A 252,029-nucleotide genomic window follows, 5' to 3' on the forward strand; every position below is an offset into this window, starting at 1 on the left:
TTGTAGTAGGAAGAATGGATGTCTTAAAAAATTAAAACACAAGTCACTACAAGATTTTAACTAGAATCTGTGACTTGTGAAGCAAAGCTACAGATTCCAGCCAGATTCCATATTCCTGAGGAATGGTTTGAGTCCATTTTGCATTACAGGGCTTCCATGCAGGTAATATACTTGCAAGTGTCTGTTCCCGCATCTACACCTGTGTGTGTCTGCAGCCCTTACTCAGGAAATCACTAATTCCAGCAGGAGGAAAATAAAGCCAAATAACCTAATTAGCTTAAAATGAAGTCTGAAGTTTAAAATGAACCACCATGTCTTTGACAGAAAGGGACTGGACTTAGAAAGACTTTATTTCATGGTTATTACGGCCCCAAGCACAAAGTAGGTACCTACACTAGGGTAACAAAGACTATCTTATCATCACAGGGTATTATTATTAATACCCTTATGATTAGAACACCTCATGCATTACAGTCTGACCTCCAATCTGAACTACCAGGTCTTGTACTGTACAGTCAGCAAGATAAAGCTCAAAAACCAGTTCTCATAAGCTTTAATTATTAAAGCATCATTTTACCAATATAAAAGTGACTATGTTAAATATTTACAAGTGGTTTTGCACATCAAAATGTCTTAACAGTAGACAAGGGAGCTGGTGGCTAGGTATCAAGTATATTTGTCTTCAGAAGTGCTGGCTGGGCATTAGAAGTAAGAGAAAGACACATGTAAGCAGAAGCCAAGATTTTGGAACCTCACCTGTGTTTCCTCTGCTTAGACAATGCTTCAAAATATCACTTCCAGGGGCTATTTTCCTTGGCATTTGGTGTGTATTTTCTAAAGATACGCTGGATGAAAACCAATTCAGTTACTTCTGTAAGCAATTGCACTGATACTTTACTGAGTAAAGAAAGATGGGTTTCTCATGATAAAGTGTGAATGTGTGCATTAATATTCCTTCAAAACCAGTCATTTTGTTTCTGGTTTCTGAAAAGAGCATCAAACAAAGTAGTAACATACTATGAACCAAGTAGAGTAATTGATGCAGGAGGAGGAAAAGCATAGGAAGAAGGCCCCATGTTATTGTGTGTTAAAAACGCCCTTTTCTAATAAAAGTGATTAAAAACAAAGATAGCTGGAAGATGTGAATAATGGAGGTTTTCTAAAATTCTTAACTCTGGTGGGTTCTGAATATAAATCACTGTTTTGGGGGATTTAAAACCATGCTCAGTGAAACTTCCCAGAGTCAACCAGGGTTAATGCACGCATACACCTGCACAGACACACTCTCCTCTCCTCCCACCCATAACCACAATCCATCCAAGGTTCCTACAGCCCAGACCGCATCTATTTCTGAGCCAGACTACAAGGAAGCACTGCCACTGTTCTGCTAGCACAGGTGTCCTGGCACCACATCTACTTCTCCCTATTGTAGTTGTAGGGGTTTGGCAGCACAAGGTGCAGTCTGTATCATCCATCACTTGAACTCAGATGTTACCATACTCATGACATCCAAGTGGTTAGGATGATGTCCAGTAAAACTTCTCAAGTTAAGCTTCAATTTACAGCTTACAACAATTTACAGGAATACATTGAGTATCCAGCTTATTTAAAAAAAAAAAAAAAAAAGTTAAAAAAATTCCAAAACACTAAAGAAACACCAACAGCAAAACTACTCCCCAATTTCCATAAATTGCATTTCTAGGAATAATACCACATCACATTTCCTTAAGTTCCAGAGAAAACAGTCATGCAAGGCAGGCGTTCTTTCAGAACTTGCCACTGCACACACACTGAAGAAATGGCTTGTACATAAAAGTAAAAGTAATTTAATAGATTGTTTCATAGTCTTGGTTAAAAGAAAAGCAAATCATAAACAAGTCGTGAAAAGAAAATGGCAGCCCAGCTGCTGAAAAATCCATAGGTTTCAGTGACATCAAATGTTCTAAGAAATTTTGGTCACAAGACCAAAAGAGAGCTGGTTACAGCTCTTTTTCATCTAAGTTTTTCAGTCATCTCAAATTAGTTGCTAGGCTGTGCAAACTAGTAGAATATCTTTGTTTTAGAAAATGATTAGTATTTCTGCAACAATGTGAAAACCACATTGCTAAGATGCTTTACCTTTTTTTATTTCTGTGGATTTAATTCTTTCCCATGCAGCTGATTTCTCCCCACAGGATTTCGACCTTTATTACTTGCTGACAACACATCTGACAAATAGCTTTTTGCTGTGGTAGCTGAGGTTGAGCCATCTGTTTTTTCTCTAGAGAGCCATGCCTTATTCATAATGGCATTTTTCTGTTTCATTGCCTGGGGAATGGCACCTGCATGCTGATTTCCTATTTGACCCCAAAATACATCGTCACATTTGGACAACTGATCCCTCCCCTTTGTGGCCCAGAAAGCACCATGGTCCAGAGGCACCAGTGCATCCTTCGTCCTTGACAGCACAGGCCAAGGGGCTTCCTCGTGGATCATGGGCAGGTTGCAGTCAGCCTTTGGATTTGAGTTGGAGGAGACAACTGAAGGTATCTGAGGAGGAAAGAAGAAAAGAAAATGTAACCTTGGATGTCCCAGTGCATTGTGGCTTATTTCAGCTGTAGCTTCCCATATAAATGTACGGTAGGCCCAAGTCATGCTCTCGTTGGCACTTAATTAAAGCTCACATTATGTGTATTAAAAGAAAATCCCTGAGTTTACAAAGATCAGGTCAATCAAAAAACTACCACCATTCTGCTCTCCCTAATAGTTTCATTTTATGACAATATTTTAATTGATTCTTTTTATATGTGACTGTGTCAAAGAAAATGATCAGGAAACCGGATATGAACTGTCACATATATCCCCTGGACTAAATAACTTACGGCTTTCACATGCTATTGGAATTCTGAGTCACTATTTCATTGTATAATAAATTTTTTAACTACAAGAAACCTTCAGTATCTTGCATGGTTTTTTTTACAACTATCAATGCCAAAAGCAGAAACTACGTTTTTATTTGTTTTATTACATTTATTTTAATCCAAGATCATAAAGGAAATTCAGTAGAATAATATTTATAACTACTCCAGCTAACTGGCGCCAGTAATTGCATACTTGAATTTTGTTTCTGGAAAGGTTATGTTGTCTCAGAGAGGGTGAAATCTCCTGCGTGTTTAGTTTAGCAGCAGACTGTCACAAATGCAATTGCAATTGATCAGCTCTGTTCTTAACAGGATTCCTGCAGTTAATGGAAATTACTATAAAGAGCTTCAGGGCACAGAAATAATTGGATCACTAAAAAAAAAATAAAATAAAATAAAAAAGGAATTGGAGGATAAAAAAGGTAGGACAAGATCAACATAGCAACTTTTTTTTTAACATCCAACAATTTTTAAAGATGGTCTTATCAGAGAGTACTCCATGATGAAAACAAAACCTCTTAATTATTTTTACAAGCCCCAAGCCATTCCTAAACAATGGAGAAGAAAGTGCATAATGAAAAACGTTAAGCATTTATTACCCTCAGCTTGTTTGAACTGAAAATCAACTCTGCATCTCTGGAAGCAATCATTCAAATAGCTATACGATCTACAAAATGACTGCCAAGAATAATAGATTTCACTAACGTAAAAATGATAAGAAAATTTTTACTGACCTGGCAGTTTTTGTGATGGATTTGTCTTAGTTTTTGATGTAAGGCTATGACCTTCTTTGGACTTGTTAATGTTATAGGAGAAGCATCATACATGTTCAGAGTGATGCGAGATCTGCAGGTGCTATCCACCTCTTGCTGAGAGTTTGCAGGTGCTGACTCAGTCATTCCACTCACTTTGACACATGTCTCACAATCCTGGGGCTGTCCATTGGCCTGTGAAATATCTGTGGAAGAAGGCAGCAACTGCAAGAGAAAACAGCGTTTCAAGAAATCCAAGTTAGATGGAGCTTTCCAATGCTGTTTATTTTGGATTAGTGGAAGTCACATGGGTGAATTCATTACAATAAACGTTCATAGAAATTAAATGTAAATAAACTACACTTACCAAAATACAAAAAAGGATAATGTATCAATTATTTTAAATATGAAGCATTCCTGCATATCTAAAAAGGAATCTTGCATTCATTAACTATTCCTCAAAATCAAAAAAAAAAAAAAAAAATCTCTAAGCTTTAACTACAGCCAAAATTTGCATCTGAACATTAAGAAAACCTAGATAAAAAGTAGAAATAATGCTAATTTAAATAATTGTGTAATGCTAGGTCTCCTTTTGAAGAATATAAAATTTTCTAATGTGATTCTTTCACAGACATATTCTCTTCCCTTCACACAACAAATTCATGTTTGTCTACTTAGAAATGCTCAAGAAAATTAAGCTAAATGGACTTCAAAAGTGTATAAGTTCAACTGCATGAACTCTTAAGCAGATCCTCCTATTCTGAATAAAAATAATAGAAATTCAGTTGACCTTATTTCACTTCCAAATCAGCTTTAACACCACATCCAACATTATCCTTCTTGAATATCTTCACTGAAATGAAACCGAATTTAGAGAGTAATGGCAGTTTAATTATGCACCTTTGCATAACAGTTGCAAGCAGGAAAAGATCTCCTTGAATGTACATCTCTATCACAGGGCAGTAGCATTTTGTCATGGAAATTCTAATTTATAAAAGCTACAGGACTAATGTTACTGTTTTTCTTACAACTGTACAGTTTAAAATTGTTAATGACAATTTCAGCCTTGGGGTTTTTAAAAATAGTTATTTCTTTTCAAAATTCATGTCTCATTATCAGTTATTACTTCATTCTCCTCTTTCTGAAAAAGTTGCAGAAATGCAAATACTATAAATATGCCAGGTCAGGAATGGTTACTTAATACAAAACACATTTTACTTAAAATAATGTATTGCTTTTCCTCTACGTCTTTAGTGAGCATTAGCTATATCACTTGTGTCTAGTGTGAAAAAAAAAAAAAAATCAAATGCCATAGTGGTGTTAGATTGCCCTGGTGACCCCCCAAAAAGATGAGCATTTGTTGACAAGCTCATGCATCAAAATATAATTCTAAGATGGCATGAAGAAGAATGTACAGTGTGTAAACTGTTGCCATTGCCAAGAAAAGAAGTCTTGGAGGAGTGATCATTGTGAATCTTTATGAGAAACATGCTGCTTGCAAGCAGTTCAAGAGCAGCTGCAACACCAGGGTTAGAACATACAGGCATCAGTGATGCTGTACTGTCCCACACTCTCAGAGATGACACTGAATGCCAGCTGTTGATGTGTACAAGCTAGCCAGACCCGAAAAAGCTAAATGCAATCATGTTTGTCCAGCTGAGACACTCCTCAGTAGCAGCCACCACCTAGACCGTTTACTTCAGGCTGAACAACAGGCCAGGAAAGAAGATGTTGACATCCTGGACTTTAAGGATATTGATCATATTGACCAACTTTGGGCACATAATTCAGATTGCTGCTTTTCCATAGAAGACTTACTTTCTCTACATCAATTACAGAGTGAGTCCACAGCATTATCTGGATACGGCTTTTATTTAGGTAAGGTGGTATGAATAGTCATTCACGTACTAGCATCACAGGCACAGATCAGTTGGAAAGTGAAAGTTATACATTTGGACATTCCCCTGTAAACACAGAAGCCAAAGAAGTCCTTGATTCTAAGCAAGGTTATGAGTGCAATATCTCCCTGGCATTCAAAAAAGGCTAGCTGGTTGAAAGCAATGGAGGGATTACAAAGGGCAGCCCTGAAATGTTTTCAGGCATGAAGAGATTGGATCTAAAATTATTTTATGAGAATTTCCTCGCTACAGGAAGCACAGTTAGAGGCATCCCTGCTGACAGATGAGAGTCAGCAGGGGCAGAACAAGTTCTGGAGCTCAATGACCCATACAAAGGCAAATTACTGCCCTCCTCATAGGCAGAAGAGCTGCTAAAGCTACCAGAAAAACAAAAACAACAACAAAAAAACCCAAAACCAAACCAACCAAACAAAAACAACAAAAACCCCCAAACAAACAAACCAAACCAACCACCCGATCAAACAAAAACCAACAACAACAACAAAACCAAAACCACCCCCACACAACACCACACACAAATCAAAACTGTGACACTACCCCATTTAATTTCTAGAAAAATAATTTCCTGACAGGGTCTTTCCTTCTATTTTCTTCAACTCACAAACTCTTTTGCCTCCACTGAATTCTGCTGCAGCCAAAGTAGTGAAACTCATTAGAAAAGCAGGTTGTTTCAAACCCTGAATGAGTGAAGCTGCTACCACACTGTTGTTTTCACAGTATGGTCTGCACTGTATTTGAAAGCACGTATGATCCTTTCAAAAAGGCTCATCCTCAGAGTTTTGTAACACTCTGTGAAACACTAAAGATCACATTTTCTGTAGCCAAGCAAAAATCCTGCACTTTGTCTCAATGCGCAGACATGAATTTCTTCCATTTGTTAATTATTCCCTTTGTAATTTTTGATTTATTTATTTACAATATTTATCCTATTTTTTTTTTAATATTTTTCGCTTTCCTCCAAAGTTTCCACGTATTATCCCACCTAGGAGTTAATGAATTGTGATATTCCACCAAACCTGAAGAAAAGTGAATTTGCATGCTGCCAGGTTCTAGAAAGGAAAATAAAAAAGAAAGAAAATCACCTTCCTGCAACATTACAAAAATTAAAAGCCAGTGGTGTCAGAGATAAAAATAAAATGGTTTAATTCATCTGTTTTTAATTGCACATTTTATTCTAATCTAAACTCTAACATTTAACAGAAAATAAATGGATGTTAGTTTTTAAAGCTTTAATTTTTTAGTCATGGCTGTTACTCTACTTGCATTTAAACTTCTGGACAAATGCATGTTGTTGCCCATGAACTAGAGCAAAAAACACTGCTAAAATGTCTATCTTACGCATGCGGTCAGGAAACAGATCTAAATCTTTGTCAACCAACCCCAATTTTACTTTAAAATGCAATGAACCTTGAGTATGTACCATCTCCTCAGCCACTGCAAATTCTTGAGATACTCTCTGTACTAGCAGCCATTTACATAACTATTGAACAGCTCTCACAGTTATTTCACTGGAAAGGCCAGGGTGCCCTTAACTGTATTTAATTCATATTTTATACCCTTCAGTATTTTTAATAAACTTCCTGAAGGTCAAAAATAACATAACTCTAGGAATGGATTTTACCTTTCTTTTAAAAAAATTACTCAATAACAACTACCAACTCCTTTCTTTCATCCCATTGGAATTCCAATGACTCAAGTCACATTTTCTGTAATATCAGGAAGAGATGCCTATTCCTGCAAAAGTCTTTGTCTTGAAAGGTCCTTTGATCTTGAACAGCACTGTGCCCAAGAGACTGAAACCCCAAAGTTAAAGTCATTCTCCCCTCTGAGGGTGGGACTCATATGACTGAACCATTTCTCCTCCTGTCTCCCTTCACAACCAGTGGAGTCCAGCCCTCCAACACTCTCACCTTACCTAAAGCAGATACCTGAAATAGGCAGGATATCTCCTTGTAAGTACCTCTTTCTCTCCACTAACTAATAAAAGAAAGACCACAGATACAATTGTCTGAAGTACAGACATCAAACATGAGATATATCTCACCCTGTGTCAGAAAAGCTGCTGATCTCACCAGACACACACAAATCATTTTAAGGAGAGCATCTGAGAGCGAATGTTATTTCAGGTCTGTTTCCTTCAAATATGATTCATGGGAAGGCACTAAGTGGTTTCTTGCAAAGAAATGAGTAGAAATAGAAAAAAAAAAAAAATTAAAAAAAGAAAGAAGTAGCAGCAGCATTGTTCTACCAAAAATAATCTTAGAAGAGATTATCTGATACAAAGGAGGATTAAGTTATACTGTTCTGCACATTTAGTTCCTATTCTGTAGAACAAATAATTCACTATACCGGACACATTATTCGCCTGGAGCTTTCCATGCATAAGGTTTAAGATGACTCAATGAAAAGCAATAAAAAGCACTACCATTTATCCATATACTCCTTCACAAATTCCCTTTCAGCCATGAAAAATGGGGGCACAGAGTCACAATGGTTTCAGATCCACTATGGAAAGAATATATAAAATATATCATCAAGTGAGAGCCTTCCAGTGCAAGAGAAATTGAAGTGAATGACTACAGCAGCATTATCCATCACAGACATCAGTCATGTGGACAGAGTCTGTTGATGTAAAACCAGGATATGTTGGCTCAGTCAATTTGGAGAAAGAATTGAACATATTCCTGGTTTCTCTACACACAACCTGAAAGAGGCAGAAAAGGCTCAAAAAAACTGCACAGCCACACTGGGATGAGCTCATGTGAAGGATACATCAAGGTGCCTTGCTCCTCTGTGTGGTTCTCTAATATATCAAAAGCAGCACGGACACAGCCTCATGCTCAAGCAAGGCAAACCGGGCAAAGCCTGTTCCTCGAACTGCAAGTAGACACCTACATTAAGAAAGAAGTGAAGCCTTCTTTTTCACATTTCCTATTAGTTATCTTAAGCAACTTCTCTTGCTTCCCACTGTTACTAACCCAAGTAAACCAGTTGTTGCAAGTCCCAGTCCTTTTTCAGCTGTTTAGTAAACGTGAGTATCTAACATCAGTTGATGAATGGTGTCCTGTGTACTTTCCACTGGGAAAGGCAGAGAAACAATCACTGTTAGTAATGTCCATGATTAATTCCACAACAGCAAGAAAAGAAAGATGATGAAAAGGCCTTTCATATTGAAAAAGATAACAGCATTTAACAGAAGATGATGAAAATGGGACATGACAAAAGGCCAAAAATGCCCTCATATTCTGTGCCTGATATTGTGCATGTGAATCCCAGCTATGGCATTGTGTCGAGTGCCACATGCACTTGCTAAAGGCAGCTCTTGTCCCTGGGATGTGTCCTCTTCAGACACATGCTTTTAATTTTCCAAACACAAAATTAGACAAGGTTTTAGTTATCTTAATTGCCAAAATTTATTTTTGATCCATTACAAGGACCTCCAATGTTTTCTCAATTGAAGTCTTTTAAAAGGAAAATAAATCACAAAGGCTTAGAAATTACCAAATTTGTGCCTCCAAAAATTTCAAGTCCATATTAGACATAAATTGTCATTCCTATGACTCCCCAAAAGGCTATGTTTTTCAAAACTGAGACACACACATGATGAAGCTTTTCTTCGCCATCTTGCACACTTTTGCTTTCACTACAGTGACATAAGTGTTTTCTCTGGATGAAAAAGAATTGGAAAGAAACTCCTCTGTGTGATAGTGTATGTTTATTACTATAAACAAAATAAAATTAAATTAAATTACAGTATACTACCCAATTAATCTAAATTACAAAGAAAGAACTCCATGGTATACAGTTTTATAGTGAAGAAAAGTCATTCAAAACCTAGTCCTCTTTACAGAGACTTGAAAAGTAAATTAATAGAAGGAAAATTGATTTTATTTTCTGAATAGATTACTCCAGCGTGTATCTGCCCTCAGTGAAAAGTACACTGCTGGAACAAAATCATGCCTCAAGCATCTTTTATTTCTCAATCAAAAACATTTGAATGTAATGCTAGGCTTTGAAAATAATCAAGAATGACAAAGCTCAAAGTGCATGCTGTTTTGCTGAACCAAACTTACTGAAGTTTTCATTTAGAGCTAATCGGCAAAACGAAGCCATTTGGACAACAGTGATTTGAAGTATGTGAGAACAGTGTCCCAAACACTGAAAGTGAAGTCTGATGAGAAGTTCCAAAGATGCTTGGTTTTGCATCACACTGCCTTTATATTTTAGTATCTTAATTGGGATGAGCACTAGGAAGAAAATACTTCTGGTAAATGGAAAGGAATGACCAACCATCCCTTGTGTCCTGGATGAGTTCACTTTGGTCTTCAAGCATGATGCCCTTAAGTTCTTGAAAGAATCTTAAAACATATTTTCTTCTGAGAAGCAGGCACAAAGTTTTTTACGGAACTACAAAAGACCAGGCACTGAATTGAATACAGAATCCCTTTTCCCTTCAAAGGCAGCCAGATTAGCCTTTCATGCATCATTGCAAACTTTCGGTTGAAATTCATCAGTAAGCCAACGCTGCCAATGTGCAACAACCTTCCAATTGTCACTGGGTCCAGAAATGAACAAAGCCAATTGAAAATCTTTAATGGAAGAACAAAGGGAAAAAAAAATATCAAGCCACTGTTCTTTCTCTAGAAGCATTCAGATGTTAGAAATGATTTATAAGGGAAAATGTGAGGGGAAGGAAGGGAATGAGCTTTCAAAGGAGTTTTTATGTAAATAAAAGCTGTACATAGCTCTGGAATCTGAGATGCGAATTCCAGCAAGAATAAGAGTTGAAATGCAAAAAACGAATCCTCAGAGATTAAAAGTCAGCTCAGTTTAACATATGTGTACAGAATTCAGTACAGGATATTTAAAATCAAAGGCATGGATCACATTAATATTAAATGGTCTCTCTTCTTTGTGATCGTAACCACTATTTATTATATTAGGAGTATTGACACTTGGACATTTTCTCACTAAAATGTTTTCCATTGGAAAACTGATCCATGGAAACCTAAATTTTTCATGGGAACATACAGATCTGCCTTGGCAGGTTTCCCCTGTTACACATGGAATTACTTATTACAGTACTTATCAAGGATCAGAATGGTCCAAAGCTCAGTGCCCAGCAAGACCCAGCCTGTTCTCTGCATGATCCAAATAAACTCTAGGCTTGAATCCCAGTGTGCCTGAGACTAAATTGAACTTCTGACCACTACAATGCTGGGCCCTATGGGAGAGGGTTTGTGCTCCACTTAGCACGAATAGCTAAATATCTATTGAAGCAGGGAATTGAATGTGTGTTTCTCACATTGCAAATTAACTCACTGGCCATCAGAATACAGATTCAATCCAATTCTCTCCTGCTGGAGCTGGTAAGTTTTGTGATAACTAGACATTCAGGGAGACAGTGTGAATGTGCACAGTATTTTGATATTTATTGTATTGGGAAGCTGTACACTAATGCCCATTTATCACAGCAACGCCTGAGAAGATATGTGAAGGCACTGAAGAATTATCTCCCTCCTCACAGATGAGTTACTGACTACTGTCACATAAAACATTCGTTCTCAGGACGACCTCGGGTGAGACAGTGGTGGACGCAGACACACTCAAAGGAGACACAGCCAGACACAAAATCCTGTCCCATCCTGCAACCACAGTTCCTTTTCATCTTACATTGACAGTGTTGCTCACAATAGGATGATAGTATATGTAGATAAGAAGGCACATAAAGCCCAAAGTATAGAAAAACTCAAAACACATGAAACCTGAACTAGTCAAACATAAGTAATAGAAGAGAAAAAAAAAGAGTTTACGAACCAGTAAACATTCTTGTTTATTTTTTCTAATTACTACAGAGAAATTGAATACTATTCACATTGAAGAATAAAACTACTTTTTTACTTAACATGAAGTTACATTAATTCTTGCCAGAGAAACAAGTATGACTGAGCAATAACTTGCAACACTTAATAACACTAGAAGAATAAACTTCTTCCAAGTGATACAGAATACCTCTCTGTGTAACAATGTAAAATAATCAGACAAATAATCCTGTGGATTTACCGTACCATTCGCTCATTGTGAGTGTCTCTACTTCTACTGATGAAAAATAGATGTCAAGGTCATTGAAAAATTATTTTTATGTACATGTTTTGCAGTACATTGTGTTAGCTAAAGTACAAAAAATGGTATGAACCTATGTTCCATGTCCTGCTGTGGTACGCGGCCACTTTCTCAATATTTTACAAATGTTTAAGGCAAAATACATTTTTTTTCCCTTTTTAACCAGCAAGATTCTGCTTGATTATACTTGACACAAACATTACCAATTATTGTTTGGCTATTTTTACAGGCTTTGTTTAAAATAATGAGAGAAAACAAAAGAAAAAAAAAAAATCTTGCTTGGAGATGACTGAAGTACTATAAAGGGATTCCTGTTTCTGCAGTTTGCCAGATACAGATTCCTGTCCTTAATAATAGATTCAGATAGGTGTTATCCCCCCAAAAAATGAAGTATACTCCCAGCATCTGGGCTATTAATGCTGAACAGCACCAGGTATAAGGCAGAGTGCAACCCATTTGAACCACTTTCCTCTTGCCAGTGAAACACACATAACTAACTCCCTGTTGAATATGAATGTCTACTGAGTTGACTTAAATCTTAAAATAATTTATTCTAGACCTTTTTTTAATTTTCCAGTTTCTTCATAAATCTGCGATAATACATTCTGCAGGAGGAAAATGCAAAATACACTTTTAAAATCAAATTGTATCTACCTTATCCACTAGGCTAGATATTTTGTCGAAATATTGAGTGGGTTTTGCATGGAGCACTAACACACTTTGTGATAAACTCCAGAGATTTAAGCTTCGACCAAAAAGGCACTGAAACAGCCAACTATGCTGACTTATCTGAAGCAATATTTATGTTAAGTGCTGAGATATATTTTATAATTATACATGGAGTCTCACCAAACACTTCAAAAAATATGATCACTGACTTAATACAATAGTAGAAATGGGAAGATCCTACAAGGAAATACAAACACTTACCTCTTGATCACACATTGATGTAAAAGCAACTGTGTACTCTGCCAGGGTCACGTCATTCACGAAATTTTTCACCTCTTCATCAAATTCAGAGGTAATAATTCCTCGCCTGTGCAATTCACTAAGCATCCTGGCAATGAAGCTGTTCCTTTCCTGGCACTTTTGGGTGAGGCAAGCCAGCTTAGCCTGTGTGGCATAAACAAATACACACTGATTTCGTGCCCTATTTCAACTGCAATATTATATTTTGTGTCTGATTTGCAATTTCACATATTTTGACCCAAAGCTATAGATTTCATTCTTATGTTCCTAGGCCATTAATTTCCTCTGCACCCTGCAGTAACAATACATGTGCACAGGTAAACTGGAAAGAGATATTCCCTTTCCATGCACAAGGTGACCCTTTTGACAGGCTGAGGAGCACCCACAGCAATAATATTAGCAAGCCCTTTCCTGAAGCCCAGTAGCCAGCAGGTAAACTGGAGCAGCTGCGGAAGGCAGGCAGAGGCACAGAAGGCAGCAAACAAAGGAATACACCTTTGTGTAAGTCCTGTGCTGGCTTCTAGGAAAATACAATACCTTCAGAGGAGCTAGTGTCAACTTCTCTTCAGACCTTCTCTTCTGAAGCTGTTTTTCCTGAAAGGTTGCAAAACATTCTGCATTAATTTATTCGAGTCATTTTAAAATACTGTAGCAGGTTTTTTGCTATTAGATTTAGACCTGACTTTCAAGGTGCACATTTTGCATATTCGTATGACCCTGTATCACAAAGAAGACGGATAACGAGCTGGTTGTACATGCATAGGCCCCAGCACACAAACACTGCCCCACTAGCATTAATGTATTACCAAATGCTTTTGGTTGAGTGGGGTTATTTCATCAAACTGCATCACATTAAAGACTTGGTGTTCTTTATGCCCTCATATTCCCATTTTCTCTGTGAGTCTCCCAAAACACTCTCTTGGGGAAAAGATTTTCCTTTTATTGTCTATATTATGTTGCAGAATGCAAGAAACAAGGAGGGATTTTCTGAATGTGTACTCCATGGCAGGCTCTGAAAAGTGAACATTGACAACTTTCTACTGACAAGATCGATGCATGTCCTCTATTAGGAGGTGAGCCAGATGACCTAGTCTATACCTTATGACTAAAATATTTATTATTAATAGGAAAATTGCTTTCTGATTATGCAGAAAAAATACAGTATTCTGCCAAGGAAAATCAATTTCTGTTACAAATCAATACAGTATTATTTGGCAATAAAGCACAGATTACTTTGCATTCATTTTGCTTGACAATTTGTATTTCTATAAAGCTTACAGTAAGTATACTATGTGCATCAAAAATAAAAATATCTCCTTTTATGAGAATTCAGTTATGCTGAAAGATGTCACATAGTCCTCAGCTAATAAATTGTGGGCTTGGGCAGGAACATAGTAGATAGGATAGGAAAGACTAACACAGAGGGAACAAAGATAAAGCCGGCAATAGGTCCCTGCACTGGTGACATTAAATTCTTGATGAAGCATGGAGCAAAACACTTCGCCAATGCAACAGAACAAGTACGAATTGCCATTTTATATGGATAACACATCTCACCCCGTATGCACCTGAAATGCATCATCTATCATTATAGACACCAGATACTAAGAAAAAATCTCATTTCACCACCACTATTCTGCACCTCTTAAGGCATCCTAATCCATACCCGAGAGAAGCCACTAACCCTCTGTACAGGACTGGTTTAAAGCAAATCACAGCACATGACAATGGTAGAGAAAAACAAACAAACAAACACAAAAAAGCCCCAGAACCAATGATAACAATTAACAAGCAAAACCCCAAAAAAACTTAAAACTGTAGAAGAGGTGGATTTACTGTGGAGGAAGTAGGATGAAACTTGCACTCAGTAGGGAGAAGAAAGTAACCTCTTGTATTTCAGAGAAATACAATGCAAATGTGTAAAAATTGCTCATGTACATGTACTTGTGTGTACATGGGGGCTCTCACCAGAATAACTATTTTAATTAATAAAAATACAAACCATATGCCAAACTGAAAATGTATTAGTGAAACTCTTAATGTGTAACTGCCACAGTTTATTGCTCTGTAAAGAATTTCAGCATCACTTTGCATTATGCTACAGGGATTATAGCAGAGACTGGCAGCAACTTTTATTGTAGCTTACTGTCTTTCCATAACACTGACCACCCAGGAAGTTTCCATCTTTTCCTTATTTGTCTAAAGTCAGGGGCACTTTTATATGCCTGCAAACCATTTAATTATCCTCAGACTCATTCCCAAGAAAGAGGACTATTTTGTTTCTCTCATTTGAGAAGCAAGATGTGGAATCTGAAGTCTAAGCTCACATTTGTCCACCCACTTAAGCACACAGAAAACGGCTCCATTATACCTTTTCACATAGCTGAGCCTGAAGGAGTTCCACTTCATTCTGCAAGTCATGAAACTGATTTTGTAATGCAGTCTGGTCTCTGAGCTGAGCTTTCAAGGTCAGTACTTGCTGCTGTAATCGCTTATTGGCAATTTCGTTTTCCTCTATTTCCTGGCCATCTTTCACAGTGTGTACAGGCTAAAGAGCAAATTTAAACAGACTTTCAAATTAGATGTATAAAATAATTAAAATATTTTCAAGCCTAATTCACAAAACCTCTCAATCAATACATGTACCGAACTTGTACATTAAAAAAAAAAGTGGATATAAAACATATTACTTCAAACATTCATAAATCTATTAACACTAATATCTTGTACTAATTTTAAAATGGTTTATGAACAAGGAATTCTCAGTCCCTCATGAGAACAAGTGTAGGACTGGGATTTTACAACGCTCCTTCAAAGTAAGTATTATACCCATTACATATATAGGAAAACGGGGGCATGAACAGACTAAGTGACCAACCTATGGTCACACAGTAAGTAAGAACAGAACTCAAAAGTTCCCAGTCTCCTGTCCCAACTGCTACATAATACACCCCTTGTCTTTCCACATATATTTATTTCAGTGAGCAAATTCTACTCTCCCAGTTTTTGGTTTTTGTTTTTTTTTTTTGTTTGTTTGTTTGTTTGAAGATTACTAATAAAAACTAATCAGACATAAAATAAAAATTTCAAACATATTTAAAAAGAAAATATTTATTATATTAAAATGCAGGAACAGTGACATAAAACAAGTGGAAGGAGGAACTTCTGAATTTAGCTCCTCTTCCCCCACTCTCTGTTTTGTTTTTAATTTTGTGCAATATATTGACAGGATTAGTGAGAGCTTTAGACTGATGGTTAGCATCATAAGGTCAGCTCCTAGAAGTGGTATTATTGGATTAAACCAAAGTCTAAGAATAAAAGTGAAGAAAGTCTTGTGAAAAATATTTATGCTGTTATGAACTTACAGTTTAAAAAAAAGAATCGATACACAGGGTCTAAAAAGATTAGACATTTCAGTAATAAAGCTAAAAATTCTAGTCAGATATATGATATACTGCAGAAAGACCATATTACCTTCTATGCACAGCATTCAAGCAAGTCGTGCATGCTTTGTATCAAACTTATTGGCTCCCTCTTGTGTTAAGAGAGAAGAACAATAGCAATTGTTGGACACATCAAGATTGATTAGATCATGTTTGCAATGATAAAATCCTGAAGATGAGTCTGAGACATGGCATTTTCCACATCTTCTTCTTTCTCACACAAAACATATGTGAAATAAAAAATGGAAACACTCCCTGACTGAAGATGCTTAGATGAAAAAGCGGACAGAAATAACTTCAAGGCTAGCTGAAAAGTCTTTATGAAAGCTCCTTCCAGAAGGTTATTCAATCATTCATTATTTTTTCATAAAACACTTCATTTTGGTGGAAAACATAAAAACTTTATCAAGACACAGAACCACCTGAAAATTCAAAAAGCTTTCACTTACAGAAAACCCAGAATTTCTGAGATATAGATACATTCCAGTGAGACCTTCTCTCCCTCATGTGGAAGGAAGGTTTCCTGGATTTGGGGGATAAACACTTGAGGTGTCCACATCAGTTACAGACTTTGGCTCCTCATTAATCCACACCACTTGCTCACTTGCAGTGGAAGTTGCTCCACTAAATATTCAGCATCACAGCTTCATTTTGTGTGTCCAAATCTAGTACTCGGGGCAACAAAAAGCAAAGGCCAAATACTGGAAATACTGGAGACTTCTCCAACCACAGAAAAAGAAAGGCAGAGCAAAATGAAGGGAAACACCTTTCACTAAGGCCACCTGAAGATCCATGCCTTGGAAATGGACTCTGGCTAGAAAGAGGAGGACAAGAGTCCTCCTCAAAACTGGAGATGTCACTAATGCTCATGCAGAGCCCAGACTACCCTGTAGAGAGATGGTCTACCTTGCATACTATCTGCTTACTTTCAAGTTTATAGCTGAAGTGGTTCTAGGTACTCTGTCCTTGTTTTATATCTATTGCCAAGAACAACAATGGGTCTCTCTGCGTCCAAAACCCTCTCTCCAAAAGGGTAATCTCTTTTCCATTCATTTACATACGTACCATTAACTTGCAGTGCTGCTTTACAAGCATTTTGTCCCCAGCTTCTTTTTTAAGATGGTCTAATTCTGAGAGAACTTGTGACAAATGAGTTTTGATTTCTTCATATCTTGTTTCAGCAAAACCAAGTTCTATGTACCATTTCTGAGCCTAACGGGAAGAATACACATACAAAATTACTGAGCATAATTAGCCTAGCAGTAGCATAATTTCTCAATACCACCTTACAACTCTTGACTTGAGTCTGATCTCCACCCACATGACAAGTTCTAAATTGTTGTAAATTGATGAAGATAAGTGGAACTACACAATACACTATAATTGTATTATAAGAAATGAATAAGACTTTTAAAGTAAGTCCTATAGAAACATATCTAACTAGAGCTATGCAGAAAAATAGATGAATTTTTAAACTGATTTCTAAATTTGAAGGTATCTTGAGTGTTCTGAATAAAGCTAAAAAAAGCAGTGGTGAATGCACTCACAATTTCACAATTTTCTTTGAAAGCCCTCAGAGCAAATGGAAAATGAGATGTTGTCAACTAGGGGAAAAGAAGTCTTCCTGAGAAATGTCAAAAATCAAAAATGCAGAGGAGGGACAAAGAGTCCTTCATATGTTCACCTTTATATTTCTTCTAGGACACATTTTCTGTACTTACACACAGCACCACGCTAAACAGACAATAGATCAGCTGGTTGCCTGAACTCAAACTCCTTCCCTCATTTGAGAGACCATTGCTTCTCCCTTCTGAAAGCAAAGGCTTCATGTTCCTATAAGGAAACTGGGGATGTAGCTGTGACATACAACTTCCTTGTAACACCCAAAAGGTAATCAAAGGACCCAAGTTATTAAGATTAAAAAAATAATACTAAAAAAAAATCAAATTATCTCTTTCATGTCAATATATCAGGGCCAGAAGTCCTTACCTAACAACCATCCAAACACTCATCCAAATCCACTCCTTCATTCCAGTTGCCACACCTAAAATCTCGGAAGTCCTACAAAGCAGCTGTCAAAGAACAATCATTTTGGCACCCACCATGTATGATCCTACTGCTCTTTTACACACTCAACACACTTGTCATTGCCAGTGGCAGAGTCTGGGTGGTGTTTGTTATTGCATGAAACAGCCCCACAATTACATGCCTGCCATAAAGGCAATATGTTCTCCTTAGATAAGCATAGAGTGGAGATTGCTCAATAAAATATAAGAATGCAAAAACTAATGCATCTGGAAAGGCAAAATACTGAAAGCTTCCTTGGTGTTAAAACCACAGACTGACTTTACACAGGCACAGAACTGGACATCCAAACAATTCTCCACATAGGTGGTGTTGGACTTCATGTTAACAACACAGATATTGAGAGACATGGCAGTGTGCAAGCTCTGCACTGTCACTGAATATAGCAAGATCCACTTACAGTGTCAAATTGTACATTATTTTTCCTCTCATTCAAAAACCACTACTGTATTCAGATTTGCCTTAATCTTCCTGCTTATACAGACTTCTACTCCTTATTCCTAGCAATCGCAAGGGAAGCAACCTGCTCAGAGATGGCTGCAATAGTTTTTCTGTCTTTACTAAGCACTCGACATCTATCAAAGTGTGCTGGAGCAATGCAGCTTCTCCTGAAGTTTTGGCCAACCACAAATGACTGTACAATTTATCACTTAACTGAAAGATCACAGAGATACATTTTGGTTGTGCAGATCAGCAACTTCCCTGTTTTGTAAAAGTGTTAAATCCTGGTGGAAAGAAGAATAGCCACATAAGAAAAGAAGAAATGAAACAGATTTACTCCTTAGAGCTACATCAGAGTAGGAGATTACCTCTTTTTTTGATTTTTCTAATTCCTTTTCCTGTATTTTTAGTTCTTCTTTTGCCTTCTCAACTTGCTTTTTCATCACACTGTAGCTTTCAAACGTGCTGCCCTAGATAGAAAACAGAAAGACATGACTCCAGTCACTCATATAAAATGGCAGACTGTTTTTTACAGAATAATCTATGGATTCATTCTATCTGAATTACTAACAGCATTTGCATAAAATTGAGATATTAGAGGTAAATCTTTCCTGGTTGATTATTCTCAACAAGAAAACAGTAATTCCAGTAGAAATTCACCATGGTGTAAGATTAATGACTGCAGAGGGAAAACATGGTGAAGAAATCCACTATAAATAAAAGCCTTGTCTTCAGGCATGTGTTTCATAAAAATCAAAACAGTAAAAAAACCCACCTTATTAGAATAGAAGTTACTAAGTGAACATGTGAATGCTTTTCAATAATGTGATTTTTTCACAACCCTGAATACTTCACCATTATAACAGAAGTTCATGGAAATTAATTTGCTCTACCAGAAGCTTTTACTTTTGCAAGAACACAAATAACCTAAAAAAATGACCAAACAATGTATTCCTTTAAGTATTATTTTTAAACTTTGTAGCTCGCTGTATCATTTTAAAATTCTCTAAAGCGACTTTCAGAAAAAAAAAAATTCCCTGATATTTTGCCTTCTATTTCAAAGTCAACTTTAGCACCTTAGATGTCCAGTACATAGGAGGTTACAACATTTTCTATAGTACAAAGTTAATTTAGCTTTATCTTCCAAATGACATTTATATCTCCCCCTTTCTTTAGAAGATCCCAGATGATAACATTCCTCATTGTTATTATTTACCTCTTTTCCAGTAAAACAGTTTGAGGGGTCTATAATTAGCACTCCTTCAGTCTGCGTTATACTACATGCTGTTTCAACTTTCATTGGCTTCAGGCCATGTCGCTGACTTCCTTCTTTTAGTTTTACTATCTTTTCTTTCATCCCCAGACTTTCATGTTTTCTCAGCTCTTCGTAGGTGAAACCCAAAGACGATACTAATTCTTTCAATTTGCTATTTTCTAAAAGGAAGTTTGCATTTGCTTTCTGAAATTCACCAAGCTGTTCTGACATTTCTTTCCTGACTCTGTCTATTTCTCTTTTCATTACACATTTTTCCTCCTGCAAATCAGAAATAGTTTGAAAACTACTGGTTTTGCACTCTTGAAGTTCTGAAACCAAAGTCCTGTATTTGTCTTGTTCACGCTTTACCTCTGCCAAACATTCCAATAAAGTTTCTCTTTCACCTTCTAAAAGATATATCCTTTGTAAATTTCCATCTCTCTCTTGTAATAATTCATTATATTTAGCCACATAGTTCTCTTTGTCTTGTAATAATTGAGCTATTTCTTTGAAGCATTTGCTTCTTTCTTCCTTCAGGTCAGAAAGTAGCTGGAAATATCTCATTTTCCTTCCATCTAGGGATAAAACACTCCTGGAAAGTGTATTTGATGCAATTGTCAGTGACTCTTTTTCAGAATTCCTACTTTTCTCTTCAAGACATAAGAAGTTCTTGAAGAAGGTTTCAACAAAAAATGTTCCTGGGATCATGGTGTTTTCTTCTGATGAGTTACTATAACATTCACCAGTAACTTCTTTCTGATTAAGTAAGTTTTGGAATGAAACAATGTTAGCTTCCTCTACTGCTAAAATGCATTGAAAATATGCGTCCATCTCCTCTTCCAGTGCATGCACCATCTGAGCATATCTCTCATTCTCCTGTTGTAATACACAGACTTTTGTTGAGTAATTTTTGTTCTCTTGCATCAGTAGAAATATCCTCTGAGAACACAGAGCCACCACTTTTTCCAGTGCACATATTTTCACATTAGGGTCATTGCCAGCTTCCAGTGGTGACAGATGACACAAACACTCATAAAAATTGCTCCCTGGCACGAACAGTTTGCTTAAACACACAGCCCTCTCCTGCACAGGAGACAATATATTGAGTGGATACTTCTCTTCCTGTGACCAAAGAAAATTCTGAGAGCGTGCATGTTGCATGTTTTCAGTAGCTATTTTTTGACATGAGGAATTGTTCTCATTTGGCTGACATAGTTTCAGGGTCTGGTCTTTCTTTTCTTTCAAGCCAATATTACTGGAAGCATTTGTTTGGTGAGTTGGTTTCTGAGATTGTTCTCCGTTCTCCAATTTTATTATGTCTTCTCTATCATATACCCTATTCGTATCAGAGATGCAGACTTCTGAGAGGTTTCCTTGTTTATCCATTAGTTCAGTGTTCCCTTCAAAATGCTTCTTAAAGTCTTTAAAATGAACAGATAAACTTTGGACATCCTGTGGACTACTTGGGCTGTCTTTGTCTTCCATTCCTAGCATCCCAGGCTTGATCAATTCAGTTCTATTTAAAACTTTAGAACTCTCTTCAGGAACACGAGTCACCTGTTGCGGCTGGGCTTTCTCATTCTGTATTTCCTCTCCTTCAGCTTTCCATCTAAAGACTTTTTGGTGATACTTTCCACCATTAATAACTTCATCCAAAGATTTATTTCCACTTAAGCTTTTCGACAGAATTTGCTTGTTTTCCCAAAGTTTTTCCATGTGGTATTTTTCTAGAGACGCTGTGAAAATTTCAGTCAGAATGTAAGGCATCTTTCCACAAAAACGTGCAGAGGTTTTGCCAGAAAGTCCTCTTTCTGCAACAAAGCAGAGGCCATCAGAGCACAGACTGGTATTTGCCTCACAGAAATACAAACTTCTCTCTTTCTTCATAGTGGTGACAGCTGATACGTGGTAACTTTCAGGTTCTAACAAAGTAAGTTGGAGCTTCTTCCTCATCAAAGCTTCAACCACAGAAACAGGAAGCATCTTTACTGGCAGAGTTAGACCTTGTTCTTTCAAGAGAGAAAAGTTTTCTTCATCTTTGGTTTCCTTACTTGTCTCACCATTAGTTAACTTCTCAGAACAAGGGGGAAATAGCCTTGCTACACAATAACTTGGGGTACATCTGAACAAAGTGAAACTGTCTTCTAGAGCACCTGCCCTCTTTGTTCCAAGAGTGACCTGGTAACAGCAAAAGAGAAATGTTTCAAACTGAAAAATATAAGCTAAGACATATCATTCTGTGTTGATAATCATAATTACTTTTCACTTCATGCCTAAAATATTTGATTACAGATAGATGAGAAAATATTTCCAGAGAGAGTTTTAAAATTATTTAAAGATTTGTAATGAGCAATGGTACAAATGAGGTTCAAATAAGTAAATAATTTTCTTAGTGCACACCTGTATTAATCTTGAATAACATTTTTAGTAGCTACAATTTAAAGCTACTTTTATATTAATCTTTAAATAAACCAACTCTTCATTTTATCTCAAGATCCACAGACTCACTGTGCACAAAGCAGCAAGAATAGTGGTAACTTTTCTTCTCACCTGCTCAGTCTCAGCTAGATCAACGACTTTTGCAAAGGCACTGGAATTGTGTTCCAAAACTGGTAGAAGTTCTTCTGGTAGCTCCTGCATCTGCTTTAGCTCATCACAGCCAGATCCTGGTGTTTCTGTTATGGTAAAACACTGGACAAGTGTAATGTCACTCTCAGATAGTTACACGAAAAACAAACCCAAAAACCTCTAACCAGACGTTTTGAACAGAAAAACATTTTAGTGAGAGTATGCTCAAAACTACCTTCTCTACCAGAGAAGCATACTTCATCAATGATGCAGAGATAAGCATGGCATTAAACAAGAAAACAAACTTCATAAGAAAACATAAATAGTAAGCTCTAAAATAAGGCATATTTGGGATCCCCCCAAAAGTTCTCAAAACATTTAAAAATGGAAAATACATCTCATTACAGTGCATAGATGAAAACTTACGGGTTAGACTTATGGGTTAAAATTATTCAATGCAAGCTTGCATTGGCATACATTGAAATTTGCTATAAAATTACCATTAATTTAGGTTGGAAGAATTTACCTGATACAATTTGTCAAGATTAGAGATTTCATGGTTTTCGGTCTGAAAAGCAAATCTAGCTGCTGCACAGCATTCCCTAACACCTCAGTGAGGACATGGGAAGTATCTCCTAATTCCCCATCTTTGTAGCTTCTTGGAAGTTCTGGGATTTCTTGAGAAAGTTTATATCTAAATGCTAGTATCATACCAGCATATACTAGCAAGTAGTTATTTTTTCAACTTCCCAAGATACAGACTCTAGATTAGGAGGTTTTTAGAAGGTATTATACTTTTAAAGTCATGCACACCACACAAATGAAATCATCTTTACTTTTATTGCACAGACGAAAAAGTAAAAATTTGTTTTCATACCAAACTCTTTAGCATGTAGCAGCACAACTGGAGTTTGAGTAACTCTGCTTTTGAGTGAATCCAAGACTGCTTCCCATTTCAGATTTTGAACGTCATCTTGAATTAGATCTCCATTCTTAATGGCAGAAGGAAAAAAAATACAAATAGACACGGTGTTTAGGATATGAAAAACAGGCACATAAATTTCCTATTTTACATTCAAAAGACCCATTATCTCATTATAGTTGCTATTATTTCACACATTTTTCTTCTTCCAACATTTTCTAGTAAATATCATGGTTTTAAACTTTCCCTTAATATTTCCTTCATACATTACAAAGACTTAAGGAAGAAAATCTGAGTAAGAAGCATGTTATATGCCAGATCACAGCTGGAACACTATCAAAATAGAGAGTAAATTATATGCTCACAAACAAAGACAAAAAATTCGATCAAGTGGAGAATTAGACTAATATTTCAGTGCACAGCTACAAAGACAACTAGGTCTTTGTTTCCTAGGTTGGAAAACTCAATGTAGAGTAATAATTCCAAATAAAACTTTATTTCCCACTGATAATTTAATGGTAAATTATATATTCTGTTCTTGACGTTTATCTTGACTCCCTGATTGAATTTGGAAATTGTGACAATTTCTGGTGCAAAGCAGATACCCTTATTGCTTGATATACAATAGGTCACATTTTACATGCACTGTGCTCATTTCTAGTGAACAGAAGACTCAGGTTGCATTTTATCAACAAAACATATAGTCGAGGTGGTAGTCAAAGAAGCTACAGTACAGAAAACAAACCAACACAGTCATTTTTGTCTTTTTGCACTGCTCTGCATCAAATGTCAGCAAAAACCAAACTTGGTCCCTATAGGCTGAGCTGTAGCTTTAAAATTACATAAGAATGGGGAAAGCAATGACTTTAGAGTCTTTAGTCTATAATGAATCAGAAAAAGCCACTTGATTTTCTACAAGATCACTGGTGAGAATAATTTTGATTCGACCCAAGTCAGTTGCCACATTATAATGCTCTATTGGAAGATCTTGACTGGGAGGCATGACTTAAGTGGAAACCATAACACTTCCAAGATTTCTTCCTTCATGTTTCTCAGTAATATTGAAGTTAATTACTTAAAACACACTCATTCCTTTCCTGCATGTTTGCCTTTATTTCTTCCCAGATATCTTTTCTTTATTGCTATATGGATTCTGTCAAAAGAAAGTTACACAAAACGATGTTAAAGATACAATGCTTGGGTGCCAGGAACATCGCACCGTGAAACCAAGACCTCCTCTGCCATGTGAAACCTGTAGAAAGATGCATTGCTCAGTGTTTCATACTTTTCCTTCACCAATGCTTTCAGTAGACCCCTAAATATTCACATCTAGAAACTGCCTGATAAATCAAGACACAGACACATGGAAACAGCTGCTCTTTGAGCATTTTTCATTCACACATAGGTTGCAATTGGAATATTGCAAACAGGATTCTGATACCAAACTTGGAAATTCAAATTTCCAACAAGATTTACATGACTACACTGCTCCCTGAAATGCAGTTCACCTCTACAGTACCAGAAGAAAACACCTAATTGGAAACAATATTAGTGCTTCAAGATGCAATAATGGCTAAGGCTAGTTTTCAAGAATAACTGATGTTCTTGCCATTTGAATGACATGCTATTTACTGAAGAATCTCATACCACATGTATTTCACAGGAGTCTGATTAGCCTGTCTTCACAAATTGCCTTTTTCCTGGTTGTGAAATTGCCCTTTCACTGAAAAAATGATATATAAGCAGCTTTCCAGAAAAGTAAGAGCATATAAGTATTTCTTGTATAATGACTACTACAAGATCAAGGTAATGAGATTGGGAAATTCTATTTTAGTAGGTGCTAGTAAAACACAAAATGAGGGGAAAAAGCCCAATCCAGTTTTACAGCACAACACCAGATGTCTCCCTCCTCCTTTTATGATAGATATTGATATTTTTTCCCTGCCATCTCAAGGCATTTTCTACTAAAAAATTCCAAGTGAACAGGTAACAGTACCAAAAGAGGAGGAAAAGACAACCGGAAATGCAGAAGACACAAGATTTGATGCTGTTGGTACTATACACAGTATTTAAAGAACAGAGCTTCTGGACAGCAAACCAAAGTAAACCGACAAAAATTATGGACTACTCATTTATACCAAAGACTGGGTAACCGAGATTGGGTAACCTCCTAGGATAATACAGCTGTAAATTAATACTCAGAAAAGAAATGGTTACAAAACTTTGTGTAGAGGAAAAAAAATAACTTTTTATTAGGGTACAGCATGGAATGAAAGAGAAACGGTCCTGTTTCTTGAAGACTCTTTGGATTAGTCTCAGGCAATTAGTCAGCTGATATATTAATAGCTTGCTTTCACATCTTCAAATAACTCAATATTTACTTTCTCCTTAACTCAATTTTCTCAGACCAGTAGTAATTCTCCACTACTTCTTCCCTGGCTCTGAAAGCCCTCACTCCTCCTGATTTTAGCAGTGCTGTCCCCTCATAGTGCACTTGGTTGTTGTACCTGTTTAAAAATCAGTGCAAGTTCCTCTAGAAATATCTTAAAATATTTTCAAACCTTATTCTTCATTTCCAAGAAAAGTGAACTCACTAGTTAAAGTAACTATAGTAATGGTTCAGGCTAAGTATAAATATAAGCAACAGCACTCAGTCCTCAGTTCTCTCACACACAAAGAGAACCTCCTGGAGCTTGCCTCTTTGGGACTGCAGAGCCACTAATGGTACAAAATCACTGTGTTTGCAATATTGCATTCAACTACCAGGTTAAAAAACTTCATCTTTATTGCTTCTAGATTTTACAGACAAAAGATCCTCTCCACCTTATCCTGATTCTGGAAGTACTCACAGTCTGATTGTCCTCCTACACCAAAGGGCTTTGTTCATGCCCATTACCTCTTGGTTAACTGCAGTTACAATAAAATCAGAAGAGCTCTTGGGATATCAGGTCACTAGCTGAATGGAGTAGCTGAGTGTGAGGCTTAGCTGGTTTAAATTTATTTAACAAATCCTCAGAATAAAAATACACTCCACCTCAGTGCACAAAGAATATAACTTTGTGTGAGTCCTCTCTGTGAGAAGAATTGTTCTTTGTCAGCAAATGAATTGGCAGAAGCTGAATGCCATATTACAGCATATGCAGAGCTTTCCCATGCAATGCTGGAGCGAAGTGCTTGAAGCAAACAAGTCCTATTCAGTGTATTCAGGGCATATCACAATGCTATGGAGCTGCAAAACCATTGAATATCTCAACTCACCCCCAGTCATGAATACTGTATCCATTTTCCCTTGTTTACCATTATCTAGAAAATCTCATATACAAGATTTATTGTCAGCTACGCTTTTTTCTTCAGCACTTGGGCATGAATAACATGTGAAAACTCACCCAACCATATGGGTATTCCTCCACTGAATGGTGTCCACGAGACAGAGGTCTCAGCAGTTCTTCTGGCCTCTACTTCTAGCACCAACTAAGACCTCTTGCCTTGAGTACATCACTTAAAAACTAAGGAAACAAGATTTGTGAAGTACCCTCAATGTGCACCTGATAAAAAGCACTGACACAAAGAAGCTCCAACTACCGATTCTGGTAGTTGTGAGTTAGATACTGTGAAGTACTAATCCATTAATAAAGGAAAATAAATGCAGGAAGGAAAAAGCCTAACACTTGCATCCCAATTGCACATCTAATGACAAGTGTAATCCAAGGTGATATAAAGATATAAAGATATTTTGCCTTATTTTTACTTACCGGATCAACACTCTCTCCTCCATTCTCCAGTCTTGTAAGTTGTGAATCCTTTTCTTTCTTCTTTTTCAATTTTACCATACCTTGATCTTTTAAGGTCTTATTTTCATCCAAAAGCTCTTCCATTTTTTCTTGTAGTTTGATTTTAGATAATTTCAGGCTATAAACAAGATGGCAAGATTCTTCCAATTTTCTTCTGAGAAAGTCTTCAGTGTCCTGAGTGTACTGGAGCTCAGTCAACAGGTCTGCCTGTTCTCTTCTGTCATACTCCTCTTTTTCTCTGAAAAACTTCAAATTTTGCTGAAATGCCTCAAGGTGGCTTATCATGTCATGCTTCACATTTTCAATGCAAGTTTTCAATTTCATTACTTCCAGGTCAGAGTGTTTGCAGCACTGAGTCCCACTGAACACTGATTCCAGCTTTTGCTGGAGATACTGCACCATTCCCTCTTCTAACTTGGATGTCAAAAGAGCAATATGGGCACTAAGATGTAGGACTTGCTTTTCCAACCTAGATACCTCACCCCGAAGGTAACATTCCCTTTCTCTCAGCACTGCTGTCTTTTGTCTCTGCCTTTGTTTGTAGTGCTCAAAATACTCTGACTGGCTCTTTATTTCATCTTCTTTTGTCTTCAGCTGCTCCTGAAGCCAACATAATTTTTCCTTTTGCTTCTTTTCTGACTTTTCTTGATTTTCAACCTACAATGTCAGTGAGTTGTATGGTTAACATCTTAATATTAAATCTCTTCTTCCTTTATTATTTTTCTTAATTTTGAAATAATTCTGCCCTTATTTTTCAAAAACTCAGGGGTGTCATAAGTAGCATTCTTTTAAAGACAGTGAAGTCATGCAAATTAGGAGTAAAACTGCCCTGTGGTGTTGTCATTTCAGCCATCACTGAAACTTCTCAGTAGGAAAACAAACAAACAAACACAATGTCACCCACCATCTACTACTACATAAAATGCAGAAAGTTTTTAACCACTTTCTTCTGTATATTCTGCAGTACATATTAAAAGAAAAGAAACCTTTGAACTGGAATCTACACCATGAGCTCTGAACTACACAGCAACAGATATTTAACACTGACAGTTGTGTAGGTCTGAGATGTCACAGGCAGAGAAGCCGTAGTTCTATTACAGCAAACAGAACACGCGCTTTCCAGAGTCCAAGATTTTGCCCTTTGCCCTTCACCACACCTGTCATCTGTCAGCTCCTTTCATGAAACCCTCGAAAAAGGAGAAAGGAACAGAGGTCTTTTGAATCCGTTTGAGAAAGACTTTGCTGTTTTCCTTTGCACCAAAGTATATTTGAACACAGTGACATATAGAGGTGAAAGATGTTGATGAAAGACAGAGGAGTCTTTCATGATTTCCATACTGCCCTTGTTTTGAGCAGAGTAAGACCATCAGTCACATGGAAACATTGTGGCAAATTTGAAGCAATACTGAAAGCACAGAGACATTTCTGTATTTCTTCAAGGAATTATTTAGGACAGTTTTTTTGATCTTCAGTACTTTCCCATATGAGAGATTCACTGGCAAGGACAGGACAGAAGGAACACCAGACTGAAACGTTACACAGAGTCAGGTAGGACTGGAATAATACTTTCTTTGGTTAACTGTTGATGGGAATACACGTATGTCTAAGCTTACTGAGTCTTGAAAAATACATTTTGTTATTAATTAAAAAGCAAAGACTATTGTTTATTCTTATGAGTCTTGCTGCATGCTACTAGTGTCCTGTCAGAGTATCCAGCTGTGACCTAAAATGCTGAGAAAATGAAAGTGTATCTTACGATAAACAGAATCAAAATATATTCCTTCACTAGAGACTATTCCTGAAAATCTTTCATTTCTTCTCTATTTTCATGGATCCACCTAACGAGCTCTGCAAACTGGGTAGAAATGCCAGCCGTGTGTTTTATCAGCCAACAGCTGACCTTCCTGATACAAAATATTCATGTGAAGAAGTACTGGCACTCAACAGAATGAAAGCTTTCTGCTGCAAGAGCTGAGGGTTTAAGAACACACATGCGGGAGACGGAGTTGTGAGGGCATGAAATTGGCAGTGGGACTTTCTTGGCAATGCAGGAGGTCAGCTTGCTCCAGTAAAGGGTGCTCTGCAGAGGAGGGCTGGCACCAGCAGGGCTCAGCAGAACGGTGGCCCACACACCAATGCATCAGAGGGAAGAAGGCAAGAACCAAATCAATCTGGGAAAGCTGCAAGAGGACACAAAACTAAAAGCAGGAAGCTTAAAGTGGTTGCAGCAACAGGTGTGACCCAGCTTGAAAATGTGTGAGCAATTCAGGAGTCAAATGACAAGCTGAGCAGCTGCATTTTATACAGAAAACAGGCTGTGTTAGCTATGTTATGCTCTTGTGTCGCATATGGCAGGGAATAAAAAAACCAGAACCTTTATTATGGGACCAGAAAATGAAGTCCAATCTAAGGAGAAGGAGTACACTGAGTGGGTTCTGGGGAGAAAGAAGGAAGTGGGAACAGATATCTCAAAGATTAAGGGCCCAAATGACAGGAATAATGGCAGTGTGGTCAAAAATATTGGATAAACAGAAAGTGGGGAAAAAAAAAAGACCAAAAAGGTATTCTGATTCCTCTGGTTGTAGAAAAAGAGATGATTTATTGCTTAAAAAAAAGAGAGGACACTGGAGATGAGATTGACTTACAAATTATTACCACAAAGAGAAGTTAAAGTAGGTCATTTGAAACAATATCCTCCTCACCAAGTTGATCAGGTCTTCCCGAATGTCTCGCAGTTTCCCTTTAACACGCACATTTGCATTTTCAACCTGGTGCAACTTCACATTTAGTTGATCAATTGCCACAAGAAGTGTTTTGTGTGACCTCTCCAGCTCGTTCATCCTGTGACAGCGAGAAAGAAGATCTCTGTTAAGTAAATACAGCACAGTACAGTTCCAGGTGGATAAGCAGCCATCAGCAATGCATCAATTTATTTTTCCGTTCTTCTCCCAACAGTAAAATAGTAACAAATTGTTGATCACTAATAATAAACACTTAATTCTTAACAAGTCTGCTGGGGTTTGCACATTACACTGGAGACAAAACTGCTAAAGACATCTATGTTCACTTTCTCACTTCTGGCTTTATATGAAAACCACAAACAAACACATTTACAAGATTGATGTTCACTGAAGCTTGGCATGCTAAACAAAGTAACAATTTACCATAAAGGCAACCACAACACTTTGGTCTCTACATGTATCTGATCATAGGATTTTGCTAAGTTCACAGTTAGCAAATTCAAATTTGATGATAATGATAAATGCTTCCCATCAAAATGAAGATTACAGGTAACCTACAAGTAACTATGTTTTTTGCTGACTGCAGTATAGGGAAAACATCTCACTTTAACATAACTCACATTGGGTACTGAAACCTACAGTGTATAACTGTATTGACTTTGTCCACAAAGCTGGATTTTGACAAAATTCAGGTTTGCTTTGCCTGTTGCTATTAAAATGGTAGTGTAAGATTATGTGGTGTGATGTGATGGGATTCCTGTACACAGGAGGAATACAAAAGATAATCTTACGAGAACAAGCTTCATGTCTTCCTTAAGGTTTTCCTCCCCTTTTCAGCATAGACATCAAATTTTCTCAATGCTTTAGATAGCTGTGAATTCTGAAATATCCTTTTCTTGTTAAGGAAATTTTCTTTCCAGTCTCTCATATCCTGTGGCAGGTACTAGCACCTCCTCTTTTCTCATCTCAGAGGCGCACACATTACACCCTGTGCCCCTCAGGACTGTGCTGTACCGTATCTTCCTTGAATTTCTTCATTCAACCTTCAACTGTCTTCCACTCAGCTCCTCCGCTCATTTATATTTTCCCCTCCCTGAAATCTTTGTTAAAAAAGGCCTCTTTCTGCAAAAGCTTCCATTCAAAATGGATACATAACTGTTTTGAAAAAAGTCCATTATTTAAACATTTCTGGCCAAATCCCTTGATGAATCAAAACAATTAAGAAATTATACAAATAACTATTTTGAATGCCATTTATGTTTTCTATCTTTTTAACTATTTGGCTTTGTTTGGAACAGTGCAGTTGCTGACTATCAAAACTTTGATGTTATTATTCTAGTCAACTATATAATTAATGCTTAATGGCACCTTTAGCTACTGTAAGGATTAGCATTAACATGCTAAACTAGATGAAACATTCTGAAACAAGCAATTTTTTTTTTTTTTTAAACATGAAATTCCAAATTAAGTCTTAACTTAAAAGGAAAGGGATGTATATCACAGACAGAATTTCAGAATTTACACCTTTGAATATTTAAGAATAACACATCCTGAGAAGACTGTCCAGTTATTTGCAACAATATTTTTGATTATGCTGTAAATTTGAATTAGATAATAAAAACAAAAAATTGAACATTGCATTTCTATTCTGACAGCTACACAAGACACTTATACATGCATCTTATGGCACCCTAAAAACATATAAAGTCTTCCTTTTTTCTAGCTTTGCATGTGTTATTTGACAATAAGTACACGCGACAAAGGGAAGAGTAGGTTTGTCACATCAATTTTGAATGCAAAAAAACTTTTATTTACCTATTTCTTAGGACAGAATCTGACTCCACGTACTTCTCTAGAATACTTTTCAGCTTTTGTTCAGAATTTTCCAGCTCTTTTATTCTGAGGTTCAAATTATCTTCTCCAGCACTGTTTACTTGTTGATCAGGTATGCTTGCATCTTCTAATTCCTGGAAAACCCAGGAAGTGTCAATTTTAACATTGAAATCCAGCATATCAAATCCTTCATTACTGGGCATTTTAACACAGTAACAAAATCCATGTTCTGTCCCAGATGAAGTATCCATGACAAAAAAAACACCCAAATTATTATGTTCTCAATGTACTGCAGTCTAAGCATACAAGAAGAGTCTAAGACTCTGCTGATCAAATGAACAGTCCTTATCAATTCTGAACATGTTCATTATTTATGAGGGAGTCTCATTTCATTAGCCTCAAAGTAATACAGTGTGTATGAAAGGAGTCGCAGTTTAGAACATGAGATCCTCATAAAAGATTCAATTAGACTAATTCATGAAGGAATTAAGCATTGAAGTTTTGAAAAGAGGATATTTTTCTACTAAATAGAGTTCATAAAATTGAGTATATTTATCACAAAAAATGTGCTTATTTTGGATAAATGAATGATATTTTTATTGTTTCAATACTGAAGATTTTTAAAAGGATATAAGCTATTTAAAAAGCAATCTATGAGTATTTCAGAGAAACATTTGGTATATTTAACAGGAATTTTTGAACTCTGCATTCAGTATTTGACTTAAATTTCTACCTCACCTCTGACAATTTATGAAACCATGGCCTTGGGAAGGCAAGCCAATTTTGGTTCTTTGCCTCTTTTAGCATAGCTCTAAAAGTTATTCAGCCTGCAGTTCACCTTCAGTTATAGAAACTCTCGTCAGTAAGTATAGTCCTGTAACTCACATTTGTGAAATGCCTTTACTTTTGCTACATTTGCACTGATTTGGAACTGGATCCATAATTGGAATTTAACCACTGAGTTTGGACCTACTCTCCAGGAAACAGGCAATATTTATTTTTGTCACTGAAGAGTAGAAAATAGCAAAAAAATCAGTGCAAAAAGAATAAACAAACAGTTCTTCTCTTATTGCCCCCTGTTTTGATATGTGCTATTCACACATATAGCAATTTACATAAAATTTTAGTATTTTGGCCCAATGTATCATTCACTGGCCTTATGTCAGCCACTCAAGGACATAGAGCTTAAAAGATTCATCCACTCCCTTGAGAAGCCACAATACTTAAAAGCTACAGGTGTGTAAAGACAAAGAAAGATTAAACCCACATGGACAACCAAGCTTAAAACATTTTGTGATCTCCTCCAGACTTACCAAGCCCAGTCCCTTCTCAGAGACCATGCATTATTGAGACGTGTAAACATAATCATGGCTGTTCCCTGGCCAATATAATTTCCCAAATGAAACAGCATCTTCAATTTTGAGCCCCTTGGGACACTCATATTTTGTCTGTATTTATTATTTGTAAAGTGAATAGACATCCTGCTCCCTGAAATGGGCATCCCTGAATACCGCTGCAAAGGGAATACATAATGATAGTGGACATTGCTACTCTGTTCATTAACAATTTACATTGGAAGCCAAATTAATGTAATTTTCAATTGTGCCCCACTCTAATATCCAACTCTAAAGCTGTGAAAAGAAAATGTCTTAGTGGTATATTGTTCAGAAAGTAGCCAACAGATAAAAACAGTGAGAGTAGACCAGGTAGGAAATAAATTAATTGACACTTAAAATCATTACTCTGATTTCTACTCACATATTTCTGTTACATATTCTTGTTAAAAGTGCACTTTTATTCACTGATATAATGGAAGATAATACAACAATTTATAAAGTTTCTCTATTTCTAAGTTTCCTCAAACATCGCAATTTATTAGGCTCCAAGCTTCTGATGTTTCATCATGAAAACTACTGAATACTTCAGCATAAGACCAGGAAAGCTGTTATGACATTTCAGAAATGAGGAACTTATTGTTTCCTTCTTCACTTATGCAGCTAGGAGAGTTGATTTAAAAGCTGTATCACAGGAAGTGAAAATCAGGCCCAGCATCTTACACGTACGGAATTTAGTCTGGTAAAACACTGTACCTGTTCCCAGCTCTATAATAAATAAGAATATGCAATAGATAGTAAGACTGGAACAGTATACTTGGTTTTCCAAAACTACAAACTCTGCTATTTTCAGTAAAGAAGAACAACACGAATGTCATGGAAAATGTGCCTCAAATCAGCCAGCTTCTTTGAGAAAACTGTCACATGTGAATTACAATGTAATGAAACACATAAAAATTAAGAAAATGAAACTGTTCATACCTTTTCTGCTTCATAACAAGACCATCTCCTGTCTCCACAGTGCATTTACCATTGCAGCCACATGCTCTGACCATCTTGTGTTTGTGCTTGTAGTTTCATTTCCAAAGCAGTGATGAGCAAAATGATGTCTATGAGAAGAGTGTTTCTTTGCCAAGTGAATCACACTTTCCAATTTCTGTTCCTTCATCAGCACCTGGTTTGGTTATTTCAAGCTCTGTTTATCTATGGTTATGGTCCTTCTCTTTAGACTAAAGCCAAATCTCTTCCTTTTGCAGCGAAGACCTCATTTTTTCCACATTCTGTCATCACACCGCTAAAAGCTTTAACCAAATAATGAAAAATCTCTATTTGAAAACACATTCTCTAAATGCTTGATCCTTTTGAACAACATATTGTGAGCAATACATTCCCTTGGGAGTTGAGTTTCCAAACTTCTGTATGATCCTTGTTTCCAATTTAAATTGTGAATTGTACCAGGAAACAGGGTTATTCAGACCCTTGCAGAAGCCACAGTTTGCTGCATCTGACTGAATCAGTCTTGTGGAGTTCCTCAGCTCCTTCAGCAGGTAAATGATCTTGTCTGCTGACTCTTTGTGGAGAGTACATCTCTGGTCTTGTTTCAGAGACTAAATTCATCTGAGAAAACTGGCTTATTTTGAGGCTGATTCCTACACCTTCAACAGAGATATTCAGTTGCTATGACAAACCTCTTTCTCAGCTTTCTTTGTGCTGCCTTGATTGTTCTTTACCTTGTGTTATTTTTTCAATCATAATTTCTACTTCATCTCATATATTATTGTAATCATTTTACTCCACTTCGTGTTCATGTTCAGTGTATCTATGGGAGCAGACTTGCTCATCTGTAGCTTTCTGTGTAGCCCTTTTAACACAAAGATTATTTTCAAGAAAATGTGAAGGAGAGAAAGCTATCTTTTAATGTTGTGCTTTTAATATTTTAAGTTTGTCTCAACATTCCAGAAATAATTAATGTATTTCTTATGTTGCCTTTCCAGCTCTGAAACAATGATTTGCTTTTCCCTTTTTGAAAGAAAAGCCTAATCTTTTTGAATTTTCTAACCATTCTCAATCTTAAATAACTCTTTACAGTTTTCATTTTTTTAAATGTCTACTTCACCCAGAATTTTTCTTGCAGTTCAGGTGGTCAGTGTCCTTGACTTTTTATCTACCTCTGCCTGTTGAGATTGTGCCATTTTTCTTCCTGGTAGCTAGTGTCAATATTTTTTGTTGTTGTTGTTGTTTCACCTGGTAGGATGCCATGATTTCCAGATATTTATTTCCAACTATTTCTCTGCTTATTGCATTTGTCTACACACCCATTTCTTCAAGCCCTTCTTTCTTCTTGAAGAGATAACTGAGTACAGCACATCATCCATTCTTTTTCTGACCTCGCAGGCCACCCTGAGATCTTCCATTCTCCGAGTGCTATCTTTACAAGTTACTGCCTTAATTTTCAAGAAACATTCAAGAACTCGTTTGTCCCATGCAGTTCTTACCACTTCAAAGTTTTTTTAGTTTCTTGGTTTTAATCTACCATCTTGCTTTTCTCTATAACCCATCTCTTCTCTCTGTGGATTTCCAATTTACGAACTGAATATGAATTTTACTACTGCAGGGTTGTAAATCTCTCTTTGTTTCCAACTTTGAACAGTTTGGTTTTTGGTTTTTTTTTTTCCTGTTAGCTGTTTACTATAGAGAACTTATTGTCAAACACTTAGCTATTTTATATAGATATTAAAAAGGAGATTCTGTGTTTCCTGGGTGAAATGCAAACCATGTTTGTTGAAAGCATGCAGTATGGAGACAAAGATCTCAGTACTGTAAGAAAACCATTTGGTAGATAAGAGTTCACACAGCAGCCAGTAATTGCACTTGTATTTTTTCCAGTGTTTGATTGGTGTGAGAGTGTAAATTCTGTTTAGGTTTCTTTCAGTGTTTATGTTGTGCTGGTCATTACTTGATTATCAAATCATTCCAGCTTGAAGCTATACCTTTAAAAAGTCTCTAATTTTAAATTCAAATATTTTGCAGCTTCAAGTATTACGTAAACTGTTTAATGAAAAAATGCACCAATTTAAAGGTGCTTAACAACTATTTTCTATATTTTTGCATGTGGACTCAGCTGTTCACTCCGTAGATTCTTTCAATAGCCTGTATACAAAACAAAAACAGAAAACAAAAATAACAACCAAAAAAAAAGAAAAAGGAAAAAAAAAAGAAAAAGAAAAAAGTCTGCTGAGCTTTAGATGTATGACATTAATTTAGAAATGTCTTGGCATCCAGCCCTAAATTCACAGGCATGTTTTATATTAGCTTCAAAATAACAAGAACGAACATTACTATCAATAAACCACATTTGCGTTGAAATAATGAACAGTGTTCAAGACTCCAACTATAGTTAAGTCTCTTAAAATAGACTTTGCTGTCTTATATTAACCAAAGATAGATTCACCTCTGGCAAGATGAGTTAAAGGGAATTACCCTCCACACTACCATCGCAATATAATGTGCACTCCAGAAAATATGAGAGTTTAGTAGCTGTATGGCTACACAGCCATTATCCCTGTGTTATCCCCTCAAAATGCTTGTCACCAACCTTGAATTTAACAATTAAATAGTTGTTGTTGATGGGAAGAGTAGTAGGCTACATCAGCGCGATGTATTTTCTGGAGACTAATTATACCTGTAACTTTTTTTTTCAAAGGGGACCCATAATACTATCAGGTATATGATCATGGAATTTGATAGATCAGACCTAAGCTTTGAACTCAAAAAAATGTTTGAAATAACAGTATTTCAAAATATTTTAAATGGAATTTTAAAAATGCTGGTGATCTCAGTTTATAGAATGCTTATAAAGTGTCCCTAAACTGGTCAGTATACTTTTTGCGGTATTTAAAAACAAATATGCTCATCCAAATGTTAGCACCTCTAATCAGGATTGGAGTAAAAAAGCTAGGTGAAACTCAAAGACAATAGTTTGATGACTTGCTTTAACATTACTCTTTCCAACTTACAGTAAGCAAAGTAGCATCTGCCCTTTCTGATATCCACAGAACAGAAAAGTCAACTCAAACTTTGTTAAGGTGAATAATGTACTACAACACTCCTTTCTTCTACACATCTCTATAAGCATGTGCTCAATTTTTGACAAAATTAAGGAAATTTCAGAAGGAACGCTCGAAGTGCTGTAAAATTATTGCTCTATTTCAAGTAATTTTCAACATTCATCTAGCATTGAAAAGAGAGCTACTTCACTTGTAACAAATCAATAATACCCTTGGATTGCATTCCACCCACCTGCACATCATTTTTTTGCAAAATATAAAGCAAATGCAACAATGCTAATAATGAGAGACCTGAAAGAGTTCCCAAGAGCATCAACAAAAGGATGATAAACAAATGTATTGGGAGCTGAATAAACCCTGAAAAGAGCCTATGACAGTACAGGTTTGATTTTTCAAAAGTACTTGTGATCTGGGCAGAAGAAAATACTGTTTCAAGCCTAATGTAAGGTAAATATAATAGCTTTTTTGAGTAACTATTTTCACCATGTTTCTTCATCATACAATATTTGATCACAGTTTCAAAGGCGTTGATTAAATGCATCTCCTGCTACAAGGAGATTCCATGAACATAGTTAACAATGGTTTCCATAGAAAAAAACTTGGAAAAATTATAAAGGTAAAAACATTGTGTATTTTCAGTTTAAAAAACAAACAAACAGAAATCCATAAAAAACTCCAAACCAAAACAACAACAGGAACAACAAAATTGCTGTGTAAATATTAAATAGTTTTAAACCATAGCTTAATCTTCTAACAGTTAAGTATTTGAGTTACCATCCTTACTGAAAGTCAGTGTGGAACATACATCGCTCCACAGAAGAGGGCTAGGACTGATTTTCTAAATAGTATTTCCCTCTCATTCAGTGTGAAAAGTGAGCACTGCTGCTATAGCTCCTGCTATAGAAGAAATTCCTTGTGTATTTTGCATTGAACTGAAAGGACCAGGACACTGTGAAAAGGACAGTGGGATAGACAGCAGCGTCTCAGGAAACAGACATCGAGGTTTCTTATCCTTGCCCTTTCCATGTTGCATGGACACATGGACGGTCAGTCACGTTGCAACCTTCACATCACCTCATAAAAGGGAAATTAGGTTTTTATTCCCAAGATATTTCATGTCTTTAAGGATCTTAATGAAGTAAAATGAAACCCCTTTTTTGCATGAGTTGTGATACTTACAGGGCTTATTTAGAAAACAAAACTGAAAACCAAACAGCGTTTGCCACCTCTCCATCCTGCATGACAGAAGGTAGGATCCTACATCAGTACCTGAGCTCTTAGACAAAATGTATCTGCTTTGTAGAATTAAAAAGCATCCATTGCAGTTAGTGCAGGTAGCATCTCAGCATCTTGGAATGCAAAATCATTTCTCATTGAAAACTCAATGACCTTCTGCAGAAGTCTAGGAAGATAACTGAAGGCATCAAAGTTGGATTTTATAGGTGACTCTTCCTTTCTGTGCATGCAAAACCAGTGTACCCTCCCCCATGGTTTCAGGGTCTTACAAAGACGTTTCTCAAAATACGGCAAAATCTGAGAGTTAAAAATTGAGTACAAAGAAATATAAAGAATACCAACCACACGTCTTGGCTCAGTTGTGTCATCAAGGCCACAGAATGAAAGCTAGTGAAAAAAACAAAAAAAGGAACAAAAACTATAACATAAGATCAAAAGAAAATGAGGAAAAAAGAAAAGAAAAAAGATGTAAGATATGTAATATGAAATCCAATGACATTACAGCAGTTAGTCTTACATCAATATTAATTGAGTTGATCTGAAAGAGAGATACAGTATACCAATCTTACTCTAAAAAGGGGTAGCAGAGTACAAAATTCAGTATTTGAGGGAAGGTTTAAAAATAGTAACATGTGTGGATTATGTAACTTCAGAAATATCAGGCTCGGCTCTCTGACTCAGGCAGGCACATACAATTACACACTTTAAAGCTTTCCTGAACAAAGACTTACCAAGCCAAGGCCACAAACTAAATGTAACTTAAATGGTAGAGAATCAGTTATGAGAACAGCATGAAGTGTTTAAACAGCACTTGTTTCTCATGTATCAACTTGTAGAATAAAACTGAGATTTTGCATTATTCTTTTGTATAGCCTTTAGAGGAAGGACATTTTGCTGAAGGATCTATAGAGTGAAAATACTGTCATCCTTATGTTCTTATTTGACAGAATTTCACATAAAACTTAAAAATTGAATCAATTCCTGAAGGAAAATAAAAAGCCATATTCATGACACTAACTATAAGTGGTGCACTGCCCTTAGATATAACCAGCAATGAGGCCCACGTCTAAGTACTGCCCTTTCTTCAGAAGCGTAAGAGTTTACTCCATAAGAAATTATTGTGTTCAGTATCAACAGCATGTAGGTGTCAGTCTGCACCCACTAACATATTAAACCTTCAGAAGAACAATAAATTCAAAGTATATAATACATTGATTCTCTGACAACACAATCTTCCTTCAGGCAGTCAAATTCAGAATGGTATTTAATCCCAAGGAAAAAAATAATCAAAGATAATACAGATAGAAGGAAGCCTGCCACCCGTCCAGGAGTTGAAGTATGATAGAAAATGATAAAGCTTTTATGAGGTCTCCTGTGAATGAAACACTAAGGCAAAGAGAATGTTAATCATTTTACTTCATTACCAGCTTTCTGCTAAGCTTGTGATTAAGCTGGTTCGTTTCCAATATTTTTCCCTACCCATTGCACTGATGAACCAGCACAGACGATGCTAACTTTCATTTTCAAAATTAGCAGTCTGCCTAATCCCATACCTTCTCTGTAAACTGTAATGACAAATGACAATGATTAAAGGCGTACATTTTGGAAATATTACTATCTAGAGATTTTGTTATTTTAGAATAGCTGGATAAACACTAGTATTTGCAATAATTAACATGTAAACATATCACCTATCCCTTCAAGGTTTCTCTCCCTTGAGGAGTTAACTATAGCATCTTAGACATCACTGGTTGCTAGACAAGAACATCTTCAGGTATAAAAGGGGTCCAGGGCAGAAAAGGGCAAAGGCAGCAAAAGAGCTCTTCAAGGGCTGGGTACTGCCTGTGTTTCTCTACTAGGGGAAACAGGGACCACTGCCTCCTTGATGGACACAGACAGACTAGCCCCAGCCTGGGAGGAGTGGGGCTGATGTACAGTGACAGTAATCAACAGCAGCAGACAGCCCAGCTCCCCACAGCTCTTCTCCTGGCTCTTCCACAAACCCAGCTGGATATCACAGTTCAAAAAGTGCAGGACAAGGTATTGCATAGGGGAGACAACTAGAGCAGGAGCAGAAGGGGCCAAGGAAGCTGCTGAAGGAGTTGGAGTAGCTGCTAGAAGTGCAATACTCCCTGAGGGAGACACAGAGGGGCTGCAACATCCTGAGAGCAGATGAAGGGAAGTGAAATTAGTGAAGGGTGAGGAAGAAACCTTCCCACATCAAGCATGCTGCTCCCTAAAACCTCTCTCACATCTGCAGACCTCTCTGGCCACTTCCAGCTCCCTTTCAGAGTTCCCCAAAACTCTTCCTTTTGCTCTTTTGTCTTACTCTGATCAAAAAAAGAAAAAAAAAAAAACAAAAACAAACAAACCAACAATGAAATCTCCTCTAACATCTCCAGCAGCAGATTTGTACCCATATATATCAGAGAATATGAATATGAGATGATGTGACTCATCTTGTGATCTAGGCACTGCTTTAGTAAAAGCAAAATAACTAAAACATTTTGCTAGAGCTTAGAGAAAACCGTGTTGTCAGCCTATGTCCTGCAGAATGGACTGAACTCCACAGACCTGGGAAACATTTCAGTTCACAGTCCATGAACCTTGTTGCATCTGTTGGGACCACAGTGACTCAAATACATTTGTTGTCTTAATGCTCCATCAGAGCTTCTTCAAAAGAGGAGAAAATTTGGATTCCGGATTTTCATTTGTAACTTGTTTCTATCTTAAAGCAAGAAATATTTTTGGTTGCAGTGTTTGCCACATGCATATCACTAACTTTTTACAAATTTTCAGTATTTGCAAGTTTTGCAAAGCAATGTTATCCAAAGAACAGGGCTGAGCTAACTGCTTCTGTCAAACAGAGACAAATCTTCATATTGTTTCTTGATCTAAATCACAGCAAATCCCCCCTTTTTAGCCCAGTGTCTTTCAGACCTCTTGATTCCTTTCTGTACTTGAAAGAAAATCCAGATAGCAAATTATTTTGAGCAGATTTGGGACAGAGCTTCATTTTATGCAGCACTGACTTGAACACAAATTTTATCTTTTTTTTGTTTTAAAATAGATTTCATGATATTAAGTACTATCAACATCAATGCAACAGAGAAAAATAAATTATTATGGAAAACAATCCATTGGCATTCCCCAGGTATTTATTTACCTTTTCCTCAATTTCTTTGAGTTGCCTCTTTTGAAGTTCGATTTTATCTTCTAGTTCTCGAATTCGCTGGAAAAGAAAAAAGCAAAATACGAATAATTAGACTTAGTTTGAAAAGTATATGAATAAGAAGATAAGAAATAGATTAAAAACTAACACAGCAAATGCCCATTATTATTGTAACACTTCCTTTACAGTTACAGTAGGTATGTTCATGGCGGAATCATTCCATGTTTCCATGAAAATGTGGCATTTTAAACCAGCTTCATGTTTACTACCAGGAGGTCTAATCATCGCCATTCATTAATCATAATTTTAACATATACACACAGAAAATTCCAGTTAGCACCAAAATTTTGAGAAGTACAACACTTCTTTCTCTGCAACTGCCAGAAGTTTTTTCTACTTAGCCAGACAGTCAGCAGATTATTCCATCACCTTTCATTTTAACTCTCTACTTTCATTTCCTATAAAACATAACTATGCTTCTGGCATAGTCACGCTATACCAGAAAAACAGAGCACCCAGATTTTCATATAATCACTAAGACAATATCCAGAGATTCAGCTCTGTCCTGCTGCCAGAGCCACCTCCCACCAGAATCAGAGAGAATGTGTCCTTCAGTGCAGCTCTCCACATTTTTAAGGATTTTCCTTGTTCAGTTTCACAAAGGTTCTCAAAAAATATGACTGTGGTTGAGTCTTCATGTCCTATGTTCTTGTCGTCCCCTTGTTTCCTTTCTACAAGTTATACTTCCTTTCTTTTTTCTTTTCCTTATTTATCTATTTTTATTTTTCTGCATCAAGAAGATGCATTTTATTACACTTTTAGTATATTGTATAGTATATTAGTATGTTTTTTCCTCTTTTTTTTTTTTTTTAATAGGCAGAAACCTGGAATCTCCTACTAACTCCTGCTGGGAATCAAGGAACAATTTTACACTACCAGCTTTTTTCAGGATTACCTCGCCTTTGTGTGACTTACGATAGTTGAGGTTAATAACAATTTCTGAACTTTGAAAGATAAATCATCTAGTCTAATTTCTATGCATAGGCCACTAAAATTAACATAGCAGCTGCTGCACCACTCCCAAATTATTTTATTACATCCAAACTGATTTGAACAATAGTGTCTGTTTCAAAATAACATCCAATCATTATTTATGTGTGATCACCTGCCATCAAAAATTAATTACCTGCATTCAATTCAAAGACATCAAATAGTGGGAAAAGGCCCTCACTCGTGGTAGCCCAGAACGGTCACATCAAGGCAGCAGCTGATTTTCTATTGGTTTCTATTGGTTTTCTATTGGTTTTGAGAACTACAGATTTCAGCTTGAATGTTTCAAAGCTAACCTGGAGCTACCCTAAAGATGAGGTACATCCACTCTGCAGTTCACCTTGCCTAGGACGTACTCATCTCTACACAAATATTGCAGTCAGGTCACAAGCAATACCTTTGTTATTGTCGCTGCTGTTTTAAAACAAGATTTTTTCTTAAATGACTGCTTTGAATATTATGCAGTCAGAATAAGTCAATCAAAGCCTCCACTGTATCTTTCTACATTGCCCAGAGATTTTCTCCAACAATATAAAAGTGATTCTGTGATTCTGTGAAAAGCACAAACCAGATTATCCTGGTATGGCATGAGTGCATGCAGCTTTGCTGACAGTAACAAATGCCCCAAGCACAGCTGGATTAATTTCGCTTTTCCCCTATTACATTTGAATTGATTTATACTTCATGCTCAAGGCAAGTCTATCTTTCAAACAATCATCTTTATATACTGTATGTACCAGGAATACTGCAATCACTGCAAGAAGACACGGGATGAGAAGCAGGCAGATGTAATCACCTCTGAGATCTCTGGTCCCTCAGGTTACACTCTTATTTCTCTCCTAGTCATTTCTGTGATGCTGATTCCTACTCACAGCCACATCCCAGATCTGAGTGACAGACTTCAATTCTGTGGGTGTTCTGCTATGCTCTGTGCTAAAGTTTGACCATTGTGAGATGAGTGAAGAAAAGCAATATTTTAAAATATCCATTTCACCTTCAAGATTTTTAATGCGAGATATTTTTTCAATATCTGCTGAGAACTACCCTCTGGAAAAAAAAAGGAAAACGAAAATAACCCCAAACATCTGGTGAGTTTCTCACCTCAGGGTTTACAGCAAGTATTCTTTAATAAAATAATATGATAATTAGGATAAGATGGCATTTTTCAGATTTAGGAATTTTGTTAATTAAGTAAAAATTGAGATGTTATTATTCCCTTATGAATTCTTAATCTTTTCAAAAAATTACAGCTATTCACTCCAGCTATTCAGAATAGTTCTATAAAAAAAAAAAAAAGGCCAAAGCTTCTGTTTTCCAGTTCCCACCCATAACTCATCATAATTGTTATACTTTGTGAGGTGAAAGATAAAGAATAGCTTCAAGGTAAAGAAATATACACTTTCCCAAAAATCAGACATCATAGCAATTGAAAGGGAATATACACAGGGTTGAACTCCTTAGCAGTGAAAAATCTACCAAAAAAATCTCAAAACAACCAAATTTATGTCAGTAAGGTAGATATATACAGGGTGGATATAGTCCATGGGGCAGATATTTACATGTATACATGTGTATATATAGACCTTGAACTTGCTGCCTAAGCGTAATATGTTGAAGACAGGTGACTACTATTTAAATAGTTACTATTCCCCTTATGTTAGCAGAAATCACAATGACAGAAGACTTAAGCTGCAGATTAGTAAGATTTTGTAACCAACTTCTTTACTACAAAAATTAGTAGTTCAAAGCTAGACAGGTCAGAAATTTGTTCTAAAATACAACCATGGGCTGGAATTTTCCATCAGGTGTCAAAGCTTGGGGTTGTTTACTTCTGGCTGTTTACTTGCTTTCCTCTGAAGTGTTGTAGGGAGGATTATCCAGGAGGATGAAGTGGGCGTAGCTATTCCCATCAATATCCTCTGCACAGGGTCAGCACTGGAAGATAACCAGCCTAGCTCAGCTATTTATATATCCTGAATAATCTGATTTAACTCATTTATTTCCATTTAACTGCAGAAATGGCCTTAAGAATATATACACATATATACAAATATATATGTATAAAAATATATACAAATATAATGGCAGGAAAAAAGATATTTACATTTGCATACATTGTTTGACACATAAAAATAACTCTTTTCCCCCATTGTACCTAAATGCTTTTACAGCATTATGTTGATCATACAAAGATAATAATTTCCAAAATATTAATTTTAAAAAATATATCTAAGCTAGATTCAACAATCTTAGCTTTAACAAAAAATGTATCTTCTAGAAGTAGCCAGACATGTTCCTCAGTCAAAGATTGTATTAAACTACTGAGAAGGAAATTACACATGAATTACACATACTAATTAAGACCAAAGGCAGGACTGCTTGAGATTCAGTATAAGCATTTTCATCTTTATCTACTCTTCCTGTTATTTGCAAGAATTAGCAATCAAGAAGCTGTGGACTCACTCCCAGGTTTTCTACACTTGACTAGGTTGCTTTCATTGAATTCTGATTTGTTTATGTTTGCAAAAGCATAACAGTGACAACAAATCATGCAGAACTATTATATTGTTATCAAGAAATTCTACCTGCTTCCACACTTTGTGGCATGAATGGGTGATCAATAAGTCAAGCTTTCCCTACTGTGTCAGAGAGTTATAACAGTTGTGCTATAAATGATTCATTCAGCTCTGCCCTTGACAAAGCTCTCAGGAACCTTGCAGGGTAAATCCAGCACATTTTCAACTGCACAAAAACTATGTGAGAAAGCAACAAAATCTACTATCTCTTGCTCTCAAATATTGAGAAATCTTGGTTGAGATGAAAGCCACAGGCCGTTCTTTTGTTTTGTTTCTTTTTTTTTTTTTTTTTTTTTTAAAGGAGGTGTAGAAGATATGGACAGACAAACCAAAACCAGAGTGAGGATCAGGGACAAAATGGAGAGGTGTTCTGTTGGGTTCCAGCAATTCCTGTGTTAATAGCTGCCCCTCAGTCACATGAGCACACCTTTTTCGGGACTGACAGGATTCATGAGAATAACACTGTGATGTCAAATCACGAGGCCATACAAAGGAATTACTGTAAGCAAACAAAGAGACACAGTTAGACAAAAATAGTGCAATGAGAATGCAACCATGAAAGACAAGAATGCAAACATTGGAGACATGGATTCTTAACGCTGTCTGCCTTGCTTGCATTCAAAACCATGCTGCCAAAATAATGAATACTAACTTATTGATTTCATTGTAATAACAAATAAAACATCACAAAACTTCTGGATGATGGATGAATAGATTTGCAAATACTCCCTGTTATTACCTTCACCCACATGTAGCTCTCCTGAGTATGGGAGGAGGTTTGGATGTGCATCCATTTTAGTATGGCATGCACCTACTTGATAAATCATCCTTCCGCTAGCAATGAAGTGTGCTGCCACTTCTGAGGAAGTGCTTGCAAGCAGACAGAAAGCAGCAGGGACTGAAAAGGTCCTACTGCTGTCCTGAGTTAACAGCAGATGGCTCTGCTGGCCAAGCTACAGCTGGAACAGAGGCTTCAGCTTTGCTCATCTGTGAAACCATTTGCATCTCCAGACAGCTACAGAACAAAGATGCTAAAGATGTACAACATATGCCTTACTTATTATTTAACTGCAATTTGAAAAGACTTTTAAGTTCCATTATAATTTTTTTCTTGATAGTAGTTATTTATCCATTATATATACAAAGGTAGGGAGCACAGCTATAACACAAATAGACAGTCTAAAAACACTAACAGTTTGGTAAAAGAGAGAACATCCAGAAAGTTAAGGCAGCTAATGCATACATTTCCTTTGGAAATCTGTAGTGTGAAGACAGGCATTTGACTGAAAGTCTGCTCTGAAAGTCTGCTAAAGAACCCCTACCATGGCACTAGTTACCACATCACTGAACAGAGCCGTAAAAGGGAGGTTTAACATCAGTCAGTTGCAATTGTATAAATTATATGTTCACTGACTGCATGACCATATACTGCCCCTTCGATCCAATGCTTGAAGATCTCCCAAACACAAAGGGCTGTCAGATTGCCCAAAAGTGGGAAATTAAACATATTTCTCAGCAAAAGATTCCTAACTTGTGGAAGATTCCTCCTAAATGCTCATAGCCCTCATTTCCTTTCACCTCATTAAGGGAAGTTCGTCTTTCTGGGAAACAGGATACACTTCTTGAAGTTCAATTATTCACTTAAGCGATTGAAGTATTTACTTGGATCCATCAGAGTGTATCTTGCAGTATTGGTAGGGAAATTAAGGCAGTCAGCTCTTCCTTTCTGAGGTGACAGAGGTCTGAGACACAAGATGGAACTACATAACATTAATACTCACAGCAGTTCTGACCTTCCTCCAGAAGCTGAGGCTCCAAGTTTGCATGGAGCATTGCTCTATAGGTATTATGTTAACCTATGTGGCACCAATTCAGGTGTCTCTGCACCTTGCACCTACAGCTCAGTTTTCCTGACAGCTGGATAGATTTCTGGAGATGTTTGTTTTCCAAATACATCCAAACTCAGCCAAAGCCTAGATAGCCCGAGATGCAAATTTATTATTTTCACTAATCCCGTGTACAAAGGTGCAAAAAGAGTGATAATACAGTTTTAAAAACTGAGTTAAAAGCAACAGGTTCCTTGCAGACCATTCATCAAATCAGAGGTCAGCTCAAATGGAATGATATTAATGCATTGGCAGTGGAGAACCAGATAGATACCGGCTTCAAAAGGGAAATTTCTGTAGTTTTAGCATGATGTGGTTCCTGTGGCTATAGTGCAACCTCAATGTTGCAAGCCATATCTCTGGGACATCTGAGGAATCAAGGTTTAAGTGAAATGCAAAAAGCATAATGGTGGATGTGTGCCTATTTTCACTAACACAGAAATTCCAATAACACAGGCTTAGAAAACTCATCTTTTGTTACGGAGCAAAGAAGTACAAATAATGAACTTGATAGTGGAAATTATAATATTATACTTCCATTACTTAACATCATTGAATGGTTTAATTAAAATGAAAAAAATTACTCTATTGAAAAAGAAAAAAAAAAAAAGTTAGTTACATTCCTTCACAGTACATATGAAGCATGTGTGCCTCACTTGTATTATAATAGCAATTCATCTACATTAAGTACCACCTCCATTTATACAGTGGCTAATTTAAAGCAGCACTGAAATAAACGGAAATCCTTTCACTAAGCTCAGTGAGCCCCAGATTGCAGTCTCAGAGCTATCATTTTTCTGCTGGAGGAAATAAGTCAGCCAAGTAATGATTTGTCATCCTTTTGAGAGTTTGGCATGGGAGGAACTTCAGGATTACAAAGAAAGAAAATTGATTTGAAATGTAATGAAGTGCCCTACTAGTTTAAAATGCTAGGTCCAAACCTACTCAAATGTGTGTATTCCCTCATTTGTTTTTGTTTTTCTTTCATGATACCACTAATTCTGATGAGAAATGGACTGTATCTCTGTGCAATTATACGGTCCCTTACACGCATTCTGGTTTTTTTGACCTCATCTCCCAGATACCTTTTTAGCAGAAAACACAGATTCTGAGAGTTTCAGTGATTTCCATTAATTGTATAGTGATGCTGGTAGATGAAGTGGACTTCTTCATCCACGCCTTTTGTCCTCCACAATCCTTTCATACCATTAGCCAGCCATTCACAGTCCTCAAACAAAATTTTGGATGATGTCATTCCTTAAATTTTGCCAAATAGGGAAAACACCACCAGGAAAGGAACTTCAGTGACAAATTTCATCTACCAGACAATGATGACCATATTCCTTCATATAGCTGTCAAGCTGCAGAACTGATGTTCTTGTTTCCTAGGTAAGTGTGTAGGTAAAGAGCCCATTCCAACAAACATACTGTTTTACTGACAGCAACAACAGGAACATCAATTTATCCAGCTGCAAAATATGCTCCTTGCCATGCTACAATAGTTGTGAAAACACAAGTAATCAAGACAGTTAGAAATCACCTTAATAGTTCCTGTGACACACTCTTATTGGATTTACATTCATCAGCACATCCAAGGAAACAATTTGATAATTTTAGCACAAAGCAGACAAAGAAGGATTTGCTAAGCTTCTTAGAGCCTCGGCTCTGAAATGTTGGAAAGGTTCAGGCTGATGTACATTTACAGAATAGACACTATGGGTGGACTATACCAGACATGAACCATGTTTTGAACCTTTGAAGCCATCTCATGATCAAGAGTGTATCTCATTCTGCAGCAAAATTTAGCAAGGGAAATGTTTTACCTGACAAAGGGAAGAATCAATAGTATTTCATTACATCATTATCTTAAGCAGCTTCTCAACACTGTTAAGACACAGGTATGTAATATCTTTGATAATGTGAACAGGGTAATTATGTTACATGTATAAAATTAACAAAGATGAATATAAATTGGATTTACTTTAGCTATTATTCAAATCACTAAACTAACGGATAAAATTCCTTAATGAAAATAAATATATTATTATCTTGATTTTTTTTCATAAATGTAATGCATTTTAATAGCCATCTGCTGTGTTTACAGTACACTTTGCATAGGTAGTTGCCACATGCATTTACTCAAGCTGTTGCATCTGCTACTGTAAGGGGTTCAGACTCAGGAATCCAGATGTTTCCTTTAGTTTCATTTTCCTAGAATGTGATTTTGCATAATGATCATAAGAAAATAGAAAGCACACTGTAACAGCATTAGCTTAAGCTGTCTTTGTTGCCATCTTGTTTTACTTTATGAATGAAAACTTAATATAAATTTCATCCAGTTTAATATTATAAATAATACATCATTTTCATTATACTATACCTCTGATTCTCACTAAGTTCTTTCTTTACATAGTAGGTAAAAATTTCATTCCTTTCTGTGTTCTGCAGTCTCAACCATGAAAATCTAGTTAATTGTTATTGAAGCAGGAGAATTGTTCTTGGTAATTTTTATTAGGCATTTGTCATTTCTTTATTTGCCTTCCTGAGGAGAATGACTCTTTCAGAGCTGCACTGATGCATTTCTCAGCACGAAAGTTAATATGTTCAATCATATTGCTCTTAGTAGTAAATCAGTGACTTTAATGAATGCATTTAGCTTAAAATAATAATTTTTATAAGTTGATACTGAATGACAACACTTTCTTTTTTAGACTTGCCTTTCCTCAGCTCCCACTGGCCTTTCCTAAGAAACACAGGGTATTCATGATTTCACATCAGAGGATTTCAGCATTCAAACATCAGACTAGAATTTTCTTGATTTTAATAGTACTTTAAGACACACAGTTGCTCTTGAGAACAATTTCAATCACATCTCATTTAAGACAAAAGGAGCAGACTTTTCAGATATGTTTTGCAGGTATTACACCACTTATTACATCACTTATTCAGACAAGTAGCATTACTGAGGCAGTTAGCAAAACAGGTGTGGTTAGACCTGAAGTCTAAATATACGCAAAACATACATAAGAAAATATTGAAAAATAAACATATAGAAATAACTAAAATTAACTCTCATCTGCCATGCATGTCATCTGTGGGAAATTACAGAAGTTTATTATTATATTGTCATTATAATAGCAATGATGTCTTGAAAGACTCAACATTCACTCCAGCATAACAATTCAATACCCAAGGTCAACTATGATTAACCCAGTCATGATGTGCTTGATAGATTGCAGTTTGACAGATAGAATAGCAGATGCCTTTAAGAGTAATTCATGAACATAAAAAAATGCATTATCAACAGCAATCTATTATGTATTGAACAGCAAAGCACAGAACATTTCTCAATGTCAGGCATTAGTATTTACAAAAATAAAAAAAATATAACTGATTGCCCTATGAATTCCTATTCGTGTACAGCTATATGGAAAAAGCGGGGAGGGGCCGATGAACTTTACTGGCATCTTAGCACTTCAGATTTAAAATACAAACATTAAAACATATAGTACCTATATAGATTTGGATGTAAAATGATCTAAGACTTGACCCAATTATTAATATTATTGTGTAAGTAACCTTAGTAGTAATACTTCTCCCTTTCTGAATTGTGTGTCAAAGATGTGAGTTTTTGGCCAAGCCAGCCTCTCTGGCACAAGGCAACATGCCAGAGGAGGTGATGTCTTTGATTTGTCCTCTCTGACACAAGGCAATGTGCCAAAGAGGACAAATTTCAGACAACATCTCTTCATGCCTATCAATGAGGTACTCTGAGTATAGCAACCTCCCTCCTCCAAGACTCTTTCCAGTAGGAAACATTAAATCTTATGTGAAAAATGGACGGTATATCAACCATGACAGATTACACAGCAAAGGGGAGTGGATCAACTGCTGGATTCATCCAAACTTCGTCTCAGCATCTACAGTACACCAAGTGCTAAATCTCAGGCTCCTACTTCACATTGGCAATTAACATATTAACAAATTAATTGTTTAAAAAAAAGGTTTTCAGACAAAACCAGTGAAACCTCAAGTTGTATTCCAATAGGTTGATCCAATAGGATCTTATAGATACAGTGACATACAGTCTTATGGATTTGCAAACAAACTATTCTGCTAGGATGAAAAAGGTGCCCTACCTACAAGAGAGCAGGGAGATCTCATGGAGGAGTAACATCTACTACTGCTTTGTTTGATCTATAGGCAGTAAGAACTTGGTTTTCAGGTCAGGGAAGAAAAAAAAAAAGGAACAAAGAAACTTAGAGAGGGAAATTAGTTTGTTGTTTCTTGATTTCAAGCTATATTTTGAAATTTCAGGATGAAAAAAAGACATCATTGCTCCTGACTTCTCCTTGGTGTCCTTGAAAAAAGTGCTTGAAGCAGCACATATGTGACATATAGAGGTCAGTTTTTGAGTTATACCTGTTTTGTCCTAAACTATTGTCCTATGCATTCTTCTAGTAAAATGTGCCAAGAAAGTGGTGATTTCTGCTTTTATTAGCGATGAATAATCCAACCTTGTCATAGGACTAAATGCTGCAGTTTAAAGAAAACTTGCCTAAAACATTCCAGCTACGTTCCAACTATTTAAAGCTGCAATTTGGATGCCTTCCACAGACGTATTATGTTCAGGTCTAGAACTGAAGTGATGGTTTGTTTTATTTTGCAAAACTGAGCTCCACCCAAGAATATACTAACTCAGAATAAAACATCCCCATTTTAGTACAGTACTACTGTGCAACTCAGAAAAAATTTTTAGTGACACAAAAAACTAACATCTTTTCAATTTCTTTTTTCTTACAATTTTATATGAAGATAAGACTGCCCTTGGAAGTTATTGGATTGCATTAATAAAATCTGTCTCATATCCTTTCTGATTGGCAGCAACCATTTTTGCAACTGAGTGTGTGTCAATCTGCTGTCCTTCAAGGACTTTCTGTCTTCTCTTTGTATTTAAAATCACTTAAAATGAGATCAGAATAAATTCTGTTTCTGTTATAAATTTTCTTTGTGTTTGAATACTGCCGTCAGTGCAATTTGATTTAATCTATCCTAATTTAAAGCCTGGTTCTGATCACTTTCTACAGTTTTTTAGTCCAGAAGCAGATACAGTCAAACCAACAGGAATATATTTCAAGTTGGATCCCATTTGGTTTATATAAGACATAACTTGACCTTTAAATATTCTTTGATTTCATCAGATAACACAATCACAATATATTTTTAGGAGGATTTAACTATGATGCTCTGTGGATTTCTTGTGTTGTTTTTTGGGGGCAGCTGGAGTTTTGGGGGGTTGTGGGGTTTTTTTTTGAGTTTGCTTAGTTAAGAAGCTGATAACATTACTTGAGAAACATATTGCCCCAATTGAAATATTTCTTCTCAGAGATGGTTTTTATAGCTACATCAACACATTTTTCTCTCTCTCTAGAAATGGCTTAGCATGTTATATATGTGCATATATATATATATATACACACAAATAATTACTCTTCTTAACAGAACCTGCTAGTAATGATCTTCATGCTTTCCAAAATGCACAAAAGTCATGTCGCTGCACTGACTAGAGCACAAAAGTTACTTTTAAGCGAAGTTCTGCTAAAAATAAACCAGACACTGATTTACAACAGCTTATAACAGCGTAGCACAATGAGACATTTTTGATGGGAATGTATTCAGGAATAGCAGTTGAACTGCACATACCCTATGGCTAGAAGCAAATATCACAAGCTGCTCATGACAGATTTTTAATTAACATATTTTGCCTCCTTCCTAATTGGGAGGATGGTGTAAATTAAAGCACCTTCTCTGACTTTAAGGAAGTACTGTCAATATGCTTCAGCTGAAGATCTTTCCCCTAGACCTGCATGCTACACTCTGGGTTTAATAAAAGAGTTCTATGCCTTAGCAAGCAGATCTCATCACACAGCCTGTCTAATTTGGCTCCACAGAGGCCTGCTTCCTTAATACACAAGTGGTGTACATGAATGGTTCCATTCAAATACTAATGAACAATAATAATACCAGGCTACACATGCCCAAGATGAACAGACCTGCCAACATAAAACAGGCCCTAACATCCTAAAATGCATTTATTCCACTGGAACAAAATCAATACCCAGTGGCTATAAACCAAGGCTTTCTGTCTGGACAAAGAAGCACACAAAGCAGCACAGGCTCACATTTGGACAACAGTTTACCCACCTCTTATGCAAGTCCCTGTCCTTTTCAGAGTGTATTTTCTCAAGTAGGAGCATTTACCTGCTCTATAAAACCAGCACCTCACAAGCTAAATCCTCAAAGTCCCTGTGTGAAGCAGTTCTCCAATAATGAAATCTTGCAGATCTACCTGCAGCATTCATCTCATGCCTTGACACTTCTGCATCCTGTAGTATGGTCAAGGTTCATGTAAAAACAAGGAGAGAACTTGACTTCTCCTTCTCCATCATCAGATCTTCTTGGACACCCACTCCACATATCTGACACAGAAACTCTGACTCAGAGAAGGTCATACCCAGTCTGCCAGCATAGGTAGAATTGTTCTTTCTAAGCCCTTGTATCAGGCAGACCAGAAGGTAATGGAAGCAAATAAACAGGCCTTCTGTAGATGATCAAACTTCCAGAGTTTCAGAGAATTTGGAGTCTTTAATACATGGTTAATGTTTCAGGCAAAGTTCGAGAGTGCTTGCAACAAGGACATTCTGTATTAAGTCCTGAGGTTCTCCATGATGTCATATAATTCTCCATATCCAGCAAAGTAAGAAGGGTGGTGCATACTGTAAAGGCTCTGCAGACCCTACAAACATGTCCAGGAGCAGACTACTGTTTTCCCAGAATAAAAGTGTAATAGGTGTTTGCTAGTGCCAGAATGTCAGCAAAATCTCTGGAGGCCATAAATGTATCAAGAAAAGAGGGGGTTCATTTAATGTAGCATCTAGGGATGTACTATACTTATGGCAGCTTCATCCATACCTTAAGGATCCTGTCAACACAGGTATGCTCTTATTTTTGCAGCATTTCAGCTTCCATCTCTTAGTGCAGATGAATGTAATTCTATGAGAATAAGCACTGTGACACTACTGATCTAGGTTTTTTTGTTTATTTAAGATGTGGACATTTGCATACAACTATTAGGTTATCAGTGTTGACAATTGGTCCCATAAGGACCAACAAATACAAGCTTCAAGAAGAAAACAACTGTGAAAAGGTTTTCAAATGCAATCTGCTAATCTCCCATACACCAGGCAAACTAACTACCAACTTTGCCTTTGTTTTTCCTGTCTACCAAGGAGGTGCAAGCGAATTGGTGACTAAAACACTCAACTCATTATTAACTAGTAAAATTCAGTTTAACATGTCCTGCAGGGCTGTAACATTAGCATGTCTAATGAGGTGGGCACAACACAAAACTCTAATAACAGACTGTAAAATGGAACTGGAGACAAGTACATGAACATACAGGGCTAATGAGGCTATGCTTACACTAGCATTTTTGTTCAGAGTAGGGGTGAAGTTCTCATCCACATTCACCATGTTTAGCTTTAAATTGTGGAGCAATATAATGAATACATGAACTGGAGTTAAACTGAAGATACGCTCCAGATGTGCACCTAAAGTGCTCTGACTGATAGTGAGTAGTTCATGGGACCAAACAGAACATAGTCCGAATTAAACCCCTGATACGCAGCTAGTATGAATATTGAGTCCTCAAGAAAAGTGTTTCACTTTACAAATCTCCTATTTTTGCTTCCTATTTGCCAATATTATATGAGCCTAACTTAGAAGCTCTGCTGAGGTGTCCCCCCAAAATACACTCCAATAAGGGTCACAAAAAGGTCCTAGCCAATAGTGATCCTTCAAACAGCATCTAACTACATGCCTGGTGGAAACAAAAGAGCAAACTATGTCTAGCCTGATGTAAAAACCTGAAATTGTACATTATTTAGGTGTAGAGGCATCAGTCAACACACAACATCATTCATGTCCATTAAATATCACTGATAAATAATATTTACTCAACTGAAAAGCATTGCTTTATTGTCCTAAATAAACACCAACAGTCTGGCTGGGAAATCAGACTAAGATACTGGAAAAAAACAATCAAACAAACAAAAAAACCCAAACCACATCTCACTACATTAATAACATAAGTTAACAACTTTTGTCTACACCTTTTTTTAACCAAATTTCATATATTTACTCTAGTCTCTCTTTCTGATATGTTTAGCACCAGCTGGTGCCTACCTTCTCCAGCTTTCTGTACATCATCGTTGATCTGACACTCATTGAAAAAAATCAAGAGCTGTGTCTAGCAGAGTTTATTATTTCAAGTATGTGATTCTGGATTTGTACAGATAGTAGCTAGACCAACTGGAGGGTAGTCCTCAAGATCTAAGACATCTCACTGCGTCTTCCAGAGCTTACCTATAGAGAGAAACTAAAATGCTCAGGAACAATTATTCCTGCTGGAATAATTAACACCCTGAGACACTCAGCTCTCTTCTTTCCTTGAATATTTGCATAGAAGAACTAATAAGCCTACCAAATGATTCTTCAGTAAATAATTACCACACTTACCAGGACCTTGTCTGAACTCAAGTTGTCAGTATTTCTCCTTAAGGAAGCATTTTAGACAGACAACGCTTTTCTGAACTAATTTAAAGGCATGAAGCTTCGTAAATGGCTTCCTATGATTTCCTCATTTGTTTGTTTGTTTGTTTTGTTTTGTTTTGTTTTTAATTTTAGAAGATTTCAGAGCTTAAATAAATAAAGGGGGGCTGGGTGGGGAGGAAATGAGAATAAAACACTGGGATTCCTGTAACTACTGCTTCTGTTACAATCTTAAAACCTTCCATTCTGGCTTTTTCTAATATAGGCCTTAAGCTTGCAACAAGCTCCCCGTGGAGTCAGTCCTGTGGAAGACTGTGTCTTTGTATGCACATGAAACAGATTGTGCAACAGGACCTTACAGTGAGATAGTGACTCGTTTTGTGTGTGTACCATGCCCTGACACTGCTCGTCTCCTTGACACGGCAGCAATACAAAGAATAGACTAAGCGTAACTTGACAAGGTGAGGGTGAAGCGATGCTGTTGTATGGGAAGTGGTGGCAACCACAGAGGTAACACCAACACAGGGGAGGAGAGAGAACCAGGATTACCTGCTGCGCCTGCTGCAGCATCTCCATTCGCTCGTGCAAGATCTGGCTGTCAAACTCACGGCTCTGCCGCAGGATCTGCCGCCGCACCTTCTCCACTGCAGCTCGCAAATCCTCCCGCTGGGCTTCGGTCAGCGACTCGCTCGCCCACCTTCCTGGATCCTGCTGCAGGGCATTATACAGCGTGGCTTCCAGCTCCTGGATTTTCTAATGCAACCCAAATCACATACAGACAGGCTGCCATTTGAATCCAGCAAGCAAAGGACCCACCGACAGCTAGAGGAGAAGGCTAGCAAGCAAAGCCTTAGGCAGGAGGGAAGGACAGACACACACAGGTAGACAGAAAGCAACAGTCGTGAGCAGTGAGGAGCATTCCACATAGAGTGCACGTGGCCTCCTGGCACTGATTTACACCCAGGCAATGCTTCCCATTCTAGTAAACGATTGATTTCTTCTATATAAGAAAAATTCAAATCGCAGGTCTGCATTCAATGTCTGATAAAACCCCAACTCCTGATGCTGAACATTACAAAATTAATGCAAGCTAACAGATTCCTTTCAACTGCAACTAAATTGTTAAGCCATCCTATTAAAAAAAAGCCCACAGGGAGAACTGTGAACAACAGAAATCTTACTGTCTCACTCTCTCTAGCCCTATTGTCCTGTCATTGTCTACTTCACTGGCTTAGTTCCAAGTTGCCACGAGCAATGAAGAGAGGAACGCTTGTGTATTTGCGTACACTAATCCCTCATCAGTCTCTTGCCGTTTGTCAGATTCCTAACCCGATTCTCATTCACTGACCAAAACTGCTGTACTTTGCAAAGCAGAGACCACAAGAGAACTTCATATTCACGTGGAGAACTGTATTCCCAAGAGTAAAGAAAGAACAGAATCATGTTTCTCTGATCACTAGGATTAGTGGGATCCTGTTAAAAACCAGCATCCAGACTGTCAATATTTGGATCAAGAGCATCTCTTAGCATTCCTTTAGCCCTCATAACACCTTTGTGAGGTAGGTAATTCTATCCATATTAGAGTTGCATAAACAGCTGCACAGAGAGGTTAAATGGCTTGCCCAAGGTCACAGTGCTGTAAATAGAGCCGGTTTGTGTTTATCTCTGCTATCTGCTCTGAGCACTAGACCTTGCTTTTTTTTTTCTGAAAACAGTTTCCTCATAAGAAATATTTACAATGTATTCATTATTCTTCAGAGCATAATATTTTTATTTCCTGAAGATTCACTATTAGCAAAGTTGGGTGTGCAGTTTCACCAGTTTCTAGATAATTCTAGTTGTTGCTTAACCTGAGAGAAGGCAAGGTTGCAGCTTCTCTTTTGAAAACTAGGAAAGTTAAGGTTAAGACAGCACAGGAAGGAATCACATAGGAAGAACAGGCATTCTGAAAAAAGGAAAGGTTAGCAGCAGTAATAATCAAATGCTTAGGGAAAAGCAGTGTTGGAAAATTTCTAAAGTAATTTCTGGTGTATTTTACCAGCCATGGTTTTGTGTACACATAAATAAACCCTTCCCATTCCAGATGTACTAACAAGATGTTCACATATTTTAGAAAAAAAAAAAAAAAAGCAATGCAAAAACATTACACTTCTAAGTACTGTAATCAATTTCCTAAGTTTCTGTTTAAGCAATATTTGATTTCCTACTCGGGGAAAAAAAAAAAAAAACAAGAAAGCAGCTCTGTATTTATAATTAAAAGATAAAGGAACCCCTGTATTTTATAAAATCTGTTCAAACATGAAAAATTAATTACTGTTCTTTTCCTACCATGTATGCCTGGTCCAAAGCTTGTTTCCTGTAGTCGAGTTCTTCCTCTAAATAACCCTTCTGTTTACTGAACAGGTCCTAAGCAATAATAAAAAGAAGGGAGTATTTGTTCTTTATCCTAGTTAATGAAGAATCATAAATGCCATCATTTTAATGTGAGCTTTCCATTTGAAAGCAAAAGAACATCTATTGCAAATGACCACATTCATCCTAAGGACATTCAGAATATCAAATTTATAATATTAGCACTTAAAATAAGTCTATCTTATTAACGAGTTGTACCTAGAAATTGTAGACCTCTACACCAGTGTACAAACCTGCCTTGACCTGTCAGACATGTACACAATGGCCAAAAAGGTGACTAGGAATGTGCATGCATGTGGTCTAGCAATCGTCACTTGCACTGGGCAGGCCAAGGGAGGGGAGAAAGAAAAACAAATGAGGGCGCTCTGCTGATTCTCTGTAAATATCCAATGTGCACTCTAAAGGAAATAATGAGGAAACTGTCATTTGTGTTGTCTATCTTATTCTTCTAGGCAGGAAATCAGAACATGCAGGGTCCTAGCTGGATTCTGCAGCAACATTGCCTGATGCTTTAGTGCAGTGGGAGTAAAAGTTCAGTGCTCGATTTGTAAAGGTAAGAAGCCATTTCAAAATGGGTAAAGTGATGCACAGAGAGGTTAAGTGACTTTAGTTGAAGAAGTCTTTAACATTTTACAGGATTTACAGGGATTTTTTGCTTATATTTTTTAAAATCAAACTCACCAGTTTTCATAGTTATATATATTTACACATATCTAACACAGGCTGAGGTTTCAGTGGGGCACAGTATCCAAAAGCATAATGTTGCAAGAAAGTTGTGGACACTTGCATGGTTGTCTGCATAGTCAAGCAAGATCTGACTGGTGACGGTGCTCTTGCAAAACATGCCTTTAAAAAGTTTTGAATGATAGAAAGTAAAATATAAAATAGTTAATTGATTTTATTAGCTTTTCTTTCTAGGCAGGTTTTCAAGCTCAAAAAAAAAAAAAAAAATAGTAGTAATCCAGAAAGCAGAGAAGCCTTTTGATTGTATTTAATATTTTCCATCATTCTTTTTACTATCAACAAACTCTTGATTTCCTCAAATAGAGAATAAATGCCAAATTAAGTACACAGTGTTCTTAAGATGATTAACTGTAGCTTGTATTAAAAAAATCAAATGTTGCTGGTCTGGTTAGTTTTATTGAATATGGCTTTGCCCCAAATTTGGCCAAATTTTACCTTCAGACATGTATGTGGAATTCCAACACTTTTTTCTGTCAGCAGTCAGTATACACCAGCATGGAATTTGCCTGAGCATGAAACATGATAATGAATTCTCATTCCAATCATCTGGTTTACACCAAATCCATTCTGATCAGCAAATTATTGCCTGGGAGGGGTTCAGAACATAAAATGACTATGGATGACCTCCCACATTTTAAGAACAACTCATAATTAGTGACAGCAGCAACATATAAGACCAATACTAGATGTCTTGGAGGACATCTTGCTTTCTATATAAGATATAACATTTACTATTCAGTATTTGTGTAAACTTGGAGTTCTTTTAATTGCCTATGAATAAAATGTTGAATGTAGAACCAAAGTTTAAGTCAGGCTTCAATCCTGGTGCTGGAATTGAGTTACCCACAGAGGGGCATTTGTTTCTCTTATAGTCATTTTAGGGTATGCTACTTCAACTGCTGGATCAGAAGGGTAGGGATCTCCAATAGGTCCTGTAGGACATATTTCTCAACCCCTCATGGACATCTCCAGAACTCTGAAGAATGTAATATGGCATTAGACACTGTGTTTATGCAACTGAATCCCACCTTGACTAGTCAGGTGGCATTTTCTTATGTAGATTACAGCAACAGCTACATGGTTATTGTGAAAGACTAATGCATAGCAAAGGACAGGCCTGGTCCTAATGTGCTTACAAGTGTCTCACACAAGAGAAATAGGCTGACTTGCCCAAGACTATAGAGAGGGTCAGAGCTACCAACTGATCCCAGAATAGCAATGCAGCTGCTTCTCCAAAAGCTATTGTAAAAGTTGGCCACAAAAAGCAGGAGAGGGGAGAAAACAAGAATGGGATCACAAACATCTAACATGGATTCCAGGACAACTAAACCAATGCTCAGCTATTTTGAAAGTAGCATGCTAGAATATTATTGCTAAACTCATTTCGCCATTGAGTCTTAGGAGACACAACAATCAGCAATGAAGACTCTCAGATTGCTATACTAAACAAATAGACACAGGGCTGTCCAGAGTAAGAGTTGAAAACATCACAAGTAGTAAGTGGGAAGATAATAAACCAAGTTAGAAAGAAATGAGCATTTTCCAATCCATTTTACAAAAGAATCTAGGGTTTGTGGGCACTTTCCCTCGTGAAAGCCTTTGAAACTGTCCTTAACAAGAGTTAAAAATACATACTAAATTGGAAAAAATCATGCATGTGCTAATGCACAACCAGCATGATGGGCTACACTCAACAGAGAACAAAGTCTGGGTGCTTCTTTTTTTGACTGTGGCCCAAATGCATACTTCTTCAGTGGCCCTGGGCAAATCACTTAACCTCCCTGTCTTAGTTTCCCATTCGTCAAGATGAATGTAATGTTGGTTACTTATCTACCTGTTAAAGGTGTGGTGAGGATTAATCAGTGTTTGTAAAGTCATTTGAAGATGCAAAGCACAGCATGCATGGTAAACCAATAAAATCAAACACTCATGCCAAAACTCTTTGTTCAACATATGGAAAAATAAGGTTGGGATAGCACTGAGATTGTTAAGCAAGACAGAACTGCTTCTGAGAAAATATTTTGTCTTCAAGCATGAAGACCCTGGGGCAAGAAAGTTTGTCTGGAGTAAGAGGTCTTTGCAGCTTGTCCAGAAGCTGAATATCAGAGAGCAAAGGAATATCCTTGACAATTCAAATAACATGACCCCAAGATTAAAAAGATGATGCTGTTGCCAGACACATTAATATACAGAGAAAGCACAAAGACAATTTCACACTGTTTGGTTAATATGCTCTGTAAAGTTATGCCTTCATGTCCTAATTTGTATATATTTTTGTTATATATAGCTTTGACAGCTCCCTCCCACCCTAAAGAATAAAAGCAATACATTGTTCTAGGAACCTCTAGGAACCTTCATATTACCATGAAGCAATTTCTGTTAAGTAGAGAAAGGCAGCGAATCAACCCTTGATGAAGTTTATACATGTCCCCTTGACATAAGTTTTAGCTAAAAGATTTATATTTTTAGTTATTGTCCCTTACCTTTTCATTCTCCAGGTCTAACATCTTCTGTGTCAGTGCAGCTTCTGTCCCCTCTATCTGTTTTAACCACTACATGAACATGTGAAGAGGAAAAAATAAAGTATTTTTAAAAAAAGAGTTTTTCAAAATTTGCAATGAACATTTTGCAAGTTTGTTGCAAACACTCCCAGACATAGGATTGCAACATACTATCTATTCACTTTGAGGATGCACATGAATAAACAGTTTGTGAAAACATAGGCAGAATGGAGGACTGAAGAAACATAATAAAGGCTAACAAGTGGGGGCTGTTTTCCTACAATAAATTAAAGGCTCCCTCCTGCCCCCTGGTCAAAATTCAAGATACAAAATAGACATGGGTGAAGAATGCAAAAATAACCTGATTGTTTCTGACTTGATATACACAATACTTGATGTCCTGATTTGCAAAACCATCATATGATTTCAGGGCACCAGTCCTACATTTTTCCACATGGCAATTTAAACAAAAGACAAGGTGGTAAATTTGATCCTTTATTTTGCACAGTTTACTGCACCCTCTGTGGGAAGAGGCTCACTTCTAAAACATTGGTAATGTAGAGGGAACAATAAAATGGACAGACAGATGGAAGTTCATGTGTTTGCTACAGTGAATCCCTTACTATTCGGGTGAGAAACAAAACAATCAGATTTAAGAAGAAGGGGAATTGCATTCCAAGGGTAAAATTACATATTGTAATAATTAAATGCATGGATAGAAGGTTCTTGCCTAATTTCTAACCATCAGGAGGATTATACTAATATTCAGTATTTAAGTTTATTGGAATAGATAGGAATGCTCAGTTCTGAATTGTTTTCTTTCATTTCCTTATCAGTTTACAATAAGGCTCAATGACTAGCTTACAGAATATAGTTTAGACTAATGTTTCTTTTTGTAGCACTAGCTCCCACTGAGGCCAACTGCAGCTTTGCCACTGATACTTATCACTTTCCTCAAATGTTTTGCTCATTAACACAAGATTACACCCATTTCATTCTTTTGGTAGGCATTACACACTGAGTTTTTAAATTTAGGGTTTTGGTGGATTCATTTGGGCTCAAATTCAAATGAATTAATGACTTTTTTTTTTTTTTTCCTAACTAAATATTTTAGATAGGAAATGTGCAAACATAAGTTTATAAATAAGAAAAATGTGAATTCATCCTTTTGGACCTTCCACTATTTAAGAGGCTGGTGGATAAAAATGGAAACTTGTTTTATCTACTTAGTAGGTTTAGTTTTGTATAGAGCTGAAAAAAAGTGAACAGGAACTCCATATTCCCCAGTGATCCTACTCTCATAATCTTTCTTTTCTTCATTTTGAAGGTGACAGACTGAAGATATTTCTAAGGAAAGCCACTCAGCTGCTAAAGGGTTTGGCAAGAGAGTGAGAATTCTGAACCCTTCAACAACAATAGGAAGTCCTCAGCATCTCTCACAGCTGCCCTCAATATTTGCGAATGAAAGGTTATTTGCAAAATTAGAGGTCCAATGTTTTTGAAGGTATGAATGATACACTTAATCTAAGTGTTGATTCTGATTTATTTAGGACTTGTTATCAGTTGTAGCATTCAAAATAAGCTTCTGGAATTTTGCCAGCAGTATCCAGAAACTTTCCTTGCCTGGCAGCTTGATTTCCAAAAGACGACTTCTAGTGGCTGAGTATAACAGTTTTGATCTAAATAAACACCAAGTGTGATTAATTAGCACATGTGAATATAACTAGCATCATATCTATGTTTGCAATACCATTTCTCTACCAAAAGATCCCATTATGAGATGATTATACATGATAGTTTCTTTTAATTAAGGAGTTATCGGAATGTACATGGGAAGCTAGCTGTCTGGCCCTTATTTGGAGGGATATCTGAGAGGAGGCAGTGGAGTTGTTTGAAATTTTCTTTAGTCTAAACAACTGCCAAAACAATCATCCAGTCTGACTTATTAAATTTTGTCTGATTTTGTCTGTGCTGTAAAATACAATGTTATGAAATGTGGTATCATGTTTATTTTGTTAAGGACAGTGTAGGGCTACTTTCCATTATTCTTTGGCCTAGTAAACTTTGGGTATGGATAATGCCTTCTGTTATGGAGAAAATTAGAGTCACTTGATCAGCCTGTACCTCAAATGTGCACCATGAAATAGATGAAAAGGATTGATGATTCTCAGGATACCCTCTTGATTCAATTTGCTGTCAGCTTGTACTTACTAGGTTACTGTGAGGCACTTCATTGAAATAGCATCAAATTGATAGAGTCCATAGATAACATGAACTATTTCAATCTCATTATTTAAATGAAGTCTATTTCTCTATAGAAGATAAAACTAAAATCTCCATCTTTCTGATGGAGGGTTCTGTTTCTGTAATAACCAGATTATATGACATGACCATGAAGGAAACAACCAAACAAAAAACAAAACAGAGACAAACCAGGAACTGGCAGAAATTTTATCAAAAAAAAAGAAAGAAAGTAAATGAAATTACAGACTAAATTTAGCATAAATAAATAAAATCGCCATTGTAATTGTATGTTTCTACTCATTTACGGAATTATTTTAGTTGACAAAGCTTCTAAACACTTATTGCTGTCATCAGTTGCTAATGCAAATAATGTATAGATAACAAAGTGTATGTTTTATTCTGCGGAACTGACACAAATTAAACAAACTCAGCAGTTCCAGTGGCACTTGTTCATGAGCACTAAATTACTCGAGGAATAATAACCTAAACCAATCTCTACAGTTTGGCCAGTTTTGCTCTCTATCTTGTATACTGGAGTTGTTCCACTTTCCCTGTTGGATTTAGACTATGATCACCTCCTCGTCTTTTTAATGCTCTAACGCAATGAAAGCCACGTGGGTTATAACACTTTCCCTAATTTTTATTTTGCTTGTAGCAATTACACACTTAAACCAATTATTATTAAATTACCTAGTTTAGATTTTCTACATTAAGATATTTAGATAAGTAATTACCAAAATTACACCAATTAAAACAATTAGCACAAAATGCTCAAATTTTAATTTCAGAGTTCAGATTCTGAATTTCAGAAATGCACCTAGGAAAGATTTAATAGAAACCTATGAAAAAGATGAACAAAACTTCTTCAGAGAAAAAGGCAAGTCTGCCTAAGGTCTACATGTCATCATTATTCATATACAGATTATTTTCTCTCTGTAATTGGAAGAGCAAGGAAGTAGTCTAGCACAACTAAGTGACCTGACTGGTTACCTACCTTGTACAAATCATTTTTTGTTATCTGTGCCTAGTAATTTATGGAGAACAGGACCACATACCACTCAGAGGCTTTTCAGTCATACACAGAAATGGACCCAAAATGGACCATGGTGTTACAACTTGCAGAGGACTTCCCAGCAACCTGTTCCCAGAGAGCTGAGTACATTGGCATTTCTGAGAATGAAGTCTCTTCTGTTAAGTGGCTTTTTAGTACTTTATTCTAAAGGAATATATCCCAAACTTGGCTTTATTTTTAAATTGTGTTTATTTTATAAGTTTGATTTTATGTCAAGACACCACAATCTCAAGTCACGTAAAGATGAATACATGCTCCAGTCCAGATGACTTTAACACAGAAGCCTTGCTTCCCAGGCAACATTATGTGGTATCTTAGAAGACATGTCCAGTCTTTAGGCAGAGAAAAATCTTTACTGAATGCTACCTTTTCACAGAGGGAAAGCACAGTCACAGCTTGGATTATTGCAACCTGTTCTTCATTTCTCAAATTCTAAAATACAAAAAGATGCATTTTAATTGGATTGGAAATCCATATTTCAAAAAGTGATAATTTTAACTGTATTTTAAATAATAAGTCAGTTATAACATTCAGCATTTTATAAATATGCCCATAAAGGATACCATGATTGAAAGTATTGAAAATTAAACAAAGAGTACTTAGTCTCCACTTCATTTCCATACATCAATCCCACAACACTTTTCTAATATTTCATTATTCAGTGAAAATTAAGTGGTTTCTGTCTGAGATTTTTAATCTTTTTTCCTAGTCACAAAAATCTCAGTTCATTGAATGGTAGCCCTGCAGCAAGTGCATCTCCCCCACATGCACTTCAGAGCTAGACTTCCCATTAACAAAACCAATGCAAAGATATATCAAGTACCACAGAAACCTCCACACAAATTTGAACATAAAAAGTAAATCTAGAGCTTAAAACTAGCGTTATAAAGACCTCAAACTGGACCCAGCTCCATGAATGTTTGTGCCCCAGCCACATGACAAAGATTTTATACTTTATTTGGCAATACAGGGGGCAAAAGGAAACCAGTTATCCTTGTCTTTTCTCCCAGTAAATCCATTCCTGGCAGAGGCATCTTTTCCCATAACAGGTGCTACTACCACTATTAATACTCAAGAGAAAAATCAGGAACAACTCGGTCTGGCTTTTACTTCCTTATTTTTATCCCCTAGCCTGTTTGATATATCTTCGCTCTGCCTACTAGAGTTCCTATTTTTTCTATGTCATTCAGCCAAGATCAAATCCTATCTTCAGAAATACACTTTTTACTAGTATCACTTTACCTAAAAGATTTTAAGTTTGTAAACATAGTACCTAACTATTTATTTTGTTCATGCAAATATAAACATATAAAAATCACTCTGTGCACTCTCTTGAATGTTATTTTCTGCTGTGGGAAAAAATGCTTTAAAGTAACCATAAAACTACAGGTATATTTGAAATTAAAAAATTGTTACCCCATTATCTCCAAGAATATCTAGCTTCTTCATAAGTTCAGATATATTCACGTCCTGAAAAAGATGGTTAACACTTATTTTTTTATATAGTAGGTGAGAAAGTTTTTATATGTTACATTTTATGTAGCCTTTATTCACTTCTGCATGCAAAAAGACTTGAAATACAATTAAGTGAAACACTGGTTTTGCATCACAATTACAGAGTGTTATTGATACTTTCAGAGACAAAACCAAATGTCACTCTTCATTATAGCAGGCAACCTGGATGTCTGTGTATGAAGGCAGAATATTCCTCTACAATTCACATTTACCATCCTGCTGATGTATGCAGAGGAGAGATCAAAACTGATAAACAGGCTGAAAGGACTTTGTTTTGTTTGAAACAGAGCATCAAGCACACTGAGCTACAGAAGTCAAAATGAGAGCATGAACAAAATAATTGCAAAGAAGGTTTGTTGGGTGGTTTGGTTTTTATTTTCTTTGTTAAATAAAAAAGTGGACTTTCACATCAGCGTTACAGTAGAAGAAGGGAATTTGCACAGTGAGCTGCATATGCTCCACTAAGCACTGTCAGCTCACAACCTTTGTGAGCAGAAAACCATGTTTCTCTGCCAGTCATCCCCCAGATCCACAACCCATCCTTATTAAGGCCCGGTCACTGAAATCAAGAAAAACACTTTTCTGATACAAAAAAAGAGAGAGAGGAATAAATTCACACAATTTCTGTGTTTTGCACAGTGCCAGGAACCATTCCTAGGCCTCAGGCCCCTATTTTCTACTGCAAAAAATTGTTGGAAAGGTTCATGGAACTGTTTAACCTGCGCTAATCACTCAACATCTACTCATACTCAGCACTCCTTAGAAGAGGCCAACATTTCACAGGGCTGTGTCTTGGCTCACTGGTTTCATTACTTACAGCACATAACATGCTGCTTTGTGTCTATGTGTTGTGCATCTGCATTGTGTGGGTACTCAGTAAATTAGCTATACTTGCAAATTAAATAACTACAGCAGAATATATTTGCTCATGATTCTGTCGCTAACAGACTCCAGTGAGGAAGACTTAATAAGAAATGAAAGATTTCCTGAAGACCAGACACAGATGTGGGAGAGACTACAAATTAGTCCATCTGGGCTCCAAAAGAGGAATTACATGTGCCCTATCCTGGGATGTCCCTTCCTCTCTTCTGTCTCTCCCCAAACACTTCAGCAGTGTCTCCAAATGTTACATTAGTTATTAAAAAGAGCACATCAATAATTTTAGAACGGTGCAGAGCTTAATACACACTTGTGTTTGGATTGAAGTTTAAAACAAAATTATTGATTTTGATCAGCAATGACAATGTTGAATGTAAACTTCTTCAGCTGATCAGTTACACTAGTGAAGAATGAAATTCAGTAAGACATGCAAGTTCTTGCAACTATTGAGCCAGAAATATTCATTCTACTTCATTTATTTCCATGATGAAGCATATAGGAATATTTAGAAACCAGATGGGATTTTGCATCTGTCTAGAATCTAATTTGTTACTGATGGCTGATGATTTCAAAAGACATTGAAAACATGCAAAAAGTCAACAATTTCAGTATGTCCATTGATAAGTGACTGTCCCTGATTCCAGGTAAGTGAACTGAAAAGGCACATTGAAAAAAACATCTCTGTTTTGGAATGCAACTGAAGACAGTGGAAAAACTATGAATTCTAGATCCTGGTAAGCTGTACCTGTTACAGCCAACATGCAAATTAGAATAAGGGATAAGCTAAAAAAGCAGGGCTGACATCCCATGGAGGTTCTATTTGAAAGGTAATATACTAACTGATGACTCCTTTTGTGGTTTGGGAAACAATTACCCAACCAAACCTGTAGGTAATAATCAGGTTTTAACATTTTTTTTTTTTTTCTTTCAGACTACTCAGGTCCCCAACAATATGCAGCCTAAAATTTGAGTTTATTTCCAATAAAGACAATATTGTGCTTATGAAGGCACTGAATAGAAACAAGCCTTCTTTAAGAGGACTTGTAAATATAATTACAGATACAAGCATAAATTACTAGAGAGTGCCATGGAATATAACATAGAGATTTCCACTTTAGTTGCTTGTAGAAAAGGTACCCTGGCCTGTTGTGTAACATTACTCACAAAGGAAGTCTGAATTCAGTTTTAAGTGAACCAGTATGCAAATCAACCTGTACAGCCAGACTATTCAAAGGAGAACAGCTGTAAAAAGAGTAATTCTTGCTTACTCTTAGTGAAGCTAACCAACTGAGATCTTGATGTTTGCCTTCTGCTCGATTTAAAATGGTAGATAGAATCTCACTTATTTGAATGAGTTTTTGATCAGGCACCTCATGCTTCAAGGCCCTGACCTAGGCAAATAACTTAAGCATATTAATACAACAACAACAACAAAAAGCATAGGTGCCACACTAAATTGAGTGTAAAATAATAGATTAATGTTGTATTTCTGACTTTAGATGAAAACATTTAATATAAAGAACAAACTACTGTAGCAACTCTGCCAATGATCCATGTCAACATTTACATTCTTCTAACGTTTTCATAGGAGTACCCTAAACTAAATGTAAATTATCTTGATTGACCAGCCTTCACTTTCATTGATGAACTCCTGACAGACCACCAGATTATATTTTTATGAAACTCTTTCCCCAGTTAAAAATATTTTTTTTTTTTACTATATTTATTTTTTCAGATTTTCTTCCCTACAGTAAGAAGGCAAACCATTTGTTTGGGTATTGGGTTGGTCATTCCAAAAAAGTTCCTAGCCATCCAGCCCTTATGAATGCTCTACATATACCTTTATTCCTTCCTGTTGACAGAACAGTTGAAGTGCGCTTCCATTGTTTTCAGGGAAGGTGGTTATATGAAGATTAAATGCCGGCGACCTTCGTTCTCTCTCCTGAGGAAAGATTTTGTTTAAAAACAACACTTGTGACTATATGTAAATATTTGTTTCCTATGTTTTCAAAACATACTTGTACATTAAAAAGGCAGATGCCTATTCTCATTCAAAATATATGGTATTTCCTCCTGCTTTCAATGTATGTGAAAGATTTTGGCTTTAGCTAAGCACAAAAATGGTATTAGCTTCCAACTGGTTCCATGCATGCATAGTTTCTGCAAAATTAACCAACACTCCTCAGATGGTGAAACCCTCTCATACTTGCCAAATACCTGCATTGAGCCCTAAAAACCTGCAGTTTTATATGTTGGTTATAACTGTATTTAACTATTGCTTTCTTTCGTGGAACAAACAGTGATTTAGAAAGAATAAATTACATTAAAAATTAAACTCCGTCATGGAATAGTATTATCACTGAAGATTTTCTCAATAAAATTAAAGCCGTGTATCTGTTCCCTGTTTGTTCTACAGTTAAACTTTCTATTAGAGCATATAAAATCCCCAGTCCTGTTCACTGAACTACCCAGGATGTTGGAATATGTTAAAAGGCAGCACTACTCTACATTTATGATATTCTTTGTGCCAAAACTAAAAACTATAAATTCCTGTTTATCTAAAACTATAGTATTTCTAAAACTTATCCAGTTTATCAACTTGATCTTCACGTGCTTCTTCAAAACACCCGCCTTTTACTTTTTCAGTAGGTAGAAATACAGTAAAAAAATAAATAAGCCACTTTACTTAAATTAGATTTTATCATGCAAGTGAAAATGAATGGATTAAGGCTCTGAGCAACCAAGGCATTTCATCCTACTCTGAATTCTCTATGGCCATGGGAACACAAGTAAGGAAAAGTTTCCTCTCCATATTACAGGAGGCTGCATTGGCAAGCAGAGCTTCAGTTTCTGACAGTATAATGAAAGGGAGTTACTGCAAATATTTTAGTTCCTATGACCATCCATGCATTGCTCAATATGCTAAAACACAAAATGTGGTGCTTTAATTGATATGGAAAGTAGGCTGCATCCACTCAAGCTAGTTGCAAAGCATGGCAACTCTTGTTCATTGACTAGCTTAAACATAATTTGAAACAACAATATAGAGGGAAATATCTCTGTACTCTATACATTCCCCCCCCCACCTCGTATACTCTATTTTAAATAATTTTTGCATTAGCAGTCTAATTTTGAAATTTGCTTAAATGACTTAGTTCCTGTAATCCAAAACTGAAATGTAAATACTTGTCCAATTCAGTCACCATTTAATATTTTTTTACATTATTTTAGTGCATTAAACTCACCTGAATTTGCTTGCATTAAATGACAGACAAATGGTTGTGTTTTCTATTCTAGCTTAATTTTCATCTGAAATAATTTAATTGCTTTCTAAAAAAATACTGTCGTGATTACCAGAAGAATTCATGATTTTACTAAAGCATTCACGTTGTCAGTCACATTTGTGTCTACATGCTTACCTACTAAGGAAAAAAACCCCTTTTCTTGCAATCACACAAAAATATTTCCATTGCTATTCTGTGAAATAAGCCCTTAAAGATTTGGCACACGGAAAATCTCAACACATTACTCTGAGCTATTTTTGATGTGATTCTTCTCTGTGAAAAAGGCATTCCTAAAGGATGTATGGAAGCACTTTTTTCTTTTAGTAAGAAGAAAAAATTTAATTGTTCTACTTCTAAGAGTACTTACACTTTAGGAAGCAGTTTTTAGTGTTTCTGCCAATTAAAATACTAAATTCTTCAGTATTTTACAGTTGCTTAATAGAATAGATATTTATTTGAATTATATATTTATTTATCTATCCTGAACATCTACTGAAATTCTAAAAACCTAAATTCACAATTTTGAATATAATGGGCTATGACATCAAAATATATAGTTGATAGGTAAAGGATTAAAAAAAGATTCAGAAAGGTCAAAGACAAAAGACAGAACATCCACATGAGAGGAAGACACGACATTTTTGTCGCTGTCAGAGAAGTTACACATGCCAAGATTTATGGTGAAACGTGCTCGGTGATGAAAATTATGGAGGAGTGACAATGACAGATTTCTCAGAGAGTTCACTCTAAATGGTGTTAAGAGTACCGATAATCTTTGAAGTTGAACAGCGTGTTATCAGGCAATACAACTGTGTGACAACTGGGCATCACACACGAGTAGTTAAGTGTTATTAAGCTCCAGGTGGGCCCCACTTACAATGTGATGAGAACCATTGTTTTCTACTGTAACCACAGGCTACATATTAAAACTGTTATTCACAAATAATTTGACTGATATTTTGTTCATGCAAAGTATCGAATTTTTTTGCTATTGGCAACATACTACTTTCACGTACAGAAGTTGTAGCTGTGTTTCACTAGTTTAACTTTGACAGACTCAGAGGGTTTTTTTCCTTTTGCCATTGGCTGATGCCAACTATTTTCAGTTCATGACCATTTTATACAAACAGAAAAGGTAAGACAAATTATTTTAAAGCTGATATAAAAATGCATTCTTTTAAGACGATTTTACTTCATATAGATGTTGTCAATCTTACTGTGACTTAAAGCAATTATACATTGATGTGATGGATGTGTCAGATCTTTAGTCAGATCATTGCATGCAAGATGTGAGAAGGTGTGTTAATAGAAACAATGCCAACCAAGGCTGTAGTACACATACCAAGTGATTTTACATGCAGGAAAGGAGCAGTTATGGAAATGAAACAAATAAAAAAGGCAAAACATTGCAAAACAAAATATTTTATTAGATGAAAAACAAACTATATGCAATATATATTAGCTATATTACATCTTTATAAACATTAGTGAGCACTCTCTTCAAAACTTATTAAGGCATTGGCATCATGTTCATTATCTCACAATACAACAATTAAAAAATAGATACCTAAGTGATTTCCCTTAAACATGCACCAGACATCAGTAATCTTTACAAGAATTTCAGCTTGGGTTCAAACATAATTTCTGCTCCATTTGAGAGTTTGCAACAGAGAGAATCTCTTACTTCAAGCTCTAGCACTCTGAATTCTAACAGCTCATTCTGGTCTTTTGCATCTTGCATCTCATTCTTCAGCTGATGCTCTTCTTGCTCCATTCTGTAAATCTATGAGAAAAATACATCATCGTAACACCCCATAAGCAGTGAAAAAGACACTGTACAGAGTAATGACGAGGAGGTTAAGACAAAACTTAATTATTGTAGTTCCTCTTTAGATGTTGGGCCATGTCTTGGAGATAAAGGAACATCACATCAGAAAGTTTTTGTGAGAACTGCGAGCAGCAAATGGTCAATGATCTCTTAGAATAGTAATCTAGTAGTATGAAAAGTGACATTAATATTATATCTAAATAAGTTAAGCAATACAAGCTTATTTTTTTTTAAAACAAGTGAATGAAACTAGGTTACATTCACATTTGTGTAGGCTGTTCTCATTGTCTTTGCATAACTAGACATCTACTCTTTACAGTGTATGAAAGACAATAATGGAGAGGTTTTGATGTCTACTATTTAATTTTACAGATTTGTGCTTTGGGGAGCTAATAATGACAAAACAGAAATTGAAAATTCACTACTCATTATGCCAACTAATAGCTTTAGTCTCCTGTCTAGCTTAACTGGGTCATCTTTTTATTTGCATGAAACTAAATAAAAGTGGAACATCTGGAATAATATACTTATAATACCCATGTAAGTGTCTGAATCAAGTAAGTCCAGCTGTAGCTACTTTTAGTCATGAATTTTTCATTGGTTATCTTATTCCTATTATTTTAATATTGAGCTAGTACTATAATTAACAAAAAATAATTATTTGACTTCCTGAGTACTAAATTTCCCACCAATACCAGTGAAGCACAATGAGGTGCTCAGGTCTGCATATCTCAGACAGTAAATGATGTAATAGTCTTAAATCAATCAGTATTACTTAATGTGTAGAAAAACTGTAAAAAATGGGAGGCTGAAGGGAGTAGGCAATTTTATTAGTGATCAGGACAATAATAATCTTTGTGTAACTTTTTTACAAAATACAAGATTCCACATTATGCATAATATTTTCAATTCTGTTTTGTTGGACACTAGAAACATCAGCCAGGTTGGGTTCAACTGTTGACAACACAACATGTAATCCCACAGTAAAGAGCAGCTTCCATTCCCAAAGAGTACAAAAACATATTGGTACTTTAATCAGACTCTTATCTGAAGTTCTGTTCTTGGAGAGAAATAAAGTAACCAATTTTCACATTGATGTTCCAGTACTTCATACATTCATTTCCTTTTATAAGAAAGGGCAGCAATTATGAAAATATTCCCAGATTCTGAACACATACCTTCTCTAGTAACTCCTGATTTGTTCTGATTAACAACTGCTTTTCTTCTACCCATTTTGAATCCTGTGAGGAAGAAGAAGATTAAAATATTAAAAGTATATATATTTCTTTAACCAAGAAAAATGAACAACCACAAGAGTTGGAAGATTTCAGACATAATTGTACATTCATGTATAAAAATGGTCATGCATCAAAAAATAAAGGCTTTCATAAATATTTCAAGGATGAATAGCATTTGAAGTTACAGAGAAAATAAAAATTACTTTCTTTTCCTGAAGCTGAGTCTCTTCTTTCCTAATATATTCCAGCTAAGCATATACTTTAAAATCTTTCCATATAACAATTTGGGTCAACTCAGTCATATGATATTTTATGTCATTTTAAAGGCATTTATTTACACAGCTTAATTCAAAACTGTTTCTTTCCGTTGTAACTTTCCATGGGAACTTTATTGCAAAATCATCCCAATTTTCAGTGGTGTAATGCAAATCCAACGGAGAAAGGGAAGAAAAAACATTAAGTACCCAAATGATTGAAAATAAGCTTTAGCAGTATACATTTAATTGCCCTCTGCTAAAAGTGTGAGAATCAGGCTAACACACAGTATTTGTGATAAGGAATTCAAGGCTATGGAGGAAGGGCAGTGATCTAGGACATTCTGTACTCCACTTGAAAACCTTATTTCCATTTGATTATTTGTTGAAAAGCTGATCTTTGCTTTTGGGTTTTTCCATGGCTTCAAAAGGCCTCATCAAATATCCCTATAAATGACTTCAGTTAAAAAAAACTCACTGCCAGTCATAGCTGGATATTCAAATTTAATGGTTTATAACAGCCAGTTTCACATGTTGAAATGTCTTTACTAAAGTATTAAGGCTGATACTTACTCTGTCAGCAAGATGTTTGCACACTGATGTTGCACAAGAAATTAATGAAATCTGGATATCCCAGCCCATCAACTAGCCTTGACACATCAACCAACAATATCTAAAATGTTATGATATATTTACATTTTTTTCAAAAGTTTAGCTTTTCTGCTTACTGTCCATCACATTTACATATTCTACTGGTCATTCTCCTTTTCCCACATATATACAAAAATGTGCAAGTGTGTTTTAACTTTCATGTAGTAAATAAGCTCTTCAGGTTTATGATGTTAAAAATATCATACTAAGAAAAATATAGTAAAATATGTACCAAAAAGGCAGGACGTTTGTCAAGAAATTTTCAAACAAATTTAAGAGATGTTTAAAATAAAATCCAATGTCTAGTTTAACATTTAACTAGCATTTTACTAAGGTCAAGGAATGAACAAAGAGTTGCACTCACTGACTTAAGGTGCATAACCCAATGCATGCATATGGTAAGAGGCAGGTTCAACAGTTACACCAGACCTGCAAGTTCCACTACTCCAGTTCACACAAGTAGAAAAAAAATTATTAATTTGCCTTATTGATAGTTAACCTTGTGTCTTTCTTGATGAAGTTAGTTCCACTCAGCTTTCTGAAAAAAATCTTAACTTCAGTGTGTTTGTATTTATATGCACACCAGGTCACCAAGAGAGCTGAACATTCAAAAAAAAAAATCCATCTGGAACATTACATACTCCAATATTTTGAGATTATATACCACTATTAATATGTTATAAAATTTCTTCCCTTAATATAATATTTTGTATGCATGCACCTCAATGTACCTTGCAGAAATGAATTATTAGGTTTTTTTATGTCTAGGGGAATTCTAACATATTGAGCTCAGAAGTGATTAACAACAGCCTTTGACACTTTGAAATTACACATAAATTGTTATAAACCAAGCTTCAAATCATTTTTAACAATAAGATTCTAAATTTCTGTTCTGAATTTTACTTCAGTGAAATTGTGAAGGTCTTCACTCCTTCTATTTCTTAAAGCTGCAAAGACAGACTAAAAATTCCTGGGATATACACTAGGATCTTTGATTAATTGTTTCCTTTTCAAACGCACTTTACAGACTGGTTACCAAAATAAACATTTCACAAGTATTATTAAATCATCATCACTACCATGACCTCTTAAATGACAAACAAATAATTAAAAAAAATCACATGGTGGACAAAGAAGTCAGTTTATCATCACAACCATTTATTTTGTTGAATGTAAATACTAACAGGTCAGAAGAGCTGAGCAGGTGCTAGAGCTCCTGGGAAGACACTGTCACCACTTCTGTGGAAAGCTAACACTCAGTGTACACACTAGCCCACTAGAGACAGTATCATATTACTCCTTGTCACATCCCTGTTGGCCTTCTCATGGTTACTAAGAGATACAAGGTTGAAAATGTGGTTATGAATCTCAAAGTAATAACTAATTTAATTCTAATTTCCAGGCATACCTTTTTGACATACCATTTTGGAAGCAAGCTCACAGTAATCGTTTCTTACATGGCCATCCTTGCTCACTTATTTACATACACGGTACTTCTTACAGTGTAATAGTCAACTATTTTGTTAATGTTTTCAATTACACGACAATTTGCCCACACACCTATATCATCAACACACTAAAATATCAGCAGCAGATCCACAAGAGGTCTTCAGTTTCATTTGTTCTTCCAATAGCTCAGTGAGCCATCATTTTAAGATTCATAACATACTATCTATTTTTAGTAATGTTTTATTTACATGGAATTTACTAAGCAAATTGTAGTTTGTGTGGAAGACAGGATAAACAATTTTTATCCTGAATTTGTATATGTTCCCCAAACCTTTGTATTTATACAAAATCTTACATAAAAGTTTTCTTACAAATAATAAACCATTAAAATAGTAATATTATTAACTTGGCATTGTCCAGAGGTTGTTTTCATTCAGTGCTACAGGATCATTAGTCTTTGAAATGTCTATCTATAGATAGCCGTATCTCATCTTATTACCATATGCTATTTGCAATCTTAAAACTGTTATTTCAAACAATAAAGTGTAAAATAACATCTCCCCAATTTTCTCAGTGTGTTCTAACATTTATGCAACTGAACTTCTTTTAAATGCACTCTCATATCTATTAATCAGCCTTCCTGAAATTTCTAGAAAGTATAAAATATGCATCAACAATCACATAGTCATCAAGTATTTACAAGATATTCTGAAACATAAAGCCTAGTTTTACTCTGTGTGATGATATGGGAATTTGAAAGCAGTTGGGTCCTCCATGAACTTAAACCTAGGACAGTAACATCTCAATCATCTTCCAGTAACAAATACAGTCAGTGGTTCCTTTCTCTAGCTGAGGGTGTGTGGTAGCTATTTGGTTTTTTGAATTTTTCTATGCTACACACCAAAAATATTCTCCAGTACAAATATAGAATGTTTTATTGGAATTTATAGAAAATACAAACAAAATGGAAATGGGAGAATGGCCTTCCCCAAATGACAATGGGAACAGAATTTACAAAGCATGTACACGTGGTTACTTCCATATTATGCTTTAGTGTATTACATGATAGAAAATGAATCTTTAATGGCATTTTCTTAGCCTATGTAATACTTTATTTAATCAGTCTATTGCTGGAGTAGCAATTAAGCTGCAGTCACACCAACACACCAGCAAGCAATGAAGATGGCACCACTGCATGCAAGGGAGAAAATGATGTGGTAGAGGATATTAAGAGGGCCTTTTACCTGTCCTTTCTCGATTAGAGCTTTCTCCAGGTCCTCAATTTTTGCCTGACACCTCAGAAGATCAGCTTGCAGTTGTTCCCGAGTCTGGGGGTAAATATATATACATATATATTAGAAAGTGCTTGTATGTGCATGCACATCCAAGTAGACAGGTAGATATAGTTACACACAGAATTAAAGATAATTTCTATACATTTATGGGTTGTCCAGTCAGATTTTAGTACTTTTCATTAAAATAACTGGATTTATATTTGTGTTACAAAATATTTAAAGCCATCAGTTTAACAGCATTTTTCCTTCCTAGTCAATAAAGATGTTATCATCACATCCATATTCAGTGTCAAAGCTCTTCCCAGGGCAGGATGGGGAAAAGTTAAGAACCGAAAGAGCTCTGAGAAGCTATACATAAGCTTTAGTAATTCAAGGCAATTGCAGGGTGGGGAAGGTGGCAAGAGAGAAGGAAAATTGCAGTAAACACTGAAGAAGTCTCATATTTTGATCCAAAATAATTTATATATCCCATAAATAGCATATACCAGCCATTTTTCCTCATGCTGCATGATTATGACACTTACTACACTACAGTAGGTAATACCTCCTGAGTACAGGGATACCCTAAAAAGGGACTGGATCCTTCAAGGTATTAAACAGAAAGGATATAAAACAATGGATATCAGTGGAGACCTGCAGTCACTGAGGTCCCTTGAGCTACTGCAAGTACTTTTCCCAGCCCACTTCAGGTACTTTTTTTCCCAAGTAGTCCAAAAATTTCTACAGTGATTTCTTTCTGCATCTTTGGGCCCTCATTGTTTAGCTTAAGACTCATCTAAGAGTAATAGGAAATGTTCATCCCACCAGAACTTCAGCCCTACAAAACTAACCATGCATAAAGCCACCATCTGACTCACTCAAGAGATGGATTTGCATGGATGTGACAAAAGAGACCAAAGTGCTGTTAAAAAGAAAGAGCAACAATTTCAAAGTGTACTAAAGGGACAGTTCGCAAATGCCTGAAAAATACAATTTTTAAAAGTTAGAAAATGATATAATGGTCTCTTATAACTGCCAAATACATGAGTGTCTCTGAAATCTTGCTTTATTGTAATAGTAGATGTAATTATGCCCTCTGCCCCAATACTAGCTTGAGAAGTGGTCTCAAAGGTCCTTATTACTTTCCTTGACAAAGTGTCCCACAGTAAAAAAAAGAGTGTCAACAGTGACTAGGCTTTTGTAAGATGCTGAGAACTCTAAAAAACAAAGCCATAAAGCAATAATTTTACTATTATAAGAATTGTATTTCACAGGAAAAAAACAAACAAACAAACAAACAAGTTAAAGTTGATTGAGAGCCACTTCAAAGAATCTTGGAAAAAACCCAAAATGAAACACACATTTTAAAATAAACCCTGAATCTTCTAAATAGTTGAACATTTTTAGCTATAAATAACTTCAGATAATATTGTGCAGTTTGCATTCTTCTGTAGCTTTTATCCGGAAAGCTTTGCCTATTAACACACAGAAATTCTGCTCCCACAAGCATACTTCCTTCATCGGACCTGGGTCAGATTTTTAATCTACTCATATGATAGAAGTACTTATAACAACCTATTCTCTGATCCATTTTAAATCCATCATGTTGCTATCCAAATTGCAGGTTAAATTGGGATATCATTCTCAATAACACTGTCTTACTACTGAAATCTTTAATATATTATGCATGCTAGAATAAAGTATAATGATATCTTTGTTCTGATCACGAGATGAAATCTAAATTGTCACTTTACTAATAATATCTTCTAATCCTCTAAAAGACTGTGCTTTGCATTTCACTGTCCTGCAAAGATATCTCCTGTTACTCCAAATTTGTCCAGCTTTTTCAATTATTTCAGAGTTAAAAGAAATTTCAGTTAAAAAATTACCCTTGCTTCTCTCTCTGCATCCAGTGTTCCACCAACTTGTTCTTGAAGCAATGCATATGCTCTTTGCAAAGCTTGATATTCCCTTGTTAGCTGGCAGAACCTTAGTTCAGCCTCTTCTTTAGGCATGCTCTTAATGAAGAGGAAAAAAGAACAAAAAAAGTGGGTTCATATAAGTATATATGCTAATGGGTTTGGTTGTATAGACAAACTCGCAAACACAACAAGCAATGCAATTCATACTGAGTCTCAAAGTTTAATAAAGGTTTTTAAAACTAAAATAAACGTAAATGGAAGGAAGGATGATGCAGAAATGCAGAGATCAATAACTGTGTCTACCTTACAGTTTCAGGAGAGTGTAAGTTACTGCATAAGGCAGTAAAGTACAGAAATGGGAATTAACTGGTTGGGGAAAGATGGAAGGGAAGAGTTCTGTGCACCACTGTCTTCAGCAACTCCAGAGTCACAGGGACTTCAGAGGGGTTCATTCTATTTGTCATGCAGTCCACCACTCCTTCTTTACTCTTTTTTTCTACAATGCCAGGGTAAAGCTTTTTACCAGCACATTAACACAGAAGTTATATTTCAAAAGCAATATCGTATTTTTTAAAACACATTGGGGTTTTTCTTGACACATAAAGTGTTTTTACAATCTTAATTTTCTTTGAATGTTAAGTAACTCACATCAACAGTTTTGAGATCTTTCTTGTAATGCTGAGGGCAAGAAATGTACCTCCCTTTAATTAATTTTTGGTCTAGGAACTCAATCTCCAAGGAAAATAGATTGCAATATTATTAGATATTAAACCTAGAAAACTAGGAAGCTTCTTATGACTGAGAACTACTAGGGACAAGTTAGGGAACAGGAAAGAAAGACAAAAAAGAGCATCTAACTTGTGCTTTGTCCTCATCCCTGCAATATTTTAAAGTAGGCCAGCTGCATCATATACCACAGAGCTGAGACAAAACATGTCAGTGGATTTTACTACCTATAATCATTTAAGCCACAATGAATTGCAAATGCTTCTCTTAGTATTGTAAGTACAGGAAGAAAATCCTAGTTGTATCAAAATAGTCAAATAAATTATAAGGTTGAAAGGCAAACTATTATCTAGTAACTATTGACTTTTGGCAAAGCAACGTCCCTATTCATTTTCTTCTGAGTAAGAAGAAAGGGTTTCAGAAAAACACTTTTATTTCTCAGCCCAATACCTGCCAAATCTGTCAGGCAGAATATTATCTTATTAATTCTATTGCAATGACTGTATACATGTTACTGGACTTGAAACAAAACAAAGCAATTCTCTGCCAAATCTTTCATAGTTCTTGTGGCAGAATAGTTGAAAAAATATGTCAATTTTTGTAGAACTTAAGAACAAACCAGTTACTACTTACATCTTCCAAATCTTCTTCTGGTGTGGCTGGTGTCCTATCTGTTTTATCTGTGTTATATGAAGTTATAGATGATGTTTCTGAATCAAGAGATTCTTCATCAAATCCAAAAAATGTCTCCACAACATGCCTCTGAAAAGTGAGTTTTTCTTAGTTACTAGCAAAACAGTTGGAAAAACCCAATGACTCAGTAAGGAGTAGCCAAGGTCTCTCTGACCACTATTTTAGTATTTAGGAAGAAAAACGTTTCCACTGTAAACCATTGTTTGCTGATTAAAGGAGCTACTTTCTCAACATCATTTGAATAAGTACTGTGCATAGCACTGGGTAATTGCCAATAGAATAATGCTTTAGCAAAAGCATAAAAGTTAGTTTCCAAAATCATAAAGATCTTACAAGATTCACAGTTGAGGAATAGAATATTTATTCAGAAGTAGCCCAGTAAAATGCAACCTTTAAGATATGGGGAAAAAAATTAAAAAAGGAAAACAAATTCCAAGGAACAATGTGGAACAAATTTCATCAAAGTAAAGAAGAAGAGATTAATTCATCGTATCTATTTTGCAAAATCCTACTTACTATAAGATGCTGATTTCCATTTATTTTTCCAATATCATAATTCTAAATTTTTTCAAAAGTTTGCTCCAATATTTTGACTAAACAAACAACAACAACAACAACAAAAAACAAAACCAAAAAACTATGCTTGGGGTAACCTAGCACTTCAATACAGATTTAAAAAATTTTACGCAATATAATCAATTAAATGCGTATTTACAAAAGACTAGGGAAAATTAGTAGCTAACAGAAGTGAACAGTACCATACTAATTGTGAAAAATATTATATTTTCTATAAAACATGGCAACTCCAATAATTCTTTCACCATTTTAAGAACCCCCTTTCCATAATTTTCCTAATGTATGCTCAGAAAGTTGTACATTTCTATGGAAAATTACACTGTTAAAAAAACCCAAACATTTAAGCTTTTAACGAGCAAAACAATTTTTCAAGTATTTTTCCTTCCAAAATAAAAATAACAAAAGTTAACTGTTATCAATCAATAGAAAGCCCTACTTTTACACCATAAAAGTGTTCTAATAATCCAACAATTCAGAGAAGCAGGAAAAACAAGAAAACAACAAAAATAAACCCAAACAAACAGTATTGCTACAATAATAGAATCAGGTTATGAAGCACACTAGACAGGGGCAATAGTAGGGAGACATGGCTTTAAGAAGATGAAGAAAAATCTGTCTATCCATCTAGATAGATAATATATTCTTTTGGTTCAGCACAGTTCTCATCAACAGCCAAAACACTGTGTTTTGGCTTAGGTGGTACCATGAAATCAAGCTTGTTGGTGTACACTTGGTTTCTGCACGCATGACACCATGCACTCCAACTACAGTCTGCAGCCCTGGTTACCATGGTCCACCAGGTCACAGTCTCATCGCTCGTACATTAACAACTCCATCATAGTTTCACAGTACAGCTAATCCCACTCAAACAACCAAAGACAGCTTCAAGGCCCTGTTCTGAACCAGTTAATTACTTCATTTAAGATGACCCCTTCAAATAACAATAATTTTAAAATTTCATTCAAAATACATTTTTAAACTGTTTCTACTAAAATCTCCTTCTGAAAGGATGTTAAGCAAACAAACAAACAAAAAAATCAAATGCCACATATTTTCCAAATAAACTGTGCTTATCTATATGGATACAGATAAATATGATGCAGCACAGAAGGCAAAGAGCTTCCAAATGATAGAAACAACCTTCCTTTTGCAAGCTACTAGACCACTATTAAATGTATTCACAAGAAAGCAAGAGAATCACAGTTATAGTACTAAAATCTTGTAAAGACACATTTCTCTCAGTTGTTTAGGAAGCGCTGTGATCCTTTCACCAGGCAGAGCTATGACTAAGGCACCTAAGACAAACACTTCCCCAGGATAATTTAATCCTTTCCTCCAGCATTCACATGCTACACTAGTTTGTTCACCATTCTGACCGACTTAACAAAACAAAAGACATGGGGAACAGGTTTAAGATCTATTCTAGGTATATAAAGACTTATCCAGAAAGGTAATGCATTCTCACACTCTAATTACAAATATTTCAGACTCCTCTCTCTTAAGTACAAAGGTTTACCACAAAAACTGAGGAGTAATTAGTCCCTGGGAGATGGCCCATCCAGCATTTCTACCACACTGAATACTGGTTGAAGCCTACAATCACCTAACAGTAACACTACAATATTGGAATTTGAAAATAGGGCTAAAGACAAATTTACAATTTGGGTTGCCAGGGCAACTCATCAAGAAGTACTCCTTTCTGACTGCAAACCGATGAGCAGATAGAGTTTCGTAAAGATGAAGGTAGATAATGTGGAGGTAAAGATGTTGATGGCAGGTAACCAATAACCAAATGAATTTCATGAAAACCACATCCTCATTTTGCAGTGCAAATACTTTTTAATGGAAGATGCTGAGAGTAAACCCAAAACAAAGCTGCACACAGACTCCTAAGTCAATACTTTTATATCCTGCTCTTCTGCCTGTACCAGCTTGTCTGTGGATGCAACTCAGAAAAAGAAGCCCATGGTTTGGAGGAACCTAGCCAAGGACAAACAACTCAGAGGACTGAAGAACATATGACCTGACCCTGCTCATGCCTGCTGCTTCAAGTGTGGTTGGCCTCAAATATGACAAAAGCACTTGAGCAAAGCTCCATTAAAACCTGTGATGAAGTATTTTGTCAAATATGACAAAAGCACTTGAAGAAAGCTCAACCAACACCTGTCATGAAGTATAGGCTTGAGGTTCTGACAAAGTAAATAAGAGTCAAGTCTTGACCTTGAAAAGGCTGGCAGATAGCACTTCTAAAACAAGGAGAACAAAATTACAATTTTTTCATATATATGGCACAGAGTACACAGTACCATGAAGGTCAGCAGCAGCTTAGTTAAAACTGACATTGAGACTTATCATACACGAGGTTTTTTTGCTATACCTGCTCTGTACAGTCACTTTTGTAAATAACTTAGGTTAAGTATGTATCTTCCTTTGACCGTGCATGCACCCACCCACACACACTGTTTCATGCAGCGAAAAAACAATAGTAGAACAATAGTGGGTTTGATTTTACATAAATGTATACAGGTTTGAGAAGAGACTTAAAGCAATGCCATTATTTTGAAAGAAGATACTTGCATTTAAACATTTCACTAGTAGCAAAAGTAGGGGAAAATAATTTGCATATAAGTCACTAGATGGGAGGGAATTATGATGAAAATTAATATTTCACATCACGCTAAAAAACCCTGACACTTAGGAGAGTTAAAAGTAAAAAACAGTTAAATGCTATACAGACTGCATTTAATATTTGGATTTAGGAGTGAACCACTTATTTGTTTTTAATAACTCCTTCTTCAGAGAAGCTGTACATTTATCCTTTTGTGGAGCAGATACTTTCCATACAAATAGAGATAAGGTATATAACCATTGTATATTAATTGCATATGCATAAATTGCTTCATGATGTAATTACAGAATAGCTGGTTTTATTGTTGATCACCTAGTATCTGAAGCAACTAGGTACAAGAAGGAAACCAGAACAGCAAAACCAGCAAAACCAGAACAAATTAACTGGTCAGGGAATAGCTGTAGAGAGAAAAAATAATTTGATTCATACAAAGCTTGTCGATAACCATTGTAATAAATAATAAGGCATAGATACATATACCAAGTCCAAGGGAGATTCCATATATAGCTCAAAAGCTGAATCATAATGGGTTTTGAAAGCTATATACAAACACATAAAATACTAACTGGATCTTCATAACTATACACTATTTTCATTCAAGTTTCATTCAAACTTTTCTTAAAAGTGGGGACATTCTCAACGAACTAAGATTCTTTTCTATTGATTTGTACCGTTGTTACTTCTAAATCATAACTTCATAACTGAGAAGAGTCATTTAAATTGCTGAAAAATTCTGATTTAAATTCTAATTTCAACTGACTACTGCCATGCATTTAATGGCAAGTATTTTTCATGTGGATTTATATCAATGTTTTAACATAATTTAAAAGTAAAATTATGCATTAGGGCTTTATAACTCAAGTATTAATGCTTCTACTGAAGTGTGGTGCTCAATAAACGTTGATGTTTAGAATATTATAAATCAATAATGACACATAGACTATATTATATGCAAATTTCAATATACGCTCATATTTTTAATGGTTTGGTCTAGATACAATTGCATGTAAATAATCTGATTTTTCTGCTGCAGGAGTAGTTTCACTTTACATTTAAATATCTCATTTTCAAGTACTTAATCTAACATTGTAAAAATGATTGAAGATTAATTTCCTTGTAATGCAATCAGATGAGCTAATCAGTAACTTCTTACCTTCATGCTTATATGTCATTTCTTGGCAGCCAGAAAAATACAGGCACACCAAAGCACAGAGGCAGATAAAAAAAGAAAAGTATAAAACAAGAAATATGAACTCCATCACACCAGTGTGCAGGCTTTCCACTATCACGAACACTGTTTATTTATTGAGACTAAAATAAGGAAACAAAACCATAGAGTCCAGCATTTTCCAAACCAGGCAATTATGTCGTATTTTCAAATACAAGACTCCATCAATCATGGAATCACTGTAACTATATTTGATGTGTGAAAAACGAAATGAAACACAAAAAAATACCGTTTCTGGATTTTCTTGGTTATTTCACTACCAAAACTGGAAAAAAAAAGGAAACAAACACACCACCACATCTTCAAAAAGCATGCTTTAAGCAGCAAAAGAGTATTCATCTTGGGTACATCTTTTTCTTAACAAATCCAGTGGCATGTTAACATAGAAGAAAAAAACAAAACCCTCTATCAGTTCAGGCTGCTTCACTTCAGAGAAAGCTATCCTATACTGCCTCGTCATACAGAATCTCTATACTACTGTAAACATCTTGCAACCACAGAGGTTATAAAGCCTGTCCCACTGTGCTGCTCCTTTCCTTGGGGAACCTGAGCTGGTTGCCAGTGCTGTTCTATCGACTTCCTGTGCCCCTTGGTAATTAAAAGAGTGCTCAGTCAAAGCAACACTAGCAACAGTAACCTAGTGCACCTACAGAGCTCCAGAAATAACAGACACATCTAATTGGGGGGGGGGAAAGGTCAAATATTCAAATATTTATTTCAGTAATTTCTCCTTCAGCACAGCTGATTAGGAGAGAGACACCCATAATTTTCTCTACTATTATAGATATGTTATCATCTGTATGACATAAAAAACTTGCACAGATTATAGAAAGAGATACACTTATACTATACATGTCTATATATAAAGCAACTCATCTTAGACTTCTTTTATAGTCATGGAGAGAAACAGGCACTAACACAATTTTTTTAAGGGTATCATAAACATTTTAAAACTCACTCTCAACACACAAACTTCCATGTATACTACACCTAGAAATAATGGTTCAGGTTTACTGCAAATATATTTTGTCTCTATCAGCCTTCCGTTACAAACAATAAAAATGTATGCAAGATTTATTGTTACTTTTGATTTTTTTCTTTCTTCATATAGAAAAGACACATCATTATTAGAAGCATAATTTGAAGAAATTATCACTGAAACAGAGAATCACAAAGGACAAGTTTTCCAGACCACAGGTATTACAGAAAGCAGAGCAATAAAAAAAGCACCACCTGGAGGTCACCAGAAATACACAATGCAGAACAGTGACAACAAAAAGCCATTTAAGACAGAATGTATCTCAAGCTACCATATAGATGATCATGATCTCTCCATTCTTCACCTCCATTTTTTCCCTCTTAGCCCACTCCCCTCCCCTCACACACTCCAGGCTGCTAATGTTCAACAAAAAACATTAGTCAACAAAATTAATTACTTTAAATACTGGAGGTACACTCTGAAGCAAAACTTTTCTGTTTCTACGACATATTTTTTTTTTCTCCTTTACTATGCATTCTAGAGAAAAATATTTACTAGAGAAGAATTGAGTTGTCTTATTTCAATAACATCACTAGCATGAGTTAAAGTTTTCAATTGTGATTAAGTAGTAACTTGATACAAGCAAAGTGTGTATTTTCTTTAAAAAGGACTGAGTATTTGTCCTTTGAAGTGTTTGTTGTTTCAAGTCATTACATCATTTAGGCCTCAAGCCACTTGAATATGTAGGGCACAATGACTAAAAGTGTATATTGTTTATTTCGAGCAAAACCCAAACCAAAAACACTTGCGTGCAGTACAAAACCTGAAGCCTCTGAATTTGAATTATCCTAAGAGCAAAATACTAAGTGCTCACCAGAGAAGACAGGAGAATTATATGAAATTTTACTATTAATTTAAGTAGACCTTCAATTTCAGGCAGTATTTAAATCAAGTATTCACAACATAAGAAATGCATGGAAAACCAAAGGTTTGCTCACCTTTGGAGGCTTCAGACTTTTCCTCTTCTGTTTTTTAGATCGCAATAACCGTTCCCTTTCCTAGAAGGAAAGAGAATATTTTGGTATGGGTATCTTTTAAAACATATTTTGATATGCCTAACTCAAAGAAATATCATTAAAATTTTCCTAAAGCCTATAGTAAAGCTAACACAATGTCTTTATCCTATTGGATAATGCCATGTTGATATAACATCATGCTGTACTGCAGCTTTAACCTGTTAGCAAACAAACCTTCAGCCATGTACTTCACTCTCTTAATGGTAATTTGGCTAGAAAAGGCTTTATTAAATACTGGGCACTGATTTCTTAGAGTTCTTTTGACTCTTTTACCAAGAAGCTCACTCCAATGTTCAACCACTCTGAAGAAGCAGGTCAGTAGCCAAAAATGTGTCCAGTCTTAGTAATTACAAGTCATTATATCAGGCACACTCTAATACACAAGCATGCATTTACAAATATAGTGTTGTATGTGACTTATCCTTGTAGGGCAAAAGTTTCAAATCCAAAGGCACACTCAGTCTGTGTCGACTTAGTTGGTGCCTTTTTTCTACTATGGCTTTGGAATAAGATCATGATTAACTATACCATAACAGGTAAAGGTTATAACTGGGAGAATAAAAAAATAAATAAAAATCGGGGGTTATGAACATCTAAGCCCGAGAATACTGCCTTGATTTCCTAAGGAGAAGACAAGGAATACAAGGTAAAAAATGTAAAGGAACAAGGAAAACAAACAAACAAACAAAAAAAAGGAAACCAATGAACAACACAGCAGGCAGGTGATCTGTCTCCTTGTCTTTTTCCTGATTATTTTCTTAGCTCTGCATCTTTGTTGGCAGCACCTCTATTTTTAAAAGAATGGTAGGAGTCCCAAGTGCTTCTCTAGCAGTTATTGCTCACTGTATGGTATTATTCCATTTGGAGTTATTTGCTTTATATTCAGTTCAGAAACTGGACAGATAGGAAGCTCCCAATAGAAATCACAATAAAAATATTTCTCTTCATTAGCACATAGTTCCAGGAACAAAATTTTGGAAAATATAAAATAATTCAGAAAAGCAAAACTACTTATATAGCACCTCTCAGACATGTGGTTTTCAAAATACAGAAAGGTAATGCATGCCAAGGTAGAATGGAGAAGGTATTTGAAGCTGCAGAATAATATATTAATCTAAAGTTGAAACCACAAAGTTGAATTTTAGACAGTGTTGGTGATAAATACTCCCTCCTCAGATACCTGGTTAAGGCATAGTGCCTGCATTAACTTGGGTCTCCTGCATCCCAAACAGGTGTCCAAACAGCTGGACTTGCCTCTTATTTCAGTGAAAAATGAACAAACATGTCCAAAATTCTCCACTCCTTCCTGTTTCTAATCTTGTTTGTAAGAAGATTGGTTAATTTACTGTCTCAATAGCACATCAAGCTACCAGAACAATAATAATGCCAATTAAAACCCACCATTTGCTGAATCACTAGCATCTTTTGCAGTCATCTGAGTTTATCTTGACAGTTTCCTTTTTAAGAACTGACCAGAAAACCACTGTTGTGGGAGAACTCGGCTTTACACAGCTTCAAATGACAATATTAATCAGTTCAGACAACCCTATTGCCTAAGACCATCATTCATATTTCTTTATATCATATTGGTCTCAGGTGGAAGTAAGCTGATGACTTTATATTAATCAGGTATGTGACATGTGGGTCATTCTTGATAATTATGACACATTTGTATTCTGCAGAGGTCTGGCTTAAGCCAGAAAAGGTAGCTGAAAAGAACAATGGAAGTGCAGAGCTCCACTGCATTCATATCCATCAATTAGTTTGTACTGTTAACAAAAGCAGCACCCTAGCTAACAGTTTAACTTATTTATGTGAGTGAAAAGGTATCCATAAATAGGAAACAAAGCCGAAATTTAACCATATTATAAATATTTATTTATTTTACTTTCACACTAAACACAAGTTAATACTAGTTGACCAAAGTCAGGATACAATATTTTTCCTCAGATTATTGGCTGAGACAGTAAAGAGAGTCCTTTCATACTCACTGTACATTGAAATATAAGTGAGGTTGTATCTGCCATATACTGAGAATACCATGTCATAGTCCCTTCCTGTGCAGTTGTATTTGGAAGGTAAAGTAGCACTGCTCTATGAATCAGACTCTACATCACAGTGCCTGAGTAACATCCTACTGCTTGTAACGCTGGAGAATGTATGCAGACGTCAATCTTTGGCACTGATTACAGTCAGAAATCCTGGGTCAAGATCTCAGAAGAATTGCCAAGAACGGAGACAATGTTCCAGACAGGGCAATAACACATCTTGTCGTTTTATCTTTCTGGATCTTCTATTTTTATTTTCAGTGTTGTATCCGATTGTTTAATTTTTTTTTTTCTTTTTTAGACAGAATGATCTTAAATTGATTTTATAATTTTGCATCTGTCAGCAGTGACATTTGAGATACTCTAGAATAGTCTGCCTGAGTTCCAGATGCTGCTCCAGAAGAGCAGGGGCCTCTCAGAGATGGTATATCATTTCTGCCAGCACCAGAAGGGTATATCATACATTGCACTAAAATGCACTAGACAACTCTAACACAACTCAAAGTCCCGATCAAACAGTGCAAACATCTATGAGCATCATCATAAGTGGTCTTCACAGTCAGAGGGTGGTAGCTGTGCAAGTCTAATCTTACACTATGCTGCTACCTTTGTTTGGATGAATCTCATGCATATTTCTCCCCATCTGTAATCAAAACAGTTAGTGTGGCCAGCTCAGAGATGCTCAGTTAGGTGAAATGAACAACATCCTGCATTTTCCTTTCTCTTAGGAGAACTTCTAGGTCAGGGGAGTGGTTGGGTTTGCACCAGGGTCTACATCCAACATGTTTCAGTCACTAAGTTTTGAAATTTCTGCCTTTCTGCCAAGTTCCTAAGTTGACAGACAATTTTCTAAGTAAGGTGGATGGACAGATGCACTCCTTCTCACAAGCAGTTCATAATAGGTAAATATTTTCTAATACAGAGATTCATACACATTCCAAAGAATTTGCTCACTACTTGAGAAACAACAAGAACCTTTCAATGCCAAAGAACTATTTCTGCATCACTACAACAACTGGAGTCAAAATATTGCTCTCAAATCTTTAGCTTGCCTATAGATGTGTGTGCATGCACGTGTGTATACCAGTGATAAGCATTACCACTGTGAGATCATCTATAACATGCTGCTGTTCCTTGACTTGAAGTCTAAGGAATTCAATTTCTTGTTCCTCCCGTGTGGTGCTGAGATCATTCAAAGATGTGTGCCTCTTCAGTGCTGGTTGTGCAGATAACTTTTCTTTCTACAAAAAGAAAAATAAAATTAATTAATTAAATAAATAAATAAATAAACATAGAGAACATTTTAAAGTGTCTTACTGGAAGAGTAGGAAAATTCTCATGTGTGATGTAGTAATTAAGAATTCTTTGGATCCATCAGTGCATACTCCACTGCAACATACAGCCTCTTCCAATGAAAAAAGTATTACACACTCCGTATGCCTAAGTGTCAGCCCTTCATATAAGATATTTTAAAACGTGGTCAAATAACTCAGTCTGGGACAAAATTAGCAGACACATGCACTCTATGATCTAATATAGCAGAGCCTTTGGCACAAGCACTCAAATTCATTTCTGACTTCTAATCATAAAAGCAGCATTTATTAAAGTTGAATTTAGTCATAAATTTTTATAACCTCCAAACACATTTTATCAATCTGTGATCCCTTCCTGTAATCAGTGTGAACTTTCCTGAATCACAGAATCACAGAATCGACTGGGTTGGAAAAGACCTCAGAGATCATCGAGTCCAACCCTTGGTCCAACTCTAGTCTGTTTACTAGATCATGGCACTAAGTGCCATGTCCAACCTCACTTTAAAAACCTCCAGGGACGGCGATACAACACAAAGCACATGCCACTCTAAATTAAGACTGTGGAGGTTCATTTGCATTGGCTGAATTTCGGACTCTAAAATATTAGAGAAAAAGCCTCACAAGGACTTACTTCCACCTCAAAAGTAACTATGTACAATGTGTCCTTATAACATCATCTCAGTGATGATTACTTACCAATTCTACATTTTCCCTTGATAGATTTTTTATTTTCTCTTCCATTCTCTGGATACATTGCAACATATCATCATTTTTTTTGCTCATCCTCTTATTTTTTTCTACCAAAGGTTTCAGCTGACTTTCTGTCTCCCGAGAACGTTTCAGCTGCAAATGGCAAAGGAACAAAGTTAGTTGTGTTTTAGCTCGTAGGTGTAGAAAAGAAGAAATATGTGTTTTTTTCACTTGCTTTCTTCCTTCATTCAGAAAATGTAGTTCTTTCGTTAAGTGGCATCTGACAGAGACTACTGCTGAACTAAGAACTATAGGAGTCCAAACAAATAACCCAGAGCGTTTTTATATAGTCTACAAAAGCACTAGATCTGCTCACTGGATTTTGCTCTTGGAAAACTCAATGATCCATAAAAGTGATTTATTGATAAATTAATTTCATTGTATATAAGCTTCTTCAGCAGTCATTTTCACTATCTCTTAGTAGGAGTAAACTCTTCCTACTGTACCTTAAAAAGCCTATGCCTAATATGTAATTAGAGCAATGAGAAAGTCAGCCAGGGGGCACAGATTCAATCTCAGCATTCTGCTGACATTTTCAAGCTGCTCAATTTTCTTCCTGTGGTTTTATGATGTTAGACAATTATGTGAAGCAAATTACTGCCCTTTCTTGCATCTATGCGTATTCAATAGTTCACTCTTTTTATTTCATTAATCCTTGAGCTGTTTTGTTTGTAAAAAATCTATTTTTTCCAATCAAAAGATTTTTCAATTTACTGAGTTTTAACTGGAAATGAGAAAAATATAATCTTTCTCCTGAGATAATTTCACTGACTATTGGGTTTTCTGTTTCATTTTCAGAAGAAAATTGTTTTTCACAGTGCTTAATCACGTGAGCTTGCAGATATTGCTGATTTTATGTAACATTGTCTCACAATATAACAAAACCTTCTCCATATCTTTTCCAAAATATATTTCTTATGCCTCTAGGTTAAACATCAAGAAGAGCACTTGACTGAGTCATACATGCCCTCCATCTAGAAGGACACTGAAGGATAACTGTTCAACATTCTTCAGGGATGTTTTGAATGACTTATGTCCACAGGATTAGGAGGCTGAATTATCTTGTCTTTACATAATGTAATCTTCAAAAAAGGCAAGATGTTCTTGAGAGTATAGAGCAGATAAAAGCAACTGTAGCAGTTACAGTGGGGCAGGGGGGGAAATGAACAGAACAAACAGTAGCTAGGCACATTAGGAAAAATGGAGAACCATACCCAGGCTAAAACACATGTTCTTCTTACCCCAAGAAACTTAAATTTTTAATGAGTAATCCATTTTGTCATGTGAAAGGGCAGGTTAAACTGTACAGCTATGTAAAAAGTTCTAAGAAAAAAAACGTTATTGTGTTTTCAGTTCATCTAATTTTAGTCCAGCATTGTTCAATTGCCTTCACTAATCTAGATTCAGCCAAGATATTGGACAAGAAAATTTTAAAAATTAGCTCTTCTGATAATCAATGAGATGTCATAACTGAATTAAGTCCTTTTATCATAAAGAAAATCCTTCATATCCCAACATAAAGAGCTAATTTTGACAAAGCAAGGAGGAAGATGTCAGTGCTTCCCTCATCTATAGGACTGACACATGGACAGAATGCACTCCCCATACATAATAGAATTATTTTAGAATCAGATACATGGGTTCTATCAGGGACAATTTCCATCTGATTAGAATTTAAAAAAAATCTTTTCTTCTGCTACTAGAAATAGGGCACTATAAGAGGATATGCAAAAAAAAATTCCTATTGTTAAAACTCACCTCGCATTGCAGTCAATGCGAGTTTTACCATTAACCTCAGTACAAGCAATCAAATAGTGATGCAGGGTAATAAAATTCATTCTTAAAATTCTTGTAATAGCATTTCTTTTGTAAGTTACTATCACTCTCCTAGGATAATTTCACCTACTTAAGAGATTTCCCTGGAGAAATGGCAGGTTTTTCATCTCCAGCACAAGAAAGTTTTTTAACTCCTAGCTAGCATAAACACATCATGGAAAAAAAAAAAAATTCAAATTTCAAAAAGATTAATACAGTAATTTAAGTGCATAGTTTATGCATATTTCACACAACATCATTACACAGTGCCATAGGCAAGCTACCAGTCAACTTGATCACAATGACCCCAAAATAAATCTATAAAGTTTTAATTTTCTGGAACAAGAGACTCCACCCATGTCTTCTATGGTCACAAATGGATTTCTACAGAAATCTCTGTTATATTTAGATATAATTGGTTGAGGTCAACCAGGACTAATTTGTAAATTATTTATAACACTGACTTTCTAGCATTAAATCTTTTACCATAAAGAAGCCCTTCCAGCCACCATCTGTGTTATTACTAATTAATTTACCAGTTCATTTCTTTCATCTGCTAGGAGGGTATTTCTGTCTTCCAGCTTCCTTATTACAGCATTCAGTTCGGCGATTTTTAACTGAAATCTCCGCACATCTCGTTCATCCAAATGCTGCTCCTTTACATCAAAACACATAGATACATAAAATTACCTTTAAAATATTTTATTATCCATAAATCTAATATAATGGTTTAGCAAGTGGATTGTGTAAATTTAAAATGGAGGCTTTAGATCAATGTCTCAAACTTATTTTAATTAACTGAAACACTAAACAATAACGTCCTGTGAAAATGGTACATGATACATTACCTGAAAAGTGTCTACCTGTGAAATGAATGTAAAGGTTTAACAATTAAAAAAACCCATATACATAAATAATGTTTCACTTATTATTGGTTGGTTACTTCTGACCAGATTTCTGACTACCAGCTAAAATTAAATAAATCTAGGGCATAAGACATTAAAATCATATGGCAGTTTTTGAAAAGTACAGTATGTATTTGCCATTGCTTAAAATAATTCCTAAAGTTATGGAAGAAATAACTAAGAAAATAATGGGGTTCACAGCTGAAGCTCACAATGTAAATTCTAAAAGTTCTATATCCAGATATGTTTCAACATTCTTTGAAATTCAAGAGATCCAAGGAGTTTCTAAGTCACCAGTGAAATGGCACAGTGCAATGCATGGCCATTTAGCACAAATTAGTCCTTCTAGTATTTTAAAAGTAACTACAAAAACAATGTGAACACCCAAGTAGCAATTACCACGTTGAACATTGAAGAAAACACGACTTTCTTACCGGGCTTCCCATCAGTTCGGTGATATCCCCCACTCCTGCAGGAAGCTCCCTCTTAGGACTGCTGTGGTATCGCTCTGCCTCCTTCACTTGGACAAGCTGTTCATCCAAAGCCTCTTTCTGAAGGAGCAGTTTCTGTGTATGGCCTGCCTGGACACCAAGGTCTTTCTCCAGAGCCAAAATCACTCTGTCTTTGCCTTTTATCTCATCCATCTGGAAAAAAATAAAGCGGGTACTTTCTGTAATTCTCCAAGTGTTCACTGCATGCATATCTAAAACTTGCAAAAACAAAGTTCTGTTTCTCTCAGAATTATACCAGTACCCAAACTGTGATGGCTAAAAAGAAGATCTATCCTCCTCTGAAGCCTTTTCCCCTCCCCTTAAAAAAGATTCAGCCTTCACTTGATCATGAGATTGCTCAGTGCAGTCTCAACTCAAGAGACAAACAAAAATAGATGGAAACATACACTGAAACAGAATACATAGCCACTGAAATCATCCACTTCATCTGAGTATACACACTTCTATAAGCAGAAGAAAAATCTCTCTTCACTATGTTTCAGGGAAGAAACACACGGCCAGTAGAAGATAAGCAAAACACACCTTTTAAAACTCGTCTTTTTTAGTTTTGTTTTAAAGCTTTGGTTTAAAGCTTGAGCCGTACACATTTGTCCCATGTTGACTGCCACTTTATTAGTGAAAATCACATGTGGTAAATCTCTTCACAGGCCTTTAAAAATCAGTAACATATACACCCACACGCATTTAAATTTAAAATCTTAAGCATAGCTATGCATTTTATGTGCTTCTATTATAAGATTCAAATGAGGACTAGTCATTGTTTAGAAGGAAAAAAGCATATGCACACAGAGCATTAGAATAAGGGATACAAAGCAACAGTTCTTAAACAGCATCTATGATTATTGAACTGCATTGTTTGTATACCTTGATACAAACCAAACCATAGTGCTAGTGATCTATTGCAGCTCTCATAGGATTTGTCCCTCGCAGCATTGATGTTAAGAAGTAACTTAAAGTTAAGTCTGAGTGATGTACAGGATTAACACAATCAGATTACGTGATTGGATACAGTTTGCTTCTTCAGGATTATTGCCTTACTGTTTTCACAGTCTGCAAAGCACAGGAAATCAGTTTGTGTACAGAATTTGAGTGGTAGGAGGTGGCCTGGCTGAACCAAGTCAAGTCATAATTGGCAACAAAAAGGTCAGATTTGAAGTAAATAAACTGGTTTAGGCTACTTTTAAGTCCAAACTGGTACTGAAGAAGATTTGTTCTGACAGCAGTTTCTTTCCTGATTTGGGAAGGTTGCTGGGTCCCAATTCCTAGTCCAGTAAATAGATATAATTCTTCACAGTCCATAAACTGAGATTTGTGAGGCTTTCAAGTATGCCAAAAAAGACTTGCAGGAAAATAACATAGTTTTTATCAGTGGAAGAATTTGCAACATGCAGGGTTTCAGAGGGACTGTGCAGTGAACAGCAATGACAAAAATTAAGCAGCTGCCTCATTCACTGAATGCGATCTGTCATGAACACTGATCTATCAGGGACCTCTTGGGAGGAAAACATGTCATGTAACTAAATACTGTGGAGAGTTTTGCTTTCAATTACACAGGTGTTCACACTGAACATCTAAGTAATTGAGATAGAGATTTGGCCATGCAAGACACATATTTAACAAGGAAGAACCAAGGTTACACAGGCAGCTTTGATTTTAGCCACCCAGTAAGTAGCATATTTCATACTCTTGATACTCTAACAACTTAAAGGGTAAATGGAATGATATAGAGGTTTAAGTTGGAAGAAAAAAGAAAGCAACACTCTTGTTACGGAGTGCTGCTTGCTTAACTACAGCAGAACAGATTGTTTAAAACAGGTGTGACCAGTAAAATCACACCCATGTCACCCTTCACACAAACTTCCATTGATCAAAGCACATAAGCTCAGATTTGTGACAAAGAAATTCCATGAAAGAGGACAGCTTTGGGGTGGGGGTTAGGGGAAGGCAGGAAAGAAGGCAGAATTCCCCTCTACTCTTCCTGCTACTGTGTTTTGTTTTGTTTTTCTACCATAAAATCTACATGTGGTGAAACTTTCAGAAATAAGAAACACCTCATGTTTCAGTCAAATAGAAAAATCTTTGAAATGTTGATAATAATTGAGAACAAGAATAGCAATGCCTACACACTTTTTTTATTTTGTGCTTATTACTGGCATGCACCAGAAAATCTCTTCCTCATGTAAGCACATGAACACACACGTACACAAATGCACATAGTATTGCAATGGCATTTATTTTGTTAAAAGCACAAACTAGCCTGGGGCATGAGACAATTCACCTTAATTTCCTCAAGGTGACAGCTACGCCTTTGATTCCTTTAATGTAACTGCATCAACTCAGTCAATGCCTCAATTTTCATAAATTTCCCCCAATGCCTGACTCTGCATGCTACAGAGCAAACTTGTTCATCTTCCATGTCTGTTTTCTTAACAGAGAGAGCACAAATTATGTCAGGGGGGTTTGGGGAAGGGGAACAGGGGGAGAGGTGGGAAAGAGGAAGAGAAATATTTTACAGGGATGCAACATCACTCAGTTTCACATGGGAGAGATGGCAGGTAAAGGAGCAAATAAAGAAGAGGTGCAAGACTAGGAAAAGGAGAGATATGGTCTAGGTTTAAACTGAACATAAGCTAACAGTTACGGAAGAATGGTCAATCACTCCCAAAAGACTTTAGCTTAGCTTTGTCTTATATTTTCTAGTTGTAAAAGCCCACGCTAAGTCTCCATGCCAGTTCTGTACCACTGGAGAACTACTTTTTTCTTGTATTCTTGCCTCACAAGAATACTTTTTTCTTGTATTCTTGCTTGACACAAACAAAAAAAAAATGTTGGCAGCATAAGGGAAAACAGCTTTAGGTAATTAGACCACGTATTACAGTCTTCATTTTAGTGAGGAGTATCTTCCATTAGGTAAATGAAAATCAAAATGTATTAGTCTGGGTTCTGTGCTGCTTGCTACTTTGATCAAATACATGTTGTGGAAGCAGCACTGTCATAGCCAAGATTGCTTAGGAATCCACATGGTCTAAAAGAGAAGGAATATTTTTTATTAGACCAAGTGACAGAGATGGAAAGAAACAAGGTTTCAGGTACAGAAGCCCTTCATCAGATTAGAGAAGTTATATTATTCAAAACTTGTCAACTTTTCCACCTGTGTAAGTTTGATTTTCTCATAAAGGTTTTGCTCCCTCTTTCTATGATATGTATATGTCTACATATGTACATACACAAACAAACACAGTGTACATATATACGTTCATAACACATATTATATATATACCCATATTTTTGGATATTATCCAATTGGCATTTATGACTACTGTAGGCAAGCTGAGCATCCTTGGCTTTCATGGAATTAATCGAAATAACAATTAGTGTTCCCCTCATGACCTCTCAAGTTTAAAGGGTTAACCCTGTATTCTATTACTACAATATTCATTCACCAGACAGGATCCAGAATTTGTTACTTTACCATGCATAGCATTCCTTTCTTTTTCATGATTTTTAATGTCTGTTTTACATCACTAGGGAGCCATTCCTAAACTACTCATCACTTAAATACATAAAATAGTTATCTTTAATCCTGTTCTCTCCCAGGTGCAATTTGATTACATCTAAAGGCTCTTTTTGCATATCAGCTCTGAAATCCATACACATAGGTACACTTTTACCTGAGTCCCTATATCATGCTTTAGTCATTGCAACACCCTCCTCACTGACCCGAAATGCAGTCCTGCCTGCTCACCATCCAGTGTGAATGCTGCTGTTAATCTCTGGATTCTCTAAACTGTTTTTCTTTTCACTACATTAAACAACAACAAAAATCAGTTTCACTAACAAAGGTGTCCACAGACTAATTGGAGTCCATTCATTTTTTATCTAATATTAGGATGCTATGTCCACTCCCCAGTATCAGTTTGTCACATAGGCAGTCATGCATATTCTAGTTTTCTCCCATGCCATTGTTCCTACTTGAAGGGACGTTCCACAAAGATCTATTTAGTTATCTGACTGACCTTTCTCAAATTCCTCTTATATTTCTCCCTTTCTGTGACACCTCTAAAATAGAAAAGGAAATGATGAAATTGCACTGCTTAGATCACCATCTACTGTCTGGTCATCAAATAGGATACTTAAGCTCACAGATCCCTGAGAACTTAAGACATAAGAAGCACATTATAGAAATTCTGGGATTTATCTACTGGGAGCAGTGCAGGTAGGTCAAGGCCAGCACTGAGCTAATAAACCTGGACAGACAAGTCCTCACCTGATGATTCCTGACCTGATTCCAAGGAAGCAGATGCCTTTCCATTGTGCTCCTCAATCCCTCGTGGTCCAGGGAAAGCGGTGCAGGACTTGCCACAGGTTTCTGCACCTGTGGCACAATGTAGCTGGGACAAGCAGCATATGGCAACTGAAATCTGACTGCATTAATCTCCTACCACTGCTTTCATGTATTTCTCCCTGGTACTACTATTCACTTGAGACCTCTCACTAAGATACAAGTGGTAGAGACATCCTTTTCTTCCAACACACTTAGCACAGTGAGATCCCAAGCCATACATTGGGCTCGTGGGTATTATGTTAAATCAAATACATTATTCCATAAATTCCTTCCTACTGGTTGCTTTGGTTTCAAGTTTGTTCTCAGTTTAAAACTAATTTGCCCAATTTTTGCAGCTACACAATAATCAGGGTCACATGAACTCTTACATTCTGTTTTGCATATATTTAAAAGCATTTACAATACCCACATTTTTCTTTTTGCAATTAAGTGTGGTACAATTCAGTGCAAAAAGTCTGTGATAAGAAGGCTGTGGAGCAACATGAGGTTAGAACACATTTTCAATTACACGCTTTGAGAAGAAAAGTAGCAGAAATACCCTCAAAGATTTTAAAGAAAATAAGAACATCCACAAGCAGCTGCAGAGGGAAATTACTGAGAAATCACCTTGCAGAAGCAACTCCGGAGCTCTTGGTTAAAATTACAGCTTTCTGAAGTATCATTTCTTAATTAATGGGTTTTGTGCCGTCAAACTTTAGGTGCTGAACACAGCTATTAGTTGCATTACATCAATGAAGAGTTAGTATTTATAGCCTGTGTCAAAGTTACACAGATTCCTAAAAAGCTAGTGCCTAACTGCCTCCTAACACCTAATAGAAATTAGCAAAAAGAGGTGTTTTAATAGTATTTATCAAATACAAAAGAGAAACAAGTCAGCCATTGGAAAAAGTACCCCCTGCTAATTACCCCACACTTCAATAGCTACAGTGAAACAAAGTCAGAGACCTTTGGGGGAACTTTAGCCTCTCACAAAGTTGAAAGAGAAATTCCCAGGGAATTCAAAGCTTGATCTATCAAGGCAGTGACATACTCAGTTTTCAAAGTGGAAAAAGCCAGCTGCTGCATTGCCAAGTGTAAGACCTTCCTCTTTACCCATCCTTATCAAAGTCACCTCCTAGCCAAATGCCAAAAAAAAAATTCTACAGTGCTCTTCTCCAGAAGAAATTGAATTAATCTTTATACTAAACACTTGTCACTGAAAATAGGGCTATCTTGACAGAAGGATTGTTAGTTACTAGGACAAAAATAAATAAATAAGTAAATAAATAAAAGGAGATACTACTCAAATAAACAGATAAAATATAGAACTTAAAATATAGAACTTAGTGTTCCTTTATAAAGGTAAAAGGTGTTAATTCCATTAAGACCTAACAACAATACCCCAAGCTGAAAGCCCAGCTGGAGGGAGGAATTAAAATATTCCTGCATTGTGCATAGCATTGTCTACACCAGACATGGCCATCTATTTAAATAAATGTTTGCTGCTTATTTAGGAACCTTAGAGGAAGGAGAAAAGCTGCTAGCCATCCAGTGGAGAAGGGTCACAGACACAGACAGACAAGACTTATTAATTTCATGTGTAGTTTTTCTAAACCAATAGTCAATATTTTCTTTCAGGAGCTTTTCCCACTTTTTTTTTTTTTTTTTTTTTTTCAAGTCTGTAAATCTCATAAATTTCACAAGAAACACCATATGGATAGACAATTCCAGAACTTACTGATGGGAGATTTCTTACATCTTTCCCAAAAGTACTTTGCATTATTGTAGCTGACTACAACCTCTGCTACTGCATCTCTCCTGATGCGTGTTACAAGTGTTCATTTACAGAGTTCTAATGAACTCATGGTCAAAAAGATGGAAAACATAGGAGGACTAATTAATACAAATTTAAGGAGATTTTTGGCCAGGTGTCACACCCTACATAACTTCTGTGGATTTTTAATACTGTTCCATAATTTGTAAGGATATATAGAAGTCAGATTTGTGACCTACCATAATAGAGTCTTTAGAAAACACTAAGAATAAACACAAAATGCTGAGCCTGCACTATAAAAGGGTTTCATTAAATCTGCCTGATTCAGGAAAAAAAAAATAAAAAATAATTTTAAAAGGCCTGAGTGGAATGCTGCCCTCTTAGCTCTTGAGGGGACAAGCACAAATCTTCAGGGGACCAAAAGTGAAGTATTATTTGCAGTCCTAAAATGTTGGAGGTGGTGGAAGGGGTTTTTACAGAAGATCAGCTCAGCCTTGGAATGTAACTGAAACACACGTCTCAAACAGATGGAAAATCCAGAGCAGCAGCCTACAATTTGATATCAGCAGCTGCGTGTGTGAAATACAGGCGGGTTTAAGCGGCTGATCAGAAGCATGCAACAACAGGCTCTACCCAGCCATGCTTGACTGCACACACTGGGATGATTAAAACTCAGCTTTCCAGTCTCAGCATTTAAGATTTTGGTCAGGGATCAAAACTCATGCCACTGCACAAAGTGAGAAAAGCCAGGCTCCGTCCTTCTCAGGGCAGCAAAGGCTCATGGAGTGCCCCTGCCAACAGCCATCTCTCTACTCTAGAACTTTTTCAGAGAGACAAAGGTCTCTGCATTGTCCCCACTACTGAATGTACCCTAAGGATATTAACTTCACTGCATTAAAAGGGCAAAATCCTAGCAATGGGAATGCAGGAGAATATGAAGTATTGGAAAATAGTAGCCAACATTGCAAAGGATGTAATTATGGGGTTTGGTAGAGTGTTAAACTTCTGTTGCTACTATTTTTCATTTTTTATTGAAAAATAATTGCTGAATCTCTAGCAAGATAAAAGGTCGTCTAAATTATAGGGTCCTCTAAATTTTATCCCCTAAAAATGGAAGGGAATAACATACTTTAAAATGTCATCAACTGCCTGGAATAAAAAAAAAAGAATGCACCATCCTCGAACTTGTGGATGACGCCAAATTCTGGGAAGCTGTTACTGCACTAGAGAACAGGAACACCATACAGAGGGACCCTGACATGTTGGAGAAATGAGCCAAAAAACCCTCATAAAGTTTGCCTAAAACAGATACCACATCCTGCCCCTGAGAGACTTTAAAGTCCTGCAACTGAAAAGACTGGATGCAAATTGAAGACTTTGGTGTCCTGGAGGGCAAGCTGGATATGAGTCAGTGATGGGAGCTTGCAATGACTGAAGTTAACTTGATAGAGGGAAAAATCAGGAGGAGTGTAGCCAGAAGGATAGAGAAGAGATTTCACCTTTTACTAAGCACTTGTGAAACCACATCAGGAGCAGTAAAGCCACTTTCGGGCTCCCTCGCATGAAACCAGGTATTGACAAACTGGTACAAATACCATAAAACTGGACGAAGTCCAGGAAGACCACAATGGGGCTGCAGCAGATGGAACTGAAGGAACTGATGAGGGAGCTGGGCTTTCTCAGCCAGACAGAGTAGACCATGGGATGCATTACAATTGCAGGTACCTCCTCAGCTATCTAAAGGGGGATACAGGGATGAACAAGGCAGACGTTTCTCAGAGATGCAGTAAGCACTGAGGCAGATTGTCAGAGATTGTGGATCTCCATCTTCAGAGATTTTCAAATTTGACTGGAGGAAGCCCAGAGCAAGCTGATCCAACTTTCAAGGCAGCCCTACTTCAAGCAGGACATTGGACCAGACAATCTCAAGAGGACCCTCACCTTACCCTTCCATGATTGTATGATACTCCATGTATAGAATGCCAATGCTAAGTATTACATTAAGGACTCACAGACAGAAAAACACAGTGAGAGCTGTAGAAGCCTAGAAAACACTAGCTTATGAAGGACTTGAGTTCCCATCCCTGAAAGTGTTCAAGGCCAAGTTGGATGGAGCTCTGAGCAACCTGGTCTAGTGGAAGGTGTTCCTGCCCATGGCAGGGTAGGTTGGAACTAGATGATCTTTCAGGTCCCTTCCAACCCAAACTATTCTATGATTCCATGAGGCTATGATATTTGGGTCAGTCCTCAACTGGAATAATGTAGTTCTTAATTCTGAAAAGGTGTTATCCTTAGTCTTTCAGAAGCCTTTGCTTAAATTATAAGGTAGTGTTACACACAGACACAAAATTGAAACAACAATAATAATATTTTTAAAAATACTATATAAATGATACATAAACTTATTCCATAAGAATTTCCGTTGAATAGAAGTTTCTGTGAAACTGCCTTGATTTTTGCCTTTAAAAACTGCTTTATCTATTACTTTGAATTATATTCTTCCAGATACTGCATTATATATGGGAAATACCAAAGAGAAGGGCTCTACTCTGGAAGGGTTTTTTAATTTATGCATCTAGATAATTTGGTCTAAGGAGACAAAGGACACTTAAACAGTGCATCTCTCTTAAGAAATCATGGCTGATCAGGAACTTCTGAAAATCAATTCTGAAACAATTTATTTTACTTTGATTTTATTAATGGCAAAAAGATTTTTTCCTCGCAATGGAGCTGCAGTAATGTCACATTACTCTTTAGACATTTTTATGAGGTTATTTGAAAATACAATTGAAACAATCAAATTTAATTTATCTAGTATACTGTGTGCCCTCTCAAACACGAATCTGATTGTGCACCTAATAAGATCAGTGGAATCTTTTACATTGATTTTGTGCTTAAGACAACCAGGACTATTTTACATTCACGTGAAATATCTTTCTATTCATTTCAATTCAGGCTCTTTAGGTCTATTTAGGAAGGCCACATGTGAAAAGAGTTTAACACATTCAAATGGCATTTATCTGTAAAACAGGTGAAAAGTCTGATGTTAAAGACATTTCCAATAGAGGAAATAATATTTACTAAAAAACTACACCCCAAAATACAAGATGCAAGTGTCACCTGTTTATTCCAAAGTTTAAATATTATGTTTATATTAACAGTGTCTGACAAAATAAACATTGAGTTTCCTTCTCATTCAATACCATAAATCAGTGAATCAGTGATGAGATAATTCAATATCCTTTTAATGACTGTATTGTGCATATATTTTCCATGGCAAGCACCATAAAGTGTCCATTGTTCTTATCTGTGCAAAGAGAGTACTTAGAGAAATGTGCCTTGCAAAGTAAGTGCCTTCTTAAAGAGTGTCCATGTAGTCCCTGAACGAATGTAACCTCTAAATAATACAATATACTCAATATTTATGTTCTCTTTCACAACTGTGCTGATAATAGAATAAGGTTGGTCTGTTGCCAAAACTCACCAACAATTTGAACGTGCTACTTCAGCAATTTGAAACAAATGAGAGAAATTTTACTTACCACTGAAAACTAACTTTAAACCTGATTTTAAAACCAAATAAGTGAGTTAAATGTCAAGCTTGACTTCAGAGAAAAACTGGCTGAAATAAACTTTTATTTTGTGTACTATTTTATATTTAGATTTAAACATGAAATGTCCTTGTAGTACAATTCTGCTTTTTAAGCTACTTAGTAAACATAACTCAATAAACTCAAATTCTCTTCAGCATTAATCAGATGTGTATAAAATTTAACTTGTACCAGCTCGGACCTCAGAAGGAAGTGAGCCATACTGCTTCCAAGAATGTCATTAAAAGTCTGTTGATACAGAGTTATTTAGGTATAGACATGTTCACCTATGCAGTCCTCAGCTGACTCTATTCTTCAGGGCTGTTTATATTGAAGCTCCATAAACAAAAAAGTATGATTTTCTATATTCCTTTTTTTGGAAAAAAAAAAAAAAAAAAAAAAAAAATCCATAAAGACAGGCCTTAACATTTCTTCTTCAGACAGATTATTCATGCAAATCATTTTTCAAACTGCTATTTCCATTTTTTTATCTTCTTTTTTTTTTTTTCTATTTTCAGGGGGGAGGTGTTATGTGATTTCTGTTTGTAAGTATCTGCATCCGTATCAGCATAGTTTTCATACTACATTGGTAGAACAATACAACTGTTAAGACTCAACTAGTCAGAAAACACTGTCTGAATAAAACTGCATAGTAGCTGTTCTTGCTTTCTTATCATATTCTCAAAGTTGTCTCTTTACTTTCAAAGCATCTGCTTAATTTGTCTCCCCAGTTTGTTACTGGCTATTCTTACTTTCCACTTCCCTGTTGCCAACACATACATTGTGCTGATGCATATGTACTGCAAGTTTGTTTTTTTCTTTTTTTGGGGGGTAGAATCCATGTCCACAGGCATCCCTTAAATTAATGAAAACATTTATAGCACTGTAATATTAAAGTTCATTACAGGAACTGACAAATTTCAATATCATTTCATACCGCACAGAGAAAAAGTCTGTTATATTCTTTTGCCAAATAGCTGTTTTACTTTCCCTTACTGGGCACTAGGAACTTCGCTATACAATTTTGTTTGTGTTGAGGCTTACTGGGTATTTTTTATGGCTCATCTCAAAACTGTGAAGGCAATCTTAAAACTGATTAATCATATTTTTAAAATACTGACATTTGTACAATATAACCATGGCTGTTAATGCACACAATGTAAATGTAACCATATATTCATGGATAATGGCTTTTGCTTTTTTCCTTTCTTACTACTTTTTTCTTGACAGCAAGCCAAAAAATGCAAGATTTTACTCAAATTAGTGATGGGTATTATAATCAATGGTAGAAATGTTGATTTTTTTTTAATCTGCCATCAACCTGTGGTCTAAGATGCAAAATAAATCAGCCAAGCCAGACAAGACAATCAGACACTGCAGCCTGAATTACTCTGTCTGAATTTGAATTACAGTATGGCCAGCCCATTTATAACATTAATACCAAATATGTGATTTCTTAATAATGACATAAAACACAGACATACAAAAAAAAGGTGCAGTATTTGAAGCTTGGCTAGAGAACTGTGCTAATATTAATAACACTACCTGCCACATCCTTGCTATTTCATACCACAAGGGTAGGAAACAAACCAACCAAGAACCCCAAATCCACAGCTGATACAGTTAATCTGAAATTGAAGACAAGCATCCTTCCCACTAATTAAAATGGGGAGTGGAGGAGGGAGGGAAATATCCTGATAATTTGATTCCATAATCCCACTTAGACTGCCAAAGCAGCATCTAGGAACTCTGCTATATTTTTTATGTTGCCCCAGATTTAAAGAGTGCCCTATGCAATAACAGCTGCCTAAATTGCTATGAATTCCTAAAAGAAACACCTCTCTTTCATAAAAACAACCCATACAATTTAATGAAAAAAATGAAATTCTTTATCTGAAAGGAGTCACAACACTGCAAGGTGACACAAGACTCCTGATATTTTTCCTGTGTACTCTTTATGAGGGGAAAGGCATGAATACTTCCAGCCAAGGCCCACTAGACTGTCCCCAGGCTTCCTCTGGGCTTGGGCACAGGAAACAGAAGTTATCTGCACACTCTTCAAATACAGTCACCTTTTTAGATAATGGAGTAATGGAGAACCAGTAAGGCTACAATTATAATGCTTACTGAATTATTTGTATCACAGCAGGCTGAAAGCATCCACTCTTGAAAGAGAAAAGTGATTGCTTTACAATATCAACCAAAGACGTGACACAGCTGTGTTTACTGGAACAATTTAGGATGCCTCACCTCACCATTTATTGGGATCAAGAAAGTTAAATTTAATTAGAAACTATTCTCTAGTAAAATATAAGCCACAACATAGCAACCTTGTCTCCTCTTTAACACTTTTAAAAATTAACTGCACTTTATAGTCAGGACTTTAAAATTCTACATGTATAATATGGAACAAAATATGAAAGAAACTATGTTTATTGAAATCTCATGTCGTCAGTTTTTGCAGTGGTGTTTAATCAAGGAAATTATATCCCTGAGACTTGATCAATTCCAGTTTATTTAAAGCATACATATTAACTAGCTGTATTAAAAACTGTCACTGTCTCAGACAGAAGATCACCACTATTAAACAGATATTACACATCTGCAGCTTGCCATCACCATCATTTTTTCCAAAGGAATACAAGAACTAAGAGGATCTACCAGTATAAACACAAACTGATAAAATATTTTTCTTAAGAAAAGTGATGTTTCATTCCATTTAAAGTCTGTTCTTCTTGATATGAGATAAATATTAAGCTCACTATAATTTTAGATTTTATTTGCATAGCTATGATACTGCTAGCTTAGACAGACTAAAAATCATATATATACATATCCATATAAAATATCACGGTATCAAACAGAAGTGTCATTTGATGATGAACTCTTTAAATGTATTACTGTGAACAGCCCATCTTAGATTCTTTACATTTTACAAAGCTGCATAATTTGAAATATTTGGGGCACCCGCTGTTGGGAAATACTGCCTGGTTTTCAATTTTATACTGACAGCATAGTTTGCCATCTGTGCTGAAGTGCTAGGGTTTGTGAAGCGTGAAAAAAGCCTGCAGTTCTAGGCCCTAACTTTCCTGCTGCAACAGAAAAAAAGCACAGAAATTAAAAATAAAAAAGGGCAACAAGGTTCAAAATCAGATGACCTAGATAATGATGCAGAAGAAGCATAGACATTGTCTTGTTTCAGCACAATTGATTCCTCCAATAAAAATATAAAAGCTCTCTGAAAAGTTAATTTTTCCGTCTCACAAAGGTGTTCTTACATTGCCAAATGAGTAATGCGTGACTGTTTTCATCAACAGGAATTTGTAAGGAAATACCATTGACCAAGTGGGAAAGTCTATTTCTTTGATCTGTGGAAAAAATTAATCCTGGAAAGTCTTGGTTTATTCACATTCTATTTAGTGTGACATACAGCTTTGGATTTGGTTGGGTTAAACATGGAGCCAAGGTTCATCTACACTGTAAGGAGGAGGAAGTGCAAAGAGCCTACTGCAGCAACCAGCACTGATGAGAGACGTCACTGCAAAAGAACAATTTGATATTTATGGGCTCATACAGCAATATACTAATACCTGCTATGAAACAAGCACACTTTACTTAATGAACTTACCAGTCTGCGGATCTCTCTCTCACATTCCCGCTTTATTCTATTAATCTCATCCTGATGGGACTGATAAGCCGTGCGCAGGTCAGCAGCCTTCATTTTATCTGCCTGCATAATGTTGTTCAAAGCTTCTTCAAGCTGCTTTTTGCCAGATTTCAGCTCCAAGATCTCCTGCTGCAACTTCATCCGTTCACCGTCAAACGCCTTGCGAGCCTCCTCCTTCGCTTCACTCAGCAGCGCCGTCTTCACTTTGTCAGCCGCCCCGTCCCGTAGGACATTGACTGTTGATTGCAAACGCTGGATTTCTCCATCTTTTATTTTCACCATTCTCGCTACCTCCTGCTCATGCTGCCGGATCAGTAGCTCTCTGACACTCTGAAGTTCCTTCATTTTCTCCTCATGGAGCTTGGCTTTCAGTTCAGAAACATAAGCAGTGTGCTTGTGCTGCTCCTGTTCCCTTTCTTGCTTAACCTCTTGGATTTTCTCTCTCAATTTACCCACCTGGAACATCAATATAGAATATTGATTAACAAGTGCTACCACAGTTTTTAAAGTCTTCAAGGGATTTTTTTCTAAATCATTATTTAAAACCCCATTCTGAATATTCAAAAGCAAAGATCACATATCTGATGCTTCTCTCTCCAGTACACAACTAGAGAACCAGGGACCGAAAAAGGCTGTGTGTGTGCAGGAATCTGCTATGGACATGTGGTATTGGTGACAAGTTCTCACGGTTTTAGGCAACAAAATAAAATGGAGAAGCCTCCAATCTAGTTCTCTCCTTATCTCCTCCACCAACCATCCCAGACTACTCTACTACTACTACTACATCCCAGTCATAATCCCTCTATTGTGCCCTACAAGTAGATGGAAAACAAATCAAAGAAAAAAAGAGTTTCTGTTTATGCTGGGAAGGAAACGCTAGAAAACCTTGTACCATTTGCAGGACCAGACTTCATGAATGCTCATAGCGATGTAGATCTTCACATACATTCAATTAATTCATTCCCACAATAACCTTCTGTAGCTAAGCAGGACTATTATTGTTTCATAGATGGGATGCTCAGACAGACGTAGATTAATTTACCTAATTTACACACATACTGCCTTTGGGATTTGAGTCCCAAATTACTACACCCAAACCCACTACTTGATCTGAGGTACTTCCTGCTAATGAGATGAGAAAGGCTCTTGCCTTGAAGGAAGAGAGAAGAGATCCTATCAACAAAAGAGCATTCTTATCAGTAGGAACATGGGGAATAAAAGCAAATTAAAGTGGGGGAGGAAGGGGAAAAAAAAAAATTGATTTTTATTTCTTAATTTCTTAGCCACTTCAATGGGAAAGTCAAATAAGATAAGCCAAAAGAATTGGTATTCTGAAAAATCAAGTGAAGGGGCTTCAGACAGGACACCCCAAAACTGAGGCTATTCACAGTCGGCAGACACTTCAGAAAATATAGGCCAGTGACTCTAGCAGTTGTGGGGGGGAGCAGGGGAAAGGTCTCATAGCCTATTATAGTAATACCCACTGTGATGAAACCTCATTATAAAATGATGCTCAGCAGGCTGCGTGGAAAGTGATGCCTTTTCCAAATGGGAGTAGATGTTAACTTAGAAGAAAAAAAAAAAAAAAAAAAAGAAAAAAACTGCATTTCATCTTGCATCATGTCAGTTATACATTTCTACTATCCCTGTCGCTGAGACTGTGAACATACAGGCTCTACACTTGTACTTCTCATGTAAAGCAAAGTCAGAGCAGTGGTTTCAAAGTCTTGTGTTTTAGCCTTGTGTGACAGTACAAACATACAAACCAAACAATGCTTCATGCTAAAAGGAGGTTACTGAGCAGCAGGACATTAATCACTGTCACAATATTCATAGACTGTTTGCATCTGTGCTATACAAAGCTGTAGTCATAAAACACATTTAATTTATGCTAAACTAAGCCAGAATTGCAACTTGCCTCACAATGCAGAAAGAATGGGACATCTCTCATAATATTTAGACTATCACTAACCAAGAAGGTATAATTCAAACAAATTTTTTTTGCATGTTTCTGGAGTCTACAGTCAAAAGAAGAAAAAAAAAAAGTTTATTAAAAGCAATAATACTAGTTCAGGAAAGTTCTGGAAACCTTCGTTATTTTGTTTATTGAAAACAGGTTGGTTCTCAATAGGTACTTTGGAGGGTTTGCTTCAGGAAAAATGGGACATCTTAACTCAAAAGCCTCAGATGTAACTAATCCCATGAACCTAAGTTTACTACCTAAGAGTGACCATAAGATGAGACTGATATGTTACTCATCAAACCCACAGCACTGACAGTAGGGTTCCCAGAGTCAGAACTTCACCAGAAGTCTTCAGGCAGCAGGGACAGCAGACTTTCCCTGTGCAGAAGATCTTACGATCCTGTTAATTTCAACAGTAACTTTGAGAATTAACCAACTCAAAATTATCCTAGATTAAAAAACAAAACAAAACAAAAAAACCACACACACACACACAAAAAACCAAAAAACAAACAAACAACCAACAACAAAACAACAACAACCCCCCCCCAAAACAACATAAAACCAGAAAGGAAACATATCTTCATTTTCATTAAAATAATCTAGATACACTGAAGACTAAACACCAGCTGAGAGAGTCTTAACATTACATTACAGCTGTGGAAAGGTAACAGCTCTGCATCAGGCATTATCAGAAGCAGATTTTATTACAGAGATGCTGTTCCTCCATTCCATAATTATTGAGATAACACATCTTCATGAAGAAAAATTGATTGTTTCATTTAATTATTTTTCTCCCAAAACGTTAAGTCTGGCTATTGGCATATCTATGTATTATTTCTCCTGGTGGGGTGATACTTAGTTCAAAGCCTATAGTGGAAAGCACCAATTTTCAGAGCTTGCCCTAGGGTACCTAATTTCATAGGACAGTCTAAGACTCTCCCATCCATGTCCATAGCATGGGGGTTGGACTAGATGATCTTTAAAGGTCACTTCCAACCCAAACCACTTCACAATGCTTTAACAAAGCTAAGCCACCTGTTCACCTACACACTATCACAAGTAGATGAGATAAATTTGCAAATGAACCAACACTTGATATTCATATAAATCTATTAGTTATTTCCTTAGTGCTGAGCAAAGAAAATTGAAATGAAACTGAGTAATGAAACGTAGTAACAATGACACAGGAAAACAAACTGTTTAACTACATCTATGAACAAGGTTAATATACCTCCAGAACTACAGTAATTTAAAATTAGTTATATTGTACATAAAGCATGCAACTTAAAAGCAGTTTTAAATACAACACCTTAATGAATGTGACTTCCTACACAAAATTACATACTTGTTTAATTTTTTTTTTGGTTTCACTGAATTGAGAGAAGGCAACATCTACATGCATTTTTGCTGTCTGACAACACATACTAAACCACTCAAAGTAACTGAATTTTATCACATATCACTAGACATTTTACTTACAAAGCTTCAGCAAAGAGCAAGGTGAACAAGAAAAATAAGAATCCTTCTAAACCCACTAAATTTTTATGCTGCCTATCACTCCTCATGACCCAGTTAAAAAGGATGCATCCTAATTCTCAAGGTCTTTTAAAAAATGTTTTCTTTTTGCTCCTGCAATCTTTCTTGCCTCAAGTGTTCGCACTTCTGATAATCTTTTAACTTAAACTCTCAAAATTATGTGACAATATCAAAGGATCACAAGTAATGTGTTTCTGTTCATATTTGAGTATATGAAACTTATCTCTTTTCCCTGTGCTATATTTGGATCCCCTCAAAACTTCTGAAGACTCCAATGATTGCCCTTTTATTCCAGATTCAAATAGTTTAGATATATAATTTGGTAAGATACATTAATTTTAAAGACCCTACTACAGTTCTGAGTAGAATTTTCCAGATCCCATTGTAGCATCAGACTTTTTTACGCTCTCTTCCACTGTGTTTTCTGTCACCCTCTTCCAACATGCCATCTGAAATGTTTATTTATCATAATTTCTTGTTGATTCTTCCAAATTAATGATAACTGCTTAATACCTATCTGTTGATGTCTCACTCCTCTACATTATCTGTTTTAACTGGGTTAGAAATTGCACTATCATGTCTAGCACATTCACTCATTTAATAATTTTGAATTCTGATTGAAGTAACAATGCCATATTTATTCTTAATAACTTTGTTACTTACTGTCCAATGTTTGACAAATGTCCAGAATTCTCTAGTTTTAGTAATTTTGTTAAGTATTGATAATTTACATTTATGTATCAAGCATAGAGAACAACTCAATTCAAACGCCCTTCAACTGCTGCCAGGAAACTACCCAGCAAAAGGGATGTGCTTCCTTTTAGTCCCAGCCAGTAGTGGCAGGAGTAACTATACACGGTTTTGCCAATACTTCAGCCAACTCTCTACTCCAAGAGGTTTGCTATATTTCATTCCCACTTACAATACCCCAGTGCCTCCTTGCTATTCAGTACACTCTTTATAGTTCAGTAAGTTAACCAGCTCCTTTCTAATTCCATAAATAGCAGACAGGAATAACATTCATTTATATCTATATTCAGTATGCCTGGATTCTCCGATCAACAGCTGTATTTAGAGTTCTTCCATACATACTGGCCATAACTCTTTTCCATATGACCCTTTTAATCCCCAGTAAATAAAGCTGTTTTGACAGTATGATATGCTCTTTTTTTTTTAATTTCATATATTGAAAATAGATTTTTCAGTTTACAAGGAAAGACTTTTACACACAGATTCAACATCTGACATAAAAGGTCAAAAAAATAGAAGGAAATCTAGGAAAAGACTTACAAAAACAATCTATAAAGTTGTGAGATGATACAGTGGCAACTGAGTTGGAATATCTCATCCTAACTCCTAAATGCGTTGTGATCTCAACTCTTAAATGTACAGTCACAAGCAGATTATAGATATTTAACAGCAATAGCAGAACTCAGTGAAGACAGTGCAATAGTGACAGCAAACACTGTAACACCTGCTATGAAGAACAAAATATCACAAAGTAGACTATATTCTAATGTTTGCTAACCATCTCGGTAGGAGTGGGTACTTTCTAACACTTGCTCTTAAATATTCACAGATCTCAGCATAGAGTTGATTCACATTTTCTTGACTCTGACCCTGCTCATTCACTGCAGCTTCTTGTGCTCATTGCACCAGACTTTAAGGTTCAGTTAGAGTGAGCCCAGTCTCCATTTATGTTGAAATAAGCATACTTTTTCTACTTCAGTCAAATCTTTTTGCTACTTTTTACTTGATACTCAAATTTTGGATTTCTTCCAACCAAACATTTCTACCAGCAGAGAGAGGGCAGTATGTGAGCTCATGTTCAGTTCATGCATATCCTTCTCCAGCCTCTCCATAGATGGCAGCAAACCTACAATCCCAGGAGGACATGCTACATCAACAGGTTGCCCAAACCTATCAAACCAGTGCTCCCAAAACAAGAGGTAGTACAAGGGAACTAAGGCAGGGCCACAACTTTTGCTTCACCCCTTAGGTAACATAAATGAATCCAGCTACTTGTACACCAGAGGCCCAAAACACCACCAGCAAGATCCAAAATGATGCATATTCAAAGAATTGCAAACATTCCAATTTTCGATTAAGTACTCAATAAGCATGGAGGGAAACAATTTTATTTAAAGGGCTCAACAACAAATTAAACAAAGTGAACTGGAAAAACATGGATGAAACTTTGGATGTCTCTTATGTAAAATTTTATTTCAGAGAAAGCAGTATGTTGCAGCCTGGATTCTAACAGTGCTACTGTTAAGAAGAATGATTACAAAATATAGTCAGACAAATACCTTGCTTTTTTCTTGCTGAAATTCTATCTGGATGTTGGTTAGTTTAGTTCGTAGCTCCTCATTAGCAGCTTGCAAGGCTTCAATCTCCATGTCGGACTTCTCTCCCTTGGCACGACTTTTCTTTGACATAATTACTTTTGAAGTTTAAAATATTTTTTTTTTGCTCCACACTGAGCTAGTGCCTTTTGCTTTTAGCACTTAAGAGCCATGCAGTGATCAACAAAATCTTTCACATAAGTCTCTGCCATCGTGGGAACAGTCTCTCATGTCCTGGAAGAAACAAAGTAGTAGCAATAAAATTAGGCTGCAGTATGGAGCAGAATCAAACATCCATTTTAAAGCACTCTGAACTTCCTCATAACAAGTACTATATTGTATACTGTACTAGACTTTGGAAGAAATAGATCAGAAAAGAAGTAACACAATGTTTCATCATCTTGCCACTGTAATGTGATGTCCTCACAGTTATGATGAATATAGCATATAAACAGAAATCATCTCTTATTCGACAGCTGAGCTGGATAATGCTCAGGATTCCCAAGAGGCACAGGGAGAACCATAAATTAACTGAGGCTGGTGGTGTTTCACTGGCAATAGTTTATTTACTGTAGTATGAAAAATAACTGATGCATTAAAGTGAGAAGTGCATAACTCATAATTGTATAATTTATAATTACCATCGGCTCTCACAGCATCATGATATATGGAAATGGTATCACAAATCTGGAAAAATATTTCAAAACGATTTCTTAAAAATATCTTACATATAAACTGCTTATGTTCAGGGTTAATCCTGTTTGAACTGCTCTAATGCAAATGTGAAGGTATTTAACTTCATTTTCATTTCCCAGCATGCCTCTAAGCTTAAAAAGTATTCAATTATTTAAATCAGATTTATGTAATATTCAAAGAGAATATCAATAGCATACAAAGAACCTTAATTCCAATAATTAGGAAATCCCACAATTAGTTTGCTTCATGAGTAGTTATAGAAGCTTAATCTGAGGCTCTTTTCCTCATCTGCTCTCCTCTAATAATAACCTGGTGCTCCACAAGAACAAACTGAGCAACAAACGCTATCAATGCTGAAGTAGTTTCCAAACCCACATCTTCTACTAATTTTAAATACCCATCATTAAATTGCCAACAAAGCAGAGAGGTTCCTACTTTAATATTGAACTACATTCCTGGAGTATCGTCTTTCCAAGAAAATTGCTACCAAATTGTCTTCAAGCAATAAGTTGCTCTTTCCAGCATATTTCTGCCTGGGAGCTATTTTAGAAATTGTATTGAAATGAAAAATCACATGCATTCTTCAGCACATACTTTCTAAAGGGTTAACAATACCTCAGGTATGTATAAACAAACACCATTTGGTGAGTTCAATTATATATACATAAATTTTATTCTTCTCTTTAAGGACTGGTAAAGAGAAACCAAGGAGATAAATATCTTGTTCAAAGTGACAAGTCAAATCAGATTAAATGTGCATACAACTCAGGACACCAAGTATCCTCTGTCTGTTTGACAATATTTCCATGGAGTTCTTTCATTTATAAAAAATAACTGAAAAAGACCAACTATATCAATTGTTTGCTAAGTAACATAAGTGAAATAATGATTTGCTTTGTAATATCAGATCTCTTTCCTTCCAAACTTAATAATCTGTCAATTTATCCTATGCAATAAAATTGAATCTATTCTTTAAATTCATTATAGTGAGCATTTTAAATATATAACTTATGATCAAAGAGGAAATTGAGTTAAATTTTAATTTTATTTATGTATCAAACCTGCCTTACAGAACAAATAAACACTAGTGCTATTGTGATTTTATGCATAATAGTTGACTCCAGAAAAATAAATTAACAATATTCTTACAGTAACTTGAAACAAAGAACTCTTTAGTGCATAGAGGAAACCTGAGGAACTGTTCTTCTTGTAAAATGAACTTAATGCTGTTTTTCTGTGGAGTTTCTATGATGCTATAGACTAAACTAAAGACTATTTAATCAATGTTTTCATCCAAAATCCTTAGCTGCATGGAAAAAAATAATTTAAAATCAGTTGCTACTGTTATTTCCCTGGTCAATTTGTAAAGAAAACCTAATATAACATAGATGTGAAAATCTGATCTATAATAATTCCACAACACTTACAATAGTGGAAGGGGAAATTAGTTGTTCTTTATCTCAAAGACTGTCTGAGATATTCACATACTCTCAAAGAATTATTCCTGAAATTCTTACTAAAATAAAGTTTCTAATGCAGTCAGATTATATACAATTTAATTTAGCAGATGTTTAACTAAGTTAAGGAAACAAAAAACATCCCTCATTGATCTGGTTACTTTAATTTTATCCTTATTAGAAGCCCCCCATCTCAATTACAGTTTGGAAAAAAGAACATTGAAGTTATAGACATGTTTGCTTCTCCATCAGTCAAACAAAAAAGTGAGGTAACTGTGCTTGATATGGATATACATGACATCCAAAGAACCAAAAAAGAGATTTGGAATGCAGAGTGTTTTGAAATTACCAAATATATTTTGTTCAGCAATAACAATTTCTCCTGACCATACCATGATTCCAAGCACATTATGAAGATACTAGACCACTCCATATGAACATGTTAACTTATATTTCTGCACTTCAGCGGGTGGCCCATCTCTGAAGTCCTGGTCTTGTAAAACTCTCAATGAATGCGGATTTCACATTCTACCATAGAGTCACCATCAAACAAACCCTTTAACAAATCAGGTCCTATGGTAAGGTACCAGAATAACACTGTTGTCTACCTTCAAAAATGTTGGGCTCTAAATAGAATTCTTTTAAAGTAGATAACAATGTTTTGATATTCCTATTTTTTCCCTTTAGCTCGCAGCCATTAAAAATTGTACCCTTCAGATAAAATAAAAGTTTAGACTAAGAACATGAAGAAATTAATCTTCTTCTTCTACAGGTATCAAAAAAATAAAAGACACATCACACCCAAACCAAACAACTCATCAACTTGTGTTGGTTGGCATAAAAATATTTCCATTTTCACCCTTCCATAGATACATCTTCGAGCCTATCTTTTTCAAAAGCAGTAACTATGGCAACACAAATCTTCTTTATATACTCAGAGAGGTGCAAAGCCCAGACACACAAGGTCTACAACAGAAGAGCATGCATCTTGATTCCCAAATGGAAGGGTTAGAATGAGTGAGTGCCTAGATTCCCCTCTAGCTGAGTGCCCACTTGTACTGTTTGGAGAAAGGTCAGGATAAACAAAAACAAAGAAACAAACAAACAAAACAGAAAAAAAACCCACCACACCACACACACCCACCACCACAGCCACATACTTGTAAATACAGTGAGAAAAAAAAGGAAAAAAATATTGTACTCTGACAAAATTTGACTTTACCGATTCAGAAGTTTCAACCAACTGTTTATTAATTCACCAGTTGTCAGTTGAGAGGCAAGTTCATGAAGCCACCACACCACAATACAGTTCCACAATCACTCCATGAATAAAAATAGCCACTTCCTGCAAGGTGAGTTCAATGCACTTATTGTAAACCTTAGGATCATCTGAATATATTGCATATTTCACGAAAAAAAAAAAGAAAGGATAGGAAAGAGTAATGGATTCCAAATCACAAGTCACCTTTTCAGCAGTCTCTGGAAGACACCAAATGTCTCACTTTAGTTAATAGGTATAGGGGCATTTGTAATTCAAGATAAACAACAGCAAAAGAAATAAACTTCAGTGGATTTGAATCAACTGTTCAGCTGTTTGAGGGACTGACATGTGAGAGAACAAAACATTTAACTTGATTAACAAATTATTATTCCATTTGTGTCAGACCTTTTGGGAAATCCATTAAATTTCTAAGGTACCTGGAAAACCAGTCAGCTGAACAATGTTCCAATCATAACTTTCAGTTTCTCTTCTATTTGCTTTACAGATTGAAAGAATGTACTTTCTCACTGTCTCAATCTCTTCCCTGATTTTAGTGAGAAAGGCATAGAAGTCATAAATTGCTCTCTGATGCGTCTAGATCTTAAATACCAATAAAACACAGCAGTAGAAAAAGAAAAACAATTATTGCAAAAAATGTGAAAGTGTAGCATCTAAGAATTTTTATTATTGAAGAGTAAGAAGAAAAGGAACTTAATAGCTTCCAGTGAAAAATAATTCCATTTAAATAAATGCAATTCTTTTAACATGATTCTCTACTGAATACATGAGAATAATTGGAGAGTTATACCTTTAGAGAGTGAGTCTAACAGTAATAAACAGTAATCCACAGGAATACTGAGTACAGTCAAACTCAACTAATAAATATGGTTAAATAACATGGTAACAAGAAAAATTTACTAAATGGTGTCATCCAAAATTCATCACTCCAGTCTTGATTCAGACTTGAACAGTGTTATTTAGCTTCAACAGAATTTTAGGAAGGTGAAGCTTTTAACATCTCAGCTGAAACACCAAGCAAAGCACACAAACACACACCTTACTGCAGAGCCTACTATAGGCTACCCTCAACTCTTACTATACTTGTAAACAGATTTGAGTACATTCTTAGTACGGCACAATCCTGAATACTCGAGAAGTTTAAAATAAATTTGATCACCCTAGCACCTCAGAAGAGTAAATGCAGTGGACACAGGCACAATGTTAACTTCAGAAGTAACTGCCAGTTCACCTGTGTTCTAGTTTATAAACCAGTCATTATCAACCAGTGACTGTGTGGGAAAGACAATGTTCATAGCTCCCAATGCCCAAGGCGCATTTCTTACAAGGTTCAGATGACCTACATTTCTTGCTTCAGTTCTCAGTTCTATGTGATAAAATGTGACTGAATGGATAAAAGCAAAACCTCTGCAGGATGTAAAATGATACTTTTCCCAGCCCAGAAATACAAATACAAATTATCAGATACATTTTCTAGTATTGTAGACTAGTCACATTTTAGATACTCATTCATTAGCTACCTATAGAAATAGATTAATTTCTAAAACAGTAGAGCCTTTGAGAATTATTTTAAATCCTATCCCACTTAGGGAAATTCAAAGTTTCCCTGCAGTGCAGCACTTGTGTCACTTGTGATTTTTTTAGTGAATAAAAATAAAACCATCTTTATTGTTAACTACTAGCTCCATTTTCATTTTTCCAGATTCACAGGCTACAGTCCTGAGCCATTCTTGCTTTAATAACGATATGCCTAATACATCTAAATTATGTGGAAAGCAACCACCAGGAAGCTTTAAGTATTTTCAACTGTAGTTTTGCAGAAAGAGCTCATAGCAACACAATCCTGTTGACCACAGTTGAACAGAGTTAACTTCTTTGCTTTGTAGAGATTCCAGTGTCCCATGCGTCATGCTTTTAGGACACCTCACTCAGAAGGTTCCATAGCAAGTGATACTTTGTGGATGAGCAGAGTATTTGTAAAAGTAAGGTAGCTCTTCTGCCAAGGACAGTAATTGTTTCCACGACCTTTTCCAATGGCATCTCAGGAAAAGTGATCTGCTGAGATCCTGTATCTCTGCAGTCTTTCAGAAAGTTTGCACTGCCCCCAGGAACCAGTATCCATGTTTTAACATCCCATCACAAATCACTGCCTTCCAGATCCTCATGGGGCAGTTAACAGAACTAGAGTGTGGCAAGTTTCAGAATGAATTTCACCAATGTGTTCACTTTCACTTCAGTTAATTGGTTGCCTCTGTCATGTATGCATCTGTTAAAACACACACAACTAAAATAAATTTCCAAGTCACTGCATATCACAAAATAAAAAAAGCCTGTACGCACCCTCAGACCTACATGTACCTACTACAGACAGACATGTAACACTGCATAATTACTTTTCATTGATACTGCTGTAGCCCATTGGATGGCATCCAGTACATTAATGGCCTCATTCTAGCCAAAGAACATAAGCAGCCCACCCTAAGAAAAGCTAGCCCTTAACTTAAATAGTCACAAGTTTATGTGTCCAGCTGACGAGGGGAGTGACAGAGCAGCTTTGGAGTGCACTCAATGTCCAGGCAGGGTCAACCCACCACAAGGATTTAAAGGAACAAGTCTCTGATTTCATTGATTATTTTGGAGGGCAACTGAATGACCAGTTCAAAAATATAACTGCAAATGGACTATTATTACAGACAATTGTCACTACTTTTCTACTGGCAAGCAACAACAGAAATGCAATACTTTGGGTGCAAAGATGCTGACCTCAGATATGAGACCCCTGTTTGATATCCTGGAACCGATATCTCCTCAAATTGCTACAACTACTCAGGTCAAAACTACTGGAACAGCAGAGAACAATCAAAATAACAAATTCACATAGTGGGATGGGAACAAAAAGCACAACACCACAGCTCATTTGGAGATATCAACATAGTGCTCAGTGAGCAGTGCAACTGCCTTACAATATTACACAGTCTTCATGCAGAGAAGTGTTAGAAAGCATTGACTCCACTATAGCCTCCCAGGAGAGACAGTGAACCAGATCTCCTCCAAAATGCTGTTTCCATATACATCCTTCAGATCAGCTAGCCCATTCGAAACCTACACAGGTGCACTCTGTGACTCCCTTTCTGCACTACACAACACTTTAACATACTAGGAGTTGCAGAAACTTTGATTTGAATCTCTTTTTGAAAAGTGATGAGCTTGATCACAGGCATTTAAAGTAAATAGAAAATATTCACTGGCTTCAATGAATTGTTGTTCTTTACCAATATTTACTGAATTTCACTTGTAGCTCTGTTTTGTGGATTAATCATTAAAATCACTCTGCGACCCATATTAAAAGACAAACTGACAAATTGCTACAAACAGGAGCCATGTGGCACAAATTTAAAAAAAAAAAAAAAAAAAAGATAGCACAAAAAGGCAAAGTTCAACTGCAAATAAAATAATAAAACAAAGCCATTCCTCCACAACCTTCCAAATTCAGTCCTGATACAGAGTTAAGAGCCGTTTTGGGTGCTGGTTTATCTGCAACCCCAGAGGCAGCTCAAGGCAGAGCTGTTCCTCTGATCTCTGTGCCAGGTCCTTTCTTTTGAGCACAGGCAGGAGACCGGACAAGATGCCTGTGGTCTAGCACAACGTATGTCCAGCCTCCTACTCTCTCGATGGTACCCTGGGCGTGATGAAGGGAAATTCCCAGGCTTTCACTGACAAGTTGTATTCCCTTTAAAGCACAGTATTTAAGAGTATCAACAGGAGCAGGAAGAAAGAGCAAGATGTTTCATCTACCAGTTAGGGTTAGATAAATGGCAAATACAGAGACAGACTCCAATATCTGTATTCACTATCAATGACAACCCACAGATCAATCATCCTGCCCGATTTAGGCTTTTGGATTATACAGGACTGCTTTTGTTTAATTATTTATCCATTTTTGCTGGAAGGTTCCCTTGATTTTTTTTTTTTTTTTTAAATAAACCATCATTATTATCATTTTTATTGTAAAGGATTAGAATAGTTAAAACCTGAAATTGGAAAAATGAAAAATTCGGACATGACAGCTATGTAGAAAATGTGCAAGACATCTGCTGGGCTTGGGGAAAGAGGTTCAGGTTCCCAATTTGACAACCCAAGAGACAGGTGGAACATCAGTAGGAAAAAAAACTGGGGTAGTCTAATACTTTGTTGAATACTTACTTTATAATCAATAGGATAGATCTGAAAGGTCAAGTAGGTGTAAAGAAGATAAAAGGTATATCTGGATGTGATATAGTTACCAGCTGAAAAGTGAAGCAAACAGAGGTGGCATCATAAGATTCCACTGTCTCTGATGTTAATAATCCTTGTGTGCAATTAATCACCTGTACTAAACCTGCAATCTACCTTGTATTGTACCATCCAGGCCACATTCCCACCTTACTGGTCTGTTGCAGAAGAATTATACAACTATGTGCAGAGCAGCACGAGCATATCAGTCAGCACAATAAAGAAAGATATAACACAGAGCAGGTTAATGAAAAAAACTTCCTCACCTGCCAAGGGGCAGCTTGACTTCAATAAATATCGTAATTAAGATCAGGGTCCTCAGTCAAAACAAATATGTCAGCCTATTCCAGTAATACAGGAGGACTGATAAAATGCCATCGTGCTCCACTTTTAAAGCCAAGTTCCTTGGTTCCTGAGATCAAAATACATACACTACAGACCTGACAGTTGTTGCTTAAATTTTGAAGAGTCACAGAATCCTCAAAAAGTGTCTACTTGCCCTCAGGAATTTAGGACCCCAAATTTACATTTGACTGCCATTATCAAGGACTCTTGCTCAACTTCAGCTTACTTGAAGTAAGACACCCCACATTCACATTTAACTGGATAATAATAATACTATTTTGTGAGCAACACACTGGGTGAAAGCTTCACAGATTTTGGTTCCATCCAGAATTCCGTCACAGATTCCTTGTATGACCTTGAACAAATCACTTATCTCTCAGAAAAATAGGTATTATACTTGCCTACCTTTTAAAGACACTCTGAGGACTGACACTGGGTAGTGATTATAAGAAATGGGGCTTATGAGAAGCTAGCAAGATTTTACAATTGTTAGTTGGCAGGAACCATCAAATTCGGTGTCCCATGAAACTACAGTTCCCTCAAAATATCTGTTAATTTTCTCCTAACAGTGCTCTGAAAATCAGCCAGCTAGAGCTGGCATTTCAAGTATTGCTGAATGAAATGTACATTGGAGTAAAAAGAGTTTAAGTCCCTCTGGTTCTGCAGTACAGGCTGATGGAAGTGCATCACCTGGGATGAAATATTTAAACTGGATATTTCAGCCAGACAATAGCCTCTTTCATCTCTCAATTCACTCAATTCCATCAGGGAGCAGTGCAGCAGCTTAAAACTACAGCCAGTAAAATGCACAGCCAGATACTAACACAGCAAGAGCCTGGGGGCAAACTTTCATTTCTTTCTCAGCTTAAACAGGGCACAGACAAGCATGAAAAAGCACAAGAAAAGCACAGAGGAGAAACTTTGTGAACTAAGGACTTTCTTTGTGTAACCATCCTCCAATATCCATGAACTGAAAATGCTTCACCACCGTGAGAAGGCTACCAATAAAATATTCTTCTGGTAACTGCCAGCAAATTCAATTCAAACCATGCCAGGCTTGTTGGAAGGGTTGTTGGCAAGTCAGCCAACAGAAGCATGAATGTGATTTCTGAAGATGGTTAGAGTTGAATGTGGTGGCCATGAAGACTTGCAGAAAATACTTTTATTCACATACATATATCAAAACTGTGAAATACGTAAAGTTGAGGTCAAGACATGTCACCTAAAGCTTACAGGAGTCCCTGTGGCTGGATAAAAGGTTTTTATGCGTCATTCCTTATGAACACAACTTCCTTCTTCCCATGGTACCCACAAAGAAGGCTGTCTTCTGCAAGATCTAAATAATTCTGTAGATCATCTTCAACCACGGACAAAAAAATCTTTATTCAAGTTGGAATATCATGTAAATAGGACAGAGTAGCAATCACAACTTTGCGTCATTGTATAAAAACATATTCATATTCATATAATTTCTGCTATGAATTAATTTTAGTATTCAGATCTGTTTGTCTCCCCACATCATTCCCTAAAAGTGGTGACAGAGGGAAGCCTCAAAAGTCAGCATGTTGACAGTGACTTTACAGACACACTTAGTCTTAATGAAGACACAGCAGAAAAATACAGAAATAGGTATTGCCAAAAGAACTATTATTTCCATACCACACATCATCTCCTAAACTTTAGGTGAATCTCTGAATTCTGCTTTAAGGTTAAGGTTATCACAGCTATGACAGTAGCACTGCAATTTTTCACCTCCTAAACAGTAAAGCTACAGCAGTTATAGTAACTTTAACTACCTGTTTCCAAAGTATGAAGAAGGCAGAGAAGAGGATGGTGGTGGAATATACCCTGTCGAATGAACTATCAGACTGGAGCCTGCTTAAGAAGGGTCTAATAAAGGAATAGAGCTAATCTTCTCAGTGATGTAGGCCACTTCTTAACATTAGCCTAAATAAGGGTCCTATCTGCTGTTTGTCTGTTACTCCCCAGCACCCTGGGGAGTCTGTCCCAGCTTGTGCCTCACAATCACCAGTTCACACAGACAGAAGAAAGGAAAGTGCATATCAGAAGAGGAAGAAGAAAATTAAAAAAGAAAAAAAAAAAAAAAAGAAGTTGAAAGCTGAAAGTTAGACTCAAGATTTAGTTGTTATCTGCATACCCTGCCTTTGCACAGGAAAAGAAAAGTGATGAAATGCTGCCGGATTCAGTGAACAATGTGAAAACCAGGAGGTCTTAAGTGTAACCACATCCATTACTCCCCAGGGAATATCAGTTCAAATGGCTATACTACAAACATATATTATTATTTTTCTAGCAGTACCTCATAAAGGTCTTCACTAACACTTTCCAAAGTTGTAAGGGATTAAAGACAGGAAATTACTAGATGCTGTCTTAGAGATAAGCAGGCCTTCACCTTAGATTGATTGTTGGAAGTTAATTGAAATGCTCATATATTCTCCACCTCCTTTCTACTACCAAATTGCTCTTTTTTTCTTGGGTTGTAACAACATCCACCATACCTGGAAACTGCTCTCCACCAGCAATATAACCTCCTTTCCCTGCTCCTCTTTCATTGACTTCTAGTAACTTAAAAAAATAATTCACATATCTATCACTATATGTATGGCAGGGAAAATATAAAATTGTGTTTGTGCAGGAAATTGTTACAACTGCACTCTTGCAAGCAGTTTAACACAAGTTCTTTTACTTGAGAAAGATGGGAAGTCAGCTTCCCACAGTTTCCTGAAAAGCACAGAAATATTAAACCGCTACTGTTGAACAGAGGGAACAAAGTACAACTGATCTCAAAAACAAAACAATACCAGGGTAAGGTTCAGAATAGTAAAATACTAGAACTTTTGCATTCCTTTCTACCTCTTGTCTGAAAGAACAAGAAGGCAATAAAGTATTTCCTCAATAAAGAAACACAAGCTCCTCAATGAAGCAATAGAAATGTCTCTGCTATAGATTGGACACTTGTCATTTATGTCTCGACATATTCCTTCATCAGGTCCCCTTTCGCATTTCTTAATTGTAAGATAGATTTCACTTATGTCAATGAGAATTTATTTCCTTCACCAAAACTTTACTGCATTTTAATAGCAAGTAGTGCACAGGGTAGCAGGGTTGTGGTAAAGAAGTTTATTAAGCCTGCACAGCACTGTGTTTAGGGGTTGCCAACTAATCAAAATTAAACTTATTCCTATTGAAATTATTTAATTAATTCTGATCCCCACAAACATACACATTCCTTTCAACATTTTCCATCTTGTTCGCCTTCAGGACTACATACAGATTTGCATCCTTGATGTTCTTGACTTCAGAGTACACTTATAAAACCCATCACTCTGTCTACATAGCAATCCCTCTTGTACGTACATACCTCTGACAGATTTGCATTATCAGCTTCTCTAATCTCCCTTTCCTAAACTGTAAATAGAGAGAATTCTTCCAGGAGCATGGACTAGTACTCTTTCCAGGGCTGGGGAATACAGTCAAGGGTACTGTAATGATAAACATGTGATAAACTTTCAGTAGCCAGTAACACTTCTGTTTTCGATAATATGGTGTTTTTTCCAGACAATAAATGCTTAATACGTCTTAGATACAATCTCTAAACAGTGATTCAACATCTAAAAATAATTCAGGTAAAGAGGATCACAGAGATTCAACCAGTGAAGTAAGTTTCAGACTTCAGAGTTTACAAAATATATTTCTTCAAGATCAAAATACTTTCAGAAAGTGAATAAAACAGAACTTAGGACAGTACCTGAAAATGACACCGTCTGATACCCCATGAAAATAATGTACCTTTAAATCAACATCTTTGATGAGCAAGCAGTTTTTCAACACAAATCAGAGCTCTGTTGATTCTGCAGTCATGACGTATATTTGTGCTACTTGGTTCCATCCAGACCCAAAAGAGTATATTCACCAGAAAGGGTTTTTTCTTCATCGTGGTGGGTTGTATTTGCTAACATGCTCTGTTGTATTCAATTTAGTTTCTATACTCACACATATGATCCTATGAGATGCTCATTTTTCCTCATATTTTGCTTTCCTCATTTCTGTTATAACTAATTCACACAAGAGCTACTAATAGATTTTTAAATAGGAGATGTTAATAAATACAATTCTACCAAATATATTTCCATTTGAAGTAAATTTTCACACAAACTCAAGATAGACTTTCTGGTTTGTGTGAAAATTTAGCTTTTGACACAGATTCAGAGCACAGTTCACATTGAATACAAAGGGAACTCAGCTGGGAGATGGGAGCATAGCAGTATGTGACATTTTTCAGGCATAATGACTTCTAATTCCATATAAAATAGAGGAAGTGCAAAGAGATCACACAAAGTGGAAAAGGAGCAGAAAGGTCTCTATGAATAAAACAAAAGCATGAGAGAAAGCAGTTTGCTCAAAATAATACATTATGCCACTCTACAGCATTTGGTTGCAGAACTGCAGCACCAAGCTACTGAGCAACAACCTGAAATCAGTCGTTATTACCCAACCTGATTATAATTTGGCAACACATAAATGTGCCTTTTAAAATATATTGTTGCTTAAGACTACTAGTGAAACAAGGATTCTTACAGTATATTCAACACGATCATGTGTATATGTGCACAGGATGGGTTTCCTCCAGAAAGAATAAGTTCCAGGTGTTAAGATAATTTGTGTTCTTCAAAACTATTCTCCTGGAAATCTATATTTCTACAATGATACAATGCCCCCACACCCCCCATATATTTCCACAATCAGATCACATTATCAAAGCTATTGAATATTCATGACACACCATGAAGAGCCACTGCACTTACAAATTAATTAACTGGAAGAGCTGAGAAAAACAAACAAAAAGCTAGAAAGACACCCATAACCATGAGAGAGCCTATTTACCAAGAAAAAGCACCAAGTATTACAAGAACAGCATCCCAAAGAATTGTCAAAAGTGCCAACTTCATGTTGTCTCACTGCTATTTTTTGAATGCATATCATGTAGGCTACAGATTTCTCACAGTTCATACCTTCTTTTTCCATTCATACCTGTTTATGAATAGACAAGGAGCTTCATAACAGCCTGAAGATCTGTTATGCTTAATACTGGAGAGCAAGGCTTATATACACAAAAGAACTTTCCAAAGTGTCAGAAGAGCTTGTTTAGTTTTCTTTTCAACACCTCTTGTAAACATTCAACACATGGATGAGTACTTTTAGATGACTAAGTGAAACATTACCTATCTTATCTCAACATAACCCTTACCAGCCATAGTCTTATCTAATGGTAAAACGTGTGTGGGAATTCTGCCAGCAGCTGTACAGCTACCCAAATGTACTGTTTCCCTTGTTAGATTTGCAAGTAAGAGAAACTATTCAGACACAAGCAGGTTCTAGTACTTCTTTTCTGTGTTTGAATGGTAATGGATCTGTAATCACAGATCCAGGGACCATGAGTAATATTTGTACAGAGGATTAGTCAGCACAGATGGATTGTTCGAAGGATGTTAAGGAAAAAAATGGAAATATAAAAGTAATTTCAAAGTTTATCTAAATTTAACTTTTGCCAATGTAAAGAGAGAGGGAAAAATCTCATGATCAGTCAGCAAAACATAGAAAGAGCCATTTTAAAAAACATGCCCAGTCTTATACCCAACACAATTCAGCAATTCTAATTTTTCACAGAAGCAGCCAGTCTTTCTCTACAGTGAAGTGCCCGCACAGAGCTGCCTGACATAACAGCACTGTTCCTGCATTAATGTCTTTGTTTATATCACTATTCTGAAGAGATAGTTTGGAAATGTCAGAAACGGTCTAGACAAAGACATAAGACATGAAAATGCAAGAAATATGACTCATCAAATAAGACAAATAGGGACCAGATAGGGAAGGGGGTGGTTTCCTATAGCATTGGGCAAACATTCATAAGCAATCCAGAGGATTAAATCCCTCTGCTCAGATTTTCATAAACTAGTTCCGGAAAGTAGCAAACCTCCTCATAGATAATTTGTACATGACAAAATCACTTTCCAAAATATACTAGTTGTTAAAGGCTCTCTCATGTTTTGAGCATTTCATTTTCATTATACAGAGTCAGCTAAATAAAACATTCCATCTAAGTCAATTTGTTAATTTATATTCAACTGTTTGAATGTATAGGAACAGGACAGACTAAAGGACAACAGGCAAAAAAAGAGAGAACCTTTACATAGCATTTATCTCAGATTTAAAAAAACAAAACAGATTCACCTTAGCAGAAAGCCAAATGAAAATATTCAACAGCTGGTTTTAGAGTTCAGCATTTTTATTCTTTTCAAAATCAGCATCATCTACTTTCTCTTATTATTAAGTAGACATGAAATGATTTTTTTAGATACATCTATGACTGAAGCTCCTCGTGCACTTACCATAAAGTTAAACCCAATCAGCAGTAAAGGCTGAATTGCCTTCCCAATTCCAGAAGAGAGAATTTAGGGTCACATTAGTTTATCTGTTGCCCGCAAAACAAATTTATGTACCATAATTCTTCTCTATAGTAGAAGTTAAGTACGTTAAGGAACAACAAATTATTTAAAAGTATTTTTTTCACTCTTTATAATGACTACACTATAATGAAATTATCTGAAGCATTAAAATCAAAGATATTAATGAACTACCAGCTGTATTTGAGTGTCACAGAAGACAATTGAATACTACCCACATGGGCCCTAAAGCATGTTCTGTACCCTACATTTTTTACTTTACTCTCTTCATGAAGTTTTCAGTAACAGTCATACACTCCATAGCAGTCATTTCCCACAGCACTTGCTTTACTTAGGGTCATATTTTACCCTTTTGTTCAGAAATAGAAAGTGTTCACTATGCACTATATTCAATATAACAGCAGGGTTCATGAGCAAAGAGGCAAAAATTTCAATAAGTGAACTGCAAAATATACACTGGGAGAAGATATTTCCTAAAGCTACCGCTGCTTTCCTGCAAGATGAAAAAGCCAGGAATTAGGCACTGGATTAAACTGCCACACTTACCGTACTTCCTCCAATAGGCAGAAAAAACAACTTTTCAACATACAGTAGAAGGCCCCTTGAAGCAACCAAGATACTGTGGTGTTCTTTTATGCATAGCATATATAGCTTCCTTCTGAATACCCAGACTATATACTATATACACATAGAAGTCAACAGAAGGCTGGGAAAGTCTGTCAAAGCAGCTTAGCATCCAGCTGAGACCAAAGCAATTAAAGCCTTTCTTCTTTACTAATGGTGACAGATGTAGCTGAAGTACGACAGTGGTCAAGTTAGCAAGCATATGATAAACATAAGACACTGGGAAACATTCTGTACTTCACATTTTAGATTCCATGGTGGGGGGAAATGCCTTACAAAATTAATGAAGAAAAATCACGAGTAATAAAATGTTCATATCATTGAGAAACTTATTCACTGAACATAGAAAGTCTCTATGTAAAGAGGAGCAAATCAAAGCAAAGACAAAAACTTGGCACAGTTTTGGTTTACTTCATGGCCTGAAAAATCCAGTTGGGTTTAAAGTCAACCTCAGTACAAAAAAAAACAACCTCAAACTTGAAGCTTCAAGTGAGATTGTCTCTAATAAATTTATAACATCATATCTATATGGTAGATTTATTCTCTCCCTACCCAACCAACATGCTGGCAATCCACAGTACCTTTCTCTTGTCTGCAGGCTTCTGAGGCAGTTGTGTTGAATTTTAACTTAAAGAGTTGAAGACTGAGCAGCACCAGTAGCTAAGTCAGTACCTATGTTTGTACCAGGACTTTCCACACCACGACTCCTACTCCAGTTGGCACGTTCTCTTTTTCATCGGCAAGGAGGGATTTCTGAGCAATATTAGTGACATCATCTGTTAAACAACAGAGAAGATAGTTAATCCAAATCAGATTTGATTAACAGCTTTGATGGTAGCAGTGTGATGAAAAAATATTTACACAGGGTAACGAAATGCAGCAGAATAAGATATCATGCCAAATTACAAGCGTGGTATCCTCTTTCTACCAAGAAGACATATGCAGAGTCTAATTCATGGTGTTCTTTGCTAGGTGGTCCTCATGGATGAAAGCAGGATGAAAGCTGCTAAACTACTTGACAATTAAGCCAAGTCAGTCCAGACTGTTAACTCTGCATAGCTAACACTAAATTTGTATTCCATTTCAACACAAGTTACCTGTTTTGGGGCTACAGGCTTAAATTGTCATGGTGGCTACCTGTTAATTGTCACACACAGACTGGACATTGCCAAGGATCTTTATAAATACCAAAAATATACCAACATAAGGAAGTTATCATATGTCCTGTAGAAAAAGAGGACAAGATGGAATTTCAGAAAACCTAAATTATATTCTTCTGTCTATCTATAACTCTCCTGTACAGTGAAGGTAATTATGACACTTTCCTCTCCGAAAACAGAAAAAAATCAAGATATGCACAAAGACTTGATATTGTTTCACTTCACATTTCTTGATATTTTTTCAACATATTTTGATCACAAGGGGAAACAAAAGAAGCTTTCAAATTTGTGTTGATATGCACTACATGTTAGTTTGCATCGATATTTCCCATGCACAGAAAAATCTATTTACAGAAATAAAATTATCTTCATGGAAAATAACAATCTGAAAGCTTAATAACTAAAAGGAAGTCAAGTTCCTTAGTGAGTATCATCTACCTTAGTTTTCCTAGAGTCTCTTAAGACCTATGACAGCACCTTTATTTACACTGTGGAATACAGAAAAGAGAGCATAGTCTCCTAAGCAATAAATCTTGTTATGGCATGCCCTTCATCTTAAAGTCAAAGATTGAGTAGAAGTGATTCAGGAAAGGCAGACAAATTCCAACAACATCCAGCACAGACATGGCCATACCATGGTCTCCAAAGCAGAGGGCTGGCAGACATGACATGGAACCAATCAAAGGCCCCAGCCTGTGGGCAAGAGAGCTGGAAGCCAGACATGATACCCCATCTGAACAGCACTGAAACATAATGGATAAATCTATTACCATGTACATGGTTCAAATCTTCAAAAAGGCTGTACTTCATCTAAAAGATGTCTGGCTTTCATCCAATGGTACTGGTCCCAAAAACATAACTCCTAAATGGTGTCCTTTGCTAGGAAGTATTGTGCTCATTTCTAGCAGTTTGTTAAATGTTACAGAGTCAATTCTGTTGCTGCTGGCTTAAAAGCTAAATCCTCAGGGAATAATTAATTCATTCAATCAAGGCATCCATCTAGACAGTATTTAATGGGAAAAAAATGTGCATACTCATTTCCTTAGGGCCAAATCCTCTGCTGTGAGGGAACACTTTTGAAGAGGATGACAGTACAGCTAGGGCCAGATCATGGCAGCAGATCAAAGTGCTGAAACAGCTTAGTCAGCATCTTCAAGGAGCACAGAAGGTTAGAAAAGAGGAATTGAATATATTTATATTGTAATGAACCTCCTCAGGGAGAGAGAGAGGCTAAGAGACTCTATTTTATATGACGTCAGATATGTCTGACTTCACCCTATCTTCATCATCCTTTTCTGAGTTGTTCTCTTTGTATATATAACTCATATCTTGTTATCCCACATAAAACATTTTGTTGCTTTCTTCCATGAAAACATTTGACTAAAAGAGAAATAGAAGTTTTTGCCGTATTAATAGGTAAATGCAGAAACGTCTAAGAGAGAGCAAAAATTTACTTGTCAATATAGCAATCAGACCAACAAGAAGACAATAAAACAGAGTTAGAACAAAGTTATTTCTAAATGTGCATAGTATAAACCTCAATATTAAAAAAAATCACCACACGACACCTCAAATTCATAAGTTATCCAGGTAAGGTTCCTACATTTAAAAATGTATTTAAATTTTAGCAGATCTATTCATTCCACAATACCAACTCTTTTTAAAGGATTCTTAGATTCTAGAAAACTAGTCATTAACAGTTGTATGTAAATTTGCTAATAAATTTGGAAATTAAAAGTATCTTAATATTTTTAGCCAGTTGGCTTCCCTACGTGAAGAGAACACTGTTTACAAAAGTTTTGAAAGAAGGATGAACATAGATCTAGAACCTGCAACTTCAATAACAGTATATATAAGAAAAAAAAGTAACGTAGTAATATGTAGTTTTAAAATTGATGTTTCAGTGATATAGCATACCAGTGAGATTAAAAATATGACTAACTGGCAATAAGTTTTACAGAAACTATGGCAAACCGGAAACATTTAATTATGCCAGCCAATACAAGTTGTTATAGTGCTATTCACAACAAATTGCCAGCAACCACTGGAAACCTACAACCCAATAATCCTTCAGTAGTACAGTTCCTTAAAAGATACGGTAACAAAAAGTAACTTAAAATAATTGGATACTTAATTTGTCATTCCCAGTAACTGCTAAGCTGAATCTACTTCTAATGGCAGAGGGGAAGGATAAAGAGAAGCTGTTGCTGTGGAAATGTATCTGTTAATCTACAAAAAAAACAGAACATAAATCACACTTGTTCAAATTCATTCAGAACTCAAAATACATCATGCATGTCATCAACTCAAAGAACTAATACTATTATAAGACTAATTTGACAGATGAGCTTATGGTTAATAAATGACTAATTTCACTCAATGTAGTAAAGTCACCAACATATTCATATCCTGTACTTCCAGGAGTACATGCTAAATAAAGTAAGTTGATCCAGTTATGTGCTTTATTATGTAATGGCTCTCTAGACAAAAGTTCAATGTTATAAAAATGAAGGTTTTATTTCTGTTTACATGGCAATGACTTGCAAATCTGTCAACACTTCCCAAATAGTTACAAAAGGCCTGAAAGTGTCCAAGTTTGTTTGTTTTTTATTAGAAAGTGAAATACATAGAATCTTTGGTGAAAATTCTTTTTCTTACACATTATTCCATTGTGTCAGGTAGCACTATACCTTGAGAACAACACAAATTTAAAGGTAAGAGAGTAAACCCTGATGCCAACCTCCACCTTTTAGATTCCCATAATTGGCAAAGCACTCAGATTCTCAGAGATTTTTGGCCAGATCTAGTCGTATGGGACATCTTAATCCATGTGAGCTCTTAAACAAAGTGCACTCCTTGCAGAAGGTTTAAAAATTAAACAAAACAAAACAAACAAATAAAACCACAAAACAAAAACCAAACCTACTAAGATGGACATCTCTTTTAGAGACTTCAGCTATTTTAGAGACAGTTCTCCTGGTAACTGGGTGATGTCACACACATCCCATACATGTAGTGTCCCAGGTCTACAAATGGGGGGGGGGCGGGGGGGAGAGGGGCGGTGGGGAAGGAATAATCTCAACTCCTTTTTCAATACAATAGAGGTACATAGGTAAATCACCCTCCCTCCTGTTTTCCACACCTCAAACAGGAACAAGCAGAGTCCAGCTCTAATATTCAGAGCAGAAAAATAAAATAAACAACAATCACATCCTTCGCATGTGGTAACAGCAAAGTAGTTTCCCCTCAATATTTCAGAAAGCCTCTTTATATCCTTCTACAGCTGATCCACATTTTGAAGACCTTTTGGAAACAAGGTGTTTTGGTTTTAAAATGACTAAGCACAAGCATGGTAGGCAGTGACAAGGATGACCCAAATAAAAGGCAAGTCTTTTGGGAATACAGTGCTGAGCACATCTGTGAGTTCTCTGCAGCAGTTGCTACAAATTTTGCTTGGCAAATGCTTTGTAACAGGAATGTACATTACCACTGGCTTTTTGTCAGAAGTTATTCTAATCGGCATTTGGAAGAGGGAGAGGAGGGGTTCTTTCTTATCACCGAATGTTCAAGTACTAAAAAAAAAAACAAAACACACACTTCTTTCCAAAAATCCATTACATTTTACTATCATATCTTGCTTTCCAGTTTAAAGCTTTATATCCATAGTATTCATTTGATTTATAATTTGTCAGTAAGACATGTATTTGCCATGCTTACAAATTACATGTAAGAAGATTGTATCTTTCCATTTGTGCCTCTAGTCTTTGATTTCCAAGAATGTGATATTTGCTTTGCTACCAGATACCCTCAGGTTTCCAGCAGAGCAAAGAATTTATTTGTGCGTAAATAAAGCAGCACAGATGCAGTCCTTCATGAATGGGGCTTGACATGTCAACAGCCAGAACATATCAGCAACAGACACTTGCATCCAATATGCATCACTTGCTCTCTCCTTTACCCAATCAGTTTCCACCTAATACACCACATTACAACCAGAAAACTGATGCCTTCTGCTGTGGCTGCACCAAAAGCAGATAGAAAAAAAATATATTTAAAAGAATCATCAGAAAGCAAAGACAATATAAGCGGAAGCTTCAATGTAAAACCTGACAACTCTATCATGGTCCAGGGTAAAAAAAGCACAGAACATGCCACAGTGGCATCCCCTTTCAACACAAAGGCTTAGCAGCAAGAAAACACCACATGACATTTATAGATTATTCTACATGTTCTCAGCAATGCACACTTAGCAAAATGCACAGCCACCATCTTCATCCTTTATATACTGAACAAATCTAAAGAGGAAAGGACAGAATGACTTTAGGAACTTTTCCTACTTCTTATTTTTAATATCATCCTGGAAGTTGATATGGCAGAAATCAAAGACGTGATAAGAAGCAAGTTCTTGCCTACAAACACTTCTTTGATGACAACCAGGAACATTGATGGAAACTTTCCTGATCTGTTTTAATCTGCTGTTTTTATTGCAAAATATGTCTTTGTTGGATGAAACACGGAATTTTTATTTGCGTACTAGAAACAATGACAGACATAAAAGTGGTCACTCGCTTTCCTTCCTTCTCTATATTACAGCTTTCTGCTTTGGGATTCCAATATCAATTCACTCCTTGGGATTCCTTTAAACTTCTGCCAACAATGGTGGACTACCAAAAATAGGTCTAACAATTGAAGTTAGTTTCTGTGCTGTTCTAGATTGCCTTACTGGAGATTATTATGCCACAATTCCCACACGGAAGGCCTAAAAATGGCTGGTAGGCAATGCATCATGCAGCAGTGCTTTCAAAGGAATTGATATCTTTCCTGCCACCTTGTTGTTTTAATTGGATTGCCAGTGCAAAGAAAAATCTTCCTATTCTTTCTTTTTTTTTTTTCCTGAAGTTGGAAGCAGTAAGAATTCTTGAGTCAGTATTTTGGAAGAATGTGAATTTGACTTGAATGTACAGTCAATTTAACACCATAAAATACACTTGGAAAATAAGTTAATTACAGTATTTACTAGACTTTGTGAAAAATCTGGTATCCAAACTGCAGGACAGTGATTTTGTGTGTAAAAGTAGGCAAATCTATATTCTCTATGTTACATAGTTCTTATGTGTAATAAAGATATACAAAAACTTTTTCTGTAATTAAGATTACTAGGATGAAGTAGTAATTGGGTGTGGGAGAGTTATGTATGTGAAATTATCTCCATAAAGACTACCAATAATTAACTAATAATCAAAGCTATGAATGATACTCTGTATTCATTAAATATCAAGCACATTAATGTCCTGTGTGTTTTTTAATAAAAACAGATTCAACAAACTTTTAGTGAGCATGACCAGAGACTACAGAGTCTCATTCACAGTGAGAACCAGCCTTTTCATATATAAAAAAAAAGGAACATTCATCATAAAATATTTTTCCCAACTCAGATTTCCTTGCTGAAGGCTGAGACTGGTGACATCTCTCAGGCTGTTTACACAAGCTTGTGGGCTCTTTTTGTTCCCAAGTCTGCCAAAGAAGCCAACCTGCTTCCTGGAGGCTCCCCTCTGAGACTGCCTCTCTCACACCAAATTGCCTTCTAGATAGGTCCCATACAGCTAACAGGTCTTAGACTCCTCAAACCTTCCAAAAAAAGACTATCCTTCTACTTGTTTAGCATTAATGTTTATATTGCCATAGGATTTATATAAACGCAAGAGTAACAGGAATGTCAAAGTATTATACGACCATCCATACCACATCGTGTAGAGCAAAGGATAAAAAACAGTGTTCTTGGCACTTCAGTAGGAACAGTGTTGAACATATTAAGAAAGTGACTGGAACATTCTCAGTACAGTTTTAAATACCAGTGAGTTTACTCAATAACTTTTAAGAACAAATTAATACACTTCAACAAACTTTCTATACAGTCTTTGCTGCCTGATACAGAGATCTGGGGGAGCTTCCAGCCACATACAGTTTGGTGCCACTCTCATGTCTTGGCTTGATGTCTCTTGCTCTGTTTGCTTGGTGCGTCACCAGCAGAGAGCTCAGCCCACACAGACTCTATGAATTCACCTCTTAAAGGGGCTAAGAATGAAGATGTTTTGCCATTGCTCTCTATTGGCAGTAGTCTGCTTCCAGATCAGTTTCAAGCTGCTCTATATAATTTTTTGTGCCCTGGACTGACCCAGCAATTGAAGCTATTTTGCCTTGCTCTTATACAGCTTACTCGAAGACATAGTGTGGACTTATGAAGCTTTACAAGGCTATTTTTCCTCCCCACTCCCACACACAGCATTCATTACCACTTTGATAAAGTGACCAAGATTGCTGATGTAAGATCAACAATTAGACTGACTCTCAAAGGGAATATGAGCTTACTCATGGACTAACTTTCTTCTTCGCTATTTCAGATATTAGAGATTTTGTAGTTTTAAAGCCTGAACAAGGACTCCTCATATATCTGTCACCCATAAGACCATTACATGTACTTGTATGTCCTTCACATGATGGAAAAGCAAAGGTTTCCACTTCCAGAAATAACTCTCTGTATCATGTAAACAACTAGAACAGTATAAGCTTCTGCTTTACAATGTTATAAAGATCTTGTAGGGTAATACAGTATTTCTCTTATTTTTTTCCACTAATTTGAGACAAATTCCTGGCTTTGGAGGCTGCTCTTTTTACAAACCCTTGTAGCTCAATATTTTTTGGACAGTTAGTGGAAAAAAAAAAAAAATGAAGAGCAGCTATCAAAAACAAGTCACAGATTTGGAAAGCTAGAATAAAACATTATCTGTCAAGAAGGGGCAGATAAGGTGTCAAAGACCCATTACAGCGGCAGTCCACCACAATGCTAGTAATTCCATATGATGTATATTCCTAAGCATAGATTGTATATTCTCTCTCTCTTTCTCTTACTTTCTTTTTCTTTTTTTTTAAATTTATTTTATTTTATTTTTTAACAACTACATCCATAGGTTATTTCTTCTTATCCCGAGGTTTAAGAAGATGGGATTGTGGTTGATCCCAGCTCACCACTCTGCTGAGCAGGTATTTTGTTCCATGCCTCGATGAGCGAGCGACCTCAAGAGAGGTTTTAGCCAAACCTGTTCGGTTTGCTCAGTGTATTCGTGCACTTGGAGAATGGTATTTCACCTAAGGGGGCAGAAGCCCTAAAAGTCTCGGGTGGAGACCTCAGTGGATCCTGTCAACCTGCCACAGCTGGCAGAGCCGTGGGGCCACGGGGAGTGTTTCTGCCTCCTGGATGTCTGGCCAGGATCAGATCCACAGCTCCTAGCCAGAGGGAGAAGAAATACTTTGCGGGGGGATGCCCTCCACAGACAGACATGTATGCATACAAAAAGCCATATCTAGTGAAATTCGAAGTAAAATTAAGTTGGGAGAAATTTGATTTTTAAGTTACAACACTAGCTTTTATTATTATTATTATTATTATTATTATTGCCTTTTAAACCACAGCTGTCTAAATAACTTTGAATCGGTGATGCAGGATCAACTAGCATATACTCTAATAATCAAGGAATGCAAAGACAAAGTGACTCAAAACCTCATCTACAATCTACTTATCAAACCTCCATCCCAGTTCCCTCCTTTCTGACCCTTGACACATATATCCCTATCTTCCTTTTTATTACCAACACACAGGGCTTATCATAAGGCTAATAAAACATGAAACAAAACAAATCATTTACATCAAATCTGCAGTTTCACAGAACTCATCATCCAAGAATAACACCACTACAGGTCATTGCTAGTACTTCTCCTTTGCAATGAGCATATGCCAAGGGAAGAGATCTACTCAAGGTCACCCAGTGAGTCAGCAACAAATTGTGAAAAGGACTCAGGGCAGCTGAATCGCGTGTGCTTGGACTGCAGCTCAGCAGTCAACCCTGCCTCAGAGGAAAAACTGCACTTTCCATACCTAACGGCATCCGTTAGCTATGGTAAAATACAAATTGAGTAACCTCTTTGATGTTCGGTTTGTAGTATATTATTAGTAAATGCTTCAATTCTAACAGCAAATTTACAAGTATCAACATTTCTCAAAGTTACATAGCAGCTACAAAACACACAGACCCTGCATGCTCAATAAAGACTTCAGAATGATCATAAAAGTGACATATGTACATACATCTGTAAATTCTGTGCTTCTCAATGCTCTCTCACAGGTTTCAAAGACTTAAAAGTTAATAAATATCAGAATCCAGCTAGCATATTATTCCACCTCCTCATAAAAGGGAGATTTTTATACTCAGAGACAGCATGTTGAAGTGATTCACAGGAGGACTGATAGAAGTTTCATCCTCTAAGAAACCTTGGCAAGTCCAATTAAACAAAGACAAGCGTAACAGTTTGAAACAGGCACTGTTTGATACAAAGACATCACTGTCTTTCAGTAAAGGACTTCATGCTAGTTTTACATGAACAAAGAGCTGTTTCCAATTAAAATCATAGTAATGAGGAACGGGAGGGGGGGAAAAAAATATATCAGTCCAAACGCTCTTCAGGTACTTGTCTTTACAGAACAATTACCCAGGTATGGAGTGACATCCCTCTCTAGCCAGTTTGAAAAGAGCACCATAAGTGAGTGCTGTAGAGATGCAGTCACGTCTAAACATGCTAGCTGTTAAATTCTAATTCTTTGTTAATTCCAGTCCAGTTATTTACCTCTTCAGATGTTTCTACCATAGGGATCTATTGTGGCAGAATTCACAATGGATCATATAGAATTTTACAACTATTAATGAAAACACAGCTACCAGTTAGAAGGTATTTAGGTATCCAAATATGAAATGATGGAATGATATTTTTTAAAATAGGCAATCAATATATGTTGAAAAGCACAACTTATCTACCACAGATTTTTCAGTCCCTAAGACTGAACACTACAAGCCCTGTTTCAGTTACTGCTATGCACAGAAAGGGCAAAGGCTTTGACATTTTTAGTCCTTTATTTCAATAGTAGCACCAAAGCCACACCTCACATGTCAAAAAGAAAGTCTAAGACTATTGGATACTAAAACTACAAACTCAATACCAGGGGTTTTTTTAATATAATTGGTTATATTCTCCCTCTGCTCCATCTCCTCTCCCATCTTCATGTCCTACAGAGAATGAACTCTCTCCCATTGGAGATAAATACCTCATCACTTCTTCCAATCCACCACATCACGTATCCTTTATATGCCATGAATACTAAATACCTTTTCTTCTAGAGATGTTCTGGCTGATATATATCTAATTAAAGTCAGAACAAGTCTTCTTAGCTCAGCATAAGCTGTCTTTTGAAGATTGCTTCTTGAGTTTCAGACCTGATTAAAAGACTGCATGCCCAAGATGCTGTCTGTCTCTTCCACTGACATTAGCTGGATTTAACAAAAGCAAGGGGGGGTGTCCCTGCCTGCAAACATTGCCTTGTCATTAGAAAGAGTCACTGTTCTTTCTTGAGAAGTAAATATCTACCAACAGGGATGGAGGAAAATATTGGAGTGATTTTGGTAATTAATGAACAGAAAGGCAGGAACCCACTGAGTTATATTTTAACAGAGCTTTGCTTTCACTTTCATATGATGAAGTTCAGCTTCTACCCTCCCCAGCGGGAGCTGGAAATACCAGCTGTGAAAATCTCAGTGTCCTAAAAATATGGCTGTCATGGCCTTCTCAAGACACATTAGGGAAACTAATATTGTTCCACTAAGTAAATAAGTTAAAAGTAGAAATACACCTCACAAAGCCTGATATCTAAAATCCTTTTTCCTTCCTCTCCTCGCACATTTTTATTCTCTCTATATATATTAATGTACATACACACAGTAACACATATGCTATACACCAAAGCAGGATGCTGTCATTAAATGCTGTTCAGAAATGGCTACAGATTTGGCAGGAAAAGTCAATTTCTGGAATGACTAATGTCCTGGTCCCTCAGTCCCAAACACAGTGACCCATCAAAGCATTATGCCAGCATTCACAAAGGTCAGGAGGAACTTCATAGAAGAATCATAGAATCATTTTGGTTGGAAAAGATCCTCAAGATCGAGTCCAACCATTAACCTCACACTGGCACTAAACCATGTCCCTAAGCACCACATCTATGTGTCTTTTAAACCCCTCCAGGGATGGTGATTCCACCACTTCCCTGGGCAGCCTCTTCCAATGTCTGACAACCCTTTCAGTGAAGAAATTTTTCCTAATATCCAATCTAAACCTCCCCTGGTGCATCTTGAGGCCATTTCCTTTTGTCCTATTGTTTGTTACTTGGGAAAAGAGACCAACACCCTCCATGCTACAGCCTCCTTTCAGGTAGTTGTGGAGACCAGCAAGGTCTCCTCTCAGCCTCCTTTTCTCCAGGCTAAATAACCACAGATCACTCAGCTGCTCCTTCTAAGACTTGTGCTCCAGACCCTTCACCAACCTTGTCACCCTCCTCTGAACTCTCTCCAGCACCTCAATGTCTTTATTGTAGTGAGGGGCCCAAAACTGAACCCAGTATTTGGGGTGCAGGCTCACCAGTGCTGAGTACAGGGGGACAATCACTGCCCTAGTTTGCTACACTCCCTTTGGAGTTTCAGAGATCTGTTTATACAAATGTGCAAAATAACCACCTTTCAGGAACATGAGTGTGGGGACCAGGCACAGACACAAACCTGCTTTTAACATTTCCATGAAGGAGTTCCTCACAGCTCTCATCACCATGACATATGCTGAGCTTAAAATTCTTACTGGCCTGTCAGCAGTGACATAGTTCAGCTTATTTTACTTTGTCAGCTCATAAAGTTCAAGCTCAGCATCCCTAACTGCAGCTCAGTTGTGTTTTCTCATTTCCACATCTGAACCAACCATCCCTTCTTTTGCTGCTTCACTCTCACACAGACATTATTATTATTATTATTATTATTATTATTATTATTATTATTTTAATGTTTTGCTGCCCTGCTAAATTTATAAAAGAAGAAAAAAGTAAATCCAGTTCCAGGCTAAGTGTAAACTCACTTTAAATTTGTTTGCTCTCTAACACATTAATTTTGAAATTAATATTCTTCTAACATTGTGTCAGGAAATATCAAGTCAAATTCTTTTCAATATCAAATACATTGTAGCAAATATTTTTTATTCACAATTCAGTTAAGATGTTTTATCTCAAATAAAATTATCAGCAATACCATGACCTGATCTGTTTTCCTCACAGAGTTTAAAGTGTTAATTTATTTTTCACTTCCTTTTTAACACTACCTTGAATACAAAATATAAAATAATGAGCTTTAAAAAAAGTCTGCATTGCATCACTATCTACAACCTCAATGACAAACAGAAATCTTCTGAGAAATTATTTGTCTGTTTTCAGGTTTGTTTGTTGTTCTTTTCCTTGTGTTCCCATGTTTGATAGATCACTTGGTTTTATACCACCTTCCTTTTACTGTGTATTGATACAAACACCTCCCAGTAAATAAAGTTTCAGATGAAATAGGCTGCTGCTTGAGTCAGCAAAGATATACTAGGAAAAAAGAGAACTAACATATGCATGCTACTGCATCAAAGTATCCATATCTTTCAGGGACAATGGAACAATAAAGTCAAGGAAAGTGCAACCATCAGCAGAAGTGCACATGTGGCTGATAAAAATATATTGAAGAAGCCATGTAAAAGGGATGCAGTCCCTAGATACAATTCAGATGGATTATACTTAGTCCTTTTCTGCACAGCAATAGTTTATATATATTTATATCTTATATATACATATTTAAATGTACATAAAATGAACACATACAAGCACCCATGATAATTTTTTTACCAACATAGCAGTTCTTATGCATCTTCTCTCTAAACCGGAAAAACACAACTTTTTAGATATCGTGTCGTTTAGAAGTCCTTAAAGGGGTAAAAATGGATAGATGTATACCCTGAACTTGTATCTCTTGCACAGATTTCCTTTGTTGAAAGGTAAGCCTAGACAGGATTCATGCTGTGGACATTACCATTTATGTGGCAGTGGGGGCATTCAAGTGCCAATGAGCATGCTCTGTGCCCATCACCTAATACGTGAGGGTGCTGGATTTGATCTTTTTGGTTCAGAATGGCCCAAAAGCTTTTAAGGAAACTGTGCACTAGGTTTCATTTATCCATTATAACTCCAAATCTAGCAGAAATTACAATTTTTTGTTTCCACATGTATCAGCTTGAGCAAACCTGCACTAAATTTATTCCGTTATCATACAGACAACATTCGCCCAGAAGCTTTCCAAAATCCTTGTGAAATTCTTCACAATATTCTTCAACTGTGGCAATTTATTTGCTGAAAGCTTAACAGCTGTTGTAAAACAAACAACATTCAATTAAACTTCATACTAGAACATTGCTAAGTGTTAAATGTTATTGTATTTCAAATATGACGCATTCAAATTCATCCATTTCAGATCACTGAAGACTTCACACACAAAGGAGTTCTTAAAATTAAAAATAAAACAAACACCTTAATTAAGGTTTACTGGATACAATATGTGTGAGTGAGCCACCTAATTATCATCAGGTTTTAAATACCAAGTAAAATAGTAACATTTGGAGTGAAAATAAAACCTAGCTAGAGGACAATTGATAAATATTGGTACTATTTCACCCAGAATGTAACAGAAATCAAGTCCTCACTTTATACCACAAGATTCTCTGGCCACTGTACTGCAATAGGATAAATTATCCCTTCCTTTTTGGTTTTGATGTTTATAAAATATGACTTAGTACTGCTATGAGCAAGTCATCAGCATGTTTGCAGATGGAGGAGACATGATTTATGCACATAGAACTAGATTCTCCTATACACACACTACTTGTTTATTCCAAACTCCATGAAACTTGGTAATTGTATTTGGAAATTTTAATGCAATCTGCTCTAATTCCAAAGGGTGGAGACATGGAATAAAAGGGAAGTCCCGCAAACTGCTCTTTGGAAATGTGTTGTAACCTGAAGAGTATCTCCAATCATTCTTGTTAAGGAGCAGAATTATAAAAAATATTGTATTATTACAAACATCACAAGAAGAAATTGTTGAAATTGAGAAAATTGATGACTGAACTTTCAGAACTGATGTCCTCATGCAAAAGCAGCACCACAGACTTCTAAGATAGAAACAGACATTTAATGAATCAATAATATGATTGTGTTGATCAATAGGAATCCAGGTGAAGAGCTGATACATAATATTCTATTCTTATATAGCACTACATATATATTTATGTGGCATATTATATTTATAGTCTTTAAAAAAAAAATATGATATCCAAAAAAAGTCCAGGATTAACAAAATATGAACAAGTAATTTTATTTTGACGGAAGCATAAGCAGATACAAGAACCTTCATTCAACTCAGATCTTGTCTAACAAAGGCAGAATAACAACTTAAAGAACAGCTGTCCCCTGACCTGGCTCCTGCTAGTTACCATTTCTAGATATATGAGATTTTATCCTAATTAAGAAATGTAACTGAAGTCCAATCTACACTACGAACAATAACTACATTAAGTATAGCAACTTGCTGGCTTTGTCGGATCATGAGCGCCTCTCAGTGAATGCCAACTGCAGGACACCACTCTCTTGGGCAAACATGAGCTGAACCTCAGCTGTGCAGCCAAAGAAGCCATCTGGCTAAGTGAGCTCTCCTCAATGCCCTTTACCTAACCCAGAAGTCACAACCCATTACTCAGAACATTACACAGATTAGTAGCATTTCTTAGAGGATTCAGATAACTATAAACTAACAAAAACACTTAGTAAAGCCACATAAACACGTTTTTTGGTAGTCATAACACTGGCTTTCACATTTCTTAGGTGATTACTGAAAGGCAATGGTGAGACACCAGACTGAACTCCCCTTTGAAGAAAGTTGAAATAAAACCATGCATCTGTTAACCTGGACTTTAGTAAAGCTTTCGATACCATTTTACACAGCATTCTCCTGGAGAAACCAGCTCATGGCCTGGATGAGGGGACTGAGTGCACACTCAGTAAGTTTGCAGATGACACCAAGTTGAGTAGGAGTGCTGATCTGCTGGGGGGTAGAAAGGGTCTATGGTGGGATCTGGAGCAGCTAGATCAATGAGCTGAGGCCAATTGTATGAGGTTCAACAAGGCCAAGTGCCCGATCCTGCACCTGGGCCACAATAACCCCAGGCAGCGCTACAGGCTAGAGGAAGAGTGACTGGAAAGTGCCTGGCAGAGAGGGATCTGGGGGTGTTGATTGGCAGCCAGCTGAACATGAGCCAGCATGTGCCCAGGTGGCCAAGAAGGCCAACAGCATCCTGGCTTGTATCAGGAATAGCATGGCCAGCAAGACTAGGGAAGTGACCATCCCCCTGTACTTGATGCTTGTGAGGCTGCACCTTGAATACTGTGTTCGGTTTTGGACCCCTCACTACAAGAAATACTTTGCTCTTGTCTGTACGCTCTCCAGCACCTCAATGAAGCTGATGAAGGGTCTAGAGAACAGGTATTATAAGGAGCATATAGATTGGATATTAGGAAAAAATTCTTCACTGAAAGGGCTGTCAAGCATCAGAACAGGCCATCCAGGGAAGTGGCTGAGTCACCAGTCCTGGATATATTCAAAAGATGCATACATGTGATGCTTAGGGACATGATTCAGGGGTGGACATGGCAGTGTTAGGTTTATGGTTGGACTGCATGATCTTAAGGGTCTTAACAAAAAGACATATATACTAAGAAAATTTGATACAAACAAGTAAGAGCATAAATAAAGCAGGCAAGTTATCACTTGCAACATCTTCACCAGACTATTTAGAAGGTCCCAAGTAGCACATACCCAGAAATACCCTTAGGAACTTAACAACGTGCTGTGCCTGTGTCTCAAAAAACTGACAAACTAGTGTCTAAAACACACCACATCTGCAAACAAGCAAGATACATCTGAATTTGGCTTATTAACCTTGATTAAAAAGACAGAAATAATAAGAGTCTTTGTATCTGTCATATGTTTTTGCCAAGAGATGGAGGGTTAAAATCCCCATTAGGTTAACTGGGAATCAGATGATAAAGGAATAAGACTTAGGACAGATACTGTGAGGGAGAGAGAGATCCAGTAACACTGACCTGAGATATCAATAATCTAGAAAGAAGAAACCTAGCAGATCTATCCAGTCTTTCTGAAAAGTCATCTCCATCAGGTAGTCAGTTAAGAACAAGTGAAGTAAAAAAAATACATGTCAGTAGTGCTTTATCTATCTATCCTACTCTTAAGAAGGACAATTGACCAAGTAACGTCCAAAAGCATTTTGTATCCTTTACAGATTTTTCTTTTTTTCTGGGGGCTTATGAATAGATAAATTTATTTCTGTATTGCATGTCATTTCTGTAAGAGTATTTCTCTAATGTATCTCCACAAATTCAAGGGTCACTTAAATGCCAGACTAAGATAATTTGATTGTTTAGAGGGGTCTCAAAGCATTTTGAAAGGGTAATGATCTAATGCTCACTGTACTTGCCTTATCAATCATCATACTTGCAGTGTTTTTTGTGCATGCAGCACTGTACAGTAGGGCTTCTCTCTTTTTAAGGACAGAAATCAGCCAGCATACCAAATTCCAAACTAAACCGCACACTGCCTTCTCAAAGGTTTTAACAGATTAGTTAATCACTGAATGGTTTTAATCACATGTTTTCATACAAGTAAAACATCACCTGGGTTCACACATGTACCCAAGAAATAAAATCTTGGTTCTATAAAACAAGCAATCCAGAAAATATTCATTTAATTCAGTGTTAAGAATTTCTCAAAAACCAAACACCCAAACAACTAAAATTCCTTATATTTTCATGGGCTGATTAAAAAATCATGTTTATCAAGAATTACAAGGCAATATAAAGTTGTTATATATCCCATGTCTACAGAACTATATTTTAAGTCAGTTTTTAAATTTAGCCCCTGAAGTGACAATCAAATGAGGAGGAAAATCCACTATGTTTTCCTATCCTTGCATGTGCTTTTGTAAATTTTATTAACGTGTAAATAACAGAACTCCAGAACAATCAAGAACTACTTATTTATAGTTTGATGAGCTGCAAATCAAGATGCAAACTGCATGGGCAAAGCAACAGCACCGACGATTTGTTAACACAATGTATTCTGAAAACTGTTGTACGTGACATGCAAAACACATGCAAATGGATGTCCTTACAGATTCTGGCACATTTTTAAGGAACCACTATTACAGGACCAGCTTAACAGTTAAAAATGAAAAGACTATTTTTATTTTGTTAGTATTATCGGTGCTCCCATTAATGTATAGGAGTGATATTTAACACTTGTGCAGCATTGTTGGAGAGAAGTCCTGGTTATTCAGGTGACAGGATAGCAGAATAACATAGGTTAGCAGGGAAACTCAGGAGGTTTTAGTTCAACACCATGACCAGATTGCTCAGGGCTTTATACAGCCTGCCTTGGAAACTTCCAAGGACTCATCCTGCAAACCTCTCCTAGCAGCCTGTTCCAATTAATTTCTAACTAGTACAGGAGCACTCTGCACAACATATTATAGATTGCTCATAATACACTGAAAATACACCAATGTCCAAGAGTGGAGGTTGTCCTGAGAAGAGGTTCCTCCACTAAGCATTATAGTTTTTCTTGAAACCTTGCAGAACGCACTCTTTCCTTCAAGGAACAGATAACAGGGATGAACAATGAACACAGACTATATGTCCCCTTCCCATATTCCTTATTAATCAACTAGACACTGAAACCTGCAGTTACTACAACTTAGCACAAAAGTAACATCCACAGACCAAACAAAAATCACTTTGTTTCACTGACTAGTTTTTCATCATTATGTTTGATCACATTCTCTTACCATTTTAATTCACTGATTTAGTCAAAGGACAGGGGAGATGACAAAAAAAAAAAATACTATTTGTAGAAACACATAGGTGGTGAAAAAAAAAAAGAAAACTATGAATGTTTCCACACACTTCTGAAACACATTTTAACTAAACCAAATGCCACATCCTCCACCTGAGTAGGAATAATCAAATACAAATGAAGTTGAAAAAGAAAAAATTCCTCCCCTGCTCCAGTGCAGCATTGGAGAGATGTTCTTCTAAACACTTGCAGATTTGTTCATACAATACAGCTCAGGAAGTTTTGATATTTAGGCATACTAACACATGGACACAGTGCAATGGTAGGAGATAAACATCCAAATGAAATGATTGCTCCAAATTTATTCCATCTCAATATGCAGTCCAACATAAAAAGCATCTGCCTTATCACCTCAAATCTTAAAGGATGATGGTTCTATTTGCACAAGTACCAGCACTGATTTTTCTCAAGGGCAGTAGGGACAATCTTCTTTTTAAGTATCAGTAATTGATCAGTATTCTATTGACTCCTCTGAAATTATTCAAGCTTGTCAGCAACATAACTTTTGAGACGAAAAAACAAAAACATGTCACACATACACACACTTGCACAATATGTTGTTTTAATTTCACTGGCATTGCTCTGAAAACGGCAAACATACATTGGCAGAACACAAAACATAAATGCTGCATTTGTTCAACTAACTGCAAACTTCTACAGTCCCATCACACGAGGTTTGATACAGCAAAACACAGAAGACAAACTCCTGGTCACTACAAAAGAGTTGAGAATACTCAAGACTTCCCAAAACTAAACCCTTTGGTGCCCACAACTGACTTGACATGTTGAGATACAGCATGTTTGTTTGACAGATCTACCTTCACAAACACATTTTAAAAGTGGATTACGGACTTGAAGATTGTTGGTACTTTCACGTCATGCATTTTATCATGATAAAGAAAAAAACCGTATGAAGATGCCATGTTAAGATCTGATTTTGTACTTTACCTGTTTTTTACATGATAGGCTGAAATAATAAGATTGACAACAGCTTTGCATTTTCTATGCTTCCTGTATATCAGTATTTACTGATAATATAGGAAAGTACTGCATTCCAAACAGTTTTCACATTTTAATGGCACTGCTTGACTATGATACATGAGTCAGGTCACCACATTGATGTCTTTGTAATCTTTTGTTATGTTTTGCTCTGTTTTACGGGAATGTGTTATGACCTCACTCCACTTCTGAATGGATAAATTGATCTTTGTTAAGGAAGCCCATATCGTAAAATGTTGATCAAAGAAAATATTTTTCTCTCTGTTAATATTCGTAAGGGAGAGCGGGAGATTTTGAGACATACTTGGGAATCAGACACCCAACTGACAAGAACTAGGTAATTAATTCAGTCTTTAAAGCTATCTCCCCATTTACAAGAAACATTATACAAGTTAAGCTCCTGATCTCACGTGCAACAAGAGTATATGACATGCAAAAGAAACCTGAGTACTTACTACTGACATTAATGCTTCCTCCCTGCTCAGAGCAAATATTTTGGTCAATAAAGTGTCTGTGTTTGGATATTAAAATAACCTAGACATGAAGTAGTCAGAAAAATACCATCTTGGCAACACTTTGGTCTTCATTAGAATCTCTAAACTGCAGAGATCAAAAATAAATAAATAAGCAAGCAAGCTCTGCTTCTTTCTTATGTGGAGGGAATGGTAGAAACCTGTATCAGACCTACAGAGACCGCAGCAATCAAAACCATTTTGTACTAATAGAAAAGGTTAACAGAATTGATACATTTTAAAAAATGCTGACAAACAGCATCTGCAAAATATTCCTGAATCTGCCAGATAGTCACACATTGGTAGCAACTGTGGTGCAGGCATCTAACAACCTACCAATTCCTTTCTTTTCTCTCTCTTGCCACTGTATTTCTAACAGAAGTAAGAACAACCTTTTAAATTACTAATCTCAAGAAATAAAAAAAATCAGACTCCCAAATCATCTGGATTATTGAATGAAATTCCAGCTATCCCAACTGAAGCATTTGGGCATGACTAGAAATGCCTCAGAGAAGTAAGACTTATCATTTGCATCCTGATATTCAGTTGTCAACAAATCACAGACATATGAAGACTGGTGCTGTCAAAACAGCAAGTATGACAGTCAAATGGCACAGCTGGATTTTCATATTAAATATCTTAAGTATTTTTTTCAGATGTAAACAAGATGCAAGCAAAACTCTAAATTACTTCCTCATGACACCTGTATATCTTTGCTGTCTGTATATAACCTGCCAGAAATCTTACTGTATTACTTTAATTTACTTGTAAACAGAAAGGATAGAAAGAAATTACCAACAGCCACCAAGATTCATCACACAAGTAAGAACACCTAGAATTTCTCTGTCATAACAGAGGAGTCAGATGAATTAAAGTTCAGATACTGTATCTAAAAAGATCTAGCAAAATCTGTGCAATATCTGAGTCTGGTCAGTCAAACTGTTGGCCCAAATGTGAACATGTGAAGAATTCTTGGTAAATATAAACCTTGGTAAACTTTACTGTAGGTGGGAGAATGCGACTTCTTTCTTCCACATTCATTTTTTCTAAATTACTCACAGATTCACCGTATGTGTTGTTTATACAATATGCAATACTAAACAACAGCACTGGCTGTGGCAGAGCTTATGCATATCTACACTGGCTCACACCAAGATCATCTCATCTAACATACTGTCTCTGACACTAACTGGGTGCTAATCCAACCACAAATGTCTTTGGATAAACATAAGAAAAAAGCAAATAAGGGGGGAAAAGAGGCAAAAAGTATGAAAGAGCTCCTGTGCAAGGAAAAATGAGTGTAGAGCTCTTTAACTCAGAAGAGAGTGGAAAAATAATCCAGTGAAGGTTGCTAAATGCAAAGAAACCACACTCAGTACAGAAAACCACTGAGCTGCAAACAGCTTGAGGATGGATGGAAAAGTGGGAAGTGTCTCGTATTCTTGCTCTGCTTTTAGTCTTACCTCATACTCAGCTTCATGTTGCTTAGGATACTGCATGCTGTGTTAGATAAAATGCAGTATGACACAGTATAACTTATCCTTAAATATTACAAAAACATACAAAAATGTGTCAGATTACAATGAGACCTAAACTAAAAGAGTCAAGAAACGTTCTCTCAAACATTACAGTAGTGGTCATTACCCGAGATCAAGTATAGGACTAAAGATCCGTGCATTAGAGCCAATATGAGAATGAGTAGGCTTCCAGTGGTTTAGCTGCTAACATTCAGTGTTTTACTTAAAACTAAAAAAAAACCCACTTTGTCATGTTTTCCATAAATCTGATTATTTTAACTAACTACAAATTACTGAATGACAAGAGAAATTAACAGAAGACCAGATTTTTCTTTTAGAACATCTCTTAAAAATATGATTTTTACCATGTTAACTTTTAATTATTTCCTCTTACAAGTGAGAACCACTTGAAAAAGACTATGCCATTATCGCCTTTCTATTTCCAAGCAAAATCTTCATACAGGTTTTTTGTTGAATAAGAATAGAAAACAAGCCTAGTTATAGTTTCAAAAATTAATAACGGACATTAAAGCCCAATTTGGCAAGAAGAGGGATGAAATAACTGCCTAAAGACTGGTTACTATCTTCACCCTGTATTATCATGTCAAGTTGTCATGTTGAAATGCATAGAAAAAGAACACAAAAGAGAAAAGAAAAAGCAATCTGACAGTAATTTATACAGCAGATTTCAAAAACTGTAGGGAAAACAATCCTGTTTGATACACCTTGTTTTTTTCCAATCATATCTTGAGGGCTTTTCCTTAACATCACTGGGACTACTTTTTAATGAAGGCTTAGGAAAATTTGAAGCTAAAGCATGGCATAGTTTTTCTCACTCTATGACAGTTATGGCTGTTCAGCTTTCTGAGAATTCCCAAAGGTTTAAAACTCACATTGCCTGAGCTGGGGGGAAAGGCGGGGGGGGAAAGTTAGATGAGTGCCAGTTCACATACCTCAATAACTAGAATCAGCAAAATTGCCATTGATCACATCACCTTTCATCAAAAAATACAAGGTTTTCTATAGAACATCTTTATGCTACCTCACAATAAGAACAAATACTCAAAAGGACACTGATGAAAATGTGTTTATTTATAATTGTTATGCTATCCTCAGCAATTCTGCTTTACAAATCACTGAAATTAGTTTCATAGTTTGCACTTTCTTCCCTGTTTCAACTGGCATCCCACACACTTGAATTTGGAATAACTGTTGACTGGTGAAGACTTGCTTTTTCATTTAGATGCAGTAGCAAGTACGTGGAACAAAGATTTATGACGTGCACATGTCCACACACACACTTGAAGCCTCAAGAGACACCTCACACAACACTAACACAGCTGATATTCATATCACATATGATATTCCAATTGATATTTTTGTTATTAATATTAGAGTACAAATATTTCTCCTTAAAGAAGAAACTACAAACTAAAAGATGTGGAGATTATACATGAAGGACACAAATGTCCCTGAGTTTCCCTTATTTCAGCAATGCTCCATGCATATCAGCGATACTCCATGAAAGATATTCAAATTTCTGTATACCTGTACCATTTTCTATTGTCTAGCTAAATTCTGTATATAAAATAATATCATGCAACTCCTTTAAAGCAGTAAGTATTAGCAGAAATTCTATTTCTAATAATACATGCAAAATACAAAAAACTGTTAGGCTAATGAAAAAGAGTATTACATCTAGGGGAGTTTGTGGTTTAGATGCTAATCATATGTAGAAATCTTTAAGGAAAAGAAAAAGAAAGTCCTCATAGAAATATTTGAAGAAGTTTTAGGGGATTAATATGTCAAAATACATACACTCAAGTCTTCTGCTACACTCCCATATTTATTAAAAGAATGGTTAATTGACATTCTATGCCACACTCTTTCTTTCCAAACATACCAAATTGATACCAATCACATCAAGTCTATATTTAGAAACTAGTCTAGAGGTTGTATTATGTGCATGTTTACTTTACATAAAAGCCAATTCTCTGTCATCAAAAAGAAAACACAGAAGTCTATATGCAAGAAGGGTGGTTCAGGCTCTTTCCATTGTTATCACAATACTTGTGTGTTTTATGCAAAGAGGGAAGTACCAGCACAACAGCACAGATCACCTTATATCAACCAGATATCTTTTTCAGTCCACGTCAACTATGCTACAGTTTCACAGCAGGAAAACTTAAAAGTGAAAAGGGCTAACAAAGCTGAATTCACTCTTGACAATGTTGAAGTTAAAAAGCGCTCTTCATAGCAAGACTGAGGGCAAGTCTAGCAGCATTTCCTCCTGAAAACGGCTTCATATATCTAACACCTCAAAACACAATTGCATGTGTACATTTGCTTTACAACACGAAGGAATAAACTTTAGCATTTAGGCAGTTTGGCTAAGAGTAATTTGTGTTGAATTTTTTCATTTTAAAATAAAATAAATCTTGCAGAAAATTACAGTCTTATAGCTTCAGTCCCTCTATTTCTGTTGAAATACTGAGCCCTTACAAATTGAAACTTCCCTAGAGGAGAAATGAAGAGAAAAAAGCTCTGAAAATTGTTATGGTTTTATATACATCGGCATATCTCTCTTCTCCTGAAAGATTTAAAACAAACAAACAAACAAAAAGCCTATTCTTTTCTATAAGGAATCCTCTAAGTAGGGAACCGAGGAAAAGAGGAAAAAAAAGAAAAATAAAATCTGCCCAAGATGACACAAGCAGTCTGTGAAAGAACAAACTAGGACAATCCCTTTAAATCCCATCATCAGCAACAGTTACTAATCTTGTTATGAAAGCCTTACTTTTGCTTGAGATGAGGCATGGATTTCTTAGTTGCCTCAACTTCTGTCTCTTAATATCGCATTAGACTTTACAGTGAATACCATGTTAGAGTGTAAAGGTGCTTAGAATCTTTTTCAGAAGTCAGTGTCTTGATTTTTTTTTTTTTTTGGTCTAAAGTTATCAGCATATTTTATTTCTAACTACTTACTCACATTATGAATGAACTTATTCAATAACTATACATTCTGTCTTCAGGACCAAAGGAAGATCCTAAGGCATACATTGGGATGAAGTAGTATAACTCCTGCTCAAAAGAGCACAAGGGTACTTTTAGCTCACAAACCATTTTAATAGCAAAACAAAGCTAAATTCAGAGCCTCTTTTAGGCTTAATCCATTCTGTCCTCCCTAATTTATATCAATTAATGATAAAGATTTAATTTTCCTTACATGGCAGGATTATAGGCCACCAATTACAAAATAAATTACTTGGATTTTCAACTCTCCACCTGCTGGCATATCATTAGATCATATTGCTTTTTTGTAAAACAGTCTGGCTACATCTTCGATACTGATCCTTGCTAATATTTTTGCTTGCAATGTTGCTTTTTTATGGGGGAAAAAAAAAGGAGGGCAAAGAAAAAAGCAATAATCTATTGTTATTCATGATGACTTGCATTAACACTAAGTAGGTCTGGAAGCAGAACAGAAATACAACATCTCTGTTTCAGTAACACTAATTTACAGGACTTGTACCTTTCACTATGCAGAAGTCTCTTGAAGGTGCAGTGGTGCTTGGAAGAGAATGTGGGGCTGGTGAAATAGCAAGAATGAGGATCATAGCATGGGAGAGAGGAAAGGCAAGGGAGCAAAGGTAACTACCTAATAGAAAGGTGAGGAAGGAAAAGGTCCTCCTGGGCAATCCTGTAAGAGCCAACACACTCACAGCCAGTGTTTGGAGCCACAAGTGGGCTCCGGGAAAGTTAATACACCAGCATACATTCCCTACAGCATATTTAAGTTACTGGTTTAATCTCACAATAATATATTAAGCTTTCATCCTCATGTTCAGCAAAATTTAAAATTATAGCTTATCACTATGCTTTAGTTGCAAATCAGTTCAGCCAGCTGCAGAGTTAAGAGACTGCAATCTTCCTTACAAGGTTATAGATAGGACATAAAATAGTCATAACATTGCTAAGTAGCAAAGCAAGACAACAATATATCTTCCATTTTCAAAGGGGCTTTAGGCAGATGAATCTTCCCCTAAACAAGAGGAATATACATGTTACCTCATTTGCAAGAGTTCAAATTACTACCTACAGTTACTGTGCAGGTGTTTTGTCATGTAGGATGTTGAATTCAAACCACTAGAATTGCATGGCTGAAGGATAAAACAAGTCACAAGTACTCTAGAGAACAATGTAGTCAATACTTTGAGCACTCACACTTCATACAGTACAAATATAAATCATAATCCTTACCTTTGACACAAAAAGCACAGAGATCCATAGATTACACTAAAACACATATATACCTATCCTAACCCCAAATAATAAGTTCCTATAGAAATTTTAAAGTTGCAGCATTTAAGAAAAAATTATAACTTGTCTCTTCATTACAGGCCAGTAACAAAACCTATTTTTTTTTCCCAAATAGTTTATTTCATTTATCTCCCCTTGCACAATAACATATTTTACCCCCTGCTCTTCTTAACTAGTTGCCAGCCTTGAAAACTAATTGTCAGCCCATCTAGAGACAGAAGGAAGGAGAAATAAAGAACAACAAAAAAACCTGCACTCACAACTATTCTCTCTCTTTATAAAACAGAAATGTGCATTTCTGTGTGCATACATAAAAATTAAAAAATTAATCTCCAGTGTTTCAAACAGGCAAAAGGCATCAGGAGATCCACACCATGCCCTGAGAAATTATTTATTGATTACTTATTGCCAAGGATCTTACCGACTGAGCAACTAGCGTTTCTTCAAGATGTACTTCGTTTCCTGGACTTCCACAGTATGTTCAAAAATACTCCCTTTGAAGAACAAAGGGACTTAGGGGCGATATTTTTTGTTGGTTTACTTGTTGGGGAGACAGACAGCTGTGGTGAACATAAGGATTTTTCTAACTGGAAAGATGGCTTGCCCAAAGGCAAAGAAACCACAATAACCAACCAATCAGGTGGATTCTTTGCTTAAAAAAAATGCTCAAAAAGTGGCAGAACAGGTGCTCATGATTTTGGTTAATGAGATAATTTTCAGCCTGCTTTTGCCTTGGCAGGCTGATGCCTGACATGGCAGGATCAATTTTAATTACCTTTAACATTTTATTTAATTGTACCACCATAAAAATCAAGCCACACTTTTGAGATCTTCTCTGGTAGTGCCTTGCTTGCATTTGTATCACAATTCTTCATAAGCTCTACTTTACATCAGAAGCTAATTTTCAATTAAGTTTTTGCATTACTGATAGTGTATAATGCACATTTATTTGCAGTTTTACCCATTTTTAACATATTGCAAGATGTAAAAGGGGATTCTATTAAATATATTATAATATTTTGTCTAATTATTACCTCCTTTTCATTAGCTGCATAGATTTATTCCTACTTTTCCTGTAACCATTTATACATAGAGTTGTTAAGGCTACCATTAATAAACTGTTTTATTATTGTTTTCTGCATGTAAATAATCTCTATTGGTAGGGATAATAAATTACAAAATCTGCCTCCCTAAATAAGTTACTGGGCTTCTAGTAACTTCTGACAACTTCATTTTGCTCTGCTCAGTATAACATCTCTTATTTGTTATTTTCTAACATTATTAATATATTATTTCTTATTATATTAGGTCTTGCTGGGCAAACCACAGGAAATATATCTAAATGTTAATGAGTACAAAGGCTTTTCTAAATCTTTCTTAAAATCTATTAAGATCTGGGGAGTATTCTCAGTGCTGAAAAAACCCTGCCCTGGTCCTGAACATGTACATTAGCTAACTAGAGATCAAAAAACCCAAAAGCATCTAAGGAAAAAATAAAAGTTTCCGAAGGTGTATAGATCAGTGGACTTTCCTAACAGCAGCAACAAAACTACATTATTGTTAAGATGAATTTTTACATTATCATTCGTGATTTACGGCAGAGAAAATTATTTTCAATAGTGTTCCAGCTTTGCTCTTGCCAAGTTTTCTTTCACTTTGATTGTGTAATCAAGCAGTTCATGTATGGCAGAATAACTGGGAAGGCTTTTTAAGCATCCTGAGCTATCATCAGACATCCTCCATCCAAACAAATTAAGACTATAATGTATAGTGGAAACGGCAATTCTCTCAGGGAAGGAGAGGCATGAGAAGTTCTGTAGCCTGGTATTTCTAACGTGTTAAAATAAAAGGTACACTTCACTGACCTGAGCTTTACCAACACCACGTCCATCCAGCTGCTATTACTACTCTCAAAAATCGACTCTGAGATCACTAGTGTAAAATTCTATCAATGTCTTAGTACCATAAAAACACCACAAACTTCTATAGCAACTCGTTCTTGAACATCAGCATACAAGGTCAGAGACGCCCCAAAAAGCCTTCGTCAGTATTCCAGTAGAACATAATTCATACTAATGCTTTTAAAGTGCAGGAGGAGTAAAAAAGTAAGTACACCTGAGAAATATCTTGACTGTAAAAAAACAAAACACTTAAATGGTAATAGGTTATGCAAGCAGAATTACAATAGCGCATTTCTGTAAAGTGATTTCTTTCTTATCAGATGTATGTTCTAAAAAGAGAAAGAAATGCTTCCCAACTAAAAAGTTTCAAAAGTAAGTAACAAACAGTCCTTCACAACATAAAATCATATTGGTAATTACAAAGGTAACTGAATTGCTACAGTAAATTATATTTAAAACCCAGACACTTGGCTCACAATGCTTTTTATTTTACATGACAATGTTCTTACAGATACATGTAATCCAGAAAGGAGGAAGAGACTATTGAAGACACTATTTTCTATTCAGGTTAGTCTTCTACCTTTGGACAGCATATAGATCATGATTTGAATAATTTTGTTAATTTCCTGGCTCTGTCAAGAACATTAAAAGCTTCACAATTATTCTACAATAGTGTTTTGCCCTCTAAATAACTAAATAAGTGTCATTGTAGAACCCTGATAGTTCATAGAAGAAATTCAGAGCAGCTGGGTTTTGCTGGCTTTTTCTATTTTTAAACAGAGCTAGACTCCATTTCATCTGTGTCTCTATTTAAGAAAGAGCAAACTTTCTGCATGTCTAGAAAATATCAAATTTAGATTTGGCTGTCCCATCTGCAAGGTGACTATCCAGCTTAGAAATCTGCCAGGAAAACACTGTGATGAGGCCAGATGATCAGGTGGTGAAGTTATCTAAACTATTAATGTTAGGACACTTCAAGAACAAATTTATTTGGGAAAAAAAAAAATAAAACAAACAAACTAACAACAAACAACAAAATGAAAAAAAAATAGAACAAAAACACCACCACAACATGTTTGGAACAGTTGCTTTGCTTTGAATTATCTTTAAAACAAGAAAGAACTTTATGGCAGAAGAGTGAATTGCATTCCATTAATTTATCAAATGGCCTGTGTTTCATTCTTGGTGAGCAATGGTCAGCACTATAAAACCATGAACACAAACTGGAACCCTGATGCATCCCAGAGCACGCAGTGACTTACATGAACCACTTCTGTTTACTACCTTTTGGCTGAGTATGAGGCGCACCAGCGCTACACACTAAAGCTACACCATGCTTTTCAAGAATAGCAATTTTATTTTTGAAAAATAATGATTTGAAGAAAACATACCCAGTCCAACCCTAGTAGAAGTAAATACACCTGGAATCTTTCTCTATCTGGAACAAACTCTCCTGTTATACAACACAAGAAAGATACAACAGCCACTACAGGACCCAAGGGCACCACACAAAGGCAACAGAGTGAAGACTAAGAATTAAAAGGACTATCTGACTGAAGTTCTATCACAAGAAGTATTTACAGGGTGTTTCAAAATTCTGGACCCATTTTCAAGGACATGGTGATTTCAAATTGGGTCCATCTTTTTGAAACACTCTGTATTTCCTCAAAAACTCAAAAGGTCTGAAAAGATCTAACAGATATAAAGTTGGACAGTTCATGGTGAAACTTAAAAATACTAGGAAGGGATAATGCAATCAAATGAGCAAAACACTGTTTTCCTCCTTTCATTTTTATTATGCTACCTATTGTTGGGTACAGGGAGTAGACACAAGGGACTCACACTGTGCATCGTAGAATCATAGAATGGTTTGAGCTGGAGGGGACTTTTGAAGGTCACCCAGTCCAGCCCTCCTGCAATGAGCAGGGACATCTTCAACCAGCTCAGGTTGCTCAGAACCCCGTCCAGCCTGGCCTGGGATGTTTCCAGGGATGGGGCATCCACCACCTCTCTGGGCAACCTGTTCCAGTATTTTACCATCCTCATTAAAAATTTCTTACTTATATCTAGTCTGAATCTCCCCTCTTCTAGTTTAAAACCATTACCCCTCGTATGAAACAGCTTAACAAATCCAAGTGTATATTTGTTTCTTATAATGAAAAAAATGAAGAAAATATTTCATTGGCCTTCTAAAGCCAACTTCTAAAATCACTATTAAATTTTCATACTATGAAATAGAAGTGCTACATGACATACCTAAAATGCTTGATTACCACAAAATGTCCTATCAGTTGGTGGATTTGCACAAATTTTCCTTCAAACTCAAGTAAACTACAGAAGCAAATACATCCTCATTTTTCTGTTTCTTCCTTATAAATCGTAGTATTCATCAATGTTCTAATAATTTACAAGAACAGTCAGAGTATAGTGTTCTTCAATAATTTTTTAAAATATTAAACTATGAATCTGTTCATAAGGCCTGAGATCTTACTACTCTGGCAGAATGTCATCACAGCAGAAAAGGAAAATAAAATTTACCTCTGTGGGATCAAGATTTATACATTCATCACCCACAGGCGAGAACTTACCCTTTGGCAAATGCTTTGAATCAAAATAACAATGTTCCAACAAGATGAATGAATAGTGTAAGAAGTAACATGTTTAACCTTTCATGTCTAAATGAGGTTGTGCTACATGATAACATGCTTTTGAATGAAAAAAAAAAATCATTCCTTCAGCAACTAGAGTTAATGTAGCTGTGACAGATAGTATTAAAAATCTGTCATTTATCATCCTGCAGAAATTCTGCTTTGCTGTGGTATGCTGACAGAAACAGAGCAGGTTTTGCCTCCCTGACATCACAAAATATGAGGAAAGCCTTACATAACTAGATGTGCTGGTTTACAAGGGATGTCCTGACTTTGTAGGGCATTCCCAGCTGCATGCATTGACTTCCAATTTCTGCCTGGCTTTCTAATGGATCCTGGAGACACTCAGTTGGCTGCGGCAGACTAGGAGAGAACTGCATCACAGCATCACTTTCACCTACCACTGTCCCACATGCTATCTGTCTACGGGAAGAAACATTCAAGAGGAAGAAGAAGCATTATTCTAACAACAGTCACTAAATAATGCAAATTAATTTTATATTGCATCAGAGTAAGACAGGAAAACTATGTAATGGTACAACATTATCATGACACAGTAAAAATAAAAATATTTTTGAAGTTCAAATTAAGAATTACAATAGTGATGCACTTATTCTATAATAACAATTACTTAGGAGTCTATTTATACTGTTCTTCCCTATGGCAAAAGACAAAGTTCAATGTCAATATCATCCTTACATCAGTGACAGTAAATCCTTGCCATCTACAGTTGCATATTTATGTAACTGATATTTCTTCTTAATCTGCCTTCTTTAGAAACAGGTTAGAGTACAAGCAGAATTTCTGACTAGTGATTATGAAACTGCTTCTCTTGAAATAATAGAATTTTTTGAAACTATATATTATTTCTGTATAAATTCCTTCTCAGAAGAGGCGACGCATGTTACGTAGACACAATTGAAAATGAAAATTTAATCATCTCCCCATCAGTCCAGTGAGTTTATATTTACAGAAAAAAAAGGCAATGAGAGAATGATTACAGCAGGATAAAAGTGAAGTGAGTAAAGGGCTTCAAAGCAGAAGAAAGTTAGAATACCAGAAACTGCTACATTTATAAGCTCAGATAATCTATTTTAGTGTCTTTTTTTTTGAGAGAGCGAGCTTGAAAGAATTACATTTACTGCTTTTTCTGCATTTCAGAAAGCAAATTCAAATTAGTTACTCAAATTACTCAGGGCAACTAACTTTGCAGGTAAAAAAGGGTGAAATGTTCCCAAATAGAGGGGGAAAAAAAGCTTTCCAAAACAATGCTAAATAGATTGTTTCTTGTACACAGAGAGAATATCTGATACTGGTTTACATAGGTATTACTGCATTAATTTAAAATTAGGTACTAAAAAAAACCCAACCCAACCCAAACCAACCAAAAAAACACACAAACATGAATTGCTCCACTGTTCAGGGTTAATATGAAAACTTTACAATACATGATAGCATGAAGTCCTCTCTTAATGACAGTCAGTGTTACACTGCTTTATCTAACTTGGTGAACCCCCAAGATACACAACTTCAGAAGCTGCCATCCTTTGCCAAGATACTTTACTCCTGGAACCAAGAGACTACGCAGATAAAAGAGTCATGGTGGGTTCACTGGCATATGAGTGACTAGTCTGACATTTGAGCTAAACTAGTTTCTCATTCTTACTACATAAGGTTGCTACAGTTCTTCATATGTTCATTTAAATGGTTTTCTTTTAGCCTCATGACATTTTAGCTTGAACCAAGCCAATACCAAGTTGGTTTTTGCTGCAGTTGAGAGCCACCACCAACTGCTGTCAGCTAGCAGACCACCTTTTTAAATCTGGTTAATATGAAACAGTTCATTGGGAATGATGAATTAATGAATGAACTAGGAGCACTTGATAAAGAAGTCACCATAAAAATTTTCACTAATCTTTGATAATACATGTTTTCTTATAGCTGTGGCTCTGCTATTCCAATTGCCCAGTGCATTAAGATCAGCCAAAAGTGAACAAATATCTTAGGTCATCAATATTCTCCTCATTTAAGTTACTGTTATTTAAGCTGCTTTCAGAGATTAATAGTGTTTCCAACTCTGTCCAGAAGCTTCTACTGAGAAGGGAAAAACCAGACGTGGCTTCTAAGTTTCAAGGTTATTCTGAATATATGAGATGGCAGCAGGCTGAACTGCTGGGAACTGCACCATGTGTTGATGGTGATTGTTACATCATTTCCAGTTAGTGATTTTGGGGTAGATCCGCAGAGAGGTTTGGCAATTGTAGCATCACAAAATGCACAATTAAGATGCTGATCACTTAAGGGAAGTGCAATATCCAGCCTTTGGCCCTTCCTCTGCCTCTACAATAAATGAGAAAGTTCACTTTTCCCTCTCTGTACAATCCCCAGCAGAAAATGGACAATAAGCTGTATTCCTGACATTAAGATTTCCTAAGATGGGCATCCTCAGTTAATACAGCTCTGAATCCTCTTTTGTAGTTCAATTCCCCATGCCCATTTCTTCAAAAATGAAGCAAGTGCCGATTTTTTCTTTAGGATGCAAATTGCAAGCGTATGTTGTAACAGCCCTTCACATAATTCTAATGATTACAACGCTTGCCCAGCAAATGAGTGATTTATTATTCTCCACTGAGTGCCCCAAACATTAGTCTAGAGATCTAGGTCCTTCCCTAAGGATGAATAAATCTTTAATTATTTTATACAAAGTGACCTAGTTTCAATAGGGAACTGAAATCCTACAATATTTTGTATAAGGCTTGCTTCTGATCTGAACAAAAGACTTCTAGATCCACAGAAAAGGACCCTAACTCTCCTTTTAATTGTATTTCTAAGCAAAAATTCCAGTAATTACGTTTTTTAAGGCACACACAATTTACCAGTGTATGTTAGCATGATGCATCTACCAACTTCATCCCTTTCGGGGACACATATTACACTAAACATTAGTAAACAGTGCCTGGTCTATCAATGAAAAATCTGCATTAACTTGGAAAAATGCAAAAGCTGAGCTACGGACTCCCACAAAGTTTTCTTTTAGAAACTAGACACAGAGTGGAAGTTACTATGCAGACATTTTAGAACTGCACCTGTAGATTTGGGCAATCCAGCGTCTCTGTGAGTACAGCCTTTCCCTACAGCCTTACCAGAGTAAAACCTACTAATGGTCATATAACTTGATGCTGTTGCCACAGCCTGTAGGCACTCAGCCCCTTCAACACTCTGCCACTGATCACAACTTTGCAGAAATCCATGCTGCCTGAGCTATGCAGAATTCAGCACAGAAGCAGTGACAATGGTTAAACTTCAGCAAAAGCTGCAGTGGAGCATCAGCAATTACGTCAGCTATTGACCTGTCTTGGGAAAAATGGTCCTGAGGAACACCAGAAACGAGCAGACAAATAGGACACAAAATGAGTACTGAGGCACATGCCTGAAGCAAATACCATCCTGAGAGAAGTTTCTAGTCAATGATATCAGAAGCAACCCCTAGAAGGGCACACAGTGAGGGTACTCATTGCCTCCCTGCAGCATCCTGCAATTAAGGACGTAGCTTCATGAACACTCTAAACCAATGCAAACCTTAAAAAGAAATAATTCTGTCCCTACCTTGAGCCGGCACAGCTGTGATAAGCCAAGAGAGAGAACAAATCCAAGCTAAAAGTAAGTCATTTTCCTTTCTTGGTATCTTTAACCTTTATCACTCTCTCTGAGCCAGCTCATAATCTGAAAAGTGCTGGAGCCAGCACAGAGAGGTTGGCAGAGAAGAAAGCAGCTGTGCATGGCAGGAGAGCTGGAAAAGCTCTTTCAATAGCAGGGTTGGCTTCCAAAACATTTGTGAAACTGTGGCCTAAACTGTATCACAAGCCCACTTCCAGCTTTTTCATACCTTCCTGCCTATTAAACATCTAATGAGGTTTTAATGTTCTACAGCCCACTCATTTTTTTTTAAATTTGAAAACATGTAGTCAAATAGATGTGATCACTTTTTCCACCTATATATAAATTCAATATCCGTAATGATCTAGCTGACAATATGAAATTAGACATAGCTGTAAAAAATTATCATAAGTCCAACAAATTGTACATTATGACTTGTTGCAAACAGATCTAAGAACTGATAATAGCATTGGCTTCTACATAGAGTTCCTGCCTATAATGGAGTTGCATTTTCTGTTCCTGGCTTCTGTTTGAAGGAAGATATTAAGACTATTTAACCTGTTCCAAACCACTACTAACAGCTGTATGCTCCTCCCTTTTTATTTGCACTAAATTGATGCATCTGGCAAATAATGGATTTTAAATCCTCTAAAGAGGTACAGAGTTCCAGGAATTCCCACTGTTATCGGACTTTGAAGCCTCTATCAGAAATGCTGCAGAGATTTCTAGAAAGAGGAGACATTAAAGGAAAAGGAACAATCTGATTTGTTTGAACACTGGACAACATTCTGCACATAGTATTGGACTTTCCAATATCTGGAAGACCTTTATAGAACCATGGAAAAGAAAAATAAAAGGATATTTGCAAAAGCTGTGATATGACTTGGTATGGTATGATACAATAACAACAGAAATGGACAGGTGCTAGAGCTAAGACAGGCCAGGGACAAGTTGTGTCTCAGACCTTTACAAAATTAAAGTCCATTGATTTAATATCCATCTGAAAATATAAACTAAAAGAGATTCTAATCAGAACATTACTATGAGATGGTTTCCTTCTCTGGGAACAGTGAGTGAATGGGAAGCTGTTGCTTGCGAGCATGAGGCTGAGAAGGGAAGCCAGCAGTTGAACCTATAAGATACTGAACGTAATTTATAAGCAAAGTTTTAGCACTCCATAGGAAGAATATATTTTTATTTAAAAACAGTAGAAAAACCTGGCTTGTAATAGTGCATGTTCAGATACTAAGTAAAATTTATTGTGATTTGGATTTTTTGTAGACCTTTCTCTTGCTGGAAACTATCAGGAAAAAACTTTGTGAAGCAAAGGCTTATTACAAAAATAAGGCAGTAGTTGCTCCTAAAAAGAAACATTTATCTTGGAATTATTAGAGTGAAATTTAACATATTTTCAATCAAATAAATATGGCATCCATACAATGATTTTTATTTAATTTATGTCTTGAAAATAGAATCATTCAAAGGTAAAGTACTATTACAAATGTCTCTACACTTTCACTTATTCAACCTTCAGCAGTTTCCAAAATTTTATTCTTAAGCAAGCAACATTTATAGCGAGAAAGCTGAGAGAGCTGGATGTCCTATGCAAACTCCGCCACATAGAAAAACACCTCAGTCTTCAAAATTAAGCTAATATTTCACAGTAAAAAGATAGCTTAGTAAACAAAAATCAAAACCAAATTATACAACAGTATCTCAGCTCCAGATGCTAATATAGGGCTGTCTGCTGCGTCAGGAGAAGGCAAAGTTATAAAGTGAATATTGTAACTCCTTTATAATCCCAAAGTGCAAATCTTCAAGTTCAGCTATTTGAAAGTTACAGATTATGCTGTCATTCCTATCAACTGTTCTGGTTAATTCAACAAAAATGCAATCATCTGCTTAGGCCAGCCCAGATCAGATTAGTACTGCCAAGTAACTGTCATACATAGACACTATATTGCCATGCTCATTAAAGTGGATGTAATTCACTGTCATCCCTATGTGTATACAAACAAAATTCATCTCATTGGATATGACCACTTCCGTATGAAGAAGATAAAAAACAGTCTTTCCTTTGTTTTCTTCCTATTTGCAGGTCTTCTCCCCTTCAATGTTTTAAAATTTGTTGTTATTATTATAGCATGGCCTGTTTTATCCCTTTACACATTATAATTCCATTTTAATTTATCTCATTCCTGTAGTTATATGACTCCACTAAAACCAGCTATCAATGTAGGGGGTAACAACTATATTCGAGATTTCTAGATGCCTCATCCTAAGCACTACACTAAGAAGGAAGAGTCGTGCACTGCTAAGAGCCACCATTCCGGTTCAGGTGGGTTCAGCCCCATTTAGCGCACTGTCCTACCTCCAACTGCAGCCATAGGTGCCAACTCAGAGACAGCTGAGAACAGAGCGCACATATGCAGTAACATTTCTCCTAACTTCTGGCTCGAGGGACTTCACGAGCCTACAGTGAAATTCAAAAAGCAAAATACAGAAAACGAAGGATGTTGTAATTGTTTTCTCATTGTATCATTAAAAAGGAACAGTAGCAGAGAGAATAAGGAATTCAGGATAATGGTGAAACATACACTGCAAATAATGGGAGCAAACCCATTATTCAGTAGTTCAGAAGTTGCAGAACAATGACAGCATGCCTCAAACATTAAGGCTATGTCAGTTGCTGCTCTTTTTGTCATTCTTTGAGATAAATCAAAGGTCTATGTGCATGCTGTAACACTGCTATTCTTTTCTTCCTCTTTGGCCTGTGGTTTGGGAATTTTCACACAAAGAGTACCCTGCTTGGTTTCAGATGAGGGGAAAAAAAATCTATATGCAGGTCATGATGCAATCATGCCCACTGTCCTAGTATATTTACAAACATTACATAAACCAGCTTCAGAAAATAAAATGGAACAAGACCTTGACATCTTTAGAGCAGCCTTCTCAGCAAAACTTTAAGATAAACAGATGTGTACAAGTGCTATTTAAATTCAGCTGGTCTTGAGAGACAGATAAATAACAAAATAAATAAAACTGATTTCACACCCTGAAGTGTTGCCAACACATAATTCTCCAGTAAGGTGGAACTCTAGTTGTGAAGTTACCACCAAGAGCAGGGCACCTATAGGAACAGTCCACACAAAGCATTAGAGAAGGGCTGTCTCATAGCAAGGACCATTCCAAACTAAAGACAAAAAACACAATGCAAGGTACCAATGACCGGGACTTTACCTGAACATTTTCACTTTTCCTGCCTTGAAAGAATTTGTGTACTTGCCAAGGATATAAAAAAAATCTGGAGTCATTCACTCTATATATGTGATGCATAATGAGCAAGCCAAGACTTCTAAGAAGATAGAATTTACTGCCCATGAAGTATAAATCTGATGCATTTAGTAGCCACCTAGGGTGTGCAGTAGCAACGCAGTGCAGTACATCTGCACATTTTTCTGCCTGGGAAATTCCAGATGGAAATACAGCTGCCCCATCACTGCTGGCCTTACAAACTACTCTCTTATAGATCCTCTCTGCATTTTTTTTACTTCAAAATATGAAGGCTGTGAATTTACATTCTTATTAATAAGCCATGCATCACATTTCTGGCAGATCTTGTACTGTAAATAATTTAAACCATAAATCTGATAAAGTGACTTCTGATAGAATTTATTTTTATAGTAACACCTGCAAAACACCTTGTTAGCAAGAGAGAAGCTGAATTTCTAACAGATTATAGAGGGCAATTTGAGTTCATTCACACACTCCTAGGAAAAAAAAATGGGGAAAATGACTTTATTATTACAGTACTTATATCTAGAAAACCTATCCAAGTATTAAACATATACCCAAACACACTAAAGCAGCATCAGTCACTGTATGAGTTGAAAAGAATTTCAATGAGGACAATTTCAAAGTTAATCTGGACAAAGTGGTCTATTAATAGAATTTCAGAAATGCTCAGAGAACAAGCTGAAAATGGAACTGCTTGTCACATAAACATGCTGTCTTTATCTAGGGATAAAAAGCAAAGCTGATAGAATATTGTAAGTCTTGTCCAGGTGGAAAAACCATCATCTGTAACATCACCTAAGCTGATACAGATAAAAAGCTCAGGGATAGACAGACTCAAACTAGCAAAGCCACATCTTGTTAAAGCATATGTCGCCTGTCTACAATACTTCTAACACATGCTACAACATACTGGATGCATTATCACATTTATTGCCTTGACAACAAAGCTAGAATTAATAGTATAGGGTAGTACTTGTTCCACGGAACTAAAATTCAAGAGGAAGCAGAGAATGTATGAGCTGAATTTTCAGATGCTATCTGAGATGTTTTTCTGAGATGCAGACAAAAAACTAAGATTCTTTAATATTTACTAGTTCACTAGCAGAAAATGATTTTTCACAAGGCCTTCCCAAATGCTGCTCTGTGCCTGCCAAATAATTATAAAAAAGGAAAATTATGGAAATCCACTGTAAATAAAAAGTGTTTAAAAAAAAAAAAATAGAACCTTTCCATTTTTTTCAGGTTTCTTTTTCTTTTTTGACTTACAGCTGAGGTTTTGGTGTTTATCTTTATTTTTTTTTTTTTAATCTAAATAGAATGTATTGTAATAATCAAGTCTATTAGTCCCATACAAGTTTTAAAAGAAACATTTTCTCCAGTTATGATCTTGGATACTACATTTAGAAAAGATCTACTGAAAATAACATATCAATTCATTACTTGAGACCCTTGCCCCTTATCATTGTTATTTAGGAAAAAAAAATAAATCAATAAATTAAAAATCTTATTATTGTTACATGATACACCAGTCTAATTCCACCAGAAAAACCCAGAAGTACCTTGAAAACACTTTATCTGCCAAAAATTTGTCCCACGTGATGTGGAGAAAAGAGCGAAAAACTGCAACACCGATGAACTTACAAGCAATGTTTAAGTTACCAAGAAACAGTCTTACTTTTGGCTTTTAGTCACATTAATTACATTTTGGGAACTGAGCCCTTGCTTTTTCATTTTTAGTGCATGACATAAGAACGGTTTTCTTTCTGTCTAGAGAGGATTGTAATAAAAACAGTAAGGTGTTTCTAATGGAAATACTCCCGTGAGGATTTGGTTTGTACTACATATACCAAATACAACTTTCACAGCTCCTAATGTCTAAAATTAAGACTTGAGTTCAATAAATAATTTCCTTTTCATTAGTAAAGCGAAGAGTATGAAATTAATTATTTTTATGTCCTCATTAACTTGCTAATATAAACTGTTTAAAATGCAAGAACATATATAAACCAGCAAATTTACTGCATGCAGTGAATTAATAGAAGAACTGTTGGAGCGAGTTCAGAGAAGGGCAGTGAAGCTGGTGAGGGGTCTGAAACACAAGTGTGAGGAGGAGCAGCTGGGGGAACTGGGGCTGTTTGGCCTGGAGAAAAGGAGGCTGAGGGGAGACCTTATCACTGTCTGCAATTACCTGAAAGGAGGTTGTTGCATGGGGGTTGTTGGTCTCTTCTCCCAAGTAACTATTGAAAGGATGAGAGCAAATGGCCTCGAGTGGCACCAGGGGAGGTTTAGATTGGATATCTGGAAAAATTTATTCACAGAAAAGGTTGTAAAACATTGAGAGAGGCTGTGCAGGGAAGTGTTGGAGTCACCATCCCTGGAGGTGTTTAAAAGACATATAGATGAGGTGCTCAGGGACATGGGTTTAGTGGTGGCAATGCTACATTGGACTTGATGATCTTAAAGGCCTCTTCCAACATAAACAGTTCTATGATTCCATGACTGAGTTTCCCAACAACTCGCAGAGTGAGTTTGGTTTTGGGTTTTCTTGGGGGTTTTCTGTTAGTTTAGGGGTGGTGTTTGTTTGTTTAAAGTCTACTGCTATAACTAGAACTTAAAACTGGACTGTACTTGGTGGACACAGCAGGACCTTATCAGACTTGTACAAGTTTATCTGAGGAAAAAAAAATAACAGTCATTATGAATATGAATTACGCTCTTCGTGTCTCCAGCTAAGGCTTTCACTCATGCCAAATCATGCTCATTTCTAGACGTGCATATGCACCTCTAGCAGGCACAGCACTGGCTTCATATTTGGAACTGAACATAACTTTACCTCTGATGTGTCACCACATGGTCACAGTGAAAAAGCAATGCTACACTATGAAATGCAACTCATGGTGTAACAAACAGATACTGAAAACTTCCACACTGTCAATTGTGGTGCTGCTTACACAACCGCTACTCAATACTGATGTCGTCAGCATGAACTTTACAGTGCCAACACAAGGATTTTTAAGACCAGAAAGTTTAATCGAAGCACTGGCACATATCTTTTCAATCTGTCTGACTGCTGTGTATAACCAGTAGTATATACAGTTCCATAGGAACACAAACACATAATTATGCATCCTGGCAGCTATATGCAAAATTATGTCATTTTTGACTGCAGGTCAAGGTGAGGCCCTACAGAGAAATTGATATATAAAGCTGTTTAAAACCTACTTGAACTCTCATGTTAGGAATAGGGTACTTGTAGGGTTTGTTTTGTTTGGTTTTGGGTTTTTTTCCCCAATCTTTTGAATGGAAACCAGAAGCTTATGAATAATGTCCCTAGAAAATGGGGCTTATAAATAATTACACAAATAGTTAGATTTTTATAGTAATAGAAAATAAAATAATATTCAACACCTTACTAAGCAAGACTGCTTCTGGAAGTCAATAGAAATTTAGTAGTTCTCAAAAAGAAGCCAAGAAAATCTACATATTATTTTATCTTGAATACATTTCCTTTACTCTTTTTGTGATTGTGATATATTGCAATATTATATATTTTAATTGGTAGATTTTTATAACTAGTGTTTTCTGTAATTTTGCTGAAGCATCCTTCAAGGTTATAGCCTAAAACAGAAAAAGCAAGAAATTTATTTTACAACTTGATTAAAAGACAAATAGATTAATGAAAGGTATGTTGTATGTATTTCAAGTTTATTCCAATCTGACCAGCTAACTAATATTTTCATTTAAAAAAAAAAAAACCTAAATAATAGCAATAAACTCACAATGAATTCCATGAATGATTCACCAGTGAATGTTATTTATGTTTTCATTGTTCTTTTGGTTTTAAGCATAGCATTGAGAAGGCGGAAAAAAATCAGACTACTGCTGCCTGTAGAGTGACTTTATGGTAACCACGAATTAGATTAAACTACAGAACTATATTTAACCTGAGAAGATAGGGTCTCATTTATGTAATCCTGCTTTAGGAGCTTCTAACGAGTTACTGCAGCCTAACCCAGATATGCTGCCAGCAAGTCCCCTGCCCTTTCATGTCAACACAATAATGAGAGTACAATTTCATTGTAAAAAATGCTGCACAGCACAAAGAACTCTCTTGTTAGAGATGTTGATCATCAATATAATCAGTAATCTAAAAATAAACTTCTGCCTAATTTAACTTTTATTTATAACACAGAGGCTTTATTTTTATCTGTGTTACATTTGCTGTATAGCCATAGTCACAGTGTTACTAAGAGATTCTTGAGGCAGGGAAATAGTCAATGGAATTATGTAAGTAAAAAATTGATAAGTTCTTTGACACTAGAGCACTGACAGAGAGAGTAGGTGCCTACGTTTACAAGCAAATGAATGCATGCAGGAATTACCGAAAGGTGATTTATATGTTAAGTGAATTATCACCACCATGGCCTCGTTTTGCTTTAGAAGTCCACTGACAAGAATGCTCATCCATCTCAGAAATGTCTTCATCTTTTAGGGAGCATCCACTGGAGAGTCCTGCATTCAGCCACCTGTCTGGCAGACACATATGGCACTTGGGGACCGGGGGGGGCCAGGGTGAGCGTCGGTCACTCAGTAACATCTGCCAGCTGATCAAAAGTGGCATTAATGAAATTCTAAAAGGAGTTTAGTTCACTCCTTCATGCTGAAAGACAGCTGTAGTGACAAAAGGTGTACAGAGAAACCAGCACATTAAGATGATAGATGGTAAAAGGAGCAGGGAAAAGGATGCAGCTCTTCAGAACATGCTTTTTGACCCAAGTCACCTGCAGTGAACACCTTGCCAAATACAATCATAGTACTGTTTGCAATCAGGCAACAGCATGAAATGTAAAATAGCAATGTAAGAAATAAGGACAAGGACCCAACTACAAACCAAAGAAAAAATTAAGAATTCATAATTATGATTTGTCATTGCATCACATACTTCGGTACCTGTTGTTTCTAGATTTGACTCTGTTTAAAGAGTTATTAGCATTAAGATTGTCTCAATAAATGATCACCATTAAAAAGTTACATGTGCACAAGTAGTTTCAATTTCAGTGTCACTAGTTACATTCTTTCTGAATTTCAGTGTCACTAGTTACATTCTTTACACAATGTCTACTTATATTGTGTATAAAAGAAAGGCATTAAAAATGCAGTTTAAAGAGCTGCAGTTTCAAATCATCACATTTTCTCTGGGGCACCAGGATGCCTTTCTCTGTTCTACCAGGTCAACAGATTTCAAGATTCCAAGAATAGCAACTATACCAGGAGTGGAGACAGGACATTCCCAAAGCCAAACAAGGCAATAGGCCATAAACGTAGTATCTTGGCTTCAAATGGAAATTATTTCCCTGTAAAGCTAAGGCAATAGCCCAATGGTAAGTTCTTCCACTAATTTAGTTCTTTACAAAGGAAACAGTGAGGTGCTTCATAGAAAAATAGTTTACATTAATTTTATTTAAGTTTATTTATCAAAAAAACATGATGACTGGGGGGGAAATGACCTCTTTTTAGCAAAATAAGAGAATACAAAGTTTATGGAAAGAAGGAAGAAAAAACCAGCACATTTGATGACTAGTAATCTGAAACTTTAGCTTGTTTATCTATTACATACAAACAGATCAGAGATTCTATTCTATGATGGAAATGAGATAGAATGTGAATCCTATTATCATTTTCACCATGTGGTGCACCTCTCAATTACGGCACTGTTTCTGCATCATGAGAATGCAACGTAAACACTGTGTAATGCTACTTGTCTGAGATCCAAACTTTAGTGGTGATTTTTGTTGCCAAGGTTTTCCTGCCTGAAGCTACCATCTGAAACATGGAAAGCTGCCCTATGTGAAAGTGGAAAAGCAACATGAAGAGGAAGCAGAAGATAATTATTTTCTGTTTGCCTCCTTATTAAAAAAGTCACCTGTTACTTTTAAACACTGTTCTATTTAACTACCATTTTCCTGTTTTAAAATTGAATAATTTAATGTATCTCAAAAGTTGCAATACTGTACATGGTCTCCACACTATCAGTACTTTCAGTGTTGGTTTGGTTGTTCACACGAAACATGTTAATGCAGCTCAGTCTGGGAGAGAGTGAGACATGAATCCTGTTCCATACCCAGTCACTGGGATCAATTACACAGACAGGGCCAGATGATGAACCCTCTCACAAGAACCATTCACTTAAGAGAAAAACAGAGGAGGAAAGTCTAAATACCATTTTTGATAAATGTTGCTATGATAAACTCAAAGACTGATTTTTAGCATCCTTCCCAAGCTGAAGAGAGCCAATCTGTAGTTCCAAGAAGTAAACAATACAATCAGTGTATTAAACTGACAGTAAACAGTGACTCAGCACATGGATTGAGCCTCAAACTCTTAATAATAAATTTATAACATATTTAATATTTACCAGGGTGGTTACACTGAAGGAGGAGGAAAAAAAAAAGCCCTGATGCTAACTAAAAGTAAAATCAGAAATTAGAAATTGTAAAAGAAGAAAAAAAAAAGATCATTTTTCTTAGTGTAAATTCAGAAAAAAATCATTAAACAAAAACACTTTGTAAATTTAAAGTCATTTATCACCACATCATCTTCCAATAGAAAGCTGATGTTGAATTCAGAAAGATAAATCCCATGCTTAGTGGCAAAAAAACTTACTATAAAATTGGTTTCTTTGGCATTATATAGGTAGATTTGAATCTGAAATTAACATCTATGATTAAAATTAATAATATCAAGACATTATGAATATTAATAAAAGTATATTACACAAATATATGTACAGATAATCCATGCAGATTGAAATGTATATTCCATTTTACAGAGACAGATAATCTCAATGGAAGAAAAGAAGCAATTAGGTAAAAAGGAAATCTGGAATGAAACAAATATCACAAAAAGTCTGAAGCTCAAGTTACACAGAAGGCTCAGGTGCTTCATGAATAGAGAAGGAAGAAAACTTCAATAACTGAGAAATCATGCTGAGAAGGAAGACGAGCAACTGAGTATGAAATAATATGCAGATTATTGTATGGAGACAGGAAATATCTGAATATAAATACTAGTTATGAAAAACAGAATGGGCTTTAGCAGTGTTAGGAAACACATAACTAAGAGCTCCAACTTACATAGAGGTCAACACCATGAACAGGGCATTGTCCTGCTGGCTCAGTATCTCATGTAGAAGGATGACAAATGAATTTATTCCTTTCCTGCCATGTGAATAGGCAGAAGGATAACAAACCACCAGTTCAGAGAACTCAGCTTTCTGCGTTATCAGGAACAGGATGATAGTTTTGTCTCCTTGACATACTTCGGTAGCAAGTATTCCAAACACAGAAGCAGCAGATGAAACTCCTCTGATACTAAAAGATAAAACAAACCTCTGTACAGAGACTATTATTCCCGACACATATACTTAGGAACAGAAGCAGATGCAAGTTCCAATGCAGTTTCCAGACTGCCTCTTTGTTAGTTGCAGTGATGTAAGTATCAATTCTATAATGTATTGTAGCTCCACTGCAGGAATACCCAAGGCAAAATGGCATGCATGTATACACATCTGGCCACACCTTGCAGCTTAATGCCCCAATGCAACCCAACATTATTAGAAATGCTATTAAAATTTTATTTTCTTGCAATAAAAAAATTAATTGTTTACATTTCTTTGAACACAAACACCACAACATTTGCCTGTCTACTCCAAATACAAAACCAGAGAAAGTGCAAAATTTAATTGAACTACTTAAGTAATGAAGCTTTGATATTTAATTGATTTGCCTGAAAATGTAAATTACTAAAAAAAAAAAATATTATTTTAACCTGACAGTCCCATGGAGACCACTATTCCTCACTACAATGCAGGCTTATTCTAAGCTGTTTATTAGCACAAATACAGCTAACAGCCTGAAGAAAAGAAATCCCGGATCTAGAGCTGGCTTTGAACTTCAGCTTGCCAGAGTTATAGCTTAAAGCTTCATTTTCAGATCTGCACAGGTACTAACCAACCCAGTTTGAAGCCCAGACAACAGGACCAAGAGCTGACAGTCTTCAGTGCCACTCTACAGCTGTATATGCCTGTATTTCCCGTAACTCACTTCCCACATTCCTCTTGGGCTCAGCTATTTATTAGTCTATATGGATTTTAACACCATTTAAGTCTTCAGCCGCATGGTTGGCACCATTTCTGCAACACCCTGCTCATGTAAGTCAAACAACCATAGATAGTATCATTCTGCATTGCACTAGCTGACCAAAGTATCACAGTATATATTGCTCCACTGTGATCTAGAAGCTTTGATACATCACAGAAGGTGATGCTTGGATATGCCATGAAATTGACTCAAGTTGCTCCAGGGAAGGTTTAAATTGGTTATTAGGAAAAATTTCTTCACTGAGAGGGTTATCAAGCACTGGAACAGGTTGCCCAGGGAAGTGGTTGAGTCACCATCCCTGGAGGCATTTAAAAGATGTGCAGATGAAGTACTTAGGGACATGGTTTAGTGGTGGACCTGGCAGTGCTATGTTTACAGCTGGACTAAATGATCTTAAATGTCTTTTCTAACCTAAGTGATTCTATGATTCTACGCTTTAAAAATCTATGAAGAGATGAAAACTCCATAATGGATGGGATGAAGTCTCTGTAAAGGAATGTCAGGCTAGAGAGGATTTGTTCTTGTACAGCTGACTCTAATTCTACGGGGACAGAAGAGGCACTAGAAGAGACCTTGCTGGCAAGGAGAGAGGGGAAGGAACAAACCAGAGGATCTGCAGTCAGAGAAGTGTGAGTGCATGTGCAGGGCCATATTCCAAAGAGAACCAGTTTTGCTGTCAACAAATCGTAACATCTCAGCTGAGCATACTGAAAATATTTACCTGAAAAAAGAGGAAACATATCAGGAACTACTACTACTTTACAGTTTTGCATGGAGGGGAAATTATCAATAGTCTGTGAAGGCTTATCCGGGAATTTCAACACGTGGGTTACAAGCCATGTCTCTGCTCTTGACATTTTGTTTAACCACCCTGCAACACAATTTTATGTGCTACTCCAGAAAAGTCACAAGACAGGAAAGTCCAGCATACTTCAGGTCTCCGAGTTGCTATAAAGTTAAAACTCATATGGAAAAGAGGTCTGTGGTTTTCTTCAAGGGATTCAGAACACAATCAGGTGGACTCCCATCCTCCACAAAATGTAAATTAGAATGAAACATTTATAATTTCTGTAACAGCGACTTGTACAAAGAAAGAAAGTGAGATTTTATTTTCCTGGAGTGACATATGTGCTGTCTGTATAGCAAGTTACAGTGAGGACAGCAATGGTCATGATCAGGTTCCAATGGCGTCTGCATGCAGCACTTCCACCTAGCACATGACATACAGTGTTTCCACCAAACACCTTAGGGCCAAGAACAGTTTCACAAGCCTAGCAGAAATTAACAAGAAAGTTCTCAAAACATGAAAGACAATCTAATATGTTATTTGGAGAAAGTTAAAATCTATTTGCCCAAAACAGGTAAGAAAAACCTCAGCATCTAACGCACAACATCTGAGGACTTCCACACTGATACTCATGAAGACGACTCTATACTTAGTTGACAACAAAACAATCAGCATTATTCTTTGCTGCTTATGTGCTCCATGCAACATGTAAGCTGCAGGTACACACATTTCTGATGGAGGCACTCAGAAAGACCAGCCTCAACACCTACTTCCTTCATTGGTACAGTAGCCAGGAGCACCACCTGTGAAACTGATTGCAGCCTTGCACCAAAAATGGACTTTCCAATACTGAACTGGAGGCTCACAGACCTTGTAGTGAAAACTACAGGTTCACTAAACCATCACTCATGGGGCACTAGTAACTGCCATCTTTATTGCCATAGCCACCTCACTGGGATATTCCAGCATTGCAAGAATCAGGAAAATGTTGCATGTATACATTGTAAGAATTCTCCTGCTTCAAATGCACAGCCATTTATTGACACTCAAAATCTACCATGTACTGCAGTGCAGTGAGCATACACTGCCTGTCCTGCACCCAAAATGTCAGTCTATCAAGAATCTACAGCAATTCTCAATAGTAGAAAAATCACATAGCAAATAACTCTGTTCTGCCAAGCTAGTGTACAGGAGTTCCCTCTGTGAACTGTCAACACCTCCAAGGTTCAGAAACACACAAGGAATTGCTTGTGTGTCTCCAGGGCCTTCTACACATACTACCCCCTTCTGGAGAACTTCATGCAGGCCTGAGGTCTGCCACCAAACAGAACAGACTCAAACAGAGGTCATACGCAGATTCAAGTCAAACATGTTGGTGGATTGAGAATATTGCTCACCAGAAACACTGAAGCTCACTGACAAAATGCTAAGAAATAAGTTCTAGAGCAGTTTAAATGAGAAGGGCTTCGCTATTGAACCTGAATTGACAACAAAACTAAGCATAAGCAACCAAGTCCTAGCAACACAGGTATGGATCACTTGAAGTTTTGTGACATTAGTGTTCCCAGGCAGATTTAATGAGTCTCAGAACTACCATACACCTTAACAGAATTTATTCATATTCTAATTCACTAATTTGCTGAGTTAGTTTTATATCAGGGAGAAGGTCTGTGCACCTCTTCAATTGCTAAAGTTTTGAACTGTGGTCCCAAGATCACATTTGTCTATCAAAACACATACAAGCACTCACATTCCCACTTCTCCTGGCAAGTTCCACCACTGTGCTGTGGGCCATTCTAAAAGCTGAAAAAAAATCCTAGTTTTTAGACTTTATTTCAGATTAAAGAAGGACATATATGTATTCAAACCCCCCAAAACTGTACCAGCTCTTACCATGTACAGAGGAAAGGCTGTTGGTCATGGTCACAATAAATTTAACTACGACAGTCAACCTGTCCACCTAGACTATTTGTTATTGACATCCAGTGTAAATCCAGAACACGTGCAATACAGTTGATGGATGTATGGATGATGGATCCATGTTACGCAGACTGTAGCTGAGATCAGAATCAAACCAGTCAATAACAAGAAGGTTCTTATTTTTCTTTTTAAAAGCCACAACCGTTGCAGGAGAGAACCCACAACATTTGTATCTCCTGTGAGGTGGCATGTATCTCAGGCAATATAAAACAAAACAGAAAAGAGATGGTCTGTGTAATTCAAGAACTCATCAAAAATATGAGTTTCCCATTGCACAGCACAGTTATGAAAGAAGAAATCTAAGCCTTAAATTAACAATTCCTTTCCCCTACTAAAAAAAAAAAAAAAAAAAAAAAAAAAAAAAAAAAAAAGAGCAGAAAATAGAATTACATGGCTTAAACTGTGCAGAACATCCATTCCTCCATCATGAAAAAAAGCACATAGCAAGATAAGAACACGTAGCATTTTGCCATCAACAAACTGCCTACATAAACACCCACTCTTTCTTATTTTCTCTGTAGCATATTCTTTTAACTCATCTCCTTCTGCATCTTTTTCACAATTATTGACTTACCTACTTTCTGCAGAGGTTCTTCAGACTTGTTTTCACAAGAAAACTGACCATGGAAATAGTTATTCTCTTACAGTCAGTTCAGAATACAGCATTTTAATTTTCCTCTCTCGCACTGTACTTATATACCAATAAAAATAATTTCCCTGAGAAACAGAGAGGTTATTCCAGAGTATCTGAAATAACTAGAGCAGGAGAGTTATTCTGCAGATCTAAGCTTCATGCTGTGATAGATTCACGCATTGGGTCCCACCTCCCGGGAAGGAGCTGGCAATTACTGCATTCCAGTGCAGGCCCATGGATTTTTTCCAGTTCCCTTACTCCACATGCCAGTTACAGCTGATTATGGCAGCTGAACCAGTAATGCAGGTTTGCATCAGATGCACAAGAGCTAGACATACTAGATGTGAAAAAGCAAACCTAGGGTACATTTTTTTTTTCTGCAGATAAGAATTATTGTTCTTGACAATAATGATATTTATGGCTCTGCTTTACCAACATCCAACAGAATTTTAGATTTACAGATCTAAATCTGCAAGAAATATGCAGTATTTATTACCTACAGTGATATGCGGACACGTTCTCAAAAATTTTTAGATATACTTTTGCTTTGTGTGAAGAATCAGCAATTAATTAGAAATCTATGTTGCTTTTGTGCTCTTTGAAGGATTAGCTTCTCTCACTTCCTGAACAGTATATATATTAAGTACACTAAGTACTCTGATTAGAGCTGAAACACTGTTTAAATCAGAGATATCTCCAACACATCACCTCATACAGTACAATCTGGCATTATTATGAAATTATGCTATAGTGCTAATGTGCAGGTATCATCTGTTTCATCTAGTTCATCAGATATACTGTCTCCACAAACATATTTATTTCAGTGTTAATCCTTGAAGTATTTTCTAAGTGCACATTTGTGAACACACACAAAAACTCTCTGCATTTACTGGTTTTTACTCTTAAAAACCACTGCTTTGTTATCTAATAGCTAGATTCCTAGTAGCTAGCTAAATAGACTAAATCTAGCTCAGATCTATCTAACCATGGCTGTGATCATGTTTCCCACTGTGCTGCAGAAATAACCACCTATCTTATAGCCTAGAAGTCATCTAGGAAACGCTAAGGTGAAAAGACGGTTAAAAGTAGAAGAAAACCCAAAATATTTCAGGTTCTCTTGCACCCAACATATACACAAAGAATTTGTTATTAACACAAAGGCACAGTTGGTACCACTAGCTGAATTCAGGAAAGCTTTTTTTTTTTTTTTTTTTTGAGTTTTTTGGGGTTTTTTGTTTGTTTGTCTTCTGCAAGAGGTAGCAATAGCCCTGACTTCTTGGCTGGTAGAATGTAGAATCTACAATACCTTCAGAACTGTAACGCATGATGGCAATCCATTCAAAACAAACCAACTAAACCAAACAAAACATTCATAATGAGATACAATGAGATGTCAGGAATAAAAGAAATAGCAAAAAATTATGCATTTTCAAGGTAACTCATAGCAGAGAATACAAGTTAATGCCATTCAACAGTGCAACTCATTTAAAAATACAAAAAGGCTCATCTAACCTTCCCACTCAAGTATATACATCTTGAGTTCTTGAGCAGGAGGTTCATCTTCGAGAGTTCAACCTTTCTTACAAATGCAGTTTGAAATTGGTCAACAAATACAAATATTAGTCATAGGGGACTAAGAGGCAGCAGAAGCGTTTAAGCTGCATTTCCACAGGAAGCCAGGCTACAGCAAATGTAATTAAAGTTTTTAGTAAGAGTTTGCCATTTTACTAAAAGACTCAGAATTACTAGAACAGACACTGAGTGTTGGGGCACAGCATCCCATCCTCCCTCCCCACGTGGCAGTGGCCAGCGCCTCATGCAAAAGCTAATAGGATTATTATCTTCTAGTAGGATTATGCTGCACAGAGAAGCTGAAGTCTGCCTTTTTGAGAAATAAGTCCATCATCCTTATTGGTCAGCTGAATTATTTTCTTTTGCCATAGCGCAGATAGGTTTTCATTCTGATCTTTCTTAAAATGGGTAGTCTCAAAGAACATCAATATGAGAAGTTGGGATAAAATGCACTTACAGATCTTTTTCATTTTTTTTTTCTCCTGGTTTAAGAAATAGAGAGTCCAGGAAGGAAAATGAGAGGAAAAAGTACTGGATTCTTCCATAATAAATAAAGGTCTGCTACACTAAATTAGCAAGAGTATAATTGTACTATAATCTATACCTAACAACATAATGAATGATGAGACATAATCTGTTTTATAGAAAATACCAAGGTGTGACTCAGAGTAGATCAACATAACGTTAAAAACATTGTTAAAGTGGTGCTTTACACCTTGATAGGAAAAAAGCTGTGTTTTGGGGGTTTCATGTCCCATTTCTAAGTAATTTAGAGAAGAAACACATCACAATGCACTCTCCATCCTGGTAGAGACTACAGTGTGTTTACATCCAGATAGCATAGGAAGAACTACCTGAAGGAATTACTCCAAAATCATAGAAATACTTGCAGCTTAGACACTCAGAATAACTGTCTCATGAAGTATAAAATCTGCTGCAGAAACATGTCCTGATTAGACTCAGTATACAAGTGCATCACATTGCCACAAGTATTTATAAAGGTGGAGAACAAGTTTTTTCAGAGAATTAGTAGTTAACAAGAAAACAAGGCTTGTCCCTTTGGATGCAGTTCAAATGCAAGCCAGTAATAACAAGTACAAAACATTTGATAATTTCTTAACATAAGTAGAAGCATTATGGTGTAGTAAATAAACTGTTACTAGGTGCTGGACACTGCTCTAGATAGAAAACAGAAAAATAAAATCAAATCTCAGCCTCATAATCACCAACATTTTGGGAAGTCTTATTAAAATTGGTCTTCGTTAGATAGATAAGATATTCTTCATTCTGATCATTAAAGAAATAAGAAATAAGTTTTCGACGAATCCAAGGAAAATGGCTCCACAGTGGCTCACTCTTATTCTCACTATAAAATAATAATAGTAACAATAATATACTTCAGTTTCAATTACACCAACATGCCACTTGGCTCACTTCATCTTAAAATAAATAGAATTTGAGTGCATCATACCCACAGGGGAAAAAAAGCAAAATCACTTCCTCATCTGCACAGTGAAGTCAAAGCAACGAGCTAAGCAAACAGTGCCCATAATGATGGCTGACAACCATGGTTACCTTAGCTAAAGGGACACCATTTATTGAGGTTACACCCAGGAAGCCATGCATTCCATCTTCAGCACATGCTTCACTTTGCTGCTAAATCAAAAGTGAAACTGCAAAATACAGCAGAGTGACACTAATGACACTTCCGTACTGAATGGAAAGGTAACAGCTCTCATAAGAGCAACTAAAAATGTTCAACACTGATGTCTTGTCAAAGACAACTGAAATGGAGGATAACTGTCAGCTATCCAAGAGGATGAAAGTAAGTCAAAATGGCACCAAAAAATAAATTTTAAAAACCCATACTTTCTGAAACAGCTCCCCTTTTCCTTGCTTTCAAAATGAGGTGCTAGAGAACGGGTAAAATACTGTTAAGGTGGACTGAAAACAGAAGAAAACAGCAGAAAACATCAGAGTTATGAGAGACATATTCGTCCTCCTACAGTTGTAGCTATGTCCAGCATTTAGCAGGGAACAAATAAGCAACGCAGAAACAAATACATATTGAGCTGATAATATAGTTTCCCTCTTAATTTTACACCTCTTAATTACAGAACACCAGCTCATAGACTAAATATATAGTTTCTTTAAAAAACACCTGCAAGAAACAAAACAACTAATATTTACATCCAAGTTCTCTTGTCATTGTCAAAATAAAATGGAGATGCTCTTCAACCATCTTCCACTAAAAACAAAGCAAAACCAAAGCAAACCAAACCAATGTGGACTGTGTTTTTTGAGGACATAACCAATATATAAACATGTATTCACCCTTTCTAAACATCTCGTGATTTAAGTGATTTTTGCTTAACTTTCAGACTTTCACCTCTAGAAACTGATTTCAGTTAATCAGGTTATTCCCCATGTCACCAGGACAGCACTAAAACAAATACACGTGTGTATATCCTTATATATTCATCTGCTGTCTGAGTTAATAGCTGCAAATGGAAGCTGCAGGTGGGAGCTTCCCAAATACATTTGGTTCTTCCTTTGCATTCACAAATTTGTTTGATAGCATATATGGTAAAGAAAGAATGCATCAACTTCAAAGATAGTTGGAGAATGAAGTGACGGATCTATGAGCCTGGCATTGGGCTGAGGGGAAAAGGAGAAGTCCTCATCTGTCACAACACAGAGCAGAAGTTTCTCTCAAGCTGCCATTCTTATTAGATTAATGCAGAGATGGAATATTGCAAGTAAGGAAGTAATCAACTTGAAGTTTTAGTGGTCTCAAAGAAAGGTCTACAAAAGCATTCCATGTGCTTAAAACAAAGAAACAAACAAATGAACAATTATTTGTAATAATGTGAATAGAAGTATCACTGAAAAAGAATGAGTTAAAATTGAGCTTAAACTACTATGGTTCCATTTTCATAGACTCATAGAAGAGTTTCAGCTGGAAAGGACCTTAAAAAGTCATCTTGTCCACCCCGCCTGAAATGGGCAGGGACATCTTCAACTAGATCAAGTTGCCCTATTGAGAATGAATCTATACCATGTTTCTTGAACTACTGTAGGTATTTTCCCTATCACTGAAGTTAGGGCTAATAAAGTTTTATATTATAAAAAAAATCTTACCAAAACTTAAAAAGAAGATACAAAATTTGCATATGGGATAAGCCTTCCCAAAACAAAAATAAAAGCACTTTTTTAGAAAGTGAGTTGTCCAAGTTGTTTTATTTCCACATGTGAATAAACTATAAAACTGGTTTTCTTGAGTAATGTAGAGTAACGTTGAAATAAGTACCATAAATCAGCAACTCTTCTAAATATGGAACTTTTTTTTAATGGAAAACAAAAGACATGGAATGGGTTTGTTCATATCAGTACACCAAGTTGCAATTAAGGCTGCATATTGTCCCTTCAAAATGAAGCAGAATACAGTTAATGAAAGTTGAGAGAAAATGAAAAAAGTCAGGACAGATAAGAACATGAGGAAGGATTTAATGGTTTGTTTTCTTGATGGTAGAGAAACTTTAGGTCAAAATTAATAAATGAATATATAAATTGAAATGTAATAACCATCTATACAAAAAGGCAATCAGCCTTACCTTCTTCACTATTTTATGTTTCCAACATATATTTCTGTCAATTCCAGCTGGCCTTACATTGTCCAGAAATGTGCCCCAGGCCCATTTATTTCCTCAATGTACTTGCCACTCCTGTATCTCCTATTTTCTATCCATGTAATTAAAATGTTCAACAGGAAAAAAACAAAACAAAACAAAACAAAAGTATAAGTGAAAATAACTATAAACATTTGAACAGATAATATTTAAAAGTAGAAACTTACAACAGATCTCAGATAAACTGTGATGGTGCTGGAGGAAACCTCAAATGCACATTAGCAGGGACAAAAATACAGTAATTATAGGAAACAAAAAGCAGACTTAAATGAGAAGGACGGCTAAGAGAAAACGCGTGATGAGGAAACTATTCTATCACTGTGTATTGAGATTAACAATTTAACATAGCACACCTCTTCAAATGCAAAACTTATTTTTACTTCAGGGTCACCCACAGCCTCTTTTGAGCGTATTTCCAACACTTAAGTTCCCATAACAACAATCTAAGACACTAAAGGCACCTATACGTAAGTGGAGAGTGAATATTGCTCCAAACACTTTAAAAGAAAAAACAAAAAAAAAAAAACAAAACAAAACACCCACCTCTATCTGCATGCAAAACAAACATGTTGGGCAAATCTCTATACTAATGGCTTCTTAAAAACACTAATATCTCTTCAGCAGCAGGCTTAAGCTCCAAGGCTTCACTGAAGGAGTCCTAGGGGGCAGCCTCCTTAAACATGTAGAGGACCTTCCCAGACATTAGTCCCTCCACCCATGTCCCTCCACCTCTTCTAGAGCATCCAAGATTCTTGATCCTTCTCTTGAAAACTCCATCACAGGGACTGAATTCACATTAGCATCCACACTACGTGCACCCCTCCAAAAACAAAAACCCCAAAACCAAAAAGACCTCACACTACCTCAGGTGCAAGAAAGAAAGTCATCACAGTGAACCAAGAAATATAAACCAGAAACAGCACAGACTGAAAGCAAATATTTTAAGTCCTACAGAATACAACAGCTCTTATGTTACAATAACTAATTCTAGCATTAGTAATAGTAAAGCATGCATATTTTCAATGCAGAACAAAAGCACCCTCTCAAAAGATAATGAGGCAGAATTTAAAGTCTTCATAAAAACCTTCCTGCGTAACTGCACCATGAATTACTGTGTCTTTACAATCAGAAAACATTTATTTTCAGCAGGCTTTGGAAAACCAGTACAAAGTGTATTCACCCCAGCTAGATAAAACCTGCAACAGAAACTGGCATCTCCCAGAAATGAAACACAGAAGACCCTAATAAGCATTACAGAATCCCCTTCCTGCATGAATACATATGCACATCATGCTTACTGTCAGTGAGGCCAATCATGTAAGAAAAGATGTTACTGTGTATATATGATGGGTCCTAAGCATAGAGCAAAAGAAACCTTGAAATGAAGTGGGACTCACTCTCTTCCCCCTTACCAAATTTGTTAGGATTTCCTTCTAATAAACCTGTGAATTTTTAAATAAAATAATCAATGCCATCTGTTTAAATCAACATCATTTCTTTGGATTGTTTGATTAGACAGCGTGGCACATGCAAGTCATCTGTCAGGCTAGTAATATATGACTGATAATCCGTAAATAGCTAACAAAAATAATTATTGCTTGTTTGTTAAACCTGTGATCACTCCGCCCTCTCTCTAAATGCAAATCTGCAGTGACTTACAGCTCTGACGGCTTCTTTAAGGGCTGAGGTAAAGAACTTTTTCTGAAAATCCCACACCTTCACTTAATGGGCAGCCAATAAACAAAAATTACACTTTATGCAGATATTCCTCCCATCCAGCCCCCTCCCCCAAGTGATCTGTTCTGTAGTGTTGCCATAGAAAACGGAAAGGAAGCCTCCAATTAGGAAAGAGGTCACACTTAAGCAGAGTTATTATGTAAATATCAGCCAGCCAGTACCCTGAAAAGAAAAAAAAAAAAAAAAAAAGGCCTCATCCTGCAAGCCCTCCAAGGGCAGGCCTCAGCTTTGCTCTTGGAAAATCCATACGAGCAGGGCACGGCTTGCAAGAGCAGGTCTAAGCCCCGCAGGTTCTGACAGTGACATCCGCCTTAACCCCAGGTAAAGCCCAGGAGGAGGGAAGGGTGACGGGGCCTCGGCCGGGGGACCGGGATGCGCCGCACCGTTATCCCACCCTCCCGCAGGTATCGGCGGCTGCAGGACCGGCCGCGGGGAAGCTGGCAGGGATGGGTGATCTCGGGTGGGGGCCGAAGGGTTCGTACCCCCCGCAGCCATGCGATCCGGGGTTCTCCCTTCCACACCGCGGCCGCGCCCCGGCTCGCTGATGGCTGCTGGGGAGTTGCGTGAGGACCAGGGCAGGCGGAGAGCCCGACCCAGCTGGTCCCCTCGGCGGGCAGGAGCCGCCTCTCCCCGCCTGCGGACAGGCTGCACCCAGCCCCATCAAGGACCGGCCGCCCTTCCCGGGGCTTCCTCGCCCACCGGGCACCAGCACAGAGGGGCGAGCGCAGACGAGCACGGCCTCGCCCCACCCTGGGCTGCACTTTTTCCCCTCGAGCACCTCACACGATCAAAGTCTCCGAACCCGGCAGCATCCTCCATCCATCCATCCATCCATCCATCCATCCATCCATCCTTCCTTCCTTCCTTCCTTCCTTCCTTCCTTCCTTCCTCCCCCACCCTCTCCTCCGCGCCGCCTCCACATCACCCACTCGTGCCTCCCGCCGCCGCTACTCACCCACGCCGTAAGCGGCAACTGCGACAGCGCCCGCCAAGCCCTTGCCCCGCTTCTTCCTGGGAGGGACCGGCTGGCGCGATGCGGACGAAGCGGCGACGCTCTGCCAGCACCCGCACCTCGCTACCGGCGCCGGGCTCCCTCCCCAGCTGTCACCGGCGGCCCGCCCCCGCGACGCGGCGGCCCCGAGCGCTCCCGCAGCCCCGCCCCGAGCGGGCGGGAGCCCCCGCGGCCGCCGCGGAGAACCCAGAGCGGCGGGCGCGGCGACCTCAACCTCGGCAGGTGGCCCGGAGCCCCCCGCCTGCTCCGGGAACCGCCCTCCCGCGCCGATGTAAGCGGCGTGTCCAGGAGTCACGGCCGCTCCAGTGAGGTGTGTGTAATATCCCCTTTACTCGGCTTGCGACCTCGGTAGAGGTGGACCCGTGCGCGTTAATAAAGTGCTGAGAAGGATTTATCAATTTGATTTTTTTATGTTACGCTGTACCATAGCACACAAGAACTGGATGCGGAGTTGTCAGATTAACTCAACTGTTAGCACCCGCTATCTGTGTCAGATGGCTGTAAACCCTACTACCATTTAAAACTCGATCATTTTGTTAGAATGGAACAGAATAGCTGCATGAGGCACTCGGGCTTGGGTTTCAAACCACACTGCCTCTTCTGCCCTGCCATACATTGGCTTTTAACATGCCCATACTAAAATGGACTTGACAACTATATTTCCGTTGATCCAGATTCACTAGAAAAGCATTTCAGATAGTTAAATACAAAGACCTCAGGGAGTGGGAATGGTCATGATAATTAGTTTAATGTTATGTTGATGGCTAATGCAGTATTTGTGTAATAGGCCCAGTATCAAAGAGAAAATAAGCAATATTGCTGTTGTACTTGTTGTTTTGTTTTGTTGGTTTGGCTTTTTGGTGGGTTTTTTTGAGTAGCTGCTGCTGGGGTACTAAGTTTATACTTAGTTTCAGAAGACAAGATGGATATGGGAAAAAAGCTAGATAGATTTGAAAGAACCACAAACAAGAAACGTTCATCAGTCTTGAAATATGCTCAAAGAAGCAGGTTTATGAGTTTCACCAGAAATAACGGCTGTGGGCTGCAACAGTGACAGAAATTTGATAAGAGGACACTTCAGTCTAGCAGATAAAACCGTAATACTATTGATGGCCAAACTGAATGCTTCAAATCCAATTTTGAAGTGGAACACATAGTTTAACAGTAAAGGCAAATAAACAGTCAGAACAGCCTTTTTAAACCAAAAGGGAACATGCATTTCTGGGCAGTGTGAAGCAGCATTTAAACAAATCTCTTTCCCAAGGGAGGTATTTCAAAGAGGAGCTGAAGGAATTATTGTAAGCCTGAAAGTTTCTCCTTCATATAAGAAATGCTGGTTTTGATTTTAAAATCAATAAGAATTGAATGTCCCGGTTAGTATTAATTACTCCATATAGTTTATTTGTTGCATTTTCCAAGACAATTTCAGGTATAAATGTTTGATATATATGCTCTTAATAACTGTTAACACATTTATTAATGGCTCTGTTCCAAGTCCAGATTAATGAAACCATAATAAGCAGCTTTTTATGCTTTAGCCACTATCTAACTGTTTTTTACAGGAACACGAATTTTGAGCCTTAGTTCTGGCCTTGGTCAGAGAGAGAGAGTAAATTTGAGTGCTTAAATAGTATATGCATGACCTTATATTAGTGTTGTGTCCTGTACAAGGACACTGTGCTGTGTTCTGAAGAAAGGTATGATGTTCTGTATAGGATTTGTGTATAATGGACTGGTGCATAGGGTTGTTACATGCAAATAATGTTCTGAGCTTATTAAATAATTTTTGCTTGAAAGTACTTAAAAATAAATAAGAAGGTGAAATGTATAACTTAGATAGCACTTTGTTTCTCAGTATTTTCCATTAATAAAAGTGTTAGAGCTTTTTTAAATTTACATAAACTAAGGTTTAATGTAAAAGTACAGTTAGGTGACCATGTTCTTGTCTGCACAAAGTCAAAAAGATCAGCCTCCTGTCAGACGTGGCCCTATAAAGTGCTGTTCCCTTTAGCTGGAGAGCAACCTTCACTTCATGAACCCTGGAGAGTGTGCAGTTTGATAGCCACAGGAGCTGAGGGACCCTTTGCACTGTCTGTGCTGCACAGATGTACTGTGAAGATGTTCCCATCACCAAAGAACTAATGCTACCAATGAACATGGAATATCCAAGAGCCTAGAATACTGAGTGAAAGATTTTAAATCTGATCAGTTTGCTTGTTTGTTTGTTTGTTTGTTTATATCAGTGTTGTATCTTACTGGAAGAAAGTGACTGGGTGCTCCAATACTTGCCCAAGTTCACACAGGAGTTCTGTGGGTCAGCCAGAAATTAATCCTGATATATCCTGGTAACTGTGGTGTCCCTGATAATGTGGGAGGCTGCTGAAAAACACACACAGAGTGCACGGTAGCAAAATACAGAAGACATCTGCAAAGGAAAAGAAACGGTTTGCACAGTTAGTGGCTGATATATTGTTACTGTTTATTTGGCTATTGCATTACTAGCTTCCTAGCTCTGCTTTTAGTGATTAGTAAAGCAGATTGAAATATTGAATCTGAAAAGTGCTATGTGAGACATCAGCAAGAAAATACTGAGCTCTGTTCTGAATCCCTCAAAATCAATGCAGATTCTTAATTTACTTCAGGAGGAATGGAACTGAGACTTAGAATTGACACTTTAAAAATGCATTTAAAATTTGTTGCTAATTTACGGCTATGTAGTTTAGAATTATGAGAATTTCAACTTTATTTTACTCAGGCTGAAGTAACTATATTAAGTAGAAAGCAAAATAGAATTCCAAGGACAGGCTATAATTGAAAGGTTAATCCATTTTTAATATTGATATGCTCATTGTAAAGACTTTTGAGCATGCAGACTAGCAGAAGGATGTCAGAATCCTTGTTCTAAATTTGCCCTAACATTTTAATCATAATCAAAATCCCTTGTAAACAGTGGTGATCCTCCTGCTCAGTTAAAACTCAAGGCATGAGAAGTTTTTAAAACTTCAGCTCCAAATAATTGTAATGCTTTAAGCTCTTGCATTCTTTTATGAAAAAAAAAAAATCCCATAGCACCTTTGAAACTAATTTACACACAGAGGAGGAGATTATCTGCTGCTGTAAATGTAAAAGGATTGAACTGATCATCTTTTGTTATTGTTGTTATTAGCATTGTTCTTGATATGATTGTTATTATTGTTATTGGTAATATTATTACTATTATTATTGAGAAATGAGAAATACACATCTAAGGGCAGATATATTTTTTTACACAGTATGGTTTTTCCTATTGAAATGCAGCCATCTGCAGGCAACTACATAATAGTGCGTAGCAACACTACCACATATGGCCATATTTAAAACTTCTCACTGATCAGCACTAATTAATATTAATGTTAATACTGCTCAGGACAGGAAAGAAAAAATGAACTACTCTCATGGGGAACTTTAAGTAGACTGACTGTAATTAACCACTTTAAAGAATTTGGGTGTGATCTTTTATATGAATGACTTTTCTAGAAAAGTTGGATTCGAGACATTCATTTCAGAAAGCATGGGAGGTTCAGAGTCATTGAAATTGAATGAGGTTTGTTCTTCTAAGTCATTGCAGCATTGTGAAACTTGCAGTGAACTTTCATTTAAAACAGTAATGTATTCATATTCATTTAAAATGTTTTTAAAATTCCCACCTATTCAGATGCAAGATTGCTGGGAAGAGCTGACTTGATTTTCTACAGTAGGTGAGACGTGTTTTGCCAGAGAGCTGACCTGCTAAGTGTCTGCAGATGGGTTACCTGGGCTCCCTCTCTCCACTGCAGGTAAATCTCTGTCAAGGCCACCTTGGCCCCAGAGCAGAGGTACTACTTACAAACCCCTAGAGAATGTTTGCTGGGCAGTCATGTATAAAATTGATAGTGGCATTAACATGCACAAAAAAATCACCTACCATACTGTTGAATTTCAAAATACAGAATTTGTATCTGCTGAGCCAAAAGGGAAGCTGTTGCTGGTGTATACAGCTCATAAGGTAGAACTGTAACTGGTGGGGGACACTGTTCAGTTTGGCCAAAGCCACCTACACCTGCCTGCAGCCTCGTGCAAGTTAAATCCTTTCTATAACGTGTATTTTGTCAGAAGTAAATCTTCTTTTACAAGTGTTAGAAACACTGATATGACAGGTTGTGGTATATCTTCTTGGAGATGTTTTTCCCTCTCTCGCACCCTATTAATGGGTTCTGCCTTAGGTGGGTGTTGGTAGAATATCCAGGAATAGCATGTGTTACAAACAGGTGCTTCTAATAGGGAACACTTACCATACAGTTATCAATAACAGCCAAAGGAATCAGACTGCAATTAAAGAGTTGAAATACGTTCTCCTCCAGATGTAGATTTAACAATCATGAGTTACATTTCTGTTTTGCACTGAGTGGATCGTACAATATTCCTTTCTATTGTGTATGGGCATGTGTCTGTATGGACATGTATGCACTTTTAGTATATTTTTGCACCTGGTTTTGAGAAGTCACTTTTTCCTTAGTAGAGGGGGGAGAGTCTTCTGGGAATATACACACAAAAATTAGGATTTATTATAGGCTTTATGTACAACAGACTTGTAAAGCCGCCTTGTTGTGCAATAACATATCAAATTAAAAATGACAAAATAAATAGACAAAGATAATGACTATGATGTGGAATATGGGAATAAAGCTTTTGACTCATGCTAAAACAAAGGGAAAACCTCAAGATTTACAGTATATTAACCCATGTTTGGTTGAAGATACTGTTACAGAAGTAGGCGCTAGGGCTTTGGATGGCAATTGATTTCTAGTGCTACCTGCATAGTTCTCTGTAATGCATATGTTGAGACGATTAGCTGTAATAAAGAGAGGCTAGGGATTAAACGGTAAAAATAACAGCCATTATACTTCTCAGAAGGAATTCTCTGAGGATGTGCACCTGTCGTTCACTGACACCTGCTTTAGTACGTAATACACCCAGGTATTCCGAGCTTTGTTGAAAAAGGCTGCGAAACACAGGTGTTAAAACCAGGAAATTTTGGTGGACCTTTTTTCTCTTCGTAATTCTTATAGTTTCTTTTTAAGGATGAGCTATTTAATGGCCACTTTCTAAAGACAAGATCTTATTATAATATTGTATATGTTCATAATATATATGTTTGGAAACTCTAGGTTGTAGCATTCACGTAATAGAAACTTTAAGTGCAAAGGAAAAAAGAAAACATACTTTATTAATCATCCAGTTAATACCAGCATTTAATCATATTGAATATTTTAGTACTTCTACAGCAGTTTATGTGGTTACAAAGTAGATGTGCTTTTGTTGTATCTATGTATTCAAAACTGCAGTCAGAACTAAATATGAGGTTATGCATAATTTCAAAGGATAGCAGCTAGCTGAAAATGTTCATTAAGAAATACCACAGCTTCTGTTATGCACACTGATGTAAATCTTCAATTAGTTTAGAAAAATAAGAAATATTTTACTTCTGTTTTGCAGATAACTGCAATGTCTTTGTTTTGGTGCATACTGAGGTATTCCCTCGGATGTACCTTTCTTATAGAATGAAAGGAAAAAAAAGTTAGCTGTCATGAAGTTAATCTTTGTGAAGAAAGGATGATGGAGAAATGAACATATAGCCTGATAAATCCCTTCCCTTTTCCCTATTAAAAGAGAAGAGGATCCAAGTATTTGTATATCTTTGGAATTAGGGTATAATTGAGCACAGGAGATGTGCAAGGTCTGCTGTTTCTCACTAGAAAGCCCCTCTCTCTTGGACTTTGAATCTTGAATGTGGTCTTTTCTTTAGAGGCAGAAATTGGAGAGGACCAGCTGCTAACCAAATGAGAAGATACTGGAATCAGTGAGTGGCACTTCATTACTCATCCCAGCAATGCTCTAGCATGATATTTGTCAGTGAAGATATCGAAATTTCTCCTGCACTACCATATTCTTTTAAATGTTCAAAGGCAAAATAACTGAAGTTTTCCCTAGCTGTCTGTAGATTTCTTGGTGGTGCTGTACCTTCCCTGCCCACTCCCAATCCATCAAAGTTGCTCAAAGGGAGGTTAAGATAACTAAAGGACATTTAAATTAAGAATTAAATTGGTCCTTTTTGTTGTTGTTGAATCCAGTGCCCCATGAGTTTCTTGAAGGTTTCTTTCTTCTTCCCACTCTGCTATTGAAAGTTTCATTTTAAAACCAGATGTCATCCTGAATATGTGTAAACAGCAGATCTCTTATTGTATGAAGATTAATTAATGCAATAATTCGTATATGTATGTCAACATAGGTAAAAAAAGACAAATGTACTGTGGGCTTTTAAATTGCTAATTGTGAATATTGCCAACCATCATGTTAGCTAAGCAATGTCTTGAGCAAGCAAAGTATTAGGCTGATCAGATATCCAAATTTAGCTCTTACTAAAATAAATGAGACTGGCTGATCAGTGGTCTCAGCTGTGTCCAGCAGAAAAACCTTTTTAGGTTAACTTAGTGAAATTAGCAGAAGTAGCAAATAATAATTGAATAATCTAAATATCATAAGTTTTTAAAGTGATATATTGCAAAATTCATATGGAATTGAACATATATCAATATTCTGAAGCTTCTCAAGCCTTGTTTAAAAGAAGAGAGATTCATAAAGCAAATACCCTTTGTGGTAAGATGAGAAACTATTTACATTTGAAGAATAAAGGAGATGGATGAAATTTTGATAGATCATCTGAACTATCTTGTTCTCCATGGCACTATTCCGAATACCTGGATATTCCTTATAGAAGTTTGTGTTGCCTCCCCTTAAAAATGCTCTGATGATGATTGTACAGATGGTCTGTTTCAGTGTTCTTGTAAAGTTCTAATGTCTACTTTTCTGTGAGTTATACTACCTGTTCTATTCCCCTTGAGCACTAAAAGCATTCTCTTTGCAAAAGATTTTGCATATTTTGAAGCACCTTCTTTGCTAAGGCTGAAAGACTAACTTTTCCACCTTTTTCCTAAATTCCATCTAGGTTTTTGAGCCTTCACTGTTCTCCTCTAGACTTTGTCCAGGTGATTCACTTTTTTTCCAAGTATAGACCTGGGTTTTGAAGTGTGGCAGCTGTGGCCTTACAATCCTATGTAGTGAAAGGATTATCTCCTGTATGCCTCACATGCCATGATGGCACTTGCCTTTATCTGAAATAGAATGACATTCTTGATTTGCCATTTTTTAAATGTAATCCCCAATGTACTGTATAGAATGACATTCTTGATTTGTCATTTTTTAATGTAATCCCTGATGTACTGCTACCTAGATGGTTATTCTTTGTCCTGTGTTGATTTCTTGATCTATCCTACTATTGACCCATCCTAGATCATAGATTAGTTGTATAAAATGTAACATCCTGTATTTGTTCCTATTAAATTCCATCTCATACTTTTTTTTTGCAATCTATTGCAATCATTGTAATGGTAAAATAAGTGAAGAACTGTAGCAGATTGTCTTTGAAAGTGAAGAGTCATTTAGTTTAATTTTTCGTGGATGAATTCCAGCAGAGGGGTGAATCCTGCACTAGTACAGGGGGAGAAGTAGTAGAGGATTGGTTTTGAATCTCTTCCAGTCCTGCGTTTGTGTGATCATGTAGTGATTTTTTTCAGTAGTTTCCTTTGCAGTTAACCAAATCAGCAGGAAACTGACTGAAGCCTGGTAGTGAGCTGTGTGAAATGTATTTTGTTTGTTTTAAGCTATGTTGTTAAATTCTAATTCCATTGAGGAAGATGATATTCCATGAAAAGTACATCTGACTCCTGCACGCAATACAGAATATAATGGTATCTTCTGATTAATATATTGGGGAAAAACAAGGAAATGCAAAAAGGGAACTGCAGATACTGTCATATGTTGAAAATGTGCTAGTATTCCTTTTCTTTTTAGGAAAGTCAGAAGTACATAATTTATTTGTTCACCAGGAGCAGTGTTTCTTGGAAGTGCATCTCAGAAGTGTATCTTTTGTTATACCTGTGACTGATGCAAGTGCATTAAAACAGTGGAGAGGAATAGATGTGCATTAGCCGTGGAGACGAATAGATGGCACATGTTAAACGCCAGATAGCTGATATTACCTTGATGAGTTTTTGTAAGCATTTACTTAAATATACATAGACCTAAGAAAAAGGATATTAGGAATACAAAGGTAAGAGGTTCAATATTAGGAGAGACTGCAATTACATTTCCGTTTGCAAACTACTCCTGTGTTTTTAGGTATATATGCTGTGAGTTTTGCCCTTATTTGCATCCTATTTTCCTTGTCTTTGGATATTTTAAGGGTTTTTTTGTGAAGGAATCACTGTTCTACATATCCGTTTGGCTTCGGGGTTTTTTTAGGAGGAGTGAGGTACAAAAAATCTGAAGTCACTACTGTAGTCTTTAATGTTTAATTCTCTGTTCTTAGTATGAATAATTAAATAGGGACAGATGTAAGTATGAGTAAGGGCTTAACTACAAACATTAGGTTAATTTCTAGATTTTTTTTTTTTTTTGCTAGTGTTTAATATGTTGCAAATTTTGAAATGTTTCATAATACCTGGAGTGTTTGTGTGTTTGCAAGCTTGAACGGCCTTTTCTCCAATTTTATCACTTCGCCTAATAAACAATAGTAACTTTCCCTAAATCCTTGCTATATTTAACAATTCATAAGGTCCTTCAGAAAGGCCGTTAATGAGCTCTTGCATATAGAGAAACAGAGCAATAGAAAATGGCAAATGTGAGGCCCTAGGCAAGGCAGCAATTCAGTCCTGGTATCAGTCTCCCTGAAAAACTTGGTGCCTTTTCATGTATGAGGAGAGCTGATGTGGCTCATTGAGCTCGCTGCTCTGTCCTGCTTAAGTGGAATATGGATTTCCTGGCTGCTTTTCTTTACTCTGGTAGATTCATTTTTCACTTGCATTGTTCTCTGTTTATATGTCTCAGCTACAAATCTTCACCATATATTCAGGTAACTGTCAGGGTTTCCTTCCTCCTTGAGAAAGCATTTCACTCAAAATCTTTATGGCTTCTGATGACCCACCTTCTGTTCTTAGCCAATTCCAACCCTAGTTAGAGTATGTTTGAGCTCAGTTTAGAAGTGTTACATGCAAATCTGAGCAGATAAGAAGACAACCCTGAACCTTTCATTATGAAGAAAGAGACATCACCACAGAACAAAGCAGCTCAGACTGAAATTCTCAAGTAACTCCCCTCAATATTGACACAGAAAACTCCAAAGGGAAAAGAGGGGATGAACGGTATATCTCTAGAAACAAAGTTCCTTTATAACAGAGCTATAGGGGCTAGATGTTAAACACAGCTTGTCTTCTTTCATCTCCTGAGAGTGTCTGAGGCTGGAAAGTAAAAGTACAAAGAGATGTCTGTACATTTATGAAGTCAACCTGCAATGGGAGTTACCAAGCACAGACACCTGTATTAAATGCACTTGCAGAGTGCATTGTTTCTTATCTGTAGATTCAGGATAAGCCAATAGTCTTAAAAGCATTGAAAGCATTACCTGTGTAGTTGTTTCTGTTTGGTGCAGTCTCTCTGTAAACCTTGGTGGCAATTTTCCCCTTTCAGCAAATACTGCATCTGAATTACTTGTTACTTGGCTGATACTAGCTTCTAGCTTACCAAATACTTTTGGTCTTTAACATTCTCCTTCTTTTTTTTTTTTGTTTTTTTTTTTTTTTTCCCCCCCTCCATCTAGGCAGGGAATGTAACAATGACCTACTTTACTTTGTTGGATATATAAATGGTGAGGGGTGGGGGTGTTTTTGGGCTTTGTGTTTTGTTTTTGGGGTTTTTTTTAGGTCTCTTCATAGAACAAGGGCACCATATAGGAAAGCAGTACTCTGTAGAACTTCTCTTATAACATTTAAGTGATTTATTTTTTTTCCTTTATGCAGGCTAAGGTACCTAACTTGGCAGTGCATTTCATGCAATCACATGCATAATATCTATACTGTAGATCACAACTATTGTGCCCATCAAGTAGCTGGCATTTAGATCCCGTTGCTTTCAGTAGGTTCAATGAATATTCACCAGATAGATTTGGTAACTGGAAAAAAAAAAAAAAAAAAGAGTTGAGAAAGCTCCAGAGGGAATATCATGTGTTTCAGTTTGTGCACATTGCCTCCTGGGCACCACTGCCTTCTTTACACTCTTCCATCAGATATTTATAAGCATTGATAAGATACCACTGAATCTTCTGTTCTCCAGGCTGAACCACTTCAGTTCTTTTAGCTTCTCCTCATATAAAACATGTTCTGGTCACACCTTTGTGGCTATTCACTGGAGAACCAGAGTTGGACCCAGCACTCCAGGTGTGGCCTCATCAGTGCTGAGTAGAGGGAAAGGATCATCTTCCACCTGCCGGCAACACTTCTCCCAGTGCAGCCCAGGGTGCCACAAACCACCTTTGCCTCAGCAGCTCGTTGCTGGCTTGTGGGTGTATTGTCCACCACAGCCCCCAGGCCTCATTGTGCAAAGCTGCTTTTCATCCAGTTGGCCCCTGCTCTGTACTGGTTAGTGTGGGCTACTGGACCCCAGCATTTACTGATTAATGTGGTTATTCCTTCCCAAGTACAAGACTTGACTTTACTTTCATAACATTTGAGTTTTTAGCTTTGCTTATTATTGCTATAATTTGTTTTAATCCTGGTACTTTCATCATTATGTCTAGGTACACTAACAAGATTCCTTTCAAACATACAGATTTATTTCTGTTTACTGTTAAAAGAACCCATGGTATTACAATACTGATCCTTCTCCAGCACTGCTGAATACATAAAAAATCTCCAGTGTTGGCCTTTATCTCTTCAAAGCCAGAAAATTGTAACTGTATGAGTAGAAATGTAACAAATAAATGATTAAAGGAAGGATTTTAAAAAATGGCATGCATGACAATAACAGAAGAGAAATAAAATTGTAATGCATGCCTTTTCAGATTCCAGGTTTCTTTAGTGTAGGTTAAGTGTCTTCGTAGGTATTTTTTACAACTTCAGAGTGTGGGCTATCAAAACTGCTGTGTAACTTTCTATTCTGTTGCTGAATCTATCTGGGAATAGTAGGATTAGAAAGCTTTTGGACATGCATATTAAAAACTATGTGAAAGGCAGATTTTGGCTTATAAAATAGAATGTGTAACCATGAATCTCTACAGCTGTAGAGAGGATCTGTAGGTGTGAAGATGCACTTGGTGCTTTAACTTAGTATATTAGAAATAATTTGACTAAACATAGCCCTGCTATTTGGGAGGAAAAGAAAATGAAAGATTAGAAGATGGATTGAGGGGTAGGGATTAAAAAGAATCTGTAGTACAGGGAAGCTTGCTAATTCCGTAGGCAATAGCTCTTTTTGTATCACGCTCCATCTGTAAGCGGGAAGTTGCTGGGGAAGGCTGTTCTTTGGTGGCTGCCATCCATGAGGGCTCCTGCTCCCGTGATCTCCACCTTTTGCTGACCACATTGTGCTCACAAGGTCCTCCCCCTGGCCTTATTTGCTGCGAGCACACGTTCCAGTGGCTAAGTGTTGCTCTGTATTGCTCTTCTTTTCTTATTGCTCAATTAAATCTGTTTCCGTTTCAACCTACATGTCTTTCCTCCTTTCCCTTTCCCTCCTCCTGGGGAAGGAAAGGGCCAGAGAGACCAGTTGTTACACTGTTTTAGCCACCACCCAGGATTAAACAGTAACACCCAGTTACCAATGTAACACTTCTCATAGAAACAAAGAACTAATAATGGATTTTTGCATTTACTGGATGATGGTTTTCAAGTCTGAACTACTGTGAAAGAAACAAATTATTATTCATTTTCTTGTACTGTCATTTATCTCCTCAAGCTAACCAGCTTTTATGCAGTTTTAGGCATCAACATCTTGTGGCTCTCAAGTTACTTAGAAATTCTTTTTAAAGAGCGAAATTTCAGACACGTGTCTTAATGCTTTTTCAGTTTCATCTGCAAATACTGAATGATAATATGCCATTTTTCTGCAATGATTCTTCTCTTTTATTATTACTAAAGTTACAGCCACAAGTCAAATTTAAGATGACAAAAGCCTTTAAGACCTTTTAAGACTTCTGAGAGCCCTCCTGTGAGTTAATGCCAGGCTGTTCAGAACAAGAAAATAAACTTAAAGTCTTTTAATAGACTTCACTTATCTAACATAAATATTCTCTCAGGTTGATTAGTGTTTCAAAGTCCAGTTGTTCAGGAGTGTGATCTCAAATAGCTTATGTCCATGAAGGTGATTTCCTTTTCCTGCTTTCACAGTTGGACCCAATATGCAGTCTATAGTGAATCAGCTATGATTTGTCTCACCAAACCTACAGTTTTCTTTCTTCTGGGGCAACTAAACTGGCAAGTTATCAAATATTCTCCTAATCACAGGGCAATGTTAACTAAACAATTGTAAGAAGCTATGTTCTGAAACAATAAAACACAGATATCTTTCTTACCGGTTGTCTCTCCATCTTCCATTCTGGGAGAGTCTACCAAGCTCCCTGCCAGGTCTTCCTGCAGGCTTCTCTCTCTGGATTTCTCATCCCACCAAATATTGCTTGATCCCTAGTAACTAATTTTGATCAAGAAATACCATTTCTGAAGAAATGGAGTAATTTTAAAAATATTCATGGCTCTTTCATATGCTTGTTGCCTTTTAAGCGGCTAAAATGGCTCTGTTTATAAAACTACTCAGTTCTTTCCAATTCCCAAATATTTAAACAGTTGTTATTTGAGTCTGCAGGCTGATATCTGCCTGTTGTTTGTTTGTTCACAATGTTTCTTTATGAGACTCTTGGTCTGAAACTGTTGCTGAATCCTCCTTTTCTTTACACAGCCCTAACTTAATCCAGCTTAACACGTTAATACTGGAAAATTTAACACTTTGACAAGGCCAAGACATGTAGCATTCATGTAGAGCAGGATCCACAGCCATATGTCACACTGACTGTTTGCATGTACACAAAGATGAACACAGCAGGGGTGTGCTGCCATCCTGAATATACCACCTCTCAGGTTCTAGAACGTTTTGCAGATATATGACTGTTATTTATCTCTTTCCCAAAGACTTGCAATATTTTCCTCTTCCAAGGGTTTCACTGCACAACGTTTTATTGTTCATTTCTAATCAAAACATCCAGAAAATTAACATATGGGGAAAGTAAATCATAAGAGTCTATGTCTGTGTTAGACTCACCTAAGACTTACCTAAGCTTTATTTAACAGAGATGTTCAACCTAATTCCAGGAATAATGCAGGAACACAGTCACATAAAGAGGAAAGAAGTGCATGAAACTCAAAGAGGATAAGTGCATGGATGAGAAGGTATGACAAAATATTCATATTGGAAATACCAGTCCAACTGGGAAAAAAAGCAGTCCGAGTAACAAATCCTTAATAAGAAACAGTAATACCAGAATGACCCAGAGCATACAGTAGAACAACTATGACCTCATAATACAGTAAGGAAAAAAAAAGTCTTTATTGTGTAGAGTGTGCCAAACCAAAGAATTTGCTGGTATCTGACTCAGCACTAATGGTGTGAGTATTTCCTGCACCCTGGGCAGCCCAAAATTCTGGTAAACCAAATACTGATGCATGACTACAAAGAAAACAAACATAGAATTAAGTTTTGCAGGGAATTAGGATGAATGGGGCAAGAAATATATATCAGAAGTTACTAAAGAAAAGTATGAGGAAGATCAGTGCATCTCCATGTAGTTTGTGCTACTGACACTCCACCACTAGTGACACTCAACAAAAGCTGCCTCCTGCTTTTTAGGCACCATTCCTGAAGAAGGACAGTAGTAGAAAAAATACTTTATTTGCATTAGAATACATCACTGAATAGTGTGAAAGAAAGGTAAAATTCAGGTCTGTATGTAGTATTTCACTATGTCCTCTATGTCTTGCAGGTGCACAGGTCTGCAGGTGGAGTTTGTCATGTGTTGTACAGTGACTGTTGACCACGCACAGCAAGTCCACCACTCCCGGCAAATGAGAGCCTTACAGTGCTTGTGTGCAGATATTTTATACTCCAGAAATACAGGATCAGAATACAGCAGTTGTACATCACTTACAGAAATACATCTACATTAAAAGTCTAAAAAGAGCACTGAGTTTGTAGATAAAGGTGTGAATTTGATCAGTCTAACTTTGAGCTAAAATTGTGAGACCTCTGTGAGGTTTAAGCTCCCACAAGTAAATTAGCATTTCACACCGTCTGTTCTTTGTGGTTTCATCAAAAGGAAAATTTAAACCATTTCAGTTTCAAAGGAACCAAGTGGAACATGTTACTTGTATTTATATTGAATAGATTTTAAGAAACTAACAATGGATATTGCCCAGCACTTTGCAGTCTGTTCCCAAATACAAATGATTTTTTTTAGTGCTTGTCCCTTGAGAGTTCAGGAAAATCACATTTTCTATCAATCACCTTCACTTCATTATACCTCACAATTTTTCCCCCTCTAATTAGTATAATACATAACATACATCTCTACCAACTACAATATAGCAAATGCTTAAAGAATGAAGAGTGTTATTGCCACCTGGTGGGAGCCTTATATGTATAACTTAGTAATTACGGACAGCATTGTGAAGCTGTTGAAATGTCTCAGGCTGACCAACACCATCCTGTGAGAGAATACAGACTAACTACATTTGGCACCATGATAATAAGTAAGTGATTGCATTTGCTATGACAAAACAGCATTATTAAAGAGTTGCAACCTGACCTTATATCCCTTTTCATGTCAGGTAAAGTCACTGTCAAAGTTAGTAGATTCCACTGGTTTTGGTGTTAATCAACAGAACTGGAGTACTGACATGCAAAACCAAAATCTGAACAAGCATAGTGAAATATATAACAAAAAAGTGAAATATAATAGAAAAGTTATATGTAAAAGGTTTTGGAAAGATAAAAGCTGAATGGACAAAGAACAGAGGTTTAAATCTGCATTTCAAATTGTCTGAACCCTTTCTCTTTATTATTTTATGCAATTGACAATGAATAGTGTGAACTTTGCAAATAATAATTGTGAAATTCTCTATCTGATAATTCCTTAACATTTCACTTCCTTTTCTGTCAAAGTGCTTGTATTCAAAGCTTTGAAATATGTGGCCAGTTTTTTAGACAGGAAACAGTGAGATTTGGAGATAGCAATGTTGACACAAATATGATTTGAAATGTTTAATGACTAACTAAAAAACTGAAAGCCACAACATGAGAGAATTTGATCTGACATGTAGGGTGAACAGCATAGATTTCCTGTCAGAAATTTATTTTTCAATGTGAGTTTTGCACATTTAAGAAAACTTAATTAGGTTCTACACAATCTCTTTTACAGAGTCCATCACATTAAACGTCAATTAAACCGAGATGTAGCAACTCAGTTTTTCAGAGAGCAACTTATACATAACAACATGCCTATGTTTGCTGCTGTGTAGTAGATGGAATCCTGGAAAGATCTGAAGGTAGTTTATAGAAAACTTTTTGTAGTATCCTTTGCAGATTCTTATTGCTTTATATTTCAAGCCATGTAAACTTGTCTGTTTGGTAAAGAAATGGCCGTTTCTGTTCATTCAAAATGGCCAGAGATTATTTCCTCCTGAAATGTGGGAAGATGCTTATAGCATAAATTCAAGGATTGAATTAACTAATTCCAAAGCTAAATTTCCTTTAACCATTACTTTCCAGATTTAACACTGTCAACCATCAAAAATTTTTCTTGCTATAATGATGTGCTCTTGCGATTTGGGAGGAACTGAACAGAAAAATCTTGGCTTTAGAGATTATTTTTTTTTTAATCCGTTCAAGTTGTTCTGCAAAAGAGAGAGGGGAAATGGTTACTCCAATATGCTTAGGTGATAAAAACGTATATAATATATTGAGGGGTTAATTCATAATTACATTTGGGTCAGGATTTGGAGAACCTGTACATTTTACAGCAGGCCTTGCAGAAAACCTGGCATCACTGCCTTCTGATCTGTGTCTCTCATGCAAAGTCCAGTACAAGGATGTACTTCAGAAAGCAAAAGCAACCTATGGCACTTGGGAGCACTGGAAATTACCTGAATCACACATGGGGGTTTTGATAAAAAGAAATCTAAACAAAATTACACAGATATCATGAAATATTTTTAAATTCTTTATTTATTTAGTATTGTCTGAGGGAATGTTTTTCGTTTATAGTTTCCTGTTAATGCCTTGCAAGCTTGTTTAATCCATAAAGCAGTCTGTCATATAGTCAAACAGATGGTACACATATGTGTCGCCTTAAACAGGTATCAGTATGAACACGTACAATGTTCTACATGCACCACCTTGGATGGCACTGATCTGTTTCATTCATTCACACTAGAGGTCACTGTGAGCAAAGATTATGTTCAAGTTGCAAAGGAAAGAACATCAATGGATCGATTCACAGGACGAAATTCGTGTCACTTTGCAACTTGAAAGGTTGATGCAAACTCATCTTCATTAACTACATTGTTTGAGGGGGACCATGGTACTTCTTAATGCAACCTCATTTACTTACAAACTATTTACAAACTTGAGAGTAAGAAGTTGCTTCTGTCAAGAAATTCTCAGTGCTTAAATATATCCAGTTTAATTTTAGACAAAACTTCATGTCTGGCAACACCAAACTGATTCAAGGTAAGACTTCCAGACTTCGTTGATACTTGTTGCTGTTTTTTCATGTATTAGCATTTTAGGTAATATTCCTCCCCTCTAGGAAAACTGCACTGTTCTCTCTAGACTGCAGCAGAACAGGACAAGTCCAACCTTGATCCAAGTGCAGCTTTGGTTAGGCAGCCAAGTCCCATTTATGTTGTGGATTAGCAATAAAAACAGTAGCTGGCTGAGAGTGAAGTTGTGAAAAGAATCAAGAACATTCAAAGAAGTGAAAGAGAGGCACAATTCCCTTCACCTGCTCCAGGGAACATATCCAACCCAGGACTTCTCTTCCAACAGCTGCTGTGTCCGACCTTCGCAGCTTTGCTTAATTATCACCAGTGTCAATCTGGTTGTACCTGTGCCTGTTCTCAAAATCTTTTCCTCTTTCAGAGTGTATATCCATGATTAGAAAAGATAGCTGAGAATTAAGTGCAAACTGAACATCCAGTGCCACATAAGCCACCTACAGTGCTGGTGTTCATGAAAAGGAAAATGTTGACCCTTTCCTCACAGCTGAGAGAGCTTATGGGAGAATGATAGTGTTGCTTTTTATATAAAGCAATGATGATGAATACTGTTCACCTGCTGCCATCCAAAGAGTATTGGGCACAAGGACAGTGGAATAAAGAGAGATTAAAGGAGCAGTGGACAGGGAAAGATGCTCACCATTACTCTACATACTTTAGTGCACGAAAAAGCCACTCTAACCCTGAGGTGATACAGGCATATTTAATACATAGATCTTGGAAAGAGAGTCTTCATTGCCAATCTTCACAAAACTCCCCAATTCCTATTTTTACATGCTTACTGTGCCTACCTTCTTGTATTCTTATTTGTTTCCTGCCACCTTTGCCTTTTATTAAGTCTTTCTCCTGCATGTCCATCCCAAATGGCACAAATATCTTAGCTGTTGACATCATATTATTGATGCTCCAAATTCTATGTCCATCGTCTCAGTACACTTAATGTATTAAGCTCTTTCTGACAGAAAATACCCCCTGCTTTAGATTTACAAACCACCTTCCAAAAAAAAATTTTAAAAAAATAAAATATCTGTTTTCAGCTTGGTCCTTAGTCTGCCACAATGGTATCCAGCTGCTCATGAGGTGTGCTGGAGCTTTTATTGCACTAATTTTATGCTGATGTAATGCTTCCATCAATTAAATGATAAAGTTAAAATGGGTGTAACAGAGTAAACAACAAAACCTATGATTTTGAAATAACAGCTGTTCTCTTAATTGGTAAGGTGGGGCAAAAAAAAAATGAGATGACCTTTGAGACAGCTTTTAGTACAGGTTTTTTAGCATCACTCAGACATTTTCATTTCCATAATGTACTTCCTTTCGTAACATGCACATGGCACTTCTCTACGAATTTCTCAGCTTTTCTCACTCTTATAACCAGAGCACTGCTGACAATATTTTTGCTGGGATTAACATATTACAGAAACACCCAGAGTAATTACATCAAATCTGTTTCTGAATGCATGAGGGACTAAATAAATTGACTCTTATTCAGAGCTGTTGTGACAAACACCAAGTTGAAGGCTGTTTGTTAGAATGATTCATACTTCATGCAGGTCTATTTTCCTGGAGGATCACATCTTTCTCTCTTCATTTTAGGAACAGTATGATTAAATAGTTTTTCCTCTGGACTGCTGAGAAACCACTTGTATGCCAGCAAAGTTACAAATGTGATTTCATTTCAGTAATATGATAGGTAACTCAGTTGGGATTGATTTAGTAACAAAATGTTGTATTTAAATGTTGTTAAATCTTGTTTTCTGATGTTTCAAATTAAATTTTCTAAGAGACAGACTTTTCTTAAAACCTTTCAATACCACACACACGCCTAGATGCTGAAATAGAAATTTCACAAGAGAATGTGAAAATGTCGCTTTGTATCCCATGCAGTTTAACAGAGGTGACACATGAGTTGCTCAGATCATTAGATATCCCTGTTGAGGTATATTTCTTGAACTCACTGATAATTACATGGAAAAGCAGTTAATTTCAACCTCTACCTCAGTACTGCACCTGAGATGTTCAGGCAATCTGCTGCTACATTTTATCCTATCTTGAATAAACAATGTTTACAGAAATCAGCTAAAGTCAACAAACTCCATTCAGTAAACTTACGAAATATTTGTAAAAGGATTATTGATTCTCAAATACAAAAAGAAATTGGCTGAACTGCAACCTTTTGTATTTTGCTCTTGTTGAAATAAGATTTTTTTTTAATCTGGGCTGGCAGGAATCTAATGCAGTTCAACAAGGAGAAGGGCAAAGTCCTGCACCAGGGAGGAACAACCCCAGCTGGAAAGCAGCTCAGCAGAAAAGGACATGGGGGTCCTGGTGAACACTACATTAAACATGAGCCAGTAATGTGGCCTTGTTGGAAAGAAGGGTAAGAGAATGCCGAGCTGTGTTAGAAGTGATGCCAGCAGGTGAAGGGAGATGATCCTTCCTCTCCCCTCTGCACTGGTGCGGCCACAGCTGGGTCCAGTTCTGGCCCCTCCAGTACAAAACAGACATGGACAGACTGAAGAGGGTCCAGCACAGGGCCATAAAGATGATGAAGGGACTGGAGCATCTCTCCTATCAGGAAAGAGTTGGGGCTGTTCAACCTGGAGAAGAGAAGGCTCAGGGGGATCTTTTCAATGTGTATAAATAGCTGAAGGGAGGGTGCACAGAGGATGGAGCCAGGCTCTTTCCAGTGGTGCCCAGTGACAAGACCAGAGGCAATGGCCACCTACAGGAGCCTCCATCTGAACACCAGGAAAAGCTTTTATACTGAGAGGGTGACCAAGCAGTGGCATGGGTTCCCCACAGAAGTTGTGGAGTCTCTGTCCTCAGAAGTACTCAAAAGCCATCTAGACGTGGTCCTGGGCAACCAGCTGTAGGTGGCCCTGCATGAGCAGGGGGCTGGAGCAGATGATCTTCAGAGGTCACTTCCAACCTCCGCTATTCTATTGATTCTATGAGTCATAGTATATAACTGAAATTTTTAAAGGTGTAGTGACAAATTGTTACAGTACTTCCATATTTCTTCTCTGTAGCTGTAACGATTAGCAACTGTGATAATGCCAAATGGGCACTAATAATTTATGATAAAGTGTAAGCCAAAGTGAAATTCGTGGAGTTGAAAATGGAAGCTGCCATCATGTTTGAGCTCGGTTTACTCTCAGTAATGTTATATGTATGTATATAATGTGTACGTGACAATCCATTTACTGCAAAGGTTCAGTTGTCCTTAAGTAAGGACTTGATCGAGTTCAGCAATGGCACTAACGTGCGTCTTCAATTTAAAATCGGCCACAAGCAGCCACAGAATATATTTTTCATCGAGTCTCTCTATTAAGCAGGTTAGTAGTCAGCGACGCAGCTTTACCCGTGAACTGAGCTCCTCTGGAATGGCTCATGCCGTGTGCGACTGTGCCTTGCGTTGGACAGGAGCGGGCACAAGCAACAGGGGAGACTTCATTTTACACTTGGAACTTTTCCAGCTACCGCCCTCATTTCCACCTGTTCCCTGAGCAAGTTACATCCGTTAAGCACACCCACTAAATATCAAATCAATTGTATAGAATAATATCTTGAAGCAAATGTGAATAGCAGGGGGAGCAGATTGCAGCAGAAGTTTGTCATATCTAAGTTAAGTCATACTGTCAGTCTAAAGAAACAACTACACAGATAACACAAGGCAGGCATTGTATGTTCCCGATAAAAGCATGTTAGACTCAGACTTCAAGTGATCTTCCCAAAATAACTGTTTTTCTCCAAATTTTATTTTAATTTGAAGTAAACAGAAGATTAACTTCACGTTTGTTGAAACTTATTTTAGGTGAAAGGAAGAATTTTGTTATGACTTCTAAGGCAAGAAAATAGTAAGGATACTCAGGATCATATTTTTGTTTGGGGATTAAAAAAAGCCCATGCAGCAACATCAAGTAGGATCTGATATTTTAAAAATGAAACATATAGTAGCTCCCCATGATCTGCTGCAAACTTGGAACTTGTGAAATATCAACCTAACTGACTAAATTACTCACATGAATGGCCAAAGTTTAAATTTAAATCTCTTATTTTGAGTTTGTGAGGTTGGGTGTTTTTTCAGTTTTGTTTTAAATTAGAAGCAATGCACAGTACCCTGCAGGGACCTTGGCTTATTTATTTTAAAGTCGCACAAAAATAAAAACAAATGCATTGCTTCGAAGTTTACTACCAACACAACACTCGCAGGTAAGTTTCCCAGCCCAGGAGCTTCCGTGTACTCGGCAGAAGTACAGGAGTATGTAGTAGCAACTAGGAGGACTGTTTGGAATAACTGGTTACTCCCCTTTTTTCCCCGCCTCTGGAGGAACGCCAGGTGTTGGCCAGGCCCGGGAAGCGGTGCCGCCCACAGGGGGCACTTGGCTAGAGCTGGCCCAAGCCGGCCCTTCCGCTCCCAAAGCACGAGTGAAGGCCCTGGCCCGAAGAGCTTTGCCGCCCGTCGGACGGCAGCTCGGGGCCGATGCCGCGCTAGCTGTCAGGCGCCTCCCCCGGCGCTCGGGCACCGCTCGGCGCTGGCTGCCCGGCGGTGCCCACGGCCCGACCCAGCCCCGCGGCCCCCGGACCGCCCCTCCCGGCCCGCCAGCAGCCGCCTCGCAAGGCCGCCGCACGGACCCTCTGCCGAGGGCTGGCGCCGCCCCCGCGAACCCGCGCTGCCATTTTGGAGTTGCCCAAGCCCGCCCCAGCCGCCTCCATCAAGACACCCTCCCCCAGCCCCCACCGGCAGGCAGCCGGCCCCCCCCGCTACCGCAGCGCGGGAAGGGCCGCACACGCACACAGGGCGCGGCCTCCACGTCCCCGGCAGCGCCCGCTCCCCCTACCGCTCCCCGGCAGCCGGCCGCCCAGCCCGCCCCCCGCGGCGCGGCCCGCCCCCTGTCCTCCTCCTCCTCCCGCCGGCCCGCCCGGCAGCGGCCGAGGCCTCCCGGGAGCGGCGGGCGGTGAGTGGCAGCGGCGCTGTCCCCTCAGCGGGGAGGGCACCGCGGCGGGTGGGCGGGCTGGGGCCGGCCCATAGGGCTGCGGGCTCCCGGCGGGACGCCACTTGTCACCCAGCTGCCCGCGGAACCACGGGGAAAGTTGTTGTCGGGAGTGTGCGCTGGTGATTTCGCCCTGCTGGGCTCGGTGAGCGTCTGGGGCGGGGACCCCGGGCAGGACGGCCCGAGTTGCCGGCCTCCCGCCCCCCCGCCGCGCTCCGGCTGCGTGCTGGGACTTCCCGGCCTTTCGGGGCGGCGGTTCCCACACGGGCCCCTCCGGCCTCACGGGGAACGAGGCCGAGCAAACTCCAGCTCTCCCGTCGGGGGCGGCGGGCGCGGCCGTACGTGCAGAGTCACCGCCGGAGCGCGGCTCGGCCGGGCGGGCGTCCCGGGGCGGCGGAGTCCCGGCTTCTGAGCAGCCCGGGCTGCTGCAAGGCTTGCCCTGCCCCCCGCCTCCGGCTTTTCAATAAATTCCGAAGTCCAATCTAAGGGTCAGCTTCCCTTCACTTCTAATCCTGTACTAGGGAAACTTAGTGGTGCCCTTTTTAGGATAAGTGCAGAGCGACTTTTGGGACGGGAGGTAAGTGCTTTCTTGTTCATCGCATGTGTACCGGCGAAATGCCTTTGTTGCACGGCTCCCATTTCTGGGAGGGCTCCGCTTCCCCATAGCCGGAGTCTCCCGCTGCGGCGCATCCTCCGCCCGGGCTGCAGCCCCAGCGCCTCCTCGTCCTGCTCGGCTCCCTTTCAAAGCGCTAAGGTCAAGTTGAAAACCAGATGCAAAGTAACTTTTGCGATTGTACAGTGGTTAAAAATACTCGTGCTGGTTTACTGGGAAAGTATTTTAATCTCTGTATTTTCCTAGGACTGCTTGAAGGTTGAACGGGACTGTGTTGGTTTATTTATAACTTAATGTAGAAACATAATACAGAAATGCATTTACTTAGTAAAATATTTTCTGGTTTAAGGAAGCTTAGCTTTGGCAAGCAAGTTGTCTAAATTACAAGTAATATTCTACAGTGGTAATATTGCTGGTACTTTTAGCATCCTGTTGTGATTTTTGCATCCTTTAAGTTGTTGGCTGAGTTAAGTAGTGTATCTTTAGTTTTGACTATACTGCTTTCATTTTTACGAGGACATCTTCAGGTCAATAGTCTGAACGTACAAAATTAAGAAGTATAGTTTGTAGCCAGACACCTTCCACGGTGTTCCTTGTAAATTGTTTAACTTCAGGGAAGTTACTCCTAAGCAGCAAGAGTTACTCTGGGTTATACTGCATAGTATATGCACACCTTGCTACTTTCTGTATTGTAAAAGCTAAGCTGTCAGTAAGCACTTACTGAAAGTTCACTGATTAAGGAGCTCTTTACATCATTTAGGGAAGTGCTTACAGTGGAAGTTAAAAGGCCTTCTCCCATAAGGAATTAAAAGGTCTTTCCCTACCTGCCTTAATGTTTTGGTTTTTTTGGTTGGTTGTTTTGGGGTGGGGGTGTTAATAACTATTGTTTAGATAAAATTGAACAGTAGTAAATAAAGTCGGCTTAGTTTAGATCATGTGTATTTCACATGGAGGCATCTATAAAGAGCATCTTTGGTGTCCCTCTCCTCGTTTCCAGTTGGCAGAGTTCTACATCTTCTTCTTTGCCTTCTTACCTTTCTTGTCTTTCTCTGTTAGCCAGTTAGGCGGTGACTGTGAACCAGGCTCTTGATATGAAATGTATTTTTCTATCATTATAGACCTGACAGTACTGTTCCATAAGAAGTTAGGGGTTAGTCTTTATTTCTTGCATGTGTAAGTAGAACGTTAGATTCAAAGAAGTTATTTATATGCAGTACTTCAAGGATTGATTAGTTAATTTTAGCATTTATCTACACTTGAGAGTCAATTTTTATTTAGTTAGGAAGAAAGGCAGTTGCTATTCTGGCACAATGCTATATATGGTCAGTCTTATTCAACAATAGCTGCTCATGCTTGGAATTGTTGAAGAGTGTACAAATACATCTTGAAGTTGCTATCAGACTTCTTGCCCTTTTCTAGGCTTTTGTTCAACGATTTATACAAATATACTTGGACTTAAAACTTTAACTCAGGTTTTATGTTTTAACCCTATCTAATAATTAATCATTATTCTCTTCTTTTGCAGCTAAAATGAATTCAGATCCTCATCCCCCCTCCGGCCCCTCTCAGCCCCAGCTGCATCTTGGAAGGTCCCAGCTAAACGCTGCTGCTGTGGATGATAGTGAGAACAATCAGAAATCTCGACCATCCTCAGGAGATACTGCAACTTCTTCAGTTCCTGGCTACTCCCATAGCAGGGAGAAAGCTGAAAAAAATGGTAAGTATGAAAGGAATTTTCATGCAAAATTGGCTTATGTTAAACATTGGGAGATTATCTTGTGTGTATGTATTCTAAACTCTTTTTCAAGAGATACTGTAAAGTCAAAAATAAATTTTTCCAATTTCTTTTAACCTGTTGATATGGAAGAGACTTTTCTTCTGCAGCTTACTTTATGCATATTTTTGAGGTTTTTTTTCCATCCAATTTTTCTTATGTGCACAGAGCAACAGGAAAGAAGTTTGTTTGAAAAATTGACAGGAAGAATTAAATGTAATTTAACATAATATTAAGGTTTTGATTTAATTTCTTTACTTGGCTAGATCTCATGCTAACTATAGCTTTAATATGGATTCTAGTGTGGATGAATAGGTACTACTGTAATGAAGACCGAGGGAATAACAAACTGATACATGAAACCAGAGCAACAGCAGTGAAGTTAAGATCAGCAGGCAGATAAGTTGGAGTAAGAATCATGATACATTTTGAAAGGCAGAATGATGGTTCCCTCCCCCCAGTCTGAACCCATTGTGCTTCAAAGACTGTGAAAACTGATGGAATGAGATATCTCGTGCAAAAGGTAGAAAGCAAGATAGTTGGCTTCTGTATGCAGCTGTCGAGTTCCAGTTTTAAATTCAGTTTGTAGTCTAACACTTATGCAAGACGGTCTTGTGTTTGAGGTCTTGCAAAATTACTGTTCTTTGACTTTCTTTAAAATTGGACTTCTGATTCTGAAAGCACTTATGTGCATGCCCTTACATTCATAAATATGAGTCACTCTGTGGAAGGCTATTGAAGAGTTTAAAATTGTTAAATGTGTGAAAAACTACATGGCATGTATGCGATGCAGCTGAGCTCTGCACATAGTTCAGGCCAGTGTTCAGCTGTGTTAGCACATCTACTGTTTGCATCTAATTCAAAATTGACTGTTGGAACCTTCTGGGTTCTTTGTTACTAAAAGGCACATTCCAGATACAGGGGAGTTTTTTTGATACCTGAATTTATAACATGCCTCCATGTATCATTACCAAATTTGTCATCTCACCCACCCGTAAAAGAATTTGGAGACAATGGAAAATTGATACTTCTAGCATTAATTACATGATTATTAATTTAGAATGAGCATTAACAGGTATGTTTTCTTCCTTCAGTCTCCAGTTTTAGTATGCTTCAACAGGGAAAGAACAGCAACAATATGAGTAATACAGTTTGGAGTTATCTTAGACTTTGTTATAATATGATTTGAAAGAGGAAACCATAGGTTTCTGTTGTTGGTGCCCACATTCATGCAAGATGCTGAAGATGAATACAAACTATTGATCTAGTGGTGTTTTACACAGATTCTGTCAGGAATTCTTCTTTAGCTAATTTGGAGATGTTCTGTATAAATATTGGACTTTTCAAATTGTATCAAGTTTTGTTTTAGTTCTCTTTCCAGGCTTGTGTATTTACTAATGATCCCTATGCAGTTTTGTATCATAGACGCTTTTGTTTATGTGGACTTTTAGGCTTTGTATTTCAGCAATTTAGTTGTGGCTCATTCCTGATAACTCTAAATCTCTTCCCTTGAAAATCTTCTCAGTGCCTGGTGCCACTATCATTGCCATTTCCATCCCTATCTTCATAATTATCTTGAAAGGCAGTTTTATCTCAAGCCTGTCTGCCACGTGCCCATTTGCCCTTCCGGCAAAGAAGGTTGCTGGTATCCTGGGGTGCATTAGACAAAGCATTGCCAACAAGTGGAAGGAGATGATCCTTTCCCTTTACTCTGCACTGGTGAGACCACACCTGGAGTGCTGGGTCCAGTTCTGGGTTCCCCAGTACAAGACAGACATGGACAGGCTGGACAGAGTCCAGCAAAGGACAAGATGAAGAAGGGATGGGAGCACTTCTCCAAGTAAAGGCTGAGAGAGCTGGGGCTGTTCAGCCTGGGGAAGACAAGGCTCAGGGGGATCTTTTCAATGTCTAAAAATACCTGAAGGGAAGGTACACAGAGGATGGAGCCAGGCTCTTTTCAGTGGTGCTCAGGAACAAGACCAGAGGCAATGGGCACAGGCAGAAACACAGGAGATTCCCTCTGAACATCAGGAAACAGTTTTCCTTGTTTGGTTGGTTTTGTGTGATGTGGGTTTTTTGGTTTGGTTTTTTTTTTGGTGTTTTGTTGGGTTTTTTGTTTCTTTTTGGTTTTTTTTTACTGTGAGGGTCACCTCACTCTGGTGCAGGTTGCCTGGAGACATTGTGGAGTCTCCATCCTTGAAGATACTCAAAAGCCATCAGGAAGTGGTCCTGGTCATGCAGCTGTAGGTGGCCATGCGTGAGCAGGGGAGCTGGAGCAAACGACCTTCAGAAGTCCCCTCCAACTTCAACCATTTGCTGATTCTTGAAATATTCTTGCCAATGTATCTGTATTTGTCATCGGTGCTTTTTCTTCCAGTCTCTACTTATATATGCTGTGTTTAAGGCTGTAGCATCAACATTAGTGTTAAGTAATTTATTTCCTGGAAACACTCATCTCCTACTTATGCAGCATTATCCATATCTTGCAGTGTAATCCAGCAAATTAATGAACGCCCTGGCTCTGACTCAGTAAAGCACTTAAGCACACACACACATCCTCAGTTGCACAGGTACTTCATTTGGATTGAATTCCTGTACTAGGGGTTTTTTGTCAGCACTTTTTCAGTCTATCTTCTGCTAATGAATCATTAGGTAGTATTCTTATATTTCTTATATAATTCATTTCACAATGGGAGGTCACAGTGCTCTGAGAATTTGTTGTGCAAATCAAATCTGAATTTAATGAAAAAACAATATTCCATTGTTGAGATGATTTGTAGGTATTGTTTTTGTTGCTTTAAAAAAGGAGGGTATTCCAATTTCTACTCAAAGCTGTTGCATTCTCTAGAAAACCTCTTCCTGTATACATTGCTGAGTTTTGTGTATGTGATAGGAATTGAATGAATATCAATACATCAACTCTGTTTAAAAATGAAACAAACAGAAAGAAAACCCAAACAAACAACAGCAAAAAAGTCATTACTCTTTCATGGATGTTCCTGGACAGGAAGTTTATTAGTGAGCAAAGCATATACACTACTAATTAGAGCTTATGAAATTTTAAAACCATTGAGTCACCAGTATGCTTGTAAGCAAATTACAGGAGAGTTGCCAGTGACTTAAACAAAAGAGTTCTGCCATGATGCTAGTGGTCTGTGCCAAGAGGAGCATGGTGTATAGCAATGAAGAGCAGTGGCTGCTTGTTAGTGAAGTCTGGAGTTTATTGAAACATACTAAGACTCAAGTCCTCCAAAGATGCCTTTGTTTTTTTCTTCCCTGGTGCACAGCGCCCTCAGTTTCTGTCCAGCTGCTACAGACCCCTTTTTGGCATCTGTGTTTCATCCACTCTGTGCATCCTCCTTCCTTCAGATACTGCCCTAAAGCGATGCGAGAAGAAATAGCTCAGATGAGAGCTCTGGAGGTCCCAGCACTGAATTCTCAAAATAGGCTTAAAAATATCATTCTTTCTGGTGGAGTCATCTCCTCTGTGTACAGAGAGCAGAGTTAGGAAAAAAGCACCTTCAACATGTTCACTTAGGTAGCATGTATCTGAATACTGCTTCTATTAATGTAATGGTTTTGGAAGAGATGCATGAATGTGCACACCAGGAAAGTGGTGTGTATTGCTGTGCTAGAAGGTGGCTTTCTGTGGCCCAGTGGATATTTCACTTTTAATTCAGATGAAAAAGAGGGCAGAGTTGAAACATCTCACAATACAATAGTGGTCAAATACTTATCTGTGATGTGGATTCAAGTAAATGCTTCAATTCGGTCATAATAACTTGAATGGTACTGACTCTCCCCCCAGGTAAATATTTATTGTGCTGCAGCTTATCTGTAGGTGTTACCATTTCTTGTAATGCTTGAGTACCTTCAGGCATGTAAAGTGTCTTCACTAAAAATTCACTGTCTGCCAATCAGCAGATAAAAGAGGATCCTAGGATAACAGAGAAATCAGGAGACAGTGTCAAGACATTTTTCATATGTGGATGAAACAGTTTTGTGGTGGTTTGTGGTTTTGGGGTGTGGGGTTTTTTTTGTTTGTTTGGATTTTTTTGGGGGGTGTTTTTTTGTTGTTGAGTGTTTTTGGTGTTTGTTTTTAATATTGTTCACGTACATTTGCTAGCCAATATGGTTGGAGGGGAGGAATCAGGTAGGAATTCAAAGGTGGGAGTTTGGGAAGTTTTGAGAGTGTTGCAAAGCTAAGTTGCAGTGCTTGAAGAAACATCTCTTTGGTTAAGGAACTAATTTTTGTTTTGTCTGTGTTTTTGCTGTTAAGGAAATATGCACAAATCTCTTGTTCTAGGATTGAGAACATATGGGGAAGATATTTGTACTGAAAGCTTTGCATACAGGAATCAATTTCTTATGTTTTGTTTGTAGATGTGCAGAGTTCTCCTTGTACTTAAGGCTATGAGACTTTTTTATATCTCTTGGAAGAGAACTATTTTATAAATTGCATTACTTAGAATTTATAAATAGTACAAAAATATTCTATACAGTTTACAACACATTGTAACAATGCACAACAGTGTGTCTCCAATGCCTTGCTAAATGATAGCTAACAAATAGGGAACCTCTCTAATTTACAAATATTTTCTGAGTGTTAGCCTCTTCCACTTAAGGTTACAAAGAACCTTTGCTTCAGAGCTCTATTTTAGCACTTCTGTGTCTTCATTTTCTGGCAGTTTGCTTGTACAGACTAGCTCTTGAGGTAAAGTGAAATGCTTGTGCAAAGCCTGAAGAAATCTCAGAAAAATCTTTGATTGTTAGAAGGGGAGGATTATGCCTTGAAGTATTAATTGCTTAACAATTTATCTGTCAGTTTATTAATGCCCCTTCAAACTTTACCTGTAATTACTCAGGCTCCTGGAAAGCTCATTTGCCAAGCATTGCTGTGGGAGAGAAAGGATTCTATCCAAACAGAAGTTAATGACTGTATTTTCAGATAAAATTCTGGGACATAGTCATAGCAGAGAACAATGGGAATTGGCTTTTTCAGGTATGCTGCTATTGTTGTCAATAACCTGCTGGTGCTTTTACGGTATGTGGGAGTAGGATTGGACAATCATTTGTTTCTGGAAAGATCCTCTATCTTTCCCTCTTTCACCATTTGAAATGCATAAATGTTTTCTTTGGCTGATAGCAAAGAAATCGTTACTGACAATGATTTTTACCTTCACACAATGAACCAGATGAAGGAAGGTGCCCTAGCTCAATATTCCTTTGTTATTTTTCAGGTGGATCAATTTCCTGACCCGTGTTTGTTTATGATAGCAAAATGTTTGTTCTAGCATAGTCCCAGGGTGTTAGAGGGATAGAAATGAACAGCCAAAGAATAGATGAAGGTGAACTAAATTCACATTAGTAAATCATGTAATGATATGGGAGTAGCTCTGTAAAGCGTTCCTATTATACACATTTAAAAATGTAATCTAGTGGTTGGGATTCAGTCTTTCAATTTAGTCTTCCCCAAAAGGAATCCAATATGCATGTTCCACTGTGCACACAAAATGCATTAAATGGGAACTGTTGGAAAGTTAAAAGTACCTTCCGTAACTGAACCAACTCTCAAATATAATGTATCTTCATTCATCAGCAGCAAGAACTGCTAATCTCTGCAGATATTTTGCAGTGGCTTTGGAGGAAAACATTTGGAAGTACTTAATGTCTGTACATTCGTCTTCAAATAAAACTGCAACAAATCCATGTTACACTACAATAATCAAGGAGAGACTTGAAAGTGTTGTGCTGTTAGAAGGCCTCTTCCAGCAGCAGAAAGGCCACCTTAATTGCAGAAGTTAGAAGGTGAGACTGGACACAAACTGGGAAATAAAACCAATCCTTTGCAGAATCAGTTGGTTATTAGATCTTCTTGCTAACCAAGGCTGTAAAGCGCTGTGGACTTGCAAAACAGTTGGGGTGGGCCTTTTTTAAGGGCTACTCTGTTTTGACAGTAAACTAATGAACTGCTGCCGTGTCTGTCTGGTGCAGAGCCTAAACTGGAGAATTGCTGAAATTCCATTTGAGTGTTGTGCAGATCGTTGTGATAACTTCAGGTCTTCACCTACAAAAATATGTGGACTTGATGAGGTTTAGGGTATAAACTTTCTTCCTTTTTCTCCTTCAGGTTGCGTTTTTCTTTTTTTTTATTTTGTTTTGGTGAGGAGGGTTAATAATTATGACTTTCAACTGAGAAATTACAAAAAGCTTACTTATTTTTAACTCTACGGTTTTAGAACATGTTAGATTTATCACACCTTATCAATGAAGGTCTTAGACGGAGATACCTGCATAGAAAAAGCAGCAGGTCTGTCTCATTAGTTCTGTGTAAAATTATTTTAATGACTTTACATTATCGTTGTACAATAATAGCTATGCTAGAAAGAAATACCTTTTAAGAATAGTTTTCCATCCACTTTTATAGTCTCTGTAATATCATTGCTCTTAAGTCTTCCACCTACATGTTGGTTTTTTTTTTCTTATTGCTCTCCTGACAATTTGCCTTCATTTTGTGGAGGTGCAGAAGTTGTTTTCTTTTCCATTTAGTGCTATTTGATGACTTGCAATTGTGGTGTGACTAAAACTGTTATCATACCTACAAGTGCATTTGTGCTTCCAGAGAAGGCAGAGTTGAGTCCTAGGTTTCAAGACCTCTGCAAACAACTGTTATTCCCTTATCTCCGATCCAAGTTATCAACTTTAAAAATAGAATGCCGGGCAATGTACGCTAATATAAATATTTTTAATTGTTCTTGGGGCAAGTATGGCCATCTTAAGATCTTGACAAGGAAGTGGAAGTACATAGAAGAAAAACATGCAATGTGCTGTTAATTGTACCAAGCCCTTACTTTGCAGGTAAGGTAAGATTCCAGGAGACTTCTAAATGGACGAGAGGATTCAACAGTCATGGATGAGCAAATAAGAGTCCAAAGTTAATAAACACATTTATCAAAACCATGAAGTTTGTTGTACAAAATATTTCTTCCTCTCCAGTCAGTTCCTCTGTTTGTGTCATTAGATTCTGTATGTACAAATCATGTTTATGACGTGATGCTTAATGCCTGCTTTTAAGTGGAACGTCAGTCTTTCCAGAAACTTTACTCCTACATAGGTACTGCACACAATACCACTGAACTTTTGGAGCTTGTGGAAAGTGAGTAGGAGGATTTCTCTTGAGACAAACTGGCTCCACTGAACACTTAAAGCTCAACAGTACAATCCAGTGACACATAAAAGCTATTAGAACCTTAATTTTTGTTACAAAATGTACAGATCAACTTTTTCTGAAAGCACATTGATAATAGACAATCTACCTGCGGATGAACAGTTTAAATCTCTTTTTCCTGAAAGAAAGTCAGACACCTTTCACTTTGGAGATATATAGCATCTTCTAGCAAACAAAAGGATTTAATTTTGTCACTAATATGAATATGCCTTTCCTCCGAAGTGTGTCTGAGATTCTGGAAAGCTTGTTTCATTATTGAAAACAAAAGCTGTAATAAAGAGCTGTGCACTGTTGCCTGAAAAGTCTGGATTTGTTGGATTTTTATAAACTTACCAGATCGGTGCTTACAAAAGGAACTTCTGGGGGGGGGGGGGGGGGGAGGGGAGGCGGGTGGAAATAAAAATCCTGTGTAACACTATCAGAATTACCACCATCTACTTCCAAGAGGTACTGGAGGTGTTATATAGGGTGTGACTCCAAAAGAAATACCTTCTAGGGAGATTTGGAACAAAATGTGTTCTGCTGTTTCTATTTTGCTTGATATCCCTGGGCAGGCATGTTTGTAAGCTTTCATTTTCCTACGTTTTCCTTGACTAGTTTTTGCTTGAAGTATCTGTATTATTTACTTTGTAGGTGCATGCATTCTTGTTATTTGCTTCCTAACGTTATCAAATCTTCAGATTTCAACAAACAAGTGAGCTATTGCTGACAATCTGCAAGAAAACTATGTTCCATGGCTAGTATATTTAGAATAGAATCATTTAGGTTGAAAGAGACCCTCAAGACCAAGTCCAACCATAACCTAATTCCAGCACTAAACCATGTCCATAGGAACCTCGTCTAAACACCTTTTAAACTCCTCCAGGGATGGTAACTCCACCACTTCTCTGGGCAGCCTGTTCCAATGCCTGACAACCCTTTCCGTGAAGAATTTTTTCCTAATATCTAATCTGAACCTTCCCTGGTGCAACTTGAGGCCATTTCACTTGCTACTTGGGGGAAGAGACCAACACCCCACATGCTGCAACCTCCTTTCAGGTAGTTGCAGACAGCGATAAAGTCCCCCCTCAGCCTCCTTTTCTCAAGGCCAAACAGCCCCAACTCCCTCAACTGCTCCTTATCACACTTGTGCTCCAGATCCCTCACCAGCTTCGTTGCCGTAATTTAATATGTGAATTTCTTAAAGCAAATTAATTCTGTCTTCTAACATAAATTAACTGCTTCACTTTGGCAATGGGCTGTTATTTCTGATGCTTCAGTCATGCTTTGTTTTTTTGTTTTGGTTTTTGTTTGTTTGTTTGTTTTTTGGTTGGGTGTTTGTTGTTGGTTTTTTTTTCAGTAGCATAAAAAGTTTATTAAAATCCTATCATAGTTTTGAACTGTGTAGCAAGACCTCTACTGACTTCATAGGAAGCTATAACAGCTTCTCTTTCTGACTCTAACCCTGGCAAAGGGGACTCTTGGAGGGATAGAGAACAAGACTGGTGAAAGCTGAGGAGTGGGAGACAGAATTCCTTTAGAACAGTGGTTTGAGGATCCCGTTCAATTGACCAGAACCAAAAGACACCAGTGCTTCAAAGCAGTCTGCAATATAAAGTTTTGCAAGTGGATTGTCTCTTGGAGCTGGATACCTGGCTTTAAGGAGCCAAATGCTTGTTATCTTTTAGTTAATTTAGATTTATTCTACAGAATGCATTGAGATTCAGCAGACACAGAACACATTTTGAGTCCCTTAAATACAAACTGAGGATGAAAAATGAATGTTAAAAGATGACTGGGTTCCAGAAAGCTGACTTTCTTTGTGATTGTCTATGGTAATAATTAAGGTGATATGCAATCTTTCGGTGCACCTCCCTAATTTTCTTTGGGACAGGATTTATAGCATGTATTGAACTATTACTTTTCTAAGCTAAACCAGTGCTGGGTCAGATAGCTACAACCTAAACTCTAGGCACAGAGTGCAGTTATAACTCTAAAGCTTACTGATAGCAGAACAGTACTTAAGCACTTGTGTTATCTTGAATGTGGGATATGTTGCACTTCAGAGGCAAGTTTTTGTGGAAATCTCTAGACGTAAATGATAAAATAAGAATCCAGCTTCAAGTTCATCATCATGAAGGTCATGGAAGAGGCTTTTTCAAATACAGTAACTAATTCAGCCTCTGTCTTTTCTGTGTCATGTCTTTCTCCACCTGCACATTTGTCCAACTTACCTTGTGGGACACAGCGGGAAGGGTGGAGTTAAGCAGCAAATGTATGTTATTCATACTAGTATCCCCTCAAAGTAAAAGCAAGTAATTCTCCATGTTATTCAGATGATAATTCCTTTCAGATTCAATTACAGTAAGGCCTTCTTGATATAGCAGTGATGTATGCCTGAAGCTTCAAGTAAGAACAGTGCTGTGCAGTGTGACAAAGGTCAGTTCTGACATCACTACACGGTATGTGGAGAATTTGTTCATCTGTGGGAGAAGATGTAATGTTGAAGATTACATTCTTCCCTCCCTGCTCCCACTCCAGTGATTTAGCTGTTGGAAGGACCTGTGGATGAACTCTTCTTCCTTACTACTCTTGTCAGTTGATAATATGGAACTGAGAGAGATGGGTGACATCCTGTGACTTCTTATAAGTAAAAAAACCACTTAAATTAAGTAGAGAGCTTACTGGATAAAGCTAATGAAAACATGAAGTGCAGTTTTTCTCCCTCTCGATGCCATCCAGCTTTTTCTTCTCTCCTGCCTGAACAAACACTGCAGTGTTACAGTTGTGAACTCTGTACGAAGGATCACAGAAGTTGCTGTCAGTGCTCAGTATTAATACTGGAGAACCTGAAAGGTGACAGGACTTTTTCAGGTTCAAGATTCTTGCTATGTTTTTCATGAGAATCCTTTATGCTATTATTTACAGCATGCCTGTTAGAGACAGGGAGCTTTTTCTAAATGCGGTGCTAGTGCTGTCCTCATTTGACTTTATTTCTATTTTACTGAAATGTTAAAGGTGTTTGATGGCAGCTGTTTACTTCTTAGAATGTTCTTCTTTAGCACTTTGTAGCCCACAGACTTCCTTGCTCAGTGTGGGATCTTTGGTAGTGCTTTCTGGTTTGTTTTTCTTTCTTCTGCTCTCAGTTTGTCCAGTTGCTATTTAAACTCGTAAATATTTGGCATTGGCCAAATACTTTAAAACAGTTGATACCCTTTGTATTTTTGGTTTGGTAAGACATTGAAAGTCTCTCTGGTTTCTTTCTCTATTTTGTGAATTCTTCATATAACTAGTGTCATTCTTTTCAGTTTCCTCCCCAGGTTAAAAAGCCCTGATAACGGTGTCTTGCTAGCACTGAGCCTTTTTTTTTTCTTCATAAAATGGCATGTTACAATGTTACGGTTTTATTCTGAGTGGTAATAGTTCAGAGCTTATCACTTGTGTACAATGATAAGGTGTCTTCTTGTTTTGCATTTGCTGGATTTCATCTGGCCTTTTGTCACTTAATTAGTCACGAAATCCTTCTGTGGGTTTTGTTTGTGTTTGGTGTTTGTGTGGGTTTTTTTCCAGCAATCCCTTCTGAGGTGCTGGGGTTTTTTTTTGGCCTGAATAACACAGAATCATCATTAGACTTTGTCATCTTCATGTTAGCCTCCCCCCTTGTGTTTTTTTTCATTGACATATAAATGCATTGAATAATATTGGGCTTGTTGTATATCCCTGCATGTATAAACTGATAATCTTTTGTCTGGGAGAAAGTAACCTGTGTATTTTTATTCTTTGTCTTTTATTTCTTAATCTCTTACCCACATAACAGGCTGCATTCTAATTTGTTTAGAAGCCTTTCTCCATGCCTTTGGATATAGAAATATGAGCTGGCTCTGCCTGTCCTCCAGCCCTTTGACTCCTTCAGGGCTGTCTAATACCAAGGCTTTTTACCCAGTGTATCTTTTTTTGCCCCCTCCCCAGGCTTAGGAGTTGTTTGTTCGTTTGTTCCATTTCTTCCATGTATTTGCCTTCAATGGCTATCAGACTTAATGGTCTTTGTTATCACAGATCTCTCTGGTATTGTACTTGTAGATTTCCATTTCTCAGTTTTAAGTCAGTATACACTGCAGTATATAGTTCAACAGAATACTTGGATAAACAACTACAAGACTCTACAGTTTTCAACACAACTAAAAGAAATCATAGCATATTTTTAAAAGAAGGTTTTTGAGACTGCTGTACAGTCTCAAATGATATTCCCAATGATATTCCCAGATAGGTATAAAAAACCCCGACCATGTTGTAGGAGATCTATTTTACTGCAGCTTTCTTTTTTTCAAATACTCAGCTGCCCTTGAACTGTCTGTAGGCCCCATAATCTGCGAAGCTTGCTGATGATTGTGTGCTTGAAAAAGGCATAAAATGTAGTAACAAATGCTACTTCGGGTTGTTTGCCAGACCTTTTTCTCTTCATCTATCACTGTATATGTTTCAAATTCATTGGGTTTTTTAATTATTTTTCTTTGGTTTGGCATGACCTTGGCTTTACAAGGATGCAGTCTTATTTCTAGAGAATGAACTTCCTCCTTTTCCAGTCTGGCTTTGCTTCTAAATACCACTGTAGCAGATTTTTTTCTTCTGACACTCATATCTGAGTACTAAATCTAATGTGCTGTTAGAGTGGCTTACTAACCTCCTAAACTATGTTCTGTACATTGCTCAATTAGAAGCAAGAATTCTGATCTGTATTGCAGTTTCTCTGATTAGTTCATTAAGTCAGTTATTAAATGTATCTAAAATATCATCTTGATATCATTCTTGAAAGCAATACTTTCTGGGAGGTAGTTTAGGTCATTATTGCTGTTTTCTGGCCTTTTTGCTGCTTTTACTTTTCTCCGTATGTCTTGGTTGTGCATTTGTCTTGGATCTGTATTTAAAATCCCTTATTTAAAAAAACCTGAAATTTGCAAGATCGTTTGTGAGATTAATTACTCATCATTGCTTGTCCCACTTTGCTGAGCTACCTTGATAGCAATTTTCATCTACAGCAACTGTCAAATCTTCTCATGAAATGGTAAAAATATTTATTTACTTTTCTAGGTGTGTGTTTGGTGAGGCTGGAAATGTTACCCCCGGCTAGGACTGAATATATCAGATGTACTGTGCATGCGTTTAACTCTCCCTGACTATCTTCAGTCACCTCAGGAACACTTGCCATACTAACAAAACAGGAAGGCCAATCTGGAAATCTTGTGTATTGTGTCATCTCAGATCCTCTATTCTCCACTACACATGGGTTTTTTCCTCCTGCTCCTGCCCGTCCCTGTCTTTTTTTTTTTCCTGAGCCCAAATGAATGCTTGTAGTCGTGATCGTATAAAGTGTGTGTGCCGTACAGGTTTCCTTTATACACTTAGCGTGGGTGTTGCTTAATGCATTAATCTTTTGCTTCATAGAGTTTGCATGCAGCTTTAATATTCACTTGTAAAACCTGTAATTTATTTTAAACTTATATATTTCAAATTAATACTTTGTCTTCGTTATTGCTACCTGTCTGAGAAACTGCTTTCAGTTTTCCTTCTATCCTGTTCTCATTACGTTTCCACTGTTCAAAGCACTTGGAAGTTCCAGGCTTGCATTTGTGTAAAAAAAATAAGTATTGCATATGCTAGCATAACTGTCTTGTGGCTGGCCCCTAATAACTGTGTGAGCAAGAATGGTTTGAATTGGAAGGGATCTTAAACATCATCTAGTTCCACCCCCCCTGCCATGGGCAGGAACACCTTCCGCTAGTCCAGGTGCTCAAAGCACCTCCCAACCTGGCCTTGAACACTTCCAGGGATGGGGGATCCACAGCTTCTCTGGGCAGCCTGTTCCAGGGCCTCACCACCCTCATGGTGAATAATTTCTTCCTATATCTAATCTAAATCTACCTTCTTTCAGTTTAAAGCCATCACCCCTTGTCCTTTCACTACATGCCCTTGTATTAATAAAAAGTCCCTCTCCACCTTTCCTGTAGGTCCCCTTTAGGTGTTGGAAGGCTGCTATAAGGTCTCCCCAGAGCCTTCTCCAGGCTGTGCAACCCCAGCTCTCTCAGCTTGGCTTCATAGGAGAGCTGTTCCAGCCCTCTGATCATCTTCCTGGCCTCCTCTGGACTTGCTCCAACACATCCAGTCTTAAGCTTGAAAGGCATAAGAGATTGAGATAATTTAAAATACCAGTCTTTGGCTTCGGTACTCTCTGCTCATGATCTTTCTCTTTGGAGAATTCAGGTGCTGTAGCTGTAACCTCACAAGAGCGAGCTATGTGCACCTGAGCAGTGGGTGATTATAGCAGGCGAGGTGCTAAAACTCCCTTGTTCTGGGTAAATCCACTTTGCTGAGAGCTTCAATGTGTTTGAATTGGTAGGAAAGTAAATCAACAGGCATTTTTATTATTCAGAATGCACTCTATTGACTCTTTCTGCATGAAATAACTCTAATGGATTTGTTTTAAATTTCCACTGAAGCCTATATCAGCAAAGCTGGAATCTTACTTTATGTAATCAATCCGCGAATTAATATGTAGAATTTCAGAAAGTAAATAGTAGTCGTTAGTTTTCATCAGCTTGTCTATAACCTACCTATGTAAACAGCTGTGTTTAGACTTCTGTATTCTGAGTATTTTTCTGGAGTTGCAAAACATACTTTTTTCTAGTAAACAGAAATGACTAGTAATGTTTTGATGGCTTCTTTGAAGTCTATCAGCTAATAATGTGCAGCTTTAGTTTGCTCTTGCGAATGGTGTATATGACTATGAAATGCATACAGAGCTTTACCAATTTAAGTGTATTGAGTCTTTTTTAATAATTATTTATAAAATGCGGTTTAAGTGACAGCTTTAACCTGTCAGATGAAAAACCTGAATTTCTAAAGTGGATATTTCTGAAGCCCATCAGAGGTTTAAATGCTTTCTGTAGTATGAGGACATAAACGCAGCAGACTCAAAAATGCATCTGCTTCATCCTTTGCAGATCACAAATCTTTGTTTCCTCCCTTTTTTTTTAAGTGGAACCGAGAAAATTAAAGGATACCATATTATTTCATGTGTTAAGCCTAAGACTTAATCGCACAGAATAATATAAAAAACATAAAAATTTTATTCATAAAGTCATTGTTCCAATATCCCCTGAAGAATTTGTGTTGAGTGACCTGTCTCTGTGAAGCCACAATTAACTGAATTGGGATTTGAGCCCCAGAGTAGCCTGATGATGAACTAAGGTTTACACAGGGACTTGGTGTCAGGATAGGAACCACAGCCAAAATGAAGTACTAACCACGCTTCCATGTTCCTGTCCTGTCTTAATTTGTTTCTTATATGAATGCTACGTGCCACCTAAAACTTGTGTGGTTTCACTTGCTTGCCTTCATTTGAATGACTGTGGTGCTTGTGAATCTTGAATAAGTGATAGACTTCATTGGCTTACATAAATGCGCCTGACACACAACAGCTAGTGAAGTCTATTTTAATTGCCATAAAAAATACATGAAGTATTGCAAGGTGAATGTTCCTCTCTCTGGAAATTTTTATATTCAAGGCAGAGTAAAATTTGACATTAAAAAGACATGAATTTTTAGAAAAGCTGGAAAATAAAAGCTTCTACTGACAGCATTTCCATTGAAGCACTCTTATGTGGGAGGAATACACATCAAGCCATTTACTGACTAAAAACATGCTTGAGAACAAGGAGGATAAGTTATAGATCACCACTTTTTATGGTATTTGTATGGTGGGTGTGTTTACTCTTGCATAGTATTTGTTTCAGTGCTGAGCTGAATTGAAATAAGGTGTGTATTGTCCATCCTTGTTCTAAAACACACTTTAACTGTGTTTTGGACCTTTTACCTTCAGAGACTAACCTAAATATTTCATGAGAAAGTAAGTTGATGTGGCAGCCATGAAACTTGAGTTGTTCATGCTTTGTCCTCTTGCTTATCCTTTAAGCAAAGGAAAAATATTTCTAGCTATGGGAACACTATGATACTAAGCTATTCTAAATTTGGTCTCCAAAACACGCCACAGCCTGCTCTTCTGCCCTTGCCCTACAACTACAGAAGCAACCTACAGACATAATTTTAATTAACTATCTTTTATTTATATTTATAGGTCACATGTGAGAGTACACAGAAGTGATAACCAGGTGGGAGGGATTGGACAGCAGGTTGAAAATAACAGCAGGAAGGGTTTCTTTGGCAGTCAGCTCTGTCAGCACAAACATTTCAACAAGTTTGCCTGCAGTACCAGCACATTTTATTTTCTTTTCTCAGTGAAGAGGGTGATAGTTGGAATATAAGGCTGCACATGCAAGTTTTGCTTTTTTTCCTTTTGTACCATCTTTGCAAAGAACATTATTTACATGTTAATCTGCAGTGTGATTACAATAAAGTAACTTTATCCTGGTGTTGAAGAAGCGCAATGGGAATGCTCTGCGGCTTTCTACTATAATAAGTGTTCTTGTCTAACACATTAATCTGACCAAGAGATGGAAGGGTTGAGAGCCACACCATGTGTGGCAAGTGGAGCAGGAGAGAAAGGGAGCCACGTTGTGCATATAAGCTCCCAGATAATCACTCTTCTTATTAGGGTTAATATCAGTTTAGCAAACTGCTTTTTACAGTTTGCCTTTTTTGTGGGGGTGTTTAAATTCCATTCAATTATCAAACACTGACTTCTGAATGGTGCCTCCGGTTTTGGTTTATCCAGAGCATCATCAAAATATTTGTGGTGATCTGTTCTCAACATGTAGAAAACCATGAACACACACACACACACACACACACACACACACACACACAAAACCTATAGCCAAGACTGCTGCAGAAATTTTGATGCAAAATAAGTTAGTGAATGTGAAAGCACAGGAAGAAACAGAAAAGAAATGCCTTACCCAACTTCTTTTCATTTGACTGGGGTAGATGGATGAATATTATGTTTATTTAAACAATATGCTTTTTCCTGTAACTTCTTGTTCATTGTAAGCAGAGATCCCCTGAGTTATGTCTGTTGGTGTGAGTGGTGCCACCTGGAAAACAGGCTTCTGACTTGTTTAGAGTTCAATCCTGTTGCTTATATATCCGAGCAAGGAGATTAAGTGGTTAATTTTTCAGGGATTCTGTTTGTCTATTTTACAATAATATTTTTACAGCTTTCTAAAAAGACCGAGTACTAAATGAAAATTATTTTTCATTATGTGCCTTGTTTAGCCAGACAACATGTTATAATCTGGCATTAGTATTTTTCCAAGTGGAGCTTGGCAGACAAAACTGTGGCTTGATGAAGGAGAAAACTTATTTCATGGCTCAGTCTTGCTAAAATACATCCATTTTAATGAAAGCCTTGGCTTGTAGCCTGTTCTTGTTTGGAAATAGTCCCAGTACCAGGGATGTTAAAGGATGTAAGTAGCCCTGTTCTTTGGGAGATCAGTTGGAATTGGGTCTATTTCTCTTTCCTCCTACCTTTTCAAAAAGAGCTGGTACTAAATAGCACCTTGCTAGCAGGGCTGCTTACCAGCTTCTCACGTTATTGCTGCCCAAATTAGCTTGAGGCTGAACTTCGAGTGGACGCCAGAAAGCTTCTCTCATTGGATTTTCAATGTTTGGAAACTTTGCTTCCTCCCTGTACTTTCTCAAGATGTCTATGCCCTCTGCACGTCACTACCGGGCATTGCAGTGTGTTTCATGACCTTGGTGGGGTAATTTGGTACATGTGGGTCAACCTTTGGTGCTTACTGTTGAGTTTGGATTTTCCTTTCTAACCAGGGGTTGAGGTTGGCTGGTAAAACTGTTCTTCTGAATCAGTGGTCTGTTGCCTTTTCTTACACTTACCCCACAAATTAAAAGTTGTATTGATTTTTCTCTTTAAAATTCCTCCAAACTAATTTATGAGAAATCTTCTAATAAAAAGTGGTAGTTCTGGTCTTTGTCAGCTTTTCCATTTAACTTATTTTTCATCCATCAAGTAGCATGCAGCATGACATTATTTACAAAGGCTGGATGTCAGCTAAAGCTCTCAAGATCTTTTTCTTTATGATTGACTGGTGAAGCAATATGATGCTTTTGAATAAGAAAATTGAAAAAAAGGCTGTGTGTTTACAATAGATATGAAGGGAGAAAACTAAGGTGCAAGTGAGGTTTACAAGGTGTAATCATGGTTAGTTTCTGTGTGCTCGTCACTAAGGAGCTGAGCTTTCAAATATACTGGACATATTTTAAAGGCTGGTTAATTTTTCAAAGCTCTTGAAAAGTTTTTCACTACTAAACGAAGAGGCTGGCAGGTGAAAGGCTGAAGTGCTATCAACAATAAAAATAGGAATAGTACAAAAGCTGATCCATGCTACATTTCACATGTGCTTATATTAATCGTAAGGAATATTCCTCTATTGATAAATGAATCCTTTGGAAGTAGATGAGAAACTGTAAGCTGTATGTGTCGTTCTGTGACAGGTACCAAATAACAAGCAATACAAGCAATATGCTGAAATACAACACTGAGAGGGAGTGTAAATACTGTAATGAGTTAATTTCCACTGTACTTGTTAAACAGTCATGTTGGATTTTTTAGATATAATCCTTTAATTCTTCAACCACATATAGCAATGATTTAGAAAATACTGTCAAATATTGCTACTAAACAATTTTCTTTACCAAATTCATTTATAGAGGGCATGAAGGAAGAACCTGAAGTGCTCTTTGAGGAACTGCTTGAGAGGGCCAAAGCTGGAGAACCAAAAGCACAAACTGAGGTAATTTTACATGTTCTTTGACCAGTCTTGTTTGATCTTAATTCCAAAATTGCTGTAGAGCTATTATATTATCTCTTTAGTTGGACTGTATCTGTTTTGCACTTGAACTGTTCAAAGAAAGGTGATGCCAGATGGTTTTTCTGCCTTGAGAAGTGCTGCTTGCTTGGGAGTGTTACTGGTCTCAGGTCCTTTGGGCTTTGGCATTCCATTGTCTGGTGTACTGGTCTAGTATAAATAGCTTAAAATTGTTTAGAAGGGTTTTAATTTGTGTTTAACTTGGTTGGTGTTTTACTTGAGCATTCTTTTCCAGCTTCAGCTTTGATGGCAAAAGGGCGGGGTTATGGTCTCCTAGGTGGTGGTTGGGTTATTCCCCATGGATCACCACTCTGCAAAAAGAAAAAACGTGAGAGTGGGAAAGAAATCCTTTTAAAGCTAGTAAAAAAAAAAAAACTATGGCAATACCAGGCTGGCTACTGGACTGGCTTCCCACTCTATCTCAATTTGTTTGAGGGGCAGAGTGTCCTTGGAGTTGTAACCAGAGACAGTAATAAATTCCTCAACCTTGAAACAGCTGGTGGCTTTGTGGAAGATAAAGCTTTAGCCTTGAGGGAGTCACTCCTATAAAATCCATATTTTGGCTCTATTCCTCCACACAAAAGAAAGCAAACCCCAGAACTGCTGTGGGTCAGGGATTTCATTGCTGAAGCCTCCTTCCACATTGACGCCCTTTGTCAATAACTTCATCTGAATTTCTGAATGTCACTGGGCGCCAGGTTATTACACTTAATTTTTGTGTTTCTAAAATGTTGTTAGCAGTGTTGTCTGATCATTGCTGTAGGAGGAAAATAATTCAAGAAATCCCTTAGCACCAGCAGCTCTACCTGATCCTGCTAGACACCCAGAAACCCACAGCAACTGATTCATTGACCTGGCTAAATGTGTTGTGATCCATTCTTGCTTCCAGTTCTAGAGACTGATCTTTCCCTGCAGAAGATCAACTTACAGCTATGTTCTTTAGTGCTATGAGCAACTGTTTTGACCTTTTGTTATTCTAGCTGAGTTCCAGGGAGTAGGAGGCAAGGAACAGAGACAGGGTATATTTCAGTAATTGAAGGAGTTCTGTTCCCTACTTGTTCTAGGTGGGGAAACACTTCTTAAGATTAGCAGAAGAGGAGGATGAGGAACTTAACAACTGTAGTGCAGTTGACTGGTTCATCCTTGCTGCTAAGCAAGGACGAAGAGAAGCCGTCAAACTGCTGCGTAGATGCCTGGCAGACAGAAGAGGTATGGGTTCCCTTGAGACTTTTTGCTTGCACTTCCCACTTGATCTGAAATAATGCTGTATTCATTTTAACACTGAAAAGAGGGGTTAAAATATTATAGGAATGTTAATGGCAAAATTATGTGAGTAGTTGCTGACAGTCTGTTCAGATAGATAATTTAAAAAGCATTGATTACTGATACGGCTCGTAAAAGCATTTATATTAATTATTTGCTTGAATTCCTTCATGGAATTCATGCTTGTTCTTCCCCTTCCCACTTTTCCTTGAAGCTTCTTTTTTTTGACCATGAAGGTCATGCATAACCACACACCACCTACATATCCACTGTTGTTTCATCCTTTTGCCCCTCTCCAACCTCTAGCCTAATTGTTTTTTTCACTATCTCCTCCCACTTTTAAGATTCACATCTTCCTTAATTCTACTTCCCACACTTGGAATGGTCTCCTGTTGTCTGCCAATTGTCTGAACTCTGATTTATAGGGAAAAAAAAAAAAAAAAGAAAAAAAACCCAAACAAACCTTTTAAACATTTTGTTAAATTCTTTCTGCCTTTTATATGTCACCCACGTGTATCTGCACCACCTTTTACCTGAACTGCTGTACTTAAAAATTTGAACCAAGACATAACGATACTGCATGTCTTGCACAGTCTTTGAAGTACAGTTTTAGTTTCAGCCAAGCAATTAGATTTTTATAAGTAATGGGCACAGAAGGGCATTCAAGTAATTTACTTAGGCAGTCAAGATGTGAATGAAACTTGAGAAGTTTCAGACTCAACTGAGAAAAATAAATTGTGGGCAAATCTGTCATTTCTGCATGGATGTGGGATAATAGTTTGTAATGTATTTTTCTTTTCTTAAGGCATCACTTCTGAGAATGAGCAAGAAGTGAAAAAGTTATCATCTGAGACTGACTTGGAGAGAGCTGTGAGGAAAGCTGCCTTAGTCATGTACTGGAAATTAAACCCAAAAAAGAAGAAGCAGTTAGCAGTTTCTGAACTGCTGGAAAATGTTGGGCAAGTTGACAATGAAGGTTTGTTTATGAACTGATTTATGGTATTAATAAAATATAGACTTACAGGCACAAGGTAACAGTAAAATTGTATGATCTACTTAAGAAAAAGTGTTCATGACTTCAACTCTCTTTTAATAGCTGTGTTCTCTGGACCAGTAGAATTAGTTCACAATGGCCTGACAACTCTTGGTCTAGGTTGTGATTCAGTTCAGCTCTCATTCGAGTGACCAAATATTAAAAATATCTTGATTCAACACTCACTATCCTTGGAAAATAAATCTTTTATGACTTTGCTGTGTTTGATATATTTTTTTTCCTTAGCAGTCATTCTGATTATGTTTTACTAGATATTTCAATTTACAAACCCAGTCTTTAAGACATCTGGTTCACTCGGCCATTGCAACAGTATATGTTAGCTATGCCAACGCTGTTCCCTTTTCTAATACAGTAATAGGAATATAGAGAGCTGTATAGCCACTTCTTACCTGTTTATGTTTTTCTTTTCCTGAATTTGAGGAAATTGAGATTTTTCTGAAATTCAGAAATTTCAGATTCTGATTCAGAAATTCAATCAGCTCCAGATATTGTCACTTGAAGAGCATTCTGGTTATTGTTTGATCACTTTAACTAACTGCTTTGACTTTCCATAAACTTCTGTTACTGAACCAGATGGTGAGAAGCAACCTGGCCCTGTCCCCAAATCGGTGCAGAAGCAGAGACGAATGCTGGAGCGATTAGTGAGCAGTGAATGTGAGTGCCTGCTCCTGCTTTCCAACTTTGCCTGTGGTTTTGGTTTCTATTATGTTTTTCTAAGCAATTTTGTGCTGCCACAGTAAGAATGTATAGTAAGTTTTCATTGCTATAAACTGCTAGTGCTAGTTTATTATATGTGCCGTGTAAATCCACGTGTGAACTCACAGAAGGCATCACCGTTACAGTCAACTTGTCAGTGATTAGTATACATTTGTTATTTTTATATTCTTGCCCTTTCAGCACTTAGAAGTCTATTTTTAGTTCTAAACTATAGTAAGCTTTCTGATTACAATAATATAATTAATTATGCAACTATTTAATGCCAGACGGTCCCCCATTCTATTTGCCTTGCTTCTGTTTGCTGTTCCCTTATAATTAATGTTTGTCTTTTCATATTGGTTCAAGAATTGATATAAGAAGGATGCATCAAGGTATTTCTTTCATAACTTAGGAGGAGCTTCGTTCATGTAGTGGGGAGAATTAACTCACACAGGGTCAGATTTGTAGTCCAAATCTTTGAGTTTTGTAAGGTATGGTGGGGTGACAGGTTGGAATTGAGATAAAGTTCTCACTAGCCTTGCATACCTAATAAATGCTTCTATGCTGTTGAGCCTTCAGGAGGAAAGTCAAATTGTAGAATTAAGAAAATTAATTAGAAACAATGCAGCATGTGTAGTTTTTCAAGAATCTTACCTAGTATAAGGTTTGATTAGTCATTGTCAGGAAAATCTCACATGCTCAAGTCATATGGGGCATTTGGCTAGATGACCTTTAAAGGTCCCTTTCAACCCAAATCCCAAAGTATTCTATGAATCTATGATATTAAATACTTCTAGATCAGTTCTTGAAGAGCACTTTTAAATGTCGCAAACCATATCACTTACTAATACATCTGTGGTTGAGATTATGTTTAACTGAAGTGTCATATGTGGATTAGTGAGACACATCTGGGCGTTTGCACTTTAAGCTACTGGGAATATTAGATTTACATTTCATTAGGTCGGTTTGGCCTTCAAGGATTGTGTTCTCTACATGGGTCACTTCTGAAACTAACATTCCGAAGAAGAGTGGGATGTTTCAGTTTTATGTTGACTTTCAAAGAAGTAAAAGAGGAAGAGGGACGTGTGCCTGTGTACAGGACTGAGGGAGTAGATGACAGAGAAATAGTATTTTGGAGACCAGGCTCCTGGTCCTATCAAAACTTCTATGAGAGCAGGTCAGTTGCTCTTGTGACTTGTCTGCCGCTGCTGGGAGTAGTCCTTCAAGGATATGACTATTATGGTTCATTGTCTGGTCATCACAAGGCAGATCTGTCAGGGTGCATTGGATCCATGTTTTATTGGTGCTTACTGGATGACACTGGTGTCCTTTCCATCCCTTAGCTGAACTGGCACATGCTGATAGAGCGTGAGCGCAAAGCAAGTAATTTTGTTCTGGATTATTCAGTAATTCAAAGAATGTCAGACAAGGAACTGGCAATTTTTTTTTAAGGCCTAAATGGCAGATAAAATAACAGGAGAGTAAATGAACCTATATGTAAGCGTAGGCAGAAATTGATGTGCATATTTTTCTTTTTCTACGGCAGAAGGGGGAGGCAGGGGAATTTGTCATAACCAAATTGAAGAAAAAAATCTATGAATAATAAAGTAGAATCTACAACATACGCTTTTTATATCAATTTAAGAGACACTTGGGTGACAAAATACTAATAACGTTTAAAAACGAAAAGTTTTCATCAAACACTTACAGTGGGAGTTAAGCTGTTACCTCTTCTCCAGAGAGCTTTTATCTTTTCATAGATGAGTAAGACAGCTGTTACTCTCCAGCGTTTACTTCTCTAATCCACTGAGTTTCTACATGTATCTTGCCAGCCGGAGGTTCTTCCTTTGGTTTTAATACATTGCCAATACTTGGGAGATAATTTCTAAGCTAGATTTGTGTTTGCAGATATCTGATCTGGGCTATCCTAATGGAGGTTTAAACAGAAGATTAGAGCTGACATTTTCAATGGACAGTTGTTGTATGCCTGAGAGTATACATGTCATTCCTTTTGATAGGCCATCTATACATAGTAAGTTAATGATTCCTTCCCTCTTAGGATGTCCCTTGGTCCTGTAAAAGTGCCATTAAGGAATTTTTGTGAGGTTCTAACCATGCTTGCTTGCTGATGCCACGCCAAAAAAAACTGTGTTACCACTGTATATTTTGTCCCAATAGGACAACACATTTAGATGGTTGGTATCAGGCTTGATCTGAACCACACCAAGACAGCTATGGAATCTCACTGATTTTTTTTGTGCAAATGTTGTCACCTTACAGTCTGTGAATTATACAAACAGTTAGCAAAAATAAATCTTGTTTCTTGGGAGGCAAGCCAGATGGTACTTTGTGGGACATACAGGTTCTTTGGGGGATGGTGACAGGGGGGGAACTAAAAGACCAAGGAAAAGGCAACATCCATGTTGTAAGATTAAAGCAAAAAATAGATTGTAAGCTGAACTCTTTCAACACCCCTCTTTCTGTGGCAAGTATCTTGACAAGAACCCTGTCTTTTGTTCTGTATCTACAGTGTTTTCAATATCAAATAGTGCTATATTTATATATAACTTATATATAACTTCTACAATTGTAGCATTTTTTTAAATAAAAATTAATAGTCTAAAACCCACTAATCCTCTGATTTTAAATTTACTGAAGCAGTTCAGTTTTCTTTCTCTTTAAAATCTCGAACTAGTATTAAGCAGGCCAGCTTTCATATCTTTGTATCAGCTGACTAGCTAAACTTACTGTGTAGGAGATGTGTTACAGATTTTTGTCATTCAAAACTCTTTCATATCTACAGCGATGTCATTTGCTTTAGTGTATGGAAAAATTTGCTGTTAATTGTCCTTTACAAACGACATAAAGCTTGTCTACCATGGAAGCTAGCTAATCTATGCTAACGTAAGGAACTGGCTGTGAGAAGAGTTTGAAGCAGTGTATAAATCATCTTCTGTCTTGCAGCACCCCTAGAGTTTTCAGAAGTAACCTCTTGCCTCCTTTCTGCTCACAGGAGTGGATAAGAATCTTCCACAGCAGAGTGATAAATTTTGTCTCTGTGCACAACTGAGCAACGTATATTTTGTTGCTGGCTTTCTGTTTTAGGTCACAGTTGCTACAGTTTGGGGAAGGCCCTTTGTATAGTCATACAGTATATTAAATTAATACATTGTAAGTGATCTGTGTTTAGTCTTGTAGATATGAATAACTGGGCATTTTCCATAATTATATGTCTGACTTATGAACTCAGAAAAATGACTGTTAAATGTCAAATCAGTATTGCTGGCACAAGCAGCTTGTTGTTTTCAGCACAGGTCACAGAACAAGTTGCAATGTAAGCCTGTGTTATCAGTAGTTCAGTTCTTGAAGCCCAGAGCAGATCTTCTTTAATATCAGGAAAGCACATTAATATTCCAACTCATAACCAGTACAGTTTTGTAGTGATACTGTTAACTCTAAGTCTTCATTTTATCTTTTAGCTAAAAAATTTATTGCTTTGGATGACTTTGTTGAAATTACAAAGAAGTATGCAAAAGGAATCATCCCATCTAACCTGATTGTGCAGGAGGAAGAAGATGATGAATTGGCAGGGAAGACTCCTGAAGAGTTACCCCTGCGGCTGAAGGTAAAAAGGAAATACTGAACAGATTATGTTGAAGGCCTTTTAACTTACACATTTCAGACAAGACAGAGATGACTTGCACTTCATTGTTAAAGCTGATGTTTAGTTTATATAGGTCATTATGAGAATCATTGCTATAATTTTTACTTGACTTCATATATGTTTACAGTTTCACATATATGAGTTGTATTTAAGAGAAAGGGATAATGGTTTTCTCTGGAAGAAGGCAATCTACCTTCATTACATCTCAGTGAGGATGTAAATGTTCCTGTCATAACTACTATATTTTTATTATAGGTGTTATTAAATGCTTCATATCTTTCTTGTTTAAACTGGAGCAAGCAGGCGGGAAAAAATATCCATAGCCTTGAGGTGTGAAAAGGTTGTAATGGTAGAACTTGTTAGTGGTTTACTATACTGATAATTCTGTAGGTAGTGAAAAAAGAAGGGAAAATTAAGGTGCATGTATTCTTTACTGGTATAAATTTTGAGCAAGGTAGGGGATCTCTAGCTGCTGACAGGAGAGATTTTGTTGTAATTGTTGTCATTTTATTGTCCATTATCATATATGGTAGGGGTGAAAAAAGGGGAAGGGGATGAGGGGTATCTCTTTCCAGTCTTTTGAATAACTAATATTCTGAAAGAGGTGCATTTATGAAGAACAGGAACACCTACTAAATATGCTAATGAATATGCTTATGCATCATGTGTGTTGTTCCAGTTCATCACAATGCATAGATGCTTGAAGCATTCTTGGCCTTTCCCTTGAACTAATTAATACAAAAGCATAAGTTCCAGGAAAACATAAAAGCTGTGGTTTTATGGGAGAAGGAGGATTATTTGCATCATCTAATGTGCAGATGCAATATTTGAATATGTGTTTGAAAAATCTTGTACCTTTGTCTTGATCCTATGTAAAGCTTGTGGTTGGTCATAGGGAGAGGATTTGATCCAGCAGTGCCTCTGTTTGGTGACTGTGTTGGAAACTGTCACGTAACATAGGTAGAACTTTAAGGTCCTGGACAGTCACTGTTGTGGAGTTAAAAGAATCCCTAAACACATAGCAACTGTAGTTAAAGATATTCCTGCTGCTTTGAAACCAGATTTTGACAGCTGCATCCCCGTATGCCTTAAAGGTAAACCAAAACTGTAAAGACTTCCTGTAAGTGCGTATGAGTCATAAACACTACTTCCTGTAGTCTCTATGCAGTTCAGAATGTACATATGATCCTTACAGAACACGGGTAGATTCAAGTGCTTTAAAGCTGCAGTACTCACAGCTCAAGTGATGACTTAAGACAGTACAGGACTCCAGCCATGTAGTTTATCTTCAGTATGAAGCTAGCAGAGCAGAATATTTGACTGAGAAGCCATTTAATTATGTGTGTCAAAGGTAATGAAATACATGTTTCCTAAAATCAAAATCGCCTCTGAGCTTCGTCTGACTGAATTAATCAAAATAGAGCTAATAATATCAGACAAAGTAATCTCATTTTATTGACAACATTTGTCTGAAATATAAATCTTTCCATCTCAGCTGAGGTTAGATGACTGACTGCTACTGCTTCAGCTAAGAATATCTGTGATATAAGGATATGAAACTGCTCATAAGTAAAATGCTTCTTTCTCTCTTTCCAGGTTGTAAAATATCCACTTCATGCCATTATGGAAATTAAAGAATACCTTATAGATATTGCATCAAAGGCAGGAATGCATTGGCTGTCTACCATTGTTCCAACACACCATATCAATGCTCTCATCTTTTTCTTCATCATCAGTAATCTGACAATTGATTTTTTTGCCTTCATTATTCCATTAGTCATATTCTATTTGTCCTTCATTTCTATGGTGATTTGCACACTGAAAGTTTTTCAGGACAGTAAGGCTTGGGAAAACTTCCGCGCTTTGACTGACTTACTTCTTCGTTTTGAACCAAACCTAGATGTTGAGCAAGCTGAGGTGAACTTTGGATGGAATCACTTAGAGCCATATATTTATTTTTTACTCTCAGTGTTCTTTGTCATTTTTAGTTTCCCTATAGCAAGCAAAGACTGTATACCATGCTCAGAGTTAGCTACCATCTCGGTTTTCTTCACAGTGACAAGTTACATGAGTTTAAGCACATGTGCAGAACCTTACACACGAAGAGCATTAATGACCGAGATAGCAGCAGGTTGCTTATCCCTGTTGCAGGTATTACCTGGGAATTTTGGCTACTTGAAATTCCTGGGTAAAACCTTCTTTACTGTTCCTGTAGGCCATTTCTTTGTGATAAATGTAAGCATCCCATGCCTTCTGTTCTTGTACTTGTTCTATCTTTTCTTTAGAATGGCACAACTACGGAACTTTAAAGGCACCTACTGCTACCTGGTCCCATATCTGGTCTGCTTTATGTGGTGTGAGCTCTCTGTGGTCATTCTGCGGGAGTCCTCTGGCATTGGGCTAGTTCGTGCATCCATCGGTTATTTTCTGTTTCTCTTTGCACTCCCAGTACTGGGTGTGGGCATTGCACTGATGTGTCTTATCCATTTCATTAAGTGGTTTGTGTCTCTGGAGCTCATGAAAATTGTAGTGACTCTGGTTTTGTGTACTGTTCCTTTGCTTTTCCGATGGTGGACAAAAGTTAACGTCTCTGTAGTCGACGTGGTTAAATCTCTCACTCGAAGCTCAATCGTGAAACTCATTCTGGTGTGGATTACAGCTGTAGTGTTGTTCTGTTGGTTCTACGTGTATCGGTCAGAGGGAATGAAAGTTTACAACTCCACCTTGACGTGGAATCAGTACGCTTTCCTCTGCGGACCCCGGTCGTGGAAGGAGACTAACATGGCACGTACTCAGATTTTATGTAGTCACCTGGAAGGACACAGAGTGACGTGGACTGGGCGGTTCAAGTATGTGCGTGTTACGGAAATCGACAATAGTGCAGAATCTGCAATAAATATGCTTCCACTTTTTATTGGTGATTGGATGAGATGTTTGTATGGTGAATCCTACCCTCTTTGTGACCCCAAAAATGTCACCTTGGAGGAGGAAGAATTGTGTCGTCTGAAGTATTTGACAAAGCATAACTGCCACATGAAAATGTTTGATCGGTACAAATTTGAAATAACTGTGGGCATGCCTTTCAGTAGCAAAAATGGAACCAAGTCTATAGAGGAGGATGATATAACCAAAGATATTGTGCTGAAGGCAAGCAATGAGTTTAAAAAAGTGTTGTTGAACTTGAGGCAAGGAAGTATAATTGAATTCAGCACAATTCTGGAGGGTCGTCTTGGCAGTAAATGGCCTGTCTTTGAACTGAAAGCAATCACTTGCTTGAATTGCATGTCTAAACTCTTACCTGCAGGGAGGCATGTGAAAATAGAGCATGACTGGAGGAGCACAGTGCATAAAGCCATTAAATTCGCTTTTGATTTTTTCTTCTTCCCATTCCTGTCAGCTGCATAATGAGCGCTCGTATTGGTTCAGTGGTATCTTCAGTGTACGCTGCATTTACACTACCAAAGGTTTGGCTTCTTAAAAGGGAAGGAAAGAAAAAAAAACAACAACAACTTGCTGTAGCAATGCTCAAAATGTACGCTAATGTAGAGCATTGGTTGAGTTTTGTAAGTGTATGCTGTATATCCTGACTTTAAACCCTGTATGACTGAAGTAATATATACCAGTTTAATATTATAAATGAATGCAGGGAATTGCTGCTGACTAATTGCATGGAGACTATTTTGTCCAAAATGGGTATGTATTTGCCTGTGGTACAACACTAGATGCATTCACTGGCTCAATGTTAAAAGCACTTTACTCTTTAAATATTCACAACTTGCCCATTTGTATTTTCACAGGTATGATTTAGAATAGGTAGCTGACAACAGCTTATGTTGCATATATTGCTAGTATTTATTTGGTGTTTTCTAGAAAAAAGTGATCTTATAGTCAGTACCTGGTGGTGATATCTGCGTACAGAACTTGTTTCAGTATTTGTCCAGAAGATAGTGACTTCAATTTTTTTTGAAAGGGCACACCATTTCACACCCCAGCAAGGCTGTAAAAAGTCGTCAAGCGTCCATTTTGCATTAAATATTGTGTACAAAATATGCTAGTTGTTCTGATTGGTTATGATAGCTACACATATGACATTAAGGTATAATCCCTGCTGGTGTTTGGAGGACGAACACCAGAGAGTGAGGCTGGTATTGAGATGGTGCCAGTAACACACAAGCCAAAGCAACTGAAAATAGTACCTAAAAGTCTACAGTGGAAACTGAAGTAGTACATTTGTTTAATGATTTGTATTGTGCAAATAAACATAAAATACAAACTCGAATTAAATGGGTACAACATTTGTTCGTTGTGCTTTGATTTTGTGAGCAGTTGTTTATGTTGTGCTAATAACAGCTTTCACTGCAAAATACCATGTAGAACGTTTAAAATTTTGGGGTGTGAGATACTTGTAGTTTTACTTCACATTATTTCAAGCTAGCAGTGAAATCAGAGTATGCTGAGTGAAGTTTTCGTAGCTCAAAAATCCAGACATGGCCCTTACCCCTGCTTTCATTGTGACTTACTACTGTTTTTAACCACTGGATGACTGTATTTCACAGATGCATCATGCTGTTAATATTTCCCTCACTACATTTCCACTGATGGTGCATTAGACCCTATTTGCTTTTGCATATCAGTCCTCACTAGGGGGTTGGGGCAGGGGCGAGTGTTATCAGTGAAAACTCTTGATAGGGAAAGGGAAATCTTGGGGAAAATGAGGCACATAGCTGCACTCCAGCTGTGATCACCCTCTTGAACATCACCCTGAGCTGCAGTTGGGAAGAAGCCAAAGGCACCTCCAGACGGTGCTGTGGCGGTGAGCCAAGCCCGACGTTACAGAGCAGAAGCCTCCACCATCCAAAGCCATCTAGTCATGTTTGAGCCTATCAGAAAATCTATGAGGTAGGATCATGTCTTCCAGGTGCTTTATAGTTTGGAAAACTGTCAACCATGTCTCTGTTTCTAACTGGGGAAAAGAAATGGTGTAAGGTAGCAGGTAAATGCAATTTTTGACATGTTTTTGCTTACCTGGTCCTATTTTGGCTGAAAATAAGCCAAACTTAGCCTTTTCACCTCTTGTTAGAACATCCATAGGCTCTTTTCAAATACTTGGGCATTCTTCCTGTCTCTGAAATATAAGCACAAAAGGTGCAGATTTTTCTTTTCCTTATGTACCTGTAACTGCGAAAGAAACTTCTGTTCATATGTTTGTCAGGAGAAAAAAAAAGGCAACAGTCTTGGTATTCAAAACTAATGTTAAAAATTATTCTGTTTTTGGCTTTTACTCTTTGTAAGGACGTCAGTTTACCGACTTATGGTGATGCATTTTGAAGAAGTTACTACATATCTTGAAAAGGACAAATTGACTGAAGTCAGATGTGGGAACTCTTGCAAGAAGAGGGAGAGTATTTAATTGATTTCTTTGGAAGGAATTGCTTTTTAAGGTGAGATGAAAGGGTTAATGCAGGTACCTCAGTTCCATCTATAACATAATATCATTATGAGGCTTAATTCCAACACCTCTGAGACTTGTAGTTCAGCCTTTTCTGAGGAAATTACTATGGGATATTGGCATATAACTATTATTACATTTGCAACCTCAATAGCTAAAATTCTTTAGTTCCTTGAAGGGTGGGAGCTCCCTCAAGGATGTTGGTACCAATATTTGTCAGATTCCAAGTTACACAGTTCCCCTTTATGCACTTACATGAAAAATAACTTGTGAATTAGCTAAATCCTGGGAAAAATAATTCACATGCTCTGTATGACAGGTTGATTGGAACAGCTGAGTTTGTCACATTGTTCTTTTCCAGCAGAGTGGAAAGTTTTGAATGCTAGCACATTGGAGGCAATTTTCCATACATTTTCAGCTCTTCTGTGTATCTGAAAGGGGAAGAGGAGGTAAATTTGACTTCAAGACCTTTAAATAACGCCCTTTAATGCTAGTTCTCAAATGTTCCTTCTTGATGCATTTATATTTTTATTGAAAAAGAGGATACATTAACAGCAACATGATAGATAGGTACTCCATTTCCTTGTTGGTCTGGTGTTTGGTGTTCTGAAACCTTTAGCAAATAAATCCTTTTTTTTCTAAATCATATCTTAGCTGACAAGCACAAAATCACTAATAATAAGCAATGGCAGTTCCATGGAAGGTATTTTTGCAGAGGGTTTTTTTGTCTGCTTCACATCTTGCAAGCAAACAGAGCACAAAATAACTTTGCTCCACTGATGTGCTTCAGCTCTGTATTCCAAACCAGTCCATCTTCTGACTGGAAAGGAGAGAGACAGAATGTGGCAGCTGCTGTTAATTATTCAATTAATCCTACATTTATTATTTTCTTACTCAGTTTTGAAGACATGATGAATTACAAACAGTTCCAAAGATAGGTGCCCTTTCTCTGGGCTGATAATTCAATCTTTTGAATTAGTATTAATTAACTGAAGAGGAGGAGGAGGAGGATATTGCATGGCTATTGACACATCTAAATTAGGTTCAGCTGTTCTCCTGTAAGCTCTGCTTCAGCATTTAGAATATATGGAATTTAGAGTAAATGTTCATTATTTGAATTTCATCCTCAACGGAACATGAAAAAGTACTGCTTGTTCTCCAAACTGGTACATTTTTCTATAAGCACAGAAAAACAACAAAATACATACAGGAATTCTGAATAATTGAAGAGCCCACTCTGGAATGACTAACAGCCTCTTGCAGTAGGTAAGAGTGCAGAGTTTGTACTTTGCATTTTTCCCAGTTCTTTCAAAGAAGGAAATCGGTAGATCTGTAGTAACTACATGTGGTTTTGTTTCTAGATCTAACTGGTCTTCTCTTAAATGCCATAAAATAGCTATTATTAATTGTAAATTTGCTTGCAATTTTTTGTAATACAGGGTAATAAGAATGTTACCATTGGGGTAGCTCAGTGCTTTCTTATTATACATTCCTACACAGGCAGTCAACTTGAGTCTTTGACATAAAATAGTACATGACCTTCCAGAGCATGTGTCTGTCTGCCTTTTGCCTTCTCTGTTTCCACTGAAAAAGGAAAAGAAGTTTCAAGACTCTGAATACTTTTGTAATACTTCTGAAATCCACTGCAGCCGTTGGGGGTAAGGGTCAGATTCAGTAACAAATGAAATCAGGCTGTGTTCTGATCTCAGCTTCACAGTTGCAATTGTGATAGCAGATAGATAGGAAGGAAGACCAGCTAGTCAGTTATTAAGTCAGAAAAAATAGCAATCCTTGCAGCAAAAATTAGGTGGAATTTTCCAACTTGTAAAGAGATATATACCTGCTCTAGCAACTTCTACATACATGCAAATGTTACTTAAATGCAAATAGGATGTCTAGAAACCAAACAACCAAATCACATTACTGTTCATATGCATTAATTAAGATGGTTCATTTGTTTTCATATTATTGCTCAAAAGATTTAATTAGCTTTTCTGTGAAAAATCATTAGCATCCCACAACTTCCTCTTATAATTTATACCCTGATGTGGAAAATATGAGAATCACCTTTCCACCAAAGAGGCATGTTCAGCACAGAGAATACTTGTGTTTTCATCACCTCTATTAAACTTGAACTTTGGGGTTTGAAGCAGAACAGGAACATAGAACCAAAGATCTTTGCAAAGCTACTGAAAAAATGTGTGTATATACAATCACACTTCCCAAAATACAATAGAAACAAAAGAGCAGGAGGTTTTTGATCCTTAGCCAAGAAGCAGTTACATGCCCAGCACATGTGTATAATATATACAGTGAGCACATACATTGTTTTTGCATCAGAGCTAGCCGGCACTTTGGTTTGCCCCCACCCATGTAAATGTGCTCCTAGAGTTTTCCTGCTGAGGCAGCATGCCCTTGGGACTAGACATCAGCTGTCCCTCACCAACCTTTGCCACGTGGCCGGCTCTTTTAGCCCTAACTCCCCTCTCCCTGTTTCTCAGGTCACCTGTGGGTTAGGATGCGAATTCCTCCTTAACTGTCTCACTTTGCAACAAGATAAATAAAGCAGTAAAATTTGGGTGTCTTCTGGTACATTCCTACTAGTTTGAAGAATACGCAGGTTTTCCACAGTTGTCTTCAAACTCACAAAAAAATGTAGATACGCTCGCAGGGCAGTGACAGTATTAATAACACAAGTATGACTTGGCAGCCCAGACATTCAAATCCTGACTTGCGTTGATGGGTGAAGTCCTGGAGACTGGTGGCACTAAGTGCTTGATCATGGATTGCTTCACTTCACACGAGCTGCAGCAGAATCAGTGTTCCTGTGGTGGTTCTGGCTGGATCATCTGCCCCAACACATTGCCAGTCTGCTGCCTTCTCCTCCCTGTGCAGATCCCCATTACAAAGAGAAAAGAGAGGGCTCTACCCAAAGGTTTGTGCCTGCTCCAGTGTGATGGTGAATGAATTTACCAGGGGAGGCTGTGTTCAATTAGTTTTGAGCTTTCCCACCTGCTACCAGTAATAAAAATCGGGCCAGGTCAGATGCAGGGATGCCTCCTCCAGAGCCACAGCGTGCTGAGCTCTCTGGTGGGAAATGAGTCTTCTGATGTCAGAGGGTGGATGAGATTGCTGCTCTGAAGGTCAAGTCTCAGCACTGAAAAGGCACCTTGTACAGCCATGGTGAGGTGACAGCAGCTTCTGCCCTAGGCAGCAAAGTGCTTTAATGGTGCTGGGTTGTTCAAGGGGATGCCAGACTCCCAGAGAAGGTGCTGGGCTGTACTGCACCTCCCAGAGGTCTTTGATCCTGGCCAGGAGCCCTGTTGCTCCTGTGGGCAGAAGGGAGGTCCAGCATGGACCATTCCTGTCCCCAGGCAGTGCAGGGGTCTCGCTCCTGGTACCATTTTTCTGTTGAAGCTTTTGTTCTAATCACACCAACTTTGTTAAGGTGTTGGTATCTTTTTGTATCGAGATAATGTGTGATAGGTGAGGGGTTTTTTTTTCAGGGCCATTTGGAGAAGAAATTCTCAGATGGCTTGGGTTTCCCCAACATCACCTGTCTTCTTCTACAGACTATATCGATGGAATCTTAATTTAGGATGCTCTGTGGGGCCTGAAATAAGTTAGCAAGAATTCTCCTCTCAGTACTTAACTTTATTGCTTGAGTGGTATGAATGTTGTAGATTTGTGAAATAGAAGCATCACACCTCCAAAGCTGCTTTAGTCCATGCACAGCACAAGTCTGGGAGCTAGAAAGAGTGTGCCTGATAAACACACATGTGCTTGGCAGTGAGAAATATAACATAAAAGCAGAGGGAATGGTACAGCGGGTTGCTCTTGGGAAGCTCCTATTTGACACCATGACACAAATGTCAGGTAATGTTTTATTACCAGCTTTTAGGTGCATTCTCTGCTCATGAGGTCAGACTGTAAAGTCCACTCCACTTGGACAGGAGGGAATTTAAATGCTTACATTAGATTTTAATAATAACTTGAAGCAGATTTGCACATAACTAGTCATGTGGGTGTATAGTAGTCACAATGCAATCTTAAACTCTTGTATCCTGCATCTCAATGTCAGTGGGACATGGTGTTTTTAACCTCCCTTGCATCCCCTGTGGCTCCAGCTGTGGCACAGGGTAGCAGCTCCACAGGTGCTGCAGCAGCTGCTGCATTCCCAGTTGAGTTCCTGTGGTGCTGCCAGTACAGCTGGTTTTATTCCCACTCATGTTACAGGTGGTATTTCTCTTAACCCTGTTCCTGAATCTTATAATTACATGTCAGTGTACCTTTTAGGAAAATAAATTAGTTTTAAGAGGAAGTGCACTTTATGGGCTAATAACCTAAGATTGACTTAAAATCCCTTAATTTTATTGTAACTTCATTTTGGTTGGCATTTCATTAGTTACGAGGCTGGATTAGTCAGTGCTATCGACATCTGCATTGGCTTTATGGAGGTATCAGTGAATGATGTACAAAGATAATTAACAATTCTTGTTTCCATTCTTAATTATTGGCAGAGATTTACTTCTCATCTGCAGTTTGATGCAGGACGCCGAAAGTATCGCAATGCAAGTCATCACCCGGCTGCTTATGAGTTATAGTTCTTCAATATGTTCTTTTAAAAATCAGAAAATACAGCCCCAGGGAGTCCAGCTAATCTTGTCCCCTCTCGGGCAGAGCCTAGCGAGGAGATATGGTTGATCACCCTCCAGAGAGAGGTTTCTTTCCCCTGCCAGGCCACCTTGCCACAGCCGGTAGCGCCAGCCTGGCAGGGCTGCGGTTCGTCGCCGGTGCCATCGGAGGGCACTGCCGGCTCACGGCCGGGGGAACCGCCGAGGAACAAAAGAACCCGGTTCTGGTTTTACTCCATTTCAGAGAGGAAATGCAGTTAGAAAAAAATCTTTTATGAAAAATAGATGACCATTTTTAGACCCCACTTCAACAAATGGCTAGCAAAGTCATCGTTGCAGAGCGGATCTGCAATCCAAGACGGTGGAAATGGAGAAAAACGTGTTTTTCCTTGTGATAAAATACTGTGTAGTGATAAACTAACAGGATCTGAACAGTGCACGGCTAACTTGTGAGTGTGCAGTCAGGCTGCTTGGCAGCTCAGCAGCTTTTTGGGATGGTTCCCATCTCTAAGATCTTTTAACATAAATCTGACAGTGTTGCTCTGCATTGTTTGCTTTTGTTGTAGCATAAGTAGTGACAACATTCAGTCCTGGTGACCCTTCTGGTGGAAACTCTGTTTTCTCCTCTCTTCCTGTGTTAGATAAAATTAAAAAAAAAAAAAAAGCGTATCAGAGCTTAAACCTTTTCATTAACTTTATTGTCTTTCTGTTACCTGAACAAAAAAGAGAGAGAGAAAATCTGTGACAGAATTTAATTAAAACTTAGATAGATTATATGTTTCTTTTAAGGGAAACTACAACCGCAAGCCTTGATTGACTTGTCCATACACTATAAATTAATGCATAGGTTTGGGGAAAGCAGAAAGCTTGTGTCAGGATCATGCACCAGGTAAAGGCTGGTAGGAGAAAGCCTGAAAGACTGAATTTTCACCTTTAACAAATCAAATAGAGAGATGACAGCAGGTTGTTACAAAGTTTTTGTTCTATTTTTGAAGGTGGCACGATTTTTCTGCAATAATAGCAAGTTTGGCATCAAAAAGGGCCTTGCGAATGTTGCTGTTAACCACAGGAGATGGCAGTGCTTGACAGCAGGAGCTGTGTCGTGCTAAAGTAGAAAGGGCTTGAACCAAGCCCAGAGGCCCCCGTGTATCTCAGAAATGTGTGTGTGTTGATCTCAGCGTGGCCTGTCTTTATTTGAAATAATTTCTTCACTTTAAAGAGTAAGGCATTTCAACAAAGCATCTCTTTTGTAGTCCCCTCTCCTGTTCCTCCCTCTTTATTCAGTGCTAATGACAGCAGGGATGTTTCCACGACAACAAGCTATGCTATTGCCTCAGGTGACAAACTATAAATTCAATAAATAATCACTGAAAATAGCTTCAAACAATTAATTAGGTGGTGGAAATGTTATTTTAATAGGGCTTAGATGCTTTGGAAGTAGTGTACAGATCAAATTCTGATCAAGAGTTAGTTTATAATCAAAGCCGAAGCCACCATCTGAAGGTCAGGATGGATATCACTGCCTGAACATTTTAATAGCTCTCTATTTGTAAAAAATCTTCACATTCAAAACACAGTCAATGAAAAGGTTGCAATGCAAAGCAAGTTTATTTTCTTTTGGTGCTAAATTTTGTTCAAAGCACATACGGGCAGGAAATACATTCAAGGAATTTACCAACTTCATCACCAACCATAGTCCATCACTAGTGCACAGCTTGTGTGTGTGTGCTCCTGCAGCAGCGTGAGAGACAGATGATGAGCCCAGCAAATGGTTTTGCAATAAATGGATTTTTCAGTTTTCTCCTTACAGAAGTTGCTTTCCTAGAGTTATAAGTGGATGATTCATAAATCTCTGCTAATGCTGCTTCTAGTAACAGTTCAATTGATCTTTATTTGTTGTTTAAAAAGTGAATCTCTATGGGAGTGTTTCAGTTCTGTAGCCTGAAGATTCTCTAGCCCAGGGCTACTGTCTTGTAGCTCGGAGGTGGCAAAGTCTTCAGGCACAGATGGGTACACTGAGTACATGCACACACACATCACAGTTCTCATATAGCACAAGCACTCTTTGGGACCAGTAGACATCCTGGCAGAATTTCTTTTTTGCTTTAATTATTATATTAAGTTTCTCCAATACAGTGCATCTAAGAGGCAAGAGCAAGAAGGACGGCAACTGCCACCTTTCTCCATCCTGTTAAGTCTGTGGGTTACACAAACACCTGCCTTTGCAATGCCAGTTGTGCACCTACTCCCTTCATAGGCTGGTTATGGATTATGGTTATGGGTTAAAACCTAACTGTCCAAAAAAAAAATGCAGTTTGTGGATGAGGGACTCTGCAGTGCTCCTACTGAATGTTCTTCTCAAGCAGCTCCCTTTTGAGGGATTATCCACAGCCCTTTGTTTTCACAAAATAAAGATGCCCCAGTAGCTCCCTTTGCACTATGCTGGGATTCATCCCGCTGTTGCAGTGTGTCATCACACAACATGGATCAGGTAGTTGAGAATAATGTAAAATAAAACATAATGTGCACTAAATACTAGCGAGGGTCCTTTTACAGAAAGTTTTTGAGGCAGAAAATGGTGATTTATCTAAACTAAGTTTTGGAGAAGCCCTGTTGTTTTTGTTATAACTGTCAGGTCAACAATGAAATCCAGGTTTGCTGTCAGCATGGTAAGAAATATCTCACAAGAGCTGTTGTTTGTTTGGGGTGTTCACATAATGCAGAGAGAACCCTGGCTTTGGCCTGTCATCTGGTCCAAGTCTGTGGGACAGCTAGGGGAAAGGTCTATCTGAAGGCCGATAATGGAAGGGAAAAGATTGCACTTCTAATCTGTACAAACAGCGAATAGATGCTGCATTGGGCCATCACAGCCCTGTGCCTATTTTACTCTGAATTTTCATAGTGGGACTTCTCTATTTCCCTTTGGAAACTCTTGAAGATCTTGTTTTGGCTCCTATAGGATGAGACCTATATCCAAAACCTTAGGGTTTCTCTGCAAAAAGATGCCTTTTCTCCACTTCATTTTCTGCGAGAGAGCAAATGATGTAGGTATGGGCCATAACCCGACCTGTGTATGTTGGGAAGGGAAAAGATTCACAGGGGGTCACTTTGGCAAGTGGTTGTGAACCTCCTGGAGAATCACTAGAAGGGCTTTGTGTCTCATATGTGACAGTTGCCTCTTTGTGGTGCATTTTTTAATGGACGGTTTAAATGATTAAACTGCTTTCTTAATGCATTGGTGGTTGCTAAGATACAATCTCTCAGATTCTGTAAATCTTCCACTTGAAATATAGTATATTGGCAAATGGGGTTTTCCTCTCTGACAGCTCGGGAGAGAGGATTATAGGACACTTACCATTATGTGGATGAGGAACTGCTCCTGCAGCCTGCAGAGGCTGCTGCTGGTGGTCCAGTGGTTGGGAGTTTATGGGATTTTAGTGGCTCCTGGCCACTGGATGTGGCTCAAGGAGGAGGCTAAAGGGAGGATGAGGGGAGTCATAGGATGAGGTGGCAAGACTGACAATGCAGGGAGAATGGGAAGGCAGCACGGGGGCAGAGGAGGTGGTTAAGTCTGGGGATGGACCATGCAGAAGGACCAAGGGAAATATTTCTGTCCCCACTTTAGATAGCTTCAGGCCGCACTTCCTCCCGAGCAAGAATCATCTTCTCTGCTCTTTCATAATGAAGGGTGGAGCTCAGGAGAGTCTGGGTTTGGGACTGGTTTGACTGGACCTTGGGAAAAGCTGTGCAAGGAGAGATTTTTAGCAGCTCTGCAAAGTGATTAGGAAATACCAGATTTAAAAATAATACTGGATTCCTGAGTGTTCATTATCAATATGACAGTAGCAGCTCAAAATAGACAAACTTATAAAAAAGAAGCCTAGCTGATCTCTACTTGTTCACAAAATATGTGGAGGAAGGTGGTATAAAATAGTGCAGCTTATCTCTTATTTGATACTAAAATAAGTCTTTACCTGCTAAGGTTGCAGAGAATATTAACATGTTGAGAGAGTGCAATTGATGCAGCAATTTCTGTCTGGGTTTGCAGATCAATAGCTGTGAGAAACAGAGAGTGCAGCTGTTCAGCTCAGAAAGGTGTTAGGAAAGATGTCAGAGGATGATAATTGAACCAGCTATGTTCTCCTCCCCACCTCTTCCAAGAGACAGTCCGAGATGTGTGCAAATTTCACGAGCGTTGTCTCCCACATCACAAAGAGATCACGATGCCAGTAGCTGTACTATCTGAGGGAAACCTTTGCTTCCTTCTGCATCTTCCCACCAAAGGGAGAAGGAGCCTTGTCCAGGGCACCTGGCAGAGCTGTTGGGGGCGTTCAAGCCTTGCCAAGGAGAAACGAATGCAAGAGCCTGGTGGGGCTCACACTTCGGCACAAATTATGGAAAGTGGGGTCTCACTCTGGTGTCCTGCTTGGGCAGCATTTATTTTGTAGGTGGAGGAGGGAAAAATACCAACGTCTTGGCCCCCCACCTCCCCCACCGCAGTGTCTAACACCCTTATTCCCGTTTCAGCTACTTATTATTTGTCACTGACAGTGAATTTCCCCCCCAGAGTTGTTCGTTCTATTGGAGAAATTATGATGAAGCCATGGAGAGTGGTGATGGGGTTTCTGGAGATCTCCAAGGTAAGTACTCTTCTCTCTAGAGCACTTTCAGTTTAGTACCAGTTGAAGAATTTGGTCCTGTATTTAAAGTTTATCTGCTTGGGGATCTGTTGTGGTATCTTGGCTCTCAGACTGCTGCTTGAGACATGCACTGGTACAATTAGTACTAGTTTTAAAACAAGGAGTGGCTGCCCAGAAAACCACCGCACATCCCTTGATAGAGTCACTAGTGTAGGTTTTATCCTCTTTAGAGGCCATGTTATAAAAAGAATATATAGGGTCACCATGATAGTTAAAATTAATTTTTAATCAAATTATTGGTTTAAGGATCTTGTCCTACTCATTGACTGTCTACACTTGGCAAATGGCAAGACAAGTAATTAACTGTACCTTGCCTGGCTGATCTGTATTCATGGCAGCTTTTATAGCTGAGGGAACTGAGGAGTTTGCTCAGTCAGGTGCTTTACATGAAATGCTTTGCATCATGAGCCAGATTTAGGATCTCTAAATGCTTCAAGAGTTGTGCTCACTTTCACATGAAAAAAGTTTGATCTTCATCCAACTTTAGAGAGGAGGCAAAAAAAATTACTTCTAAGAAAAGCTTTCTCATGGTGTACTCTGAAAGCAAACCTTCCCAGCACCTGTGGCAAACTGTCCTCTACAGAATATCCAGATGGTTTCATGGCTTCACGAAACCAAAGAAACATACCTTGTCCCAATATCTTATAAAATCAGGCCCAAGTTCTTGAATTTCAGCCCACTTTGGTAATCCTGTTGCCATCTGAGGTTCTACCTCATGAGCAAGGTAAGTGAATTCATGCTCTAATTTTAGGCTTAATGCAACTTGCTGAGAAAACTGCAAATGGAAAAGGATTTCTATTGGGAATGGGAACAAATTGATTATAATAATGTTACCGAAAATTGGGCATAGAATGCGAACAATCCTTATACTTGCCCTCTCATCAGGGATTAATAATCACAACCTTGGAAGGCTCCAAAGAACTTAACTCTGCCTGAAAGCAAGATGACTTTCTGGCTGCAAACAGAAGCAGGTGGTTCATGCCAATATCTCCCCAAATCATAAAGGGTTAAATTGCCGTATGGGGCTACTAAATATGCGTGTGAAAATTTCAAAAGCATGAGAGTTGGCCATCTGGCTCCTGCTCCTACTGGGTATTTAAGGATGAAAAGGGAAACTGGAAAAGTAAATAGTGTATTGCTTGATGTGTTGATTTTCAGCTGAGATTTCTCTCTTCAGTGCCTAGTTATATTTGTCCATCTAAATGAGTGGGATTGCCTGTGTCTTCCCAAAAAGACGGGGAAAAATTAGCATGTAAGCTCTGGGAGAGCTGTGCAAAGGAACACACTGCCTAATCTAACAGCTGAGGCAAATTTATTCTGGTCTGTATCCAGAAAAACGACTTAGCGTTTCAGCATCTAACTCGCGTGTGCTGATGCTCAGGCGGTTTGTCACACCTCGGGGCTCTGTGTGGAAGCTGCAGGCAGGGTTTGCTGCCTTACACCGGGATTACAAAGAAGAGCCCAAGCTCTGGGGCAGGCATCACGATCACCGGGGAGGGGGGGTCAGGCATCAGTTTGGACTGGGAAATGAACGCTTTCCTAGCTTAAAGTGTGTATGCCAAGACAGCTTTTTTGTTTTCTTCCCTTTTTTTTGTTTTGTTTTGTTTGCTTGTTTCACATTTTCTCCTGGGGTAGAGGTAGAAACAGAGTGGTGGGGATAAAGACAGATGCTGCTCTGCTGGTAGGCCTCTGGTTTGTCACCTGGACCAATGTCCATCCCATACAGGAGACCAGGCCTGGACACACCCCAGATGTGCCCTCATGGTCTGCTGTGCTGGAAGGTCTCCCAGCCTGGCCAGTGATGACACTAATGACATTTTTTACCCTGTGTGTCCCTTCACATCGCACGTGCCTCTTATTCCATCTGTAGGAGACTGAGACTCAAAGTTCCTACAGCCTAATTTGAGCGGAGGAAAAAGCTGGCCCAAGGTGTGAACCAGAAGCACATCTCCAGCTCTGCTGGAACTGCACACACTCTTCATCAGCCTGAACCCCACATCAGACCCATCCCCAGCACCATGTTCACTTCTCTACCTGCCACAACGCTTCAGGTTCACACAGTAGCTTGCCCTGGAAGTCCCGATCTGTGACTCTTCCTCCTTTGTAAAAGGACCTAAACATCTCTTTCATCTCTAGCTTAAAAATAAGCTGTGCCTTGAAGTCATCTATTTATGCCTTTTTGGTTGTAGTTTTATTGAAAAAGCTGGTATTAACATATTTATATTTTTATTCAACAGTTAGCTAATTTGTGCAACACAAAGAATGCAGCCATGAACAACAGCTTTCAAAACAATCAGATTTACCAACTTTACCATCACTTACTCTACACCACTGAAAGCTCAAACTAAAGAGAGAAAGAAAAAGGGAAACGTTCACAATGACGATGTTAACTTTCCATACATTCAAGAAACCGATCAGTAGTAGTGATGAGAAAGACAGAAATGGAATACTGGTCTTTGAAAGGTTTCTATTGATTTCCTCTATAATCACTTCATGGTATTTTGGTTGGGCATTTCATTAATTTTATAAAGCTCCAAAGATATATTTTTCTTTCTTTAATTTTTAACATGGTATTTTTGGTACCCAAAGCTGTAACAGAGTAAGGTACTTCAAATTAAAAACAAAAACTTGTTGTATTAAGAAGAACTGCTTTATAATAAGGTATTTATAGAATCTTACTTGAGAATGTTAAAAGCTAAATATATGCTTTACAGTACTTCTAGCTGTAAATGCCAATATGAGCTAATAGCTTTTTTTTTTTTTGAGCTGCAAAGGTTAATGGAGGAGGCCAAAAGTCAAAGAAATTGTATGACACCCTTGAAGCAGGAGTTTGGCATTAACAAGTTCGCTATACAATTTACCACATTCTTAAACCTCTTTACAAGAAAAAAAAAAAAAAAGAAGAAAAAAAGAAAAGCAATTTTGTTAAATTTCATTAGAATAAATATGTACATATACTGTCCATGCCTGCTACAGCATACAGTATTTTATAAACAAACATTCCTCGTTCCCTTCAAAATTAACCTACACATTTCATACCATACGTGTTTAGTGTGGCTGGAAACTGATGCACATGCGTTTGTGCTTCTACACACAAAATATACAGCACTCATCTAGAAAACTTCAAACATACGGATTTCATGTGTTGTGTTGAGATGTCATACAAAAGCTGTAGGCTTTGTTTTTTCTTTTTAGTTCTTGTAAGCAGATTTTCATTTGCCCTTTCCCTCAAACCAAAATACAAAAACATGCAGATCCCTTCATCAGAACATTCTCCACTTACCAAGATATCAGTGCATAATGGCTTCAAGACTCTTTCTTTTCTTTCTTTTTTTTTTTTTT

At 37.2% G+C, this 252,029-nt stretch overlaps 3 protein-coding genes across 7 annotated transcripts; 1 reads left to right on the forward strand and 2 right to left on the reverse strand.

The window, feature by feature from the left end:
• Positions 1–2,104: 2,104 nt before the first annotated feature.
• LOC308040055 (uncharacterized protein C4orf50 homolog) lies at positions 2,105–34,378 on the reverse strand (the record flags this gene model as incomplete). Its single annotated transcript, XM_080343866.1, is given in 15 exon segments — positions 2,105–2,172; positions 2,175–2,529; positions 3,635–3,931; positions 12,625–12,807; positions 13,201–13,257; positions 15,035–15,211; positions 17,172–17,318; positions 19,001–19,102; positions 19,849–22,009; positions 22,545–22,578; positions 23,333–23,447; positions 27,130–27,825; positions 29,871–30,009; positions 31,725–31,876; positions 34,058–34,378. Coding segments are annotated over 15 exon segments (4,728 nt in total). The 5' UTR covers positions 34,103–34,378.
• Positions 34,379–35,961: 1,583 nt separating this feature from the next.
• JAKMIP1 (janus kinase and microtubule interacting protein 1) lies at positions 35,962–126,654 on the reverse strand. 5 transcript variants are annotated; one of them, XM_080344096.1, is made up of 21 exons: positions 126,494–126,652; positions 113,357–113,626; positions 107,507–108,001; positions 94,113–94,322; positions 93,310–93,429; positions 90,905–91,051; positions 89,996–90,136; positions 86,770–86,829; positions 80,300–80,428; positions 78,908–79,036; positions 76,989–77,072; positions 73,331–73,393; positions 72,009–72,107; positions 68,881–68,982; positions 66,063–66,116; positions 65,013–65,078; positions 61,313–61,381; positions 56,223–56,426; positions 41,546–41,611; positions 38,722–38,766; positions 35,962–36,226 (listed from the first exon to the last, which is right to left on the reverse strand). In XM_080344096.1, the coding sequence occupies exons 2-21, from the start codon at positions 113,483–113,485 to the stop codon at positions 36,194–36,196; spliced, it is 2,445 nt and encodes an 814-aa protein (XP_080200222.1). In that variant the 5' UTR covers positions 113,486–113,626; positions 126,494–126,652; the 3' UTR covers positions 35,962–36,193. The 5 variants fall into 5 exon arrangements, with proteins under 5 accessions (XP_080200222.1, XP_080200221.1, XP_080200219.1 ...); XM_080344093.1 differs by lacking the exons at positions 35,962–36,226; positions 38,722–38,766; positions 41,546–41,611 and adding an exon at positions 124,824–124,944 and having other exon boundaries at positions 55,771–56,426; positions 126,494–126,653; XM_080344092.1 differs by lacking the exons at positions 35,962–36,226; positions 38,722–38,766; positions 41,546–41,611 and having other exon boundaries at positions 55,771–56,426; positions 126,494–126,653.
• An 80,069-nt stretch (positions 126,655–206,723) lies between these two features.
• On the forward strand, positions 206,724–237,309 carry WFS1 (wolframin ER transmembrane glycoprotein; the record flags this gene model as incomplete). Its single annotated transcript, XM_080343953.1, has 8 exons — positions 206,724–206,756; positions 208,931–209,122; positions 227,070–227,152; positions 228,292–228,436; positions 229,296–229,466; positions 230,118–230,198; positions 233,720–233,865; positions 235,501–237,309. The coding sequence occupies exons 2-8, from the start codon at positions 208,936–208,938 to the stop codon at positions 237,307–237,309; spliced, it is 2,622 nt and encodes an 873-aa protein (XP_080200079.1). The 5' UTR covers positions 206,724–206,756; positions 208,931–208,935.
• Positions 237,310–252,029: the final 14,720 nt, after the last annotated feature.

The sequence above is a fragment of the Nesoenas mayeri genome, assembly GCF_963082525.1.
Source record: "Nesoenas mayeri genome assembly, chromosome: 4".
NCBI classification, from domain to species: domain Eukaryota; kingdom Metazoa; phylum Chordata; class Aves; order Columbiformes; family Columbidae; genus Nesoenas; species Nesoenas mayeri.

Coding starts and splice junctions, on each gene's coding strand:
- JAKMIP1 (XM_080344092.1), bottom strand. CDS start 113,485: ATGTCAAAGAAAAGTCGTGCCAAGGGAGAGAAGTCCGACATGGAGATT. Junction 91,052..93,309: donor CAGATGAAAGAAATGAACTG/GTAAATTAATTA, acceptor TGCCATTTGCAG/CTGAAACGTTCTCGGGAGAC. Junction 65,079..66,062: donor ATATTCTTGGAGATAATGGG/GTAACAATTTTT, acceptor TTTGTATTTTAG/AATTTGAGAAATGAAGAACA.